The sequence below is a fragment of the Tiliqua scincoides genome, chromosome 5 (assembly GCF_035046505.1).
Source record: "Tiliqua scincoides isolate rTilSci1 chromosome 5, rTilSci1.hap2, whole genome shotgun sequence".
NCBI lineage: Eukaryota > Metazoa > Chordata > Lepidosauria > Squamata > Scincidae > Tiliqua > Tiliqua scincoides.
In genome coordinates, this window is record NC_089825.1 from 112,483,493 (window position 1) to 112,748,480 (window position 264,988).

A 264,988-nucleotide genomic window follows, 5' to 3' on the forward strand; every position below is an offset into this window, starting at 1 on the left:
ACGCCACAGTGCTACTGTTTATATGAAAATGGAAGGCTACATGGTGGCAAATGGCAAGTCAGCTTTTCTCGCAAGAAAAGTCACTTAATATTTTTTCACGTTCGTACAAATGTAAGGGAAAAGCCACGCCAAAATTAGCACTTTGTTTTCATTGTGGGGCAGTTATTTTTAATCACTGTGCCGTGGCACACTGATGTGCCGCAAGTGGTCTGTAGGTACGCCATGGGAGTTTGGAGGTGGGTCATTTGTTAGTAGGGCCATTGGAGGATGTGAGCCCCCCACAGGCAGCACAGTGTGCCTTTTCAGTTGTCAAAAAACTGATGGTGTGCATTGACAATTTTAGCAATTTGTCAATGTGCCATGAGGTGAGAAGGATTGAAAATCACTATTGTGGGGAATTGGTTTTTAATGCTAGCAATAATGTCCCAGTGTTTTCAACAGGAAGAGTCATTACAAGTTTGAATCTATCTGCCTGCTCTCAGATTTACATTTATGCCATTATGCAGGAGTTACCCTGCACATGCCCAATCTCGTCTGATCTCAGAAGCTAAGCAGGGTCAGGCCTGGTTAGTACTTAGATGGGAGACCGCCTGGGAATACCAGGTACTGTAGGCTTATACCATAGTCTTTCGAGACTGAAGGTTGCCAACCAAGCGAAGGTAATTCTGCATTTGCTCCAGTGAACACTGGCCTAGCACCATCACACTTGTGCAAAAAGCACCACTGCAGAAACACAGATGCAACCACCCGATACTTGGATGTCTGTAACTTGAGGAGCCAGTGCATTCGCTCCTGATTTTGCTTCTTGTCATTGTTGCTCACAGTCTAGATCAGGGGTGCCCAAACCCCGGCTCTGGGGCCACTTGTGGCTCTCAAGGCCTCTCTATGCAGCCCGCAGGGAGCCCCTAGTCTCCAATGAGCCTCTGGCCCTCCAGAGATTTGTTGCAGCCCACACTGGCCCAACACAACTGCTCTCAGCATGAGGGCAACTGTTTGGCTCATCTTTAACATATTCATTTATGTAAATTTATTCAAATTTGAAATGTAAATTAATTCGGCCCCCGATACAGTGTCAGAGAGATGATGTGGCCCTCCTGCCAAAAACTTTGGACACCCCTGGTCTAGATCCACTAAAATTGAGTGTTGTGAGAGTTAGGACAGACAGAAGAAAATATTTCTTTATTCAGCATGTAGTTGGTCTGTGGAACTCCTTGCCACAGGATGTGGTGATGGCATCTGGTCTAGATGCCTTTAAAAGAGAATTGGACAAATTTCTAGAGGAAAAATCCATCACAGGTTATAAGCCATGATGTGTATGTGCAATCTTCTGATTTTAGAAATGGGCTTCATCAGAATGCCAGATGCAAGGGAGGGCACAAGGATGCAGGTCTCTTGTTGTCTTGTGTGCTCCCTGGGGAATTTGGTGGGCCGCTGTGAGATACAGGAAGCTGGACTAGATGGACCTATGGCCTGATCCAGCAGGGCTGTTCTTATGTTTTTATGTTCTTATGTAGATCAGAGCTACCTGAAGAAATATGAAGAACCATAGAAGTCAAGCAATGTTTCTTATCTTTGCATTCCTGTTCTTATCTTACCTCATCTTATCAGGTAAAATTACAAAGACATTCCAGGAATGTGCTATGCTCATGTGGATGTGGTGAAGAAGGACTTCAATGCTGGCTTTGACACAGAGCTCTGTGCATGTGTGGGGCTCCCACTGCTTTATAATAGATCAATCCCTGCAAATACTTGGAGCTGTTTCCCTTGCAAAGTTAGCAATGTGGAAAGTTCCCTTATACACACAAAGTAGCCAGGCTCAGGTTTCATAGCCTTGGGACTGTGCTCCAGTTACAGAAGTTCAGAGATTCTCCACAGGAAAACCAGGGACCATGCAAAACTAGGGACCATGGTCAAAAGCAGAGCAGTTGTTTTTGTATCTCTCTATTTTAGGATCAAACGTACACAAAGATAAACATTACAGGTGTGCATTGGGTTGGTGATGAATGTGAATATGCAAGAAATGGGATCCTTTCATTTCATTCATTATTTGTCATGAATTGAAACAAACTGAACAAAAAATAGTGAGTCGCAAATAGCAGCTTCCATCCTGGGCCAGCTGGAGCTGGTGGCAGGTGAAATTTTCATCAGGATTGCATTTGGGGGGGAAGGCAGTTTTTTTAAAAAAATCTGTATGCATCCTGTGGTCTCGGTCCAGATTGGGGGCCCTAGCTGCTATTTCATTGCAGATGGAAAGATAAAGGTGTGCTTAGCATCCTGTCTGGTTTGATTTGATTCTTACCCTCATTCCCAAAGGAAGGAGCTTTGATGAGATGCAGAGAAAAGGTGAAGCTGTTATGCCACAGTGGGAACATATTCCATGAGTGGGAGAAGATAGTCGAGTCAGCTCTTAGCAACTGAATTCCAGATGAGTCAATTCTTTAAAATGCTGTTCAGAGCCATTGTAGCTAGTGTCTGAAGGCAAGTCTGTCCCATTCCCTGAGAAGTGCTTCTAAATGTCTACGGCAGAGATTCTCAAAGTGTGCGTCTCAATGCCTTAGGACATTGAGGTACACTCACAGGGTCACCACAGGATGTCCCTGGTCGCTCCTCCTACCTGCTTTCCCAGGCACTGCCATCTTTGATCTTACAAGATTTTGTGAGATCCAAGATGTCAGCACCCAAATCTCACAAGAGTTGGGTGCCACCATATTGGATAGCACAAAACCTTGTGCGATCAAAGATGGCAGTTCTTGGCTCAGCTGGGAAAAAGAGTACGCGGGGGCATTAGTAAGTTTGGGAAGCACTGGTCTATAGTATGGCCACAGTAAAGGGTTCTTGTAGTCATTTATTACTTTGTTGTTACCTAATCCCACTCCTGCGCTTCATGCAGGCAGGATCTGAAAGGGAAAGACTTCATTTCTTATCCAGGAAGTTGAAACAACTAGATCTAGTGTCTGGGGCAATGTTTCAGCATCGCACATGATGTTAAAATATTTTAACATTTAAAAAACGTGTGATGGATTTTTCCAGGAAATTTTGCACCCGAATACCCTCCAAACATCAATGATTACGTGGGCCAAGATGTGACCCTGCCATGCTGCATTCCTCTTGGGATGGAGCCACAAAACATAGACGTTCAGTGGAAAAAACGTTTTAATGATCATATGAAGGACATCTACCAATACACAGCTGTCACTGATCATGAAATATTTGGACAAGGATACCAGGACAGGGTTATGTTTTCTAAGGAGATATCAAACACAAGGAATGTTTCCTTGAAGCTGAAACGGGTTCACATGGCAGATGAAGGAGTCTATGTCTGCATTGTCACATCCAGCAATGGGAATTCTACAACTGAAATAGTTCTTCATCTTGCAAGTTTTACAGGTAATGGTCATAGTGCAGCAATGGCCAGCTGACTAAAAAGGGTCACTTTGATTTTTGTATTTGCGGTGTAGAATTGAATGTGCCATTTTGATCAATCACTAGGTATGACCCCAAGGTAGGAAGGGACAGCAGGTCCCATTCCACATATATTTCTTATTACCCCCATACCCGCCAATAACAAGACCAGACTTTGGCTTGGATATAAAATGGGCCACTTTATTAAAATCTCAACTGCAGCAGAGCAATAACAATCACAACAAACGTGCGAGGCCTTAGGCCTTATGGGTGAAATGGCCCTAGCCATCTACCTCCCCCTGCAGACTCATTGGGCTTACCGCCTGGCTCGAGGCCCCAGCTGTCAGTTGCCAGCTCAGGTCTTTCAACGCCACCCCCAAAGGGGGCAAGGCAGCCAGACTTCAGACCAGCCGCCAGATTCTCACCGGCCTGACAGTCCAGGCAAGGGGTTTGCCTGCCTGCCTGCCTGCCTCCTGGAGCAGTCAGGCATCATGGGAGCGGTTCAGGCTCGCCCCTTACCTTGCTGCCCTGGATGGACACCGAGCCAGATACCTACCTACCCAGCCCCACACATATCCTGCCTGACCATAAAGTGACCAGACCCACCCCAGGGTGAAAGAACCGCACCACCCTTTGCCAGTCTGAGGTAGGCGAAAAAACAGACATCGCACGGCCAATCAGGATGCCTGCAAAAAATTCTTACCTGGCTCTAGAAAGCGACCAGCTAATCCCAGACTGGTTAATGGGAGGGCGGGTGGGGTTGCTGGCTGGGAGCGCACTGAGCTCCACCGGAGCACGCGCTCCAGACGGACACTCTTGCCCCGCCTCCCCCCAGCCGCGGACCAATCGCGGCAAAGCCTCAGCCTTGGTGCACGAGGCGAGGCAGGGAGGCAATCTGCTGCTGGCGCCTATCTGGCGCCAACAGCCTTTACTGCCTCTCCTGTCTCAAAAATTTGACCAGAAAAATAGTTTAATTCCTGAATTATGATAAATGAATTGGCAACTAATCACAAAAGAACAAAGAGTTTGAATTAAACAGCTTAAAGTCCACTAGTGGCTTAAAATAGGAAAAAAAATGCCTTCTTCTCCTGTTAATTGGGTAAGACGCACTTTTTCAAGTGGGTGCTCCACTTGAAATCCACTTGAAATCCTTGAAGCTCAGGATTTCATGGCCGCCATGACAACCATGGGCCTGTCCCAGAAGATCTTGGCCCCAACACATACTGCAGGACACATGCTGGACCTGGTGTTTACAGCTGGGCACGGGGGCAGTGATCTGGGTGTAGAGGAGATCAAGATCACTCCGTTGTCATGGACAGATCACTTCCTGATAAGGTTTAGGCTTGTTGCGACTTCCTACCTCCGCAGAGGCGGTGGACCGTTTTCTATGGTCCGCCCCCGGAGGCTAGTGGATCCTGAAGGTTTCCTGAGGGCTCTGGGGGATTTCCCCACTGCCAAGACTAGCATCTCATCTGAGGCCCTGGTTGACCTCTGGAATGGGGAAATGACCAGGGCAGTGGATGAGATTGCTCCGGAGCGACCTCTGCCACATCGCAGACTCGGAGCAGCTCCTTGGTTCACTGAGGAGCTGCGAATGATGAAGCGGCAGGGCAGGCGTCTAGAGCGACGATGGCAGAAAACTCGGGATGAATCTGATCGGACACGGAGTAGAGCTCATTACAGAGCCTATTCCATGGCGGTGGTAGCAGCGAAGAGATCATTCTTCTCTGCTACCATTGTGTCTGCTGCCAACTGTCCGGCAGAGCTGTTCCGTGTGGTGCGGGGCCTCCTCCATCAGGCCCCCCCAGTAGACCAGGAGGAATACACCGTCAGCCGCTGTGACGTGTTTGCGCAACATTTTGTAGATAAAATCGATCGTATTCGTCACAACTTAGATGCCACATTGACAGTGTCTGACGATGTCCCCTTGGCAACTGCTTGTCCTGTGTTGTGGGATTCTTTTCAGCTGGTACAGCCTGAGGATGTGGACAGACTCCTTTGGAGTGTGAGGCCATCTGCCTGCCTGTTTGACCCTTGCCCAGCTTGGCTGATAAGAGCTGCCTGGGGTGGACTAGCTGAGTGGACAGGGAGGGTGGTCAACTCTTCCTTGATGGAGGGGACGTTACCACTTGCTTTGAAATGGGCAGTGGTTCGCCCCCTCCTGAAGAAGCCCTCCCTGAATTCCACTGTGTTAGATAACTACCGGCCAGTCTCCAACATCCCGTTTCTGGGCAAGGTAATTGAGCGGGTGGTGGCGTCCCAACTCCAGAGGGTCTTGGATGAAGCGGATTATCTGGCTCCTTTTCAATCTGGCTTCAGGCCGGGCTTTGGGACAGAAACCGCCTTGGTCGCCTTGGTGGATGACCTATGCCGGGGACTGGACAGGGGGAGTGCGACCCTGTTGGTCCTGCTGGACCTCTCAGTGGCTTTCGATACCATCGACCATGGTATCCTTCTGGGCCGATTGGCCGAGTTGGGAGCTGGAGGCACTGTTTTGCGGTAGTTCCGCTCCTACTTGGAAGGTCGGTCCCAGATGGTGGTGCTGGGGGATGCCTGTTCGACCCCCTGGCCCTTGAGATGCGGGGTGCCACAGGGCTCAATTCTGTCCCCCATGCTATTTAACATCTACATGAAACCGCTGGAAGAGGTCATCTGGGGCTTTGGAGTGGGGTGCCATCAATATGCCGATGACACCCAGCTCTATCTCTCCTTTTCTCCAGACTCCAGGGTGGCGGTTGAGGGCCTGGAGCGCTGTCTGGAGGCAGTGAGGATCTGGATGGGGACTAACAAGCTGAAATTAAATCCGGATAAGACAGAGGCTCTCCTGGTTCGGAAATCCTCGATGCAGGTGCTGGACTATCAGCTTGCGCTGAATGGGGTTGCACTCCCTCTGAAGGAGCAGGTCCGCAGCTTGGGGGTCCACCTGGACTCGCAGCTGCTCCTGGATTCCCAGGTGGCGGCAGTGGCTAGGGGGGCCTTCGCTCAGCTACGGCTGGTGCGCCAGCTGCAGCCGTACTTGGATCGTGCAGACCTGGCCACGGTGATCCATGCCTCGGTGACATCGAGATTAGATTACTGTAACGCGCTCTATGTGGGGCTGCCCTTGAAGATGGTTCGGAAACTGCAACTAGTGCAGAATGCGGCGGCCCGTGTGGTTACTGGAGGTAGGTGGTTCGACTCTGTCAGTCTGCTTCTCCAGCGGCTGCATTGGCTGCCCATTCGTTTCCGGGCCCAATTCAAGGTGCTGGTATTGACCTTTAAAGCCCTATACTGCTCTGGGCCAGGGTATCTTAGAGATCGCCTACTCCTGTACAATCCGGCTCGTCCTCTTAGGTCATCAGAGAAGGCCTTTTTACAAGTGCCGCCGCCTAGGGAGGTACGTGGGGTGGCGGCAAGAAATAGGGCCTTCTCAGTAGTGGCACCAACGCTATGGAACTCCCTTCCCCTTGACTTAAGAATGGCTCCCTCTCTTGAGACCTTTCGGCAAGGCCTGAAGACCCTTCTGTTTAAACAAGCCTTCTGAGTTCTCGGCCTTTTTAACTCTTTTAATATTTTTTTACAGGCCTGATTCTGTTATGACTTGCTGCTGCTCTATGCTCTTTTTACCTATTTTTTATTCTGACTGCTGTTTTTTATGATGTGTTAATATGTTTTTATTTGTTTTTAAATTATGTTTTTAATCTGTTGTAAGCCGCCTTGAGTCCCTTCGGGGAGAAAGGCGGGGTAAAAATAAAGTAGTAGTAGTAGTAGTAGTAGTAGTAGTAGTAGTAGTAGTAGTAGTAGTTGTTATTAATCATCATCATCATCATCATAATTCTCACTCTCCCACACTGGATAGGGGACCCCAGCTACAGGACTGGACCCCAAGGATTACTTTTAGCTTTGGGGAAATCTTAATGCACAACCGCCTGGCTAGACTTCTAGCCACTCAACAGGCCGCTGCCCAAATAGGATTGCTGCCAAAAGGACTTGGGGCCTGACATTTGTGAAATGGATGCCCTCTTCCCTTGACTCCCCAGCCAGCATAGATCTGATGCCCTCTTCCCGGGACTCCCCAGCCAGCATAGATCTGAAGACTCAGCCATGGTAAGGAGAGCCCTCCAGTACCTCCATCCAACACTACAGGGGTGGACCTGGTGTGCATCTGCTTAGATACCCTGTCAGGTTGAGTGAACCACTGATGGGCAGAACAAGAGACTCTTGGGCAGAGCTGAGTCATGTGCCTGGAATGAAGGTACCCTCTGGTGCCCTCAACAGCCATAAGGCGTTTGGCTAGAGTTCCAGCCAGGAGAGACGGACTGTGCCAGCCCATGTGTTCTGCGTGCAAGAGTTCAGTAAACAGCAGTTTGCTAACCAGATACCAGGCTCTAGACAAGGGATGGGAATCTTTTCATACTGGAAAGCCAGCTTTTTATTTATTTTATACATAATTCATTATTTTTCTTCACTAGAAAGGTATATATTTCTATTTAACATGTTACAATTATTTCCCTGAGAAGCTCTATGATACAATTCGCTGAACAGTTGCCAGTTCACCAGTTATTGAGTTGCTACTGACAGGAAAGAAAAAATGTTATCAAAATGTACCCTGAGTTTGGCATTATGTCATGAAATAAAAGGCAATTAAGTATTTGCGAACATATATGCAAATAGCTGCAACTGGTACCCCAAAAGGTTGCATGCAGCCTTAAGGCAGCGGGTTTCCCACCCTTGCTGTAGACCAGTGCAGTCCAGCTTTCAGCAGCCCGGTAGCCATATGACCATTGTATGACCAATGGTTGGGCCGACCCAGAGGTAATTGATAGTGATGTGATGTCATCACCACCAATTACATCTGAGACTACCAAAGTCACTCAGCAGTCTCAGAAGTGGAGACTGAAGCAGTCTCAGTGGAGCAGAAGTGAGTATGGTGGGGTTTTTCTATCTCTCCGCTGCATCATTCCAGCTTCTTCTTCTCCACAATGGCATGGTGGGGAGACCAAAAAGCTTCTGAAGTTGGAGGAGGCTGTGGGGGGTTATGGCTGGGCTTTTGCGGGCCACCAAAAAGGGCCTTGGGGCTGCTTGTGGTCTGTGGGCCACATGTTGGACCACCCTGCTCTAGACGCAATATCTTCCCCAACACCAAGATATGGTGCTCCCCCCCCGGGGGGCCAAAGTGGGACAGATGTGACATTCAAACTCTGAGTGTCAGTCAGAGTCCAAGATAAATGTGGCCATCAAATTCATTGATCCTGTTGCGATAATTGCCTTTCATTTCATTCAAGCCTTAAGATATAGACAGTTAACCTGCCACCACTCACCAGGGGTCCTGACATCACAACAACCGTAATCTCAGACAAAGGGGACAAGCTGTAGGCATGGAGGAATCCTCTGTGTGGTTTGAAACTCTGGTCAATTAGGTCCAAATCATGTGGAAGACCCTCTTCCTGCATACAGCTAGTGTCCTTCAGACGCATTCCAAATGTGGGATTCTCAGGGAGCATGATCAGGAAATGTGTCAGCCCTGGGGATATGGCTAGTGGACACAGGCCCACTCCTCCCTCACACATTCTCTGATCATCTTGGGTGTTTTCTTAACAAGGCTCACATTGAAAGAACAAGTTTGGATGTGCAAAAGCTTAACTCACAAAGATTTCATTCAGGCCCTCCTCATTCTCAATTGCTTCTACTTTCCAGACCACGAAGGCTCAGATGGTTCTCTCTGGTCCCTTGCTTTCTGGGTGTTGCTTGTGGTAGCCATTGCAGGCCAAGGAGCCACATTTTGGTATTTCAAACGTAAAGGTACGGTACGTATATGATTGGCATGTTTAAAACCCAGTTAATCCATTCAATAGAAAATGTGCATACATTTTCTTCTCCATTCTTGTCTATTTCTTTGAACAAATTATGGTATTTGGTTCCCAATCCAGTCTTCCAGAAATCTGAATTATGAATTTTATTTTTTTTTAAGTCTCAGATTTTCAGCACTTTCTCCTCCAGAGAAGCTCTGTGGCACATTTGCAAATATGATTATGCCCTTCATCCTGGCAGCTATGCCTACTTAAAGAAACTCAGTCTGTTCGTAGTGAACTGACAGCCCAATCCTATTAAGCCCTGTCGCCAGCGGAACATGCGTTCTGCTGGTGGCAACTGCCTTAGGGCAGTCATAAAAGACACTGTGTTACCATGCAAACTGGCATGCTGCTGGAGTGCTTGTAGGACACTTGTAGTGCTGCTTGTAGTGCTTGTAGGCTGGAGCCTTCCCCATCATGCTGGAGAATTGCTGGCTACCCTCCAAGGCAGGTAGGACAGCAGGGGTGGGGGAGGGTAGAATAGAGTAGAACTGGGGAATGGTAGGTTGGGTCCAGGAAGCCCAGTCTCCAGCTGTTTTAAGCAATGCTTCCAGTTTGGTCAGGAAATTGGAAAATGGTGGTGCGGGGGTGGTGTGTCATGGTCCTGCCCTGGGTCACAATGAGGGCAGGTCGACTACTGGCTGCAAGTCCTCAGTGACTGAATAAATGAAGGGTGAAATGCAGTGGTCTACGTGTACATGTGAATCAGCTTGCTTAATGCATCTCTATTTCTTCTATCTGTAACGGTGGCCTAAAAGATTTCTAGACTGCCCTACAGCCAGAGCTTTCAAGGTAGCTAATAAAGAAAACATTTCAGAAAATTGTTTTGTTGTAAGATTAAAATTGACATTCCTACATAGTTCTGCGCTTCAGGCATACAATATCTCCTTTGTAATGCCAAGTTCATAACTTTTGATCAGTAAATAATTATCCATGAATAAAATGCAAGCCCATTTTGCTGCTGAATGGATAGAAAAGTGGAAGGGCTTTGATTATATATTTCTTTCTCCCATACTTTTTGTGGTGAAAGCAGAGATAAGGGCTTTACTGAAAGATGCTTTGGTGGGGCAGGGGAAAAAAATGGAGCCCAGTCCCATCCTCCCAACCATCCTTAGGACCCAAGATTAACAGAAGCAAATATCAGCTGAAGCTCTCGCTTCTCAGCCTGTTTTCTAGAACTGACTGCACAATTCAAAATATATCTACCCAAATGTCTATTGAATTCAAAGGGTTTACTCCCAGGTAAGTAAGTATGCTCAAACCTGATGCCCCCAGTACCAGTTAGCTGCCACAGATCCCACTTGCAGCCAGAGAGAGTGGGAAGAGCTGCCAGCAGTAAGTTTAGGGGAAGGAAGTGCTGGGCTTTGCCCAGCAACCCTAGCAACCTGGACCGGCACCTGGGGGGTTATTTCAGCCCACACACCTTTTCTTTGTAGGGAGGTGTACAGTCAATACAGACTACTGTATGTAACTGTCAATAGAGACTCTCTGCTGATGCACCTCTGCGTGCTTAGTCTAAGAGGTTGTCCAGACATGGCACAGCTATTTTGCAAACAGAGGGATTGATACTTGCCATCTCCTGGTCCTGTACTCCCAGGGTGACCAGATACAATGGAGGACAGAGTGCGTATACGTTTAACCTGGAAGAAGGAATTTTGGCAGGTGCAACTTTTTAAACCTATGTTGAGCTGCACCTGCCAAAATTCCCTCTTCTATACATTGGTTAAAGGTAGAGGCACTCTGTCTTCCATTGTATCTGGTCAGCCTGTGTACAGAGAGCCAGGTCACCCTGTGTATCTGTGGTCACCCTGTATACACCCTGTGCCTTCCATTGTATCTGGTCACAGAGTACCTGTCACAGAGAGACAGGGTGGTGTAGTGGTTCGGGAGTTGGACTTAGGCCTGGAAGATCCAGGTTTGAATCCTGCCTCAGCCATGAAGCTTCCTGGATGACCTTGGACCAGTCACTTTCTCTCAGCCTCACCATGAGCTCTTTGCAGGAAGGGCAGTATAAATCGTGAAAAATAATCTTAGCATCACTATGTATATATTGTAATTCAGTACAATCAATAACTACGTACTGCATTTTGCTCTTACTTCCTCAGAGAAGCAGAAGAAAACGCAGAGGAAATCCTCGGAAGAGTTTGCATTAATGATTCCAGGTAAATTCTCGGAAAACCAGGCAGAAAGCAGAAATATTACTTGCAGCCCAATGCTATCTCCCCCTTCCCCTTGCGGGTGCACTGTATCCAGCAGGGGGGTGGATCGAGAGGCTTCAAAGGGGAAAATCCCCTCACATCTGCATAAGCCTCCTGCTCTTCAATGGATCTCTTCAGAACTGTGCCAGCAAAAGACAGGTATTATTATTATTATTAACAGTATTTATATACTGCTTTTCAACTAAAAGTTCACAAAGCGGTTTACAGAGAAAAATCAAATAACTAAATGGCTCCCTGTCCCAAAAGGGCTCACAATCTAAAAAGATGCAAAAGAATACCAGCAAACAGCAACTAGAACAGACAGTGCTGGGGTGAGGTGGGCCAGTTACTCTCCCCCTGCTAAAAAAGGAGCACCCACTTGAAAAAGTGCCTCTTACACAATTAGCAGGGGTAGCAGCCATGTGGGCTCTGATTTCAATTGGGTCCCATTGAGGAGAAAGGTGGGGTTTAATTAATTAATTAATTAATTAATTAATTAATTAATTAATTAAAATATGGATCTTGGTGAGACATTGGGGGCTTTGATCGTTTCTTCTCTTGATGGTCTGAATCTGAATCTGATGGTTTAAATCTGAATCTGTGTGGTTGGTCTGTGGAACTCATTGCCACAAGATGTGGTGATGGCATCTGGCCTAGATGCCTTTAAAAGCAGATTGGACAAATTTCTGGAGGAAAAATCCATTAATAATAACAACAACAACAACTTTATTTTTACCCCGCCTTTCTTCCCGAAGGGACTCAAGGCGGCTTACAACAGGTTAAAACAGGTTAAAAACATAATTTAAAAACAGATTATGGGTTACAAGACATGATGTGTATGTGCAACCTCCTAATTTTAGAAATGGGCTATGTCGCAGGTCTCCTGTTATCTGGTGTGCTCCCTGGGGCATTTGGTGGGCCTCTGTGAGATACAGGAAGCTGGACTAGATGGGCCTATGGCCTGATCCAGTGGGGCTGTTCTTATGTTCTTATAAATCTGTTGAATCAAGATTCGACAGATGCTACTTTCCAAGAGAAAAGGCTTCTGTTGACCCCAATTGTAGCTTTTTTTCCCATACAAAGTGGCTAGATCAATTTTAATCCATGTCAGGTGGACCCATATCAGGACTGCAGCTCCCATATTCTTTGAATCAGGACCCCATGTGGGTATTTGCATTTAAATATATGAAATACCTAGAACTCAATTATGTATTGTCTAGTTTAACCTTGAGTGTGACTCACAGCACAATTCTATTCTTGTGCAGAAGTTTCTGCACCAGTGCAAGCCATCATAAAAGCCATCATAAAATGCTTTTGATTCACATCATTAAGTGCTGAATGATGACTTGTGAGCAAGCAGCACTGGTGGGATGGCATGCGCCTGACTGCCAGCACTGTATTCAGCTCCTGGGCCGCCAGCACAGACAGGTAAGGCACTGAGTAGTGCAGGCCTGGGAGAGTGGTGGGAGGGCATTCCAGGGTGGGGAAGGGCATTTCAGGATAGGGGAGGGTGGAACTGGTGTGAGACAGACTTGATAGGGGCGGAAATGGCAGGCCTCCTCTGCCATATCCTAACCCCTGTCCCAGGCCTCCCGTTGCTACACTGGGCTTCCCAGGTTTTGTCCCGGCTATACAGCTGGTGCAGATCCGGGAAGTCCCATAGGGCAGGGTGGGGCAATACTCAGGATAAAGGGAAATCACCAGCCACTTTCTAATCTTCACAGAGCAGGCCATACAGCCTGGCTGTGCCAGTGCAGTTTAGGATTGGGCTGTGCATGAGTGGCACGTAGCTCCGCAGAAATCCTATCCCCCTTCCTGGCCTCAATCTGCCTTCCCACATTAACTCAGACCTACACCACCAGCAAAATCACTGGCACAGATCCAATTAGACCCATTCAGGCATTAAAGTTTACCCCCAAAAGAAAACAAATGTTCCCTTACCTGGAGGATCCCCTGGCATATTGCCACCACCCACACTTCTGTGGCATGGCTACATCGACAGGGAGGGGGATTTAGATAGGTTGTGAGACAAATAAACATGGTAAGTATGAAAACATTTCTGTTTCTAGAGAACCATGAATTTACTTTAAACTTTTTATTTATCTGAAAACCACAAATACATATTTCCTTACAGGAACATTAAAGGAAGATCATGGTAAGTGTCAAAAAATGTTTCTGTTTCTAAAAAAACCATGGTTTTATTTTGAACTTTTTATTCATATGAAAACCACGAATACATTTTTCTTTACAGAAACTTTAAAGAATGTTCATGGTAAGTGTCAAAAAATGTTTCTGTTTCTAAAAAACCATGGTTTTGTTTTGAACTTTTTATTCATATGAAAACCACAAATACATATTTCTTTACAGAAACATTGAAGGAAGATCATGGTAAGCATCAAAAAATGTTTCTGTTTCTAAAAAACCATGGTTTTGTTTTGAACTTTTTATTCATATGAAAACCACAAATACATTTCTCTTTACAGAAACATTAAAGCATGTTCATGGTAAGTGTCAAAAAATGTTTCTGTTTCTAAAAAACCATGGTTTTGTTTTGAACTTTTTATTCATATGAAAACCACAAATACATATTTCTTTACAGAAACATTGAAGGAAGATCATGGTAAGCATCAAAAAATGTTTCTGTTTCTAAAAAACCATGGTTTTGTTTTGAACTTTTTATTCATATGAAAACCACAAATACATATTTCTTTACAGAAACATTGAAGGAAGATCATGGTAAGCATCAAAAAATGTTTCTGTTTCTAAAAAACCATGGTTTTATTTTGAACTTTATATTCATATGAAAACCACAAATACATTTTTCTTTACAGAAACATTAAAGAATGTTCATGGTAAGTGTCAAAAAATGTTTCTGTTTCTAAAAAACCATGGTTTTGTTTTGAACTTTTTATTCATATGAAAACCACAAATACATTATTTCTTTACAGAAACATTGAAGGAAGCTCATGGTAAGCATCAAAAAATGTTTCTGTTTCTAAAAAACCATGGTTTTATTTTGAACTTTATATTCATATGAAAACCACAAATACATTTTTCTTTACAGAAACATTAAAGAATATTCATGGTAAGTGTCAAAAAATGTTTCTGTTTCTAAACAACCATGTTTTATTTTGAACCATCTTTGCTTATAAACAACCAATATATCCAACTAAAATAGAGTCTACCACCAGGGATGGGAACTTGAGTTATGTGACTTCAGTCCAAGTTGCAAAAAAAATTTATTTCGCTGACTCGTGTACACTTGAATCAGGTGTGTCAATGACTTGGAAACTGGCTCAATTCTCTGGCCATTGACTTGGAACTGAGCCCCATGAGACCGACTCAAGTCTGTCTGTGTCTGGGTGTGCTTGCTTTATTTAGGTGTGCCACTTGCTTTACTTTGGTGTGCCACTTCTGCACTATGCAAAAGACTTCGTGCAGCGATCTGGAAGTCGGGCATTCAGCTCTGCGCAAGAAGTGGCAGAGTAGGTTATTGAGGGCCCGATCCTGTCCAACATTCCAGCACCGGTGCTGCTGCAGTGCAGCCCCAAGGGAAGGGAACAAATGTTCCCTTACCTCAGTGGTTCTCAAACTCTCTGGGAGAGAGAAAGGGCTGGATAGTTGGGCTGGATAGGACACTAGGGTTGGAAAGTTGGATAGGATTTGGCCCTGAGTCAGGAGGCAAAGAGCCTGCAAAATGCACCTGCAAAATCACTGGCACAGGTCCAAGTAGACCCATTTACATAGTGGAAGCTTACCCCGGGCAAGAAAACAAATGTTCTCTTACCTGGAGTAGATCCCTGGGATCAACCCCCTCCCTCGCAGAGTGCTTTCATGACACGGCTTCATCAAAAGGGAGGGGGATTTAGAATAGGCTTATTCTGGTGTGCTTATTCTGGTAGGCTTATTCAGTCTGCTATAAACATATAGCAAACTGATTTTTCTGTGTATTCATAATTTTATTTTTAAACTTGTTCTTCATACTTTCCTTTACAGAAACTTTAAAGGAGGAATATGGTAAGTCACTGAAAACATTTGTTTCTAAACAACCATGATTTTATTTTGATTTTTTTTTATTTGTATGAAAAACACAATTACATTTTCCTTCACAGGAACATTAAAGGAAGAGCATGGTAAGAGCGTAAAAACGTTTCTGTTTCTAAACAACCATGGTTTTATTTTGAACTTTTTATTCATATGAAAAGCACAAATACATTTTCCTTTACCGGAACATTAAAGGAAAAATATGGTAAGTTGCTGAAACCATTTCTGCTTCTAAACAATCAGTAGATCTAACCAAAATAGAATACCCCCAAGGGTGTGAACCTGAGTCACGTGACTCAAGTTCAAGTCTCAAAATCACACGCTTTTCACTGACTCGTGTACACTCTACGAGTCAGACATGTCAATGACTTGGACACTGACTTGATTCTTTGACCACTGACTTGGAAACGAGTCCCCACAAGACAGACTCAAGTCTGTCTTTGTCTGGGTGTGCTTGCTTACTTTGGTACGCCACTTCCACATTGTGCGAAAAACCTCGTGTGGTGATCCAGAAGCTGGGCATTCAGCTCTGCACAAGCATCAGTAGGGTAAGTTATTGAGTCAGGAAGCAGAGACTGGCTAGGGGGTGGAGGGAAAGGGCTAATTTTTAATTTTCGGTTAGGTTTGTTGTTGTTGTTTTTGTGGTAGCAGCAGCTAGCTAGGTCATGTGCCAGCATAAGGGGAAGGGAGGCAACTTCTGCTTGGACAATCAATTGGACGAAGATTTTTTTCTCTGGGCGAGGGAGGGGGAAAGGGGGAGCCTAACAAAGTGGGAAGGGGTTGTTGGCCATAGAAAAAAGTTTGAATGTCCGCTTCTGTCCCCTTACTTGCTTGCACTGCCCGCCCCCTCCTGCCGTGCTGAGCTAGGATGCCTCCTCCCTCCCTCCCTGTTAGGTCCATCTGTGCTTGGAACTCCTTCTGAGGGCAGAATCACTGGGAGTTGATGTGAATGGGGGTGGCTGGGTTAGTTGCTGCTGGGGTTCATATGATGTTTTCTGCACTGCTGCCCTCACTTGAAGAACAGCAGAGCTTTTGTTTACAGATGGAATGGGGACATTAGGGGAGTGTTAAATGAAAACACGCACACCACCAGCAGCTCTGTCTTTTTCTGCGGAGCCACACCTGACGTGCATCAAAAAGACTATGGACTGTGTGTGCTACCAGAACTCACATCCAGGTCGCGCATTGTGCTTTATGACATCACAAAATGCGACAGGCTGTTACACACTGCTGGGCTGCTGCTGGAAATGGCAGTGTGAGCAGTGAGGTGCGTCCAGCAATAGCTGCTGGAGTTCCACCAACCCCAGTAAGATTCTGAGGCAAGCATGTGGACAGGGTGCTGTGGACAGGGTGGGGAAGAATAGGGGGTGATTCCAGGAGGATCGGGGAAGGGCAGGAGGCAGGGAGCAGGCTGGAGGGGTAGATCTCCATGGCACACACACAGACACACCAGATTTTTTCCTCTGTTTTTCAGCCCATACAGTCTCCTCACTGTCTTCAGACTTTTGCCAGCTATAGAGCTGGCATAGGTCCAAGGAGATCCATAGGCCATTGGAGGGCCCACCCAGCCATAGTATATACAGTTCAAGCATAAGCTACTTACATTACTCAGGGAATCCCCAGTCATTGCACTCACAGATGAGCAAACTGGTGCTCCTCTCTGAGTTCCAACAAATGGGTCACAGACGACTGTCTGAGAACAAGCAGCACTTCCAGCTGGCTGGGAAATACATAACTTTGTATTGATGATGTCATCAAGTTACCTGACTGGAGGAGTGGAACACGTAAGGTCACGCCATCCCACCCTACTGACCTAGATGTGCAAATTTGGCTGTCCAAACACTAAGCCCGTGCCCATGTGGGGGTGGGGTGTGGGCTTTCCAAATAGGCAGGAATTGACAAATCCAACAGCACATGTCTGGGGAATAATGGCATTCCAAACAAAGGCTGCTTGTGGGATTATGATTCAAGCAGTTTTTTAAGCTGCTGAACCTGCACAGGAGATTCTGTGGAGTTAAAAGTATCCAAAAATCCAGGAAAATAGGCAAATAATAGAGGGAAAACACCGGGTATTCATCATAGTCCCATTTTGTTCTGTGAATTGGGATCTCCCTACTAAGGTCCCAATTTTATGGTTTACCCCACCATAGGATGCAGCCACTCCAAAATGGGCTGTACTGCATGCTATGGTGACGGGGGGGGGGGGGAGGATTGGGAAAGGGAAAATATTTTATATTTTATATAATAGCCTCCCAATCACCAGTGGTTCTCTTTGGACCTGAGCCAGACAAGGGTGGAGCCAGGATTTGGCACTTAGGCTAGTGCTGGGCTGCTCGGAACTGTGCCACCTCTTTAGGGAAATTGATTCCCCTTGCCCCAGGTTGCACTGTAGCCAGCCCCAATCCTGCACTGAATACAGCACAGGCCAGTCGGCCTGCCTGTTCCAGATAGGATTGGGCTGCCCTCCCATTAAAAGCCATTTCTGCCTAACGTTGCATATACGCAACAAGGATCAAATGTGTACACCTATGGGCTGGGCAGAAATGGGTTAATTGGATGCAACCCAGAGTATAAGGCAAATGTCTCTCAGTGCACGAGACAAATACAATATATATTCTGATTTGTCTTGAGATTTAAAGCTTAATTTTTAAATATGTTCCTGATATGAAAAGCATGTCTTTCTTTTATGCAGAATATATAACAGAAGAAAATGGTAAGTTTTGTAAAATCTTTATGCTTTGAAGCAATCAATGGATCCAATCAAAATATTACTTACTCTAAATATCTTGATATGTGAAATGAATAGTTTGCACACTGATTTTTTGGTGATTCATAATTTTATTTATAATCTTATCCTTCATATGAAAGCCACATGCCTTTCTCTTTTCAGAAAACTTAAGGACAGGAAATGGTAAGTCTCATCTAACATTGTGCACATGTGTTGGTAAAATGGATGTCCTTGAGCCACAAAAGTACGTTCCACCCTCTTTCTTATTTCATGTATAGTTCTGTGATTAACAACAAACAGGGCTGTCTCAGAGGTCAGACACTAGGCAAGGTACACAAGTTTCAGAAGGTGCACCAAACCAGTGGCTGAAACCCCTATTGGAGAGAAGACAAAGAGAAGCCTTTGCCAGACTCGCATGAGCTCAACCTCATCACCGCATCCCTAGTGAAGTCAGGTTGCTCAGCAGGGATCTTCTGCAAGCAGAAAGTCCTTGGAGAATAAGGCCATCGGTGCAGGATAATAGGAGGAGATGCCCGTGTGACTCTCAGCCAGCAAGCATGATGTGGTCAATGTGGCCTTTTTTCTTCTCCAGTAGTGACTTTGCCACGAGGCAAAGCTAGACCAAACCGTATTGGCCACTGGGAATGGAGGGACCAAAGTATTACTGAGGATAAATGCACATCTTTGTACATTAATTCTGTGCATACAACTTGTAGAGCCCACTTAATCCTGTCCCCCTGTGACATCTAGTTGTACTTACACATGCTGTGACATTGCACCACTCAGTACTGTCCCTTTTCAGTGGTGGACACACATTTAACATGATGAGTAGTTGTGGACTTAGATTAACAGCCCAATCCTATCCTCCCCACTCCCAAGCCGGTGCAGTGGGACCAGAGCAGCCCGCATTGTATCCTATGTGGGAATTTCCCATGCTGGTAGGCTCCTTGGGCGAAGGGAACATTCCTCATATGGGCATGTTTGCTACATTCCTTCCCCACCCACCGAGCTCTCAGAAGCCATCTTTGTACAGGCTGTTTAGTCCTGGGAAAGACTTCTCAGTTCTGCACAAGCTAAATAGCTGGTGCAGCTCTGAGTAGACCTGTTGGAGCTGCCGGAGTTCTACACCTGATGTTCTCTTTCCCCAAGCAAGCCTCTGGCTGCTTCTCTGGCACCGCAGGATACAATGGTGGCTATTTCGGCACCACTGAACTGTGCAGTGCCAGACAAGCATAGGATTGAGACCTAAAAGTGTTAGGCTGCAATACTAACCTCACTTTCCTGGGAGTAAGTCCCACTGAACACAATATGAATTACTTCTGAGAAGGATTGGCTCTCAATCTTTAAGCTGCCACAAGACTTTGTATAATATTTGCTTATATTCTTAGATTCTAAACTAGGATGCACTCTGGCCTTTAGCCACGGCCTTTCCTTTTCTCAACAGCTAACGTGATCCTGAACCATGAGACAGCTCACCCAAGACTGGAAGTGTCTGAAGATGGAAAATGTGTGAGGGACACAGGCAGTGTGTTAAAAGTTTCTAACAGTCAGGGAAGGTTTGATTCCCATATGTTTGTCCTGGCAAAAGAGGGCTTTTCCAAAGGCAAGCATTACTGGGAAGTGGAAGTTGGAGAGAAAAAGAGCTGGGACTTGGGGGTCGCCTCTGAGTCCATTTCTAGAAAAGGGAAGATTACACTGGCCCCTCAGAATGGCTACTGGATGATAGGGCTTGATGGTAAGAGAGATTACTGGGCTCGAACCGATCCCTGGACCCGCCTCAAAGTGAGTGGAAAACCTACAATAATTGGGATATCCCTGGACATGTCAACCAGTAGATATAGCCTCTCTTTTTATGATGTTCACAGGAGACATTTAATGTATAAATTTACAATACAGTGCTCTGGGAAGCTCTGTTCTAGAAAAGGGAAGATTACACTGGCCCCTCAGAATGGCTACTGGGTGATAGGGCTTGATGGTAAGAGAGATTACTGGGCTCGAACCGATCCCTGGACCCGCCTCAAAGTGAGTGGAAAACCTACAATAATTGGGATATCCCTGGACATGTCAACCAGTAGATATAGCCTCTCTTTTTATGATGTTCACAGGAGACATTTAATGTATAAATTTACAATACAGTGCTCTGGGAAGCTGTGGCCCTTCTTTTCCACAGGACCTGTTGCTTTAATGCTAGATGACCAGCCACTGAAAATTGTACTGTGACTTAAAGAGCAAGAGAGGGTTGAGCAATGTGGAAGCATTCCACAGAGGACTAATTTTGATCGCTCAGCCATGCTATGGTAGTAACAAATCTAACTTGCTTAAGTCAACTACATATACTGAATGAAGCTGAGAGAGACAATGGACATTTGTAAATAAATGGTAGGTGAGCAAGGAAGGAACCTGACATATTTTCTACACCTGGTGGGAGTTTCAGAAATCTATGGTTCAAAATCAAGCTTCAACTCCATTTCTTCAAGATAAAATTGAAGATTTGTGACGAGACCAGGAGGAGCAACACCATTATAGAACGAAGAATCCACACATACAGAGCTGTTTCCAAATCTGAATCAAAGAGAGAAATAATAACATGTTGTATGTGTATTATGCAAACAGATTATCAAACCTATTTAATAAAATCCACTATCAGGGAAAAGGAGAAGAGAAGAGACTCTTGGGAGAAATCAGGCTGACTAAGGACGCAATCCTAACCCCTGATGTCAGTGCTTTCCAGCACTGGCATAGCCGTGCCAATGGGTCATGTGTTACATCCTGCAGTTCAGTGTCACTCACGGAAGCCTCCTCAAAGTAAGGGAATGTTTGTTCCCTTACCTCAGAGCTGCATTACCCTTATGTCAATGTTGGAAAGCACTGACATAAGGGGTTAGGATTGTGCCCTAAGAGGTGTAGGGCTTAGGCGTTCAGGTGCACACAACCCTTCCTGCTTGCCACTTTCCCCCACTAGATCAGCAGCTAATTTCCTCATCAACATCATCAAGCAGGAAAATTTTTAACTATCCTAGGCTGCAATCCTACCCACACTTACCCAGGAGTAAGTCCCTTTACTATCATTGTTAAAATAATCTGTTGTCACGTCTCGGAGGCCTTCTGAGGCCACACAGGCCAAGGGAGTGGGTTGTGGGCTGGAACAACTCAGTAGCAGCCTCTGCGGACTCCAAGTAAAGTTTCTGGGCAGCAGGTTTGACCATTGCATTGTGACCCACCATAGTTTCCCACTGTTTAGGAAACACTGCTCTAGCTGATTAAAAAATAGCTCCATTTCATGGAAAATGATTGATTCTGTGGCCTTTGAAAACTTCCTGCTGAGCTCCAATCAAAGCTGATTTTGAAAAGAATCAAAGAGAAGCCATAACACTGTACAGGGTGCTCATAACAATCTTCACTATGCTGTAAAATGACCCATCTTCTTAATGGTGCAGTTTGCACAACATGTACACGTTTCATATTTTGATCAACCCTAAAAAACATTCTGAGGGATTACCGACTTGAAGGAGCATTTTACTCTGGCACCTAATGGGAATTCTTCCTCTCTCTCACACACACACGCATTCAGGGTTGGGAGACACAGGGCGCAATTCTAACCAACTTTCCAGCACTGACTTAGCCACAGTGACGACCCAAGGTAAGGTAATAAACACACCCTTACCTTGAAGAGGACTCCTTGACTGCCTCTCCACTGCAGGATGCAGCGCACGCCACTTTGGCACAGCTGTGTCAGTGCTGGAAAGTTGGTTAGGACTGCACCCATTGTCAAACTGGTAAGCAGGCAAAGGACAACCGTAAAAGTGGTGACTCGGTACTATTCAGCTGAGGGAGAGCAACCATCCCTGTTCAGTCCAGCATATCATTCTTCCCAGTGATTATCTGCTGATATGTGATTTGTCTGCATTCCGTTTTTAGTCTGTGAGCCTCTTTGGGGAAGGGAACTTTGTATATATTCCTTTTGCTATGTAAACAGCTCTGTGAACCTTTTTGGTCGATACGCAAGAAATAATTCTTCATAAAAAATAATACTAATATATCTAACTAGAAAACACCTCCTGCTCGTGTACCTACCATGCTCTGTCATTCCCTCTTCAGTTTTGCCGGGATGTGTAATTGTTCCTTTACGTACAAAAAAGGAAGAAAGCCATTTTAACAGCAAGAAGAGTAAGTGGGAATATGTTTTTATTTTTAAGGTTAAATCTGCAGACTGTTCTTTGCAAGGGAGAATTCGACTCCACTCCCTACTGAAAAAAAAAATCTTTCCTTGGACCCAGGGAAGGAACAAAGGGAGAAAAGAGACCTCCATCTTCCTGATACCCACCATATAGCACCAAGGAAGAGAAAAGTCAATACAGAGAAGATAAAAAGTACTGTATTCATAAAACCCACAGACATCCCATGACAGTGCAGTTCATTTTTATATCCCATTCAAAACTTGAGTCAATTTGAAGCTGAACAAAAAAACTCAACCAACCACTTTTGTTCTTGAACCTTTTCGAAATGAATGCCAAGCAGAGTAGAACCATTAAATAAATGCAGGTTAGTGTATCATAATAAGGCGTGACTGAAATATTGGTGCAGTGGTTCATTCATCAATCCCAAACAGAGTGAATGAATCAGGAGGATATACAACACACATAAGGGCAGAAATTTGTACATTTTATGTCTGTCTAAATTTCTCCTTAAAGTAGTGGTTCCCAAACATTTTTGACTGGTGGCTCCCTTGACCTACTAGGCCATTGGTTATTCTTACCCGTTTGGGTTACAATCCTATGCAGAGGGTGGTAGATTTTTTTTAAGGAGTCCATTGCTCCCCTGGCTGGTTTCTGCAGCTCCCTGGGAAGCCATGGCTCACAGTTTGGGAACCACTGCCTTAAAGAACTCTGAAGCTACAGCCAGGATGAGGACTGCTGCTTCAAGATCTAAAACCACTTTAATTAACAAGTCCACATGAAAACACATTACACAATTACTACTACTATACTCTAATTATTTGTGATCTTGCGTACTCCATGGGGCTTAAAGATTGTGGTTGATATCAGTTGTTAAGGCCCAGCAATTTGCTCCATCCCTGTGAAGCAGTTCCAGAGCTCCGCTAAAGCAAGTAACTAAACTTTTTTTTGGCTCTAAACAAATCCAACTTAAAATAATATTCATCACAGCTGACGCCAAAGCAAAATCAAACAAAAAACACCTTTTCTAATTGGACTCTGTGGTTCTTACCCAAAAGGACAGTCAGATTCCAAGGAGCGCTGAGAATGGAATTCTTTGCCTGGTTATCGTCGTCCTTTTTCTGATACCCACAGGAATAGAGACCTGCACTCTGATGCGTGATGGAGAAGGAAAAGGTATAAAGCAGATTGTGGGGGGCATCCTTTTGGGCTGCCAGGGAATGTCCATCTTTGCAGAAAAATATTCTGATGCTAGAAATGTTTGCAGGAGTCTTGCAGCGTGCGGAGACAAAATCCCCTTCTCGAGCTGAAGAGGCATTCAGGAACAGCTCAGGTTGAGGGAGAGCTCCTTGGAAGAACAAAACAGCAAAGGGGCTTAGCATTTAAGTAGCATTCAGAAAGCTTGATAGCCAATCAAGCTACTGATTCAAGAAGACATTTCCGAAAGGATGAGGACTGCTGCTTCAAGATCAAAACCCCTTTCATTGCCAAGTCCACACAAAAACACATTACACAAGATTCAAGGAGACATTTTTTAAAAGGCTTTTCCCTCCCATCTTCTGCAGGTTCTCAAACCATTCCTGCGCATCCCCTTGTCTCACGAACTCACCAGGAATAGTGCATATCTCTGAACGTTTCTCATGACCATCTTCATCCAAACACCAACCGGTTAAGGACAGAACATCTACAAGAGTAAGAACAGCACAACAATACGTAGGTAATAGTACCAAGGAAGCTGTCGTGATAACACTGATATAAAATAGTAGAGGGATTTTAAATAGTGGTCTCTGTATGGAGTCTGCTTCCTAATAAGGAGTGGGGGGTGCCAGAGAAATATTGTGTCACAAATAAATATAGCTATTTATTTGTGCATACAGAAATAGAATGCTAGGGATGGAAGTCTTTCAAAATAGTAAGCATGGTAACAGTACGTATGTTGACAATAGGCAGTATGCATGTTCGCCATCAGGCCCCAAAAAGTGACAGCACAGACCCAGTTTTAGCTAGAGCAAAACATCTCCACTCTGTTCTCCCATTCTCCCCATTTTCTCTTTATCCTTGCCCTACTACTGAAACGGCTTCCAGTTCTCTCCTCCCCCAACCACTGATGAGTGTGGCAGTCCAATATCTGGAGAGAGAGGCTCACCCATTAAGGGGCATTCCACCCTTTGGTAAAGCCTCTGGTTATCCATCTGGTTATCAAGCACTTCAATATTTCCCCCCATTGACCTTCACATCTTACTCCTCCAAATCCTTTTCACAGCAGCCATCCTTGAACTGCATCCCATGTGTGTTCTTGACTTACAAAGTAATATGAGAATGTGCATTGGAAGGCAGGAGTCCACAGCTCAGTCCCCTATGTCTCAGCCCCTCTTATCTGTCACACACTCCTTGGGTTCTCTGATGCTCACAACCCCTTTCAAAAAACACTTGCAAAATCTTTAGGGCGGCCCCATCCCCTCCCACCCCAGGGTGGTTTTGGCCATGAGATTTAAAAAAAACAAAAACTAAACTTTTCACATTTTTGGATCTCTGCTTATCCAAAAATAGGATGAGGCCATGAGGTTTAAAGAGGTAGATGCAGGTTGAAAGAGACAATCTTCCTAAAATAGTACTTTCTGTAGAAAGAAAGAACTTGACCAGAACTCTGAAGGTGAGCCATTTTTGCTGGCCACGGTCACTCTGCAAAGGAAAAGTAGATCAAGCGGCATTCATTCTTTTTTTACATCTCCCACCATCTTTTCTGCCCCATAAGTACTCCCAAAGTTCACAACATGCCGTAAGAGAAATAAAAACTAAAAAATGAGACCGAACAATAAACATACAAAAGTAGCACAGTAAAAATAACAAGAGCAAGTTGAGCCAAAATGATAACAGAAACATTGAGTGACCTAGTAAAATTCACTCACACCCTCACACCCAAATGTCCTGCAGAATAATACTCTTTCTTTCTCTTCCACAAATCTGAAGAGCATAATGAAACTCCTTCAAGACATTGTTCCTATGATCAGTCATTCCCATTGATACAGGAGCCAGACCTCCCATGATGCCTCAGTATCCTGGTCCAAGAACCTGGTATGTGGTTCCCCCCCCGCCCCCATGCACAAGCCCCATGGAGCAGTTCATTGCAGCATCACTTGGACAGTGAATCTAGACATTTGCACAACAGACAAACAAAAAACAGCACCGAACTAGTTTCTCACCTTTTCAAATACAAAATGTTTTTGCAGAATCCTCTGCAGTTACACCAACAGCAAAACTCCAATTTAGGCAGAACGCGTAGTGTGGACCAATATATGTTGTTGGTTTTTTTTTTAAAAACAGTGTGCCCAAAATAAGAAAGCAGCAAGGGGACTGCAGGAGGGGGCACAGGGGAATATTTTCACTTTTCCCCCACCCTGGTTCTGATCCTGATTGTCCCCCACCCTAAAAAAACAAACTTATTTTTAATTTTTTAAAAATTAAATCTCTCATTGACTTTCAATAGGTGCTTCTTTTGAATTAAATAGTGCACAGATGGGTGATGAGTATGAGTTGCAGGTGGGATTGTCGGAGTGTACAGGCCCTCAACCCCGCATGATTTCATCCAGTTTTGCTGACCTTTGATGATGCACTGTTTTAAAAATGTAACGCCAGGTTTTCTGCCCTGAGAGTTTTTAAATCCACAAAATCTAAAATATGCATCTTATTATAGATCTTTTTCTTGATAGTTTGACATTGGATAGGGGAGCAAACTTTTATGTTTTCCTCATTTTTCTTTTTGCGTGGAAAATGTATTCTTTAATAAGTGTAAACTCTTTAAGATTTGATAATTTTTTGTATGAGTTTAAGTAGAACAAAGAAATATAGTTTGAGATCTCCACACCTGCCTCACAATTTGTAATGTCTTTACTTTTTAACTTTTTGTATTTGTTTTTAATAAAACAAAAAAGTATTAAAGGAAAAAAGAAAAGGCATTGGTCAAATCCTAGCACAGCCATGAAACTTGAAGGTGACCTCAGGCCAGTCCCAATCTCTCAGAGTAACCTATCTCACAGAGTTAGGAGGATAACAGGAGGGAGCAGTGGCGAATCTCCCATTCATTCTATGGGGCAAATGCCCCATGCGCAGAGCCTCGTGCACTTTTAGGACCCCGTGGAAGCCTCTCGGAGGTCTCCGACGGGGTCAGAATCTGTGCTTCTGGTTTGCTGGAAGCACAGTTTAAAGCAACCCTGACACAGCCTGGGGTTGCATGAGTCTCCGTAAGCTTCGGGTAAGTGGGGAGGGGCACAAGGATCCTATAGGACATCCATCTATCCTCTGGTTTTTCAAAATAGACAAGGCCTTTCTTGTGGGATGGATTCAAACTTCTACCAGGCCCAGATGCTTGGGCACAGTCTATGAGCACCTCAATGTCGGAGTCCCAGAGAAACCCATAAGAAGTATGTGTACACAGAAGTATGTGCGTATGTACACAGTGTGTGTACACAGCCTTTGAATGTTTGCTCAGCCAGCATATATTGGTACTGCCTTAAACAAAAGCCAAGCTTCGTGGACTGGCAATCCTTTTCACATGACATCAGAGATCCTACCCTACCAGCGCAGTATTGTAGCAGCCTACGCACCACTACGACAACTTAGATACAACTCCTCATAAAAGTGTGCATAAGGATATGTTGCTCATATCATATTTCTTTGTATAACTATCCCTTTACTGTAGCAGCTGTTTAAGGGTCCAATTCTATCCAACTTTCCAGCGTTGATACAGCTGTGCAAGTGGGGCATGAAGAGCATCCTGGGGTGGGGGGAGCATCCATGGAGGCAGTGGCGATCCTGGCGGTTTTCACACCAGGGGCCACAATCCTGATCACCACCCCAACCCAGAATTAATTGTGGTGACCTCATCGTCGCCGCAGTTCCCTCCAGTGCGCCACCTTCTCCGTTCCCCCTTTGAAGAAAGAGGGAGGGAGGAGGCAGCCCAAGGCTCTGAAGGCGTGCTTCTTCTAGCAGTGCAGAAGGCTCCAATGAAGCTTCTTCGTGCTGCTGGAAGGCACCCAGGAAGCAAGCCTAAATTCCTGGTGCCCAGAGCATTTGCACCCCCTGCCCCTCCCTAGGCTCACCACTGCATGGAGGCCTCCTCAGGGCTGTACTGAGGCTGTATCAGTGTTGGAAATTTGGATGGGATTGTGCCCTAAGTGTTGCAAGATTTGAAGGAATACAAGAGACGTGGAGCATTACATCACAGGAGTTCCTTTCACCTGCTTGTCCTCAGAGCCAGCCCAGGACTTCCTGACTCCTGATGTGGCAGGCCAAATGCTGCTCCTTTGTGCCTGATGATGTGCCAGTGTCTGCTCCTTCCACTCTCCAGTGTCTTAGCTTAGCATGCTCCTTCCCTCCACATTTCCTCTTCCTCTGTGTCTCCTTTTCCAATCCAATGAGTGGAAGGAGAAAGAGGAGCAACGGAGGCAAGAAAGTAAACAGGGAAGAGTGCCCCCTGCCAGTCTGCTGTCTGATGCAACAGCTTCAGTTGACCTTGTACATGGGCCGGCCCTGCTTATACCCTATCACTGTAAAGTTCTGCAGGAGGACCATCCAGTATAGCTGAATGGACTTTGTGCTTGGTGTGACAGGAACCCTGGGTCTTTTGCGTGTTTGGGGAGAGCAACATTTGCTCATTTTCCAATACCCCATATCTGCAAATATGGTGACCACATGACAGAGAGAGATGACTCTGTAAAAAAATGCAGCTGCAAAAGCGAAACCTTTTTATGAAGCTCAAATAACAAACGTGCATTGACAAAAACCTCAAAGGAAGGAAGCGGTAAACTACTGGACATCTCAGCATAGATGTTCAGGTTGAACCAGCGTAGTTGTGAAGGTAATAAGCTGACCATTTCGCAACACGTCATTCTGCTCTGAGAGCTTTAGACAAATATAGGTTCTCAGGCGTAACAACTGTTGCAGAATGTGGTGGTATCTATAAGGAAGAAATCTTTGGGTTCTGGTGATTAAGCTTCACAACAGAAACATAAGTCCAGAAATACAGTACAGTGTCACAGATCTACTCTACCTCCATCCTCCAACCCAATCCCAGAGGTTATGAGATTGCACCAATACCTGAAATCAGTTATAAACATGTGTACAAGAATGCGGGGGGGGGGGGAGGAATAAGAGCATATCAACAAGCCCCACTCCCATGTTGATATGTTAAAAATCTCACTTCTACTCATCCTAGAGTGTTTATCTGTAGTAACAAATGGGAGGACAGTAGGTGGCGCTTCAAAGTACATCATTGGGGGTGGAGGGCCTGCCAGCTCATTTTCACTCCCCACTATGCATTCTCCTGCATGCTTTTGTTATTTCTGTGCAGGGCTCTGGAATCACAGATACCAGGAGCCAATCTTTTCCTCAACAAGTAGTGGGAACTGCAAATAAAAGTTCAGCTGAAAAGAGAGCTTTTTTCTCTTTTCCCCAGAAAAATAAAACCCATGAGAAGATCCTATGAGAAGATCAATATTGTTTGTTTGCAGAATTTCATGGTTTTATTTTTGCAGTTAATAGTACAAATTTTTCGCTAGATATAACAGCACACTGGACCTACTCTAAGATTTCCTCCTCATAGAGGAACTAAAAGTTCAAGCTCCTGCTGATGCTGGGGGGGGGGGGTGAGGTTCTCATGTTCACACATCAAACAGAGAAGTGGGGAATATATCCAGGATTGATGTGAACACACCCAAAGCCTATATGAATACTGGGCTTCCTACAGAATATTGTGCCTTCATAAATGTACATGGAAACAGGCTGAGCATCTTTAGGGTGTGAGAAGGATATTCCCCACATACTGTGGGAGGCCAGATTTCTGTGGCTAATATATTTCATTATTTTTCCTCAGAACCACATAGGAACTAGAACAGCAGGCAAATGAGTATGTTCATTGGTCCAGGTGAGAAAAAAGCATAATCATTCTTTCCAGCCAAGTCAATCTATTATTTATTTATTTATTGTCGCTTTCCACATGCGCTGCCTCTGGCGCATTCTCGGCATCACCTGGCAGGACAAAGTTCCTAACAACACAGTCCTGGAACGTGCTGGAATCCCTAGCATGTATGCACTTCTGAAACAGAGACGCCTGCGTTGGCTCGGTCATGTCGTGAGAATGGATGATGGCCGGATCCCAAAGGATCTCCTCTATGGAGAACTCGTGCAAGGAAAGCGCCCTACAGGTAGACCACAGCTGCGATACAAGGACATCTGCAAGAGGGATCTGAAGGCCTTAGGAGTGGACCTCAACAAGTGGGAAACCCTGGCCTCTGAGCGGCCCGCTTGGAGGCAGGCTGTGCAGCATGGCCTTTCCCAGTTTGAAGAGACACTTTGCCAACAGTCTGAGGCTAAGAGGCAAAGAAGAAAGGCCCATAGCCAGGGAGACAGACCAGGGACAGACTGCACTTGCTCCCGGTGCGGAAGGGATTGTCACTCCCGGATTTGCCTTTTCAGTCACACCAGACGCTGTGCCAGAACCACCTTTCAGAGCACGATACCATAGTCTTTCGAGACTGAAGATTGCCAATACTGTCTTAAAACATTTCCTACCTTTGAGTACAGGAAGGCTCTCAAGGCAAATGGCAACAAAGCATCATTGGTATATAATTTATTATTATTGGTTTAATAATCACAAGTTAATTATTGGTTCTTTCCATGCCTAGCCTGCCTGCCATGCCATTTCATGACTGATGCATGCTGGCAGTGTTGTCATTTTCACTAAGAGAGAAGGTAGAGGGGTTATGCCTCCTGGATTTTTTTTTCCTAAGCATTTGTTTTCTCCTCTTCTAATGTAAGATCCCAACTGCATTGAGTTGACATTAGATCATAACAGGGATGTTTGAACTAGAATATAGGGTTGCTGGGTAAAAGTCAGAGGGCATACCTCTTTTGAGATCATTTTCTGTTCTTCATTGATGGCATTTTTTTCTACGGTACATACCTCAACTTGCATTATAACAAAGCATTGTGGAAGCACACCACAGGATGCTTATTTGGCAGTTCTCATACTATGAAGTTAACACATATACTGTGCTCATATGAATGCTAAGGCCAAATTTCTAAACTGTATTAAAATCATATCTGCATGAGACAATGGATGCTACCAAGTGAAAGGGCCATGTCCGATGTGGGACCACATTGATGTTCTACTTCCAATGGAGGCTTTCAAAGTTTCTGGACTTTCAGACTAAGCTTCAGTTCCATTTCTTTAGGATGCAGTCCAAAATCCATGATGAGACCAAGAGGAGAAGCACCATTATGGAGCGGAGAATCCAAGCATACAGAGGCATTGCTTGCTCGGTAAGAATCACAGGGATAAATAATGATAAATCAATTAGTTATGAGACAATATTCACACACAGAATTTGACATGTGAAATACACAGTGTAAAACATTTGCAGTTTTTAAACCATATCTTTAAGTGCAAAATTCACTGAATTTTCATTTCCCCTATTTTCTCTCTTTTTCTTTTTCCTACGCATTTTAGAAAATGCACAAAAAGTACATTTTAACAAACATGAATGTTCTTAGTTAAACAGCCCATGGAAGACCTTGTGATTAAAATATATTGTTTGTACAAGTGTATTGTTCCTTTAACTCAGGCTTCAAGTTCAAAGTCTTGGATATCAGCTTTCCTCGTCAATATTTTGAGCAGATATATCAGTCAAGTTTATCAGGCTCAGCCTGGAAATGAACTTTGGGTGTTTGGAACACAAGTTTCAAATAAGAGGTGAGCACAGAAAGCACTAGAATTCTTTTCCAATTTGAATTTAAAATGTAAACCAATAGTTCAAAAAATGGCCAGGCTTATAACTCATGTAGCAAAGGAAATTTCCATCACAGGAGTGCCATACAAAATACATTTATTTAAGGTGGGCTGTTTGCACAATGTACACAGATTTCATATTTTCATAAATCCTGAGAAATATACCAGGGGAGGACAATATCATGGGATTGTAACTTGAAGGAGCACCCTCTCTCTCTCTCTCTCTCTCTCTCTCTCTCTCTCTCTCATACTTACAACATTCTGTCCATGCCCCCTCCTCCTCTTCACTGAATTCTTTTCTTCCTAGGAAAAACAAAAACTTTTAAATAACACATTTGAGCTCTTGGCTGCAATCCTATATACCACTTATATGTACTGGGAACTTAGTGGACTTACTTCTGCGTAGACTTGCATAGGATTGCACTATTTTAAGCTACTCTGGGGGATGAGGAGAATTGAATCAATTTCCTATTATAAATAATAAATTCTAACATTATAAAAGCACGACCCTAGTAAGTTTGCCAGCTCTGACTAAAGCTATTACAGTCGTGCCTTGGCATTTGCAGGGGTTGCGTTCCCAGAACTCCCGCGGATGCCGAAACCCATGGATAATCAAATCCACGAGACAGGCATGAGAGAAACTCCAGACATGACTGGAGTTGTGCTCCTGTCACATCTGGAGGGTGTTCTGAGAGCTGGGGAGTCTGTGCACAGCCTCTCTGGGCCTCAGAATGCCTTATAAAGGCATAAAAACATAGCATCATAGAGTTGGAAGGGGTTTAATAGATCATCTAGTCCAACCCCAAAACATCACTTATGGTTTCCCCCTCCCAAAACTGGAAGTAGTGTGAAAACGCCTCTAGAAGGCATTCTGAGTACCAGGGAAGCTGCACACAGCCTCCTTGGCTCTCTGAACACCCTCCAGATGCAATCAGAGCCCAGCTCTGGTCACGTCTGGAGGGTTACAGTTAGGAAAATCCACAGGTTCAGGACCTGTGATAAGGTAAAACTGTGGATCCTGAAACCATGGGTATGCTGACATGACCTAGATACTAGCAATGTTTCCAATGTGGTGACACATCTTTAAGCCAAAGAGGCTATATTAAGATTTTGAAGATTAGTTCCAGTAGTCACTTGGTGATTGATGCAGATTCCTGAAGACTCCAAGTCAAGTCTCAAGTCGTAGGTAGGTTCTAAGTAAGTGCATCTCAGCAGTTACTCAATGCACATGCCCAATCAGAACAAGAAAGAATCAGTTCAAAACCATCCCTAACTTTCCATGAATCTTTGCCCTTTCCTGAACCTTCTTTCAAAGTCCTTAGTGACCCTGAACCAGAAAAGAGCCATAAAATAAATTCAAGTAACCACGTAAACAAATAAATAAACATCAAAAGAAGGGTTCAGCTGCAATACTGGTATGGTGATACATAATCCAAACCAAAACAGATTGTGAACACAGAACTAATGTTAAGGCAGAATTTTACATAGTTTCAATCTGTTTAAGTATCTGCCTTCCTAAAAGGACTGGAAAGCAGCAATAAAGATCAGCTTTTTTAACTGACATTAATTCAATTAAATACTCATGCTAACATCTTACATAACTACCATTAAATATTCTAGTTATTGTTATTCCATACATATGTCATGATCCTTAATGGATTATGGTTAATATTTAGTGATAGGGAATTAATCTCAACTTGTTTCACTTCTAGAAACCAATTTTAGAGGTATGTTGAAGCATTTACCAAATCTTTATTGGCTTGAAACAAAACCAACCTAGAACTTTAACCACAGCTGAATATAAGCCAAAGGAAAAAAGTCATGGCTTGACTCCCTGTTTCTTACCTGACAGAACAGTCAATTTCCAAGGCTTACTGAGAATGGAATGGGTCACCTGGTTATTGCTATACTTTTCCTGATATCCACAGGAATAGAGGCTGGCATTCTGTTGGATGACAGAGAAGGAAAAGGTATACAAAATACTGCCTGGGGTGTATTTTTGGGATGCCAGGGCATGCCCATCTTTGCAGAAAAATATTATGGTGCTAGAAATGTTTGAGGGAGTCTTGCAGCGTGCGGTGACAAAATCCCCTTCTCGAGCTGAAGACGCATTCAGGAACAGCTCTGGCTGAGGGAGAATGCCTGCAAGAAAGTGACAAAAGAAAAAGAGAGCTTAACCTTCAGTAGCATTTAGAAATCAGGATGCACATCAATCATCCTCTCCACACAGAAAAATAACTTTTAAAATTTTCTCACTAATGATTTCCATCCCTTTAAACCTCAGCTACTGGTCAGACTATTTGACAACACTTTTTTCTTACTGAAGAACCAACACGACTGGGAAGAGTTGTGTCCTTTCCTTATAGCAGGAGGTCTGGTCTAGAGGGTAGAGCCTCCATTTGCCTGAAGATTAACATCCACAAGGTCGGCAGTTCGAGGCCACCGGCACCATGCGACCTTGAAGCAGCTGGCAAGCTGCAGCTGAGCTGTTCCATCTGCTCGGAGCGTGGGAGGATGGAGGCCAGAATGTTAAACCAGATCGGAGTGTAACATCTTGAATGTGGTGGTTCTTGAAAGAGAGAACCTTCTTTCAATTTGTAAAAATCCCTGCGTGGATTTAATAAGCCTGCCTGTGTAAACCGCCTTGAATAAAGTCTTGAATAAAGACCAAGAAAGGCGGTATATAAATACTGTATATTATTATTATTATTATTATTATTATAGCCTGAGGCACAGAAAGGTTATTAAGGGTCCCATCCTATTCTGTGTTCTAGTGCTGGTGCAGTAATGCCAACAGGGAATCATGAAGGCTTCCTCAAGGTAAGGGAATGTTTGTTCCCTTACCTCGGGGCTGCATCGGCACTGGAAGTTAGATAGGATTGGGCCCTAATGAAGGGAGACACTTTTGAAAGGCTTTCCTTTTCTTATTTATTTTCTGATATAAACCCCCCCAACACACACACATGCGCACACACACACACACACACACGCACACACGCACTTAACATAATCTACAATACACATAGATATAACACATTCAGTAGAAGTAAAGTGTATCTTTATGGTTATAACCATTTCCACGGCTATTCTGTCAAGGTGTGTCATCATTCCACCTCTGAAATGGCTTTAAATTTTGAAGGATAAGTAATTTGAACATAAAGATCTGACAATGCTGTCACCATGTCCCTAAATATTGGGATAATATTCATGCGGGACCATGCATGCATTGGACAGATACAGGACTAATGGAGGGGGGAATAATGCAGACATTAATAAAGAGTTGTCTTAAAGGGCTGCAATGCCTTTTTTTAAAATTATATTTTTGCCGCTATTTCAATTATCTGCCTCACACAAGCAAATATCTTGGACATTTCTGGATGCATCAACCCACACGTGACAAAATTGCCTCAACAGTGTAGCTGAATATTTATTTCAAATATTTGAAACCCACCCTTTGACATGCTCCCCAATGCACAGGATCAATTTAAATGTTGCAAAAGAAAACCAGTTGTGTGTGGTCCATGGCGATTCCAATTTTTGCCTCAGCAGTCCACAGGCTCCTAAAGTTTGGGAACCACTGGCATAGATGTATTAGTGCTGGAAAGTTAGTTAGGATTGGGCTGACAGTCTACTGCCAGTTATCATTATTACCCAGTTATTGCTGACAAAACAGATTTCAAAAGAGAATTGCAAGGAAAAAAAAGGTGCCACTGCCAAGAGTCTGTCCCTGGTAGCTGCACATCACCTCCTCACTACTGATGAGCTAAACCCAGGCTGGAATCCTCCTCTCTACTCAGAGGTCCCCAGCTTGTTCCTTTCTCTGACAGTCTCACCTGGAATGCTGCATATTCTTGAATATATCTTTTTGGCATCTTCACCCCAGCACCAGCTAACTTTGGAAAGAACACCTGCAAATGGATTCACAGCAGAATACATAGGTGATGGTACTTGGAAGCTACCATAATAGCACTGACATTAAAAAAAAAGATGGAACAGCAGGAATTCTAAATGGTGGCATTTATATTGTTTCCGAGGGGACAGAATGACTACCAGAGATATATAATGTCTCTTTAATGACTGTTTATTAGACCAATCCTATGTGGATCTTCTGCTCACTAAAGCAGCTAAGGGGGGGGCAGGGTACAGGACCCTGGATTCCAAGCTTCCCGATCACATCAGGGGGTGCCATTTCTCCAGTATTTAACACGCACAACCCAGTGTCTGGGAGATGGCCTCCTTGAGCCTCAGAAGGTCTCTTGAAGGCCTCAGAAAGGCACTTCTGGTTTTTACATACTGTGTAAATGTATTAATGTTTATTATTACCATCTATAATATTATTGTGTTCGGATTTAATAGAAATAGTTAAGATTTAAGGTGTGTTTTTCAAAAAGACAAATGTCAAAAGTAATATTTTATAAAGATGGAATTCCAGGTGTTTAAATTTGAATTCTATTTTTTTCCCCCCAAGTCTCAGGTTGAGTTCAGCTCTAATAGAGGCAAGAGAAGTACAATATAAGAACCAGACATAACAAAAGAAAATCCACCATGTGTCTCCTCATCATTCAGCATTCTCTTCTATCTTCCTGAGCGATCTTGTCTAGTAGGTCCCCCAATCCTTCTAAACCGGGTCATCTAGGAACATCAATACCCAAACATCACACTCTGAGTGATTCCTGCTGCCTTCCCCATTAGTCAATTAACATCTCTGCACACTCTCCCTTTCCAGCCCATCCAGGTTGACGCTCTGCTGCTCCCAGCCTTTTCCTTGAACTGCATCCCATCAGCGGTATTCTTGACTTACAGAGCAGCAAGAGAACATCCATTGGAAGGCCAGGAGTCCACAGCTCAGCCCCGTACTTTTCAGCCCCACTGGTCCGTCACACGCTCCTTTAGTTATCTGATGCTGACAGCCCCCTCAGAAAACTCTCAGTGGCCTTGCAAAATCTTTAGGACAGCCCCATCTCCTCCCTCCCCAGTGTGGTTTTGGCCATGAGCTAAAGAAAGAAACTTTTCACATAGTTGGTGCCTGCTTATGTTACAGTTGGTCAGGCAACAAGGTTTAAAAGCGATCAGAGTGGCTTGAAAGAGACAATCTTCCTAAATTAGTACACTTGGTGGAAAAGAAAGAACTTACGGCAGATGTTGGAGGCAAGTGCCTTTTGCTTTCTGTCTGTGACGGAAAATTAGGGCGAACCACATTCATTCATTTTCGCATCTTTGGCCTGCCTTTTCTGCCCTGTAAGTGCTGCCAAGACCGTTCACAATATGTCTACAAGAGAAATAAGTACCAAACACCAAGACCTGACAATAAAAACACAGAAGTAGCAACAATAAAAATAAACAGAGTTGAAACTATGATAAAAGGAATGTAAAGAACCACCCAGTAAAATTCAATGAACTTCCCTTAACCACACCAAAATGTCCAGCAGAATAATTAAAATGGCCTTTCCTTCTCTTCTACAAATCTGAAGGTTGCCCTAAGTTCCCTGGAGGAAAGACAGTATATAAACATGAAAAAAAATCATTGCTATATTGGACCAGGCGGTCACAACGATACTTCCTGGGTGACAAGCTCTTAGACTTAGTTGTTGCATAGCTAAAAGGAAGGGGAGGAACTGGTACATGGCCTGAACCTCTTGGAGCTGTTGGTCATGTATAGGGTGACCAGTTGTCATCTTTTTCCAGGACATGTCCTCTTTTTTAGCTTTGTGTCCTAGAAAAGAACTTAAATGTTTTCCTTTTCCCTGTGAGCGGGTCCCTGCAGGCAGCACATAGTCATCTTGTAATTAATAAATTATATGTAATATAGTTTTAAATTTAATAATAAGTACTATAGTGTTTTAATTAACCACATGAAATCAATATACAAGTGTTTTTAGCTTTTATTTTCTCATGCCCTAAATTTTTCTTGGATATACTACATTTTGGGGTGCCTTGTCCTCTTTTGCGATTATGACATCTGATTATGATGTACATATATCTCCCCCTTCTCTTGTTTTCTGTTTCTCCTTCACCATAGACACCTTCCTACGGTGTTACTTTTCCACCTCAATCCCCTGAACCACTCTTTCTCACAACCTTCTTTCCTCAGACCCCTCCTTGACTTGCTCTTCTCAAGACCTCACAACTCCTACCACTCCTTTCCTAGTTCCTTGGACCTATTCTACCATTGTAAGAGGAGCAAGAGGAGGAGGAGGAAGAGCATTCCACTGCTTCACCAGGTACAGAAGGATGTTTCAATAGAGCAACTTTCATCATAAAATCCCTCAGCATATAACAATCTAAAGATATGTCTTAAAGAATCTTCCGAAGTCTCATTGTGTTCAGTAGGGCTTACTCCCTGGAAAGTGTGTACAGTATAAGATTGCAGCCTATGCACAGTGTAATCCTATACACAGGGTTTCCGGTTAGTAAGATAAGCTGCAATCCTAACCACACTTTCCTGAGAGTAAGCCCCATTGAACAAAATTGGACTTACTTCTGAATAGACCTGGTTAGGATTGTGCCCATAGGATTGCAGCCTAAATGTTACTGAACACAATGGGTTTACTTCTGAGTAAAATAAACACTGCTTTCAAACACCTTTACCTATACACTTTCCTGGAAATAAGTCCCATTGAAATCAACAGGACTTACTTCCAAGTACACATACAAAGGATTGCTCTGTTGATTTTTGTGGACTATGTTCCTTGCAAATTGACAGTTCTATAAAATTTCAAACCTCACTTTTGAGAGAGGATGATGTGAACTCTAAATATTGTCCTCTTTTCAGTCATCTGAAACATTCTAAATTTTGAAGGCTGCTTCTGATGATATATGCTTTTCCTTGTATTTTTGTTTCACTTTGTTTTTGTAACTGAAACAAAAATGTGATAAATTGTTAAATGGTGGGGGAAGCCACGTTTATCCTAATTCTGAGTAGTGTTTCCAGTTCAGGTAACCAAATGTTAATTATTTTTCAGTTAGTTTCATCATTTCATGCACCCATTGGTAAAGGTAAGCATGATTGGAGCCTGCCATCTAGAGTCAACTCAACATTTTGCAGCAGTGAATGGATTCCAGAGGAGGGGTTCAGGCTCCTCTTTCTTTTTCTTTTAATTCAACTTACTTCATAAAGTTTTTCCAAACTGATCTTAGGCTTATTTACTCAAAAGTAAGTCCCACTGTATACAATGGGACATACTCCCATTTGTGTCAACCCATTTATATCATTCCATGACAGTCCCTGCTGCTGCTGCTGCTAAGAGATTTGCTCCCACTCCCTTGTTTGTTTTTTTGACCCTGCTGTACCTGAATTCTGTCCCTGGTCAATGGAGAATGGGATGACCTCTCTGTTTTATATTGAACAGCCTGTAGTGAAGAGGAGGAAGAATGACTGTTACATGGTCATAGGAAGCCTTACAAGATTCACCAAACATGCCTCCTGCACAGGATCTTTTGAAAAAACTAGACAAAGGCTGATGGACAAATGACACAGCTTCAAAACTAGTAAATACCCAGTGAATACACAACATACCCAAGGGGGGGTGCAGGGTTCATCTTTCCAGTGTACAAAAACAGACATGTGAAATTTTAGCAGGTGGAATGTCTGCTTTTTGCACCATATCCCCCTATACCTTGTTCCCCATGGAGATGCCCCATCCCCATGTTACACTCCTCTAAAACTTCAGGAGTCAGGAGAGAAGCAGAGGCATGTGCTGAGTGCTGGCTGATTTACTGTGCACAGTGAATGGTTTGAATGAATGGTTGCCTCCTGCAGCCTCCCTGTGTGGGGAGGCCTGTGTGACCTTCTGCAGGGCTCCCTGATGCTTTAGAAGTGAAAGTGGAGCGATCATGCCCCACATCCGCTAAACCAGAAGTGGAGCGCAACTGCTCCACTTTCACTTTTCAAGCTTCAGTGATAGATACTTTATTAACAGTCATCCGACCAGCTGGTCACAAAACAACACAACAAAATACACAAAATTAAAACCTACATCCCTTTACACATATATAAAATCATAAAATCATCAATTTATACTCTCAATTTTCTTTCTTATCAACTGTGCAGCATGGCAGAAATGGGCCACCCTGAGCGATATATCAGGATTTACATCAGATAGCAGGAAAGCAAGCTGCTCCTCCACCTGCATCCCCGTTACAGTGCCAAAGATCGGGAAAATAAATTTATATCGCAAATCATCATAATTTGGACACTGCAGAATAATGTGGGCAGTTGTCTCCACCACATTATTATGGCAGGGGCACAGTCTCTCTGAATAAGGACGCCTTGCGTAACGTCCCAAAAGAACTGCTGATAGGAGTGCATTGCACCTGGCTTTTGTAAAAGCAATCCTGAATTTTGGAATAACGATGTTATAAAAATATCTGGCAGGAGAAAGCATAAGAGCTTGATCCCCAAGAAAAACATATGTAGAAAGTCTGGCTCTCGCAGATCTCATTTCAAGATCCACCAACCTCTGACACAAAATTTCTTTTGCGTCTCCCAGGCTCATCATCGTTAAAGACTCAGGGGAAAGATAGCAAAAATTAAAGTAGTCCAGGCACCTCTTTTCCCAGGAGCCTATAAAGGGATCCAAAAAGATCAAATGAGTAAAATTACCCTGTCTCGAGAGAATCTTCAAGAAATAATGCAAGGCATTTAGCCACATCGACATCTCTATACTTGGGGTACCGGATTCCAGCCTAACCACAGTATTCGGCACACATCGGGGGACATACATCAGTTGACACAAAAATTTGGTCTGGATCACCTCTAAAGACCTGGTGTTTAAATATGAGGCGATCTCAGAACCATAAAGCAATTGAGCCCTAGTTTTAGCATTATGCAGCCTTAAGAGCCGCAGGGAGAAATTTGGCGCCTTTGGATGAATAAAAACGATAAATGGCATCAGATGTTTTCTGTGCTGATTGACCGACATAGTTTTTATGGGCCAAATGGCCACCTTGATAATGAAAAATCACCCCCAGGTATTTTATTAATTTAACCTGCTCGATGGGTTTCCCATTTAGGAGCCATCGATGGGCCTTATAGCGTCTGGCAAAAACCAACACCTTTGTTTTATCAGAATTAATGATCAATTTCTCCTGTGAGCTAATCAGGGCTAAATGGCGAAGGGCCCGCCCCATGCCGACCTGTGTTCTCGATAATATAAGTACATCGTCAGCATATGCCAGAACAGGGATGTGACGATCAGCAAGCTTTGGAGGATGTAAAGCCAGATCATCAAAGGAGGTAATCAGTGAATTTATATAAAAGTTAAATAAAAGGGGGCAAGAACACAGCCCTGTCTGACCCCTTTATTAACTAAAATTGGTTTTGTTAAATGACCACTAGATGAACACCTAATCCTTATGCCTGAGTTGCTATATAAGCTAACCATAAGCAACAATAAACGACGATCAATAGATGAAGCTGCAAACTTATCCCATAGCCTTGATCTAGGGATTAGGTCAGCTTCAGTGAGCCCTGCAGACAGTCATGCAGGGCTCCCCATGCCCCCGGAAGGCTGCAGAAAGCTCTGGTAAGTCCAGCCAAGCCCCTGGCAGCCCCCCGGAGCAGCACAATCCTGGGGGTAGTGTCGCTACCTACCCCCTGCTCCCCTGACCCAGAAGAACTTAGAGCAGTTTTCAAACTCCCGGAGAGTTTGAAAACCGCTGCCTTAGGGAGTAGCTCCCACCCTGTTTGCTGCAAGGACTCTGGGGATTCCTACAGAGTCAGGAAGTCTGCCAGATTATGACTGACAGAGCAGAAGGGACAAGTGTGACTTCCACTATGACAAAAGCCCTGGATTGCATAGAGTAGCCTCTTCTTTGCTTCCTTGCCCCTTGTCCAGGGCTCCCTAGCTGAAAACATGCTGCATCTGTCACAACCGAGGAAAGATGTGCTCCCATGCACCCAGGGTCGGTGCAATCATTAGGCCAACTTGGCAGTGCCCTGCTTGTTTAATGGAACTAGGTTTGGAAGCACAATTGGAGGAGGTAATAGGAAGACATAAGCCCTCTGCATGTATTCTGCAGGGGCTTCTGTGCATTGACTGGATGTGCATAAGAAGGGAGAAGTGGCATTGTGGCAGGAGGCCCTGTCTCCCACTGTATGTGCAATCATTAACATCTGCAAAGGGCCATATATTGCTTTCATCAGCAAAAGCTGGTTTCTCCATCTTTATGCAAAAGTATCAAACAATCTTAAAAATGTCAAAAAAACTAGACTGTTCTCAGGACACTCTCAAGGCAAACGAAGGCAGTGCTTAGAGCAGTGATGGTGAACCTATGACACAAGTGTCAGAGGTGACATGCCATGACGTTTTGAGTGACACGCCCGTTTTCACCAACACCCGACAACAACTCAATTTGTTTTACTTGTATTTCATCTTCTTGTAATTATTTGACATTTCTTTATACCACCACACATGATTGGACTGTATTTTTTAAAAAAATAAATGGATATGCAAACAATTGTTTCTCTTTTGTTCAGGGGTGTCATGTCAGGAGAGTCAAGGTAGGCATTTTCCAAATTATTGACATGCTGAGCCCAAAAGGTTTTCCATCACTGACTTAGAGGGATCCCTACTATCCATTCTAAGGGCGTAGCTTTCTGGAAACATTTTAGGATTTAGAAAAGCCCTTAACACCGCTGGGATTCACATCCTTCTGTTTGGGACATGTACTTCATAGCTTGCCATTCCTGGGTTTGAACACCAGAGGGAGCCTAACCCATACACATGTGCCAAAGTTGGAAATTCCCCCCACCCCATCCAACTTGCTTCTGAGGCCCATGAGCTAACCACAGGTTACATATGCATGCCCGTAGCACAGTCCTGAACATCGAATGAAAAAGAAATCACACCTCAACCGCAGGACAGGAAATATAAGCCAGCAAAAACAATGAAAATTTACCTCAAAACCAATTAAAGAAAAGGAAACAGAGACCACAGAAACGTATGCATCATCTGGAAGAGGGCTGCTTCTCAAGAGTAGTTTGCAGACTGTGGCTGGCTTCATCTTCCAGGTCAGGCAAGGCATATGGGGCAAAACAGGCTTTAACCATGACATCATACAGCTCAGCAAATGTGCTTTTGCCTGGATGGAAGTCTATCCAAAGAGGTCAGACTCAAGAGACGCTCAAAGCTCTCCTCCCAAGAGGACAATCACAACAGATGCTATGAAGAAAAGCTGCTACTTAAGTCAAATAAAACCCAAGCGGGGACACAATACTTGTCCTTTCCAGGTGACATAAACTTGGAGAGAAAAAGTAGCCCTTTATCCTAGGCCACCTGTACATTTAGACCACTGGTTCTCAAGACCCTGGTCTTGAGGTCTGCAAGACCCTGAAAAGTGGTCCGCAAGGTCTCAGGAAAAAAACTAGCCTCTGATTACTTCTGGTGTCTTAACTGAGCAAGCAATCTCCCACAGACCACCAAAATGGGTAGACGTTGCCTGCAGCCACAACCTAATGTCAGCTGTGGCTGTGGGCAGTCCATTCTCTGTCCAATCTGGTACTCTGAAGGGGAGTGCTAGGGAGACAGACCACCAGAGAGGGCAGAGGCCAGACCACCCACAGCTGCATGTGGCCCACTACAATGCCAATTTTTGCTTCAGTGGTCTGCAGGTTCCTAAAGGTTGGGAACCACTGATTTAGACTTTCTCCTCCCACGCATACTGTGGCTGCTAAGAGACTGATTGTCAGCTGAGATGAAACTCCAGCTAGCCTCCTTCAATCACATGAGGAAGGGCTAAAGCCATGCACATCTTCCCCCAATCCAGTGCAACTGAATTTAAAGTATTTGTGCATTGAGGGGACAACTCAGACAAACACCCCTACCCACCTACCATTAGACACCAGTGTGTCAGGGGTGGGTGGAAGACATGCATATCCGTACCCTTCTCCTCCATGCAGCAGACATATTGTATGAAACAGCCCTAAGTTGTGGGCATCAACTCCCTGGCTTATCTTGACCAAGAGCTCATTAGGTAAAAATCTTAATTTCAGACCCCCACCTATGCTATTTCTAGTGGGTTAAATTAAACATAAATTAATAGGTTTACGGCAAGCGTTATTGAGGTTATGTGAAGTATTTCATAATACGATTCTGGCTGGTGGAAGTTGGGGGGCAGTAGACTTTTCACCTCAAGTTCCACATAAATGTTGACAAGATACTAGAGAGCAGTCAGGGAAGCGAGGTGGGCTGAAGAGACGGAACATTGAAATGTGCGTTTTTGAAAATGGTAGAAAAACCTTTCAGTGGTCAGCACACAGACCACAAGACAATTAATAGTGCTAGCCTGTAAAATTCTGCCCATCAGTTGGACTCAACGGTCATGCACAAAGCAGAAAAACAACAGGCTACTATGTTGAAATCCCTCCATTTCAATCAATGCTGCCCAGAACTATGCCACAGACTTTTCTTATCATGCTCTAATTTTTACTTTTTATTAAGTGACCCAAGGAAAAACCAGAATTTTCTTTGTCTTCAGCACCAGCAATTCCATACCTCCTCACAAAGGCAGCATATTGCAACTTGAGAGCAACAGCAGAAAAAAATTTGTATCATTCATTAGTCTGCATCCAGTCCCAGAATTTTTTTTTAATGGCCATTCCCAAGTGCCAGCAGCAAAGGGGATGGGAGCCAAAGCACCCATATGGCATTCAGAATGGTGAGCACAAACCATCGTTCTTTGGGCTAAAAAGAGGTAGACAATGAACACAAATCCTCAACGTAAACTTGCAAATCACACCCCTTGAAACTTCTCTGTTCATCTCCACTTTGGTAACCACCTATAGTGTGCACAGCAACTGTGGGACCAATCCTATCCAACTTTCCAGCACGCTGCAGCTGCAATGCGGCCTCTAGGTGAGGGAACAGATGTTCCCTTACTTTGTGGCAGCCTCTGTAACTACCCTCCCAACAGAGGATGCAACACACACCCTATTGGCATGGCTACACCAGGGCTGGAAAGTTGGTTAGAATATGGCCCAGTGACTCCTTCATGTCTCTCCCTGATTCTTAGAGGTTCCGGGCCTGTTTTATTGGGGCTCAGAGAACACAACTCACAGCAATATATCCCGTCTCACTATTTTTACACTCGTGAACTATTTGGTGAGCAAGGAGATCTGCATGTTTGCTGAAGCAGTCCCCACATACGTCACAAATATAGGGCCAGTCCCCTGTTTCTTTTGGTGTTTACAAAAATTGGATGGGTCCCCAAAGGTTTTCCTGCACTCAGTACACTGATACGGCTTTTCAACCGAGTGGCTTCTCTGGTGCTTGTAGAAATTGGAGGCGTCCGTGTATCGCTTCCCACACTTGGCACAGTGGTAAGGCTTCTTGCCCGAGTGGATCCTGAGGTGGGTGGTGAGGTGGTACAGCTGCGTGAATCTCTTCCCACAAACAGCACAAGGAAAAGGTCTGCCCCCACTGTGGGTTCCTTTGTGCAAGGCAAGTTCTTGCTTCACTCTGAAGTATTCACCACACTCTTGACACTGGTAAGGTTTCTCCCCACAAAAAGATGTCCTTCCTTAGTATTCTGTGTCTTTTGGGTCCTCTAGCACCTCCTTTGCCTGAGTAGTCTGTGAAGGGAGGGACACCAGACCCTTTCTCAGTCCTCTTCTTTGGATAGAAAGCTCATCTTTGGAAGAGCCACCTCCCGCACCTGGCCATCTGTCCTGCTCCCATTCTGAGGATGCTGCCTCACCCACATTCCCCCAAGCACCCCTGGGTCTCTTCAGGTCTCCAACATCTTTTCCAGGAGGGTTATCTGCAGCTTGGTTGGCAGTCCTGGCACCTGCTGAGATTCAAATTAAAAAAGAGATAGAGAAGCCAAATGTTATTTTTATCACTACATTCAAATTATTCCCAGCAATGGAATGCGCCTGGGAGGCAGTCTATAGGAGAGGGAGAAGTATAATAGCAACATACTTAGCACTATGTAATTGTTGTGTTTTTCCAAGTGCATTCACTACACCAGCCTTAACTCAGACCATTAATGACCGATAGTTTTTCAAGGTGTTGAGTATAGGAGACTGAAGCCATTGCTGTAAGACTAGATTCTCAGCAGACCACTAGAAGACACCCCCCCAATCGACCTGCCCCTTTTTTCAGTCCTTAGCTCATTACCGTATCCATTATACCAGTGATGTTGCTAGGGGGTGAGAGGAGTGCAGGTCACACCAGGTGACACACACAGGGGTGTGACACCGCTACTGGTCAAAAAATTTTAAATCTTGGTACTTTCAAATAATATCATCATAATATATATCAATAGATGCATAATTTCACATATAATGCAATGAAACAAACCATCTTATATCAAAAGTCAAAAAACCAGTGGGGTGGGACAATGGTACATCACCATGTCCACCATCCGCGGCATTGCCCCACCCACTGCATGGGAGGAGGTTCATCATTGGGGGGGACATGGTGGCCTCCTGCAGTGGGTGACGCGAACACGAGTGACACCACTGCATTATATTATTATTTATCTAACATTATTATCACACACAGTGCTTTACAGAGACATAAAAAGAGGACACACAAACAAAAAGAAAGAAATGAGACAGGTCTCCTGCTGCAAGAAGCTTGCAATTAATGCATGTCTTCTTTGCATGCTGGAGACTGTAAAAACACCTTAAGACAAATGCTGAAGTCTGGTCCGTACGTGCAATAGAAGCCTGAGATGGTAGAGTGGATTGTGCAATGCTACAGGTGGGGGTGCCATTTTAATGCTGATCAAATTTAAAAATTAAAGCAAATTCAAAAACCACACATCAGGGAGACAGAGAACAGGTTGGACTAGAGCCTGTTATACCCAAAGTTACTTTTTCCAAGAAAAAGAGCATTAAATTATTCCTGGGATCCAAAGTGATCTAATCCATTCTACCACTTCGTGCTGCTGCATGTGCACAGCACACCTTAATCATGACTAGTGGCATGAATGGAAAGGAGTAACACAGCTTCCCCACCACATTACTCAGAGACCGTCCTGTTTTAAAAGCTTTCTATTCTGTATGCTTGATGTCTGTACCACTCAATGAAGGGCAGTGCTCATCCATTGGAAAAAAGCATAAATAGCACCTAATTCCTCCCCTCACACACACTATTTTGTGAATCTTTGCTTCATTTTAGTTTAATTTTAATACATTTGAAGTTCTTGGTTTCATTTTCCTGTACTCAAGAAATCTCACACACACTTAGGTCCGTCAACTGTGGATGAAATATCACACATTGCTTTGGACAAACTTGTGGGACAGTCATGGGAAAGCAAGAATGAAGCTGAAGCAGATTCTTCAAGATTGCTTGGCTAGGTCCCATTCCACATTCCTGCTAATACCTGGTTCATTTTCCAGCCATTTAAAGTGCAAGATCTTTATGCCCTGGGGCACAGCCTCAGAGACTGCTTAGCAACCATGCTGTCGCTGCTCAGACTACTACCAGGGGCTTTTGGGTAGGCATCCCAGCACCTACCCACTAAACCAGTCAGAGCCTGCATTAGTTTTATGGCCAGCACTTGCTCTGAAATGCAACCTGCACAAACCTGCTTAAGAAGCCTGTAGAGCCAGTAAGAGTAGCTGCGTGCAAAAGAGCACATTCATGTCCCAGTTGAGACACTCCTGACCGCAAACAGCTGGTTTGGTCCTGTCGAGGAACAACAGCCCACAAACAGTCAAAGTCAAGCTGTCCAAAGGGACAAGCCAAAAACTTATACAAGGAACAGCTGCACTGAAGTATTAAGCAAGGAGAAAGTTCAGGACATGTTCGCACCAGCAGAAATCTGTGCAATTCCTACAGAAACATACCATAGATGGGTTCTGCAGTGCTCCCTTCAACCTCTATCCTGCCCAGATGACTATTCCATTTCTGGAGCTTTTACCACAGACCTCATGCCAAATGAAAGTCACACTCTTTCCTTATTCTGCAGAATTCCTTATTCTGCTTCTTTGGCCATGCTTCGATTCCCCCTCCCATGTCGTCCCCCCCAGCACTGTGACTGTTGAAACACTACAATTGCATATGTCTATAATGTCATCCATTCCAGCACCTGCTAATTCATGCCTAGAACAATAAACACATTTCACTTTTTTTTTTCCTTTACCAAGTTCAAAGCACAGCCCATAATCTGTGAAAAGGAAAGAAGAAAATAGCAGCTGAGAGGTAGAAAAAGAAAGTTGTGTTGTGGACCTATAATGCTGGAAACTTTGCTACAGGGAGTCCTAAGTTTCAATCTAGGTGGCCTTCAGTGAATAACTGTGGAGAGTCAGTTGTGTGTCGGATAGCATGTTGGTACTAGAACCAGGGAGTCAGGTTCAAATCTCTCAGTCATCAAGATCACTGGGTGACCTTAGCCAACAACGTGCTCAGTCTTCCTGGTCCTCTCATCGATCAATTGCAATTAATTCATCTAAACCAGTGGTTCAAGTCATAACTCGCTTTTTCTTTTCCTGGGGCAACCGGTTTGTACCAGCTGCTTTACAAGCCTTTAATGCTAAAGTTATACCACAAATTTTATATGGCATCCCAGTATGGATGCCTGCATTAAATAACACAATTGAAAGGGTCCAAGTCAAATTTCTTTACAAAATTCTCGGCTTACCGCATTGCGTTCCCTGCGCAGCACTCTGCCTGGAATCAGGTCAACACAGGCTGGCGTTACATGCATGGTCCAGTTTTTTAAAATACTGGGCCAAAGTCTTTTTTAGGGCTGATCACGACTTGCTGCTAAAGGGGCTGTTGACTGATTCAACGTTATCCCCTTGCCTAGTACTATTCTATAAAAAAACTCAACAGATGGGCCTTGAGGTCGATCTACAAGGAGCTCCTTCTCCTGAGGTTATCATCAGACTTGTGAAAACCAGACTATTTGATATAGAAAGGCAAGAGATTCTAGGCGCAACACAGAAAAAATGTTCCCCTCTGAATTTTCAACTTAAAATCACAAGTGGTCAACAACCAAATTATCTGTCCCTCCTAATACACCCCCTGGAGAGAAGGGCTTTTAACTTGGCACGCTGTAATGTGACCCCCTCTAATGACTTGCATGGCAGATTTAGTCATTTATGTAGCTGCAATTTAGGCGAAGTAGAATCATCTACACACATCATGTTGCACTGTCCCAGATATCAAGTACTAAGGCAGCAATTTCTCTCTCCCTTGCTCCATCCCAAAACAGGGCATTCTGAGAAAGATATAATTCAATTCCTTCTAGCAGGTGATGTAGAACACACAACCCTCTCAGTCGCACAGTTCCTAAATTTGAGTATTCTGAATCGAGCCAAGCTTTCTGTACCAAGTAATCACTGAGAAGGCTACATTCTGGCAAGATCCGCAGAGTAACTGATTGTTTCTGTCTTTTAAATAATTCGTGTTTGTTTGTAAAATGAAATGTACGTTGTATCTGTGTGTACACATAGGTGTGCACTTATACATATATTTGTGTACTATTTAGGTTTATACTCTCTACAATTTCTGTACAGAGTTCTCACCTATCAAATGTTTATGCCTAATAAAGGCTTTGTTGACTGTTGATGTGCTCAGTCTGGCCTACCTCACAGGGCTGTTGTGAGGAAAGAAAACAGAACAAACACCTCTCAGTCTAACCTGTCTCATATTCATTCAAGCCAGTTAGCTGGCGGCACTTCCTCCTTTGCCAGTCCTTCAGAACTCCCTGAAGACACAGATAAACCTTCCAAAAATGAGAAGCCCCCACATTACACAGACAGTGAGACAGTAAGAAACAGACAGTGGCTGCAGAATTAACCACAAAAACACTTAAGCCTCACTGAGCTATGCCAAATAACTATATTGTTTAATTGTAGAGATTTTTGAAATGCAGGGGCAATACAGCAAACTGAGGCCAGAATTATGCTTGTAACATCCAAAGCTGTAAATTGTCCATCGGAGGAAGAAACCGGACTGGTGCTATTCATGCTGAAAAGAGACTGGTACTGTGGTGTACGTTTGGAAAAAATGAAAAAAATTTTCTCCTAGGTTCCCAAACTGTTGGGAGCCAAAAACACAGTGCACGACTCCCGGAAGTGACTGGAGATGGCATCCTTGTCAGTTACTTCCAGGTTCTGAGGCCCGAAACACCACTTCAAACAGCGATAAGGGGACCAGGGCAGGCAGGTGAGCCTTTTTCAGCACGCAAAAACGGAATGCTGGAGTTCTATCCACCACGTCAAGCCTCCAACCGCTGTTTGGAGTGGTGTGGTGCAATATCCTCGACTGGGCGGCAGGCATCCCGTGATGCCCCAGCAAGGGCCATGTAACACCCCATGGTGTCGCGAAACAAAGTTTGGGAACCGCTGTCTTAGAGCACCATCTCACTGAATGTAGGTCTTTACTGCAGGTTTTGGGGACCAAAGAACTGTCCTGAAGACCTGTGAGCCAATTTTTTTCCCTGAGATAGGGATGCTATTTCTGCAAACATTGTTGGCTAATTTAAGCAGACTATTGAGAAGAACAGAGCTGATGCTGCTGTCTTGAGCTGTCATATGGTTTTGTTTGTAAGCCAAGGGTTACACAACAGCACACAAAGAATTCATTACCCATTTCCTGTAGGGGCTGAGCTCTTTCCCTGGGGTCACCAGTCAGCTCATGCTGAGGTTGTAGGGGTTCTCCCCATCCAACCTGCAAGAGGCACTGAGGATGGCACACAGAGACAGGAACGTCCCACAACACAGCAGAGGATGACTTCTCCTCCTCCAAGGCAATGTCCTCCACCTTCATGTGGACAGTGACCTAAGGGGGAACCAAACACACCATTTTCAAGCTGATGTCACAGCAAACCTGCATAGAGAAAGGGGCAGAAACGATATTTAGCAGAGCCCTTCCCCTACAATACAGCTCAGCTACTGGCAGCTAGACATAAGCCCACAGGAGTGAGCAGCCGAGGTTGGGAGAAAGGAACTCTGACAAAGCCTGTGTTCACACAGGGGAGGTGGGATTAAAGAGCCATTTGCTCACCTCTCTGCTTGCATAAGAGAAAAGAAGTTCAGGTGCACAGTAAAAATGACATTTCCTTAGGGAAAAACACAGATCCCAAGTTTCCTTTCCCTGCTCAATTTGTATGCAACAGTCTGGAAAGATTTGGACTATTTTCTCTTCTTCCTTTTCACACAAACAAAACTTTCTTCCTTACAGTATCAAACAGGGCAACCTCTTCAAATGGTAAATTAAAAGTTTGCTCACATGCAAGTCTGATCTCCTGGACTTTTGCTGCCTCAGGGCAAACTCCTCTGCCAGGGCCACAGCCAGGTTTCTGGACAACATTCCCAACCCAAGCCTTCATTTTCTCTGGCAAAATGTTGAGAAACTGTTCCAGGATTAGCAGCTCCTGGATCTGCTCCTTGGTGCAGATCTCAGGCTTCACCCAATGGCAGCAGAGTTCCTGTAAGCATCTACAAACATGACAGGGCCTCTCAGCCACCCGGAAGCAGAACCGCCTGAAGCGCTGCCGCCGAACCTCTCTGTCAATGACACAGCAGCCCAAGATGGCAGCCTTCACTTTCCCATAGTCCCGCCTGTCTTGAGAGCTGAGGCTGCTGTAAGCCTGCTGGCCTGCCCCACAGAGGGCAGGCACAAGTCTGTCCACCCACTGCTCCCTTGGCCACTGACAGACGTCTGCCACACATTCAAAAGTAGATAGATAGACCTCAGTATCATCTGCCAAAGTGAGCTGAGGCACTTGAAGGTTGCTCCAGGCAGGAGAGGATGAAGAAGTCATGTCAAAAGCAATTGTCTCCTGCCACTGGACTTTCCAGCGTTGTGGTATCTCCTGGCATTCATTCCTGGTCTGGTATGATGCCATCCATCTCAGCAGCTCCTCAGATGACTCAACCGGGATAAAGGGGGTTTTCCTGCCCCTTTCTGGTCTTCCTTTGGCACAGGGTCTCCTGGGTGCCGCTCCTCCATTTTCACTACTGACAATGGGCCTACAAAATGGAGCGCTGCTTGAACAGGTCCTGAGACCTTTGATGCTTCCTGCACTGTAGCCATCGCTGTCCTGACTGCAGCTCTAAGTTCAAGTGTTTTCACTGCCATGGCCACACATCTCCTACCCAACCCACGTATAGGAACGCCAGCTTCCAAACTTAAATACAGGTCCTTTGTTCCCACACATTCAAAATTCATATGGCATACAGCAGGCCTGGAGGGACATGTCACAAGGAAAACAGATGTCTTTCAGCCTGGAAAAGGAAGAACAGACAGACACATGTGAGTGCACATGAGGAAACCACATCTTCCAAATACAGCCCTCATCCCAAACTCAGGAAACTGGCCTCAAATGTAGGATGGCCAGAAATGAATGTGGGGCATGACTGCTGTGTACTGTCATAAGAAAATTCCAGCAACTGCTGCTTCTCCCACTGCAGCACTCTAACTGGAGAACTTGCACCCACCCAAATTCTCTATTCTACTCCAGTGTGTGGGAATTTTTAGCCTGCTCTACCCCTAAAGACTAAAGGGGGATAATGTTGTAGGAAAATGCTATTTTCTATGTAGGAAAATGTTTTTACAGTACAATTGTATCCTACCCTTCTTCCAAACAGGCTGAAAAACAGGGATTTGTTCCAAGTGAGCTTCATGGATGATCAGGAATTTGAAGCAAGGCTGCTCCTGCCACATACCAGTTACACAGCACCTTGCCATTATATTGTTTAAAAAGCCTTTTTGTCTCACTTTTCAACTTCACACAAGCAGCAGCAACAGGAAAGCCAGGCATAGTTTCCTATTTTACAAGCAGAGACCCAAGGCCACAAAATTGTCCATGGAAGAGGCAAGGACTCCCAGACCCTCATACTGGCTGGCCTGGAACAAGCTGGACCAAGGAGCCTCATGCCAGATGGACAAGAATTAGTCAATATAACTCCCCGCTGCATAAAAAATAATGGAGGAGAATGGGGGGAGGCATTAAAAAAAGATGTAGGGAGAGAGGACAGAGCTGTTCATTTTCTCCTGGAGGCAAGATTCTTCCTCAAATATAACAGAAGTCCAACATCCTACCACAGCAAAGAAAATCTTATTTCTCAATATCCAGTTAGGACCTGGAAGAAAAGGGAAAACCCTAAGGTTTTACAAGTGTAATGAAAGAGGGCTCTTTTCCCTCTTAATAGATAAACCCAAGAGACACTCCCAAGGCCCTAGATAACCCCAAGAGACACCCCCCCATAAGTTTATCCTGCACTAGTGTGGCTTCATGGTTGAGTTATAAAGCTTTTCTTAAAGATGGACACTAGCTGATCCAAGTTCAAATCCTGATCTACTCCAAGCTGAAGCAAGCATCTAGGACATGGGATGGGAGTCCAGAGTTCAAATGCTCATTTGGCCCTGATGCTCACTAGGCGACCTTAGACTAGTCATCTCTCAACCTAACCTACCTTGCAGAGTTGTTGCAATCATAAGATGGGGAAAACCATGAAGGAACTTAAAAGTACAAAATAATTAAATGTGATAGATTTCAAATGTCTAATCATTTTGGTTGCACAGACCATGTGCATTTCCCTACTGCTTAGACAGACAACGTACAATTTTAAATATGGGTCTTACAAATGTGTTGTCCTTTGCAGAATTCCATACTGCTAGCTCTACTGCAATTTGCAAGACTCTGATTTATAGAGAACTCTCAATTAGGAATTTAGCAAATAGTTTGGCATAACATAGATACTTGAATACTCTTTACACCAACAGAATTCAGTGTACCATATATGCTAGGCAGCGTATAAAACTGAGAATGGGGAATTTGGGGTGGAAAGAATGACACTGAAATAAAGGATTACAGCTTAAGTCTATTTTACTCACTGGACTCCTCTACAGGAGTCACTGGATCTCTTACTTCTACAGCAGGAACAAGCAAGCAAAGCTTAATTTTTGAGCCTGGATTAGCCCCGAGCATCTTAATTACTTCTACAAAGACATATCATTTAGCATGCAATGAGTGTCTGAACAACCACATTCAACCACTTTCATTCACCTGTCCATGTGAGAAGCAAAGACTTTCAGATATACCAGGTGCACTCAAGCCCTGGCAACAGGGTTGCCAACTGACCAGGAAAAAAATGCCCACCTTACTCTAGTTTCCCTTAAACAGTGACTTTATCTGCAATAATCAATCAGGTGATATTTTTCACAGCAGAGGTGAAACGTGATTCTCTTAATAATTTAACCTGCACGTCAAGCTGCTAATCAAAGACAGAGCTACAAAGCCCACCTGAAAAGCTGGCAACCCAGCTACCCAGCACTTTTTCATTTTTAAATGAAAAGCGATTCCCTTCAGGAAACCCAGATCTCAAAACAGCAGAATCTGCAGGCTTCCTGAGCTCAACCTATACTTAACAAAAGCACTCCTGCAAAATGCATTTATTTTTTTTTTTTATGGCTTGAGTGTCACACAATCTTTTGTCAAGCAAAAATGTGGCACACGTACACAATGAGTTTGTGTGTTTGGAGCAAAAGCTCCAAGGTTGAACCTTGCTGCAACTACTGCACAACACTTACTTGGGAGTAAGCTGCATTAAACTCACTGGAACTTCTTTCTCAGTTGCAAATTTCACTAGAACGTGTTCCAAGCCCTTCCCGACCTGCAAACAACCATTGCAGCTGATCGGACCCGCGTGCTTCTCCTGCTCTTCAGCCTCTCCCACTCCCCAGATCTGCTGGGGAGATCTGCAGCCAGAGCACTGGGAAGAGGCAGCCTCCACTCTCAAGAGCAACCTGGGCAGCTCTAGGACCCAGCGGGCTCAGCCCGTTTAACCCTTCCTCCCCTGTTTTTGCAACCATCCGGGCTGCGTTTGCAGCTGATCTCAGTGCCGGGAGCTATTTTTTACGCACCAACGACTTCAGCGCGGGGATCACCAGTGAAATTGCAAGATCAAGAGTTCTTCTGAGCATATGCAAAGTACCTTTTTGCAGTCAGCCCTTGCAGAAGCACAGAGCCCATTTTTTCCCACACATCTGGGATCACCAGGGGGAAGGACTTCCCAGGTCAGAGGGATGTGGTTTCCGGGCAGCTTTGAGCCCCGGCACCTTTTTTGTTATTTGGAAATTAAAGCTCCAGGAGGAGAGTCTCCGAGAAGCATCAGCACCGGCTGCAGTTGCACGCCCAGGACCCTGCACAGGCAGATCAGACTTGTGCTCAGTGCATGCTGCTGCTGAACTTTAATTGCAACCAAGGGCTCTCCAAAGGTATAGTTGCTGCTGCTGCTGCACCGTTCTGGGTTGCTGCGTCCCTGGATCTTGGTGGCACTGCACAGTTTCGCTTTGCACAGCACTCAGATGCAGTTGACATGGGCAGTGTGGGTGCTTGCCTGATGCAGAGTTCTGTGTGATCTGTGAACTTGCTTGGGAAGGGCTGGAGAAAGGATCTCTCTCTCTCTCTCCCTCTCTCCAGGAGCAAAGGGGGGGACTAGTCATTGCTTATTTGGCATATGTTAATATCTGCCACTTTAAAAGAAAAGTCATTTGCTTTGGCTTTGAAATTGAGCTATGGGAGCAAAAAAGAGGGATCTGATAAAGGGAGAGGACAGCCAACCTTGCCAGGCCAGTTCCAAACTGGTTAGAGGGAGTCCCAAGGGATGGAAGGTTCATTGATTGCAACTAGAGAGGGCGGAGCTCTACAACAGCAGTCGCCTGTTTTAGAACCCAGGGCTGAGCCATGGGAGGAGTTAAAGCCTGTTAAAGGGGCTTTGATCCAGCTTTGATCTGGTCATTCAGTAAATAACCTTGCAATGCTAAGTACAGTAGTTGGGAGCAAGTCCCACTAAACTCAGCAAGACATGCTGTCCACTTTGACATCCCCTAGGATCAGGCTGCAAGGGGGTTGTCAGTGGAATGGACTGTGTTATCAGAACTCTGCTCTTTTGCCTCCAGATGATATAACCCAGTGTTCCTCAACCAGTAGTATGGGTACCACCAGTGGTACTTGAGGCAGTGTCTGGTGGTACTTGCGGGACCCTCCAAACATCTGCTGCCCAGCAGCAAGACTAGTGACATGACAAATATCAGTAGGAGGCTTGGCTCTGTGAGCAAAGTTCCAAAGCATGCTTTGAAAAGTTCTCCCATCCACCCTGAACCTCTTACCAGTGTTTGTTGCATCATATCTGGCCTCCCAAACAAGCCATAACTGCCAATGATGTTATTGCCAGTTACTTCTGGTAGTACTTCCAATAGATGCAGCAATTGTTACCCTGCACATGCCTGATCTTGTCCGATCTCAGAAGCTAAGCAGGGTCAGGCCTGGTTAGTACTTGGATGGGAGACCACCTGGGAATACCGGGTGCTGTAGGCTTATACCATAGTCTTTCGAGACTGAAGGTTGCCAACCAACCACTTCCAATAGGTGGACCATGTGAAGTGGTACAGCAGAGGACAGTTGTTGTAGTGGGAAGAGGGAGTAGCTGAATGCAAAGTCTACACAGGCCTACAAAACTGAGGGTCAGAAAAGTTTTTCCCAAAATTTATGGTGGTTTGATATGAATTTGGGGTGCTGATTCCAAAAATGGCATCCATTTTGCTCTATCACATCTAGTTTTGGAGATACTGCATAGTTTCATTAGTGAATGGTTCAAGCAGCTTCCTCATGAAGAAACCATGGTGTAGGCTTCCTCATGAGGAAGCTGTTTGAACCATTCACTAAAGAGGCTATGCCGTGTCTCCAAAACTAGACGTGATAGGGCAAAATGGATGCCATTTTTGGAATCAGCACCCCAAATATACCCAGGAATTGGTGTAATGTTTAAGGAAGCAAAATGTGTGTTGGCCTGTGCTATTGGATCCAAGTACCCTGATCCTATGTGTGACTTCTCACAAGAAAGATTCCTTTAATTCACTCAGGGTTACTCCTGATAAATGATATCAATTTTAAGGGAATTGCTTCCAATTTGTTAGGTTTATTCCCCTGAGGGCTGGGGATAAGAATAGGCCCTCAGTTTGGCTGTACTTGTAAGAGGCAACTAAACAGCAACAGGGTAGATGGGACTCATTAGCCTGGGAAGGCAGCTCATCTGAGAGAAGGAAAACTCTGATCCCAATCCTCCACTGCCTTGTGGCTACATCCAGTTATGGAAAAGGCTTCAGGAGTCAACCTCGAGGCAAAATCCGGAGCCGGAGTCCCTGAGGCAGTTCATGGCTGAACACAGTCACGCTCCGGCAATTCCTGTGATGCCGCTGGAACCAACCGTATTGGCTTCTGCCTTTCCATTTGACCATTTCAGCGACGTGGATAGGGGGGATTTGCTGCATGGGTAACAGTCTATCCTCCATATCTACTTTACCCAGGCTTCGCGCACTGGCGAGGACACTCTGTTCCAGAACACTATTCAGAGCACATTACCATAGTCTTCTACTATCCATCGCTGAAGGATGCCAACAAGACTGTTAGGTTTGCAGTCTGAATCAGTCTGTGGTGTACATGGCTTGGCTCACTTCCTTGAGCTGCTTGCCCAGCACTGCAAGGACATTTTGTCATGTGATAGTGCTGGAAGCTAAACCTGCCAGAGTTTCCTTTAATATAAGTACATTAATGAAAGGAATTTGTATCCTCATTCGCATCCTCTGGGAGAGTGAGGTAGCAATCCTATCCACACTTAGACCTGGGAATAACTGCCATTGACTGCAATTGGACTTCCTTCTGAGTAGGCATGCATAGGATTGGAGTCTTCAGTGCGACAGTTTGACAGAGAAGGAGGATTCCTTCCTAATCCACAAAGTGATATCTATTTTCTGTTCCTTATTTTTGAAATCTTGGTCTAGCAATGTGGAGTCAATTCTTTTGCAACTGCTATTTCCGTTGTAAATTGCAAAGTGCTTTTGAATTTCTTATGTTTGCTCTTAACATAATTAACTAGCAACACAATCCTATGCATGTCTACTCAAATGTAAACCCCACTCATTTGAATGAAACTCTCAAGCAAGTGTGCAGAGAATTGCTGCCCAATCCTATCCTGCTACAGGCACACAGGCTGTATCCAATGCAGGGTTGGGGCTAGCTGCAATGCAACCTGAGGCAAGGGGAATCAATTGCTCTTACTCCAGGTAATGTGGCAGCAGGCTGAATGGGGCTACTTGAGAGTGGCACAGATCCCAACGGCCCAGTGCTAGGCTGGGCCACTGGGAGAGGGGTTAAGATCTGGCCTAAGTGCTGGATCCTGGCACCACCCTCCTTCTAGGTCCAGTTCACCCAATTTTATTCATGTGCAAACACTGAACATTTCATCAGTTGATTAAGACTCATTCGATTGATTGAATGAAATTATTTAACTGAGAAACACTGATATTTACAATTATTGCTCAAATATTGTTCCCATTTTAGAGACATAACTGAGATGTGACAGATGATGGCATACCTAAGAGCAATTCACTGGCCACTGAACCATGTTTCTCTAGGAAAATGTTTCCTTTTACTGCTACTCATTGGTGTATGTAGAACTTGTTCACAGTCATGTTCAGGGTTTAAACCAGGCCTTGGTTCTGGGACTTGGAAATCCCATCAATACTTGCTTGCACTGCTATACCTGGGAGGAAGCCCAGCTGAACTGTATAGTACTTACTTCTATGTAGACACACAGAGGTTTGCACTGGAAGTTAATTTTAAACACTATATTATTATTACAAGTATGCCTCTGAATATGTGCAAAGTGTCTTTTCCCAAACATTGGGGTGGCCATGTTTGACTCCCAACTTCACAATACACAGAAACTTGTCAGAAGCATTTTTTTTAAGCACTGCTTCTCCAGCCTCTGAGATTCTGTTGAATTTCTTCCTCTCATGTAGCTGATACAAGCACATGGGTCCTGCCAGAAACAATATATATATGAGCTACTCCCAAGTAAGTGCACATAGGACGGCTGCCTTTAACATAGTTGATGTATCTCTTCATTCCCTTATCTCTTAATTTCCCCCAACCCATCCTACAAATCATGGTTTGTGGTCAAATTGTGGCATTTTTCCCCCCACCCTTTAAATGTGTGCTTAGTACATGTACAGTGAGAAGAGCTGGTGTTAATAACTGTGTTTGTGGAACCAGAGAGTCGTACTGTACTTGCAGTACTTTCTAACTTATGTGGAATACAAGGTGCATACACGGTAGAGATCAAACTTTTCTAGCCATTGGAGCTCCATGTGTTTCACAGCTGTGCAGAAATCTATGGATATTATTTAGGAAGAATTGCATGCATTGGGCAGATCTCTCCACTTTTTTAAGGCGATGAAGAAATAACCACAGTAGTCTGAATGCACACTTAGAGAGAGAGCACTGTGGCTCAGTGATATTTTACATGTGTTTGTAAAAGGTGATTGTTGTAGGTGGTTGGAGAGCATAGGTCTGGAAAAGAAAGGAGCCAGGCAGTCTGACTAGTTGATAGGCCTCTTTTGTGAAGTCAAATCTCTCTCTTGGGCTGGGCTTTTGTTTCCAGCCATTGCCCATGGCATACATCTGAACACTGCCCTGCAGTGTGTGGGAAATGCTAAGCGGCCTAGGAGCACATGGGTGCAGTGAGGCCTAGCCAGTTGCACACAAACTGCTTGTTCTGAGCATGCTCAGGGGTGTAAAGTGAGGACATTAGATTCCAGAGCCTTGGGGGCTGCAGAGGTAGGAGATTGGTTACCTGAAAGCAGCAGAGCAGAGCAGAGCACATTGATGAACCTGATGTGCACAAACTGAAAATCCTGGGACTGATCCTGTATTGCTTGGTTGGCAGGAAATATGAGAACCTAACTTGTAAGAATTTTCAAACTGTGCTCCATTCTTTTTATTTTTTAATCCTTTCATGACCTTGCCCTGCTTTGCTTTCCTTGGGTTTTTGCTCTGTAGAGCGGCTACTTCTTTGCCTTTAAAAAAAAAATGGGTCCCACAGCCTGACACACAGAAATGTAGCACTTAAAACTTTTCCAGGCCTGGAGACAAGCATTCATTGTTTAGCAATGGCAAATGAGGCTTCAGTGACTTGATTTCTGAGCGTGAAGCCGCTGCTAAAGGTGTCCTTATTGCAGGTGCAGGTGTTTTCAGGTGGGGTTGACCCATATGAGATTGTTCCTGAGTGAACCTGTGCTGCTTTTGGCTCACATTGAAACAATTTGGGGTGACATTTTCCATGCTCCTGCTGGGACATGACCACACCACCTCCCACAGTGGATGGTGGGTGCATTTCTCCTTTTATTTTCTGGGCCTTCATTATATCCAGCAAATGCATTTAGCTAATGTTTGTGTGAAAACCCTGGACTTTACATGTTGAGTGTTGTTTGTGTTTTTTTAAGGGAAATAATGCAAATGCCCTGCTTGTGAGGGTTTTCTCTTATAGAGTGATGATGTGAAAGAAGCCAGGGTTCTTTTATGTTCAGAAATGGTGTGGGAGAAGTTCACCAGATGCAGCTTTTCTCAGCCTCTCCTGATAGACTCCATCTGGTGAACTTCTCTCTTCTACTCCGTTTGTAACACTGACTATGTCTGCCTTTACCATCACACTATTCCCAAAGTGGCTTTCATACAACAAATGTACCACATTTTTTCACTGGTTGCCAATAGTGCATTTTCCCAGTGCTTTAGCTGCAATATTTTATCCCTAGGGAAATTGAATTTTTTTCCCAACCTCAGATTGCTCATTCATTGCTGTTGTGATCACAGTCTGGTGTGCAGTCATACACGGACATCGTATCAGATGATGTTTCCACCATTCCTATCCTGGAGTGCACCTTTATCTAGGTTGCAAAAATGGATGGTAGTCCACACCATCCATTCTGTGCAACATGTGCATCTCTTGCACATGAAACCTCTGTTTGTGAGAGGAACTGATGACTTCTGAACACCTAAGTATACATTGTATATGAATTTGTGGTGTGAACCTGAGAGCACTTGGGGTGGGAGAGAGGCTGAGACTTCTACTCTGTCTACTGCTTCTCTGCTCAAATACTGCCCTCCATCAGGTGCCCCCTCTCCGGGGTTCCAAATGCACCTTTACACCTTGTGTTTGGAACCCCACAAGATAGCTGAGTGGGGTGATTTTGAGCTAAGAAGAAGCAGGCAGGGAAAGGATTAATTGCTTCGTTTCCCCCTGCCACCTCTCTGCTCCAAGTCATACAAACACACCCCATGAGGATGTTTCTGGGAGGAAAGAGATTTGGCTACCTGCCTTTGCACGTAACAGGTAGTTAGACCTGGAGGCTGTGGCTGTGGAAGAAGACTGTACTTAAAGGTCTTTTGTGGGTGGGGGGGGGGGGGTAGGTGTTAATTTGCACACATCAAGGTACTTAACATATCCTATCACCAGCTGCAGACTGTACTTGACCAAGATGTGGGAGACCTATGAAAAGCATCTTGGAACAGTGTTCAGCTGCAGAGCACTCCAAATTTAATTTTTACCCCCTGGTAGATGCTTTTTCTTATCAGAATTGTCCCTACTTATGGAAGAAGGAAGCAGCTTGGGAAGGATGCTTTTGATTGAAAAAGGCAGCCCAACAGGAAAAAGGTTGCAATCTCCTTCGCCTTACCACTGTGCTGGTTACATTCAAAAAGGTATACATTTCGTATTCCCAAATTCCAGCACTCTGCACCTTTTCACATGGCTCTGATGTGACTGGTATCAGAATTTACCTGTGCACTCTTTCCATCAGGCCATAATACTGGTTAGAGCAGGGCTGGCCCATGCATGCGATGAACTGAAGTGGTTTTCTTAGGCAGTAGATTGGCAGGGGGCACTCCCTGTTTGGAAAAGAGGGGAACAGAGCTGAAATGTGGAGGACAGAAGAATGGTCAGCTAGAGTGGACCACTCTACTCCACACTTCCTCTTCTACTCCATCCCCTCTTCCTTGTCCAATCCAGGGAGTTCAGTTTAGCACATCTCCAGGTAAGGAGGGGCAGAATTTGTCATGCTGTCTCAGGTGCTGGGATTCACTTACACAAGAAATCTGTTTCATAAGGCTAACCATTGACAGGTTTTTAAAGAACTGGTTAATGAGGTTGATTGATTAACTGGACTTTAATAATCCCTTTGACACATTTGCAATTTGCTATATGACTTTCATCTCTCCAGGTTGGCATCCAGACCGGTTTAGGATTTTTTTTGCCGTACAATAACTTCAAATTGTACTACAAATCCTTGCTTTACGCATTGCTACGAATCCTTCAGCTCTAAAGAGAAGTTACGTGCACGCGGAGGCCAAACCCAAACCCGAAAATGAGGAGAAAAATAGCAGCAAAGAGGAACGCTGTGGCCCAATATCTCCAGTGTCAGGCACCTCTGGAACAAAGAGCCCAGTCACTGGTGAAAATGGAAAAGGAACCAGATCCAACTGGTTCAGACTCATTAGGTGTATCAGAGGGTTCGATGAAAACCTACCGTGTTGTCCAGGTTGGGACCACCGGGGGAAGTATGAGATTGATAACGCCCCAGCAGTCCAGGAGTGAACCACGCCAGGAGACACCCCAGCGCTGGGAAATCCAGGGGCAGGAATTGCCAACTCCGGACCTCACACCTGTCCAGTCACCTGCATGGAGGAATTTGCAGGTGCCTGAACTTACTCTTTCAGAAGATGTTGAGACCTACTTGGCAACCTTTGAGGATGTGGCAGAGGCCTGCAAGTGGCCCAAGGAACAGTGGGTGACTCGGCTCGTGCCAGCCCTCAATGGAGCAGCCCTCCAGGCCTACAATAGCTTGGACCCCAGAGAAAGTGTTGATTATGGGAAGGTGAAGGCTGCCATCTTGCGAGAGGATTCAGTCAGCCTGGAGAGGCAGCGTCAGAACTTCAGACACTTCCGCTACCAGGAGGCCGAGGGGCCCCGTGAGGCATATAGCCGGCTGCGGGGGCTCTGCCATCGCTGGCTAGAGCCAGAGAGCCGTACCAAGGAGCAGATCATGGAGCTGCTGATCCTGGAGCAGTTCTTGACCATCCTGCCAGAAGACATGCAGGACTGGGTTCAGGAATATCACCCAAAGACCTGCATCCAGGCGGCCACCCTGGCTGAGCATTTCCTGCTGAAGCAGCAAGACGACGAGAGGTGGGATCAGCAGGTGAGAGCTTTTCATTTTGGTGGTTGGACATATGGGAAAACCACAGGATTTGATCACCCAGAATCTTAATAGCTTGCACAGTTTTAAATTATTTTTGAAAGAACAATCTTCTCTATAAGAATGTAATTATCTGTGGAACTCCTTGCCACAGGATGGCTTGCCATAGGAACATAAGAAGAACCCTACTGGCTCAGGCCAAAAACCCATTTAGTCCAGCTTCCAGTACCTCACAGTGGCCCATCAGATGCCTCGGGGAGAACTCAAGACAACAAGATACCTGCATCCTGTTGCCACGCCCTTGCATCTGTTCAGAGATAGGCTGTCTTTAAAACGTGGAGGTTGCATATAGTCATGGCTTGTAACATGTGATGAACTTTTCCTCCATAAAGCTGCCTAATCTCCTTATAAAGATATCTAGGCCAGGCGCCATCACCTCATCCTGTGGCAAGAAGTTCCACAGATTAATAACACGGTGGGTAAAGAAATACTTTGTTTTTTTCTGCTCTAAGTCTCCCACCAGTCAATTTTGGTAGATGTCCCGTGGCTCTGGTGTTATGTGAGAGGAAAAATAAATTCCTTTTGTCCATCCTATGCATAATTTTGTACATTTCAATCATGTCTACCCTCAGGGGCCTTTTTTCTAGACTGAAAAGCCCCAAATGTTGTAGGCTTTCCTCATAAGGGAGGTGCCCTAGCCCAGTAATCATTTTGGTTGCTCTCTTCTGTACCTTTTCCAGTTCAACTATATTCTTTTTTGAGAAGTAATCAGAACTGTAAGCAATACCCTAGATGCAGCTTTACCATCAGTTTGTACAATGGTATAATAATACTAGCCGTTTTATTCTCAATCCCTTTTTTAAGTATCACAAGCATGGAATTAGTCTTCTCCACAACCGCTGCACACTGGGTCGACACTTCTATCAAGCTGTCCACCACCGCCCCAAGATCTCTCTCCTCATTCATCACAGACAGCTCAGGACCCATTAGCCTAGATGTGAAATTTCGATTTCTTGCCCCAATTACTTTATACCAAATTGAATGTAAACCACAAGCCATGGAGTACAGCCTGCCAAATGCTCATAACACATACTGCGCGCTCTCTCTCTCTCGCTCTCTCTCTCTCTCTCTCTCTCTCTCTCTCTCTGCAGTCTCAGGCAGGCTGCAACATCAGAAAGTTTATTTTATCACTTAACACAAGGCTCTCCACACCCATGAACATGACCGAATCCGTCCCCCAGGTGAACAGAATGCTCTGTTCCATCAGGGAGCCACCTTCCTGTGCCACCCCAAACTGTGCTGGCCAGCTACTTCCAAGTTCAGTTGCCCCAGCAGGCTTTGCGCCTGGATTTCTGCTCAGATACGACTGGGTATGCCAGCACATAATTTGGGAGAGATCAGCATCATGATAAGGAGGCTCCCCAGCAGAATGGAGCATTCCATTAGCACCAGGGAATCCTTTTCTGGCTCAGGAAGTTTGGAGGTGTCTGGCTTGAGAGACTGAGTTGGGCTTAGTGGATCAGGAATTGTGTGGGGTGCCTTGTGCTGATCTAAATTCAGCACAGATCAAAGTCTGTTCTCTGACCTTCCTCAGTTCTGCATATATGAGTCAGACTCCTGGGTGATCTAACCCAGTTTCTCTCTCTCCTGCCTGAAGGTGGCTTTAGAGGGTCACATCCGGAGTTTTTTGCTTCCCTTTCTTAGATCCTGTAACTCTACCTGTGTACTTCTTCCCTAACCAATTCTTGTTTTTCTATCCCTGCTGTACCCCTCGGCCTTGAATTGGGGTCCTTGCTGCTGTTGCAGGTCCTGGGGCCATTTGTGCTTGAAGAGCCGGTGAATTTCACAGAAACTGAGCAAGTGTCATTGGACACCAGGCAGATGACACACTGCAGAGAAGCCAAAGAAGAGGTTAACGAGAACTCCACCACCCTGCGTAAGGATCTGTGTGATATGTGCACATGGGGGGGGGATCATGTAGAAAAAGTGGTGTGTGTGATAGCAATAGCTTTTAACAAAAGTAGAGCCACATGTTCAACAGAATTGCATGGAACACTCCTTCTGAGGCTGTACTATTTTAGACTATAGCAGGGGGACACAAACACACATTCAGAACTTCACAGCCAAAACTCCTTCCATGTTCAAAATTGGCACTTTCAGGGAGAATTCTCACCAGCAAGCTAACTTTCCTCAGGCAAAGAGGTTTTTGTGTGTGTGTGTGTGTGTGTAGGGGAGCACTCAGTCAGAGTCTCTTCACCTGTGTTCTGAAGTGGTACAAACTTAGGATGCCTGGTGATTTCAGATGTGCATATTGATGGGCTCTGTGCGTGGACAGTGGGTCAGCTTTACTGGGGAATAAATAAATACACTTTGAGGATCTTCTTAATCAATGTTCAGAATTAGCTGCAGGCCATATAGGAGTGCTCAAAGAACTCCATCTGGTCCCATTAATTGTACCTGAAATAATGGTTCTGGGGAAGAGTGCTAATGCATTTCCCTCCTCTAGGTTTTCAAACCTGGCAAGTGAAAGAGATTGCCTTTCACCTTCTGTCTCTCTTCTCACCCTCCTGGACCACCCAGCCCTGGGGTTATTCTTAGCACAAGTTATCACAAGAGTTCCAGGGTAGTCCAGTGGTTGGGATCACAGAGACCTGGTTCTAACCTCATCCCTGTAGTGGAGTCATAATTCACTTTGGGGGAGTCACTCTCAAGCCTCTGTCAGATGCCCCAATGAGGGGAGTCTTGGGCTCCTGCCTGCCACTGGGGTCCCCACCAGTAGAGGCTCAGGAGTCCATGGAGGGCTTCCCAAGCCACACCCACCTGTATTGTCTCCCTTCCCTGGGCCTTGGAGAAAGAGGGATTGACAGCACACTATTGTCTGTCCATGGGGCTTTCCCCAGCCTCTCAGGGTGCTGGAGTCTCTCAGTCAGCCTCCAGCCCTCAGCCAGTCCCTTCTAATAACTGACCCACTCCTTATATTCTTGGCTGGTCTCCCCCTTCCTGGTTCCACCCTCACTGTCTGGTCAACCTCTGGGTCCTATGCCTCCTCTTCCAAGGGATGGGAGGCTCTTGCAGATACTCTCTGACCTGGGCCAGTGCACTCTACTCAACTGGCCTCCCGGTGGCTGGTAAGCCAACCCTAGACTCCATTTCTCACCTTTACAATGATATGTTGGTGACCTCAACCCAGAATACTTTTGGCAGCACTTCTGGGTCTGAGCCCTGTTTTTTTGGACCAGAATTCAAATATTTATAATATTCGTTGTGTTCATGTTGTCTGAGAATTGAAAAATTGTGACTTGGAACACAAAAGGCTGGAAAGCCTTGATTTGTGCTGGCTTATAAGCACCTTCCAGTGTCTGTAGGATCACAGGAAGCTGCATATACTGGGCCAGACCATTGAGCTTTCCAAGTCAGCACTGTTTATACAGACTGGCTGCAGCCCTCCAGGATTCCCAGCCCTGCCTGTGGACACCAGGAAGCATGCCTGGAACCTTTTGCTTGCAAACCATGTACCCCATCGCTTAGCTATGGCCCCATCCCTCAGGCTTTGGCATCTCTGGCATTCCACACAAAGTGCTTCCTTGCTTCACAGAGTCAACCAAAGACGGCAAAACCCCTTGCCAGCCAAATCTGTTTCATGAAATAGCAGCAGTTCAATGGGATTTTGTTTGTTTTCCTTTCCATTCCAGCAGATGATGATGCCCAGACCAAAAATGAGGACGAGTTTCTGGTGCAGCAAAGCACAAAAAGGCAAAGAAGCCGACTCCTTCCCAGTTTGTACCCAGCCCAGTACGCCAACCAAAACGCCAATCCTCCACTGCATGTCAACAAGCAGGCCATTCACAAGCAAGATGCCCTTTTCCCATGCCCCGAGTGCGGGAAGAACTTCTCTCGCAAATCCACCCTCACCAGGCACCGAAGGGTGCACACCGGTGTCAAACCCCACCAGTGCTCCGAATGTGGGAAACGGTTCTTGCACAAATTCAACCTGGTGAACCACATGAGAACCCACGTGCGAGAGGAGCCCAGCCGCTGTTCGCTGTGCGGGAAACATGCAAAGAGGCATTCGGGCCAGGGGGGGCAAGAGAGAAAGACCGGGGGTTGTGAATGCCTGGAAAGTTTTGAGCTGCAGTTCAGCGCAGAACAGAGAATGCAGGAAAGGGAAGAGTCCTTCAGCTGAACTTGGACATAGGGGAGCAAGAAGTAACTGACTTCTTTCAAGTAGCTTCTTTTCAAGTAGCTGACTTGAAAACTGGGAGAAATTTAGGAAAGACTCAAGAAGTCCAGGGAATGTTTCTCCACCTTTGAACTCTCTAGAAGGGGGCACCACCTTCTGATGAGGCTACCCTAAACACGATCAAAGCAAATAAGGCCTTCCACAGCTCAGTTGGGTTTACCTGTTTGTTTTACACTTGCTTGTTTTGTTACTTGTTCAAAGCCTATGGGGCAGGCAAAGAAGCAATGACGTTCTAGTCTGTGTGTATAATATGAAGTATGTCTGTCTAAATGCCACTGTGAAAAGAGAAAACAAAGATAACTGTTGTGTCGGCTGCATATGACCTGGAGGAATAACCAGAGCTAGTAAAAATTCCAATTGCATCATTTTGGGGGTGGGGGGGGGCTTAATGTAATTCAACAGCATCTACTTCTCACTTGACAGAATAGCTGTGGAAAATGCATTTCCTTTAGGAATCATAGAATGGCAGATTTAAGGTGTGAGATCTGAATGATGAGCAGTCAAGACGAAAGTGACCACTTCCACGATCAGAACCATAGAATCACAGACAGAATCACAGACAATCAGTATGTGATTGTCAGAACCATATGCACTTATATGAGGGCATACTAAAAGTGTCTTTGTGGGATGGTCCTGAGAAACAGGGCAGCCAGTTGTATTTTGACTAAGGATGTCATCAGAATTCAGCTAGTTTAGGGCAAATCGGGTAATCTGTGATTGAAGGTCCACCTCCAAGGCCTTCTGTCCAGTGCCTTTCTTCATGTTGATTTCTAGCACAGCATACTCAATGGAATGTAGATGAGAACTGGTCTGCTGACTATGTGTTTTTCTTTCTCTTTCTTCTTAAATAATGCCTCATTAGGAGGTGGTACCATTTTTAAAGAAAGCGTCTGTCATCCATTTGAATTTTTTCCATGATGATTGTTTCAAGAGCTCTCCCACCTCTGATGTTGTGGGGCATAATTTTTTTTCCTACCAATAAATGTACTAGTTTGTTCTTTTTAAAAAATGTATAAAGATCTGACTAAGATCCAAGAATGATGCCATGTACCCAAAAGGACTTCATATTCAGTTTTCCCAAAAAAGGCTTTTTCCATCACATGACAAGATGCCTCTGCTTTTGAAACAGAGGCATCTTTCAAAAGTGATTAAGGCACAGGAGGATTGCTGTTTAAAAGGGGGAGGGGAAAAATCAAAACTCCCACTGAACTAAAAGCAAAAGTAGTTTTTTTTTTTTAATCCCAGCTTCTGTTTCTTTGTACATGTCTGTCAAGTGAGTTCCTAGTGTCGAGAATTCGAAGGCCTTCTAACACTACATTTTTTTTAACCCCTGTAACACTGTTGATATACCAAAATTGCATGTTTGGGATTTTGCAACGGTTATAGCTACAAATGTAAATTTTAGATTTTTTTTTAAGAGATAAAGAAATTGTGTTTGTATATTTTTTATTAAAGCTTTATTTTTTTGTAGTTTGCACATTAAAAGGTTTAACGTTGTAATGAGAAATGTTAGTTCATCATATTCCTCTTTCTCAAGTTGGGCCCATCCTCTATTTTTGTTGGTGGCTTTTCAGCTCTTCAATGGCTCTGTCTGGGCAGGTCACATTGCCATTTTACATGAAACCACTGTGGTCGTGGAAAGGGTTTTTGATCAAAGCAAAATACACAGAAGGGTCTAGTTGACAAAGAAGTGGTGTGTTTAAGAACTTAGATACTCATTCTCCTTATGTCCTCTGCTTTTAAATTATCTTACACAAACTTTCTTGTGTAACATAATTATGCAGGGAATTGATAAAGTGGATATGGGGATGTTCTTTTCCCTCTCACACAACACCAGAACAAGGGGACATCCACTAAAATTGAATGCTGGAAGAGTTAGGACAGACAAAAGAAAATATTTCTTTACCTAGTGTGTAATTAGTCTGTGGAACTCCTTGCCACAGGATGTGGTGATGGCATCTGGCCTGGATGCCTTTAAAAGAGGATTGGACAGATTTCTGGAGGAAAAGTCCATCATGGGTTATAAGGCATGACGGGTATATGCAACCTCCTGATTTTAGAGGTAGGCTACCTCAGAATGCCAGATGTGAGGGAGGGCACCAGGATGCAGGTCTCCTAAATCTTGTGTGCTCCCTGAGGCTTCTGGTGGGCCACTGTGAGATTCAAGGAGGCTGGGCTAGATGGGCTTTTGGGTTTTTCTTAACGTTCAACCGGGTTTTTCTTAACGTTCTTATGTTTCTTACAAAATAAAACACTAGCAGCTTTTAACAGGTAAAGCAGTACAAAAATGCACTATGAAGTCACTAGCAAAGAATATCAAATATTGCAGTAACACTTAATAAGTAGGAAGACACCTACATGATTCTTGAGTCCAGTCCCTTGCCAGTGCAGACATTCCACAGCTACAACATCCCTGACAGATGGCTATTGAACTTCTGCTTAAAGACTTCTAGGGATGGAGAGTTTACCACTTTCTGAGGCAGTCTGTTCCACCACCATATAGTTCGTACCATCAAGAAGTTGTCTCTTAATGTTTCATTGAGTTGCATCTCTTAAAAGCTTGCTGTTGTCTCTTTGAGAACCATGAATCCTATGCCTCTCTATTTAGAAGTAAGCACTGACTTCAAAGTACTTCTCCCAGGTAAGGTTTAGGTGTTGGCCCAGTCAGGTGGCCTTCTGATGGGCCCGACCTGATCAACCCAGACATTATCCCTGTTTATAGCCCAGGTACCAGTTGTTCAGGGCTTTAAAGGTCAAAATCAATACTTTGGGACTGCACCCAAGGAAGAGCTAAGGCAGTTCTGCTACAATGGACCTCTGGTGGTTTATTCTGTGCAAGAGGCAAGCTGCTGCATTTCCACTGGAGTCCTGGATAATTCTTTAGAGCTTCCACAGCAAAGCTTAATGCCAGTCTGTTGGCCTGCTGCACCCATCCTACCTGCAGGGCTGTTGGTCTTACATGCATTCCTGGGGCTGTACAGATGGAACCAATCAAATGACAGAGATCATTACAGATGACAAACGGGGAGAAACTTAGCAAAAGTACCCCAGACCTGCAGCTTGAAGATGCTCTCTTGCAAAGGCAGGGGTGGCTTTTCAGGAACAAACCATCAGCTGTCCTGAACAGTATGACTTCCAGCAGAATCTGGATGCAGGAGTGACATCTTAGTACAATTTTCTTCCTTGTGTTATAATGCAAATTTTGTTTCAAGCTGCAAATTCCTGGCTAAAGCCTCATCACACCTTTTGCCTAGAAGGGGTCACTCTGTCAACCATATGACCACCCAAGCAAGTATATGGGGCAGCTATGTGCTTAGGCGTATCAGTGAAGTGGAGCTGTGATGCACACAGTCATGGAATGTGACTTCAGCTTGTTCTACATTTGTGCATTGACAGGGAGCATGGGTCTGTGCAGTGCAGCCTTGAGGTTATAAAATGCTTTGGGCCAGTCCTGCATGCTGTAGTTCTGCCAATGTTCCTTTGAATCAACCCCAAGGCTAATCTCACCTACAAAGGATCCAAGTTCTTTCTCCGCATTTGCAAAATCAGGAATCAGAATCTGCACTGGCAAAGTGAATTAAGGTAAGGCTTGTAAAATGTTTCGCTGACTCTGGTTTTTTGATATGAAGAGGGGATCCCCCAATCTCCCTGTTTTCTGGCCTCTGAAAAGGGACATCAGGACATGTTTCACAAAAGTAAATTAAATTCAGTACTGAGGAAGAACTATAAAGCCTGAGTGACATGGTTCCTGACCAATCCTTCCAGCAGAGAAACAGAATGGACCTTAACCCTATGATGGCCATGTCGTCCTGCAGGCAGCCAAACGGGCTGCTCTGTTCATTTTAGCAGTTGTTCTATTAATTGAACTTTCATTTTTAAAATTGTGCTTTGTTTGTAATTATTTTCCCAGATTACAAACTGGCTGTGAACTTGTCACTTTGGCATATGTAAAGCTTTTTTTTAAAAAAATGTTGTGTATAGTTGTATATTGTCTTTGAACTGTTCAATGTAATGTATAAGGTGGCTGCACAGCCCCTAAGCATGAGATCATGTGGATTTGGGATTGAAGGTATTCAAGCCTCTGTATAGGAACTTTGTGGTCACACTTAAGACTACAATCCTGTGTACACTTATTTGAGAATAAGCTCTACTGAATTCAGTGGAGACTTTCTTATGCATAAGCATGCATTGGATTGCACTGTGGGAGTTCAAATTCCACAATTCAAATTTTGCCTCCACCATAAACCCCTTAAATAGTCTTAGAGTAGACCAGCTCTCTCTCTTTTTCTCCTTCTAAAAACCCCTCATCTCTAATATGAGGAAAACAATACTGATCTACCTTATAGGGATGTTGTAAAGATTGAGTATTTTGATTACTCTAAAAATGCTGCACAATTGCAATTCATTATTATAGTTTTATGGGATAGTCCAAACAATAAACAAACGTTTAAAAGTTATTTGGGTCTAGCGAGATAACACTATATAGTTGCTAAGACCAGCCTGAGAGTGTGCTTATTAAAGAACTGCAAAAAAGAGACACTCCATCTGGTCTAGCTTCTCCCATCTTTATGGCACACTGGAATGGGGAAAAACTAACCTGATTTTTTTCCCCTGCTTCTGTGCAGTTCTTATGAGCCCTCCAAAGTGCCTGGCAACACTACTAACACTGGTAGCCAACTAACTAACACTAACACTGGTAGCCAAGGAATTGTGCATAGGGTTGCCAGTGCTGTTAAACAATTGCCATTCTTTTTCCTGGCATGGCTCCTAAGCCTTTACTGCTGCTGGCCCCTCCTTTGGCATGAGGACTTTGGTGATGGGAAACAGGTTCTCCCTCTTAAAGACCCAGGAGCCTGTGAGGAAGAATGAGAGGGAATCTGGCAACCCTACCAGACTTTCCCTTTAAATGAGTAACATGTATTTTACCAATGAAATTGGCAAGGGAGCTCAATAAAGAGTTAATTAATACTAGCCCTTGTGACCGACAAGGATCATAGCCAATGGCATGGAGGGGGGAGATTAACTCTGCACAGGCTGGTTCCTGTGGGTCCTGGAAGGAGCATGATGCTCTTCTTGCCTCTTTGTCTAGCCAGCAAGAGAAGCTGCTGATGCAGATCCCACCAGCTTCAGTTCCTTGACTTGATGCACACTTGCTGGCAACCTGAAGTGCAGGTGAGTCAGCTGCTCAGAATTTGGAAGCTTGCCAGTCCAGATATTATTTTGCCCACGTTGGCAGGGCAAAACGAGTTGCACATCAAGGGGCTTGTTGCAAACACAGTGTCATTGTGTGACAATCTCCTTGTGCATTTTAATTCTTGAGTACAGAATAAAAGGAGGGTTGCTATACTGGTCACTGCAGGACTTTAGCAGCAGGGAGGTGGGGGAATCCTACACAGCAATTTCAATTACAGATTGTCATGGCTAAGAGACTACAGCCTCCCAAATCCCTAGTGCAAATCTTGATCCCTCTTGCCACAAAGTCTGTTGTGTGGCCAACTCACTGCTCTTCCACAGCCTCTCACCAGCAACATGGGAATGCTAGTTTTACTCCTCCTTCTAGGGTGGGTGTAAAGATAACTGAGATGCTGTACCTGAAGCAGTTTTAACTCTCCCAAGGCACTAAAGAAAATGCTTAGTGACATTAGCGCCAAATGGATCATTTTCAAATAGTGTACTGTAAGCTGCCTTGAGGGTCTTTGCAGAAAGACAGGATATAAATGATTACTACATTTAAATTAGATTAAAGAACAAAGTAAGCAGCTGCCAGATATACATGCCCCCTTTTTCCATGCAGCAAGAGTACATTCACTAAGCATCAATGCAGATTATTCTTTAATCACCCTACTCTGTGCAAAAAAAAAAAAGAAAGACATTTCTTATCCTTTCTAAACCTCCTGCTCATAAAATTGAAGGAATGTGTTTTCTCCCCTACTCCAGGTGTTCTGCTGTCCCCCACTGACACCTCAGTTGTCAACTTTTTCCGCAGGCTCTTCCCCAGTCCACTAGTGATCGAGGCCCAGGAGCACAGGGGCAGGCGGCTGCTTCTCAATCAGGGACATGGCAATGCTTAAGCACACCAACTCAGTTAAGGTGAAGATGGAAATGGAAGATGCAGCGAATTTTGATAAGTTGAGTGAGAAATGGAACAGAACTTCCAGCAACATTGCCCAGCCAAATGAGTCCATGTTTGTCCCAGCCTGAGCAATTGGAGGTCAGGAGGGGACAATTGAAAGTGACCCAATGCCAGGAAGTTCTACAGATCCCTCTAGGCTGTGCCTCTGCCTCAGGTTATGCATTTTACTGCCAGTTGCTGGAGCTGACCCCAGAGGATGATGTTGAGGCTTACTTCGCCACTTTTGAGCGAGTGGCTGGCACTTGCCAATGGCCCAGAGGGGAATGGGTCACTTATCTCATACCTTTTCTGCAGGGCAAAGCCTTACAGACCTACAGCAACTTGGACCTTGGAGACACCAGAGACTACAGGAAGATCAAGGCCACTGACCTTCAGGGCTGTCACGTCAGCACCGAGCGGCAGCGTTTGCGCTTCCGGCAGTTCCGCTACCAGGAGGCCGAGGGGCCCCGCGAGGTATGTAGCCAACTGCAGGAGCTGTGCTGTCGTTTGCTCAGGCCGGAGAGCCACACAAAGGAGCAGATTTTGGAGCTGCTGGTCCTGGAGCAGTTCTTGGTTATCCTACCAGAGGAAATCCAGCGCTGGGTCTGGGTCCGATATCCAGAGAGTTGCGCCCAGGCTGTGACCCTGGCAGAGGAATTCCAGCTGGGGCAACAAGATGGAGCGACATGGAAGCAGCAGGTAAGAGATGGGCAGGAGGTCTGGTCTAGAGGGTAGAGCCTCCGACTGCCTGAAGATAACATCCACAAGGTCGCCAGTTCGAGGCCACCGGCACCGTGCGACCTTGAAGCAGCTGACAAGCTGAAGCCAAGCAATTCCATCTGCTCTGAGCGTGGGAGAAGGAGGCCAGAATGTGAAACCAGATCAGAGTGAAACACCTGGACTGTTGTGGTTCTTGAAAGATAGAACCTTCTTTCAATTGTAAAAATCCCTACGGGGATTTAATCAGCCTGCCTATGTAAACCGCCTTGAATAAAGTCTTGAATAAAGACCAAGAAAGGCGGTATATAAATACCTGTTTATTATTATTATTTATTATTATGTTGTCCAATGTTATCTGTGTGCCTTTTTTTTAATGAGCAAGGTCATGGGAGGTGAAATCACTTTCCCTTTGACTCCCCATGCAAACTTCATTTTTTTGGTCCTCTTTATATACCTGAACTTTTGGCACTCCATTGACTTCAGCCCCTTGTTATTTAAGAGCAACAACTTCAGGTGCCTTTTGCCTCCTTCTCCAATTGAAATGTTATGATTTCAAGCAACCCTCTTCCCATCCACATCCTACCAGCTAATGCCACATCTAAAGTAATTGGATCACATGTAAATCACCTGCAACATTTGCTCAAAAATTAAAGAATATTTTACAAGACTTTAGTTGCACAGATCCTCCAAGAAGTTCTTAGGGATGCCCTGGATAATTTCATGAATGCCTCTTTGCACCCTTTTATAACAGAGGCCAACACACATTTTGCTTCCTTAAACGTTACACCAATACCTGGGTATATTTGGGGTGCTGATTCCAAAAATGGCATCCTTTTTGCCCAATCACGTCTAGTTTTGGAGACACGGCATAGCCTCTTTAGTGAATGGTTCAAGCAGCTTCCTCATGAGGAAGCCTACACCATGAGGCTATACTATATACACTAATGAAACTATGCTGTATCTCCAAAACTAGACGTGATAGGGCACAACAGATGCCATTTTTGGAATCAACACCCCAAATTCATATCAAACCACCATAAATTTTGGGAAAAACTTTTCTGACCCTCAATTTTGTAGGCCTGTGTAATCAGCCTCATCATAAAAATAATCTGCACTTGAATGAGTTAAGGAAGATATGAGGGATGAGTTGAACTTGAATGAGTTAAGCCTTGCAGTCTAATAGATACAGTTCTTATAGGAGGAATGGAGATAGAGAAAGAGGAGGGAATCAAATTCTGATACCAGCTGTTGCTAACATATTAGCATTATCTAATAAGAAGGAAGCAAGAGACACTTCTGGAAGGGGAAGAACCAAGCAGCCATTAATCTCAGCTGCTGGAAAAGGGAAGCTGTTGTGTGGCTTGTAAGTGGGTTGGTGTCTATCCAGCCTCTGGAAAGGATTGCTGGGTTGCAACCAGGAAACAGCTCAAATCCATCTTTGTTCCTTCATTGCACATCAAAAATCTTCTTGCAATGTGGAAGACTGTACCTTCCCCAATGCTTAAGTGTTTTAGGCCCAAATCCCAACCAACTTTCTAGCACTGGCATAGCTGTGCCAATGGGTCGTGTGCTGCATCCTGCAGTTGGGTGGCATTCACGGAGCCCTCCTCAAAGTAACGGAATGTTTGTTCCCTCGGAGCTGCATTGCCCTTATGTCGGTGCTGGAAAGTGGGTAAGGATTGTACCCCTAGATAAGTATAACCATGTGCAACAGATCAGCAGCAAGAGGTTGCTGCAGCACTTCAACCTTGTTCCTGTGGCTCACCTTCTTCTGCCAACTGGTGCAGAACAAAATTCAAAGTTCCGCTTGCTTCAGGAGTCTGGAGGGTGAGCAATGGGATGCAGAAAGAGCATGGTTGGCAACCTTCAGTCTCGAAAGACTATGGTATAAGCCTACAGCACCTGGTATTCCCAAGCGGTCTCCCATCCAGGTACTAACTAGGCCTGACCCTGCTTAGCTTCCAAGATCAGACAAGATCGGGCATGTGCAGGGTAACAGTTGCTGCTAGAGAGAGCATGGCAGGAAGTTAAATGTTAAAGGTAAACATGTGATCTCTGGGTTGCAATCTGGCAACTCTGCCTGTGACTGTCAAGAGGTTTTACAGGTAAAAAAGAAAAACCTTCACCTGTGAATTGGTCTCCTACCAGGTTAACGTTAATCATCTTATCAGCCTCTGACTAGGTGTGTTTCACTGGTTTGGCTCATGTCTAGATGATGGTAAGCGTCAAAGTTGAAGATATGACTGCAATGGAGACCTCCAGAGCACAGCCCCTTCCTCAGCACGTTCCTCAAGCAACACCCCCAAAGAATAAACACACACGGCCTGCAGTCTTGGAAAAGGAATCTCGGATGCTACAAGATGCAGGTAACTATAACAGATGACCACTGAGGCCTTAGCAAAAGGAATCTTTCTGTTTCAAGCTGGTACGGAAGTATTTGCCTGGTAGCCTATGGTGAGTGACACTTCCCTCCAGGCAAGGAAGAGGTAAAAAAACTGGTTGTGCTTTTCTTGTAGGTGACATGTAACTAATATAGGTATGAGTTAGCAACCAGACTTCCTGTTCATTCAGTTAGTGGGCTAGTCACTTTTGAGAATTAGCAGAGCTACTTTGAATTTGCAGTGAAATAGGAAACATCTCCAATGGCATTCAATCTTTTCAGGTCTGCAGCCCACCTTCAGTGCAGAGCTTGGCAGTCACATAGCTAGAGGAGGGAGAAAAACATTAATGTGCCATGTAAATGGCCTCTCTCACTTGCCATCAGAGCCATTCCAGGCACTGATGGCAACATGCAGGAGACACTGTTTGGTTTGGTGAGTGCTTGCGCATTGCTGTTGCATTGGAATGGCTCCAATGGCGAGTAGAGGGACTAAAGACCATATTCGGCCATCTTCAGCCTGCTCCCTGCCAAAGTTGCATTGTGTTCTTCCTGATGAAAGCACACTCTAGAGGTGGGCTTTTTGTGCTTAAAAACAAAAAAGTGAAAGCTTGGCAGAGCTTGGGCAGCGTTCTACAACCCACCAAAAATCAGGTCACAACCTACACTTTGAGATCCACTGATCTTGTAGTTTTCTGGACCTGCATGAGATTTGGAGAAACCATAAAGAACATGTTACAGAGTCACCTGGAAGGAAAAGAAGTTTTCTTCTTGTGCCAACTTTAGTACACTGCTTCCCAGTGTTGTGGTTTAGACATTAATTGGACTTCCAGAAGTTGCGAATGGATATGGTGGGCAGTTTCTTCTTCCCCTGGGTCTGGCTGATCTGGGTATTTCCTTGAAGTCAGTTGGTTTCCATCCTGTTAACAACCCAGAATAAGACATTTTCTGGGTCTTAAGAATATTTCCCACCTTAGTTGGCAACCTTCAGTCTCGAAAGACTATGGTATCGCGCTCTGAATGGTGGTTCTGGCATAGTGTCTAGTGTGGCTGAAAAGGCCGATTCGGGAGTGACAATCCCTTCCACACTGGGGGCAAGTGCGGTCTGTCTCCCTGGCTATGGGCCTTCCTTCTTTGCCTCTTTGCCTCAGTCTGTTGGCCAAGTGTCTCTTCAAACTGGAAGAGGCCATGCTGCACAGCCTGCCTCCAAGCGGGCCACTCAGAGGCCAGGGTTTTCCCACCTATTGAGGTCCACTCCTAAGGCCTTCAGATCCCTCTTGTAGATGTCCTTGTATCCCAGCTGTGGTCTACCTTTAGGGCGCTTTCCCTGCACGAGTTCTCCAAGGAGGAGATTCTTTGGGATCCGGCCATCATCCATTCTCAAGACATGACCGAGCCAACGCAGGCGTCTCTGTTTCCATCTGTCTGGTTTGGCCAGCAGCATGCTTAACTATTGTCATGACTTTTTCTTCCTGTGCTCTTCAGAAATGGCCTGCTAGATCAGGCCAAGGCTCCAACAACTGGTTTGTAACAGTGGCCAACCAAGAAGCCCAGAACCAGGGTTTGAAGACAATGCCTGCTTGCCCCTCTCTCAAAAGTTATTCAAACTACCACTGATTTCCCACAGAAGCAGCAATGCAGCATGATTTATTGCTAAATTGACTCTAAATGTATATAGAGTTTCAGAGTACCAGAAATTGGGGTCAATCAATAGGAGATAGCCATCTCCTTTGTGCCTTGCAAGACACCTTTGTGCCTTGCTTTGCTTTCCTGGAGCATTTGTTGGGTATAAGGCAATTCTGTGCACAGTTTTCTTTTCTACCTGGCAGGGGAGAGAATTTTGCAAGGAGCTGCAAGGTCACCAGCCCTTGGGGAGCTGGAGAATCTAGCTCTTTCATGCATTCTGCAAGGAGCTTTGAGAGACAGAGCTGTCCAGGAAACAGAACAAGAAGGCATTGGAAAGGGTCAGCAAGGAACCCCAGCCACAAACATGCAACAATGTCTGCAGGGGAGGGAGATAACAGGTGACTCAAGGAAGAACAGGTGCCATACTTTTTCTCAAGATAAACCTCATAAATGCAGGGACTGTGGGAGAGCTTCTGGGAGAAACAGGAGCTCGCTACACATGGACAAGTGCATGAGAAGGATCGACCCTACCCCTGTGCAGTATGTGAGAAGAACTTCAACCGTCTAACACATCTGAAAACACACTGGAGAACACACACAGGGCTCAAGCCATACAGCTGCGGGGAGTGCAGGAAGAATTTTGGCCAACTCTCCACATTGACCACACATCAGAGGCTACATACTGGGGAGAGACCTTACTCGTGTGAGGAGTGCAGGAAGACCTTCACAAACCCTTCAGACTTGAACAAACATCAGCGGTTGCACACAGGGGAGCGACCTTACCCGTGCAGGGAATGTAGAAAGAGGTTCAGCCAGCTCTCCAACCTGACCATGCATTATAGAAGCCATACAGAAGACAGGCCTTACCCCTGTGGGGAGTGTGGGAAGAGCTTCAAGTACCTGGCGGACCTCACAGTCCACAAGAGGAAACACATGGGCGAAAGACCTTTTCTTTGTCCCCAGTGTGGGAAACGCTTTAGCAACAAGTCATCTTTGGCCCAGCACCAGAGGATCCACACCAGAGTTTCTGCCAAGGTTAAATGAGCGACTGCGCAGGTGAGAGCTCCCCTTGGCCTTGTATATAGTTGTGACAAAGCCATCCATCAAGCACAATCTCACTGCAGGGAAATAAGGAAGCACCATCTGCAATGAAGAATTTGGGGCATCTGCCACTAGTGAAGAAGACACAGGGCAGCATAGAGGAAAAATGAATGAGACAAAAGTCGCTATGAAATAGACCCTGCAAAAACCCTCATCTAGGAACACTGCAAAACCAGACTTATGATTTTTGCAGCTCAGGTTGCATCCCACCAAAAATTCCAAATGAGATGTCTGGGTCTTCCTTTCTCCAGGCTTGTCTTTATTTCTGGCCATGCTGACAATGTTTAGTATTTTTTAAAAGAATTGGAATGAATTTAATAGTTGTCTGCTTGTCCTTATTAGCATCCCTGAAACTGGGAAGGTAAGACTGGTTACATCTGCCCCCTGAATATGTTCAAAGTGACACTTTGTGCCAAAATGCATCCTCTCCCCCTGCCATTGCAAACCTTTGATGCCCAATCCATCAGGCACCTAGTTCCCAACTTCTTAATCCAGTTCTCCCCACTTTGGCTGTTCCTACTTGCCGCACTGTGCTACAGTTTGCCCATTCCCTCTGCTAGGTAGTATAAGTCTGAGTGCAATCTAGGACCTTTCTTTTCTAAAGGTTATCTCAAGGAAGTTGCAGCTTACAATTTCTAATAGCAGTCTATTAGCCTTCTTCCATAAGATGATATCTACTCCAGCACTCTGCGTCCAACAGGACAAAGTTGGATGCCTTTTAGGAGCACACAAACAGACCACAAAGGCAACAGAGCCAGCATCTGATATTCAGAGATATGCTGTCCCTGCATTTGGAAGTTCCATTTGGCTATCAGGTCTACTAACCCCTCCTTCAGTCCCCAGGAGCTCTGACTAGCATGCACATCTTCCTGTTGTCATCATATACTTGTTAGACAGGCTGGGATTCACAATGGTGACTTGCAAAGGGATGAGCTTTGGGGCTGGTTTAGGCCTGCATTTTCCACATTAAAAAAAGTGTGTTCCTATATTTAAAAATGACATTTTTCCTGCCCTAAACTTCTTTCAAATCCAACCAGAGTACTACAGTTTTCTCACAAACAGCGCCTTAAAACTTTTTCTCCTTTCTGCTCTTTTGCAAAGCATAAATGTAAACGGTGAATTGTGTATACACAAAATGCCCTTGCACTGAGTCATGTCTTTAGGTCATCTGGCTAAATATTGTCTCCCTTGACTGGCAGCAGTTCTCCAGGTTTCAGACAGGGATCTTCCCTTATTTACCTGGGGGTGTCAGATACCGAACCTGGAACCATCTGCCATCCACCATACAGCCACAGCTCCTCAACCCCAGAGCTTTGCCGTAACACACTCCTGAAAGGTGAGTCACCTACATTACAAGACTGGTTCTGTTACAGGAGGCCAAGATTATGAATGGCACCAAGTATTTTTACAATAAAATTATTTATTGATTAAAAAACCTTTTGAATTAAGCAAACAAAAAAAATCTTCCAAAAACCCAACTCTGAAACATTGCCAGGGCTGTTAAAAAAAGTTTAGTAAAGGGCTGTGGTGTGGCTCAGAAAGCAGGAAAAGTGTGTGATGGCTGAATGGAAGACAAGGTAGCTATAGCCAAATACGGCTGAGAAAAAGAAAATGTTGGAGAGTGAAAAGTGTGGCATAGAACAGGCAGTGCACACCCTCTTACAATCAGGTCTGTGTTTGTATTGCCATTCAGTTGGGAGATTGGGGAAAAAAAGTGTGGTACAAACCCCAAAATTCAGCTTCTAGGAATCTTGGCATTCATATAAAAATAAAACAAAATCATGTTTCTGCCCTTATGGTTGGGAAAATAGACTTGAAAGTACAGGCGGGGTCCCAAATCTATGGATCTGGTATCCACAGATTTGGTCATCTGAGAGGGGCTGCCCTCACACATGCCTAGTAACATTATTTAAATGCTTACCCCAACGAAAATGTTCTTTACAGGGTTGATATAAGCATTCAAGTTTATAGTGACACGTATGCTGCCTCCTGATAGCCTGAATGCTTGAAAAGACTAGATTGAGGTTAAGCAGTTTACTTCAGCTTCCTGTTAACCTTGATCTAATGCAGTAGTTCCCAAATTTTTTAGCATCAGGACCCACCTAAAACAAAAAGCTTTACCAACCACTGAAGCTTCAGTGGCTATAAAGGTTATTTGGCCATAGTAGCATAGCAGCCCAAGTAGCAGATTGTTTAACCTTGATGCACATAGTCTAATCTAATTGTCTAGTCATAGTCTAGTCCAGTGGTTACCAAACTGTGAGCTGCGGCTCCCCAGTGAGCTATGGAAACCAGCCAAGGGAGCCACAGAGTCTTTACAAAAAACATGCTGCCCAATAACAACGTATAGAATTATAGCCTAATGGGGAGCCATGGCCAATGGCCCAGTAGGTCAAGGGACCCACCAGTTGAAAAAGTTTGGGAATCCCTGGTCTAGTCTAATTTTCAATTTTATGACCCATCAAAAATTGGGTTGGGGCTTACTGGTGGGCCATGGACCTACACTTTGGGAACCACTGATCTAATCTTTTCAAATGTTCAGGCTGTAAAGAGAAGGCCTGTGCGTCACTATGAGCTTGTCTGTTTATAGTGACCCTGTAAAGGAAGAACATTTCTGCTAGGGTAAACATAATAAATAATAATAATAATAATAATAATAATTATTATTATTATTATTATTATTCGATATTTATATACTGCCTTTCTGGTCATCGGATTACTCCTCTGACTTTATTCAAGGCAGTTTACAAGGAAATAATGCTAATGGGAGTGCTGGGGTAGAGCAGTGGAGACAGTTCCCCATATCTACGCTTTTCATATCCACAGGGGGTCCCTGGAATCAATCCCCCATGGATACTGGGTCATGCCTGTATATAAGAACAGTTTGAAGAAGTCTCAGGAGTCCAAAGACATGAAAACTATTTCTAGGGGTCAGAGAATGCCCCATGTGGTACCTTATCTCTGCACACGATGAAAGCATCATTATGCAAAATAAGGAACAGTGTGCACTTGTGCTTATTTTCGTTCTCTATATCGGCTGCTGAAATCTGCTTTTCTTGTCACAGAAGATGGGCTACCTTGGTGCAGAATTTTATTTGTCCTTTGGTACAAAGAGTACAGACTGTTCTGCTTCTACTATAGCAACAAGGCCTTCCCATCCCCCTTTACCCTGGCCTGCTTCTGTTCATTGCTAAGAAGCCCTGAAGGCTGCCCAGGGCTCTCGGACCATCATAACTCATTCCCTGTGATCTATCCTCTCAACTTGAACAATCCCCTTTTTTCGTCACAACCATCCAAAACAATCTCTGCCAACAGCTGAGTGTTTTGTCATAGAGTTGAAATGTACCTAAAGGTCATCTAGTCCAACCCCCTGCCTGTAAGCAGGAAATCCTTCTATAGCATCTCCAGCAGGTGCTTCTTGAGCCTCTGCTTGAAGATTTCCAGTGAGGGAGAATCCACCACCTCCCTTGGCAATCTGTTCCACTGCCGAACCGCCCTTACCATCAGGACTCTTTCCCTATCCAATCAGAATCTCTTGCAGTTTGTACCAACTGGATCTAGTTCTACTTTCAGAGGCGGTTGAGAACAAATTTGTGCCTTCCTCCACAACAATCTTTCAGGTATGTAAAGAGCGCTATCATTTCCCCTCTCAGCTTTCTCTTCTCCAGGCTGCACATAGCAAGTTCCTTCAACCTTTCCTTGTGGGGCTTATTCTCCAGCCCTCTGAACATCCTCATCGCTCTCTTCTGAACCTGCTCAATGCTCAACCTCAGGTTTCTCTTCACAGGCAGCTCCTCCTTTGGTAACCTGTTCACAGGACCACACGTCACTTGGTTTCCATCATTAGCTCCTGGAAAGCTTTTCCTCAAGACCTCTTGCTACGGCTGCAGGGAGATGGCAAGTGCCCATCACTGCCAGATGTGGGCTGACCCAAAGTGAGGCCAGTCACCAGCCTTCCTGTTTGGGGAGAAAGGGACAGACAGGAAAGTTAAAGGTGCTGCAAAGGATATCAGGAAAAGGATCACCAGTGTATGGAAGCCATAGATCAGTAACAGACCACATGACTTGCAGGCAGAAAGGGCTGGGAGCCCTGAGCCAGACTGAGGTGGTAGCCACTGCTTGTGGATTGGTGGGGGGCATTGGCACTGTTCACCTCATCCTCCACTTGTAGATTTAAAAAAGGAGAGAGGAATAAAGCAGAAGAGTAGTGGGCTAGGAAATCTTCTGGAGAGCCACTCTAGGTTCTATACTCTCTTCCACTCATTTCCTTTCTTCTTTTGCAAACCTAGTAAGCCATAGGAGAAGAAGAGAGGGTAGTGGTGACTCTTTGTGCCTGTTGATCTGCCATTGCGTACACTGCCAGGTCAATGGGGTGACATTTGGCACACTGCCTCAGGGACCAGCAGATCTTGGGCCACTCCTGTTGGATCTCTAGTTTAGAAAAACAAGGGACCAGTGATTTTTGACCTTTTTCATCTCATGGCACACTGACAAGTCACTAAAATTGTCAAGGCACACCATCAAGTTTTTGACAATTGACAAGACACACCATGCTGCCAGTGGGGGGCTCACATCCCCCATTGACCTTACTAATAAATGACTTTCCCCCAAATTCCTGTGGCACATCTGGCACACCAATGTGCCACAGCACAGTGGTTGAAAATGGCTGGTCTAGACTTTCTGGCTTTGGAGAAACATCAGGCCTAATGCCAGAAAACTTTCTGGGAAGTGCAAACTACATTTAAGTGATGGGGCTTTGGTGCTCTGCACAGCTTCTTGCTCCTCCTTGTGGCTAAAAGAATCACAATATATTTTGCTTTACCTACTTCTGCCCAGCCCACAGGTGTACACATTTGATCCCTGTTGTGTATATGCAATGTTGGGCAGAAATGGCTTAATTTGGGGGGATAAAGCTTTGAGACCACAGTTTGATAGTTTATAGCAGGGGTGTCCAAAGTTTTTGGCAGGAGAGCCACATCATCTCTCTGACACTGTGTCAGTGTCGCCGGGGGGGGGGGGGGAATTAATTTACATTTTAAATTTGAATAAATTTACATATGTTTACATAAATGTATATATTAAAAATTAACTTATTTGAATGAATGAATGAAGGTCCTGCAATAGCTCAAGGCCTATAAAAGGCCTTGCACAAAGCAAGGCTGGCCTTTCCTTTGCTGCTGCTACCGCATCACAGACGTGAAACAGGGAGCAGTGGAGGGAGCCCTCATCCCACAGCTCATGCAAGAGGTCAAACAGTTGCCCTCATGCTGAGAGCAGTTGCATTGGGCCAGTGTGGGCTCCAGCAAATCTCCAGAGGGCCAGAGGCTCATTGGAGACTGGGTGCTCCCTGAGGGCTGCATTGAGAGTCCTCGAGGGCCACAAGTGGCCCCAGGGCCGGGGTTTGGGCACCCCTGGTTTATAGTACACAGAGTATTGTATTCATCTCCAGGTCTAGCTGCAGAGCTTTCTCTATATTTCACACTTTGTTCTTACATGAAACCTTGACTTCCCAGATCCTGCACATGCCCATATAAGAGTGTACCAGGCTAGAAGCCCAGTAGGACTAAGAGTCAAACACAGAACTGGTATGATAACAATATGCCTATTTTTAGTTATCTGTTTTACTGGATTGGTGAGAGAGGACAGACTATCTGTATAGAATGTATTCCTTAGCCCAAATGGTTGTCCCTTGACTCCAAGACTTCCTGATGCCTGAAGTGGCATGCCAAATGCATCCCCTCCTTACATGATGATGTCCCTACCTCAGATCCTCCCATTCTTAATGTCTTAGCTTAGCACTCTTCTCCCCTCCACTCTTCCTCTTCTTCTCTGTCCTCCACTTCTTTTTCCAGTCCAGGGAGTAGAAGGAGAATGAGTAGTGGAGGTAAGAAGGTGGACAGACAAGAACATACACACCACCAATCATCTACCTGGTGCAAATGCTTCAGCTGGCCTCACAGATGAGCCGGCCTGGCCCATGACCATCCTCTTTTGAGCCATTTCCACAATGAAACAGCAATTCCCAGATAAAACTGTCACTTACGGGGGCTGTCCAGCTTGGCTCCCTCTTCCGGCGACTGCATTTGGCCATCCTTGCCAAGCCCTTGCAGCTGAGTTTGAACCAGGACTGTGCCAGTAGTCTGGGGTGGAACACAAGGCAACACTGTTCTTCCGGCACAGAGTTCTAAGCCTGTGTCACTCCCTGCCTTTTCTCTTTTATTGTGCCTATTGCCCTTACCATGCCAGCGCCCAAGGATGGCATCCAGTTCCTCAAAGTATTGCCACACTTGCCGGCCACGACCGCAGCGTCGGTTCTGGTCTTTAGCATCCCGGTAGCTGCGCCGAAGATCCTTGGCGCGCTGCCGGCATTGCTCCCAGTCACGGTAGTACCCAAGGGCTGCCATTTGTACTGCAATCTGTTTGTACACCTCCTCGTTGCGGTACTGTTTGTGCAGCTGACTCTGGACACTCTCATGTCCCCAAATGCTCAGGAAGTCCCGAGTCTCCCTCTCCCCCCATCTGAGAGCTCGCTGAGCATGACTGAGGCTACCAACAGCTTCTGTCTGGTTACTGCCCTCAGTCTCAGTAGACTGCAGTGCCTGAATTTCTGGCAAATTTGGCATCTTAGCTGGGCTTGTGGCCCAAATCTGGGATGAACCATGACTCACTGGAGGGCCTTGGGCACATATATCAACATCAGTGCCCTCTAAAGCCATTTCTTCCTCACTGTGTCCACTGCCAGTATCATGCCACCGCCTCAGAATCACGTCCAGCTCCTCAAAGTACTGCCACATTTGCCGCCCACGCCCAGCACGCCGGTTGTGGCCCTTAGCCTCTTGGTAGCCACGCCGAAGGTCTTTCGCCCGCTGGCGGCACTGCTCCCAGTCACGCTCGTAGCCCAGGATTGCCATATCGGCCGCAATTTTCTTATAAACTTCTTCATTCCTATGCTGGTGATGCAGTAAGCTCTGGACACAGTCTTGACCCCAGAGACCTAGGAAGTCCCGTGTTTCTTTCTCCCCCCATTTGACAGCCCGTTGGGAGGGCACCTGGCTGTCTTCTGTCTCCTCACTTGACCCTGTCATCATCTCGATCTGGTCTGAGTCCTGGACATCCACCAGGCTTGCATTCTGTGCAGAGAGTCCCTCACCAGAGTCATCTGCGGACTTGTCTGCACAGCTCTGCGTGCCACTGGCATCACAGTGAGCTTCTGTCTCTGCACCCTGCCCCAGAATTGCATCCAGCTCCTCATAGTACTGGCAGACTTTTCGGCCACGAGCAGAGTGCCTGTTCTGGTCCTTGCTGTCTTTGTAGCCACGCCGGAGGTCCTTGGCACGCTGGCGACACTGCTCCCAATCCCGGCCGTACCCAAGGGCTGCCATCTCTGCTGACACCTCTTTATAGACATCCTCATTCCAGTGCTGCTGATGGAGCAACCTCTGGATGCGTTTGTGCCCCCAGATCCCAAGGAAATCCCGTGTTTCTTTCTCCCCCCAGTTGGCAGCCCGCTGAAAGACTGCCTGACCTATATCCATTCTCTCGGTAAGCCCTGCTGCCCAAATGCCACTCTGGTTCAACTCTGTAGGTTCAACTAAGCTTGCAAGGTGGAACCCTGTGGGCCCCTCCATGCTACTATCCCCACTTGAATCATCTGCTCCATCTTCTCCTTCGGATCCATTGCCCTGATCAAACAGCGGTCCAAGAATTGCATCCAACTCCTCAAAATACTGCCACACCTGTCGCCCACGTCCAGAGCGCCAGTTCTGATCCTTGACATCTTTGTAACCCCGTCGGAGGTCCTTGGCGCGTTGGCGGCACTGCTCCCAGTTGCGGGCGTATCCCATGGTGATCATTTCTGCGGCAACCTTCTTGTACACCTCCTCATTCTGATACTGATGCTGCAGCGTCTTCTGGATGCGTTCGTGACCCCAAACACTCAGAAAAGCCCGGGTCTCTTTCTCTCCCCAGTTGACAGCACGTTGCTTCCGGCGTAGTGATGCTCGCAAAGCCTCTGTCGCTAACAGGGACAGACAAAGAAGAAAATAGCCTAAGTTCCTGGCAGGCTGAACAGGCAGCACAGGAAACATTTTCTCTGTCTGTGGTGGAAAGACAAAACGTAGATTGTCTGCCACAAAACCTCTGGCACAAAGACTGTTCCCTGAAGGTACAAATTTAAGACACGTTGGTTTCTGTTAGCAATTTTTAGACTTCCATATAGTCAATAAAATATCTCTTTTTAAAATGGCTTCCGTGGATGCCAAGCCTGTGGCTGAAGGGCCTTAGGGGACTCCCGGAAGCAACCAGAAGTCACCAGCATGAACCAGAAATGATTTCTGGTTGAGTCAGAGAGGCCTTTTGAGGAGGCTGAATGTGGCCCCCAGCTAAATTATTGAGGTGTCGTGCCCCAGCAGATTTAATTATCTGTGGATTTTGGTATCTGTGGGGAGTCCAGGAACGGGCCGCAGAGGGAGAATCTGTTTACTCATTCTCATAATTTCCACTTTCAGAAAATGCATTCCACATCAAAGCTTTCTCAGTGGCAAGTTAAGCAAGTGTCATGCAGCCCCTTCACAATGCAGGGGATTTAAGAACCAGTTGTTGGGCACACTGTGGGTTGACAAGAAACTCTTGCCACAGCAGATGAGCCTTGCTGCATGGCAACTGTGTATGTTTCATTTGTGTGAGCACACCCTTGAAAACAACCAACCCACTTCTGTAGCTGCAAAACTGTTGGGTAAAGGTGGCAGGAATGAGGAAGCTGCTTTCTAAGAAATCTTGCCTGCCACTGCCAATTATCTAGTCCATCTACGCACTGCCTTACTGCCAAAACACTCAAGGCAGATAGTGATTCATAATTATGTGTAAAATCCTAGAGGTGTAATACAAAGTAGAAAATAGGCGGGGAGAGGATAGAAATAAGCAAATCCAAGTACCAGTTCTTTCCTTCAGCTACATCATGGAGTTGTACATTGACCAAGTGAAGCAGCCAATGAGAATGACAGACAGCTGTGCTTCCAAGGAACCCTTATAGCTCCATCTTATCCTTCTGCGTCTATCCCCCCACTTCCACTGGAGCAGCCACACCAAAAATGGGCACACGGTATCAGGCGGTGGGGGAAGGGGTCAGGAGGTTTCAGAAGCAAAAGGGGATTTAAGTCTCTTTACACTTGTGTAAGCTTCCTGCTCTGCAATAGGTCTCTTCAGACCTGTGCTAACTATTTTGCTAGAGCAAGTCTGAATAGAGAAAGGGGGCAGGAAAGGAGGATAGGATCCGGCATGCGCCATCAACACTGGATGCACCCCCTCTCATAGCCTCCCTCTCCCCTGTTACTCCCTGCCCAGTTTCAAACCCCTCCTGCTCCCTTTCCACTCTCCCCCACCTCTTCCTGCTTCTCCTGCTGACTTACCTGCTCTGGAGGGCAGTGAGAGAGCCAACGATGCACACAGGAAGGCTCTTCCTGCCAACATCCCCTACGCAGTATGCTGCCAAAGCACCTTTTATGACTTGGGCTAACTGCTTTACAGCAGTCAGTATCAACAAAAGAAGTGCTGTGATTATACCCAGCCCAGAAAGCCACCAGTCAGGGTGCAATCCTAACCCCTTCCGTCGGTACTTTCCAGCACCGACATAAGGGCAATGCAGCTCCGAGGTAAGGGAACAAACATTCCCTTACTTTGAGGAGGCCTCCGTGAGTGACACCCAACTGCAGGATGCAACACACGTCCCATTGGCACCGCTATGCCAGTGCTGGAAAGCACTGACAAAGGGTTAGGATTGCACCCTAAGTCTCTAGGCTATACTGACAATACAGTAAAGAGCTAAGAAGACAACACTTGACATGCTGACATGCTACATCTAGACAGGGTATGAGAAAGATTCAAAATTCTAGAATTTAACATGAGGAGGGATGAATGCTTTCTAGCTGCACATCCTTTTCCTACCCGTTTCTTGTGGGTCTTGTGGCTCCTTTCCAGGGACTCCAGGTAACTCATTCTCGCTTTGTCCTTCTTCTTGAGAGGTTCCATCAAGGCCAAGCTGGGAGCTGGGCGATCCCGACAGGCTGCCTGGGTATACCATCTCTGGGGTTGTCCCCTTGACCTTCACATACATGGAAACCTATGGGACAAGTCACCTGTGGCATTATCAAGGGAGGGGACAATAAACTAAATCTAGAGATGAACAAGAAACCTTACTTCTCAGTAAGAAGTACTTCTTACTTCTCTTACCTTACTCAGAACAATGCTAGAAGCTAAGCTGACACTTCCTGACCCTAAGCAGGTTTCCTTGACTGCAACCAGTTGTGAAAAGAATAACGTTTGCAAGGAAGAATTCTTAACAGCTGTTAACAGATAGGAGCATCCCTCAGGGTCAAATGCCAAGAATATACCGTATTCATATATTTACCATTTTTACAAGCCAAGATAGCCACGCATTCATATTTGCATTGACATACCATGCTATCTTGTCCAATCCTTTATCCCATCAGAAGGTGGCTGGACAGCAAGAGGTTCCATAGGCAAGGTAGCATCCAGACTTCCAGGACTTCAGGAGGAGAGACTTCATCAAGAATGCCCAAACATCTTGGCTAAACTATTACAATATAGTATGGACAGGAGTGGCTTTGATTCGTCAGTCTACAGTCCCTTCTCATCCAGCTGTGATGATCCAACAGTATGGCAACTCCCCCCATCATTGCCCCGATGTCTTTGAGGGTTATGCTCAGTGCCTCAAAAAACCCCTTTTGAGCCATGGTGCTCTTATCCCAAACAATGAGCTTACAGTTCCACAGCACTTGGACCATGTTGCTTTGTTCTGAGATGCTGCACAGAGGTGTTTCTGCCATGTAGGCCACAGGCAATAGCACAGGAAAAATCACCCAGGCCTAAGTAATACGAAGGGTTCCATAATTCACCCTGAGTTTAGATTCACCCCTTTAGGCAGTGGTATTCAAACTGGGGCATTGCAATACCTCAGCCTGTGGGTCCTGGCCTCTGCCCCCTTAAGGGGCGGAGGCAGCCAGGAGACAGGGGGAAGGTAGCGGCATGATCCACAGCATTGCGCCACTCAGGGGGGCTGCAGGGGCTTGAGTGCGCTTGCCCAAGCCTCCTGCAGCCTCCCGGGGGTGCAGGGAGCACTGCGCAACCTTCAGCAGGGCTCCCTAGGTCAGGAAAAGCAAAGCGATTGCGTCCCACTCCGCAAAACTAGAAGCGGAGCACAATCGTTCCACTTTCCCTTCTGACGGGGCTGCAGGGACTGGGATGCACTCACCAGTCCCTGCAGCAGCCGTCCCTGTGTGCGGGGAGCCCTGCGTGAGCGCCTGCACGGCTCCCCAGGTCAGGGAAAGGGAGAGTGGGGCGATCGCACACATGGCTGGAGGGTCTCAAGAGAACCTCAGGGGAGGTTAGTGTGCTGAGGAAGAGGGTAGGATGTCATTGCCCAAACACGTCAAAGACCTGTTCCCAAATATGCCAAAATGGGGAGGGGGGTGCTCTGGAAAGGACCCAATTCTCACCTGGTCTTCCCAGGGCTTGGCCTTGAAATGTCCCTCTTGGAACTCCTCTGCCAGGGCCACTGCCTGAGCACAGGTCTCCGGGTGACACTCCCCTACCCATCTCTGCATCTCTTCTGGTAAGACCTTCAAGAACTGCTCCAGGACCAGAAGCTCCAGAATTTGTTCCTTGGTCTGGCTCTCTGGCTTCAGCCAGCAACGGCCAAGTTCCCAGAGAAGACTACAAGCATCACGAGGCCCCTCAGCCTCTTGGTAGTGGAACTGCCGGAAGCGTTGGCGCCGTGCTTCAGTGCTGACAGCATCCCCTCTCAGGATGGCAGCCTTCACTTTCACATAGTCCGCAGCATCCCTGGGATCGAGGCTATTGTAGACTTGCTGGGCATCCCTATTAAGGAACCACACAAGACGGGTCACCCACTCTGCTTTCGGCCACCTGCAGACGGCGGCCACTCGCTCAAAGGTGGCTAAGTAGATCTCAAGATCAGTCCCTGGAGATAATGGGGGCAGCAGAGGGCTCTTCAGTGCAGGGTCATGCTCAGTTTCCCCCAATGCCTGTGAGGTCTTAAGCTGCTCTGGCCATTGGGGCACCTCCTCTTGGAATTTGGTAGCATATGAAGGAGCTGACCATGTTGGACAAGGCACTGCATGCTCTCCATCAAGGACATTTCCGAATTCAGGAGCTGATGGCTCGTCTGGTTCCACCTTCACCTGGGACAGCTTGGCCTGATCTTGGGGGATTACAGCTTGGAAGTCCAGTTGGTAATGGCCCTCCAGCCCAGCAGCCATCACAGGGCTCTGCTCTTCTCTCCCAGGTCTTGATGGAGGCAGCTGACTTTTCCAGGGAAGGAGGCCTACAGCTGAAGCACACATTTTATTTTAAAATATAAAATGCAAAGAAAAAAGCTCATGCCCATACCTGCAAAGATGAACTGTCACCTCAAATTTCCTTCCCTTTCAGTCAAATATGTCATCCCTTTCTGTCACACACTGATCCAGATCCATTTGGAAGATAATTCCCATTCCTGGATTATCTTCCAAAGCAAGCTCACAGACAAAATATGGCCAGAGTAGCAGTGAGGGCGACCAGATTTGGAATTACATTTCTTTTCAAAGACCTTCAAACTTGAAAATCCTTTTTAACCATCCTGAAATTGCATTCATTCAACAAAGACATGGGTGTCAAACTCATTTCATATAGTGGCCGAGTTGCATTCATTCATGGTGCCTACTGAGGGCTGAAAGGGACATCATCAAGTGTGAAATGACATCATAATGCAGATGATGGCTAGATATAAGCACTTTGTTCTCACAGAGGAACTCATCAGCTGCAAATGACAGAAGAGAAAATGTGTAAATCTTGTTCATATATACTTGTCCATACATACTTGTTGATACAAAACTTGTTCATAATTTCAAGATATGAGAAAGCCCAATTAGCACACTAGGGGCCCAATCCTATTCCACTTTCCAGCTGCAGTGCAGTAGCAATGCCGCCCTGAGGTAAGGGAACAAATGTGCCCATACCTTGAAGAGGCCTCTGTGACTGCCCCCCCCCCCACTGCAGGACACCCCATTGGTACAGCAGCACCGGCCCTGGAAAATTGGATAGGACTGGGCTCTAGGACAGTGTTTCTCAACCAGTGGTACCTGAGGTGGTGTCTGGTAGTAATCAATGGGCCCCTGGTCACCCCACCGCCTGGCAGTGAGACCAGGAACATGACACAACAAACAGCGGTAGGAGGCTCAATATTGTGGACAGATCCAAAGCATGCTTTACCACACTTGAAAAAGCCCTCCTGTTCACCCTGAGACTCTTACTGGTTGTATCTGGTCTCCCAACCCAAAAGTAACTGGCAATGATGTCATCAGCGGTTACTTCTGGTGGTACTTTAAATTAAGAACATAAGAACATAAGAACAGCCCCACTGGATCAGGCCATAGGCCCATCTAGTCCAGCTTCCTGTATCTCACAGCGGCCCACCAAATGCCCCAGGGAGCACACCAGATAACAAGAGACCTCATCCTGGTGCCCTCCCTTGCATCTGGCATTCTGACATAACCCATTTCTAAAATCAGGAGGTTGCGCATACACATCATGGCTTGTACCCCATAATGGATTTTTCCTCCAGAAACTTGTCCAATCCCCTTTTAAAGGCGTCTAGGCTAGACGCCATCACCACATCCTGTGGCAAGGAGTTCCACAGACCGACCACACGCTAAGTAAAGAAATATTTTCTTTTGTCTGTCCTAACCCGCCCAACACTCAATTTTAGTGGATGTCCCCTGGTTCTGGTATTATGTGAGAGCGTAAAGAGCATCTCCCTATCCACTCTGTCCATCCCCTGCATAATTTTGTATGTCTCAATCATGTCCCCCCTCAGGCGTCTCTTTTCTAGGCTGAAGAGGCCCAAACGCCGTAGCCTTTCCTCATAAGGAAGGTGCCCCAGCCCCGTAATCATCTTAGTCGCTCTCTTTTGCACTTTTTCCATTTCCACTATGTCTTTTTTGAGATGCGGCGACCAGAACTGGACACAATACTCCAGGTGTGGCCTTACCATAGATTTGTACGACGGCATTATAATACTAGCCGTTTTGTTCTCAATACCCTTCCTAATGATCCCAAGCATAGAATTGGCCTTCTTCACTGCCGCCGCACATTGGGTCGACACTTTCATCGACCTGTCCACCACCACCCCAAGATCTCTCTCCTGATCTGTCACAGACAGCTCAGAACCCATCAGCCTATATCTAAAGTTTTGATTTTTTGCCCCAATGTGCATGACTTTACACTTACTGACATTGAAGCGCATCTGCCATTTTGCTGCCCATTCTGCCAGTCTGGAGAGATCCTTCTGGAGCTCCTCACAATCACTTCTGGTCTTCACCACTCGGAAAAGTTTGGTGTCGTCTGCAAACTTAGCCACTTCACTGCTCAACCCTGTCTTCAGGTCATTTATGAAGAGGTTGAAAAGCACCGGTCCCAGGACAGATCCTTGGGGCACACCGCTTTTCACCTCTCTCCATTGTGAAAATTGCCCATTGACACCCACTCTCTGCTTCCTGGCCTCCAACCAGTTCTCAATCCAGGAGAGGACCTGTCCTCTAATTCCCTGACTGTGGAGTTTTTTCAGTAGTCTTTGGTGAGGGACCGTGTCAAAAATTGGTGGACCATGTGAAGTAGTATGGCTGAGGACAAACCTTGAGAAACACTGCACTAGGAGAACCCAAGTATAACAGGGGCCAGAGAAAATACTTCCGGGGGGGCCACATCTGGCCTGTGGGGCCTTATTTTTGACACCCCTGAACAAAGAATATATATAAATCTGGATTCAACAAACAAAAATGTAACTGTTCCAAAGATGCAAGGATTTGAAAACGTGGATTTGCACAAAGAAACAGGGAAAATATATATGCAAGAAGATCTTGCCCCTTTTCCCCATGTGCACACTGATGACAGCATGAGACACAGCAGCTCAGAAGCAACTCTCACTTTATGTTAAATGGAGCTCACTCTGGGTGATTGTGCAAGGGATCGAAGTCTTTAAAACTGTTACATAAATAGATACTCTCAGTGGAAAGTGTTTCTTTAAGTCAGAATGCCAGATGTAGGGGAGAGCACCAGGACGAGGTCTCTTGTTATCTGGTGTGCTCCCTGGGGCATTTGGTGGGCCGCTGTGAGATACAGGAAGCTGGACTAGATGGGCCTATGGCCTGATCCAGTGGGGCTGTTCTTATGTTCTTATGTTCTTTGGCTATAGGCCCAGCCCCTCCCTGTGCTTTAGGGTGATGCACACACCTCTACCATCCCCACTTTCTCCCATTCACCGCCCATCTCCACCCACACACACACACACAATCTTGCAATCCCCATTCACCATCACTCTCTCTTGCCCCCAGCACATGGAGAGGCAGCTCCCTTGTCTGCCTCTGCATCCAATGCAGCTTTCTGCATCCCCTGCAACCTGGGTAAGCCAATGCACGTGTCTATTCCACTCACCCTCCTGAAATCCAGAGGCTGCAAATCTCGAACTCCAAACCACCACCACTACCCCGGGGTTTCCAACAGAGGAACTAGGAAAGGGGGAGCTGCCCCCTGGCGAGAACAGGGTTAATCCTCTTCCTCCTGATTGTGCTGCCGAGAGTGGTCCAAAGTCTTGTCAATCAGCTGGGGAGGAAGCAGGGTTAACCCTTTTCTCTCTTTTTCTGTCTGCTTCTAGTCTCGCTTTCTACCCTGCTGGTGCCACGTGTTGGCATTTTCTCACGAGCTCCAATGCAGTGCAATGCAATACAGTCGTCTTTTTTTCTAGCCTCTGTTCTGGATATTGGGTCTTAACTGCCTTGCAACACGAGTAGTCGAAAGCGCCTCTGAGCATGTGCAGAGTGCCTTCACACAATAATGGACCTACGCAGTGGGATCGGGTACACCTGCAATTTAGAGATATGCGTGGCAGACCCCCATTCAGCCACTGCAGCTATTACCACCCCACATCAACATATCTCCATGCTGAGAATAGCTCTCTCTCGGGGCTGAATTTCTCCAGGTCACATAAGCTGCCAGTTGGGTCACAACTGCCCTACAACACGTGTAGTCGAAAGCGCCTCTGAGCATGTGCACAGCGCCTTCACTTAATAATGGGGTGGGATCAAACAAAAAACGCAGCAACCCAATTTGCACTGATGGAGAAAACAAGCACTGGGCTCCACACGCTGTTGGAAGCAGGCTGCAATCCTGTGCACACTTTCCTGAGAGTAAATCCCATTGAACACCATGGGGCTTACTTCTGAGTAGACATGAATAGGTTTTTGCTATTAATGTTGCTCGCTTGGCTATCTTGAGCTGAAATAAATACAGTAGATTTATTTAGAGTCCAAGGTTGTTTGCAAAATCCTAAAAAAGTGCCTCCTGAGCGTGTGCAAAGTGAATTTCCCACTGAACCACAATTAACACACACAACACACGCATAGATAAGTGTCTGGAGACGAGACCGACTGTTCCGCCTAGAAAGATCATTCTTCCTGGCGTTGTGATTCTGGACCTGAGCTTGCGACCCCTTTCTGGACCCCTAAGCGCTGTCTTCTCCTAATTCCCCCATGTCACATGTAGTTAATTAGAAATATGGGGAACACTCTGCACATGCCCAGAGTAACTGCCTCCTTCATGAATTCTTCCTGGCATTGCGAACAGAGATTCTAGAACTGAGCTTAGACCCCTTCCTGGACCCCTAAGCGCTGCATTCTCTTAACCCCCCCCCATCTCAGATGTACGAGTTGTAGTTAATTAGAAATAAGGGGGGAACACTCTGCACGTGCCCAGAGGCACTGCCTCCTTCGCGCATTGTTCTTGGCACTGCGAACAGAGATTCTGAACCTGAGCTTGTAGACCTTCATGGACCTGTAAGCGCTGTCTTCTTCGTCCCCCCAATCTCATATGTGCGAGTTGCAGTTAATTAGAAATAAGAGAAACATAAGAACATAAGAACATAAGAACAGCCCCACAGGATCAGGCCATAGGCCCATCTAGTCCAGCTTCCTGTATCTCACAGCGGCCCACCAAATGCCCCAGGGAGCACACCAGATAACAAGAGACCTCGTCCTGGTGCTCTCCCCTACATCTGGCATTCTGACTTAACCCATTCCTAAAATCAGGAGGTTGCGCATACACATCATGGCTTGTACCCCATAATGGATTTTTCCTCCAGAAACTCGTCCAATCCCCTTTTAAAGGCGTCTAGGCTAGACGCCAGCACCACATCCTGTGGCAAGGAGTTCCACAGACCGACCACGCGCTGAGTAAAGAAATATTTTCTTTTGTCTGTCCTAACCCGCCCAACACTCAATTTTAGTGGATGTCCCCTGGTTCTGGTATTATGTGAGAGTGTAAAGAGCATCTCCCTATCTACTCTGTCCATCCCCTGCATAATTTTGTATGTCTCAATCATGTCCCCCCTCAAGCGTCTCTTTTCTAGGCTGAAGAGGCCCAAACGCCGTAGCCTTTCCTCATAAGGAAGGTGCCCCAGCCCCGTAATCATCTTAGTCGCTCTCTTTTGCACCTTTTCCATTTCCACTATGTCTTTTTTGAGATGCGGCGACCAGAACTGGACACAATACTCCAGGTGTGGCCTTACCATCGATTTGTACAACGGCATTATAATATTAGCCGTTTTGTTCTCAATACCCTTCCTAATGATCCCAAGCATAGAATTGGCCTTCTTCACTGCCGCCGCACATTGGGTCGACACTTTCATCGACCTGTCCACCACCACCCCAAGATCTCTCTCCTGATCTGTCACAGACAGCTCAGAACCCATCAGCCTATATCTAAAGTTTTGATTTTTTGCCCCAATGTGCATGACTTTACACTTACTGACATTGAAGCGCATCTGCCATTTTGCTGCCCATTCTGCCAGTCTGGAGAGATCCTTCTGGAGCTCCTCACAATCACTTCTGGTCTTCACCACTCGGAAAAGTTTGGTGTCGTCTGCAAACTTAGCCACTTCACTGCTCAACCCTGTCTCCAGGTCATTTATGAAGAGGTTGAAAAGCACCGGTCCCAGGACAGATCCTTGGGGCACACCGCTTTTCACCTCTCTCCATTGTGAAAATTGCCCATTGACACCCACTCTCTGCTTCCTGGCCTCCAACCAGTTCTCAATCCATGAGAGGACCTGTCCTCTAATTCCCTGACTGTGGAGTTTTTTCAGTAGCCTTTGGTGAGGGACCGTGTCAAATGCCTTCTGAAAGTCCAGATATATAATGTCCACGGGTTCTCCCGCATCCACATGCCTGTTGACCTTTTCAAAGAATTCTATAAGGTTTGTGAGGCAAGACTTTCCCTTACAGAAGCCATGCTGACTCTCCCTCAGCAAGGCCTGTTCATCTATGTGTTTTGAGATCCTATCTTTGATGAGGCATTCCACCATCTTACCCGGTATGGATGTTAGGCTGACCGGCCTATAGTTTCCCGGGTCCCCCCTCTTTCCCTTTTTAAAAATAGGCGTGACATTTGCTATCCTCCAATCTTCTGGCACCGTGGCCGTTTTGAGGGACAAGTTGCATACCTTAGTCAAGAGATCTGCAACTTCATTCTTCAATTCCTTAATAACCCTTGGGTGTATGCCATCAGGGCCCGGTGACTTATTGATCTTTAATTTATCAATGAGGTCTGAAACATCTTCTCTTTTAACCTCTATCTGACTTAACTCCTCGGTTAGGAGGGGCCGTTCGGGCAGCGGTATCTGCCCGAGGTCTTCTGCCGTGAAGACAGATGCAAAGAACTCATTTAATTTCTCTGCCATCTCTAAGTCTCCTTTTATCTCCCCTTTCCCTCCCTCACCATCCAGAGGGCCAACCGCTTCTCTGGCGGGTTTCCTGCTTCTAACATATTTGAAGAAGCTTTTATTATTCCCCTTAATGTTGCTGGCCATGCGTTCCTCATAGTCTCGCTTGGCCTCCCCTATCACCTTCTTACATTTCTTTTGCCACAGTTTATGTTCCTTTTTATTCTCTTCATCAGGGCAAGACTTCCATTTACGGAAGGAAGCTTCCTTGCCCTTCACAGCCTCTCTAACTTGGCTGGTTAGCCATGCGGGCACTCTCCTGGATTTAGTGGAACCCTTCTTTCTTTGCGGTATACACCTCTGCTGGGCCTCTATTACTGTTGTTTTAAGCAGTAAACACTCTGCACATGCCCAGAGGCAGTGCTTCCTTGGCGCATTGCGATCAGATTCTGGACCCCTTCCTGAACCCCTAAGCGCTCTTAGCTCCTCTTCCATCTCATATGTGGGAGTTGTAGTTGATTAGAAATAAGGGGGGGAAACACTCTGCACATGCCCAGAGGCACTGCCTCCCTCGCGCATTCTTCTTGGCATTGCAAACAGAGATTCTGGACCTGAGCTTGCGACCCCTTCCTGGACCCCTAAGTGCTGCCTTCCCTGCTAGACCCTTCCCCACCTGGTCGTGCCAGCGCTATATGCCGACTCACTAGGCTGTCTTGCTGGAAGCTCCAGCAGGCGGAGCTCGCGCTCGCCTCTGCGCCCAGCCGGAATCAGCAAGCGGCGGCCGGAGCGCCGGGTTGGCTTCGTTGCACGCGGGGCCACTGCTGGCAACCTGCAGCAGCCAAGACAAGCAAAGGTTCGAGGCGGCTGGAGGGAGTGGGAAGAAAGAGCCAGGCAAGTATGGGCCGTATCCTGGGTCCCTTGGCTGGGGAAAGAAGGGCTTGGGGTCCAGTTGGGGGCGGGTCCCCTTGTGCCCTGCACTGGGTTAGTCCAGCCTCCCTGTAGATGCACTTCTCTTGCAGCCTGCATCCCACCCCTCCCCATTATCATACATATTTTACATCTGCTGCATGATGTCCCCAATACACATATTTATGACTGCTGCAGTACATTATGCAAGGCTTGGTACATGCACTCCAGTATAAGGGTGGGGGGAGAAATCAGATTTCTGCAGCATCCATTCATAAGTGCCAGGCCCTGTACAAAACAGACACAAGATTCTCCTTTTTCCAGGTGCACTAGAAACTGCACATGGTTTTGCTACATCCAGGTGACAGGTGTGCCCATTTTCCACTCTTGTGCAACTGACACAGGCATGGCATGTTTCTTGTACTTGAACAACCTTTAACAACTTGGGTCTGAAAATCACATCCCCACCCCCCACCCCACTTTTGCATGTGCCCACCTAAAGCACCTTGCACGCCTTGCCTCTTGCAATCCTGAGGTCCCAGCAGCCTCCTGGGAACACTGCTACTACTCTTGATTTATGGGGTTCTCCCTACAACACATCAAAAGATTTTTCATGTGTGATATTTTATTGATCAGTCTACTTCAGTTTTCTTTGCCCTTTGCCATCCTGCAAAGTACTGTATCCCATTTCACAGAAAACCCTCTGCTGGGTATGGTCACAGTCTCTTTTTTTGTCAGGACATCATGCTGTGGTTACTGGTGTGTATACAGTACTGATTATCTAAAGCTAGGGCATAACCTCCAGTATATTGTGTTTGGCAAGCATTGTACCAGCTTTCTTATTCGAGTACCAGATTTAACCAATCTGCTAGATTAGAATATGTGGCATTTTGAAAACAAGAGCTAGATTTCAACCAAACATTGACAAACACAGATCTGTGGGTTTTTGAAAATGAATAGCATTGCGTATAATGCATTTCACTGCTCAAAATGGGAAAAAAATCATGCACTTCCCGGAAGCTATGGAAATGTACATCTTGTAGAAAAGAGTCTAATAGAAGTACATTAAATTTGGGGTTTGACCTAGCTGAAATTGATAACTTTTAAATCTAACTGATTTCAGTGAGACAGTTAAGCCCCTGCTTCAATCTTTTCCACTGAAATCCATGGGACCTGAGAGTTCTGGACTCTGGATTGTGGCATTAAATTGTGTATGTAGCCACCCATTCTGAATCGATGGAATTCATAAGTTTGGTATTTACAGGTATTCACATGAGGCAAACAAGACAAAATGTGCTTTTTTTTTGCCCGTGCTTGCTGATCTAAATCTGGCCCAATCTAAAATTCTCCTACGGAAAACCACACTGTATTCCATTTGGTTGTATCCATACTGCATCATGTGGAGTTGTGTTTCTGATAACCTGTAGTCACAAAAGGCTTTTTTAGTTTCCTAGTCACCTTTTTCATTTCTTGGCAGCATTTTTAGAGTATAGCTGCTTTGGGTGCCCATGCAGGAGAAAAGTGGCATATAAAATGAATCAATAAATACATTCATTCTAAGGTTTTAGTGATTTGCAAGCTTCTATTCTTGCAGTGGAAGCAAGCTTCCAAGAGAATATCATTGCTAGAGCCTCTGATCTCACCATCTCCTTCTTCCCCCTTTCTGTTGCAGTGTGACTGACTGTGTGGCACACCGGGTACACCATGGGGGACCTCGGACTGGGCCGAGAGTTCCATACCTGGCACCAGTTCAGCACACTCTTTGACGACTGGTGTGAAAAGCACAAGGTACTGTTCATCATCGCCAGTCTGAAGCCGCTGATCTCCCTGCGCCAGAATCCACTCCAGTATCAGCCCAGCCTGGCAGAGACGCTCCGCTTCCGTTTTGTACGACTGATCTGCAAGCACAGCGGGACCTATGTGGGGCAGAGCACCGTCCAGCGCAACCGCCTGTGAGTGTGTCTTCGGGGCAGGGCAGAAATCTTTGAATGCTGCGGCCTGCCCTGTTTCCTATGGTGCAACCAAACAATTGAAATGACTTCTTAGCATAGTGTAGTGAGAACATGAGCCAGAAAAACGTGAATCCAGCTCTATCTCAATTAAGATATCCTTAGCCGTCAGCAGTAGAGGAGGCACTGTGTGTTCAGAAAATCCCAGTTCAGTCCCTGCCATCCAGTGATCTCAGATAGCAAGGCTGGCAAAGGCCCCCACAAGTGATCATGGAGAGTTGCTGCTGGTCAGAGCACAGACTGAGCTAGATGGATCAATGACCTGATTCACTGCAAGGCGGTTTTGTAACTTCATCAGGTGGATTTAGGCAAAACCACCATTTTTCATCCTCAGTTTTCTACCTTTGGCCTGCAGATAATGATACTAAGGGCCAAATCCTATCCAGCTTTCCAGCACTGATGCAGTCATGGCAGCAGGACATGCACTGCATCTTGTGGTGGGGGTACAATACCAGAGGCCTCCTCAGTCTCTGGCTTCCCTTACCTTAGAGCTGAACTGTGACTGTATCAGCACTGAAAAGTTGGACAGGATTTGCCCCTGACTTATATTACAGAGTTGCAAGGACTACACTAGGTCCCTGAGTTACTGGCACCTTAGTTACAGGTGGCCATGTTTTCACTTTTGTGCCGGCATGGTCTGTCTGTCGTAGTGCTCTTAGCATGTGTGTGATAGCTCTGGGCTGGCTCTTTCAACCAATGTACATTCTTCTGGACAGATTTCTGGAACAGAACCAGTACATAACTTGGGAAGCATGTTTCTGAACGGGTTTGGAAACACTTAACAGTTCAGTCCTGTGCACATTTATTCAGAAGTGAATCCTACTGAGTTCAATTGAGACTGAGACTTACTTCCAAGTCAGTGTGGATAGCTTTGCAGCCTAGGGCCGGAACCCTACATTTGCTTATCTGGGGAGCTTGTTTCATTACACTTACTTCTGAGTAGGCATGCACAGGCCTCCACTATAAAACATTGCTTAAATGCTTAGTGGTAGTGGTAGTATTGTTGAGGGAAAAGGGCAAAGATAATAATAATTCCCTGAATTATGGACAAATGGCATCCCCTTTTGTAAAAAGATACTCTCCTCCCCCATTAAGTTTCTCTGCCATCATGGCTTTTATGGACCTTCAATATCCTCCATTGTTCTGCATTAAACAAAAATTGAGAATCATAAACAAAACTCCCCCCCTTTCAGGGGGAGGGAACAATAGCAAGACTCTGTGTTCATAGGATAGGAACAGAAGCTAAGATTTGGCTTCAATTTCTTTTTCTGTCATCATTGAGACTCTCAGGGCACAATCATAACCAACTTTCCGGCACTGGCATAGCTGTGGCAGTAGGGCATGTACTGCATCCTGCATTTGGGGATCAGTCATGGAGGCCACCTCAAGATAAAGAAATGTTTGTTCCATTACCCCAGAGTTGCATTGCCCTTACCTTGGTTTTTGAAAGTTGATTAGAATTGCACCTTCAGACTCCTTAGGAGGCAGAACAGAGAACTCTGAGAATTTCTCCAGGTGAACTTGCTGAAGATTGTCTCCCTTGTGTTGATACAACATGACTATCTAAAAACCGTCTGTAAATGGTTCAGAATTAAAGAGTGCTCTTCCGGATAAACACAGGATTGTTAATCCAGTTTTCGTTTCTAAGGCTGCAATCTTACACACACTGTCCTGGGAGTAAGCTCTCTTGAGCACAGTGGCACTTATTTCTGAGTATTCAGGCATAGAATTGTGCTGTATGTGAAATTTGGCTTTGAAAAGTGACAAAATATCACAGATATTTTGTATTTTCTCCCTAGAGGTCTCGTTTTCCCTTGGAAAGTGGATAGGGAGTGGGAAGGGTGGCAGTACCAACCTCTGTCCTGCTAGGAGTCCCTTGTTACCTGCACTGCAGCCTCCTGCCGCAATCTGCTGCCCTGCAAACTGACCTGGTTTTCATTCCACCTCTTGCAGAAGTGAGAAGATAGACTGCCCGGCCTCCATCACTCTACGCCTGGGCCCCAAGAAAGACCGCCTGGTGGTGATTGAGGCCAACCTGGAGCACAACCACCAACTGTCAGAGCTGGAGTTTGCCCACCAATTCAAACGTCACCAGTTGAAGGCCAGCCTGGGACTGCCGATCCGCATCACCAACAGCATCTCCAAGCGCTTCCTGGCTCCCGACCTGATTTGGAACCTGGAGGACTATAGCAGAGCCAAAGACAAGGGTATGTGTGAGCTCTTGGCCATCCTGGATGGGCTCTTCAAGGCCGATGCTGGTGCCAAAGTCAAACTGGTGTTTGAGGAGGATGTGGCTGTCCTCAACAGCATCTTCCTGACCACGTCACGCATGCGCGAACTGGTACAGCGCTTCCCAGCCCGCCTCTTCCTGGAGCGGGCTGCCTGCCTTGATGCAGACTTTGAGCTCTACACAGTGTTATGCCAGGATGCCAATGGGCGTGGCCGCGAGGTAGCCTATTGCTTGGCACGCCAGGGGCTGCCAGACCTCCTTATATTCATTGTGGCTTCATTGGTGCAGAGCGTCCCAGACATCAAGCTGCAGGTAAAGGTGGTTACTGTGGGAGCCAGTGTGACCGGGCTGGATGCAGTGGAAGAGGTGCTGCCCTGTGCTCGGGTTCAGATCTGCCGCCTGCAAGTTTTGGAAGCCCTCTACCGCAAGGCCTGTGAACTGGCAGTGCCCAAGGAAGACCAGATCCGGAACCTGCTGCTCAACCTGGCTAACGCTGATTCGCCGCTGGTCTACAGCCAGTACCTGAGTGACCTGGAAGATGTGGCTCCGCTCTCTTTTCTGAAGTATTTCCTGGAGCGCTGGCACCCCCATAAAGGGATGTGGGTGGAGTGCTGGGCCTTTGAGAAGAATCGTGAGTGCTCCTTCCTCGACCACCTTAGCACCCACCGCCGCAAGCTGCTGAGAGCACTGAGCCCCCCCATGGCACTGGGTGCCTGTATCCAGGGCCTGCTAGATCTCCAGGCCCTGCATGTGGAGACGGCAACACTCAATGTGGCGCCTGTGGTGGAGCGATTTTGTGTTGCCTGTTTGCCTGACAGTGCCAGCCTGGTGGCCGAGGAATTGGGCCTGGTTCCCAATGTGCACTATGAGCTCAAGGACACACCTGATGGATACCTCCTGGAGGAGAGCACCTGCTCTTTTCTGGTAAGCCAGGACCTTGCCACATGCAGCTGCTCCATCTACATGGCTCACCAGCTGCCCTGCCGACACATCTTTGCTGCACGTCTTTGGGTTGGAGAACCTCTCTTTGACCCCGGGTTGCTTTCCAGCTTGCCAGACACGCATCAAGACATCACAGAGTTGGAGGCACCTGTTGGACCAGATGCTAACCCAAGAAAATGCCAAGTGTATTGAATGGGCAGTACATGGGTCTGGTAGCAACCTCAGTGACTGTCAGCCAGGCACAAGAGAGATGCTGGTCTCACTGTACTGCTGTTCATCTTGAGTAGAAGTGTTCCATTCTGGGGCTCTAGACAGACTACTTGCTGACCAGTCATCAAGGATGGTGCCTGTCTGTGTGCCCAAGGATTGGTGGCTGGAAAGAAACAACTTAGAGGCACTGCCAGGGCTAGGACGGGGGCCGTGTGAACTGTCACATTAGAAGAGCCCTGCTGCATCAGGCCAAAGGCCCATCTAATCCAGCTTCTTGTAAGTCACAGTGGTCCACCAGATGCCTTAGGGAGCGCACAAGACAACAAGATAGGTGCAACCTGTTGCCACTCTCTTGCATCTGGTATTCAGAGATAGCCTACTTCTCGTGGCTTGTAACCTTTTATGGACTCCTCCATAAATCTCTCCAATCTTCTTTTAAAGGCATCTAGGCCAGATACCATCACTACATCCTGTGGCAAGGAGTTCCACAAAGAGTTGCAGCCATTCCAAAGCTGCAGCTAGGAAAGAGAAGCAGGCACCATTTAAAAGGCCAGTTTCCAAGCCCCACTTGCATCACATAGGGGCTCAATCAGGACTCACTGGGGCATGCGCACACAACTACTGTGGGATTTTTAGACTCGGGTACTAGTTTACACTGCAAATGAATGCACAAAAAATCCTTGAATCAGGAAAGCCTCTTTGCACCAGTGTTGAATGAACAAAGTCAATGCGGCTGTGTGTAAATGCTGTCTTGAAGAAGAAAAAATCTTCATTGAGGTAGCCCAAATTCTCCCCCAAACATATGGGCTATTTTTAGCCCATTCCCATTAGGCAGTGTGCACTGCAATTTTATACAAAATTGGGAGCATCAATTGAAATCACCCTTGCATAGGATCAAGAGCGATGCAAGGTGTTGAAAGCCCATTCTCCAACCACTGTAAGTCCTGCTCCGCTCTCTTCTCTTTTCTAGAATTCTGAATTTTCCCAAGGAAATGCCCACACACTCCATCCAGAGACTGGATTCCACCTCCCATGTCAGTTTTGGCATTTGTAGACTACCTACAGCCCTAGGAATGAGCAGTCCATCTTAATTCACAAATGATGCCATACTGTGCCATTAGCTGATCTAATAAACCTCTTATTTTGACTGACTTGATTGTTGACATAAATTTTGTTCAGTACACTATCAAATAGAAGTTGAACAAAACAATGTGTTTTGTTGCGAGTTCCATTGTGGTCTTTAGTTGGTCCTCACTAGTAACAAAAAATGTTTATTTTTAAACCTCATAAACAAATTTTGAAGTGATCAAGAGGCCATCTAGTCCAACCTCTTTTCATTTTGAGGGTAAAACCCTATCAAGAGGCCATCTAGTCCAACCTCTTTTCATTTTGAGGGTAAAACCCTATCAAGAGGCCATCTAGTCCAACCTCTTTTCATTTTGAGGGTAAAACCCTATCAAGAGGCCATCTAGTCCAACCTCTTTTCATTTTGAGGGTAAAACCCTATCAAGAGGCCATCTAGTCCAACCTCTTTTCATTTTGAGGGTAAAACCCCTGAGTCAATGCCAAAGTTTTTGACACGTGTGACTCAAATCCAAACATATTTTCGTGACTTGAGTCCGAGTCTTGGCCGATCCCTGCTACTAAATTAGTCCAACCTCCTACTGCATGGCAGGACCCTCTGCATACTACCATCAGTGACTTGAACCATTTTGTATTTCATGTTTTCTAGGACAGGGATCTCGTTTCATACAGAGAGCGGAAGCTAGCATTCATGGTGCTTGCTGAGGGCCATTAAAGCAGATGATGGTCAGAAATAAGCCATCACATAGAAACTCATTAGCTGCAGATGACAAGAAGAGAAAGTGTGCAAATCTTGTTCATGTTTTCAAGATATGAGGAAGCCTAATTATCATGCTGGGGAGCCCAATTATAACGGGGGGGGGGGCGGATAAATTGCTTCTGGGGCTGCATTTGGCCTGCAGACCTTATGTTTGACACCCCTGATCTAGGAGGTCATAGCGGAAGGGCCTGTCTTCAAATCCAAGATTAAACACTGAAGCCATTAGGAGCAAAAAACACCCAATTCAGAAGTGTACCTGTGCAGTCTGAGCCTTAATCCCTCTCATTGTTACCATTAAACCCAGGCCCCTGTGGAGAAGGGTTTTTTGGTTTCGTTTTAAATGGTTAAATATTATGTGGTGACATTTGCACTAATAAAGAGCTGTACACGAGCAGTGACAGCTTTCTGCTCCGGCGACAGGCAGGCAACCATCAGGGTGATTGGGTGTCCTCTTTTTTAACCTAATGTCCTGGAAAATAACTTAAATGTCCTCCTTTTCCTGGTGAGTGAGTCCCGCAGGCAGTGCATAGCCTTGGAATTAATAAATTATAAGTGATATAGTTTTCAATAAGGAATATAGTGTTTCAATTAACCATGGGAAATCTGTGGTTTCATATGTGAGTGTTTTAGCTTTTATTTTGTCATGTCCCCCATTTTTCTGGGATGCTCTACAGTTTGGGATGCCTGGTCCTCCTTTGTAGTTAGGGCATCTGGTCACCCCAGGAATTCTAGTAATTCTGTGGTTAGGACATGGAATTCTTGCTTTCCAAGTCACAACACACAGAACTACATTTCCCAAAATGCTCCACAGAACAGCCACGCGGAGGATAGACACGTGACTCCAAGGCTTTCAAGCCACAATTAGACTACGTCTCCCGGCATGCTCACAGAACTGTGTGTCGGGGTGGCGAACGCTGAAAGGTTCCCAAAAACTACGTTTCCCAGCATCCTCAACGGCGTGACGTAGGACTCTCATCCATTGGTCATACAGTCAGACGTTGCGTTGGGTTTTCGCGCGAAAAAAAGAAAGGCTTGCGAAGGAGGGAGGGAGAGACGGTGAGGCTCGCGCGCGCAGGTAACGTCCCTCCCTCGTGCCCCCCCGCCCTCCTTCCTTGCAGGGGTCACTAAGGGAAACCGTTGGGACGGGGGACATTTTGGCGGGAAAGCTCGTTGCGTAGGAGGGCGCGAGGCGACAGAGAAGCCCCCTCCTGAGGAGGGGGCAGGGAAAATGGCGGGAACTCTGTGCTTCCCTCACCCCACCGCACCTCACCTCACCTGCCGTTGGGGGCGCCCCTCCCCCACCCGCCTCACCTGGCCGTTTCTGCCCCCTCACAAAGGGCTCTAAGGCTGCAGTCCTCAGCACAGCTCTACCTGGGAGAAAGTGCCATTGGGTACAGTGGGGCTTACTTCTGAGTAGACACGCCCAGGCTGGAGCTGTCAGTCCTCAGCACAGCTTTACAGGTTACCCTTTTTCATAGGTGCTAAATGAGAGAGCTCTAAGAGGACACACAAAAGGAAAATAAAATTCAGTTGAGGTGCTAAATGCTGTACTGTGCAAAAAACTCCTAATCCATGTTTGTGAGTGCACATATATAATTGTGTGCTAATAGTCATTCCTGAATGACATGTCATGTAGTGTTATGATCTTGTGTATATTGGGAAGGGTGTGTGTAATTGTACTTTATGTTTTAAACCAGGACTGGGTAAACTTTCAACTTTAGGGATCCTGGACCTTTAAGAATTATATAGAAGAGGGAATTTCAGCAGGTGCAGCTCCTCATCTGTGAGATGACAAGCTGCACCTGCTGAAATTCTCTCTCCTACGCAATTGTTAAAGGTCCAGTGTTCCTAAAGTTGAAAGTTTGCCCACCCCTATTAAACAAACCCAAGTTTCCTATGTCAGATCCTGTAATTGGGAAGAGACTATTCTTATTAATGGTGCCTATTCATCTTGATTTTCCATTTCCTTCCCAAGGCAGGAGGAGAGATTTTTTTTTTTCATTCTGCCTCTCTGGTACATGGAAATTACCATGCCTTTTCCCCTTTCATTTTTGTTTCTAGCCCATCACACAAAGCACAAGAACTTGAAGATGAGTAACAATTTAAAACAAGATTCTGATAAAATAACCGTTTAAATATAAATACGGTATCCTGAAGTAGATTGAAATTACCTCATACTTGCTAGAGCTTTAAACTCAACCTGGTGGTTGGCAACCTTTAGCATTCCCAGGTGGTCTCCCATCTAAGTACTAACCAGGCCTGACCCTGCTTAGCTTCTGGGATCAGACAAGATCGGGCATGTGTGGCGTAACAGTCAGCCTAGGCAAGATATTATAGTACTTTTGAAAGATGTTCAGATGCCTTTGTTGGATGCCTCAAATATATATCATTTGCTTCCTCTCTCCATTTTCTGTTAGCTGTGGCCTGTGAAAGAAAAGGAATTGACAGGAAACCCTGTTCCATGAATGCGAATTGTGCTCACCTTGCCCTGTGGAGTTGGCTAGCTGAGCTGTTACCCTGACAGCAGGTTCAGTGCCTCCTTTTTCCAAAGCTTCACGATGCAGAGCACCATACGGTAAGCACTGGTTTAAGATTTTGGAAGGTCTTCAGGGGTGGTGGGGCATGTGCATGTGTGTGAGAGAAACCAACATCTTGAGACTTTTTTTCTAGTATTTTCTGATGCCCAAATTACAGAAATTGGGGGTTTTGGAGGACCTGTTTGCTTGTGAAATACAGGCATGCCCCTGTATCCATGGGGGCTCCGTTCTGGAACCTCCTGTGGATACCTGAATCCGTCGACATGAGGGGATGCCTACCTGCACCCTCTAGAGGCGAAGGGAGCTCCCCTTGCCTCCGGAGGGTCTTCTGAGCCCTGGAGAAGCCACAGGCATTCATCTATGGCCTCTGCCGGACTCAGACTGAGCTTTACAATAAAAAAAGTCACTTCTGGTTTTTCCATAAAACTGGAAGTGACTTTTTAATGCCTTATAAGACATTAGGAAGCCTCTGGAAGGTGCATGGGGGAATGGTGCGGACCTGATCCGCAGATAAGTGAATCTGTGGGTACGGGATTTGCAGATATGGGAGGGCCCCTGTAATTTTTCAGGAGAAGAGTGATACAATTTTTAACACCAATGTTTAAACTAGAACTTTAATTTCTATTTTATTAAAAATAATTTCAATATTTGCAATATTTGGTAAATACATTAGCAAATGTAATATGTATACAAAAATGCTAATATATTCTTCCAAGCAATGTTTTGTCATTCTGCAGCCTGTTGAAGTAGAGAAACTGTAATGGTATCTTTCATATAGTTCTTTTTTCCTTCTAAGAATACAGGTTGAGCCTATTTATCTGCAGAATTTGCATCCATGAATCAGGCTCAGCACATGTCCCCTGAAGGCGAGCAGAGCTGTGCTCAGAGGATCTTCTGAGGGCTGTGGAGGCTGCGCACAGCCTCCACAGGCCTCAGAATGACCTCCAGAAATCCTAGAAAGGCACTTCTGGTTTTCGCTCAAAAACTGGAAGTGCCCTTCTAGGACCTCCGGAGGCTATTCTGAGACCCATGGAGGCTGTGCGCAGCCTCCATGGGCTTCAGAACAGCTCCAGATGCTTTGGAGCTCAGGGGACACCAAAATCCGCATGATTTGATATCACATGGAATTCGGTATTGACAATGGTTCCAGGAGCAGAACCCTTGTGAATAACAAGGGTCCATCTGTAGTTATTTCTTCTCTGGCTCTCATAATCTGTAGCTGCTTGGAATATTGGGGATGCAGTTCACTTTTTGAATGTGTTGGCTAGAAGGATTGATGTTTCACTAAAATTAAGACTATCCTTGCAAAAATAAGTAACTCTGCAACCCTGAGTAAGGGGGGGGACCCATATAATATTTTTTTTGTATCTGGGTAGATCATTCTTCCAGCCTTTAGCACGGACTAAGCTTGAGAAAGAGACAGCAGAGAAGGATCACCTGGAAGCAGATTGGACGCCAAAAAGGTGTGTGACCTTGGGGACATGCAATGGTGCATTGACAAAGTTGGGTCCTCTGAACTGCACCCCATTCCTATTTTTAATCCGTCCAGAAGTTCTTGGGATGCCAAACCTTGCACAGAATACTATTGTTCTACATAATGCAACCTGCTGATCTTTGGGGTACTTGAGACACAGACTTGCCTATGTGGTTAGAATTGCCCTCTGCTCTTTAACATTTTTGAGGTTTATTTCCTTGCTAAAAACATCAGAGAACGCTTAGAACTGCAGGTAAAACATTGTTTGGAATGTTCTGGTGCTGGAGAGGTTTCTTTAGGAATGGCTCAATGAGCAGGTTTTGCGTTCTTGCTGAGATCAAACAAGACTTCAGGGAGTGTAAAGCAGAATCCTTCACATTTCCTAATACAATTGATGTCATTAGTTGTATTTCCTCTCTTTTTGTCATCTCTTTGTATCACATACATAATCTGCCTTTGTTGTCATATTGAACTGTTTTTAGCATCAATATACAGTATCTTCTAAATGTACCATGTTTTTCCGAAAATAGGACTAATAATACAAGATAATAATTTTTGTACACGAATAAATGTAGTCTGTTGTACATGAATGACTGGATTGTTGTACATTAAAAAAAAAAAAAAAGACCTACCCCGAAAATAAGACCTAGCGTGTTTTTTTTGAGCCAAAAAAAAATGTGTCTTATTTTTGGGGAAACACGGTAGTGCTTCTTTCTTGCACTGCTTTTGTTGATAGCTTGTTGCAGTTTGCATTACATCCACTAAACTGTTTAGACAGTAAACAGTAATAGATGTTAACATTCTTTGGACTACAGTCTTACATTAAGGGTGATCAGTGCTTGTATATATTGGTGACCCTGTGTCTACGTAGGGAAAGGAGGAGCAGAAGAGTTAGGGTCCAGTAGCTTTGTTGCTAAGTGCTCTTTCTCATTTCAGAGAACCTGCAAAACGTGAACAATTGGTGAATAGCACAACTCTTAGCCCACATTCCTCAGTGAATCCTAAAAGCAAAAAAACTGCCCAGATTGTTAATGGTGAAGAGGACTCCGGGAAAACAGAAGAAAGGGATGCACAGGCAAGAGAAAACAAGCAGGTAGGTCATTTTCTGTTGCATCCTGATCTTTGATGAACCAGCCATACAGATATCTGTCCATCTTCCAACTCTGTAGTGCAGGTTTTCTTTTTACAGCCCTATGCCTTTTGCTGTAATTTGAGTATACAATTTATTCTAGTTAGGGTTTCCTTGCTGAGAACTATGCTTTGCAGATGCAAGCGCGACTACCTGGAAACTATTCCAAGTATCCTTTGTAGTACTTCCCTTCCCCCAGTAAGTTGTCCAGCATGATTTTCTTGTGTGTCCAGCCCAAGAAAGCAACATGTAGATCTGGGGCTGTTCCTTCTCTGCACCCCTTCACCTTGCAGCTCTGTGATTTTAGATATCTGATAGTGTTCCTGATCAGAATGTCCCTGAAAGTAGAATCTCTCCAAGCACCAGCCCAGCTGCTTCTAATTCACCCTCGCCCTCAAGCATCCCTCGTCGTAAAACTGGTAAGTATCCTGCCTTCTGGGTCCTGGGGTCAGCCAAAGCCTTTTAAAATCTCTTGTTGCACCTGAAAGTCAGGGGATATTGATCTAGCTACAGATTTACAGCTTTTTACATTTCTCCAATGGAACTTACTTAATAGCCTTGATTTTGAAGATGCTTTTTATAGGACTGGGTTAAGGTGTGTCCTTTGATTTGTCTAATGTTTGATCTATCTTAGTTTGCTCTTAGAAGACAAATAACCAAGGTGCCTGTCATGATGTTTGAGTTCCTTCATTAAGAACATAAGAACAGCCCCACTGGATCAGGCCATAGGCCCATCTAGTCCAGCTTCCTGTATCTCACAGCGGCCCACCAAATGCCCCAGGGAGCACACCAGATAACAAGAGACCTCATCCTGGTGCTCTCCCCTACATCTGGCATTCTGACTTAACCCATTCCTAAAATCAGGAGGTTGCGCATACACATCATGGCTTGTATTCCCCTGTACGTGACAGAAGTTGGTGAAATGGTAGCAGTGGGGCCTGCAACCTGCATTAGGATAATTTCTTCTGATACAGCAGGGCATGTTGAAAACAAAATGTGTTGAAAATATGCAGTACACATTTGATTTAAACTTCTGTAATAGCTTGATCACTTTATTAACCCATTTCTTCCCAGCCCACAGGTGTACACATCCCTATTGCATATGTCCAACATTGGGCAGAAATGGCTTAAGCGGAATTGCATGAGTTTTCAGCCTGCAGAATAATTGTAGTCTGGGATAAAGTATTGTATAAAGTAAAAAAAGTGGTTTTTACTCCTGGCTGTAAAGAATTTTCAAAATGTTAGCTCAGATGATATTATTTTTTCATAATATGAAAAAAATCCTTATGGAAAGTTCTCAGGCTAATGCCCTAAGGTATAATTTTATGGTCAGACAGCTATATAGTCAGGATCCATAGTTCCAGATTTAGGCTGCAATGCTATGCATACTTACCTGGGAGTAGATTTCATTGAGTTCAGCAGGACTTGCTTTTGAGTAGACATGCATAGGATTGTGCTGTCTGTTAAGTAAGGTGAATCAGATCTGCTTGAGTTCTTATTTCATATGAATGCAAGCCATAGTTTCATAACTATTAATTAACATGTAGTGCCAGCTTGGCTGTCAGTAAGACTTACCTCTGCCTTTAGCACGCAAGCAACTCGCCAAGCGTAAAGCAGAGGAAGGAATCAATGACACCAATGGCATTCAGGAGGATCCTTATGCCAAAAAATGGAAAGGAGATGATGCTGAAGATGGTGAGTGCTTTCAGGTCATGGGTTGAAAAGCTGGAGGAAGGGATAAGCATATAGTAATGAGAGACTAATGGCATAGGGACATGAGAGATTGAGTAGGGGTCAATGGGAATACCCTCTCCCTGAGTGAATGTCCCTCCCTGATTCTTGTCTAGCAAGATGATAAGAAGAATCTGGCTAGCCTAAGGCTGTCAGTAATCTCTTAAAGACTAACCTTTGCTTTGTACACTTTTTCATTTGCAAAGTGCCACTTCCCAACTTACTGTTCTTACATTTTTAGCAGGTGCATTACCAAGAACTTACAATATGTTAAGCACCCTTTGTACTAAATATATGGGGTAAAGACTGCTTTTGTTTTCCATACCTTCCTGAACTTTGAGTGCCATCAGTTTATCTAGACCTATGAGGCTCATACAGAGTTTCTCATATCTTGCTTTGCTGCAGGAATTTGTAATCCTCTTAGGTTCTGTGCCAAAGGGTCAGAAGCAAGCTTGCAGTAATTCCAGATTTGAAGTGTGGCTGTTTGTGTAAAAGAGGTCTAGGCAGGATCTTAAAATTCTCTTGCACATTTGGCTTCTGCTCCTTCTATAGGCTTGAAAAGAGAGCTGGATGAGAGGTCCATGGAAGTAGAAGAAACAAAAGATGACAATTCAAGGCTGGTAGAGCTTAAGACAGAAAAAGATGCAGAGGAAGAGAAGATGCTGACACTTACAAAGCCCTCTAGCAAGCCCATCTCTAGTTTTTTTGGTGAGAATGTCAGAGATGAACACACATATTCATACATAAATAGTGCTACAACAAATTTGTGTTGCATAGGAATCTGTTTTCAGTTAGACGTATTTTATGCTTCTACCTGGACTGTGCTACACGATCTGGGTTTTGGATTCTTGAAAATATGGGAATCTAAAGTATTGTCAGAAATGGTTTTAGAAAGAAATTGTTAAAATATGCGTGCAGGATTGCCAAAAAGCTTTGTTGTGTAGATGAAGGAATACCTTGTGTATGAATATTCTATAGCACAAAGGAAACAGGTGCAGGGAGTTCAGAGGACTAAGGGCCCAGTCCTATCCAACTTGCCAGCACCAGTGCAGCCGCAATACAGCCCTGAGATAAGGGAACAAATGTTCCCATACCTTGAGGAGGCCTCTGTGACTGCCTCCCCACCACAGGATGCAGTGTACACCCTATTGGCACAGCTACACCGGCACTGGAAAATTGGATAGGATTTGATCCTAAGTGAGTTATGGCCCACCCCTATCCAGGGCAGCATGCATGCTGTGGGTGGCCAGGAACCAGGCAGCGGCAGAGAGGTAAGGAATTTTATACTTGCCTACTCCACTGCTCCCTGGTCCTCAAAGGGCCTTCTTGGATCTATGTCTGCTTTTTTGCTGGCATAAATCCTAGTTGGTCCAAGTTGTGTCAGACCCAGGCTGGAGGCATAGTCTCTTGTATCGCAGTTGTGGTCTACCTGTAGGGCACTTTCCTTGCACGAGTTCTCTATAGAGGAGATCCTTTGGGATCCGGCCATCATCCATTCTCACAACATGACCGAGCCAACACAGGTGTCTCTGTTTCAGCAGTGCATACATGCTAGGGTTTCCAGCTCGTTCCAGGCTGCAACTAAATACTGTAATTATATGCTATGTGAACTAGCACTAATGACTAAAATCACTACATTAATCTGCCTACATGAACTTATGCAGTAAGTAAATCCATCTGTTATACAGCCATACTGTCAAATACCTGATTCCTTGCCAATGGGATCAGTATTTTACTTACTTTCTCAGGTTCCAGTTGAGTGAGTTATGATGAGTAAATACTGAGTTTGTTAGTTAACAAAAGTTAGAGCCCAATCCTGTGGTCCGCACCGCGCCTCCGTGGCGTGGACCACAGTTGCAAACGTGCTGTAAGGCACGTTCGCGGGGCTTTCCGCTGGAGCTGGCTCAGCTCTGGCCAGCACTGAGCCAACACGCGGCAGGTTCGCGCATTCCGCGGCTCGGCCGTGTCTGTGACCACAGGGCTGTGGAACGGGAAATGGGGGCGTGTCCGGGGGCATGGGGGAGGTGTTCTGGGGAGGGGGAGGCATGGCTGGGGGCGTGGGGGAGGTGTTTTGGGGTGGGGAGAAGCGAATCCGCAGAGCCAAGTTCCGCAGGATCCACGGTGCTCGGGCAGGGCTGCACCCCCTACACAAGCCAAACAAGTCACCACTAAAGTGAGTAGTCCCATTACGGGACTGCTTCCCTTACCCGGGGGAAGGGGACAAACATCCCCTTTTCCCGAGGAGCCTCCTGCGATAGCGCAGGAGACTGGATCCGGTGGGAGCCCTTTGTGGAGCTGCCGGCTTGAAGAATATTTCGTAGGTTAGGGCTGAAAGATGTTAGCAAAGAAGAGAAAAGTAGGTAAAGAATGTCATCGTGCATTTCAGGAAAAGTGGAAAAAGCCTTGAAAAAACAGCAGTTGTTCACAAGCGTCCATCTCATCAGTGAAGCAGCAGTTAAGGGAAGCTATATGATAGTTCACCAGCTAGCACTGGCATCAAAACCATTTTTCAGTGGAGAACTGATAAAGAAGTGCATGCTAATGAGTGCACAACTGATGCCCAGATAAACAACAAGAATTTGGTAGTATAAACCTTTCAGGAAACACAGTTGCTGAGAGAATTATTGATTTATCGCATGATCTTCACAGTCAGCTTTCTGAGAAAGTCGTCTCTTGTTCCCTTTTCGCTAGCAGTTGAAAGCACAGATATAACCGATGTGGCTCAGCTTGCAATTTTCATTCGTGGTGTTGATAAAGATATGCATATAACAGGAGTTTGTTGAATTGGTTCCAATGAAAGACACCACTACAGCCAGTGACCTGTTCAACAGTTTAATAGATGTTCTTGACAGATTGGATGTAGAGTGGAAGTGGGCTGTGCATGTGGCTACAGGTGGAACACTGCAAATTATAGAAAGCAAAGTTGGGGTAGTGAAAAAGTTGAAGGAGAAGCTGTTTCTTTGGAACACACTGCAAGAATGTTGTAATTTGTGTTGCATTTTGCACCAAGGATCCTTATGTAACAAAACTTTGAAGATGGGTAACATTATGGGTATGGTAACAAAGGCATTTAATTTTATACAAGCAGAAGGTCTTAACTGTAGGCAATTCAACAGCCTTCTGGGAAACACTGAAAGCTCTCACGGACTGCCATATCAAACCAACATTTGCTGGCTAAGTTGAAGGACAGTACTGAAATATTTTTATCAATCACATACTGCGATACGGGTGTTTATGGATATGAAGGGAAAGCCTGTATCAGAGTTACAGGACGATGGATGGCTCAAAGATCTTGCTTTTATGGTCAATATTATGGAACACCTGAATGGACTTAACATTAAGATACAAGGACAAAACAAACTAGTGACAGAACTTTATGACAGCATTTGCACTTTCCAGATTCAGCTTGAACTGTGGGGAAAGCAACTAGCAGAAAACAATCTGGTTATTTTCCAACTTTGAAGTCTCATCTAGCTAATATAAAATTACCTGTGGAAGTTCAAACAGAATAGTACACGATCAAAATTTCCACATTGCAATATGAATTTAATGGAAGATTTGCTGACTTCAAACATTTTGAGACTTTGCAATATTTCCAAACCTGTTTTCTTCAAATCCGCATGAAGTACCAGAAAAACTCCAGATGGAGGTAATTGATCTGCATCATGTTTTTATGATGAAAAATAGATCCAATTATGTTGGTGTTGGAAAATTTTATTGCTACACAAGTTCGGAATACCCCAAGTTGACAGATTTTACTGCAAGAATTTTGTCCATGTTTGGAACAATTTACATCTGTAAACAGCTGTTTTCTGTTACAAATATGAATATGTCAGAATATCATTCTCAATTCAGTGACACTCATTTGAATGGTGTTCTGAAGTTTGCCACTGCTCAGTCTCTTGCTCCAAACTTTGACGCTGTTGTCCAAGCTAAGTGGTGTCGGGCATCAGGAGGCAAGTAGCAAGATCAACTGCAAAAATGTCATGATACAAGAGTGATGTTTCTTCATAAATCTATATTTTATCATTTCAAAATTGCTTAGTTTTCAGTAACAGTAGTGCAAGGTTGTCAAACATACACCAGCTCTGGATTTTGCCTCGAGGTTGACTCCTGAAGTCTTTCCCATAACTGGATGTAGCCACAAGGCAGTGGAGGTTTGGGATCAGTTTTCCTTCTCTCAGATGAGCTGCCTTCCCAGGCTAACGAGTCCCATCTACCTGGTGGCTGTTTAGTCGCCTCTTACGACAAGTACAGCCAAACTGAGGGCCTATTCTTATCCCCAGCCCCCAGGATACAAATATGATATACAAAACCAGCCCAAAGTAGGCACCATGAATCAGATTTGGCCGTCTGTATGAAACAAGTTTGACATCCTTACTTTAAGCATTTCAGACTTTGTTCTGGTACCTTGGAGTTCGTGATAATTACACAAATTTGCACTTAAAATCATGAGTTGTAGCTCTATCCCATAAGGTAAGTGCCACATTTGTCCTTTTTTAGCCCCCAGAAGAACTTCTGTGAAGGCAGAAAAAAAGCAGGCACCTGTGACAGAAGAAAGTATACCTGTAGCAAAGAGCCATAAAGAAGACAATAGCAATGACAGTAGAACTGGCAGGTAAGTGATTGATTCCATCCAAGAAGTGTGTCCCATGATTATTTTGTGTTGCTGTGTTTCAAAGCCTACTTGAGAACAAGTACCATGGATCAATTTAAATGCCAATGTGTTTGGAAGCTTTTTGGGATCTGCTAAAACAAGCAGATTATTTGGAGGGAAGGTCAACAGTGGTGTTGTAGTACAGTGAGGAAAAAACTATTTTGTCTACAGAAGAGAAGTGTATAAATGGTAAAAAACATTTAATTTAAATGGTAAATATACTAGCCAGAAGGCCAGTATAGACATTGTATTAAGGCCTGACCAGCCCACCCCAACCATTAATAAGGAAAGGAGCAGCTGTAAGGAGCTTCTGCTCACTCAAGGAACATTCTCCTCCAGTCCAACTGCCTATTGTGACTGCAGAAGTCAAGGGTAGCACCCTATGCCATTGACCAAAGGGCTACTGCCTTGTGTGTGTGGAATGGGGGGGGCTGATTGATGGCTTTTGGGGGGAGTGTTGTTAATTTATGCAATTCATTGTAAGCTGCCCTAAGGACCATTTGTTTGAAAGACAGGGATTAAATCCTTCAAATATATGTAATACCTCAGCTCATTTTGATAAGGAGCTGCATGTAATGGATAAGAGCATTGCATAGCAGTTTAAAAATCCAGTCTGCTTTATTGGGCTGGATTAGGGGAGAGTTTTTAGTTGGGTAGAGTGAGAGAGAAAAGGAGGACATAGAAATACAGATATAACCTAATTATCGATTAATTTTTCACCTGTGGTTTTATCTCCTTGGGATGAGAAGGGCCCTTTAAATTAAAGGAAAAGACGTTTAACAATAGCCTGTTAAATAGTTAATGTGGGAGAGGGCAGCCAGCAGACAATCCATCAATCATTCTCTCTAGACCAGTGGTTCTCAAACTTCCCGGGGTAAGTTTGCGGGGACGGGCAGCAAAGCAGTCCCTAGAGTCGCACCCCTAAGGGGGTAGGGGGGCTATTTTTTCACAAACCATATGTGCTCCCAGGGTCCAGGGGGTGCGGGGAGCCCAGCGCAATGCTTGCAGGGCTCTCCGCAGTTTTTAAACAGTGAAAGTTCCAAGCGTGATGAAACCGGAAGTGGAATTTCTGGTTTTGTCACGTTTGAAACTTTCACTGTTTAAAAGCCGCGGAGAGCCCTGCAAGAGCTCCTGCAACAGAACCTTCCTGGATACCAGACTCAACCTGTAGAGACTTTTCAGTTATTAGGATTTACTCTTGGCTGTTCACATACGTCGGGATTACTGGTTAACAAGATAGTGTCCGTGTGTTTAAGTTTTCAATAATTAACAGGTTTTTTTAAGAACTTTGTCTCTTCCATGTATTCGATGTAAAATTATTGCCTGAACCTCTCTGCTAGGTCTTGACAAATAAATAATTATTATTTTGAACTGCCTAGGAGCCTCACACATGTTGTGAAAGTGGTTTTTAGAGCAAAAGCTGCAACTGAAAAAGAGGGGCTGGCAGGCAGCACTTTATAAATCTTCAATTAGATTTTAAATATCTGTAAAGAGGAATTGGCCTCCAGTTGGCTATCTACCCAGGATGGTGTAGCAGTTTGGGAGTTGGATTCAGACCTGGAAAATCCAGGTTCAAATCCTTGCTCAACCATGAAGTTTCCTGGGTGACCTTGGGCCTGTCTCTCAGACTCGCCTACCTCATAGTGTTGTTGTGAGGACAAAAGGAAGGAAGGAACCATTAGTTCATTGAAGGAAGGGTGGTATAAAAATGTGAAAAAAAATATACTGCCTGTATCAAAACAGAAGCAGCCATGCCCATCTTCTCTGCTTCTTGGGCAAGATATACATTCTGGATAGCTCTGTACTTTGGAAGTCTTATTTTTAGGAACAGCTAAATTATTGGTTAGTGTAATTTTTGACTACCATTGACACCACTAGTTACTAGTTTAAGTGGGATGTCTTCAAAATTCACAGCTTTCTTTGTTTTCTGCTCCACGTATGTGAATCTCTCCTTATAAGTAGCATAAGAAAAAGCTAGTAACTCCAAAGTAAATTGGATAGTAAATAAGTAAAGAGAGTATAGTGTGAACTATTATATTACTTCCTACTTTTAGAACCAGTTGGAGAATAGAAGTACAACTTGAGGAAGCAGTATGAGGGGAGGTAGGCTATTATGTGAGTCTGGGCCATGGCCCAACACATATTCTAAGTTCCTGTTCTTGTGTGATTTCAAGGTAGTTGGGATCTTCAGTATTACACAAGTCTTCATGAGATTCCGCAGCTAGAGGTTGGTCCCACCCCAGGATGGTTCTGGTTATATTATTTACTTCAATTTCTGCTTAGTGAGGCTAGCAATCTTATTTTTATTAACTTTGTTTGCCTAATAAATCACCATCTGAAACATTCTTGATCCAATCAGTTCTCTCCTTAAGACAAGCTTACAAATAGCTATTTGCCTGGGATAAGTGGGAATTAGCTTCAGGAGACCAGGAAAGGAAACTTTTCCAAATAGGATATGAGTGAATTCTTCTAAACCCACAAGTTGCCACCAGTGACTTACATTGGTATGATAAGTGTGAACAAGAGGGATAGTAACCTTTAGTGCTATTTTGCTGACATCAACAAAGCTACCACTTTCTTTTATAGTTCTCACAAGCCATCTGTTGCACTTGACCCTGCAGAATACAACCCTTCAAAGGGCAACTATCATCCTGTGCATGATGCTTGCTGGGATCCTGGCCAAAGGTGAGGTGGTACTTCTGTCTGGCATAAGGTTGTTATGACTCACCTGTATTCTCCCTTATTACCGTAGGACTTGGGGGCATATCTGCATTGCCTACTGCAAGTCATTTTTGTTCAGATTTTGACCATGGAATCATAGCGTTGAAAGCGATGGTATTTATTGATAATCTCATTTGTCTTTTGCCTTAAGATCTTGCATTTCAGTACTGTGAAGTATTCAGTGTGTGGATAGCAATTGTATTTTTCCCCTCAAGCTTTACTTACCTGGATTCCTATTTAGAACTCAAAATGATTACTAAAACTATCCTGAAAATTCTAACTCTACTTCCATTTAGTGTTGGGAAAAGGAGAGGCTTCGCTTTCAGAGGGTGAGGGAATGACTTTTTCCTGCAGTGTGCCTTGGCTCACTTGTTTCAATCGCTGGCTCCCTCCTCTCTGCTTATGGTACTCCATGTTCTAAATCTGTAGGAGGTGCATGGGCTTTGATCCTGCCTAGATCTAACAAGAGATTAGACTAGATGGCTTTCCAAACTCTGCTTCTGTTACTATATTCCACTCCGAGGACTAAACAATACAATTCATTTGGTTTGGTGATTCATTTGGTTTGACTGCATGGCTCTAAACTGCTGTATTGTCTTCTTTCCCCTCCCCAGAGTGCCATACTTGGCTGTGGCCCGTACATTTGAATGGATTGAGGAAGAATCTGCCCGGTAAGTTGATTTACAAGAATGTACAGAATGAATGGGAAGCTGGGAGAAGGTAACATTTTATCCTGTTGCAAAATCTGTTCAAAACCCTACTGCTCTTTCTTTCCAGGCTGAAAATCATAGAGACCCTGAGTAACCTTTTCCGGTCTGTGATTGCCCTAACTCCAGAAGACCTATTGCCTTGTGTCTACCTCTGTCTCAATCGGCTAGGTCCAGCCTATGAAGGCTTAGAACTGGGTATAGGCAAAACTATCCTCATGAAAGCCTTGGCTCAGGCCACCGGTGAGTTTGCCCATTTGCTGCCACAGCAGATTAAGACATTGCCAGGCAATCCCCACCAATAAGACAAATAATAACAGATACATAATGATAGAGGATGTCTCAATCCTTAGCTGAAAGATGAAAATGGCTCGCTTGATATGTATCTGCCGAACCAGGTTTGGTTGTCAGAACCATCTCTTCAACTTGCATGCTTCTTCACCCTCTTTCTTTCTGTTGTGCCCTCTAATTCCCTTCTTCATTTCCTGATTCAAACCTCTTCCAATTGGTTTCTAATTCTAGTTTGGAGGCAAATTGTGATTTGCCCAAACCAGGAAGTAAGGGATGAAATTAAAGCACATGGGGGATGGAGGGGAAGAAGCATGCAAACTGAGGGTCCAGTCCCTATTAACCAAATACTGTTTGGTTGTTATATGTGAAGAAAAGCAAAGTTAAGAATATATACATGATAGAATATTTGAGATGGACCTTATTTGCATGGTTAATGACCATGTGCTTCTTCCTTTCCTCTACAGGCCGGCAGCTAGACCAGATCAAGGCAGAGGCAGCAGAGAAAGGGGACCTGGGTGTGGTTGCTGAGAATAGCCGGACCACCCAAGGCATCATGTTTGCCCCACCGAAGCTTAGTGCTGCGACTGTCTTTGGCAAACTGCAGGCAATTGGGCGCATGACAGGAAGCTCTGTAAGTAAGGAGTGAGTGACCAGGGATGGTCAGGGAACAGAGTCAAGAGTGACATTGGGCTGTCAGGGAATAGGGACAGACTGAAGTAAGATAAGTTCAGTAGGTTTCTCCTCTGTGAAAATGTTCATTGTATCCTATATTTAATTGGACAATGTGTATGATGCGATTCTCTCCCCCCAAGGCAGGTCAAGGATGGGGGGCATAGTATAAGGATCCTCAGATCAAGCTGATTGGTTTTTCTCCATTCTCTGACATTTCTCACTACACAGTTCTTTCAAAGTACTTTGTGGTGTCCCTAAAGGAAACAAGACTGTGGTAATACTTGGGGGTAGAGATTGTAAAGGCATTTGCTTGACAACTCATGAGGCTCTCTGGGGAGAGCCTGTTATTGTGAGCTAGTTGTTATTCTCTAGCAGTAGAAAGAGTTTCTGCAGCATGTGTTAAGCTTCCCTAATCCCTCAAGATATGTTCCTGTACTCACTCCCATTTCTGCCCCCTTCAGTCCATGAACAAGAAGATTGACATTATCAAGGCCTTGTTTGTTGCTTGTCGCCACTCAGAGGCACGCTATGTTGCTCGGTGAGTGTGAATCCCTTCTTCCCCCCCAGTGTGGAACCTCTGAATTTCCACAACCTTTTATCTCTGTATTTGTGTATGTATTTGCCTTACAACCACCAAAGATTTCCTTAAAACTGTACTATAATAGTTTTTCTAGCATCCATTGGCTTAATGCCAATACATAGCATTTTGTCAGTTCCTACTTACAGTCCCCTTCCTCCAATAAGCATCAATCTGTGTCTACCAAATGTTTTCCTGTATCTCTACACTTCAGATTTTCAGTGTTATGATAAAATACTTTGTGTATTGCAGATCGTTGGAAGGGAAACTGCGGATCGGGTTAGCAGAACAGTCTGTCTTGTCTGCCCTAGCTCAGGCAGCATCACTCACTCCTCCAGGACAAAGTGAGTTCAGGGGAATGATAGTGATACAGGTTTGGGGGGAGAGGATGGTTAGTGAATATACTGCCAGTCTAATGCAAAATGTTGGTTGTGAAAGCATGATACTTAGTTGCTGTGTGCAGAGGTGTGTATGAAGTATGTCTTTGAAAAGAGTAAGTATTCTGCAATTAGCCAGAACCTATGTAAATATTCATAGTTCCCAAGTTGAGATCTGAGGAATTTGAGGACTTGGATGGCAGAGAATAAGCAGAAGTAGATGGGGCTTTCTTAGCTATTGGGACAGGAAGTAGTAGCCATCCTGAGCTCCTTCCAGATAATGGCTATGTTTTCAAACCTGCATGGTAACTAGAAACTTGCCTTTTCCTCTTTAAGTGAAAGCTGGGAGTTTTAAAGTATTCAGCCTAGGTGCTTGCATGGTGGAAACATGATCACGCAAAATAGGCTCTTTGCAGCCACAGGGGCTCTAACATTGTATATCCAAAGGAAATGATGACTTATGTTGTTTTTTTCTCTACTATAGAATTCCCCCCTGAAGTTCTAGATGCAGCTAAAGGCAAGTCTAGTGAGGTGCGCAAAGCCTGGCTGGAGGAGAGAGCCCTGATTGTTAAACAGGCCTTTTGGTGAGTAACATTCTGCTTAATGATGTGGCCATGTCTTTTTTTCCCCCATCTGTTCCAGCTCTTTGTTTTCAGAGACTACAACAGTTAGAGCCACAGAGTGTGGATGTCTCAAAGACTCTTGTGACCTTTTGGTCCTAAGCAATGTGTGTTCAGGCAAAGAAAGCAGCCCAGATAGAAAATCTGTATCACTTGTCAGAGTGAGGGTTTCAGTGGGTGGGAAAGAAGTGCTCTCATTTTGTCATCTGGTCTTGTATGCCAACCATAAGTTGTCCTTTATTGCGCTCAGCCCACTTCACCCCACCTGATGCCTAATAACTTCCTTTCCATGCCTTTTTGTAAGGTAAGCAAGCCAAGATACTTGTTGAATCTTGTTATGCTGCGATTTCCCCCACATTCATTCCCTCCCGCAACCTATATTCTGACAGAACTTCTTGTAAGGATGAGATAATTGGTGCTAGAGAAGCCAGATGGTAGGCTTAGGCTGCATGGCAGAAGTACTTGTTTGAAGCTCTTCGGAGTTAGCAGCCTTGGGTCATGAGCCATAGCAATCAACTTTTGCAGAGTCACTCTGGTTTATTTAGTTTATTTTGTTTTCAGTGAGCTACCAAATTATGACACCATTGTGTCTGTCCTCCTGGAGCATGGTGTGGAGAGCCTGCCTCAGCACTGCAAGATCACACCAGGTATCTGCAGCATTTTGGGAGTGGAGGCCAATTGATACAACAAGCATGTCTTCAGAATTTTTTGCAGTTCTGCGAGTACAGGGATATCTATAAAATATTACTCATTGCAAAATATGCATTTGTGAGAGCTTTGTACTGCTTTTCTTTCCTCCTTTTTATTTCTAGCCCTTCACCCCTACTGTGGATGTATATTTAAATATAGGCATCCTCTTTAAAAAAAACTCCACAGTTTAGGAGGTGGCTCTTCCATTTCCTGCATTACTATTTGTCTTGTCACTTGCCCCTAACTAATTGCTATCTCTCCCTTATCTCTCCTCCCCTTTACCATGATGTTTTTTGCATGCATGCACAAATTTGAGTTTTAGCAAGTATATAGAGGTTTGTGCATAATCAGCAGCTTTGTTTACCTTTCCTCATAGGAATCCCCCTAAAGCCCATGCTGGCCCACCCAACCAAGGGCATTGGGGAAGTATTGAAACGCTTTGAGGAGGCAGCTTTCACCTGTGAATACAAGTACGATGGGGAACGAGCACAGGTAAGGGTATGTGATTTGGGTTTAAAAAATGGGATCCCCCTTCTGTTTATTGTCCAATTCTCTTTTCTTCCTTGTAGATCCACATCCTGGAGAATGGGGAGGTGCATATCTATAGCCGGAACCAAGAGAACAACACAACCAAGTACCCTGACATTGTCGGCCGTATCCCCAAGGTGCAGAAGTGTTTGGAACTGTGGGGTGAAGGTAGGGCAGAGCATGAAGGGAACTGAAAGTAGTGCCATGTTTGCTAGTATAGCAGCATCTCCATATTGATTGAGCTCTGTGTGTGATTAGTTTGGTGAGTACCGAGGCTGGGACTTTGCTGCAATGGGAGGCTCATCTCAACTGTACTAATTCCCTCATACAGGTGAAAAAGAGCACTGTGCAGTCGTGTATCCTGGATGCAGAGGCTGTGGCCTGGGATCCCAATTCCAAACAGATCCAGCCCTTCCAGGTACTGACTACCCGCAAACGTAAGGTGAGTTGTTGCTAAACTGCTTTACATAACCTTTTCTTGACTTGGGATCACCTTGCTTGCTCCTCACCTTTGATTGGGGGACACCACAGTTAGTGAGATGGAGTGATCTGGTGAGGTTAGGTGAGGCTATTGTGTGGTGCACATTGGTTGCTTTGAGAACAGAATTACCAAGGCCATAAACAAATTGGAATGCACGTGAAAGAAATTTCACTTTGTTAGCTGCTGTTAGTGTGCAAAAGACATCTGAGAAAGACCCAAGCCAATAAGCTAAAATGTTTTAGAGAACCAAAGCAGAACTTTGACTTCTCATATTCAAAATATCTTCTGTCCCCTTTTACCCAAATCCACAATTGTTCCCAGGGCGTGGATGCTGCAGATATCCAAGTGCAGGTGTGTGTGTATGCATTCGACTTGCTCTACCTCAACGGGCAGGTAAGTATTCTTTCTATAACTTTGTTTGGTCTTTTAATTAAAATATTGCTCCCAGTCCTGCACTGTTCTATTTTTTCCCCCTCTGCTGTTCTGCATCTTCATAACTCCACTGGGGAGTTAGATACTGTTCTGTGCCTGCCCTTATTAAAATGTGCAATTATGTATCCCTCCAGTCTCTGGTCCGAGAACCACTGTCGATGCGCCGGTCCTTGCTGCACAGTTCCTTCACCGAGGTTGAGGGCCAGTTCCTCTTTGCCACCTCCATGGACACTAGTAACACTGATGAGATAGCAGAGTTCCTAGAGCGCTCCATCAAAGGTAATGCGGCAGTGAGAGCTCAGCTCAGCTTTGATGAGCCCTGAAATGTGATTAGTTCCAGTCATACTGTGAATCCCCAAATGTGTGGTGGGATGAAATAATAAGTGGTTTGTCTCCATCCAGACTCATGTGAGGGGCTAATGGTGAAAACCCTGGAAGTGGATGCCACGTATGAAATTGCAAAGAGATCTCACAATTGGCTGAAGGTGAGAACTGAATGGCTCATTACCTGCCATAAGGGAGTTGCTTGAGTGAACTGCTGAGAGAGGGTTAGAATCAGTGTTCCTTCTTGTTTTGGGGGGAGATGGCACTGTACCCTTTTAACTCCAACCAAAGTCTGGGTAGCCCTGAACACACATTTGTTGCCTAGATATCCTATGTGTCTGAGGACAAATAACTCCATTTATAGTACTTTCTCCCATGCATGTTGCTGTGTTTCACATCCCAGCTTAAAAAAGATTACCTGGAGGGTGTTGGAGACACACTGGACCTGGTGGTGATTGGTGCCTACCTAGGCAAGGGCAAGCGTGCAGGAACATATGGAGGCTTTCTCCTCGCCTGTTATGAGAAGGAAAGTGAGGAATTTCAGAGCATCTGCAAGGTAAGGCATCCTCAGCCTTACATCTACCTTTCAGGATACTTGGCCCTGTCTTGGGTTTGAGGCAGCATCAAATACATTTCGCCTGATCAGGATTTGCAAACATATGGCTTCTACAGTTGATAACATTTAATTATGACTTGAAGGCTTCAAGAGGAAAGGATGGATGGAAGTGACTTACAGGAATATACGGGTTGTAGAGTGTGGAGGAGTGAAATTAGTGAATCTTGCACATACTGCATTATGCTGAGGCAGAGTATTTGCCAGCCCTGCTAGCTAACATTTCTGATAGCAAATAGCCATTTGATTTCTAACATCCCTGCCCTCCTCTGCTCTTAGATTGGCACTGGATTCTCAGATGAGGACCTGGAGAAACTCTATATTTCCCTCAAGGTAGGAACTTCACACCAGGCATTCTGTAAACTGTCCTCTTCTCCTGGGTATGGAATAGCATGGAGCAGATGCACTCTTCCCCTCTAGTGATATGCCTGCACTTGGACATTGGCCCTCTGCTCTGTAGACTGAAGTAAGGAATGACAGAGAAAAAGGAAGCCCCACCTACTTAGGTCTGGCGTTCTGCATTAGCCCATTAGTACTTAATCCTGTGCAAGAGTTAAGAATCGATCATCAGTGTTCTGGCCTCCTGCCCAGAAGGTGGAAACCTACCTAGCCACAACTGACAATCAGAAGAGAATGAGTTATGTTAGAAGAGCCGTCAATTCACTGTCTCCCCTAGCCAAGTCTCTTTTGCAAATACCTGATCCTATTCTCTATATTGCAGGATCATGTAATTCCACAGCCACGCCCATACTATCGGTGGGGTGGAACTGCTGAACCTGATCACTGGCTGGAGGCCCAGCACGTTTGGGAGGTGAAGTGTGCTGATCTATCCATTTCTCCTGTTCACAAAGCAGCCACTGGTTTGGTGAGTGAATAATGGGCCAGAAAAAAGGGGTACATGTGTGGACAGAATTAATGCACTAAAAACCACAAAATGTTCTGCAGGATAAATGTACATAGGCATACTTACCTACATTTTTAAATTGTGCGCCATTACATTAACTACTTTTTATTCATATTACAGTTCTAACTGCGGGAACACTGAGTCTTGAATAGGCTGTAACTCCTTGGGACAGACTTTGAGATCCCAGTACAGTATTCTATGAAACCATTTATTTCAGCATGCTATGGATACAAAAAAGCGATTAGTGTTAAGATATGTTAGTGTATAGCAAACTGAAGATGAAAATACCAAAAATGTTGTCCTGATAGCCACTGATCAAATACTGACTGATTTTGAATGCATTCGGTCATCATATTTGTGTATAATTAGGAATACCTCTTTAACTTTTGAAATACGTATTTCTATGTAGGTTTACAAAATATTACTGTAATGCAGTGGTTCTCAAACTGGTGGGTCACAACCCACCAGTTTGTGTAATGCTTCCCCCGTCCCTTTAAGGTGTGAGGGAAGAGGAGGGAGGCAGCAACGCGATCCCCAGGATTACATCACTAAGGGGGGGCAAGGGAGCCCCCACAGTACTCCCTGACTCTTGGAATCTGCAATAAAAGCAGGCGCAAAGTACCTCCTGCAAAATGGAAGTGCTTTGCACCCACTTTTACTGAAGATTCCAAGAGTTGGGGAGAGCTGCGCAGGGTTCCCCGCACCTACTGCAGTCCTACTTCATTCACAGTAAGTCTGATGCGCCCCCCCTTAGTGATGCGATCTCTGGCCCCTCCCCCACAAGAATTTACTAAGGGAGTAAAGCTCCCTCAACATTTGAGAAATGCTGCTGTAACCATTTTGCAGAGTACATGAAAATTTAGATTGCAGAGCAGTTTGTATTTAAACCTCGTTGTTAATTACTATTCATCTATCTATTATTCATATCTGTCTACTTAACAAAGGACTAATAGGCATTTGTGTCACCAAAAGTACTAATAAAGACTAGGCTCCAAGATACTGAGAGAGCTAAATCTTGTTGGGTATTTCCCCATGGTTCTGAGTATTTAAAGTTGGGTAATCTTCTAGGCATTGCTGGTTAACAGATTTGACTTTTGCTAATCATTTTGTCTTCAGTGTCACTGACAGTACTTAAAGGATGTTATTCCAAAGCTTCGCATAAGTTCCTCATTTCTCGCAGACATTATGAACTTCTCTCATTACCTTTTGAAAGGCTAGTTGAGTTTTGTTGGTATTCCATCTTAGTGAATTTCCATCTGGATTTCACCACTCTATTATCGAATGGTGGCTCTTCAGTGGTAATTCACAAATGGCTGTCAAAATTAGGGTAAATTTCATTTATATAAACAGTATATTCTATCAGAATTATCTGGTGTAAAAGTATAGATTGTATGTTTGTGCTGTCGTATATCCTGGTTTATAATCTGACTGTTCTTGTAAGTGTATTCATTCCATTACAATTTGCAAATAATATAGATGTAGCTAATGGCCCAACATAAACCTTTATTCAACATCTCTAATACCTGCTGGAATTTAGTTATTATCACCTATATATTATATACTTGAACAATTCATATCAAATTGCAATGGCCCTATGCAGTCGTAAACTACTTTTTCAGTTCCAGATCATTGGTGTTTTGTGTGTTCGTTAGGCACTTTCCCATGCACACACAACCTATACTTGTGTATGCTTACGTTGGTAAAGACATCCAAAGCTCTCTTCATCGCAATGTTTTGAAGTGGGCACAAGAGGCTGTGGCCTAGTTGTGAGTGAAACGGGCAAATGGTTAATTGGAAGACCCAAATTCTTTCACATCTGAAGTCTCAGATTGCAAAATATGCTAGTGAGGAAACAGGCAGGAGCCTTTGAGGCAACATGTTCAGTATCCGATGTCTTTCCCCCTGCTAACACAGCACTTAACATTCTGTAACTAGGCTTTGTTTGCAGCTTTCTGTCAAAGTTTAGAAGTGCAAGGGCTGGCAAGCCAGGTTGATGACTGCACTATCAAGGGAAACATATGGAGGGTTCTTGTGTAACTACACTTGTAAAAACCTCATTGAAAAATAGGGTTTGTGGTCTGCCTGCCAGTGTAAACAACCTTGAGTCTATGAAAGGCAGTATATAAATACTGTAATATATAACTACCTGTGGCCCCCCAAATCACATCTGTTCACATGGGGTGTTGGCAGAAAAATGCCTTGTGTTTACAGCCATCCGTTATGGTGAATGGGGGAGTGAACACTAGGTGCCTAGCCAATCTTATTGACTAAATTGTCCTTTCACTACAGGTGGATGAGGAAAAGGGCATCTCCCTTCGCTTCCCCAGATTTCTGCGTATTCGAGACGATAAGAAACCAGAGGAGGCCACTGCTAGCACACAGGTATGGAGGTGACAGATCATGTATGTGAATAGGATTGCAGGGATGAGGAGCCAATCAATTACTATCAGTTAACAGCCATCTGTACAGAGCTTAACCTCCTGTACTGTTCCGATGATGCCTCCTGACAAGCTAAAAGAGTGTGACAGAGGTTATCACCACCTTAGCCCAGCTGAGGGCTGCACAAGATTGGCCTTCATTTCAAAAATACTTAAAACTAATAGTTTAGGGGTATTAAGAAACCTGTTCTCTCTGAGACCTTCTGCAAGTTAAGAGAAACAAAGAAACTGAAGGATAATGAAAAGAGCCAGAAAGAGAGCTGGGTAGCAGACTGCAGGTTTAGTATGATGGGAACAGCCGTAACTAATATGTGTGTTTCTCTGTGTGCAGGTAGCAGAGCTGTACCGGAAGCAGCAGCAGATCCAGAACCAGCAGCCAGTGGAAAAAGGAGATGACGATTTCTACTAACAATGTTGTTTGGTTGGACAAAATATCTTTGTCTCAATCTCTTTCATGTCAAGTTGGAACTGTCATACCTTTTTCAGGCTTATGCATCCACCCCACCCACTTGTGGTACTTGGGTAGAGAGAGTGTGCTGAAGCTGGGTGTTACCATTGCTGGTACTAGGCAATTATACCCTGCTGCCCTCTCTGTGCCTCCTGTGATTGGCAAGTGGAGTTGGTGATTAGTCTGTTATTAAATCCTGATGCTTTATGGTTACTGCCTAGATGGCTTGAGGTGCTTTGCTTGGACTCACACTATGACTCATAGCAGGTGTTTAAAACAAATGTTTATTGGTGTATAACTGAAAATAGGTAGCTCAAGAAAGAAGTGCTATGAAGTGTACATACAAAAAAAGCCATATCACAGCTTTCAACCTGCATCTGGTACCTGATTTATTTGGGGGGAAGGGGTGAGCAAGAGATGTACTAACCTGAAACAATCTACCTCAGAAATCCCTCACCTACTGCCAAAAAAAGACAAGACTTGGGCCTATCCTACCTCAGCCACCCTGAAGTCTTCCAAATGGAAACCCCCTCAACCACTTGTCCTGACCTATGTAGAGTCCAACAGCCCCACTTGACTCTGAATCCATCTTGTACAGTTCATCTAGGCCCTAACCTCCAAAGTGTCTTATAGCCTACTAATTCCCAACACTTCCCAAGCTTTTCTTCCTACATCCTTCCTCTGTTTTTATCTACAGCCAGCATTTCCTTGCTCTTCCTATATGGGAAGAGAGGCCTTAGAGGTGCAGTTCCCTGCCCTAAGGGGTGGTGCGCAGGCGCTGACTCCGTGCCTTGTAGACCTCAATAAGCAGGTCTTTGACATACTGGATCTCTCTCTCAATTGACTCTGCTTTCTCGCGCAGCTCACGGTTCCGTGCCTCCAGGGTCTGGCACTCGTCCCCCAGTGCTTCATGTTCAGCTCGTTTGCGCTGACGGTACCTCAGGGCTGCTGTTTTGTTCTGGTCCCGCTTTTTCTGGCGCCGGTCTCCCTTGGGTGCTTGGGCAGGAGGCCGCTGTACTGGGACATTTACTTCATGGCCTTGTAGGGGAAACTCAGCAGGTGCATCTCTACCATATAGCTCCAGCAACTCCAAGCAGCTTGAATCCAAGGTCTGCAGGGGAGCAGGTGCGCTGTGGTGGTCCAGGGGTTGGAAACCATCGCCAAAGGGGAAGTGGAAATTCCCAGTGGAGGGAGGGGTACTGGGTGCTACCTGGTCTGGTGAGAGTGACTCCTCCAAAAAATAATCCTCCATCTGCTCCAACTCTTTCTTGAGTAGCGAGGCCATAGCCTCCAGGTCCGGAGCAGGAGGGGAGGGCAATGAGAGTGGTGAGGGCTCCCCGGACACACTCAGGAGCGTGGCCAGATCTGTGCGCTCCGTCATCCAGTCTGAGAAGCCATCTCCTGCGGATAAGCAGGAGCAGAGTCAGCAACAGGCAGCCACACAAGGGCCTACAGACAGCCAAAACTGATCAACATGCAGACCTTGAGAATGGGTATCGCGGGAGCTAAGAACTTTTCTAAACTAGGCCATGATTCCAGGGCATCTATTGGTAGATACAGAATATTCTGGAAAGGGGTATGTATGTATGTAAAAGCACAAGGTAAATGGAAACAGAATATGGAGTAATCATCACTCAAGTGATTTAGGGAGGGGTGAAAATTTTATCCAGTGTTGCATTGGTTTGGAGACAGGCATAGATAACTTCTCCACAACCATGAGAGTCTTAAAAAAAAGTCAGACATGGCATGAGGGATATTTCTGTGAAGAGTGTATGAGATCTGAAGGGGCATAAGATGTTATGAATCTATACAGATCTATTTGATTAGCCAACAGTCTGGTTTGCAGTAGTTACATTACTGACTCTTAGAACTATCATAATTCAATGCAAATGATAGTTTGTATGTATTGGTTGGTCAATAACCCTGGTGGAGAGAGAGGGCAGCCATCCTGCTGTACTAGGGCCCAGCCCATCAATCATTCCTTGACAGGCCTCCTGTCCATCTTACTGCATTTACCTGTCAATAGCGGGCGCTCCACACTGAGGGCAAAGCCTTCATCCACAGGTCCGGCTAGCAACTCACAGTGACCGGCGTGGGGTGGCCGGTGCTTGAGCAGCTCCGGCCTGTAGGAGATGGTGCTAGCTGGGAGCATGGTCAGGTCCAGGTCCAGGGTCAGAGCTGCCAAGAGGGACATCGTAGCAGCAGCCGTTCAGGTTGGATGCAGGATTGATGTGTAGCAGGCGAGGAGGTTCTGGGCTCCTGCGGGCAGGGATAGCGGTGGTGGCAAAAAGTGACCTGGAGGAGGAAGGAAATACAAAGCCAGGTCAGGAATCAATTTCATTTCTCAGCAGAATCTGACAGCAAAGAGGAGGCCTGATTCCTCCTTACTTAGTGGCAGGTTTAGCTTACCCCATGATCCAGATACTTTTGCTCTCTTCTACCAAGAGGGCCAGGCTGTCACAATAGGCTTTTGTAGGGCAGGGTAAGGCCATTGTGGCAGCACAAAGAGGCCTCCTTAGCCTCATTCTTCCCTTATCCCAGCTGGCCTTAGCGTAGGTGTTATCCAGATGGGCAAGAAGCGATGGCTTGGTTGGTGCTCCTTTTAAACTCGATTCTTTCGGCAAAGTGTTCTTGGGCTGGTTCTCTCTCTGCTGCGCAAATGGCAACCCGCGATGCGGAAGAGAAACTCCCCTCCCCGAGAGTCGGTGTCAGTGTGGCAGCAACACCTGAGCAGCCGCGCCCCCTTCTCTATCTTCAGCCGGCGTCTGGGCGGAGAGTCGCTGGGACCGCACAGCGGCGCGTCCCAAGGGTGCTTGACACATGATGCATCGCCCCAGAGGCGCCTGCGGAATCATCCAGCCCCGAAATGGGAGGGAGAGTGCAACAGCAGTCGTTGATGTGCTGCAGCTGCTCATCCAACCCACTCTGGAGGAGCCTGGAGGCAGTGATTGCGAAGCTCTCTTTTCCTTCCCACCCCCGCTAGTTTTTTCCCTGTTGTAGCCGCAGTCTCTGCCCCGGCTGGCATCCAAGACCGCCTGGCGCGCACACGCCCCCCTTCTCCTCTCCCTTCTCCCCTAGATGGGGAAGGTGGATAGAAAGGTGGGATGAGATCCTGCTGCGCACTAGTAACACACACACACTCGCCCCCCCCCCTACTCACTCCATCTTGCTGGTCTTGTTGGGCAGCGTGCAAGACACGCTCGCTGGCTCCGAGATCCGCGCAGCACTAGAAAGCCATGTCCTCGAGTTCGCCCGTGCACCTCTGCTGACTATTCACTTGTGTCTGGGTCGAGAAAGGAATGAGTCACAGCCGGGTGGAGTCTCCCTATATATGGCCCCAGCCTCCCCAAGCCGCAGCGCAGCCTCGCCGCGTATCCATCCTCCATTACTCCCCCCTTTCACCCCCACTACGCGCATGCTTCTTAGAGCCCATGGGGAGCAAAGGCTAACTGTCATCCTCTCTGCATGCCTGAGTCAGGCTGCAATCCTAAACACATTTACCTAGAAGTAAACCCCATGGAATATAATGAGACTTACTTCCAAGTAAGCATGCACAGGATTGGGATCTCAGACTGCTAATTCCTATAAAAATGAAAGGTGCTGGGATTCAAAGACTTAGAAAACCCCTAAAACCTGCTACAGGGACTGTGGTTACTTGGCGAGGAGAATACACTCTGCATATGCTCAGATGTAGTCTTGTCCTTTTAAACTGTTTCATGTATTATCTGGGAATTAGCACTGAAAGCAGTTTGCAGGATGGTCCAACCTCTACTGCCATCCACTTCTGGAGTTGAGAAATGAATGCAGGAAGCCCATCCAGCCCCAGAGACATGGAGGCAGGCTGTAGTTGTTCAAGAAAAAGTGTCTTGGATATGCTGCCCATTGGTCACCCTCTTGTGCACCCCCTCTTAAGATTCTCTCCAGCCAGTTCCTTAGAACAGAGGCTTTGTTAGGCCACAAAGATGAAATTGCAAGAAATGATGTGGGGAAATTTCAAACAATTCCTTTTATTGGAGCGACTGTAGTTCTAGGATTGAGTTAGAGTTGCAAAGAGCTGCTTCTTAGGGAGGGCGGAAAGGCTGACCACAAGCCAAGTGTAACCAGTGTAGGGTTGTTGTGACCCAGAAATAAGTCCTCAATGTTCCCATTTTGCAGATGTGCAAACTGAGGGGCTCAGAGATCATGACTTGCCCCAATCCAGGGAAGTTTACAAAAGAGGAAAAGCCTTTAAGGGTTCCGGTCTGAATATTTGGTCACTCATCATCACCTGATGATCGGCCTGAGTAAGAGGGCCAATGATAAGTAAGATTGGCCCTCTCTTGTTACAGTCAGATGAATATTGAAGACCTTTTTATTTGGCAAAAGCATGAAGATCAACTTTTCATGGAAGGCTGCTATACTGCTTTTGAATTTTTTTTAACTGTTATGTTTTGTGTCTTTGGCTGTACTTTTTTAAACTTTTCAGTAGCCTTGTGAAGATTTTATAGAAAGCAGAATGGAAATTTAATTCAGTCAATGATATTTATTCCCAGCAGAGGTGAATCTTCAGGCTTCTTTCACAGTTTCACAAAACTATGAATGCTTCTTGTTTCAAAAATGATGCTCAAATAGTATTATTTTAATGTACTCCAGCATCACTAGATGCACAGTTAGGTGTGATCCATACAATTCAAAATAATGAAGGCTACAAAGCATGAAAATCTCCAAATGCAATATCAACTGGGGTGAGGAGTTCTTTTTCCATTTCCCTGGTTCATTGTCAGACCTTCACCTCTCCTCTCATTCCTAAGTTGTTCCTCTGAATCAGTTATAAAATAAAATAATGCCTATGTTAGTACCAACCAGTGTTCACAAAGAGGTGTGCAAACTATTGAATTACACAGAATTCTTCCTCAGAATTTTTGTTAAAAAAAAAAAAAGAACTTTTGAAGGGGTTCCTTTTAATTTCAACCTTAAGGAAGAATTCTGTGTAACTCAAAAGCTTACACACCTTTTTGCTGATCCTAAAAAAAGGTGGCTTTTAGGGCCCAATCCTATCCAAATTTCCAGTGCCAGTGCAGCCATACCAGTGGGGCATGCACTGCATCCTGTGATGGTGAGGCAGTCACAGAGGGCTCCTTAAGGTATGGGAACATTTGTCACATCGGGGCTGCATTGCGACTGCACCGGTGCTGAAAAGTTGGATAGGATTGGGCCCTTACTCTCCCCATGACCAGTGAACCAACACAGCAATCCATATGTCTCCATCTGATGTAGATGGGAAGATGGGCCATGCGTCCTTTTTATATAACACCTAGCACGCAGTTGGTTTCAATAACATTCTCCTTGGACCTAGTGACCTATGGACTTCAAACCCACCACCTGTAACCCCCTGGAACGGACTTACATACCAAACTTGAATGCTCTGTGCTTGTGACTGACGATACTCTCTCAATGTATGTAACCGTGTTTTGGGTTCTCGTATTTTCTACCCAGTTGTTTTTTCTGCTTGTAAAATTGAAACATTCTCTAATAAAAAGTTATCTGGTCTCAAACAGAGAATAAGATCACAAAGTCTGGGGTTTGAATCCAAGAACCTGGTATGAGCAGAGATTGAATGGCTTCAGGACTATTTTGCCAACACAGAGAGCAGAACACATGTCACAAAGGCAGCGGCGATGCGGCCGATTGCACCAGGGTTGCATCAGCTATGGGTGTACTACGGAAGAGAAGGCAAACTCTCAGGTCTCAGGCTGCCTCTGATTGGGTACGGGTCAAGTGGGAAGCTAAGACTGGCTTCAGGAACTGTCCATCTCTAGTGAGGCAGGCAACTAAGTTCTGCCTACTGGAGCTGTCATAACAAAGAGATGCACAGTGCACTGAAATGACTCCTTTTTATTTGCGTGTCTGTTGAGGTGAAAATGAGCAAGCTTTTGCATTGTGCAGGGCTCCTTGTCACGGAAGTTATTGAAGCAGTAGTTGCCATGTTGATTCCAGCTGGGCTAGGAGTTTCAAACGATAAGAATTCCACATATTTCACCATGGAAATCCCAGGGAAAATATTTAAAGCTAGTTTCATTTGCAAAAAAAAAAAAAAAATCATTTTGGGTTTGTTATGTTGTGGTGCTGTAGGCACTGTTACTGCCCTTCATGTGCTGAAATCTGACCCACCATTGAAAGGCAAAAGATTCAACCTGAGTGACCTGGAATGAATTTGGAACGTACAAGTTCAGATTTATGAATGTTGAATCTGTATGCCAAAAAAAAAACCCTGCAATTTTGCATTGAGATTTGCAATTCAGATTTCAGATCTGCCTGATTTTTTGAAATTTTTTAATGGACGTATGTACAGTATGTATATGAATACTTTATTTGGAGCAACAAGATACAAATGCTGTGAAGTGGTCTTTAAAGAAGCAGAAAATTTCCAAACATACTGAATTTGTAATTCTATAATTTGAATTAATGGGGACTTGTTACAAGCTTTCCTCCTGAAACTATACGTATGTACCCAGTGATGTCATCTGCATCTTTTCTCCATGTATATGTTTTTATTTTATTTATTTCTCTTGACTTTTGCCTCTGACATTCCAATCAAAAAGACACATGTGGGTAGAAATTTTACATAGGACACATGGAAGAGGCAATTATCTGGTAACTTTCTCAGTTATTCAACAGTTCTTTACAATCTCCAATAAATCTTGTTGTTTATTAGTTGAAAAATCTCCCGTGCTATATTCTCTTTTGTTTGTTCACTGTACTCTGACTAATCCCCATTTCCCTGAACGATCTTTTATCATCATATGCAACTCCTTGCTAACCGCACCATCCTATGCATGCCTACTCAGAAGTAAGACTTACATTGTTCTGTGGGATTTACTCCCAGTTAAGTGTGTATAGGATTGCATCCCAACATTCTTAGATTCCTACCTTTCCTCTTTTCAAAATGTAGAATGTAAGCATCTTGGGCAGGGATCGGTCTCCTTGCATATGTTACTCTGCAAAGTGCTATAGTCTATGTATATCAATCCCAGAAGCTTCTGTAGTGATTGCATTTACTCTGCAAATTTAACTCCTCCTGGAAGAGGCCCTGACAGTTGCCTGGAGAGAGAGCCTCCCCTATGCAAGAGAATTAAGATTTCACTTCTTATTCATTTAAGGATGAATGCAATGCTGCCATTGAAAAGCCATTCTGGAGCTTGGAGGAGTTCTGGCTCAACTTCTGAACCTCTCCAAAACCCCAGTTAGCTTCACCTTGGCCTGAAACTCATTTTCTGAAAATTTCCAGGCTGCATTTTCCCAGAACTCCTGTCAGCCTGGAACATGTTCCTTGTGGGTGTTTCTGAAACGCAAGGTAGAAAGCCAGGGACAGCTATTTCCAAACCGCGGGCTTCATCTCTAGCCAATGTGGTTTTTACATTGGACTGACAGATGTGGGAAACACAAATACCAGTTTGACCACCACTTGTGTAAAAAACAGCTCATCTCTCTGCTGGGGCTTGGAATTGTTTGCTCCACTGGGATCAGACCAGGGTGGTCAAGAGGCCTCCCAGTTGCCTTGACTCTGGCCAGTTCTGCAGGCTGACCCTTGCCCTCCCGGCTGCACTCCTAAGGGTCAATAGCCCAGAAAGGGGCAGAGGTTGCCATGTGGAGCCAGTGCTGTGGGGACAAGGCCTCTGGTGTTAAGCTTGTCCCATGTGCATTATTCTGTTCTCTTTCCAGCCATGAAGAGCACACATGACATTTGCTACCCCTCCCTGTTGCTATCCAAGCCATGGAAAAAGAAAATCAAAATTAAATCATTCTTCCCCATGCTCCTTTTCCTTGATCGTTCATCCTGCCACCAGAATGAAAGCAACAGAAAAGCAGCTTTCTGCCCCAAGGTGCTGACAATCTCATCTTTCCCACTGGTGGCAGCAGAAGGAGAAGAAGAAACAAAGCAAGAAGGAAAGTGGGATGAATAGGTGTTGGGTGAAGAGTGGCTGGTCTTGCCTGACATGTTCTCTTTATATGAATGTGTGACATCCTGGCTTCCATGTGCGCATGACACTAAGCACATGGTAGGTGAAAGTGACCAGGCCAGTCTCATGATACCTGAATTGGACTGAGGGCAAGAGGCCTCTGGTCCCACCGGCCTCAAGGAAATTCACAACTTTGGTTCACCAATTCCTATAGAGAAGGAATGGAGCAAACACACCAACAGCGCCTCCTATGGGGAGAACCCAGAAGTGTCTGCCTTGTGCTGTTTGCAGCACAAGGCAGTCACTTGGCTGGGTTTACCCGGAGGAGGGGTGCTCGCTATGGTGCGCCCTTCAAGGGGAGCCTCTGCAGGAGAAGGAATGGAGGGCACAAAGCCACCAGTGCCTCCTTCATAACTAGGGCCGAGTCTCAGTGGCAGTCCTGCACCCCCTTGGCTTAGCACCTGGGGCAGTTGCCCTTCAGACTCTGCCCTAGTTAAGAACATAAGAACAGCCCCACTGGATCAGGCCATAGGCCCATCTAGTCCAGCTTCCTGTATCTCACAGCGGCCCACCAAATGCCCCAGGGAGCACACCAGATAACAAGAGACCTCATCCTGGTGCCCTCCCTTGCATCTGGCATTCTGACATAACCCATTTCTAAATTCAGGAGGTTGCACATACACATCATGGCTTGTACCCCATAATGGATTTTTCTTCCAGAAACTTGTCCAATCCCCTTTTAAAGGCGTCTAGGCTAGACGCCAGCACCACATCCTGTGGCAAGGAGTTCCACAGACCGACCACACGCTGAGTAAAGAAATATTTTCTTTTGTCTGTCCTAACCCGCCCAACACTCAATTTTAGTGGATGCCCCCTGGTTCTGGTATTATGTGAGAGTGTAAAGAGCATCTCCCTATCCACTCTGTCCATCCCCTGCATAATTTTGTATGTCTCAATCATGTCCCCCCTCAAGCGTCTCTTTTCTAGGCTGAAGAGGCCCAAACGCCGTAGCCTTTCCTCATAAGGAAGGTGCCCCAGCCCCGTAATCATCTTAGTCGCTCTCTTTTGCACCTTTTCCATTTCCACTATGTCTTTTTTGAGATGCGGCGACCAGAACTGGACACAATACTCCAGGTGTGGCCTTACCATAGATTTGTACAACGGCATTATAATACTAGCCGTTTTATTCTCAATACCCTTCCTAATGGTCCCAAGCATAGAATTGGCCTTCTTCACTGCCGCCGCACATTGGGTCGACACTTTCATCGACCTGTCCACCACCACCCCAAGATCTCTCTCCTGATCTGTCACAGACAGCTCAGAACCCATCAGCCTATATGTAAAGTTTTGATTTTTTGCCCCAATGTGCATGACTTTACACTTACTGACATTGAAGCGCATCTGCCATTTTGCTGCCCATTCTGCCAGTCTGGAGAGATCCTTCTGGAGCTCCTCACAATCACTTCTGGTCTTTACCACTCGGAAAAGTTTGGTGTCGTCTGCAAACTTAGCCACTTCACTGCTCAACCCTGTCTCCAGGTCATTTATGAAGAGGTTGAAAAGCACCGGTCCCAGGACAGATCCTTGGGGGACACCGCTTTTCACCTCTCTCCATTGTGAAAATTGCCCATTGACACCCACTCTCTGCTTCCTGGCCTCCAACCAGTTCTCAATCCATGAGAGGACCTGTCCTCTAAGTCCCTGACTGTGGAGTTTTTTCAGTAGCCTTTGGTGAGGGACCGTGTCAAACGCCTTCTGAAAGTCCAGATATATAATGTCCACGGGTTCTCCCGCATCCACATGCCTGTTGACCTTTTCAAAGAATTCTATAAGGTTCATGAGGCAAGACTTACCCTTACAGATGCCATGCTGACTCTCCCTCAGCAAGGCCTGTTCGTCTATGTGTTTTGAGATCCTATCTTTGATGAGGCATTCCACCATCTTACCCGGTATGGATGTTAGGCTGACCGGCCTATAGTTTCCCGGGTCCCCCCTCTTTCCCTTTTTAAAAATAGGCGTGACATTTGCTATCCTCCAATCTTCTGGCACCATGGCCATTTTGAGGGACAAGTTGCATACCTTAATCAAGAGATCTGCAACTTCATTCTTCAATTCCTTAATAACCCTTGGGTGGATGCCATCAGGGCCCGGTGACTTATTGATCTTTAATTTATCAATGAGGTCTGAAACATCTTCTCTTTTAACCTCTATCTGACTTAACTCCTCGGTCAGGAGGGTCCGTTCGGGCAGCGGTATCTGCCCGAGGTCTTCTGCCGTGAAGACAGATGCAAAGAACTCATTTAATTTCTCTGCCATCTCTAAGTCTCCTTTTATCTCCCCTTTCCCTCCCTCACCATCCAGAGGGCCAACCGCTTCTCTGGCGGGTTTCCTGCTTCTAACATATTTGAAGAAGCTTTTATTATTCCCCTTAATGTTGCCGGCCATGCGTTCCTCATAGTCTCGCTTGGCCTGTCTGACTAGGCCACATCCATTTCCTGGATGTGGAAATGCTGGCTGCAGTGCTTCTTTGGCTCCCAGGAAGTGCAACTCATGTGCTTATAGAGGTTTCTTTATTCCGACTTCACATGTTCCAAGGCTTAGACCAAGCATTGGAAACTGAACCAGGGGCTAAATCTTGGCTCAGATCAGGTTCTGTTGGCTTCCAGAGCCTTTTAACGCATTTTCCAGGCACATACAAAGCACTCTTCTGGAGTGGGGAAGGTGTGTTGAACAGACAGAGCTCCCAATGGAATATCTGGTAACTGCTAGCTGACTTCCTCTTCATCCCAACCTCATCATCTCCATAGTGACTGTGGCTGGGTACTCTCTGGGGCGGGTTGTCATGGAGATTCCCTGCCGAACTCATGTTGCTGATGTGTTCCAGCCAGCATTTCCTTGAGGGACAGGGTGGGACCTGCCATGACTACTGCCCACTCAATTCCTGAGGGATGTTACTGTCAGCTTTTCCACTGGGACTGTCTAGAAAAACACTCTTGGCCTGTGTTAATGCTCCATCTGTCCCAACTTACCAGAGTCTCTCTGGTATATGACTCTGGTCCTGTTCTAGCTGTTGGGGTGAAGTGGGGGGTTAGCTGTAATTACTTTGTGACAAGGAAAACTCACTCGGCACATGATCAGAGGCACATGCTTCTGTGTAGCTTAGCAGGCTTCAAGCTGAGTCCTCACATTGCAAACAGGTTCCAGTGCTGCCTCGCTGGCTCAAGCCCTAAGAGTGTTCGAGCAGCACATGGAGCCCAGGAATGGAGGCGCACACATGATGGCCTGGGTGCTTCTTGAACAGCCCCTACTATCAGCTATCACCCTGTGTCCACAATTCCAAAGCCTTTTAAATAGCTTTTGCCCTACCCTGCAGAATACTGAGATTGTGAAAATCAGGACATCTTCCTTGATGAATCTTCATTTAAGGAAATCTTAGTTGACGATTCTGTTAAGTAAATGGATGAATCCACTAAATTGGCACCTGATGGTAGTTCTAAAGCAGGGGTGTCCAAAGTTTTTGGCAGGAGGGCCACATCATCTCTCTGACACTGTGTAGGGGCCCGGGGGGGGGAGAATAAATTTACATTTAAAATTTGAATAAATTTACATAAGTTTACATAAATGACTATATTAAAGATGAACTTATATGAATGAATGACGGTCTTGTAATAGCTCAAGGCCTATAAAAGGCCTTGCACAAAGCAAGGCTGGCCTTTCCTTTGCTGCTGCTACCGCATCATGGACGTGAAACAACAAGCAGTGGAGGGAGCCCTCATCCCACAGCTCACGTGAGCGGTCAAACAGTCGCCATCAAGCTGAGAGCAGTTGCGTCGGGCCAGTGTGGGCTCCAACAAATCTCCAGAGGGCCAGAGGCTCATTGGAGACTAGGGGCTTCCTGAGGGCTACATTGAGAGGCCTTGAGGGCCACAAGTGGCCCCATGGCCGGGGTTTGGGCACCCCTGTTCTAAAGCAAAACAGCATCCTTTTGCCATTGCCAGCTGCTACCCACCACCTCCTGAGAAGCCTGTACATTGGGCCCTGGGCACCTTACAGGCTTGCCAGGTGATGGTGGAGAGGACAGGAAGAAAGTTATATAAAACGGCACTGGGGAAAGATAAGGACCCTCCTCCGCTGCTCCCTATTGCATTCCCAATGAGACCCCATCAATTTCCATGAGGCATGCAGGGAGACAGGGGCAGAAGACAACAGATGAGCCTATCCACTTTCATTCCCTGCTACTATTTAGCCATTTCCAATTGTCCCAGCCCCTGACTCAACATCAGGGGACAGGACATCCAGGAACTCTAGGCGGCAATGGAGGAAGAAGAAGATAGTCCACTGGCAGCAGCAGACTTCCACTTTACCTTGCGTTGGCTTGGACATGGGGTGGGGGGTACCTGCACAAACCCCCAGCAGGTGTCCCACAGAGCCCTACCTGTGGAATCAGCAAATGTCTGTGAAGTGCTTTGGAATTCTCAGAAAAGCACGACCTATAAATGCAAAGCAGGTGGGTATATTTACACAGTGAACAAAAATGGGCACAAACCTGCGAGTGGTTTTGGCTTAGACACACTGCAACTGGTACTGGTTTGACTGTAAGTATAGCCCTGCCAACCTTAATCCAGGCCCAAAATAGCCTTGCAAATCAGTGTGTTAAGTGTTTGGCTTTGTGAAGTTTTCAAATGGAGAGAGTGCTGGGAACGGCCTGTTCCTTTCTAAGAAACAGATGATATCCTCATGCTTGGAGCCAGATCCACTCATTTTGGCTGACACCCTGTGCAGCTACAGCCAGGGCCAGGCTGCCCATAAGGTCCATTGAGGTGGTTGTCTGAGGTGGCAGGTGGCACTCATTGCTGCCTCTGCTCCTCCCGCTCTCTGGATTTGAAGAGGAGAACTTGAAATGTGGACAAGAGGAGAGCTGTAGTCCCCCACACTTCCTTTCTGCTCCATTCCCCTCTTCCTTTTTGAATTCAGGAAGAAAAGGTGGCATTTGGTCTGGCAAGACACCATTTAGTGTGGGGGAAGCGGCATTTGCCATGCTGCCAGAAGCACCAGGAGGCCTTGGGCCAGCCCCAATTCCCATACAGAGTCCCTGTTGGACCAGCTCCTCTTCCAGGCTTCACCACTTTCATCTCACTGTTTTATTGACACTGCAGAGTCATTGAGCACAACTAACAGGCAGTGTTTACTGTATCCTTACAGTGTCCTTGGCATCTGACTGGTTCCAGAGGGTGCTGGGGTATTTGCGCTCTGGCATCCCTGGACAGTCACATCCATCCATTATTTGTGTCCCACTCTAACTGCAAACCCCATGTTATATGCGAATCCTCTTATCCCAGTCCTAACCCTAACCCTACCTTTGCTTTTTAAAAATAAAGTAGTAATATAAATATACATAGTCTGGAACACAAATGTCTGGGATGCAAAAAATAAACCATGACAATGATTGGAATGCATTTGGCATGTTGTCCAGCATGCAATATTCCTGTCAGCATTCCAGAGTTCTCCCCACTAGTGTGAACAGGATGGTTCCTGAGCAGGTCAGGCCTTCACTCCTCACTAGTAGCAGAAGTACAAAATTTTGGGCAACACAGAACTATTCTTCTGGCACAGGGAGTCTTATAAAACATGTTAAGTCTTAAAACAAATGCAATAGAAAGATGCTTATACGAGGATGGTCATCAAGGAAAAAGCATGAGGTTTAGACAGGAACGATGATCCATCTTGAGTGTCGGGCACATCGTTTCCATCTGCTCTTTGCTTACGACACTTTAGAACCTGATTGAGGAAGGCAGGCTTATCACTATGTTCTGCCATTCCAGGAATGTGGACTTTGGCATGGAAATTCCTATGCATAATGAAATGCTAAGAGCAGCTTGGTAAATAATCAGCAATCCAGCCATTCATCTTCATCAGCAAGGCAAAAGTTATAGCTTCAAAAGACCTATCAGTTTAATCACTGGGATCTGGTCCCATTATTAGAATGTATTTTGTACCTTTTTTAAAAACATGTAGTTGGAAAACAGAGAGAGAGAGAGAGAGAGAGAGAGAGAGAGAGAGAGAGAGAGAGAGAGAGAGAGATTTCCTTAGTTTAAAAAAAATTGCTATCCAAACTTTCTTTTTTACAAACTTCCAGGGTTCTTTCCAATGCCAGATTAAAACAATCCAATTTTAATACAATGGTTTTTTTTAAAATGCACATGGTAAATACTGCAGACACCTGCCTATAAGTTGACCCCACAGATAGGGGCAGGTTTTAAGCCAACAATCATGGAATTTTCTATGACCCTCGAATAAGTCAGGGGTTTAAACTTAGGGGGGTGTCTGACTATAGTTTTGTCTGATTTTACCCCAGGCCAGATCCTGAAAAATAACCTACCACTAATTGTTACCTAAGAACTGTAGCCTCTGATTTATTAAAAACATAGTAAAGGATCTTAAGATACATTTTTATTCTTTTTAAATTCTAGTCTTCACCACCTTTTTGTAAACACTATCAGAGTAAGTGCACTGTAAACAACATACCAGCAAATCAGTGGTTCCCAACCTGGTATTCATGTACTCCCAGGGACACTCAACAGGACCTTTAGGGGTACTTGAAAAAGAATGGAATAATGGCAGAAAAAGGCAGGTCCTGCTCCAGAATGACTTGCAAGACAGGAATGCCTTGCAAGGACCAGCAAGGCAGGAAGGGAGGTAACTAGTTGGCTGTGAAAGCCCCACCAGTAGCTAGTTTTTGGTTATCCATTCATGTATGACCCAGTGATTGAAAACCAGCACAGTAAAAAAAGCTGAAACAAAATATGGAAAGTGATCAATCACCCAGAATTTCTCAGCTCACTTCTGGTGCAAAACAGTGCAAAGGCAGAGTCTTCTGTTCTTCAAACAGATAAAAAGAGAAAATATGTGATGAATACATGAAGTCTGAGAGGAGATGAGGGCTTGTATTATTAATTACAAACATTTTGCTAATATGAAGGGCACAATTTATGGAAATGGGCTGCCAAGGGATATGCAAGCGAAAAAGGTTGGGAACCACGGCAGGAGAACCAGGAATCAAACCCACCTTTAAGGTGTCTGGTGTGTTAAGCCAGAAGCTCTACATACAACATACAACCCATAACACATAACTGAGAGTGTGCAATTCAATTCACAGCAGAGAGATGCAGCTGCATATATTTGCAACCCTTTTTACTCAGAAGTAGACCCACTGCTTTCCATGGGTGTTATTCTTAAGTAATGCTGCATTGAATTGTAGCTTGGGAATTGTTGCTTCAAATGGAAAGGGGATCCCATCCTGGTGTTGGGGGAAAAAAAAAAAGACCTCTGCCAAATGCAAAGCCTTTGCAAAAGGGAATCAGGTTGCAGCAGCAAAAGGGAAGGGAGAGGAATGAAGGGTTAACTTTGGCTGGAAAGTCCCAGGAAAATAACTATAGCAACTAACCAGCTGCCTGCCTAAGCTTAGTGGAGAAAGGAAACTGTTCAGAGTTGAAAGTCTCTGCCCTCTGATTGACCAGGAGATAAGGCAAAGTGAGAACTGGAGCTGGATTACCTGACAAAAATTTCACTATACTGAAATTTTTATACTATACTATACTATAGTATCTATGGTAAATCTGATCTAACAGACATTTGAAAGCCCAGATGAACCAAAAAGGGCGGGAATGATAAAGAAGTGATGCCAGGTAAGACTCCCCAGGCACAGGCTTCCATAGAAAAGTCGCAAAAAGCATTTGGCCTTCTTTTGCCATTTGCCTTGGCCAATCTCTGGCAGATAGGGAAAGGGGGGAGCAACAACGTTAAGGCCTCAGAGGATGATCTTCACATTCAGACAGGTTCATATGGGAGCAGGTAGTCCTTCAGAAAGCCAGCTCCCTGGCTGTGTACACAAGGCTGGCCCATCTGTGAGGTCAGCTGAAGCAATCGCCCCAGGTCTCAGATTGGTGGGGGGTGGCTGTCCATTTCTGTTTGCCTCCTTGCCTCTACTGCTTCTCCTTCCACTCCCTGGATGGGCGAAGAGGGTGACTGAGAGGAAGAGAAAATGTGGACAGGAGAAGGGTGTGGGAGGAGCACAGGCTGGCACCTTACTGAGTAAGGGGGGCATCATTTGGCATCAGGTACCATGGCCAACCCTAGCTGAGTAGGCCTTCAAGGCCTAGAAGCAGTACTGTGGTTTATGTTTGGAGATGAACCGGCATCCGGTGAAGCTGTTAAAGCATTGGTGAAGGGTGCTCCGTGAGGCCTGCCCCATTCATCAATATAGCAGCTGACTTTGGAATCAAATGAAGCTTCCAAGTAATCTTCAAAGGCAGCTTTGACTTGCACCAGCTAAAGTGCTGGTGCACGTCTGAGTGGACCCAGTGGGGCTATGAGGGCTTACCCCCAGGCAAAGGAACAAATGTTCCATTACCCAGAGGAGCCCACCAGAAATTCCCCACCAGGATGCAGTGCATGCACGCAAGTCCTGCATGTATACAGTAGGGTCTTACCTACTTTCTTGAGGCTCTTCTCCTTGCTATGCTTATTTTCTATCTACAGTTTATTTCAACCCATGAACCTTGTCCTACAGCCCCCAGCAGTACTATCCAGAAATGGCTGATCCCCTAAACCAAGACCTAAGATTGATTGCAGACACGCAGATATTGGAGTCTTATCCAATAAGGGGGCAGGAGGTCTGGTCTAGAGGGTAGAGCCTCCGTTTGCCTGTCTGCTTTGGTTCAAGTTTAGACCTCAACTTACCTTCCTGGGAAGGAAATCACAGTAGAGAGTAGCATTTTTACTGCCACCTTAGAGCAGCAGTTCCCAAAATCCGACTTGGACTTTGGGACCACAGGTAAGTATTTACGGGGGTGGGGCTGGGGCGGGGGGTATCCACGCAGGTGGAGGAACGGGCACCTCTGTAGCAACCACGGCTTGCAAAATGCAGCTCTGAACCAGTTGCTATGGCACCAGCATCTCCCAGGAGGCAGGTGTCTCAGCACCAACCTGAATTTGAACTAGGCTGCATAAATTTTTTGTATGTACGTATGTATGTATGCATTTACAGTATTTTTATCCTGCCTTTCTCCCACACCAAAGGGGACTCAAGGTGGTTGACAATGTAAAAACATGAAAATACAATTCAATATATATTTAAAAAAAAAATTAAAACAAACACCCAGGATCACAGCTATTTTAACATTGCTATTTAACATTGCTATTTTAAAAGTGCCAGTCCCCAATATCAGTTAAAAGCCACAAATTCTTGCACAAGATCTTTGGCTTAGTGATTCTTTTGTGAACAAGCTCTCCTGAGCATGAAGTGGGTACAGAATAAATAGCACATCATTTGGAAAAGGGAAACATGTGCCCTATCGAAGTTCATACAGCTAGAGGTGTTTGAAAACTGTTATTTATTTTACTCAGAAGGAAACCCATTGTGTTCAGTAAGACTTAGGCTGTAATCCTATGAAACAAAATATCTCTATGTATAGCCAAACAAAAATAACAATAAAAACTCAAAAAGACAGAAGCAAACACAGTATAGACAGGAGAAAAGTGAAAGCAGATCCAGGAGCAGACCCACACCCTTCTAGAGGCAGGGGCCACATCAGTCTGTTACAGCAAAAGTGATAGTGTCCTATTGCACATTTGAGGCTGACCAAGTCATCACACTATTTGCATAAAAAGCTGTCAAAATCATAGGACAACAAAAAACGACTACAAGTCCAACCTTGTTATACATGCATTTTTTATACACAGATCTGACTCAACAGAAATGGCCACTGCAAATGAGAAGGAATGTGCTGATCCCTAGAAAGGGGGGAAAAAGCATCTCTTTAAAATCACTGTTTAAAAAAAACTGCTTTTCTTACTGTTGTAGAGAGATAGTCATGAAAGTGATCATTCCATTCTTCAGCTGCACCAGACAAAGGCAGGGTGACCTTTGCATTTCTAATTGCTGACTGCCTCTCTACAACAGTGAGAAAAGCTGTTTTTAAACCACAATTGTAAAGGGATGCACTTTTTAATTTTTTTTAAACTGCTTTTATTTAACACATTTTATGGTATCAGCAGGGACTCCCAGAATCAAACCCCTGCAGATGTCAAGGCATGACCTTATTCCATTAAGAGCAATGGAGGGGCAAGAAACCTGGAACTGGGTCTTTAAATCTATTTTTCCACTGATTTTTTTATCCACTAGGGCAGTGGTTCTCAAACTGGTGGGTCGCGACCCACCAGTTTCTGTAAAGGGGAGAGACAGGGAAGCGATCCCCAGGATCGTACTGCTAAGGGGGGGGGGCGAGGGAGGGTGTTTGTGACTTCCTTTATGAAGGCAGGGCTGCAGGAGGTGTGGGGAGCCCTGTGCAGCCCTCTGCAGCGCTCCCCAAGGCTTGGAACATTCGGAGAAAGCAGGTACAAAGCACTTCCGTTTTGCAGGAGGTGCTTTGCGCCTGCTTTCTCTGAATGTTCCAAGCCTCGGAGAGCGCTGAAGCGGGCTGTGTAGGGCTCCCTGCACCTCCTGAAGTCTTCTACAGCCCTGTCTTCATAAAGTAAGTCACAAGCACCCCCCCTCATCCCCCCTTAGCAGCGCAATCCTGGGAATCTGACACTGCCCTAAGCTCTCCCCTGCACGAACTTACTGAGGGAGTAAAGCTCCTTCAAAGTTTGACAACCACTGCACTTGGGGTTTTAGAACAGAACCCTAGCAGATAACGAGATAACCTGTACTGTACATCAGTTCATTGGGTCTATATTCTTTATGCTTTGCAACACTTAGGCCAACTGAGGTGTGTTCCTTTCGATTGGCATGGGATGGCTCTGCCCCTGGGGGATTTCCCCTTCCCCAAATGATCACGGTCCTCACATAAAATCAAACTCATTTCATCAAAAGAGCAGTGAGAATCTAGCAAATATATTTAAAATACAAATCAGTTCAATCTATTTTTCATACCAGCATAATCATTCTCCCCAAAGGGAGATGCACCACTCTTAGAAACACTGCAATACCAAGGTGATGCGCGGAGTGAACAGAGCAAGCTCCTATTTCACATCCTAGTTCCAAAAATCCATGTAATATGTAGCTTTCCAATGGAAAGCATATCAGACATTACACTGATAAGAACAGGTACTACACATGATCTTAGCCATAAGGCCGAGAAGCGATAACTGGTACTGTCGTCCATCGGTCTGCCTCAAAAAATCTAACTCATTCGCAGTCTCCACAACCAGTGCCCCACACCAAGGTATCCAGCAGCCCAGCAATGCCCACGCATAACAGAAACAGTCCAGCATGTCCTCCCAGTGTGGTTCGCTGCTGAAAAATCACCTTCTCACCCATCACTGAATTGGGACCATGACAGATTTTCACCACTTGCTAAATTTCATATCAACTGGCCCCATGGGTCATTTACCTAACCACGCCCACAGTCCTGTGATGTCAGGTGGAGCCGTTAACCCCTTACAACCCGACAACACCTGTATGACAGTTCCTTGCTCCTGCTCTGTACACTCTCTTGTGGCCACTAGTGCCTGGGAATTATGGGGGACACTGTGGGGTAGTGTATCTGGGCACAGTCGCAAAAAGTGGTGTGGTCACATTGAGACTAGATCACCATTTCTTAACATTTTTCCCATTCTCTACCACTTTGCATCATCCACCTATTGGAAGTACCACTGGAAATAACTGGTGTTGTGATCACCAGTTGCTTCCATATTGGGAGGCCAATGCCATACAACAAACATTGGTAAAAGGAGGGCTTTTTTGAGCAAGTGAAAAGTACATGCTGGAACTATACCCACTGAGCCTCTTACTGCTGCTTATTGCATTGCATTGCTGGGTGGCAGCCCTGAGACTATTCAAAACTCAGATACTAATTACCCTGTAAAGAGCTCAGCTCCTGCAGTTTACAAAGCAAGCATAAATACACCGAGATAATTGTTTGAGGGGCTTTTTTGTGTTGTTATTACTTAGAAATAAAATATTGTTTCTTTCTAGATCTACTTTAAAAAAAAAAAACACGTCTGGTTAACCTAGGTGGGTCCCAATGAAGTGTCATTTTACAAAGTGGGTCCTGGTGCTAAAAAGTTTGGGAACCACTGGATTAGATGATACTGGGCATAAACAGGTCTGGCCTCTCTCTCGCACACATACAGCCCTCTCCTTCTCCTCCCAACACCTTGTAAACATAGGTGTAGCGATTGTGAGGACTGTGAGGGTTGTGAGGACTGGAAACACACGCAGACCTGCTCCATGCGTACATCGCAGCTGGGAGTCTCCGGTAAACCAGCCTGGTGGTGACTGTGACGGAAGTCCACCCAGAGAAGCCAGCGAGCAAAGCAAACCAAGAACTGGTACGTTGCCAGACTGAATGCAAAGAAGCAGCTCGAAATGGGCAGAGGATTGCTCAGGTCAAGGAAGTTCCACTGACACAGCGATGCCCCACGTGTGCAACCAGACCACCCCACTGTCACAGACCACCCCACTGTCACAGAGCGTGTCACAGAGCGTGGGGCAGGAGGCGGGCCACAGGGCGATGTCTGCAGGTGGACCACCTCTCTTGGCACATCGCATGCACCTTTCTGGAGCAAGATCCAGCTTGCAAGCTGCAGTGCGAAGGAGAGCACTTTCCTGGGAGCAACTGGGCAGTGTGTGTGTGTGTGTGTGTGTGTGTGTGTTGCAATACGGTGCATGCGCGTTTGAGGTGGGGGGATTAAGAAACAGACCAGTCGGAAGCGCTGCCGGGTCTGCAGAGAGGAAGAGGAGGGTTGCTTGCTGCGAATGGTCCTTGCCAAGCACAGCAAGAGGGGAGGGGAGGGGAGCTGCAGAGCGGCGCTGGGGCGAAAAGGGGCGGAGGAAAAGAGCTGGCACGGGGTGAGTCTCAGCAGTGCCTCCCCTCCTGCAGGCAGCAGAGGGGCTGGGCTGGCTTCTGACACGCAGGGAGGGGCGCTGTGTCTCGGGAGGGGCACCACTCAGCCTCCCTCTCCCTTGGTGGGCACATGACCCATGGAGGGGGAGGGTCAGGAAGAAGAGTCCTCCCCCCACTAAAGTGGGGATCAGATCCATAATTTGCTCTAGGAAGGAAAGGGGGGCTGTGATTGTAGAGGGGGGACATCTTATATATACATATATCTATATATAGAAAGAGAGAGATCATAAATGTAGATCGTATCTATTTATAGCAATGTTTGATCATTCCCATCCTCTTCCTTTTGTGAGCCAAACGTGTTATGAATTATCAGGAAATACAGTGCAAAAATCCCTATAACCCACTGCCCCCTTTCTAGCAATGTACAGTCTGTATTATGTCTTGCCCTGGCCTTTCCCCCCCCCCCCCCCACACTGCTCCTCTCCTAAGGAAAAGCAATGGGGACAAAATCAAAAATACGGTACTTAAAGATTAAGAGAGGGCTTGCCTCCATAGGAGAATTGCCATATACTTTATATGAGCGTTTCTGCCCCGTGAGTGTTCTTTTTCATTTGCCTAAAGAAAATCATCTTTCCACTTAGCTTTTAAGGTGTCCAGGGCCCCCTTGTGCATCACTTTCTTGTCCCCTGCGTTGCTCATTTAAACTTATTTTGTTGCCACTCTTTGGGTTAGGCAGGATTCAATTTTCTGTGTCTTCTGGATGAGTTGTTTGGCTCTCGGAAATGCTCAAAGACAAAGCAGCCACTTATGAGTTTGCCCAAATTACTGGAATTTTTTTCCTAAGATGGAAGGCTCGCTGCCTGGAGTACCCGTTCTGTGCCCTATTTTAATAACTAGGTAAATTTTGTGATTTTGTGGCAAATCTTCCACCAGAAAGATGTCATCAGAAGACAACATAATGTCGCATGTCTTGGCGAGGTCCCTGGACAGACCCTTGCTTTACCAGCAGTCTTTGAGTTTGCCCGTTTCTGCCGACTTTTGAGGAGTCTTGCAAACTCTTGGAATTTTCTTTTGGATTAGGTTCTACTGGAGATCTAGAGAAGCCAAGGAAATGCTTCGCTTCTGCTTCACATTGCTCTGGAAGGATCGTTGTGCCAGATTCCTTCTCACTTGCAGATAGCCCTGAATCTGGCTAGAGAATCTAAGTAAGTACTACATGAAATTGCAGCAGATTCCTTGACGTCGGAGGCTGCCATTATTTGGGACGAGTAGCATCAATTCTGAAGTTTCCCCACCCATTCGCTGTGTAGATAGTATTTTGGAGAAGGGGACAACATTGAGCTTAAATTGAAACCAGGGTTCAGCTCCCAAACCTTTGCAGGATGCCGAGGCTCTGTCTTTAAACATGCAAAAGTAACAGCAAAGAACTGTACCTCTGAGTGAGATGAAAACATCCTTTCCCCAAATCTTTATCAATTGCAGTCAAACTCTGGCATACCTGGGATTTTAGGGGCAGGGTTTCTGGGCAACATTTTTTTCCAAAAAATAATAATCATGGCAGCAAATCAGGGATGCACGCACGCACGCACACACACACCTGTCCCCATTCATTCCCCAGTAGCTGTTAGATACTGTTGGGAATAAGATCTCATATGTTGGGTAGGATTGGTGTATGCATGTACTGTTTTTATGTTCTGATTTTTTCTGTTCTTTGTTTTTATCTTCTCCTTACATCTCTGTTAATAGTTTCTATTTTATTGCATTTGTTTTTTATATATTGCTTTTATTTTGTTTTTAATATAGTTTTACATTGGACTGCATGCCATTCTGAGTTTTGAAAAAGCAAAATACACATCTTTTAAATAAAAAATACTTTTGCAGCATTGCAAGTATCTTGGAAAATCAAATTGTATGGTGAGTCAACAAAGGGCCCACTCCTATCCAACTCTCCAGTGCTGCCAAAGGGGCATTCACGGCATCCTGCAGTGGGGGAAAGCCACAGATGCCTCCTCAAGGTAAGGGCACATTAGTTCCCTTTCCTCTGGGCTGCATTGCCTCTCTTTTGGTGCTGGAAAGTTGGATAGGATTGGCCCTAAAGTGTAACGCTATTGTAAATGAGAGACATTGTGGGGTAGTGGTTAGATCAAAGTTCCCAAAGTTTCAGCTGCCAGTGCCACATCACTCCGCCTTATAGTGGGCCTGAGGGGGTCAATTATAGAAAATAATATATACAGTTTGTAAACAATTCTTAAGGATGTTCACAGTCAGAGAAAAATATTTGCAACTGCAGGGCTTCTCTCTCTCTCTCTCTCTCTCTCTCTCTCTCTCTCTCTCTCTCTCTCTCTCTCTCTCTCTCTCTGTGACAGTGGCCCAGCCTCCAGAGTTGCTTCATTCAGCAGGAAGTATGTGTAGACTATATCTCATGAGGGAGACATAACAGAGTTTGGGGGCTGCACATATTTGTAATGCTTCTGGGCTCAGTGGCCTGTCAAAATGGGTCAGTGAGTGGCCCATAGGCCGTAGCTTGGAGAGCCCTAGTTAAAAGGGTTGGATGCAGAAAATTGGATTCAACTCCCCACTTAGCCCATGGTGTTCCCTGGATGACCTCGAGCCATTCACTTTCTCTCCGCCGAACTTACATCACAGGGCTGTTGTCAGGATGAAATGTGTTTATGTGGGAGAACTTAGGTGGATAGTTAAATGTGATGCCTAAATAAGTAGTAAAATGTCTCTTGCCCATTCATTGGATTGCTTAGAATGTGACAAAAACCTACACAGAAACTGTAACTTGTGCATGAACCATCACATGTGACAAATGTACAAGCATGTATTTTGTGCTGCAGCCTCAGGTGGTGGCCCTGTCATAGTGCGTGTGCTTGAAGTATTTGAATGCAACAAAACAGACACGTGTGCATTTACCACAAGCGATGAATCCCTCATGCTGGGTTGTACCATGCTGGGAAGTGCTTTCACCACATAGGTTAAGAGCCAGGAGCAGCTCATAATGCACCAGTAAAATATTATGTGCTTTCGCTGCTGATTGGTTCCAGCAAGGCTGCCACCTCCAGACTCTCTTTACTTCAGCACATAGGGAGGCAGAAATTCCAAAGCTTGAGGGAACCAGTGTCATGCTTGCTGGGTGGATATGGTAGGCTGGAAAACATTTGTTTTCCTGGGTGGATATGGCTGGGCTTTGAATTTGTGTCTCATGTGAGTCGTGAGTCAGGAAGCCCTGAGTTCAGATCTCATATCAGCTACAAGTTCTCTAGGGTAAAGCCTCTGTTAGCCCGAAGATAACACCTGAAGGCAGCCAGTTCAAGAACACTGGAAGCTTCCTTGAACAGCGAGATCTTGAGAAGCAGCTGACAGGCCGAGCAGAGTTTTTCCACCTGCTCTTCGGTGTGAATGAAGAAGTTGTTTTGGCTGCCCTTCAAGTGAGAGATGAAGGAGCTCCCAGCTTGTGTGGGAGGCAACCAGGGGTCAGAAGTGATACCAGACTGTTGAAAGATTCATCTGGAATGTTGTTTGGTTCTTGAAAGATAGAACTTCTCTGTTATAAAAACCTCCTTGGGGGTTTAGAGAAAGCCTGCCTATGTGAACTGCCTTGAATTAAAGGCAAAGGAGGAATCCAATGACCAGTAAGGCAGTATATAAATGCTGCTGCTGGTGGTGGTGGTGGTGGTTGTTGTTATTGGATGTCCAGAAATACTAAAAAGAAGCATAATGTAGGTCATGCATATCTTCCTTTCTTGCAGAGGGTGCTGCTGTTGATCGTGTTGGCACCCGTCGTGATGGAGAGCCCCTCTTCTCCCACTAGTGAGCTGGATTTCTCCCCAAGCCGTGTGCCTGAGAATGGCTCTGATGGATCAGTCTCTTTGGAGGGCTGGAGTGATGATGAGAAGGATCTGGACTCTAGTGGAGGTTCTCTAGGCCACTCTGGCAAGAGTGCCTTTTCCTGCATCCCTTCCCAGGGCCAGAATGTCATCGCTGCTACCCATGATGCTGAAGAGCAGGATGGAGAAGGGCAGTTGCTTTGGCTCTCTCACTGCAAATCTCAGCAGTGTAGGAACCAGAGAATTGTGGTCCAGGGAGCAAGGAAGCCTGTGGCTGGCACAGGGGCAGCAATACCTTCCCCGGGGAGGCAACTACTTCTGCAGGACATGCACAAGAAGACAGGACCTGTGGACAAAGGATGGGAGGCAGGGGAGAGATTGGACTCTGAAACTGCTCGCTCAGATGATCTCGTGCAACTGATAGATGAGCACGGGGTGTATTCCTCTGCCAAGCTGGTGCCTGCCACAGATGCTGTGCGCCTCCTGTCTTGCCCAAAGCAGCGCTTGGAGTGCAGCGGCGGAGAGGGGGAGATCCGGGAGGTGATCGTGGATGAGAAGCCATTCCAGTGTGCCATCTGTGCCAAGGCCTTCAAGCGGGCCTGGGAGCTCTTCAGCCATGAAGTGGTGCACAATGAGGAGCGCCCGTTCTGCTGCCAGCTGTGCCAGGTGAGGGCATGAAATGGGCAGGAAGGAGACGGATCCTTCCTGAGTCATATGTATTAGAGAGAGGGACTCTAGGCATTTGAATTGCAAACCAAACTTGCACCAGAACTAGTGTTGCACACAGCAGGTGTTAGGAGGGGGCTGAACATCAAGAGATTTTTCTGCAAGTTGGAGGAATGAAATGTATTGGTTCATACTTCCTGTATACTTCCTGTATGAAACCACAGCCTTTTCTAGGAGGCTTCTCTAGGAGGTGAGAAGGCTTGGTTTACTTGCACTTATGTATGTTGAGTGGAGCAGACAGAGCTGGTGCTGACAGTTCCCCCCAAGCCAGCAACAAGCCCTTGGTGCCCTCCTTGCCAGCTCACCAGTCTTACCTTCACTTGGATGGCTTCATTCAAAGAGTTGCTTTCTTTGAATTGCTAGATTGCTTTCTTCAGCCTCCACCCAGGCACACGCATCATGCCTAGTGGCTAATGCAAAAATTGGGTAGGGGGCAGAGGGGAATTCCAAGGGCATAAGGAAAAAATTTTTTATAAAATGTCTCTTTGCATAAAATGTCCCTTGGATCTTTTCTCCCTCTTTTGTGGCTTTTGCATGGTACGTCTCCCCACTTTTTTACCCAGACACTAGTAGCCGTCAGTCCTCCCAGAACTACCTGCAAACAGGTGCCATAATCACTTATGAAGCTGTACAAAAACCTAGAGAACTGGCCATCTCCTCACTAGGCGCTGCTGCAGCTATTTAAATTAGAAAAAGAAGCCCCTACTGATCAGCACAGAGGGGTTGACACTGCAGATTGCATTGTTGTCTGTCCCACAGGTAGCCTCTGTGGTGCTTGCTCAGTGCATGTGTGTATGTCTGTGTGTTGCTTTCTGTCCTGCTTCCCCCCCCTCCTTCAGGCCTCCTTTAAGCGCCACTCTGACTACAAGAGCCATGCCCTTGTGCACACCGAAGAGCGCCCTCATCGCTGTGAGCTGTGCGGGAAACGGTTCAAGCGAGCGTCCAACCTGGCCGAGCATCGCCGCATTCACTCGGGGGAGCGGCTGCACCAGTGTGCAGCCTGTGCCAAGAAATTCAAGACGCCCTACGAGTTGCAGCGGCACGCCCTCACGCATTGCTCGGAGCGCCCCTTCGCCTGCGTGTCTTGCGGGAAGGGTTTTGCGGCAGCAGGGGCCCTCCTTCTGCACCAGCGGCAGCACTGTGATGACAAGCCCCATGTCTGCGGCGTCTGTGGCAAGCGCTTTGCCTATGGACACAGCCTGCGTGTCCACGAACGGGTGCACACAGGCGACCGGCCCTTTTCCTGTGCCCTCTGTGGGAAGGCATTCAAGCAGTCAAATGCCCTGGCCTCCCACAAGCGCGTGCATACTGGCGAGCGTCCCTTCGCCTGCCCGACATGCGGCAAAGCCTTCAAGCAATCCTCGTACCTGGCTATCCATGCTCGTTCCCACACTGGTGAGCGCCCCTATGCTTGTGGGGTCTGTGGTAAGGCCTTTGCGCGGCCCTCACTCCTCCTGCAGCACCAGCGTGTCCACAGCACAGAGCGGCCCCACCGCTGCCAGCACTGTGGCAAGCTTTTCAAAGACTTGGCCTACCTGGCCGTGCATGAGAAGGTGCACACAGGTGAGACTCCTTACAAGTGCCCTGTCTGTCAGAAGGGCTTTGCACACCCATCCAACCTACTGCAGCACCAGCGAATACACAGGGATGGGTAGAAAAAGCAACTGAACTGGTCTGCAGCGTGTTCCCTTTGCTAGCAGAAATATGACGGTGTAATCTGCACATGTGCTCCAACCAGCAGAGCTTCTCCCTGATGAATGGAGAGTGCCCTCTGCATGCCCTTTGCACACCACCAAACTGTGTTCTACCTCTGCTGAGCATGCGTTGTACACAGCTGCACTCCTGCTGTCTCATCCCTCTCTTTAATTCCCGCACTCAACTACGCCCTGTAATAAATGGCAGCCAGTCCATGATTGAGTCAACACACCCTACAGACTACAGGGGTGTATTCCACACACCCTGGTCAGCGTGGAATTCCCCATCTTGAGAATCATTGCTATTTTTTATAGCTACAGAAATAGAATTAGAGGTGAGCTTGGAAGCTATACCTGGTAGTATTTCACCCACTGCAACTGCAATTTGAGCAGGAATATCAGTAGTCACATGTTTGGAGCATCATGGTCTTGTTTTGTTTCTGCTGGCCTTAAAGAAAGGCAAAAAAAGTTTTGTAAACAAAGCCAATGTATACACATTGACTTAATTTGCACACTAGTCAGTCTGCTTTATTTTTTTTTAGTACAGTCTTGATTAACAGTATTATTCTTCAGGTACCCCCTTCTGCACTTTGCCAGTGCTGTTAAATAACTTTGAAAAAAGCAATTCAAGGGTCCTTCTTATGCATGTGGGGGTAAATACCAGTTCCTTTGCAGTATTGAACATTGTTATGCAAACTATAAGGTTCCACAGTGCAATGCACCTGTGCAGTTTATGCAGTGGGCAAGATTTTTCCTGTTGGCTGTGTATAAAACCCACTCCCTGGGATGGTCTACTCCTCCTTCTCCATTGCAGTTTAGGGAGAACATCTGCTGTTCACACATTACCCTCCTTCCCTCTGCTACCATCACTGAATAAAAGAGGGCATTTGGAGTGGGACACTGGAGCAAATCAAGCTTGGAAAAGTGCCATTGATGAATGCTGGAATCACTGAAGGTGAATTAAAAAGGAATGGTCTTTTATTCCATTTTTGTGATTTCTGAGTACATTTTGTTATTTGCGGGTTGCAAGAATTCCCACGCCCCTCTCCATCATTTGTAGGTGGGCCAACATTCTAGAAGGTCAATGCTTTCAAACCCCAGGTCCCTTGGCTGTCCACCCAGCTCAGGATTGAGACTCAACGTTAATGATACTACGTACTAGTAGATACTACGTACTGCGTTAATGATACGTAGTAGTCATTGACCTGGACATTTCTGTAAGCGTCTTTTAGCATGCAAAGCACTTTACATCTTAATTGCACTTACACGAGCCCTGTAAGGTACTCCAATATTATTATTTCTGCCTTGCAGCTACTTGACTGAGGCTGGCAAACGCAGCTTGTCTGAGGCCACCCCGTGACTCCCTGGCTGGAGTGAGTCTCATTCTTAACCATTAGACGGCTCCACATAACAAGATATACAAAACTTCCTGAGGTGCTCCAGTTTATGGGAGTTTTACAAGAGCACCCCCATGCCGAGGCTCTGTATTCTTTGCTCTGGTTAGCTGACTGCGTGCCAGTAAGCTTAATATTACCGTATGTGGACCCAGTTCCCTGGATCATAACGACTGCCTTCCTCGGTTCTGTCGTTGCTTACAAACACAATTTTGTATGGCCGAAGACCTCCTGGCACCTGAGGCAGCATGCCAAATGCTACCCCTTTTTACCTAGTGTTGGGCTAGCCTCTGCTTTTCCCACTTCTTGGACTGGAACATCCTCCTGGATGTTCCATCCTCCTGGAGGATTGCTCCATCCTCCTCTTCCTGAGGATGGAGCAAAAACTAGAAGTATGGAGGACGCCCACTAGTTTGTTCTCCTCCAAACCTTTTCTTCTGCTCTATCTCCTTCTTCCTTTTTTCAATTCAGGGAGTGGGAGGAGGAGGTGGTGAAGTGGAGGTGTAGAAGAATGTGGAGGTGAGCACCCTTATTCAATCTGCTTCCTGATGCAGCTGCTTTCAGTTGGCCACAAGGATTGTCTGGCCCTCCATTTTAGATGTACTTAAATTTACATGATGAAAATATATTAAGAAAATCTGATCTGATTTTTTAAATGCCTTGTCAAAACTATAGCAATTTTTTCCCCAACAAGAGCCATCCTCTTTTTGTGGAAATAAAGGAATGTGGCCTTTGACAACTATGCAGCTATATTGTTGCATCTTAGCAATTCATGTGTGTTGCATAGATAGAGCTTGTCCTCTAGGGGGCATGAGCTCCTGAATGTTTAGAAATAAGCGTATTGATTCAGCCTTCAGAGTAGTTGAGCCTTTGTGAGGCTTGACATACATCTACTGCCTCTCCACCACAGTCCTGATTAATACAGACAAATACAGACTTCACTCCCAGAAAAGTGATGGGGGGGGGGGGAAAGAATTATAATTCTTGTTTAGTAACCAAGACTGCAGTCTTGTACACGCTTACCTTGAAGTCAACTCTGTTCACCACACTAGGGCTTAACTTCTGAATCCATATGCATCTGATTGTGTTAAAAACATTTAAAGGGGCCTCAGTATTAGTTATGTATGCCGAAGGCACAGTACCTGTTATATCCACAGAAAATGATCTGTAGTTTCTCAGTTAAAGAGGGATGCTTCGTATCTAATCCTGCTCTGACCCGTGCATTTTAAAGACTTTGTTTCAGAACTAATGTCTACTTTCATGCACTTTTTATTGATTAATTATTGTTTTAAATTGGTGTGAGGGTTTTTTTGTTTTTTTTTAAAAACAACCATTGTTGTTTGCCTGTTAAAGTCAGCAAACACCATCTTCTTATGGCCAGCCTTTCTCTCTGTGCCTATGTCTTTTCCTTGAGCGCTTGTTGGCAGGCAGCCTACCTGGTGATTCACCCCATTCACCAGGCCACCTGGATATTGACAGGAGACAGGCGAAGGTGGGGCTTTCAGTGATGGTTTCACCCGATTAAAGAAACTTTTTCAACTCATCAAATGAATTTTGGCCAATTAACTAAGTACATATATAAATGGGGACATGAATATATGCTTCTGGAGAGAGAAAAAGAAACCACTTTATTTTTGGAAGAGGTGCACATAACACAGCAGGCACTATCTTGAAAGAGAAAGGATGCAATCCAATCCACATTGTTCTGGGAATAAGCATCATTGAACATAATGGGACTTATTTCTGTGTAGATAATCATAGGATTGATTGTGTTGAAAATGTCATACAGAGGTAACCGTGCTCAAATGAGATGTGGACCCACACTTGGACAAAAATGCAGCCAGTTAAAAAGCACACCAAAATTTATTAGACATATACTGTACAGTGAAGTAGCAATGAAAAAAATGTATGTGGTAGAACAGTATGAAAACAGATGAATGCTCAAATGAGGCAACATTAAAAACAATGGAGGATCACAGAAATTTTAAAAGGGTAACTGCAAATACAAGAATTTTAAATGCATCAAATATCTTCATCCTGCAGTGAGGAAACAGTTCTGCCTTCTAATTAATATGCACTGAGTGGTGTCCAGAATAATACTTCTGTGAATGGAAGTGGCCTCTGAGAGCAGAAGGAGAATTCTGTTCATGGAACCACTACACTGAATGTCACCTGATATCTCTCCCCAGGAAAGCTGTTTCTTTACCCCATTTCAGACCAGATTTCTCTTTATATGTAAAGTCTACTTCCTATCCCAAGAAGACTGAATTTCCAAACATGTGACTTTTTCAGAATTCATGGAATAATTTTTCTGTCTTCAGAGGTGGCCTGTCTGGAAGACGTAACAACATTCTGTGCAGTGTAATCCTAGGCACACTTTTCTGTGCATAATCCCTACTGAATGTAGTGGGACTTACTTATGAGAAAACATGCATGGGCTTGGGCAGTTCTATGTCTCGATGTAGTCACTAATTCCTACACAGCAAAGAGTTTCACAGCTCAGCTGAAAACATCCACTTTCGTAGACTATATATTTTGTTCATTGGACAAAAACCTGCTATCAAAGCTGTGTTTTGCCTGACAACAGTCATCACAGTTTGGGAGTGTACTGGAGTTTGGCTGTAAAATTACTTTGGTTGCAAAAGTCTCTATGGTTTGAGGAGTGGAAGGATGCACATGATCAATATACTAAAGAAATGAGTACATTTCTAACCCTCACTATTGTAAATGTATTGTTATAAGCCCCTTCCTTCTGGGTGGGGGGGGTAGCACTCTAAGCTATATTTTCTTTCAGATGAGAGATCACTGGAGACTTATGGCATCTCTGAAATATTTGCTTTGTTTACCAGTGCAGCGTACATGCGAAGCAAGCCATATGCCCTATTCGGCAAGAGATCTCCCAGAAAGCAGCGCAGGCAGTTCCCCAGTTCCCCCACAAAGCTTGCAAACCCAGTTCCAACAGGAACCTTCATCTTCTTGTGTCTGTTTCCAGCACAGGCTGCCACTGCAAGTGAAATGTCCATTCAGCAAATCTCCACTGACTGTTACCCTGCACATGCCTGATCTTGTCTGATCTTGGAAGCTAAGCAGGGTCAGGCCTGGTTAGTACTTGGATGGGAGACCGCCTGGGAATACCGGGTGCTGTAGGCTTATACCATAGTCTTTCGAGACTGAAGATTGCCAACCAAATCTCCACTGCCATTAATGACACAGTAAGGGTCCTTTGCAGAATCCAAGATTCTGCATTCAGACAGCAAAAGGACAACAATCCACTTGAAAACTTGCAGTGTGTCTGAGTAAACCTTCACTGCTTTGGTGGGAAAGAACTTGGTGCCTTGCATGATCACATAACTGTCCCTCATAATCTCCTTCCTTTTCTCCTTACTAGGACACAGATCCCTGTGTAGGCAGGACGTGGGTGGTCAAACTAGGAGTACCTATTAAAGGTGCTTAACATGGAGTCCCTACCAAGGTAAAATTGATGAGTGAAAAGCAGAACCCATGGCTTGGTAGGTCATGCCAAACCCCCCCCCCCCCCCCCAGAACAAGAATGCTTTGCATTTTCTGTGGTTTTTCTTGAAAAAGTCTAGGCATATCCAGTAAATCTGCAAAATTGCACAGTAAAAACAAAGGGGAAAAATCCCTTCAAACTCAGAAACTGAATGACAAGGGAGGTCGAGGGCAGTAACAGAAGACCCACGTTCTGGCCATAGAGAGAGGGATGTAACAACAGACACAGCAAGCCCTGTCAATAGATGAGAGGCACAACATCTGATTCATATTATTCCCACCCCCACACTTGTTTTGGAAGCCAGGCTGGATGGTGGTGGTGGGGGGGAATGCATGGAGTGTGTGCTGGGCCTTCTGACAATAATTTGTCCTTCTGGTGAGCATTTCAGATTTCCAAGGAAAGAAAGCGGTTTTCCATCATCTTCACTGGAGAGGGTAACAGCATCTACCTGTTGTGCATGACTAAGGCTGCAAAATTGTTCCTCCCGCATTCCCTGGCTCCTGTACATCTCCAAATGGAGCCATTTCTGGGGCCAGGACCATGTATGTGTGGGGAAGGGGTGACTGCGCAGGCATAGGGGTGACACGATGACATGGGGGGTATCATCACATTGCCTTACCCCCCAGGTACTGCCCCTCCACCTACGCTTCTGAACATAGGGTTGCGCTGCATGCTGCTCTGGATTCTCCCCCACCTGGAACAAAGAAGAGATGTCACATCTGATGTGTGGATATACCAGGCAGCTGACTGAGTAGGACCGATAAACCAGCAATTAGATGTCCAGCATCCAGAACCACTGTCCCTTTGGTCCAAGAGTAGAGTTTAGGCTGGACACTCACCAATACCACCCCACCATAATGGGCGAGTATGGTCATGATGCCAGGTTGAAACCTTTGGAAGGTTTCTGTATCTTTAAGAGTTGCACCGAAGGGAGAATTCTGTCAGATGCAGCTTTTCCTGAAATGGTAATGGGAAAAATTGTACCCAACAGACTTCTCTTTGTATAATGAATGTCTTAGAGCCAAGATGATGTGGAAGATGTGGAAGATTTGTGATTGGATCTCCCAACCTTAGGAAAAAAACAACAACACTTTGAATAAGCCACAGGGTTAGAGGGGGAGATTCCTTTGCTGATCAGAGCAACAGCACTGGGGTATGTTTTATCCTTCTCCCCATGTTGTTTTCTAGATCAAAATCCTCCACCCCATCATCAAAACGTATTATTTCTGCAGCAAAGGGATATTAAAAACACCAAACCAAGTGTACAACCTGAATTGTATTGCTTTTTTGGGGGGGGGGGCCTCTGGGGCTAACAGCAGCTTCAGAAGGGGTGGGCAGTTTAGATCTAGAAATCAGCAGAGGGGGAGGGCTGAACACCCTCTGGCACTGCTGTTTCATTCAAAGCCACAGCTTCTCCTCCCACCCCACAGCGGCATTAAATAATTTTTTTAAAAAAAAAATATTGGGCCATCCAGCTATGAATTTTCCATATCACATGATATTTGACCTTTAAAAAACAGCTCTCTGAGTGTAAAATAACTCTATGGGTCTTCAGCATGTCTCAGGCCTTGACTGCATTTCCTCAAGTTGTGCCTCCTGGATTGTGGTTTCACCACCTGACTGCCTGGGTAAAAGCTGAAAAGGAGAAGCCAAGTCCTCTTCATCAGTTATGAGGAGCTAAAGCTGGTAACAGTTTGAGGCCAAGTACCCTCTTGCCTTTCAGCTGGTGTAAAAGAAAATAGTCTTGCTCACTGGAGAAGCTCAGAAAGAGAATGCAAATCTCCATTCAGTTCCATGACTTGATAAAGTGGGCAATTTTTTTAAAATCAAAGTGCAAAAGAGAATTATAGAACATCTGCTAGGTGATGAAGAAATAGAGGGGTTCTCTCTCCATTCTTCCTGAAAAATGCTCTTCTCTAGTCTGTCTTTTCCATTCTGGAACCAGCACCTTGGCATAGTTTAATGTTCGAAGAACTATGCATTGCATACGTCCCCACATTGGGACACAAGCTGAAAGTGCTTTTTCTTTAGCATGATGGATATATAGTGAAGCCTCCAGAGGCTAACTCTCTTTGCTTGGCAGATTCCATTTCTGGAAAATTCTCAAGTTTCTAGCCCGTAAGGCTGTGGAGATCAGTTTCAAAGCATGGGGAGCAAAGGAACAGTGACCCATGCTGCTCTGTGTCTCCTTCTGGGGCGGTTTGGACTGTATCTGTCATTTCCTAGTAAAGGAACAGGATAAGGCAGTCATCACCTCAGTGATGGAAAATGCCTCCTTTGAAGCAATGCAGGGGAACAAGTGCAGCACAATGAAGATTCACAAAGAGCTCCTAGACCTAAATTGAGGGACAGGACCCACCAGTGGGTTGTGACTTGATTTTTGGTGGGTCGTGAAAGTGATAACTGACAAGAAAAATGTACTGAACCCTATGGAAATGGCAAGGAGTCACATTACGTATGCATGTTTACCAATGAGTAGGTGAGTGTGTTTTGGTCCATTTTGGATAGGCTGAGGGGAACATAACGCCACCAGGATAGCCTTGATCCAGTGAACACAGGTCCCCTCAAGAAGAAAGCCACCTTCCCATCTGACAAGAAAAAAAGTACTGAGCCCTGTGGAAAGCAGAACCGAGCCACACATGCACGATTGTTCATGAGTAGGTGATCATGCCTTGACTTTTATTGAAGTCCAGAAAACATTAGAATGAATGAGCACCAAAGCTAGTTGTCCAAATTAAAGACCAGATGGTGATTAGTATTACTGTAATTCTCTTGGTGGAAGGGCTGAGGACTTGCTTGACAATGGGGCAGGGGAGAGCAATGCAGTATCACCCCCAAATGCACAAGATGAGCTATGAGGAAACACAGAACTGGAAAGCTTAGCATTTTCAGGAGATCTTGACTATGTGGACAGAGAATAAGTTTCCTGTTGTAATCTATGCCTTCAAAGTTGCTGTCCTTCCATCCTGCTCTGACCTGTGACTACCTGACCCTGCCTGACCCTGAATGCATCTGTTTCCCCCTCATTTAGTTGACCTCAACAATTTCACTGGTCCTTGCAGAGATGTTGGAGGCACCTTTGATCTCTGTGCTCTGGTTTTCACAAAGATGATGCTGTCTGGCTCCAGGAGGAGCTCTGATTTGATTTGCAAAGTGCTCTCTTGTCAGCTCCCGGAAAGATGATTTTTAACACAAAAGGGGGCTTGATTTTTAACAGAGCTCGTGAATCAACCTGAAACCACTGAGTGCTGGAAGTACATCACAGGAGGCCCCCAGAGAGAGTTGTAGGCTTTGGGGGAACAGGGGCCATTCTCATTTAGGTATGGTTTTTGTTTTTGTTTAGTTTTTCCTTATTTTCCAGGCCACTGGAAGAATCATTTCATTGAAACACTTGAACAGAGTTTGCCAGGAGAAGATGTAGGGAATCACCCCTTGGGAACAAACTGGACTTGAGAGGTGATTCTGAGGCCAAGCCTGTCTTAGTCTTATGCCCTATGACCAGGAAGTCCTATGCCCAAATCCTGTCAGTTTGCAGTAATTCTGATTTTGCTTTTAATTTAACTGTTTTACAATTAGGGCGAAAGCAGCCTGTACATATTTATTGATATTTAAAGCAGTTACTTGAGATGAAAGGGGAGAGGCACTTTGCACATGCTCAGAGGGACTCCCCATATTATTACTTAATATGTTTGGTAGTTTGGAATGGGCATCCCCTAAAGGCACATGATGTATCACACTGAAAGCATATGATGTTTTCACCTTGTTGAAACTAAACTGGTTTGGCTCTGTTGAGTGCCTGGGTGGGAGGCTGTCTGCAAGCTGCCTTGAGCAAAATGGACGAAAGGTGGAATATTAATGAAATGAATTGCTGGCTTTATAAAAATGTCATGATGGGGATAACAATACTTTCCTTGCAGGGTTGTTGTAAGGATTCCATCTGTTGGAAACATTTGCGCCAACTCCAACGCCATCAAGGTAAAACACATGAAGCTCTTTGCGCATGCAAAAAGTACTACAGTATACAAATGCTAACTGCTTTTATTCAGGTAACCAGCAAACAAGAAGTGAACATAAGAACATAAGAACAGCCCCACTGGATCAGGCCATAGGCCCATCTAGTCCAGCTTCCTGTATCTCACAGCGGCCCACCAAATGCCCCAGGGAGCACACCAGATAACAAGAGACCTCATCCTGGTGCCCTCCCTTGCATCTGGCCTTCTGACATAACCCATTTCTAAAATCAGGAGGTTGCGCATACACATCATGGCTTGTACCCCGTAATGGATTTTTCCTCCAGAAACTTGTCCAATCCCCTTTTAAAGGCGTCCAGGCCAGTCGCCATCAGCACATCTCCCTATCCACTCTGTCCATCCCCTGCATAATTTTGTATATCTCAGTCATGCCCCCCCTCAGGCGTCTCTTTTCTAGGCTGAAGAGGCCCAAATGCCGTAGCCTTTCCTCATAAGGAAGGTGCCCCAGCCCCGTAATCATCTTAGTCGCTCTCTTTTGCACCTTCTCCATTTCCACTATGTCTTTTTTGAGATGCAGCGACCAGAACTGGGCACAATACTCCAGGTGTGGCCTTACCTTAGATTTGTACAACGGCATTATAATATTAGCCGTTTTGTTCTCAATACCTTTCCTAATGATGTGAAAATATGCTTGTGCTTGCAGTGAATGGTATGAATAACTGAATCCAGGTATCGGCTAACAATGATAGTGCTTGGAGACAAGGTGTACCCAGCTAAAGTTAACAACCCTAATGCGATCTGGTTATCTTAAAAAAAAAAAAGGAGGCATCTTTCCCTCATAATGTGACCCTGAGGAAAGGATGGATGAAAGAGTTACAGCCCAATCTTAGCCTACTTTCCAGCACTGATGCGGATGAGCCAACGGGGAACATGATGCATTCTGGGGGGGGGGCAGTCATGGAGGCCTCCTCAAACAAAGGCCTCCCTTACCTCAGAGCTATATTGACGCTGGAGAGTTAGGGCCCAATTCTGTCCAGTTTTCCAGTGCTAATGCAGCTGTGCTAAAGAGGCGTGCGCTGCATCCTGTGGTGGGGAGGCAGCCACAGAGGCCTCCTCAAAGTATGGGAACATTTGGTTCCTTACCTAGGGGCTGCATTGTTGGATAGGATTGGGCCCTGAGTTAGGAATGGGCTGTCAGCCTACAATCCTATACACACTTACCTGGGAGTAAGTCCCATTGAACTCAGTGAGACTAAACTTCTGTGTAGACATGCACAGATTGTACTGTTAGAGGCCTAAAGAAAAAGAGGGTGGGAGTGAAAGGGAATTGAGGATTGGTGGGACTGATAAGAACAGAAAACTGACTGGGTGGAGGAAGAGAGGCTTCCTGCCACTGAGAGTGAATTGACAAGTGACTTTTGTGGATTGGAACATGGAGGACCCCTGTGGTCCAGGAGGTCTGGTGGGGGTGGTGGTGAGTGGAATTTCACATTTGGATCTGAGTACGTTCACTGAATTTCCCAGCTATAGGTTTTTAATGAAAACCAGCTGATTAGTCCTCTGACTGATTAATCTTATTTTCTCTGTTGCAAATTTGGAAGCTGATCAAAGTAGAGTCATTTGACTTTTTCTTCCCCAATTGCCAGCTTTGGGGGCATAAAAAAAATCCCCACTTCGCCTACCCCCTCTTTCCTTTCAGGCTTTAGCTTGGCTGAAACCTCGAAAAGGCTGGAAAGTGGTGTTGTGGCTTTTTTCCCCAGCTTTTCCTGGAGGCGAAACAGGGACTGAAAGGAAAACTTTGGGGGAAATAGCTCCTCCCCTAGCTGGCATATGAAATTCTGTACTGGTGACACAATGCCGGTCTGTGCATAGGTGCTTGTGTGTGGCCCAGCTCTTAATTTCTAGAAAGAAAGCGGCTGGAATCAAACTCACATTGGAGGTCATACCATTGGTCCCTCCCTCATAACTCACATCCCAGAAGCAGGAGGGTTGGTTGTGGATACATATTAGTGAGGGAAGGAAGTATGTTGTATTCACAGACTGGATGAGAGTACATCTAGACACATACACATGAGCACATGCACTCTCCCTCTATTATTAGTAGTAGTTTGCATGTTTGGCAGTTTGGGATGTACAGGCCCGTGATGTTGTAAGGCACACCAAGGCACACCAAGGCACATGATGCACCCTCTAAAAGCACATGATGTATCACACTGAAGGCGCACACAGAGTTTCAGAGGAAGTTTTAAGAGGAATTTATCCACATTTTGGGTTTATTTATTTATTTTGCACCCTCCTTCCTCCAAGGAGCTGAAGAGCTCAATGTAGTGTACATGCTTCCTTCCCTCCTTTTGTCCTCACAACAACCCTGTGAGGTGAAGACCAGAAGTGATTGTGAGGATCTCCAGAAGGATCTCTCCAGACTGGCAGAATGGGCAGCAAAATGGCAGATGCACTTCAATGTCAGTAAGTGTAAAGTCATGCACATTGGGGCAAAAAATCAAAACTTTACATATAGGCTGATGGGTTCTGAGCTGTCTGTGACAGATCAGGAGAGAGATCTTGGGGTGGTGGTGGACAGGTCGATGAAAGTGTCGACTCAATGTGCGGCGGCAGTAAAGAAGGCCAATTCTATGCTTGGGATCATTAGAAAAGGTATTGAGAACAAAACGGCTAATATTATAATGCCACTGTACAAATCTATGGTAAGGCCACACCTGGAGTATTGTGTCCAGTTCTGGTCGCCGCATCTCAAGAAGGACATAGTGGAAATGGAAAAGATGCAAAAGAGAGCGACTAAGATGATTACTGGGCTGGGGCACCTTCCTTATGAGAAAGACTACGGCATTTGGGCCTCTTCAGCCTAGAAAAGAGGTGCCTGAGGGGGGACATGATTGAGACATACAAAATTATGCAAGGGATGGACAGAGTGATAGAGAGATGCTCTTTACACTCTCACATAACACCAGAACCAGGGAACATCCACTAAAATTGAGTGTTGGGAGAGTTAGAACAGACAAAAGAAAATATTTCTTTACTCAGCGTGTGGTTGGTCTGTGGAACTCCTTGCCACAGGATGTGGTGATGGCATCTGGCCTGGACACCTTTAAAAGGGGATTGGACAAGTTTCTGGTGGAAAAATCCATTATGGGTTAAAAGCCATGATGTGTATGTGCAACCTCCTGATTTTAGAAATGGGTTATGTCAGAAGGCCAGATGCAAGGGAGGGCACCAGGATGAGGTCTCTTGTTATCAGGTGTGCTCCCTGGGGCATTTGGTGGGCCGCTGTGAGATACAGGAAGCTGGACTAGATGGGTCTATGGCCTGATCCAGTGGGGCTGTTCTTATGTTCTTATGAGTGATAGTGACTGGCCCAAGGTCAACTAGGAAGCTTCATGGTTGAGCAGGGATTGGGGTCTAACGCCCAACACCAGAAACACTACACCATTCCGGCACATATACAGTGGGTCCTCGGTATCTGTGGAGGATTGGTTCCACGACCCCCATGTGGGCACAGAAATCTGCAGATGCTAAAATCTGTGAGGGGACAGGGTTGCAGTGCCTCGGTAACTTACCTGGAGTCTGCCCTGGGTCCTCCAGGGGTTGCACCGGCCTCCCAACTTCCTCAGAAGGCTTCCTGGACATGACTGGAAGCCACTTCTGGTTTGCATCAGAGACTTTTGGTAGTGTATGGGAGGTGTTCTGAGACACAGGGAGGCCGCGTGCAACCTCCCCACACCTCAGAACACCTCTCTGACATGACTGTAAGTTGTTGAGGCAAACCAGAAGTAGCTTCTGGTTCCATGTGGGAGGCCCTCTGAGGCACAGGCTCGGCATCCATAGATGCTCAAATCCATGGATGCCTGTGGATAAGGAGGGCCCAGTAATAAGCTGTTGGTACTTCAACTGAGCCTCCATGTTCAGAGGTATTGAACCTCTGAGTACCTGGTGCCTGGGCAAACAAGAAGGGAGGGATATTGCTTTCATACCCTGCTTTGGGAGCTTCCCAGAAACATGTGGCTGTCCACTGTTAGAAACAGATTGCTGGGCAATGTGAACACTTGGTCTGCTCCAGCTGAACGTGTGGAATCAGCAGCAGGTGCAAATTTCCCCAGATTAATGACTGTGGGGTACCAGGCTTCCATCTTGCACGTGCAAGGTGGAATTTATTTATTTAATTAAAGATGTGCAAAAAAGTTTTGCAGAAAAGCAAACATAAAACAGTAAAAGCACACAATAAAAACATGCAATAAATAAAAAGCAATTAATTAAAACCCCTCTGCTCAAGAGCCTTGTTGACGGCACCCTATTTTCTTTATATTTGCATATGCTTCATATTTCTAAATAGGCCTCCCCTGAGCTCAACTCTGCATGTAAATTATACACTGGAAACTGTGGTCTCAAATTCCCAATGCTTGGGGCAAGGTGTGGCTCATCACTTACACTCAGTGCCTACCCCGGGGGCTTCTTTTTCGATATGTCTCTACCTAATGTCTGCATGCATCTTACTTTTTTCAGTGTTCTGGAACAGGGGTGGGCAAATATTTTGGCAGGAGGGCCACATCATCTCTCTGACACTGTGTTGGGAAAGAAAGAATTAATTCACATTTCAAATTTGAATAAATTTACATAAATGAATATATTAGAGACAGAACTTATATGAATGAATGAATTTTACTGAGCTTACGTACAATAGACATGAGAACTGTAGTGCAGGCATGCAGAACCACATGAACTGTTTGCCACACACCTCTTGCACAGTGAAAACATACAAACCAAGCCAGAAACATATGGAGACATGTTGTTCAGAGGCAATAGGGGGTGGTGGTGGGTTACAATCCTGGGAAAAACAGAAAACACATGGTGACTTTAAGAGGTCTTGCTCTAACTGTGCCCGCAGCTCACGTCTGGCAGTCACAACCAGACAAGAGGCTCATTAGAGAGTGGGGGCTCCCTGCAAGCTGGATTGGGGATCCTGAGAGCTGCAAACGGCCCCGGGCCGGAGTTTGGAGCCTACCCCTGTTCTGGAACCTAGCTTCAGAATTGGCCAAGACCAAGACTGGGTTATTATTTACACCAAGTGTTTCCATTCTCACGGGGAAAGTAACTAGTAAGTGCAGACCACTCAGGGGCTGCTTTCAAGAAGAAGAGAGGTGCAGGGGCTCCAATCTGCCTGGGAGTCTCGCCTGCAAATGACTTATACTCTGTACTAGTGCCTCGACCAATGCGCTCTGCAGCAGCTCAGAGGCACTCTCGTCTCTCTGCAGAGTAAGCTGAGCCCAGGAACAGGCACAGAGAACTCGGGGCCGCTCCCTTCGCGGCTCCCACCGAGCCGAGACCCCCTGTTGGAGGGACTCCCGTCCCGGCTCGCCTCGCCTCTCAAGGGCACGGAGGAGGCGGGGAACGGAGACGGCGGCCAAGCCGGCCCCCTCCCCTCTCCACTGGCTCGGCGCTGCCGCAGTCGCGTCTCCACGTGCCCTTGGCCGGGCTCCGGCGGGGACTGCAGCTGCAGGCAGTAGTCGGGGCCCGGGATTCCTGCCAGGGGGTGGCTCCAGCCGGGGCGGGGAGGGGGGCGCAGGCAGCCCGGAGTCAGCAGCAGCAGCCACAGAAGCGGGAGCTCCAGCCGCCGATCAGGGGAAGCCCGTCGCCTCTGCGCCATGGTGAGCCCCGTGCGCGCTGCCTGCCGGGGGGGGGGGGGCGGGCCGCGGGAAGTGGGGAGGCGAGGGCGACCTCCTGGGGCTACCCCGGGGGATGGCGGAGGGGGATCCGGGGGGTGGGCAGGCGGAGATGCCAGGGGCATGCTGCCTTCCCTCTTCCCCGCCCCCAGCCCCTTGAAGGGCATCCTTGGAGCGCTGTTGCAATGTGGGGGGGGGGGGCAGCTGTTGCTGGGTGGGAACAGCGCCGTGCACTGCTATGGGAAGCCCGCAGCATCAGGGTGTCGGGCTGGGAGGCGGGGGAAGAGCGAGTTGGTTTGCTTATCTATCCATCTATACATCCATCTATCCATCCATCCTTAAAGCTGTTTTTTCCACCCCGCCTTTCTCGCCACAGGGCAACCCAAGGCGGTTTACAAAGCCCAACGATAAAATTAAGCGACAAAAGAGATCCAAATTGGCCTTCCCAGAAGTCCTCTTACTGCCACCATCTTCATCTGCCACCAAAAGCTGAACAACAACAACAAAAAAAACCTGTTTTGAACCAGTGGCCTGAAGTTAATGCAGGGGATGGACCGACTCGAAACCCAGTGGGAAAGGCATTCCATGTGGTTGGTGCCACCACCGACAAGACCCTGCTGCCAGTGGCTGCCTGCTGCACTTTTTGAGGGCACCCAGAGCAAGGTCTGAGTCAACGGTCATAGTGTACGGGAGCAAGGAGATTATCCTTCCCCCGTTGTCATGGGTGATCTGGAACAGACCAAGCCTTAACCGCATTTGCTTGCAGGGTAGTGCCATTGCTGAAGCTCACCGTACCCATATTATTTATGTTTCTGCTCTTGGGGTGATAAAAGAGAAGAATTTCCCCCCCCCTTTGAATGCATGCTTATGGGTGAAACAGAGTTGGAGAAGCTAAGGTGCTCATAATTACTCCGGATTAATTCATTAATATAGAATGCCAGGACATTACTTGGTGTGTGGGTGTGAATTCTTGCATCTGTCATTTGAATGTGAAAAAGACGCTGGCTAGAGCTTGCATTCAATTTATGTTGCCTTGTGGCCTGGTCTTTGTATTAAATGGACAGATAGTGCTCACATTTTATTTGTATTTTTGATCTAAAATGGGTTCCCTTCTGTTTTCTGGTCTTCCTTGCCTCCCCACGGACGCTTTTCATACGTGATTGTAGACGAAAAGGCAATGATAGCATGAAAAAATGCCCTTGATGTATTGGAGGGGAGTGCTAGGAGCAGTTTTGTTACTGCAGAAAAGCTGGATTTCATGAAGAGGGCTCACCTTACCTCTGTGCTTTCCCCAGACAGTGCTAGCTGGGCTAAGATGGGTCTCACACAGGAGATGGGCAACAGCATCTTTTTTCATAGGTAAAAAAGTGACAGGGAGCACTTCTCATCTCAAGAGTCCTAGAGGAGGGCTGTGGTCTGATCTGATTAAATCCCCCAGTATCTGTGCCTAGTTAAAATGAAGCTTTGGTGTGCACCTTTTTATAGCATGAAGGCTGAACTACACATTACATGTCAGTGTATGCAAAAAACAAAACAAAACAAAACTCACTGGTTCAGTCTTCTGAGGAAAAGCAACTTCGGAGAAGGGTGGATGTGCTTTTCTTTTCCCTGCCTGCCATCTCTCTGTTGAGCCCCCTTTCTCCTCTCCCCCCCCCTGCTGTGGTCTCCTTGTGCAGTTCCAGATGTGGACTAGCATGGGTGAACATGCATTTGGAGCCATGTGGGAGGAGGGGTGGCAGCAAAACAGCTGGCAGGCAAAGGATTAAGCAGCCCACCTCTCTCCCCTGCTGCTTCTCGGCTACAAATGGTCCCCTCCCTCCCAAAGCCGCTTATACCCTTAGACGAAGCAGCTGTTGGAGCTGATTGAGCGTGTTGGCGTGAAAGGGATCCCTTGGCCATAGTGAGCCTAGCAAAGGTTTCTTCCTGTGTTCTGGCAGCTGAATGCCACCTCTCCCCTTAGCCCCCAGTTGTGGGCTGTGCTACAGGTCCTCGCTCAGACACGGCTCTCTGAGGAGACAGCAGCACTGCATGTCCCTCTGCTATCCAGCACCTGATTACACTGTTGCTTCAATATTGAAATTGAAAGGTGCTGTAGCTTGGACAGTCTGGAAGTCACCCAGTTTCAACTGGAAAGCCCCTTCTTTGTCCCTAATCCCAGATATCCCAGGGCTGGAATTGGACACGCGATGGCTTAGCTGAGAGAGGAAAGACACTGCGCTTATTCCAAGGTAATTTTTTTCCAGCTTCTTTTTTTCTCCATGGAAACCATTCCCCCCAAATACAGGAGTGTTTGCAGAAATGTCACCATAGGAATGGATGGTGCACACAGACCTCTGCAGTGACCTCAAGGTGATGCTTGCTAAAGCAGGGGAGCCAGAAGGGTTAATCCATGGAATCAGGGTTAATCCATCAAATCACATATTTTTAAAAAGTTGATATCAGGTGTGTTTGAGAGAAAATATTGAATCCTGAGGGGGGGCCCCCCCCAATGCATTTCAAGACATTTCTGAATCAGAGAATATCTGTAAAATGATCCACACGGCTCATTAAAAATTGATTTGGCTATTACAGAAAAAGTTGACTTAAACCATTTCTGCCCAGTGTGGCACATGCACAACAGGGATCAAATGTGTACACCTGTGGGCTGGGCAGAAATGGGTTAAAAATTGAATCCTTCCAAAATTCTAAAAGGTACTTGTTTTCCAAAAGAGTTATATAGACCATTAAAAATGGAAATATATTATCAAATATCTAACAAAAATGAGAGTAACAATAGATGAATGTTTCATAGATCTGAAACATCTTTCCAACATAAGGAAGTTAATTATGTAATGAAACTCAGGCTATAATCCTATCCTCACTTACCTGGGAGTAAGCCCCTTTGATTATAATGGGACTTACTTCTTAGTAGATATTGATAGGATTAGGCTAATAGACAGATAGGTTTTATCTGTGTGTGTGTGTGTGACTATCTTGTATTGAGGATGGAACCCTTTACATGCTCCATAAGAAAGGGCAGCAGTTATTAAGCATTTGTGTTTTTTGATTGCATTTATAAGAAAAAAACATAAATTCTATAGTCCTTGCCCAAAAATAAATTAATAAGCTGTCAAGCACTTTCTAACCATGGAATTCTGTGTTCCACTGGTGCTGGTTGGGGCTGCCAGGATACTAACTAAGGGCGTAGTTGTAACCCACTTTCCAGCACCGACATAAGGATAATGCAACTTTGAGGTAAGGGAACAAACATTGCCATACTTTGAGGAGGCCTCCATGACTGCCCCCCAACTGCAGGATGCAGCATATGCCCCACTGGCACAGCTATGCTAGTGCTGGAAAGTTGGTTAGGATTGTGCCCTAAGTCTGAAATCCTATACTCACTTAACTGGGATTAGGTCCCATTCAACTCAGTGGGGCTTACTTCTTCATAGACATGTCTAGGATTGCACTGGAGGTCCCTTTGGGTCACTGGATCCTGAAGACATGTCAACACTGTTAGTGGAAGAGGGAGTTTGTGCTGGTGTAGCCCCATTACCTGGGGTCAGTTGCACTCCAGGACTGCTCTTCGAGGACTGTAGGAAAGAAAGTTGGGCTGTGATCCTATACTTACTTTCCTGGGAGTCTCACTGAGTTCAGTGATGCTTCAGAGTAGACATACATAGGCTTGCACTCCTAGATGACTCAGCCATGAGGCAGCTTGGAAGTCACCAGATCAGATTTGTGTAGTCAGATCTCTAAAGAAACAAAGAACTACAGGTAAGTTTTCCTTAGTCATACACAAAACCTTTTTCATTAAACTTTCTAGACTAGAGCTTCCTTGATCACAGAAAAATGCTGTTGAATTGCATTATATCTGTGTAATGTGTGCATTGAAAAAATTTAATGTTTATGCACTTATGCTGCTGGATACATGGTGCAGGGATTGGGTTCTGGCTGCTGTTGGAAGGAAGGATGAACAACCAGTTTGCATATTCTATTAGGCCCATTCTGTTGTTTCCTTGTTAAATTGTGGAAGGGGCTGATGTGATCTGTGGTGATCTGTGGTGGAGGAATCTGAAGGGTTAAAGCCCCCCCATGCCACCCAGTCAGACTGGGGGACTTTGTGGTTGCTATTTAATGAGGGAAAAGTAAGCTCATTGACCCTAATAAAAAGGGAACTTAATTTGTAGTTGGGCTGAAGATGGACCGTTTGATCAGATAAGGTGCTGTTCATGTGTATATGTGAGGGAGAGTAGGCAGTGTTAAACAGCCAGTTCACGCATGCACAAATGCATCTCAGAATCTTATGCCTTATGAAAGAAAACCAGTTCACACATGGAGCATGGAGGACTGCCATTTGCAGGCACCTCATTGGTTTTTGACAATGTTGGGAGCAAATAGCTGTGGTTGTGATCCTGGACATGCATTGGCTTTTTTCACCCAAACTAAGTTTCCATGGATGTTGCATTCCCTGAGTGATAAGCATTCATGTGTGAACTTGCCCAAAGACAGGGCTTAACCTAGACCAGGTTAGGTCAGCGATCAGACCCTGGAAGATGTAGGATAAGGACAATGCCTAGGTCTGTGGTTCCCAAACATTTTAGCACCGGAACTGACTTTTATAAATGACATTCTGTTGGAACCCACTAAGCTTTACGAGACTAAAACAAAAGTTTCACTTTATCAGCAGTTCAAGCCTCTGTTTTTATCCCTTTTACTATGGTGGGGGGCTGACTTCTGAAGCGTTTGTTGAGCTCCATGTTCATCAGATTGGGACTATTCTAGTGACCTTGCATTCCCCTTAACTTGGTCTTCAATAAGAGTCAAGACACATTTGCCTATTCACATATAAACATATACGTGTGGCTTTCCATAGGGATCAATACATTTTCCTTGTCAGCTTGGAGGGGGGATGGGACTTCCTTCTCAATAGCTTTCTGGTACCTGCATCAAATTGGGACCATTCTGGTGGCATAGCATTCCCCTTGGCCTGCCCTTCAAAGTGGACTGAGGCACGTTCATCTACTCCCAAGGAAACATGCACAAGTTGCTCCGTTTCAGTTTCTGTAGGGCTCAATACATTTTCTTTGTCACCTATCAGCTTGTCAGTTTTGCGACCCACCAAAACTGGGCAGCGACCCACTGGTGGGTCCCAACCCACAGTTTGGGAACCACTGCCCTTGGTCAAAACTTGCCTCTGCTTTGAACTGATGGTCTTAGACAAGCCACACTTTTGCTTGTAATATGGAAATGACAGAACTAACCGATTTTATGGGGTTGCTGTTAGGATTACCGAGCTAATCTACATGAAGCTATTGGAATACTGCAAAATTGCTATAGCTAGCTAGCTACATACTAGTAGTGAGCTGAGGTAGTTGAACAACTATCCGATTGGAAGTGCAGTCACTCCAAAATATGGATGTGGCTTCTATGTACTGGGGGGAGGATTTCCTAGGTATGAAAAAATGAATTTGTGAATTAAAAGAGAAAGCAACCTCCCCCCACCAGTTTAATGAGAACTGAGTGTTCTCACTGGAGTCCAAGAGCCACCAAATGCTGGGGGGGGGGAGCCACTGAATGGGGCCGGGAGAGAGGAAGGGGAAGAAACCATTCTGCTTGTGCCTTTCCTATGGGTGGGCATCTTGCGTGGGGAGATGCAATATTTGTTGCAGCCCTCTTTTGCATAAATGCTAAATCTGATGGTAATGATATGGACAGTGTCCTTTCCTTAATGACCATAACCCGCCCTCTACTCACTGAGAATTAGGAATCAGGGCTTTTGGATTGAAACCTCCTGCTTTTAATCAGTCTTGAACCCTTTCATTGCCTCCTTGTTCAGTGTGCATACCTGTATGTGGAGAGCACTTATTCTGAATGAGCTAGTGACTGTGAGAGCGAAAGCTGGAGGTGTGGTAGATATTGTTACAGACAAATTAATCTGAAATGAAAGATAGAGCTCATTGCTTTGTGCTGAATGAGAAGGCCAGAAATGATCTAGAATGGTTCCAGCATTAACATTTTGTGTCAGACCAGCATTGCTTTCCAGCCACACAGAATTCTTCTCTGGAGCAGGCAGGAAGATTTCTGTGTTGTTTGAAAACTGGCTTTCCTGTCCGATCAGCTCCATCAGCCTAATAAATGACGTGGCCGTTTCAAATGGAGAATGGGGTTGTTTGACTTGTTCAAATGAGGGAATCCCCTTGCCTGTCTGCCTGAGGTGTCAAGATTAAAAATGGTTTTGTTATATTTGTGGCTCATTACGGTTCAGAGGCTCCATGGTTATGTGGGTTTCTCTCTCTCTCTCTCTCTCTCTCTCTGTATACATGAGAGAGAGGGGGGGTTACCGCCAGTAATATTCCTGGAGGAGGACGCTTGTCTGTCTTTCTGCCAGACTCACTGCAGCGGCTTGCCTTGCACACCCCTTCAAGATGCTGAGCCAAGAAGGGGCCTCCCCGCTCCTTCCTGCCAGTGTCTGCAAAGGAAGGGGGGTTTGCCTCTTCACGTTGGGGATATAAAACTTTCCCTCACGGTGACTGGCTCAGAGTCTGTACTTTCCTGCTGCTGTGCCAGAAAGTGGCAAAAACTCTGCGGGTGAGGAAGCAGGAGAGGGAGGCGACGTACTTTCCACCATTTTGCAAACCAGTGCAGAGTTTGGGCTCAGTGAGGTTTTGCCCCCGTAACCTGCTTTCATTGTCAGGGCTCCGCTTTGTAAGGCTGAGAGCGAGGCTGCTTGAGCGCAAAGCAACCAGGTCATCCATTTTTGAGTCTTGTTTTAAGAAGGAAGTAGTGAGCCTTGAGAGGGCCATTCAGCTCTTGCAAAGCACCTGATGTCCTCGGTGAAAGTATAGGAAGACAAAAAAACGCCCCAGATGAAGAGTCACTGCTAGACAGAGTAGGGAGGCTGCCAGACCACTGGCCTGACTGCCTGTATTATAGGCAGTCAGGCCAGTGGCCTGGCAGCCTCCCTACTCTCCCTACTCACGAGCCACCCACCTAGTGGGTCCCGACCCACAGTTTCAGAAACACTGGCCTATAAGATAACTTCTTTACTGCAAGTAAGCCTCTGAGCATATGCAGAGCACTTCAGTGCTTTGTAACTTTAACCAGCCTTTGCCTGCCTGGGATTAGGAAGAAGGGATTCTGGGCAGGCTTTTAGCCCCAGCACCTCTTTTTGTTCAGAAATAAAAGTTCCACAGCACTCCCTTCAACATTTATAGTTGTGGCTAGACAACAAAGCGCTTCTTCAACATTTCGCAAGTCAGGCACCCTGCTTGGTGGGGTAAAATGTTTGTGTGGTGTGAACAGGTCCTTTCTGAGAATGTGAACAGGTCCATTCTTGCAGTGTCTGACCCCATTTCTCCTTTCCTGCCCACCCCCAACTGAATTTTTGGAAAGATTGATTTGCAGATGACTTTTTCTTCAGTCCCTACAAAACACACTTTCACGTGTCAGGACCCTAGACCTGCAAATCCAGCAGCATTCTAATTCCATGGTTTTCATTTGTTTCAAATACAAGGCAAGATTAAATTGGTCTATATGAGCAAGACCATTTCATCTGAATTCTGGCACCAAGGCAAGAAAATCATTCTTTTTTTTTTTTGCTGCAGCAGCTGCAAAGGTAAAATCGTGTTCCATTATTAGGTGAGGATGCATGCAAGGGACTAGTAGGCATGGTGAGAAAAGCGCGATTGTGACTCTTTATTAGGTACAATTGGAAGATTTGGCACAATGGCTGCCTCGTTGCTGGCCCCCTTCCCTTATGGTCCCCCCCTATTTCCTTTGCTGGGTGGAGCTGCGGAAGGAATGAGCTCACAGCTGTTAATGTATTCCAGATGGAGCTGTGACTGCTCCATTCTCAGGCCTTGGCACTTTCCCAAAATCTTTCTTTTGAGCTGCCCCCTCATGCCCCTGTTCTTTGCACACTGCTGAGCTATGTGCGCACTGCCCTGTGCAATGTCCTTGCTGCCCTTTCCTATTGGTGTGCCACTAGGGGGCAGTGGTCTGTCTCTAGACTCCAAGTGAGCCAAAGCTTATTGCTGTGGGTGACTGTAACAGCCCTAGTGCTCTTAGTTTGCTGAACCAGTCAGAAATTGGAAGAGGTCAGTTCCAAGGGGCCTGGACATTCGTGTGGCTCCAAGAGTTTTGTGGTATATGGCATAGGAGCAAGAAAATAGCCAAGGACTTTGCATGTTTGACAAGGCAGGACAGTGCAGCTGCACCAGTGCAAGTGGTTGAAACCAGGTGGAGAGCTTAATGGCGCGGTGATTTGTGTACATTCTCTGTCAGCCGCACAAGCATCAAAGAGCCCCTGTGGGTGTGGGGAGGGCAGGCCGACAAGGACTGTTAGATGAGAACCATTTTAACCCGTGTGCTCTTTCTCTCTCTGATGTCTCCACAGGAACCAGAACCAGTCGAGGAATGTGTTCAGAGCACGCTGGCCGCCTTGTACCCCCCCTTCGAAGCCACGGCCCCCACACTGCTGAGCCAGGTCTTTGAGGTGCTGGAGCGGACGTACCAGCACGACGCCCTCCGCTACACCCTCGACTTCCTTGTTCCTGCCAAGCACATTCTGGCTCGGATCCAGAGCGAAGCCTGTGTGAGTCTCTCAGTGGTTTGGCTCTGTTTCTCTGGAGTACCTTTGATGAATGGGAAATCTCACTCAGCTCAGAACCACAGAAAAGCAGTCTGTTCTGGTGCTGGAATCCCAATGCAGACCTCCACCTGGGGCTCTCATTGACCTAAAGTCTAGCTTGGGGACCTTTTCTTGAATTCTTGGGCTCAGTCCTAGAATACAGTTTTAGCTCAGTCATTCTGCCTCCTCCAATTAATAACTTCTCACTGAATGAGCCCTGTGCACCAACCCAGTATAGGCAGATGTAGGCTTGTGGCAGAATGGGGGCACTATTCTTTGATTTTTAGGTCTGTAATAATTTTTCCATCCATAAACGCCCTTTCTCTGTAGCCACAGCTGTGTGTGTTTCCCAGCTGCACTGTGCAGGGTTTCTGCTTTCTGCAAACCTCAGCTTTCAAGTAAAGTTTAAAGTGAGTTTCTAGTCCTTAAGAGAGTGAATATATTTTAGAATGAAAATGGTGAAATGTGAGGATCAAAGGAGGCTGTTGAGCAGTATTTCTCATGGTCAGAATGTTGTCTCTTTGTTCATCCTCATTGGTAGCAGAATTATGCATAATAAACAGATTATTGATTTGCATTTATTTGCATTATGCATTATGCATAATGCAAATCTGCATTATGGCCATAGATCACTGAATTCAAGGTTTCTTCATGCAGAATTTTGAAAACAATAATTATGTGCAAAGTGATACATACTTATGTGAATCACGTGATACTCTCAGTCCTGCATCTGATTCTCCCTCTTTTTTCGCTTTCCCACCTCTCCAGGCCCAATATAGTGGCTTTGTTTTCTGCCATGAGGGTTGGCCGCTGTGCCTTCGCGAGAAGATTCTGGTGCAGCTGGGCTCGTTGCCCTGGCAACGCCTCTGCCCCGGGGACTTCTACTTGCAGGTGGTACCTCACCGGGAGTGTGCCCCACGCCTGGTGCTGAAGTGCCTGTCGCCCGAGGGTCGCAGTGTTCAGGAGCTCCCTGTGTCCCCAGACTCCTACCCTTTCCTCTTCACTGTGGAGTGGCTGAACGGTATCAACAAGGAACGCCGGGCAGGGCGCCTGGAGCGCTGCCTTTTGGCGGCTGGGGAGAAGGTACTCAGCCTGCCCTGGCCTGAGCTGGTGTACCCTCAGTTTGTGCACAAAGACGGGTTCATTGTAGGACAACGCTGCCCTGCAGATTTGGCTCCTGAGGTGCTGGGAACCCGAAGTCCTGGGGACGGACGCCATTCCGGCGGGGAGAACCGGGAGTCTGAGGGCGAGTACGTCCACCTCCTGGAGGTCAGCCCCACCCTGCACCAGGCCCCTCGGATCCCTGAGCCTTGCGGTGCCCAGATCCAAACCATGCCTACCCGCAAGGGGCACAACAAGAGTCGGAGCCGGCGCCACCGGGCCTGGCTCCACCACAAGTCTGGCTGTGGGGAGAACTTTGCCTTGCGGAAGGCCTGCAAAGCCCAGCAGGCCGAGCGGTCTGGCCAAGAGAGTGGCCCAGACCTGGAGGATAGGGTGGACCAGCAACAAGGAGAACTGAGCCACACATTGTGTCAAGCATCAGAAGTCTCTCAGGCAGCAGAAAGCCCAAGTCCAGGGTTTCTGGAGCAAAACCAAGGTCCTTTTGGGACTGATTCACGGCCAGCCCTCTTTGGTGGAGCTGCCACTGAGGTCCCCAAAGGACTAGGGAAGCCGGAAGCAGAGGCCGTTCGTCAAGATCCAGCTTCTTCCAGGGAAGGCAGCAATGAAAACCAATCTCCAGCTTCAGCCACACCAAAACGTGCCACCAAAGGAAACCGCAGGAAAAAAAAAGGCGTGGGGAGAGGGGCTGGTGGCCGACTCAGACAGGTGGGTGATTTGAATAGCAAAGAAACAGGGGCTTGTGTGGATGCGAAGGATAACATAAAGGAGGAAGTCTGCCTTAGTCCTGCAGAACAGGATTCTGGGAGTGGGGATCCCAGTGTTAGTACCAGAGAACAAGCCATCAGCACTGAAGAATGTCATGTTGGCACCCCTGATTGCAATGGAATCCAAAAGAGAAGTGGCATCCCTGGAGACCAGAGCATTGGCACCGGAGAGGAAGACATTGGCACTGGTGAGCTGGTGGTTGGCACCAGAGAATGTAGTGTTGGCACAGGAGAGCTGGAAGGCGGCTCAGAAAAATGTTCCACTGGCATAAGAGACAGTAGTATTGGCACCAGAAAAGAGAGCACTGGCACAGAAGACCCAAGCCCCACTGCTGAAGAGCAGGCTGATGCCATTGGTAATGGTGAGCCAGTTGATGGTGCAGAGGAGCAGAGTGCTGCAGAGCAAGGGACTGGTGCTGAAAAGCAATGCCCAGGCGAGGAGGGCATCGCTGTTGACAGTGAGGAAGCATCATCTACCAGCGTGCCAGGGGAGAGTCTTCCGGGTACTGAGGAGAGAGAGAAGGCCCAGGGTGGTGTAACTGAGCAGGGATCAGAGGAAGCACACGTTCCTCCTCCTCCTCCACTTGCCACAGCTCACTCTGGGCAGGCTGTAGACTGGGAGCTTCTGCGTCTGGGTGTGTTTGCACTAACTGGTAAGTCTACAACAGACCACTTCTGTCTCTGGAGTGTCTTTTGTCAGGACTTGCAGGTGGCTGGTCACATCCCTCTTGTAGTCCTTAGAAGGATGAAAAACACTTGTCCTCTTTTAATTTAATTAATTTAATTTTCACATTTTTATACCGCCCTTCCTCCAAAGAGGTTTCACACAGCTGCTCCTCCCCTCCTTCTTGTCCTCACAACAACCCTGTGAGATAGGTGAGGCTGAGAGAAAGTGACTGGCCCAAGGTCACCCAGGAAGCTTTGTGGCCAAGGGGGGATTAGAACCTGGATCATCCAGGTCTAAGTCCACCTCCCAAACCACTACCCCACCCTGGCTCTCTTTTCACACTCCTGTCTTCACAACAGGGTGGCGATGAAGGGACAGGTATTATGACAATTCTATACCTAGAGGTGTTTTTCAAGGTTTTCATTTTTTCACAGGTCTTTTTCCCCACAAGAAGGAAAAGTGCAGAAAGTAGTGCTGTGTTATTTTATTCCAAGAGTGCATTTTTATAAATTTTAATTATAAAGTATAATTGCTTTAAAAGTGTACTAGGTAGGTGGTACAGTCGTATAGTGTCAGCAGATGCAGCCACAGTAACTCATGCACCCCCCCCCACAGTCCAACCCATTTTTATTTTTTCAGATTTCCCAGTTTATATTTTTGCAGATTTTGGGATATTTTTTGTTTTTTTTACAAAAATGAGAAGTGCAGAAAGCACTGTTATGTGTTTTTATTTTGTTATCACCAAAATATCACACCTCTGTCTATACTTGAGGAACTGAAGTTTGTTTAGCAAATGCATGTCAGTCTTCACTGCAGAGTGGAGCTGGTTGTACACCAGGCCAGACACTGTTCCTGATCACTGTTTCTGTGTGAGGGAGGCAGACTGTTTCTGTTGCAAGAGATTCAGTGTCATGCCCCCACCCTTACCCCAGTTTTGCCTTGGCTGTCATGAAAGACGTCAGTCAGATCTACCAGGAAAATCTCCTGTGCAAGGGGAATGGAATGAATGGGAGCTGTTTAGGCTTATGAAATGCAGCCCCTGTTGATTTCAGTGGGGCTTGTGCAGGAAAACTGTCCGATGGATTGTACCTTGTTTTAATTAGGGTGTGTGTGAGAGGGCATGAGTGAGAATGGACATTTGCATTGTCCATTCCAGGCACACGGACCAGTCCACCCTTACACTACAGCTGGAATCCTCTACGCACAATCTTGGGAATAAGCCTCATTGAATATTATGGGATTTCTGAGTAAACATGCATGTGACAAGGCCTCATGGATTGTAGCGGAATCATGCAAGGGCATTGCATAGCCTGACCTCCTGTTACAACAAACTGCAACCCAGGTTATGTCCTAAGATCTGACCACGCGAGCCTCCTTGCTGGCCACATCACAAGTCCTCGCAGAAACCGCTCCCTGACCCAAAGCCACAAGACACAACCCAAAATAAATCCAGACCTGGGCTGTGTTGCTGAAGCCTTGTGGCTTGCAAATGGGAGGCAGACCTCCCAGAGGGGGCAGTTGTTAAGGGGAAGTGTAAACAATGCCTGCACCAAAATGAAGGTAAAAGGGGGAGAAAAGATGGGGGAGACTGAAAAGGCAGCAGCCAATCAGAGCAGAGAGTGGGGTGAAAGGCAATTTGTTGCTTTTCATTAGGACCCCTCTGATATAAGAATCATACTTCAGTGCCATCCATTTTCTCCAACAGTGGCCTGCCAGGCTCCCAGGGAAAATTCACCATATTCAAGAGAGCTACCTCCCCCTTTTGGTTGTCCTCAACATCTGGAAATCTCAGATACGTTGCTTCTAAACTGGGAGGTTCCATTTAACCATTGTGGAAAACAGCCACTATCCTTGTGTGGATTTACCTCATCCTTCCTTAGGTGCCATCCAGCCATACTGGAACAGATTATAAAGGGCTACCCAGCAACCTGTTTTCACCAGCAGGTGTCTCAAGAGTTCACCAGGGGGATGTGAAAAGTGCAAACCTCTCCCTGCTGTCTGTTCTGTCTCTCCTTCCCCCCCCCCCCGCATTTGCTATTCAGAGTTATGCTGCCTCTTATCCTCCATTCAGCTACAACCATTGGTCATCCCGTTCTTTGTGAATGTGGCTAATCCTTTTTCAAAGCCTTCTAAGCCCAGTGGGAAAATGAAGCTTCACTTTGCACTGATGTGTACTAGAGACATTGGTTCCCCACATCTGCTGTGGCATAGTGACTAACACTGCAGTCCTGTTCTCACTTTCCTGGGAGTAAGTCTCACTGAATCCAGTAGGACTGACTTCCCAGTAAACATGCACAGGATTTGTGCTGTAAGAGACTGAGTTCAATAGAAGGGTGAGAAGACACTGAAAGCATGCTCCTAGGTGTGTCTACTTGGAAGTATACTGCTAAATCCCATTGTGTTCAATGGAACTTAAACCAAGGAAAGTGTCTATATAGGTTTGAAGCCTAACAGTGCAACCCTATGCATGTCTACTCAAAAGTAAGTCCCACTGAGTGTAATGAAACTTATTCTCAGGTACATATGTATAGGATTGCAGTCTCTGGGTGAATTTCGACTAACATCCTGCATCTGCCCTTTGGGCAAAAAGGCGGGGTATAAATTAATAATAATAATAATAATAATAATAATAATAATAATAATAATAATAATAATAATAATAATAATAATTAATATCTTGGTGAACAGCATCTGTTACTTATATGCAAAAGAAATTCTGCAGCAATATTGGCATAGTGAGGGTCCATTTGTAAGAACAGGTGACAGAATAATAGGCCACATTCCCAAGGAAATATTTTTCCAAAGAAGGAAAAAAAAATGTTTCAAACTCAGACTTAATTTTGTAAACAATCATGTCAATTTTGTATTTGGAAATGAACTGGTAATTATAAAAAATAGGCTGCAAATATCTGCTATAAGCTGTTTCAGGGTTTGGATCACACACACACACACACACACACTCTTTCCCAAGAACAAGAGCCTTGCCAATGTACTGTGTATGGTGCGGTTGCTGCTATGAAGCTAATATCAGATAGGAATTTGCAGGAAATGGAATGTTTGGGTCAGCAGGAAAGTGTAACTTTTTCCCAATCCTGAATGGTTACATAATGCTGGGAAGATGGGACTGTACGTTTTTCTGTTTTGTTATAGAGAATGACCTCAGGGGTGCTTCCTGTAATAAAAAATAAAAACATTCCGTTTTGGTTAAATACATGGCCATGGCCATGCAAAAACCATCCTCTGCAGTGGTGTAGCTAGAGGGGGTGCAAAGCACTAAGTTTTGCAGAGTCTCACCACAGCATGCAAGCGGTTCCTCCCCCTCCCCTTTGGAGCCATTCCGGTTGGTGGGAGCAAAACAGGCATTTGCTTCCATTTTGCTCCCACTGCCCAGAATGTCTCTGAAGGGGAGGGGAAGGGGTTGCTTGCACACTGCAGTGAGGCTCCCTTGCAAAACTTAGTGCTTTGCACCCAACTTCGATCTAGCTACGCCACTGCTTTCTCCTTATTTGAGGGCAGAATCCTAAGCTTTGTCTACTCAAAATTAGTCTCATTGTCTTCATTGGAGCTTACCCTCAGGAAAGTGTGCATAGGATTTCAGCCTAAGGACCCAATCCTATCCAATTTTCCAGCACCAATTCCAGTGTAGCTGCAATGCAGCCCCAAGGTAAGGGAACAAATGTTCCCATACCTTAAGGAGGCCTCTGTGACTGCTGCCCCACCACAGGATGCAGTGCATGCCCCATTGGCACAGCTGCACTGGCACTGGAAGATTGGATAGGATTGGGCCCTAAGTCAGTATGTCAGTATCATCCCTGCACCAAGTTTCAGCATGCAGCTATATATAACTAGAAATATATGTTATTTCTAGTATATATTGTAAATATATGTTATATATATTGTATATATATTGTAAATATATGTTATTTGAAAACGGTGTTATTTATTTGACTCAGAAATAAGCCCATTGTGTTCAGTAAGACTTAGACTGTAATCCTGTCTTACTTACCGGAAACAAACACCTCTATGTACAACTTTTTCTCCCTTGTATTTGGAACCTTCCCCCTCACTATGTGACAGTAGGCTCAGGTTTGATACTCAGTGCACATTCCACAGGGCACTGCAGTCAGTCCCAGCACTCTGATGAGTGCAGATGTTTACCTTACTCACACACTACATTTTTAGGTGTACAGTATATTACATTTAAAACAATACAGAAGTCTTAATTTTGCCCATTAAAACTCTTTCTGGCTTTATGGACTCATTCACAAAATCCAGTAGCTATACAGAGGCTGCCCCAAGGGGTAGGTTATTCTGGTGTAGCCCTGTGCTTTTTTGTTTGGTGCTCTGCAATGGTAATTGTGGTGGTTTCACACAGTGAGCTCAGAGTTCAAAAAAACACTAGAGCAGTGGTTCTCAAGCTTTTAGCACCATGACCCACTTTTTAGAATGAGAATCTGTCAGGACCTGACGGAAGTGATGTCATGACCAGAAGTGACATCATCAAGCAAGGAAATTTTTAACAATCTTAGGTTGTAACCCTACCCACACTATCCTAGGAGTAAGTTCCATTTACTATCATTGTTAAAAGCTTATGCACCCTGTTAAAAGTATAGATCTGTAATATTCCCCAAATACAGTCACATACCATGGCAGCATCAAGTCTACTATATTAAAATAAAATATTGAAGTGAATGGGGACCCACCTGAAATTGGTTCACGACCCACCTAGTGGGTCCCGACCCACAGTTTGAGAAACACTGCACTAGAGTGTATAGCCTGAACTTCTGGTACTAAATTGAAAGCCATCATTGGTTGTTTGCTCTGTGTACAAAGATGGGGGCACTTCTCTACCTCTTGATGGCACAAACTGTGTATGCATTGGCAGTTAGAGTGGCAGGCTCATTGTGATGTCAGAAATGGCAGCCATGAAGACTGAGGGCCCAATCCTTATCTAGCTTTCCAGAACTGATGCAGCTGTAATGCAGTAATGTTCCCTTATCTTGGGGAGACTTCTACGACTGCCCTCCCACCACAGGATGCAGCACATGCCCCATTGCCACAGCTCATTAGTGTTGGAAAATTGGATAGGATTGGGCTCTGAGTGGGGTTGACCCCCCCCCCCCCGGCCATTAAACAGCTTCTGTGAGGTTTGGATGTTGAATGGCCGCTCTGGGGCTGCACGTTCATGAAATTTGGGCCTGAGAGCTCTCTTGGATCCAGGGCAATTTGGTGCCAAGTGTTACCTCATATTCGTGTGTGTGTTTTACCCCCAATAGGAGGAATGGACAGAGCAGGTCGGCCCTTACTGACTGTAGTGCCACGGCCTCTCCGAGATGAGCTGCCACCTGGACAAGAAGATCTGGTCAACACTTTGAGATATCTACACTCGTGTCTCAGGTATATTTTGGGTCTGAGGCAAGCACATTCAGCATGACCCAGCGGCAAATGAGTTGTGTCCAGTTGTTCTGAGTTAATAGGAGCAGGAGTTAATAGGGCAGGAGGTCTGGTCTAGAGGGTAGAGCCTCCATTTGCCTGAAGATAATATCCGCAGGTTGCCAGTTCGAGGCCACCGGCACCGTGAATGGTGAGACCTTGAAGCAGCTGATAAGCTGAGCCAAGTTATTCCACGTGCTCTTTGGTGCGAGCGAAGAAGCATCTTGGCTGCCCTCCATGTGAGAGATGAGGGAGCTTCTTGTCGGCTTGCTTGGGAGGAAACTGGAGGCCAGAATGTGATACCAGATCAGAAAGATCCATCTGAAATGTTGTGGTTCTTGAAAGATAGAACCTTTCTTCGATTGTAAAAACCCCTACAGGGATTTAGAACAGCCTGCCCATGTAAACCGCCTTGAATAAAGTCTGAGGAGAAATCTGACTACCAAGAAAGGCGGTATATAAATACATGTATTATTATTATTATTATTAATAGCCGCACTGCAAATGGACAATAGCTTTGAATTAGGTTGATTCTCCCTGCAAAGAACCCTAAAATAATTTGGTAAATTCTCCTCAGCGCCTTCATGAAACCATGACTCTCAAGGATTCTGTTGAGGGGAAAGTCATGAACAGTCAAACTGATTTAAATCCAGTTTCCATTTGTCACACACATTCGTTTGGGCACATGTGATGCTGTTTGTCTGCAAACGTGAATATTGTTAACGAGCCAGTGCAGCATAGCAGTTAAAGAATGTGAGCTGAGTGAGCTTAGGTGGAACACTTGCCTCAGCCATGAATCAGCTGGGGATTTAAAGTCAGTTATTGTCTCTCAACCTCAGCCTACCCCCCCTCCCCAATTTGTAATATGGAGATAATACTACCAGCCTGTTTTATGAGATCATTTTAAAGATTACTGGGCTAATATATCTGAAGCACTTTGACCACTTAGGAAAATCACCATTAGAGTACTGTCATATTATTCTGCTGCATTTTCGTGTGTGCTAACTTGCTCCACCAGAGTCCTGTGAAGAACAAAAAGCAAATATATGGACATAGCCACAATTTCTCCATCCATAGAATGGGCACAATTAGGGCCTAGCTAAGGGCTAAAAGGTAGTTTGCAGCATTTTGTTAGCTAGACTTGCAAGTGAAATATGTCAGCTATATTGCAGATATTGTCCCTGATGTTGACCCCTTTTAGATCCCTCTTGGTGAGGACAACAGCCCAGTTTCTCCTTTCTCTTTCTTTCTCTGCAAATATCCTAGGCAAGAGCTGAAGGCCCTTGGGCTGACGGTGTTGTTGGACCTAAGCCAAGTAGATGACTGGGCCCTCCAGGCTCCTGTGCTGCTGCCAGCCTTAAGGGCATTTCAGGTAATTAAAAGTGGTCCTTTGCATTTCTCTGCCCAGAGAAATGGAACTTTCTACCATTCCAGAATTTGGTCAGGCTTTGGCTGATCTCCAAGGCGTGGCTATGCCATCACTGCAGATCTCAGGACCTCATAGACCACTGTAGCTCTAGGGCAGGGGTGCCCAAACCCCGGCCCAGGGGCCACTTGCGGCCCTCAGGGACTCACAATCCAGCCCGCAGGGAGCCTCCAGTCTTCAATGAGCACCTGGCCCTCTGCAGACTTGCTGGAGCCTGCGCTGGCCTGACGCAATTGCTCTCAGTGTAAAGATGGCTGTTTGACCTCTCGCATGAGCTGTGGGACAAGGGTTCCTCCACTGCTTGCTGTTTCACATCTGTGTTACAGCAGTGGCAGTGAAGGAAAGGCTGGCTTTGCTTTGTGCAAGAACTTTTATAGGCCTTGAGCTATTGCAAGACCTTCAATCATTCATACAAGCTCCACCTCTAATATATTCATTTATGTAAATTTATTCAAATTTGAAATGTAAATTAATTCGGCCCCCAACACAGTTTCAGAGAGATGATGTGGCCCTCCTGCCAAAAAGTTTGGACACCCCTGCTCTAGGGTGATGCTCTAGACAGGGCTGGCTCAGCCATAAGACCAACTGAAGCAGTCGCCTCAGGCAGCTGATTGATGAGGGCCACTCATCTCTGTCCACCTACTTGCACTCGCTGCTGCTGCTTCTACTTCTACCCCCAGTATTGGAAAAGGAAGAGGGAGACAGAGAGGAAGAGGAAGTGTGGAGGGAAGAGAGTGCCAAGCTAGAACCTTGGAGAGTGGGAAGAGTAGAGCTTGGTACATCACTGAGCAAGGAAGCAGCATTTCACATGCCTCCTCAGGCATCAAGAAGTCTTGGGTCAGCCCTGGGTCTTGCCTGACTCCTCCAAAAGCACATCCTCCCTGCCCATGTCCTAAAACCCCTTCTTCTGGTCCTCTCTGACAATCCCATTCTACTCTTAAGAAAATAAACCCCTCTACCTTTACCCTTTAGGAGGATTCCCCGCCACCTGTGAGTCAGCTGCTGGTGATCTTACCCCCCGATGATCGTTTTGTACCCCATGAAGAGGAGCTGGTCTTGGAACCTGCTGTGGTGAGTTTCCCCTGAGCTGCACTGGAAGCCTTTGGTTAGGGACGTTGTTTGTGAGGAAGGGGACAGTCGTTACCCCATTCCCACTTGTCAGGCCTGTGTATTTGCTTTACTGCAAGCATTTGACTCAGCACAGGTGTGTAACTCAGTCATAACTCAGTTGTAACTCAGATGTAACTCAATCCGATTAGCAAAGGAAATGATTCAAGACACCGCTATCCACTGGATAACTACTGTGTTAACTCTGCTGCACAGTTTCCTAAAGCTGCTATGAAACCGGGCAGTGTGTCAGTGAAGTGGCTGATAAATCTGGAGGGAGCTGTACCATAAATGGCTGCCAGACAGCATACTGCAAAGAGGAAACAGGAGGAAAAGTAGTTTCCTTTTAGCCGGAATGACAATTCCATTGTTTATCTCTGTCCTGCATGTGTTGGAGAATCCCTTCCAGAATCAGTTTGAGCCTCATTTTAACACAGGGTTCATAGTTGGGGTTGAGCATGTGGGTGGATGAAGGAACTGGCATTGGGCAATGTTGAACGGAAGCGGAACGTGACAGTGTCTCATGTCTTGACTCACAGGAGGTGCGGGTCCTCTCCCTTTCTGAACTACCACGTTACGTGGCCCTGGACCAGCTGACTCCCTCACTCGGTGGGACCCTGCAGCACTCACCATCCAAATGGGTGGGGGCACACCAGGTAAGAGAGACTTGCAGTGAAATGGACCTTGTGTGCCCTCCCAAAGGTTCAGCATTGGAATCAGTCCTGCATCACCTCAGTCCTGTACAGAACCCCTGCCTTTCCCTCTTAAGCTTCTTTCCCTCTGTATATGCATTGGAGGGAGCGTATATGTTTGATCACTGTCCATGGATAGCCTTTCCACAACTGATGCCCAGTGAATGAAATGTACTAGAAATTTCTTCCAGATTCCCTTAAGAAATATTGTTGAACTCTGGTGCTGTCTTTTGGCCTCCCATAGGTCCACCTGCCACTAGCCTGAACAATTTTACAATCTTACCACAGTGAAACTATGCAAGGGCATTGGTCTGAGTGGTGTGCGCTTGAATAATCATGCTCATCTCTCTCTCTTTCTCTCTCTCTTCCTAGGCTCTTGAGCAATTGCAGATGCTCTGCTGTAGTGTCCTGCAGGCTGTGTGTGAGGCCAGTACCCAACTCCAGCCGGTGGGAACAGCAGCAAGTCAGGAGGTAAACCCACCTGATGGATCACAAGAGTGCACTGTTTAGCCTCACATCCACCACAAACTATATAATGTGCCTGTGCCATTGGTTATCCCAAGGGAACACCTTATGCTTCCACCCTATGAGTCCTTGCTCTTGAGAGAACACATGTGTATGTGACTGATAACCCAATCCTCCACACTTTCCTGGGAGTAAGCCCCATTGATTCTAATGAGACTTACTTCTGAGTAGACATGCATAGGACTGGGCTGTAAAGTTGCCGTACATCTTGAGAACCGATTGCCTATTTTTGGTCATCCCTGCCCTTCCCTCTTTTTGCCCTACCACATTCACTGACCTCTCATCTCTGCAGGAACCATCAGCGCAGATCACGTTGCACCAAGAGACAATGCAGAAGCTGCTCTCAGAGCCACGGCTCCTGGAGCTCCAGCGAAGCGGGGGAGCTTTACTGGCACAGCTGCCACCACTGGGGCCTTTCAGGTGAAGGTTTGGTTAAATGAGGGCGTGATGGCATTGCAGGGATACGTGTTCCCTTTACACCATTCTCAGACTCTTTACCATTTTTTTATATGGTGGTGTGGAATTGCACTAGGGTTTCTGTGCAAAGCTGTGTAAAATGATAATACTATCTGTTGGCAATTTAGACACAGTTGCACAGTACACTTCAGTGCCTGCACACATTAACCCTACTGCATATTGAATTATGGCCAAATCCTATTGGTGCTTAGCCCTGGCAGAATGAGTGTTCTGGCGACACTAGGCATTTTCCTAGTGTCAGTTTCCTAGACACTGTTATGAAGGCAAGAAGTCCATATCTGTGGCCACTGGACACCTGCCAGCACAGATATGTGTGTACAGGGGGATCCAAGGGGTAGGTGGAATATGATGGTGGGTGGAATGGTGAGGAGAGTGAATCAGGATTGGGAAGGGAGGCAGGTTAAGTGGCAGTGGCTTCATCTGAATCGAAACCCTGGACCCAACCCGACCTGGGTCCACATGGGTCCCAACCTGGGTCTACTTGGACATGTGCCAGCTATGGAGCTGGCACAGATCAAGTAGATGCGGCAACCCAGCATGGGCTTACTCTGGGTCAAGGAGGCCTCTGGAGACAAAAGTCCTTGGAAGGACGCAGCAGATGCTGTTTCAGCGCCCCTGCATTGCCATGTGAGAGTTCGGATTGGGCTGTCCATCTTCCACGGTTGTGTGTTGATATTTCCAAAGGAGCTGCTAATGACTACTTAAAAAGTGGTCATCTACTCCTATATGAGGTTCTGTTCTGCTTGTGATGTAGGGTGTAGGTCGCAAGAAGGAGCTGGACTTTCTTGGTAGTGGTGTGTTGCCTCTAAAATGCCTTTCCTCCATTTGTTCACCAGGCTCTCTCTGTTGTCTTTTAGAAAGAAACTGAGATCAGTTCTGTTGTCCTCTATTTGTAGTATGTTGGCACAGCTGATGCTTTTATTCTGTTGTATTTTGTTGTTGTTTCATTCAATTATTATTATTATTATTTTCCTGGCTGCTTCATGCATCAGTTTCGAGCGAAAGATCGGATATCATTTTAAATAATAAATATAAGTAAATGCCCAGTTACGGACCACATGTCCTGCTGCTTGTATATAGACGTTTGTATGCATTATTTATTTATCATTCATGCCAGGGCAGGTCCAGCCATAAGATCAATCTAGGCAGCCACTTGTGTGGGATGCCAAATTTCTAAGGGCAACTGCACCAGCTTTGTAAATACTTTGGTGAGATCAAAAGACCACTTAGCTGCTTGTTGGTTCCAGAAGACATCATTTTCATTGGTCCCCACAGGGCAGAGAGACAGTTTTAAAGGGAAAGAAGTCAAGAAGTGAGAAACACAACAATGAAAATGAGATCACAATGTTTGGAGAGGGAAAAAAAGCTGGCGGGAAAGGGGTTAAGTTTCTGCTGCTCTTTCTCCTACAGCTGCTTCTCTGCTCAACTGCAGTCTCTCGAAGCTGCTTTTATGGACAAAAAAATGTCTTTAGCTCTTCTCGAATGTTGATGCAGTTTCATGTGATGGAAAAGAACATTCTGAGGCATCTGGAGTCCATTAGAGTTAGGCTGGGTTTGAACAAAAAGGACAGCATAGAAAGAGACTTCAGTTGTCTGTTCCTAGGATTTATTACTAGCCACGTATTATATGGATTACTGGTGAATACAATAACCTGTGTTTGTTGCAAATAGTCATTGAAAAACAAAGTATGTTTTTAAAAGAATTATCTCTTCCTCTTCCCTGTGCCCAAAGTAAAATTTTCCCCTGAAATTACTGTGGGTCTTGACACACACATTTGCATGTAATGTGTAGTTTGCCCCTGAGATGCCAGGTGGAGGAAGGGGGACAGCAACATTTTAATGGTTCTGAGGCAGTGGCAAACCTGTGGCCAGTACTAGTGCATGCATTGGGAGCCAGTGAGCTGGTAGGTGCAACCCCTTGTCCACTCTCAAGGTATGGGAACATTTGTTCTGTTACCTTGGGGCTGCATTGCGGCTGCACCAGTGCTGGAAAGTTGGATAGGATTTGTCCCTCAGAGGGCACCTCCTGGCATGCAGGAAGTCCCAGCTTCAATCGCTGGCAGCATCTCTAGGTAGGACCAGGAAAGACCCTGTCTGAAGACCTGTTGAGTCACTGCCTGCCTGTGAGCCAGAGGTACCACAGTGCTTTCACTCAGCATAAAGCAGAGTGTTCATATGCCTATAAGGACAGGATCTGAGTGACCTGGTATCTTTCTCCTCACAGCACAGAGGCTGTGGCTGCCACCAGGCTCTACCAAGAGGTGGATGAGGCCCTTCATAAACTGGTTCAGCTCAGCAACCGACGCTTGGAGGAGCTGCAGCAAGAACGCTCAAACACACAGGTAATTCCTGAGGCATCTTGATCTGCTTCTGTGGGTCTTGGAGGCCTTGAGAGAAGGACCGGTGCCAATGAGACTGTAGTTAGTTTTCCCTAAAAGAGCTGAGGCTTTCACCTTTGTTCCTCTGAAGCCCATTGCACAATTCCCACAGCTGGAGGAACTATGAAAAAAAAGCAGGGAGAAACCAGGCAGGTGTGTGGGACTTGAAGAGGAAGGGCTGGGCTGAGAAACTGTCATAGGCTTGTCAATGGTCAAATCTCAGGGCTTCCTGAACAGTGAATCTGGACCCTGCCGTAACTGTAGAAAGGGCTGTGTTGGGTTGCATAGTTCAATGCTGTGGAAAGTCTACTGTGGCTGCAGAGGTTTTATTGCTCCTAAAACTTTAAAGGCTTTGCAGGTTCAGTGTGTTATACTGCTTCCTGTTAACGGGGAGGGGGAGATTAGTGATTGATTACCCCTTGAATCTCTGGATCGCTCCAATGTCAGTTTATGTTTCCAGCAGGTTTTAAATACTGATTTCCTCTTGTTACTGCTTGTTTTTCTTTTTTTTTTTAACAATGTAATATCACCTTTTTGTTGTTTTATTTAGGACAAAAATTTGCGAAAATTTCTGTTAAAACCCATAAAGAAAAGAAAGAGGATGGTCAGCCTGATGTAATGTGTATGACAGCTGTAAAAAAAAAAAAAAGGGAGCTGCCAAGTGCAGCCTCAGAAGGTTAGCCAAGGTTACCATTGCTCTCTATCTCTTTCCTACCATATAGTCTCAACAAAGTGTGGAAGACAGGACACACCTTGAATCCATGGACAATAGCATGAGACTGAAGAAGGAAGGGAAGAGGCCAGCTGAGGGGTTGGCTGAAGGAGCATCCTTGGAAAGGGCACCCTTGCAGAGCCCGAAGTCTCAAGGGATTGCACAGGCCACGTCAGAATCTGGCTCTGCCCCTCGGCCTCGTGCCTGCAGTATCAGCGCCTCCTCTTCACCCAAGCATGGCTGGAGCCTGGGGGCCAGGTTTGGCTCGTCATGCAGCCTTACCTCTCTCTTTCAGCCACACCCCAGCCCCAAGGCCTCCCCTTGCTGTTCTCCCACTCGAAGCAATGTCCTGGACAGCAGCAGAAAAAAGCAGGTCTCTCCCAGCAGCCCCAAGATGCCCCTGTCTCCCGTCTCCCACCTGGCACTACGGGCCTTGAGTGACCCAGGCCGCCCTAGTGTGCACATCCGTGGCCTGGAGGTGAGCAGCCGCGAACTGGCAGATAGGAGCTGTTCGCCCCGTGAGCATGTGCTGTTGGGCCGCAGTGGGACCCACGTTGCTGAAGCACCCTGGGGGGCCACACCCCGCACTGAAAGAAGGCGCTGTCTTGGGTGAGTAGGAGAGATTACAGGAGGCAAGGAAGGAGATGGTTCCTGTCGTCCTTCATTGCTCTGTTGCTGCTTGGTGGTGTGATGGGGCTGAGAGGACTGTCGTTTTAAATGCTTTTCACCTGTAAAGGGGGAAAGGTGAGCATCTGAAGCCTGCCTAGAACATTCTTCTGCGTGATGCAGAAATTCCAGACGGTGCATTCCTTCCCGCTAAGTAATGTGGGGCCCAATCCATCAGGGAGTTCTCCCAGGCTCTCTTATTCATTAAAACGAATAGGAGCTGTGCAAGAACACAGCTGGGTTCATTTTGATGCAGCCTCTGGACAAATTTCTTTGTCTGCTACTCTCAGTGGCACCCAAAATCTGCTCACTGTCATCATATCACCAGGTGTTACACGTCCTCTTCCTTTCCTCCCGAGGCCCTCAGCCCCCACCTGGATTTTTCCAGGCCAGACCAAGTGTCTCGGTATGTGATTCTTTTCCATCCCATTTCTCCCCAGGGTCCAACAGCAGCTTCTGACCGAACTGCTGGAATGTGAGCGGGACTATGTGGCTGCCCTTGCCCAGCCCCTGTCTCTTTGCCACGAGCCTGGGGGACAGGCCTGGCCTGCTGAGCTGAGATGCCTGGGCAGTGCACTCCGGGCCACACGGGACCAGCTGCTGGCCTTTCACACCAGCTGCCTCCTTGGCGAGTTGGAGGGATGCATGAGCCACCCGTCACGCGTTGGGGGCTGCTTCGTGCGTCACGTGAGTGCCCCCCACATGCACTAATCATTTCTCACTCTTGCTTCCACTTCCCTGCATGCAAGGATCCATTTCCTTTCCTGGGGGTTCACCCACTTCCCCCTTCCATCCTTTTGACAAGGAGCTGTAGCTCAGTGGTAGAGTGCACGCTTTGCATGCAGAAGGTCTTAGGTTCAATCCCAGGCATCTCCAGGTAGAACTGGGAAGGATCTTCGTTTGGAACCCTGGACAACCACCATCAGGCAGTGTAGTAGACATGCTAGATGGACCAGTATTCTGACTCAGTATAAGATATGCTCATATGATAAATGATAGACATCATGACCACAAGGTTGAGTGTGTGGGTACAACATGGCATAGCACTCAGCAGTCTTTGTGCAAATGCTGTGGAATATGTGGTCATAATGACCAGAGCATCTCCAAGCATGCGCAGAGTGCCTTTTGCCCTCCACTGATTCACTACTGCAGCCACTCCCACCCCCCACCTGGCAATTAGAAGTCAAGGCTTCCAAAAGGACTGAAACCCCAGCACCTCTCCTTTGAAGAATGAAGTATTGCTTAACTCTGCACTGGTAGGACCCCTTCAGCTTGTCTCTTTCCTTCCCAGGCAGTTCTTGTGCATGCAACCTCTTGATTACTTGCCTCCCTTCCCAGAATGTATTTCAAAGTACACTGGAATCTTACTGCTCAACAGGTAGTCTGTGAAGGGTTAATGCCCCCCCCCCCAATTCTTTGGCATATCACTAGGCTTGATGGCAACCAAAGGGGATAAAAGAGATTGACCTCAACATAAATATATGCTCCCCACGATTGTCTCCTTAGCCCAGCTATACACAAGGCATATTCTCTTTGTAGACAGTTGCCAACCCTTGAAATAAAAAAAAAATTCTGATATCAAGGAGGGTCATAGGATGGAACCCAGAGGGAAAGTCTGTTCACCTAAAGCAGTGATTTTCATCCAGTATGCTCCAGCACATTGGTGTGTCACGAATAGTCCACAGGTGTGCCATGGGAGTTTGGCAGATTTATTTGTTTGTTTGTTTATTTATTTATTTATTCAATAAATATCAGTTATTAATAGGGCCACTGAGGAATGTGAAGGCCTCACCAGCAGCATGGTGTGCCTTGTCAATTGTCAAAAGTCCGATGGCGTGCCTTGAGTTTTAGTGCCGTGTCAGTGTGTTGTGAGATGAAAAAGATTGAAAATTGCTGACCAAAAGTGTATTAGCTTCAAGAAGAACAGCAAAACAATGCCTGAAATCAGTTGTGTGTATGTATGTTGTGTGCATGTTTTAATTTTATTTTGCTTTGTCTATTGCTTTTTTGGCAACTGGCCCCAAAGCAAAAACACTGGCCCAGCTAGTTTGTTTTTAATTGGTTGACAACCCTCCCTATGCGTGAGAGTTCCCCTTCAGAGGATGTCTGCTATCATCAGAGCACAGCCTCTCCAGACTCAGAGCACTGCCCGGTATTCCTTCTTTTACAATGTCACCTCTTTTTTCTGTTGCCAGAAAGCAAGTTCCCGAGCTCTACCATACCCCAATGCTGTTCCATTATAAAACAAAACCCCAAACTGTTCAGTTTCCCTTTATGCCTCCTGCAAAATTCCTGTCCATCTCCATCATCAAAGTCCTCACCTTTAGGGGTGCCACCTTTTTTAACTGGTTTTGCTCTTCTGCCTTTAACAGTGGCCTGATATGCAGAAAAATAGCAAAGGAAGCTTATCCTGTCATGATGAAGTTATGGAAAAGACTTTGCTTGCTTAACTTTTGCATGGCAGACTGCTGTTCAAAGGCACCACATTGAGGCTGGTGGGTGTGGGGAGATATCCTTTCTCCATATTTCCAGGATATAGTTATGCATGAACATTGGGGGGATTGGGGGAGGAGAAGGAACAATCCCTCTTACAGTTTCCAGACTTTGCTTTGTTCCATGGCAGCACAGCTAGTCCGGGTGAATGAAGGAGCCTTTTTCTCTCCTACCCGCAGGGAGAGAAGCTTCAACTTTATGCCACCTATGCCAAAGATCACCACAAGTTACAGGCTGCCATGACTTCCCTTCGAACAGCTGGCAAGGTACAAACTGTGGTGGCCATGCAGAATGCAGGGGTGGAGTTTGACCAACTAATTGGGCTCACTTATTGGATCGTGCTTGCTAGTGAAGAGAGGCATAGGGAACCCTGGCAAAGGCACAAGTCTTGAATGACACAAGGCTTCTTGAGGAAGGGCAGTAGCAGCTCAGTGGTCACACCCTTGCTTTACAAGCAGAAGTTCCCAGGCTCAACCTTGGCATCTCCAGACAGAGCTAAAGAATTGTGCTGCCTGAACTGCTTCCAGACTGCATAGGCAAGATGGGCGATATGTATGTCAGCATTATGTGTTCAGTGGAAGCCTGATGTGCAACTAGCCAATCATCTCTAAGGCATTTTGCCTCTCTTTGTGTGGGATGGGTTTTGGGAATCCATGCAAGCCTTCATTCTCTCCTTTGCTGTGTGGGAGCCAGGATGTTAGAGTTTCCTGGTAGGTGGGTAAAACAAGGACACTGACAAAGGGCTTTTTGAATTCACTCCTGGCTCTGGCTGTCAGACACTGCTGCAAACTCAACTGTCTTCTCTCCCCCCTTCCTGAAGAAGGGCCCAGTGGAACTGCGAGAGGATGGGCAACTAGCACGCACCCTGCGCGTGCCCCTGGAGCAGCTGGACCGGTACCGGCGCTTCCTGGGCGAGCTGCTGCGGGAATGTGAGCTCGAGCGTGCGCCTGACCGCCAGACCTTGCAGGAGGCCCAGGAGCTGCTGGAGGGCCAGGAGCAACGAGGCAGGGACCTGTTGGCTGCAGAGCAGATCAGAGGCTGCGAGGTGAGCGCAGGGGCACTCCCAGCGTGCAGGGCTGCATCTTCCCTGCCCGTTTCATCTGTGCACGCTCGCCTTCCCCCCTTGTCCCAGGTCCAACCAGCAATCCTGTTCTCTGGCGCTTTCCTTGGCAGACTACTGTCTTTTTGCCAGGTTTTGCCCTGACTATAATGTTGGGTTCCTGCGCTGGGTACGCTGCTGGGAGCAGGCTGCAGGAAAAGCCACCTTAGGTGGCTTGGGGAGATCTCAGCCTCATTATATTGATCAGCATCACAGCATCTCTGTGTCCTTGCAGGTGAAACTATCGGAGCAAGGACCACTGCTGCAGCGGGGTGAGCTCACCGTGATCTGCGGGCGCCGGAAGTGCCAGAGGCACATCTTCCTCTTTGAGCGGCTGCTGCTCTTCACCAAGTGCAAAGGAGCTGAAGGTGGTTATGCCTGCAAGCAGGCCTTGCAGGTGGGCAGAGTGACCCTCCTGGGTAGCTTCTTCCCTGGACATGGGAGCTGAGCAGTCCTGGAGATGGCGCACAACATGGGATTCCGCCACCGAAACTGAAGGGATCGTTACCTAGAGTGGAATTGTTGCTAGAGTTATTGTCATCTGTTCAGTGTGGGCTCGATGATTTCAGATTTGCATATGACACAAAGCTGAAAGGAATTGCAGAGACGACGATTGGGGTTGCAGTTCAACTTCGATCTTTTGGAGCATTGGGCTGTAAGGGTTAATTAGAGAGGCAGCTACACAGTATTATGTATTGGAAAGAAAAATGTGGAGTGGGGGAATGGCTTGACTGCTATTTAAGCCATTTTTGCCCAACGTTGCATGTGTGTAACAGATCAAATGTGTACACCTGTGGGCTGGGGAGAAATGGGTTAAATCAGACATGGGAAAAGAACAGAGGCCAGAATTGGAGTAACTGCAAACTCTTGTATTTGAATCTCTCTCTTCTAGTATCTTGTTGCCCTTTACTGTCGGAGTGGCCTCTTTTCTGCTCATTCTCTGTTATGGCTGCACTTCCTACTTTCTGCGGCTGCTGGCCCAAGCGGAATATCTCCCCTAACTTTCCACTGCCCTGTCTCTTGCTTTTTCCAGACGGCTTCCATGGGGCTGACAGAGAGCGTCGGGCCTAGTGGTTTACGCTTTGAGCTGTGGTTTGGGAGGGGACCAAACCGGCAAGCTTACACACTACAGGCAACTTCTGCAGAGGTCAAGCATCGATGGACAAGTGTGATTTCCCAGCTGCTGTGGAAACAGGGTATGAGAATACTTAAGAAATGGTGGCTGCAGGTGCCCAGTGGAGTGAGATCAGGCTGAGATTTGTGCACTTCACTTTCAGAAACCTTCAGTGCGCTTTGCTGTTCTTGTTGAGAGAGAAGAGAGTAAGGAGGGAGTCAGGAGTACTGACTCCTCTTAAAGAGGAGTGGGGCCTGGTCCTTCTTGCCTGAGCTGCTTCTGTCAGCCACTGAGCGGAGACCCATTTTCTAGTGCAGAGCAGAGGCGAATTATGGGGTACCGTCATATAGCATTACTGAACACGAACCTCTTTAAGGAGAAGAAAAAAAAAAGGAAAAATTTGCTCCTCTATAGAATGTGCTTGTGAAGTGTATAGGAGTAGAACACACTCTCTGAGTAATTATCTCAGGAATGTCAAACTTGTTTCATACAGAGGGCTGAAGTTAGCATTCATGGTTCCTGCTGAGGTCGGGAAGTGACAGCATTAAGCAGGACACGACATCATTAAGCAGGTGATGGCCAGAAATGAGCACTTTGTTCTCACATAGAAACTCGTTAGCTGCAAATGACAGAAGAGAAAATGCGCAGATCTTACATTCATATTTTCAAGATATGAGAAAGCCCAGTTACCAAGCTGGGAGAGCCCAGTTATAACAGGGGCTGGATAAATTGCCTCAGGGGCCACACGCAACCTGAAGTCCTAATGTTTGACACCCCTGCTCTACCTAATACTGCTAGCTTTTGTCCACTTGCTCAATACGTGGAAAGAGCTAGAAATCATATAGAGACAGTGCTTCATTTTAGGAAGCTGGAAAAGAGAATATTTGAAGGGGAACTATGATAGAACAATGAGCTTTGAAGAAGTTTGTCTTAGATGTTTTTTTCCTTCCCCTCCCTTCCACTGCCTACCCAGCTGTCCCTATGAGTATATCATCCAGCCCGACCCAGCATTTGGCACCTCTTGGCCTCGGTCCTGGGCCCCCTTCTGGGCTGTCCTTGCCTGGCCATGTGGAGGAAGAGGAATGGGACCTGGATGTCAAGCCTATCCCAAGAGGTGAGCGCCTTGCTTTTCCCATGACACCTGACCTTCTTGGAGAGTCCTCCCATTTGCACTCATTTCATATCTTCTTGTCAATCTCATCAGCAGAGACCTCTGATTCTGAAGGAGCCTCCCCAAGTCACCGAGAATTCCCCGGCCAGGCAAGAGGCTCATTGCCTGGCAGCAGCTCTGCCTTGGGGCAGCACCAGTCGGTGAGTGTACACAATTCCCAGCGGTTCTTTGGTGAAGATGACAGTTCCTCTGGCCCAGTGTACACAATCAGTAGCATCCCATAGTGAAGCTTTTCCTTGACCATCCCATTTCAGGCTGCAGTTGTGCTGCATGTCTGAATGCTCTAAATGCCCACTGAAAGAAGCACCCTGCCTCTGCTAGAACTACTAGCTTATTGGGAGAAAGGTTTGACGTAGACAACTCCCCTGTGTGCTGTTTCCCAGGCATGCAAGTTTAAGGTTTTCTCCCTCATGTATTCCAACATCCACCTGCAACCTGAAGTGGCCCAGGTCAGGAAAAGCGTTTACGACTTGCTTCTGCTGGTTGTATAAATTAGCATTGAAGTGGCCATTTTGTGTGTGAAAACCCTTTGTCTGGAAAGGCCTCTCACAACTGTATAGCCAGCCCTGCCAAACCTATCCCTGCTACGGAGCTTTGAAATTGCCAGGTACCAGGTTAGGTGCTGGTAGCCCTGTTTGCACAAATAGAACTGTGTGTATGTGTGTCTGTGGCTGCAATTCTGTCCATACTTTCCTGGGAGTCAGCCCCACTGCCCACAACGGGACTTGCGTCTGAGTAGACATGCCTAGGATTGGGCGATGTGAGTTGTCTGCAAGATGGTGGAGTGATGCTCTTTCCCCATGCCCAGCACTCCCCTCCCCAACAGGGTTCACCATATCATTCCTGATGGCCTTGTATATGTTTTCTTTATTTGCCAGAGCTCTGGCGCTGCCGGCGAACCAGTGACCCCACTCTGAGGCTGTGGCGGCCAGGTACAGCGCCCACGCCAACCTCTCTGACTTGTGCGCACGCCCTAATTCTTTCCCTACTACCACCTGTTCCCCTTTTCCCCAAGGTGCAGCACCACAAGGCATTCCCCTGTGTCTCTCTCTATCTCTTGTTTCCAGGGACACCTCCTTGTCTTGAGTTCACTTCATCCCTGTTAAATGTGTGATGTAGTTCAGATGCTTTTTTATCTCTGTGTTTCAGCATCCTGCAGCTCCTCTGTCTTCTATGCTAGTTCCAATGGCCATCCAGTTGTCTGTATTTTACTTCTCTTGTTCCAAATCCGTCTAATGCCTGCAGAGCTGGTGTACTGTAATGGCTAACTGTATGAGTTGAGAAATCAACAAGCCGTGCCTCACTTGTTGTACAAACTTATCAGGTTACCCTAGGAAAGCAAGTACTGTATTGCTGAGCCTCATCTCCCCATCTGACCTATGGAGAAAATAATATGCACTACTCCTGCAGGGCTGTTAATGCAATTGAGACAATCTAGGTGATGCGTTTTGAATGCTTTTGGGGACAAAATACTATAAAATGCAAAAGTTTCATCCTTGCAGGGTTGTAGGTGCCACACAGAAAGCAGATATATGTCAGGAGGCTTGCAGTTCTCATCATGTTTGAGAAGCCCAGAAGAGAGTTAGGAACAATGAGCATCATAAATAAGAGGCTGGTGCAGAAAGCGATGAGTTGATGAAGCTATTTAAGAAGTGTCTTGTTTTTATACTCTTCTATCTCCGTTTCTTTTGCAGCGTTGGATGTGGAGCCTGCATCGGAAGCTCTTCTCCCCGAACAGCCATGGAAGGCAGGATTCCGTCCCCAGGGATTCTGGGAACAGGACAGTTTGAGTCCCACAGAACCTTGGAGGGGGGGGCGTGCATGGGCACTAGTGTCCAGAAGTACTGTGACCTGCTCCAAACAAGCTGCCCGGTGGCCCTCCCGTGCATACCTCTTTAGTACCATCTCATAGGAACACCCCAGACTCCAGGCACATTCCCACTCTGGGGTGGCCCTGTCCTGCCTGGTAGTACCCATCTTGTGCCTTTCCCATTTTTCTGGGCTGCAGAATTACTGGAGATCCTTGACCAAGCCAGTGCTGCTGGTGATTAGTGGGGTTTGTGCATTAGGCAAAGAAGGCCAAATCAGGGAGCTTCGTGTTGGCCCAGACTGAGGTGTAGATTAGGAGGAGGGAACTCTGTGGTATCAGCCCTCATTTGCTGATTGCATGGGGGTGATACCCAGAATAGCGAACTGCTGAACTGTTTGTTTGCGTGGTGCCCCACCTCCAATCTCAGCTTCAGTCTTATTTTGCTCAGTCTGATGAGAGATGGAAGGAAGAATCTGGTTTGCAGTTGCTAGGCGACTACAGGATGTACTTCCTGTACACCTCCCAGGTGAAACTCAAGCGGAAAGGAAGTGGTCCTGGGTTGCGTTGGTGGAGCAGATGAGGAGATTACTAGAGAACATAGAACCTGCTGGCCCCTCCCAGTTCTGAGAAAGAGCTCATCGATAGCTCAGGATGAGTCAGGGAAGCTCTGAAAAGTCAGATGAGAGTGTGATGCAACAATATTGATGGTGCTGCTGAGGTTTCTATGATGCAGCTCTCCTAAGACTGTACCGCTTCAGAATGCCATGAGGAGTGTATGTCTGGGTGCTCCCAAATATGAAAAAGCACACAGAATAGTAGCATGCCAAGGAGGAGGATTCTAGCCTACCAGTCTCCCTGGTGTGCTAATGTTCTATGTGCATGTAATTTTGACCAGCAGGACCTCTCAGATAAATGACATGTCTCAGCTCCACACCTCCACTGCAGTCTGAGATGATACAGTCCCAGAAGGGCTGTGCCAGAAGTGGACTGGGGTTTTTCCGCCCCCTACTTGCATCTTTCAGATTATTTCTGAGGTGATAAAAGTTTGCATGAAGTGACGTTAACGTATTGTTATCATGGAGGAAAGCATCTATGCACAAACAATTCCCATGTTCTTACTCAGCAGGGTGAGTGAAGATGCAAAAAGACACTCTGGGGAGTTTTCGCCTTTCTCTGTATATGTTGTTTGGCTCATTAGTCAGAGCTATTTGCTCTGCAAAAGCTCTTCTGCAAGGCAGCTGCTCTGTTGTTTGCGGGAATCTGCTTTAAAGAGAGTGGTTGAATGGTACTATAGTATATTTTGGATGGGATAGTGGTGAATTCAGTGGAGGCATTTTTTTGTCCCTTTTGTTGACCTATGTCTTTCTGATTTGGTTTCTTCGGTTTCTTAGCTAATCAAACTCCTTTGGCAAGTCTTGTTCAGCGTTTGAACTCAGAATCTCTAATGGCATAAAACATTTCCTTGCATGAAAAGCAGACATTAAAGTCATTGTCTGTGGACTTTCCTGCCTCAACAACAAATGTAAAAAAAGATGCAAGTAGAGAGAAAGAATCATAGCGGAAGCCATTTTTGTAGTCTCACAGTGGTGTACAGAACAGACCTAGTTCCTTAAACTTGTCACCATTTAACAGGCTTGCATCTTTCCTGTGTTCTCGCACAGGACACTGCAAGTGGTTACTGTGCTACAATCTCTTCCTCTGCTTTTCTCAAATACTGGGCAGCTATCCCACATGAGCTCCAAAGATTTTCACAGCACTACTATACAGTATTTGCCTAAGCTAAACAGCTAAGGCTGCTATCTAGCTGCAGCATGAAATGTCCCTCCCTTGCTGGATTAGAATTAATTTCTCCATTTACAACCACTTTTTGATGGTACGGGTGCTACTCTGTGTTTTGTCCTAACCACTAGAATCAAAAATAATGCAAAAAAACAAAAAACAAAAACAGTGTCACATCCACAAGCATCACAATGGCAGAAATTGGACCTACTTCTCACAAACAGTAGATGAGATGGTAAACCTGGGTCTGGGCTGTATCACTTAGGGCACAATCTTAGAATGCCCTTGGACTGATGCAAGTCCCTTGCATTGTCCCAAGACAGTTACGAAAGTGCCATAAAGCACTTTTGTGCCTACTTAAGAGGAGGGAGGTCAGTGTGCAGGTTCAGGGGGGGGGGGCATGGGGAACGTGGCCAGGAGGGTCTGGGGGTTAAATGAGGGGCACAGCCAGGATCCAACAATTATGCCAGATACTATCCCTGTTCCCAGGCCAGCCTCGGGTGGCTTGGATCTATGCCACTTCTTTAGATGATGCAGATCCAAGTAGATGGGGCTGCTGCATGGAGCAAAGGAAAGTGATTCCCTGAGTTGCACAACTTTCAGCCCGAATCCTGCCTTGAATGCAGCACAGGCCCGCCGACCTGCCTGCTCCAGGGCAAGTTAGGATTGGGTTCCCCAAGGCCAAACTAGATAAAATAGTCGATATTCAGTATTTTATACATGGAACTGCCCCAGTCATGCCCAAGGGAGCAAGGTGGTCTGATTGTAAAAGTCAAGAAGTGTTTGGGAAGGAAATTAAGTGCAGATCCTTGCAACTGAGTTTTCCTCCTAAAGTTTCCCTCCTGAAACTGACTCCAGCTGGGTAAAAAATGTTTGGTGAAAGAGATGGGGGGGGGGAGGAGGTGGGAATTGGCACCTCTTTTGCTATTAAAATTGGGTCCCCAACTTCTTTCTGTGTGATTGGGATAGTTACATCTCTAAACACAATGGAATTGCCACTATCATGTGCAGTTTTGTTCTCAGGCTGCACTAGTGGGTTCACACCATTTCTATCCAACAATATTCCCTGCACATATTCCCTGCACAAAACTAGATGGTGTGGGAAAAAGTTCGACCATCACCTTTTTCTTGATATACCAGTTCTCTTAGTACCATTTTTAAGGGGTGTCCCTTTTTTACCACCTCACCTGCTGTTTATGAGAATAAGGCCTTAATTCACGCAGCTACAAAAATCAGGAGCTGGAATGGGTGGAGAACTGAGTTTCACAGCAAGAAAAAACAAATGTCACACCCGAAATGCAAAACCTGGGTTTTGTAGCATCTGCCAATCTTCACCAATGTTAGCTTCAAATAATTAAATGTCGCTTTAGTGCTGTTTTACTAAGGTAAAAGCGAGGAAGGGCACATAGTGAAGCCTGCATTGAGGCTGGTCTAGAGAAAGGAGAAGCACCAATCAAGAAAGGAATAGGGTGACTGCGGTGCTCCCATAAAGTGGGGTCCCCCAAGCAGGACTTCAGTTGCTCTGGAGGCTAAGAGGAAGCTGAAGTCATGGTTTCAGAGCTGTAAAAAATAGCATTATTTTGTAAGAATTCTGCAGTGTTGCAAAACCTGCAAACTGCACGGATTGGTTCTCCAGGCTCAGGTGTTCCTTGGAAAACTAAAGTAAGATGGAATCAGGCCAAATGCCCACCTGTTCAAGGTGTGCTTTATAGCTGCCTGCAAACCGAAGCCATCGCAAGGTACTAAGCAAACACCTTGGGTCTCTGTAAATTAATGGTTATCTTAGCCAAACATGTAATCTTGTCAAAATAATCGGTCAGGTTTGTCTAACAAGACCTTGTTTTATATAAAAAGTATGCTAAACTATATTAGTCATTTCTGTTCTTCAATTGCAGGGTGTTTCCAGTGGCTGTTAGGGGTTTCCATCGTTTACCTTGGTTCTCTATGAGTTAATAATTTGTCAGTATGGTTTCCATTAACCCCCCCCCCCCCCACACACACACCTTTAAGAAAAATTTTTCCAACACTTTACTTCCAGCTTTCTAGAATTGTCCTTGATTTTGGGGGGGGGGGGTGGCCTGTGGAAAAATACTTTCTTTAACTAGTTTCTAACTCTTGGTTATTGAAAGCTGCAATCGTATGCACTATGGTTAATCCCACTGAAACTGTTGGCTATTTTCCTTAGGAGATAGGTTTAGGATCAGGCTGTTAATGTATAGTATTCACATCTGAGTATACTCCGCTACTCTCCCCTCCCGCCCAAAGTAGAGTGCTTGTTACCATAGTGTAATTCACCCTTTGGCTTTCCCTGACTAGAGTGCACGCTCAGTAATGGGGGTGGGGGTGGAGGTAAATGGTATAATGTGTAACTGTCCTATACATATTCAACTTGTGTGCTCTCTTCCCGCTTGTGGAGGCCTATGCAGGAGATGAATAAGAATCTCACCTACAGTTGCTAGGCAACCAGACTGCTCCTAGGCCTACTACCCCTTCCCCTAAGTTGACCTGAGTGACTGAGAGGCCAGCCCAAGGGTCCAGGCTGGCCTGCCTGCTCTCCCAGTGGAGTCCAGCAGGGCCTGACTTCCTTATTACTAGCATCCCTCGTCCTGCATGTCTGCCTCTGGCAGGGAGAGAGGAGAGCACTTGGCCTGCTCCCATCTCTGCCTGCCTCTGCCATAGCCCAACAAACTAGGCAGTGCCACCGGAGACACACACCACCACCTCTGTGACATGGCAGAACAGAAAATGCCAGGATCATAACTCTGGTGGTGGTAGAACAGACAAGGCCTCCAACCAGCGCCTTCCTCCATTCTGATGCTGCAATTATGTGGACAATTCTAGGCTGTTGTGCTAAACCACTAGTGCCAATCCAGTGTTTTCCCTTGCCATATCATGGCATGGCAGAGCAGACAATGCCAGGCTGTGCCTAGCAGCCATGCCAGGCCAGCATTCCCTCCGCCCCCCCCTCTTCCCACAAGTGGCACTCTCCATCTGTCTGTGCCAGACTGATTCCCTCCCACCAGTGTACAGCGAAGCAGACAATGGTTGCCTGTGCCAAGATGGTGCCCTACCCTGCCTTGCCTCCCCCCCCCTCCCCATGGCTCAGCAGAACAGGCTGAGACAAGCCGGTCTTGATCAGGTCTTGATCCAGTCCCAGTCGTTCCTCATCTGCTGTGTTGGTTTGGCTGTGGCGAGGTAGCCCGTTCTTGCCTGTGCTTCATCCAGATCTCTGTGTTCCTCCACGTACCCCCCAGACAAGAGTTGGTTGTGCCAGGCTGGTGCTGCTCCGCCGCCCTGGGATCTACTTTCCAGGACCCTGCAGAGCCAAGTGGCCTTGGGCTGGTCTCTTCCCCGACCCCCTGGAGCCAGGCAGGGCTCCTTCCTCCCATGCTCAGGACGAGAGAGCCGTGCCTCGGTGGTGCCACTCGCCCCTCCTCCCCCGGCGTGCTTCGCCTTCGCCACCCAGGGCCTGTGCCCGAGGAGGATCCCTTTCTCTGTCGCTCCCCCAGCCAGTGCCCCCCTCCCTGGGGGCACAGCCGCCCCCTCCGCGCGCCGGCCGAGCGAGAGCGCACAATGGAGCCGGGCAATCCCTCGCCGCGCAAGGCTCAGAAATGCAAATCGCCGCCGCTGCCTGCGGCTCTGTACAATGGAAGGGAGGGAGGAAGGGAGCGAGAGAGAGGGAGGGAGGAAGGAAGAGAGAGAGAGAGGGAAGGCGAGGAGGAGAGGAGAGGGGGGAGCCCCATTGGCGGGGAGGCTGCTCGCCCCGGCCCAGCCCCGACGACGCGGCGGGTCCCCGGAGCGCCCCCTCCTCCGCGCCGCCTCGCCGTGCGCCCTGGTGAGTAGCTGCGCTGCGCCGCGCTGTGCCGCGCCGTCCGCCCGCCCACCGGGCGCCCCCTCCCCAGAAAACCCTCGCCACCGCTCTGCGCGTCCTTCTCCCACCCCCCGCAGGCGCCCAGAGCAGGTGCATAGCAGGAGGGGGCAGGCGGGCATCCGGCCGCGGGGTTGCACCGGGCCAGGCTCTCCGGGCGCACGGAAACCTCCCGGCCTCTCTCGGCCTCGGGCTGCGTTATCCCCGAATGACCCGCGCCGCTTCCTCCATCTCTGCCTGGCCCGCTCCCCCGACGCTCTGCAGAGCGCCCCCCCAGCGCCATGTGACCAGGATGGAGCTTCAGACGGGGGGGGACGCGCCGGCCACACGTCTCCCTTTGCGCACATCTCCAGTTGAGCGCGCGGGGGAGGCCAGGATGGGTCCGGGCCACGGGGCTGGGAGCGGGTGGCAGGGGGCCACTCGGGGTGAAGCAGGCGGCCTGGGAGGGAGGGGGTTCATGTGTAGCAGGTGGCTTGAAGCCATGCGGGGGGAGGGACACACACACACACACGGGCTTGGTGTCATCCTGCATTCCGGTGGGTGCTGCAAAGATGAGGGCCAAAGGGCCATCCACGTTCCCACTCCTCTCCAAGGCGCACACTTTGCAGCAGGCAGTTTCCCCCACTGCCCCCCCCCCAAGTGCTCGCCTTTGAACCCTTGCAGTGGCACTGGTGGAGCATAAGGGAGGGGGGCTCTCAGATCAGAGGCCCAGCCCAAGTTGGCATTCTCAGAAGGTCTCAAACTTCAGTCTTGTGGGGGGGGCAGAGGGGGGTCACTAGCTCTGAGCCTCAGAAACAGCCCCTTTGCTCATCCTTCCTCTCCCCCCCACCCCAACACACACACTGGAATGTGCACTGGAGCATTTGCAGAGGCAGCTGCTCCCTTTGTTCAGGTTGTGTGGGGTGGGAAGGGGGGGTCAGCTCTGTGTCTTGCTGGGACAGTCGCTCTCTTGTCTCACAGTCCAAGGCAGAGCTGTGATGCGAGTGAAGGGCCTGGCGTGCTCCCATAGATATGGCCCCCCTTCCTCCAGCGTGGCCTGGAAGTTGGCGGGAGTCGACTGGAGGCACCAAGAAGGCCTGGCCGCCATCCTCCCTATTCTTGGGGAGACCCCGCCTGAGAGGCTGCACTCTGGGGGTGTATTCCCCTAAGAAGCAGCCATCTTGTCGGTTTCTGACTGAACGAGCACCCCTACAAACATACACAACCCATTTGTTAAAGTTGCAGTGCTGTAAAGTGCAAACCACCCCACCCCCGGAATACACACGAATAAACATGACAGGGAAATCTGCCTCACTAGCACTGAGTAGGCCCCAAAAGATTTCATATTATGTCGGGTTTTTTGAGATTAGTCATTTGGGTATTGCCATTGACCCAGCATGGCAAGACGCCAGAATGAATCAGCTATCTTTTATGCAGGCCTGTGAACACCACCAGCCTTGCTTTGCTGTAGGCAAACAAGGCCTGCTGTGTGATTTGGGCGCTGCTGGGTGTGATGCAGGCCCATAATACCTTCATCTTCAGCTAGACCACCATTTTAGACTGTAATATGTTTCATAATGAGGGGGCCAGGATGATGCGTGTTCCTTTTTACTTAAATCAGGGCTCAGCTGCAGAAACTATTTAAAGTGCATCAGGACCCGATCCTGGACCCTGAAAACTAATGACAAGAGTGCCTCAGAGCATTTGCAGAGTTCCTAAACCGTACAACTAACCTGTCTTTGCCACTAGCCAGCCATCCCTACTTTCAGATACAAACCCGGGCTTAGGGACACAGTATTGTGAGGAAGGCTAGGGCTGAATCCTATACTCATGTATCTGGGATTGAGGGCCCAATTTTATCCAACTTTCCAGTGCTGATGCAGCCATGCCAGTGGGGTGTGCGCTGCATCCTGTGGTGGTGGGGACAGCCCTGGAGGCCTCATCAAGATAAGGGAATGTTTGTTCCCTTACATCAGGGCTGCATTGTGATTGCATCAACACTGGAAAGTTGGAAAGGATTGGGCCCTAAGTCCAACTGAATTCTTTGGGACATACTTCTGAGTAGAAACGCATAGGAATGTGCTGCAAGACTCTCTTGTGATAGTCCAACATTCTTGTTAAACTACATTGCCCATGATTCTTTGGAATGGGGCAGGGGAAACCATTACAGCTAAACTAGAATAAAACAGATAGAAGTTTGCAGGGCAGATGTGCCCTAACAGGTAGGATGCTACATTCTTTGTACACCTTTCCTGGGGTCACATTGGAAGTGAAATTCTCTTTCAGAAAAGTATGCGTAGAAGTATGACCTCAGTTAGTAAACTTGAAGGTAGGGCCTGCAACTAGTTTTTGCTTTATCTCCTTATAGTTGAGAATGAATTCACACAATCAGTAGATGAGGTGGTAAAACTGTTCCTGGACTCTCCCACTTCAGACTGCAAGTGGGGGGGGGGGGGGCTGGCATGATGAACTTTGCCCAATAAAATCCTTGCATAAGGAAAACTAGGTGTGAGGGTGAAGATTTCCAGCCTGTCTTCCCTGACATGCTAGTTTTATATGTGTAAGAAGCTACTCCCCCCATCCCCATTGGGAAGCATTCAATCATGTAGCTGGAAGTGTGAAGTGAGATAGTCAAGAACCTGCTTTTGGGAGCAAGGTCTGCAATAAACTTTTTAAAACTGAAGTGGGATTCTGGATAACTTGTAAGCCAGCAAGCTTTTGCGCATATACGAGTCATTCCATGAAAGGTATTGTTTTACCAGTGAGAATATCAACTCCAGAGAGACACAAATCATAGTTTTTCTCAGCTTTTCTGTGAGGTCTGTTCCCCTTCTGGGGGTCACATGATAACAGTATGAATTCACAGCTCTGATTCATACATTCCTAAACTTAGAGTCAATGTCAGTTAAGGTTTCTGCCCTTCCTGTCTCCCTATTGCCAAAACCTTGAACCTAGAGGACATTGTAGCTCAAATTCTGCCTTTCATAATTCCCTTCTCTACCAGCTTTCACTCACCCCAAAGCATGGGGGAAAAAACCCCTGAAAACTCCCGGGTTTGTTTTCTAAGACAGCTGTATGTGACAATTGCCCATAGAATTTAAAATTTTAGAGGCACATACACTCACTTAGATCAGATAACTTTTTAAAAACATTTTAACCAGCATGCTATACTCATAAATCAGAACAGTTGATGCCATAGTTAAAGGGTGAAGTTTCATTTTGTATGGAGGAAATGGAGATGCTCAGTCCTATTAGTAATTGTAAGTACAGAAATAAAGGGCTGGCAGTAATTTCAGATTATTCAGATTAATTATTATAGAATCTGAGTTTGCGATTGGGAATATGATAGCCAGCTGGCACTTCTCATCTGTCTTTAATTGGTTTTAGGTCAATTAGGTGCAGCCTCAAGTGTTTACACATTGCATGGTGTAGTGAAATAAATGAATGCAGAGGCGGGAAACTTTTTTTTTTAATGTGGGTGACCATGCCAATTTTCATTGGTTTGTGGGCTGGGATGAACAACTGTGCATGTTAGCTCCCAGGCATGCAAACTGACACCTTTATTTTTTACATACACACATAAGCATGACAGTCCTCATTTACATACACAGAGAATGTGAATTTCAGATGATCTGTTAACCTAATTTGCACAGTGGTCATTTCCCTGTATCAAAAGCCCTTTTCAGTAATTGCATAGGTCAGGAACAGAATCTGCTGCCATGATAACCCTCCCCATGAAAGTTCATTTCTCCACAGTGCAAGATCGGAAAAGGGCAAAACTTTCTCCCCATTGCAGGCAAGTACTTTCAGGAAATAAAAAGATTATCCTGCAACAAGTTACCATTTACCAAAACCCCAAATCTTTGGTGTGACACCAAACCTGTTGCCACCCCCAACCTACAGCTTTGTTGCATATACTCAAACTAGCTCCAAGGGCTTCCCCTCCACTACAGGTCTATAGCAAATTCATACCACTATAACTGTTTTGGCTCTCCTCCCTCCCCCCAAATAAATCCTGGGAATTGTAGTTTGGAAAGGGTGCTAAGAATTTTTTCTTAGAAGTGCCCCTCAGATTTACAGTTCCCTGGGAAGAAGGCAAGAGAGAGCCAACACAGTGTAGTTCAGTGGTTCCCAAACCCTTTTGACTGGCAGCTCCCTTGACCTACTGAGCCATTGGCTGTGGCTCTCCATTAGGGCCACAATCCTAATCATTGTATTGTATTTTTTGTGAGGGTTCAGTGGCTCCCCCGGGGGAGCTATGGTTCACAGTTTGGGAACCACTGTTGTGGTTACAGGAGGGCAGGAAAAACCTGAACCCCCATGGAGCAAGAAACTCACAGAATAACTTCGATCTAGTCATTTAACTTTTGGCCTGACCTGCCTCACAGGACTGATGATAAAAGGCAAGGTGCGGAGAGCTTGGAGGATGGTTGGAATTAAAACGTAACTGCAACATAAAATAACTTACACAGGTTTGCATCTGAACTGTAAATATGAGTTAAATTTCATCCAAACCATGGTCATGGAACTGGAAAGTAGAGGCACTTTTGAAAGCAAGGAAAGGGGCCCATCCACAGTGAGGGAACCAGAAGTCGGTCTGGCCTAAGACCTTCCAGCGTTTGAGGCAGTGTGCCATATGTTGCTCCCCTTTATCTGTTCATATGCCAGGCTTTGATGTTACCATTCCCTGGTTTGGGAACTTTCTATTTCCATTCAGGGAGTGGAAGGCAAGCAGAGATGGAGCTGCTTCTGCCTGAAGCAGCTGCCTCAGTTGGCCTCATGGATGGGCCCGCCGTAATGAATGACGGGAAGAGCCACCCACTGTTTTCACCAACTCACAGAAAATCCCCTTGAACAGCTTCCACTGCTGCTGACTTTGTTTGCCAGTCTATAGAGACAAAGCAGGATCCAGACTTAAAGCACAGTGAGGACAGTTCAAGGGCCAGAGAGGAAAGGAGTGCCTAGTGGTTTCTTGGAGGGGGTATCTAAGAAAATCCTCCTGAGGATTTTTTCTTTGTTATCTTCTTCTGGCATAGGAGTGGTGAGGCAGATGTCAGAAGAGGGCTGTACGCTTTGTAGGCTGGTTTGCTTCAGGAGGAGAGGGAATCCAACCCCTCCCTGTTATATATTGGGTTCCACTTGCATTGACCTGTGAAGAGAAGCCTGGGCCAGAGAGGATACATAGAGAGGGGATGTTTGAGTGAGGACATGTGGAGAGGGATATTTGGGAGTATCAGTGAGAACACACCTGCTTCTGGTGTCGGGGCATATCATCACATATATGTAGCTCAGTGCATACAAGTTGTCTTCTACATCACAAATGTTTTAAGAAGTGGGGGGGGGAACTGGTGAGGGGCCCTCATCAGTGACGTTGTTTGAGGGGGGCAGCTGGGCCTCCCTCTGAGGTGCTCCAGAGGTTTTCTGGCCTCTTTGTGATGTGTGTGAGCGTGTTGCGTTCACCGCCCAAGTGCTTGGTGCGGTGAGCACAGTGAAGAACAGCCCTTTTGCTCACCCCGAGATGCCAATTGGCTCCAAATCAGAGCCACTCTGGAAGCCAGAGGTGGCACACAGGTGCGGGGGGGGGGGGGCTACGCTGTGATACTGGGGGGTGACATTGCAATGTCATTGCATCATCCCTCCTCAGACACCAGCCAGTCCAGCAATGCAGCTGGCTCACAGACAGTTTTATGTTGTACGCCTAAATAATAGGTGTACTTTAAATAATGCTGTTATAATGACTGTTATTTATATAATACATGCATGGCATATTATAAATGGCCCAAGGTCAAATAATGCGGTTAAAAACACGTAACTTCTGTCAAGAAAAGGTGGCATCCCAGCCTTTTGTAATTTATTTTCCCGGCGTTCTCCCCTTGCGCCTTCATTTCCTCAGCCTCTTATCCCCATCTTTGCCTCTTCTACTACTCCCACTGTGAGGCCCATGCGTCCGAACCCCTTGAATTTTCCTTTCTTCAGCCCGTTGCTGCTACTTCTCACCCTCTTCCTGCCAATGATTCAGTCTCTTCTTTTCCTAGTGCATTGCAGAATGTACCTTGCAAGCAAACTTTCATCCCCATTAGAGCTTCCCATTAAGAAGCTGCCCTGCTTACCAGTATCCCATTGCTGACATCCTCACCCTCAGAAACTAGAATGTTGGTTACTATTCCTAGCATCGCAGCAGATCAGCTAAGGACAATGGGGGAGGGAAGGATTTGCAGGCAATAGCCATTTTCTAGCCTATTACAGGTCGAAGGTTTCAGCATACTGCTCTCAGAGAGGAGTAGCAGTATCTGGAAAGGGTGCTAGCAGAGGCCGGAAGAACGCCTTTCTGTAGCAAGCAATACCAGTGTAATGCATTCATATCCCATTTCACAAGTTCCAGGGCTGAGCGCTTCTGTTTTTATTGGCTTCCGAGGAAGCGTAGGTTCTCTGTTATTCAGAGCTGTGGGTGTGCATTCTGCTTGGCTCTGCAAAGTGATGGGATGTTTTACATGCAAGCACTTGTCCTGGGAGATTTTTTTGAAGCCCTGGGAGATGTTTGGTGACATGGGAGTTGTTACACAAAGAGCCCAATCCTATCCCCTGCCACGCTATAGCATGTGGCTGTGCCAAAAGGCGTGTGCTGCATGCTGTAGTGGAGGGAGCCACCTGGAGGCAAACAGGAAAGTAAAAACATTGTCACCTACTTTCATGCAAGCCCTTAAGCCACCTATGGGTCTCCTCAGACATATGCCACTTATTTTGGTGGCATGTGTCCAAGGAGGGGGAAAGAGCAGGGAGGGTTTCAGAAGAGGGGATCAGATCGAGCATGCACCATTGCCACTGGATCCTTCCCTTCCCCATTCCCAGTATTTTCCCCAAAACACCCTTTTCCTACCCACCCACAATCCACCCCCCTAAACACACCGGCTTATCTGCACCAGAGCAGGTCACCACCCTTTGTGGCAGCCTGTCAAAATTGGCTGCCAGTGGCACACTTCATCATTCATTGGCAACAATTTATGGCAGCGGGCACGGTCACAGCATGGGATTGGGCAGTGTATTAGCCACATTTGTATCCCACCCTTCCTCCAACTAGCTCCGAGCCGCATTTTAGCCCACAAGTATCCTGTGAGATAAGTTAGGTTAATGGCTACTTGCCCTGAGTTGCCTAGTACAGCTGAACGAGTGTTGAGTTTGTCCACTTCCAAGAATGTACTCCAGCCTCTGTATCAAACTGGATGGCACAGAGGTTATTGCCCTTGCTGCCCCACGTATTCCTCTTTGAAGATTCAACGGAATGATTTTAGCTCACTGGTTTCCAACCTGTGATCTGTGAGACCCTCAGAAGTGGTCCACGAGACCCTCAGAAAAAATAAGGTCACCTTTGATCACTTCCAGTTCTTGCTGAACAAGTCTTCTTGTTGGCATCCTTCAGTCTCGGAAGACTATGGTATCGCGCTCTGAATAGTGTTCTGGAACAGAGTGTCCTCTCCAGTGCACGAAGCCTGGGTAAAGTAGGTATGGAGGATAGACTGTTACCCATGCAGCAAATCCCCCCTCTCCACGTCGCTGAAATGGTCAAATGGAAAGGTAGAAGCCAATACGGTTGGTTCCAGCGGCATTGCAGGAGTTGCCAGAACGTGACTGTGTTCAGCCATGAACTGCCTCAGGGACTCCGGCTCCAGATTTTGCCTTGAGGTTGACTCCTGAAGCCTTTTCCATAACTGGATGTAGCCACAAGGCAGTGGAGGTTTGGGATCAGAGTTTTCCTTCTCTCAGATGAGCTGCCTTCCCAGGCTGATGAGTCCCATCTACCTGATGGCTGTTCAGTCGCCTCTTACTACAAGTACAGCCAAACTGAGGGCCTATTCTTATCCCCAGCCCTCAGGGGAAAGTACTCCTCCATGAACCACCAGAAAGGGCAGTATCTGTGGGTGGTGTTTTCTCTGCCTTCTCTTGTAGTCCTTGGGGCAGTACTCACTTGGGAGATGCTCCCCCGTGGACCATCCAGAGCAGGTGGAGAACAGGCCACCTGCAGCCGCAGTTGGGAACAAAATCTTCTCTATAAATAATAAATCTAATACATCTCTAATAAATAATTATTGCAAATTGAATTGTATTTTTTGTGTGCAGGGGGAGGGGTGGGGGTTGCATATGGTTCCACAACGGTTCCAATTTTTGCCTTAGTGGTCTGCGGGCCGCTAAAGGTTGGGAACCACTGCTTTAGCTTGTATTGGGCTCTGTCATATGTGAGACCAGGAAAAAAATGTCTCCCTGGCTTGAGATCTATGGGGGCTTTTTGGTCTCTGTTTGTGCATGGTGAGGGATGGTGCCTCAAGACTTGAACGTTCCTGTCACTTTAAGAGCTCCACAAGAATGAAAGAGGATGCAGTTTCCTGTGCCACTCTGGTCTTTCTCCCTCTCTGCTTTTGAGATGAAATGGTGAGACCTGCTTGCCACAGAAGGCCAGAGGGAAGGGTGGGCAAAGAGGAAAGGGAGAAGCAGCAAGACCAGAGCTACCTATCTCTGGGTTGCAACCTGACTGCTGTTGATTTGGCTTGGCTAGTCCTGCCTTAGCAACCCCGGGAATATTGGCCCCAAACCCACAAGGTGTGCAGTTTTTGTTAGCTTCTATAGACTTCTAATCAAAATAGGAAAATAAACCTAAATAATTTTTCATTGGGCAAAAATGAGGATTGTTGTGCTGTGTTGAAAGCAGGTCTTTAATAAATTACCGGCTCATCAAAAAACATTACTGTGGAAGCTTCCAGTGATAAAAAAAAAATAAACAGAAAGCAAGCAAAGAAAATAAAATTAAAAAATTAAAATTAAAAAATTAAAAATGCAAGCTAAAAGCAATGCAGCAGAAGACAAGACAGCTAAAAACTGAAAATTAAAAACAGAAGCAATAAAACAGTAGTATGACGAATTAAAATGCCTGGGGAAACTCAGAAGAGTGGACCCCAGGAAAATGTTACTAGGGAGGGCATTTTTATTATAGTTAGGGAAAGCCCACTCTTAATTTCTGAGAAATGCCATGCTGAACTCAAACGCATCTGGAAACTAAACCCTTTGTACTGAAAGCTCTTCCCCTAATTTACAGGAACTCCCTCTACAGATTCAGTGATGAGGGGAAAACACTGGACATGTTCAGAGGCACCAGTTTCACCTACTCTTACTGCATATGTGTCCGACTTAAGCCTGGCATTAGAAACATGCTAAGGCTGAGCCTTGACAGTGAAACAACCTCAGTCCTGGTGACATCCCTGAGGATGCAATCCTTGAATGTGTGACCCACAGTGAACTGTGAAATGGTAATTGTGCCCTTAATGGACTGAGCCTTCTGGGCTGAAATTCTCCTCTTGTCCTCCCCACTTCATTCTTTCCCTGCAGCTCATGCTCCTGCCTATCTTCCTGTCAGGTGTGAGATGTCAGGTTACATCTCACTGGCCATCCTTCTGCCAATCAAGGACTGAAGCATGTAATCAGGAGCAGCATGGAGGTGAGTAGCTGGCGTTGAGAGTTGCGGAAGGGGAGGGACTCAAAATGGTTTTATGTGCCCCCAGTGGTCCCTTGCCCCACCTTGCAATTGCATAACCCAGAGGTTTTCAGACTGGGACGTCACAACGCCCCTGCCTGAGGGCTCTGGCCTCTTTGCCCTTAAGGGGCAGGGGCAGCCAGGAGGCAGCGGTGCGATCCCCAGGATCGTGCTGCTCAGGGGGCTGCAGGGGCTTGGCTGAACTCACACAGCTTCTTGCAGCCTCCCGGGGGTGTGGGGAGCCCTGCGCGGCTGCCTGCAGGGCTCCCTGAGGCTTCCAAAGTGAAAGTGGGGCGATCATGCCCCGCCTCCACCAAACCGGAAGCAGAGCGCAATCGCTCCACTTTCACTTCTGATGGGACTGCAGGGACTGGGGTGCACCGTCCAGTCCCTGCAGCAGCTGTCCCTGGGTTCGGGGAGCCCTGCGCAAGTGCCTGCAGGGCTCCCCAGGTCAGCAGCAGTGAAAGTGAGCGATCGTTCTCCACTTCCGGTTTTGCGGAGGCAGAGTGCGATCGCTCGCTTTCACTGCTGCTGACCTGGGACTTGCGCAGGGCTCCCCGAACCCAGGGACTGCTGCTGCAGGGACTGGACGGTGCACCCCAGTCCCTGCAGCCCCCCTGAGCGGCGCGATCCTGCAGATTGTGTTGCTGCCTTCCCCCCGCCCCTGCTGCCTCCCCCTCGCTCCCTCCTTACTGCAGGTTTGAAACTCTGGGAGAGTTTGAAAACCGTAGGCATAACATATTAGCAGGACTTCCCCCCCCCCCAATTTTCCAACAGCGAGATTGGACACCCTTTCTTTTCTTGGGTCCCCAGCCAAGGCCAGCCATCCTTTCCCTTTTACGTGTTTTTGAGATCCACTCTTCTTTCTTGCTGTTGATGAGCAATCAAACCTATTGAATATTGGCACATAGCAAGTCTGGCCACCTACTGCTAGAAGGAAGCCTCTGTTTGCTCCTTTCCTCAAGACGAGCAAGCAGGGGCTTGCCCTCACGAGCCTTGCTCATGTGAAGGGGTGTTGTTTGGCTAGTTCACAGACTGCTCTTTGGAAAGAGACATGGCCTAGTTATCTGCTGCAAGAAGAGATGCTTCTCTTCTCACCATGCCTGCCATGAGCCGGTATGTGTGCAGGTAATATTTCAGCTACTGCTTTGCAGGTAATACCCTGGCCTCCTACTGCAGGCCATTTGTCAATTTGATTCTCCCTTTGCTCCAGCACCTTTTAATGGAACCTGAAAGGTATGAAACAGGATATGGCAAAAATTCATTCCAGACCCAGTGCTTTTTTCTCTGTGTTTCCACAGGGTGCAGATTACCAGTTGCCTTCTGCCGACCCGGCCAGTGTGGCCCTCCCTTCCCCCTCCTCCTCCTCCTCCTGCGATGGAGCTGATGCCCTGGCTTTCAACGGGGAGCTGGACCTGCAGCGCTACTCCAATGGGCCTGGAGGGTCAGGGGGAGAGGCCCGCCCTTACCCTTGCCCCATCTGTGGCAAGCGTTTCCGTTTCAACAGCATCCTGGCCCTCCACACCCGCATCCATACGGGTTCCTACCCCCTCACCTGCCCCTACTGCGGTCACCGGGCAGGGCAGCGGGCCAGCCTGCGCCTCCACCTGCGCTCTCACTGCCCTGAGGCCCGAGCCCGCCTCAGCCACCAGAACCGCCTGCTGCTCGAGTTGGAGGAGCGGGCGCTTCTGCGGGGTCAAGAGGAGAAGGAGGAGGAAGAGGAGCCAGCTGTTCCTGTTGCACCCCCACCCCAACCCACCTTCCCCTGTCCTTTCTGCAAGGGGAAATTCCGTACCGCAGGTGAGCGGGAGCGCCACCTTCGCATCCTCCACCAGCCATACAAGTGTGGGCAGTGCACCTTTGCTGCTGCTCAGGAGGCAGACCTGCAGTGGCACAACCAGCAGGCTCACGGCCTTCCCGCTGCTAGACCCCCCACCCCTCCTGCTCCAGTCCCTGCCCCTACTGTCTCGTCCGCCCCTCCTGCCTCCACCCCCACTGCCCCCACACCTACTGAGTTCCGATGCCAGGTTTGTGGCCAAGCCTTCACCCAGTCTTGGTTCCTCAAGGGCCACATGCGCAAGCACAAAGACTCTTTTGACCACAAGTGCCAGGTGTGTGGGCGCGGCTTCAAGGAGCCCTGGTTCCTGAAAAACCACATGAAGGTTCATCTCAGCAAGCTGGGCCTCCAGAGTGAACAAAGAGGGCAAGGTCCTGGCCGGTCAGCACACAGCTTACTTGTGGGGTGTGAGGCCCTCTATCCTTCACTCCTGTCCCCGCGACCCACGGACAAAGCTAGCACCAGCAATTTTCTGGGCTATGGCGATGCCAGCTGTGCAGAGCGACTGCAGGCCACAGCCCGGGCGGTGGAGAGTGGCCAGCAGTGGAGGGAACGCCCTTATGCTGGGGGGTCCAAACATACAAGAGAGGATCCTGGAGGAACCCATCGCTGCCCCGACTGCACCCGGACCTTCACCACATTCCAGCAGATGGCCTTGCACCGCCAAAGCCACCTGTCCCGAGACAGGGAGTGGAGCAAGGGACAATCGCTGAGCTCTCACCTACTCACCGGACACTGGCTCCCCTCGAACGTGAGAGCCTCCACCGCAGCCAGCACCAGCCCAACTCTGCTGAGCCAAGGGGAAAAGGGCAAGTATGACCAGGCAGGGCTCAAACCATTGCTTGGTACCTGTGTTTGAAGGACGTGCTTTTGTTGACAAGTAGGAGGTTCTTACAGAATCAGAAGCATAAAGCAGGGGGAGGCAGTACTTTCATGCAGACCAGCCAGTGTTTTATGCACTAGAAACTAAGGGCACAAGCCTCACCAGGTCTACTCAGAAGTAAGTCCTATTTTGTTCAATGGGGCTTACTTTCAGGAACGTGTGGTTAAGGATTGCAACCAAAGTCACACAGAACTCTTCCTCAACCAAAAAATAAAAGTGCATGGTTGGGCTGATGTTGATTTGAAACCTCATATTCTCTTCCGTTTATAAAAGCATGTGTGAAGGGTGTGGTGGATGTGAAATTAAGGCATACATCCAGTTGGCAGGAATGAGTAAGGTCAAGGTCAACCCAAGACTTCTTGGTGTCTGAGGTGAAAAGCCAGATGCTGCCATCCCGTACTTGATGATGGGCCAGGCTCTCCTCTCTTCCAACTCCCTGGTTTGAAAAAGGAATATGGAGAACAGAATAAAACAAAATAAAGCATAGAGGAGATGGGGGAATGGTGGGCTAGAGTGTCAGGGAGGGAGGACCACTCCTTCTTTTGCTCTGTCCTCCTTTTCTAATCCAGGAAGTGGAAGGAGAAGGGAGGCAAGTGGGTAGGTGGAGCTGTGTACCTCCCACCCTTCTGCTGCTTGAGGCGACTGCCTCAGTTAGCCTTACGGATGGGGCCGGCCCCGAGTAAAGCCCAGTCTGTACATCAAAACCGAGAGGTAAAGCAACATTTGCTTGCATCTTGGGGGGAGAATGCTCAATAAGACATGAGTTTAAACAATTGAGAGTGTGGCACTAGCCTGAATGGTAGGTGGGCACTGTGGTACCTGATTGCCGCTATTGAACCATGGTGGAGGGAGGGAGGGAGGTAGAGTGCCCCTGTTTCGTAACCAACCACCAGTAGATGTGGGCTATAGGGGGCTGAGTGCCTTATCCCTGAGGATTCTAGGAAGCTACCCAGGCTGATGATGTCACTGGTTGCAGGTTGCAGAAGTTTGTAGCCTTTATCAACTTCTAGACACCTCTGAGCAGGTACTGCTCTGTTTTATCTGCACCATGGGTGCAAATCAAGCATTCCTCCTCTGTGTTGGTGGTAGTTGAATATCATAGCACACACCACTGCAGAGGCTGCTGAGTGTTTTAAAATATTTACTGTAAGATGTCAACCGAACAATGCCATTTTGATGTGTCTTGCCCCACAAAACTTATGTTAGCCATTTGTGGCCTAACACAGACAAGAAGCAAACAAATAAAAAGAACCAGTCTTTGTAAAGATTCTGCTTGGCAGGCAAGCAACTACTGTATTTATAGGTTTGAATAAAGCCCAAGAATGAGTTTTGTCTGACCAAATGATTGCTCCCAGTGGTTAAAATGGTTCCAGTTACATCAGGTATTGTTTTTTGCTGTAATTCTGTGGTTGATCATGTTTATATTACTCCTGCTTCCTGGTTCAGACCAGTTTGGGTAAATGGATGCTGGTGACGTGAGCTGTGCAGGTTCTCTTACACTCCTATGCTGAATTCTTCATGAAAAAAACTTGTCACAAAAAAATTGTTGTCCAACTTGATGCTAAATTACACAGTATTACAGTATTTGTTTTAGGAAGATGCAGTATCTATACTCAGGTGTGTATGGGTTCATTTTCCTGAATTCTCCCAGAAAATCTGAAGAATTATAGATGGGGAAAGGTGACAAGAACTATCCAAGAGCCCTCCAGCTCCAGGGTAGACTTATTTAAAACTATGGTGTGGGCATGCCCTAATTCTCAAGTCTGGGGCATTTTCTTTAGCTCTTAAAAAATGAAATGAAAGCCCTGAGTCACAAATCACTTTTACGTTGTGATTGTGAAACCTCCATGAGGGGATTTTACCAAATCATTTTGCTCAGTGGATATGTTGTTTAAATGTGCCCTCATCTGGTAAGGACTGGAATTTATCAGCTTCAATAAAATAATTGAAAACCAGACCTTGTGATTAATCCATTCAGTGTGGTAAATTCTGGCTCTTTCCACATGAGGGCACCCTGTTCAAAAGTTCACGATGCAAACATTCACAGCTTCATTTCTACTCTGTTCCATCTCTCTTACAGAGCAAACAGACTTCATCAGCACTAACAAACAACCCAAAATGCCTGCCACTTCAGAAATTCAAAGATTAGTGGCTTCCTTTGTCCTCTAGCCTTGTGTAGTAAGAGCCAGAGCCTGTTACAAGATAGAGGAGGGAAGGCTTGAAAGCCCAGCAGCCTTGAATGCAACAAATCAGGAAGTGCTTTCTTCATCTCCCAATCAAGGAATAGATTCAGAGTTTGCCTAAAATCAAATATGACAATGTAGTAGTAGGGAGAGTGACCCCATTAGTAGACAATATGGAACTAGATCTGGGTGGAATCGTTTTTGGCCCCAAGGATGTGTAGAAGAAAGCATTATTTTTTTCCCATCTCAGTTTTGCACCATCACCATTGACTTTGAAGGAGTGTGTGTGAGTGTGTTTAAATCCCTTTTCAGCTAAGCTGATGATTATTTTGGAATTGGGGAGGGGCAATGGGAAAAAAGGAAGGAGGGGTTTAATTTAAAGGAATATTACACTTAACCAGATTCTGTACAGGAAAAGATTCTTGAATGATGCCTTTGTAAAAGGGATAATTTTTGCACATCCAGCTTCTCCTGCTGAAGCAGTACAATGGTGGCAAAACCAGGCCAGTTCCTGCAATGGCACTTTCAGGGTTAAATAGCCATTCTAGGGGTGGGGATTTTCCATGGGGAAAATGGCATGGGGGTAATGGGCGAAACACCCCAGTTTCCAGGCTGTGCTGTTTTTAGGATAAAAATCTGAATCTGGATCATTCCGGTTTTGCGGAAGTGAAGCGCAGTCGCTCCACTTTCGCTTTCTGCAGGCTGGGGAGCCCTGCAGATGCTCGCGTAGGGTTCCCCGCACACATAGGATGATGCTCAGGGACTGGTGAGTACATCCCAGTCCCTGCAGCCCCCCTGAGTGGCGCGGTCCTGGGGATCGCGTCGCTGCCTTCCCCCTGCCCCTGCTGCCTCCCTCCCCCTACCCTGCAAGCACTTACTGCAGCTTTCAAACTCCCAGAGAGTTTGAAAACCACAGCTCTAGGGACTCGATAATGGGTGAAAGTACCAACAGTAAGCAATGTGGAAACTGAAGGGGGAGGCTCAAGAAAATTTGAAATCCCATCATCCTAAAATCTCTTCCCCTGCCTCCATTATGTCTTTTCCAGATGTGCAGGGGCAGCCACGCCTGGACGGATCTCGCCGGGGCTCTGGGAAAGACTGTCCATTTTGTGGGAAATCTTTCAGATCTTCCCACCATCTCAAAGTGCACCTCCGTGTCCACACAGGTAAGAGCTGAGAGCAGAAACAACAGGTAGGGATTGCTGTAAGGGGCAGAAGTGGACACTGAGAATGTGTTTTCCGTGCTGGTTTCTTATCTGTTTGTACCTTGCATTTCTAACCTGGTCCTCAGTCATATCAGGGTTCTCAAAGCTGCTTACAAACACGTATTAAAATCACACCATACGAAATAAATGTACAATAAAACCACCCATTAGTACAATAAACTAGATATATATGTAGGCTGGGTTGCTGGCTATTGAACGTTTTATGAAGTAGTTATTTTTGTTGACTTGTTCCCAAGGTTCTCTTACAAGTTGTCTTCTGAATGTTTATGAAACTGGGTGGCAAGGTTCCTCCTTCATAAGTTATGATGCCACAAGCAAAAGACATTTTCTTTATTTTTACTGTTGGACTGAAGGAATTTAGATTCTGTCCTTCTGATGAAAACAACTCCACAAATATAGTTAAGTATATTAAATATTAAATATGTAAGTTTAATCTTCTAGACCAGTGGTTCCCAAACTGGGAGCCACTGTAACCAGCCAGATGAGCCACAGAATCCTCATGAAAAGCCCACAGCCCTATACAGTGTATAGAATTGTAGTCCTAATGGGGAGCTGCAGACAAGGAGGCACAGGAGGTCAAAAGAGCCACCAATCGATAAAGTTTGGGAACCACTGTTCTAGACAGATGAAATGGTAACAGCGTCTTGCCCATAGAGCTTTTAATTTTTATGCTGTAATTTTATTGTGTTTTTAACAGACATGTAAGCTGCTCTGAACACATGTGAGCACAGAACAGTGCAGAAAATGTTTTAAATAGATAAAATTAGTTGTGGGCTATTCAAAATTTAAGATTCTGATACAGGTTGAGCCTCATTATTCGCATGGGTTCAGTTCCAAGCACTCAGGTGGATGGCAAAAAATGCACTATAGCAAATTCATTTTAAAAAACAAAGTTTCCTTGCTCCAGTGATTTAAAAACAGCCATGCTGACCTTTATGATGTCATTTAAGAGTCATTAAGAAGACAATCCATCAATCAGTTGTCCTCCAAGCCCTTCACTCAGCCCCTCCCTTCACCAATGCAAAGTGATCACCTTTCTTTCAAGTGCTCAGGGGGAAGGGAGGGGCCACTGGAGAGAGAAGGATTGTCACCCAGCAGCCCTCTCTCTCTCTCTCTCTCTCTCTCTCTCTCTCTCTCTCTCTCTCTCTCTCTTTCTCTCATTAAGAAGGCTATTATTAAAGGACTGTTCAGTTTTTTAAACTGATTTTAAAGGGATGCATTTTTCCCCTTCTCTAGGGATCAGCACATTCCTTCTCATTTGCAGGGGCCTTTCCTGCTGAGTCAAATTCGTGTATAAAAAATCCATGTATAAATAGGCTGGACCTGTATGTCTAACAAGTGAAGCTTTTGGGCATTCACAGCAACTTTGCAAGAGTTCTTTTTCTCATTCTACAATACGGCTGAGGAAGGGTGACTCAACCAACTGTGACACAGCTTGCCCCCCCCCCCACAGCTAACTGCCTTGTCAATTTGTCTCTCCCATTTCTTCGTGCAGGCGAGCGTCCGTACAAATGCCCTCACTGTGACTATGCTGGCACTCAGTCTGGCTCTCTCAAGTACCACTTGCAGCGTCATCACCGCGAGCAAAAGAGCGCCGCCGCCGCTGCTGCAGCTGCTGCAGGGACACTGGAACGGTGCCACATCCCACTTGCTCCCACTGCAGTTCCTGCCTTTCCCTCGACACAGCTGGCCAAGAGCCATGGGCCCTTCCTACCTCTGGGGGGCTTGGGTGCAGCTCGGTCCCGACCATCCCGCCGCAAAACATTGATCAATGGGAAGGCTGACTTTCAGCCCTTGGACCTGTCCCTGCGGCCAACCCTGGCAGGAGGGGCCCTCCACCGTTGCCAGTTCTGCCCTTTTGCCACCTCGGCTCCTGAGCTCATGGAATTACACCTTCAAGTCCACCACAGCCGAAAAGCCCGTACCCGCCGCTGCTCTCACACTGTCCCTAAACCCCATGCAGGGATAGGGGAGGAGGAGGTGTCTGAGCCCCCCCAGAGCCCACTGCTGAAAGGACCCAAGTCCCTAAGTCCAAAGGGGGAGACCACCACACCTCAGAACGTCTGGCATTCAGAAGACCAGGGAGAACCCCCCCGACCCAAATTGCCCCGAAGGAAGCGGTCACTTGATGGAGCATTGGTTGCCAGCCTCTCTCCTGGAGCCAGACCAACTAAGCAAGATTGGGAGAGCCTTTCCCAAGAGGAGGAATTTCCTGGCCCTGTGGTCCAAAAGGGGCAACACCAGGAGGCATCCAAGACAGGCCAAAGCCTCATGGAGTTGCAGCTGGAACCAGTGCAAGCCTAAGTATGTCTGCTCTGCATCTTCAAACCAGTTTCAAACCTGTTTAACTGTCATGGCAACCCTCAGTCAAGGGACTCTAGAACCAGTAGTTTTTTTTTCTCATTTTTTTTCTCTGAAGTGGCACTTTCCAATAAAGAATTCTCAGTACCTTGACAAAATTACAATTCCCAGGGCTCTTGTGCAGGGTGGGATGGAGCAGGGTGAGGCTGTAGCTTAGTGGTGGTGCACAAACTCTGCCCGCAGAAGGCTAGAGATTGAGTCCTTGGTGTCAGCTAAAAGAGGCAGCCGGGCTGCAGAAGTCTCCTGAAGAGACGCTGCTAGTCAAAATCTGTAGCACTGGACCAGCAAATGGTCGGACTCAGCATAAGGTCACGTCATATGCTCAAAAGACAGTTAAACTAGTTTCAAACCTGTTTACGTTCGTAGTATAGATGTGCAGAGACCAGAAGAGATGGCTAGTAAGATGCTACCCCACAAGTGACCTGGTCATATGCTCATTTGTGAGAGGTGTTGGGGTAGAAGTTAGTAGGGTTGTCAACTTTTTTTTTTTTTTAAAGATCTCTGCCTTTACCAGCAGAAAGATAGGCAGACATTCAAGTGGTGCAGGTGTTCTGTGCCATGTAGCTTTTAAAAGCACTGGAGCCCTGCCAGAGGAAGGGAGGTGGGGAAGTGTCAGCCCTGTGAAGTAGAGGAGAAAAACTGATATGGCTGGTGTATGGAATTGGTCGAAGGGGCAGTGATGCTGTAGCAGTCCTTTTTAGTCAAACAGGGTTTTGGGGCAAGGTGGTTGGGAGATGCGAGGTTCCAACCTGCTCCTCAGTTCTGAGCATGGTGTGGTTTGGTACCACAGTCTGAGGGATCAGGCCCTGTCACACCCTTGTTGAGAGGCCCCCGTGTGGCACAAGGGTCCTGCTTTGGACCATCAACAGGTTGAAGGGGAGAATTTCTGCAGGTGCAGCTTTTCTCTCCATAGTGCTGCTGTAGTGGCAGAAGCTGAGCCTACCCAACTTCTCCCTTCCCAGCTGTGGAGCCTAGTCCCTTGTTGAGCCTGTTTACCGTCTTAAATGCCACAGAGGTGGGCAGGCCGTGACAGCCACTGAGGGGACGTCAAGCACCTGTGACAGGGCCGCATCTCCATAGCAACCAGGTGCCACAGTCTCTTGTGTGCGTAGCAAGCGACCCAATGCCAGTATGTTGTCTCTGTAGTGACCCCGCAGCAGAGCCTTGTTTCTGTAGTGACCTGGCATGGCAGGGAGCTTGACAACTAGAGTTTTCTATTTTTTTATTGTTTTTCTTGTAGAAAATTTGAAACTGGAAATAAAAATTAAAATGAGAAACCAACAAATGTTCCATAAAATGCTTGTCTGAATGTGCGCCTTGAGCAGTACCCCTCAGCCTGAGGGCTCCCTGTTATTTGGTTTTCCTCCATTAGGTTTATAGGTTTCTTCAAACTCCTTGTTCAAAAAATAGCATGCATAGAGTGTGGATTCCTGCAGAGTACCTGAGAACCACAAACTACTGACAGCCCAATCCTATGCATGTCTAGTCAGAAGCAAGTCCCCTTAGAGTCAATGGGGCTTACTCCCAGGAAAGTGTGGATAGGATGAGGCTCGTCTCCTATACTCACTTTTGTGGGATTAAGTCCCATTGAAAACACTGGGACTTAACATCTGAGTAGACATGCCTGCGAATTGAGTTCTAAGTCTCAACAGAGGCTACTTGAGCAACAGTGTGTCACTTTAGCCACATACTCGTGCTTCCATTTGGGTTGTCCTTTTAACCAGTGCATTTCTCACATTGGCAGACCACACAGTGCACTTTAATACATTTCTGTGCTATCCAGTTACCTCTCATAAAACTACAGAGACTGCTGGGTGATGCTTTATTGAGATTTTAATGGCTCTTTAAAAAGTATTGTTTTTTTTTTTTAAAAAAGGCTTAATGGCTGCTGCATGTGGTGTATGCAAAAGAGGAGTTTTAAAAGGCCAGCTTAAATCAGATTTAGCACTTTGCAAAGTGTGTGAATAGGGGGAGGGGGAGTCATTGTTAGGTGTTGACTCACTAGCTTTGAATCTGGCCTTGCACTCCTAGGACTCAGCACATTTTCAAAACTGAGGCTGTGGAGAGCTAACCTTGAAAGTCAGGTGGTTTCTGCTGATGGAAGAGAAAAATGCAAAGTTGACAGTTTGGAGAAGCGCCTTGGTGTGTGGCAAAACCGAGCCAGAAGTTATGAGCTCCCATGATAATGATCAGTTTCCTGTTTAGCTCCCTGTTCTAGAACTGGTGTTTAACAGCTCACTTTTTATTCCAGATGACGTAGAACAATAATCATACAACTATTATTTGTTTTTCACACTTAAACCATCCTTTCTCCAAAGAATCTGGAAGGGGTGCACATAGTTCCTCCTTTCCTGTTATCCTCACAACCACCCTGTGAGGTCGGTTAGGCTGAGAGATGGTGACTGGCCCAAGGTCACCCAGGAAGCTTCTTGGCTGAGCAGGGACTAGAACCTGGAGCTTCTAGTACGTATCCAAGATACTAACCACTACATCTTTCAGCTGTAAGCATGCATTGAAATACTATAGAAAAAATAGTACAGAAAAAAAAGTTTTAACTCACTTGACTGCAATAAAACAGGATAGTAGAAAAATGTCTAGGGCTAACTAATCTTTACCAGATTTTTCTATTTCAGAACATCTAAGGATTATTGGTTAATTTCTAACATATTTGCAAAAATTTGAGATGACCTGAAAAATACTGTTATTACGTGCTTTCTATAATGCTTCCAGATTGAAAACTCGTGGCACATGCATTATCCTAGTAATCTTGGCAATGAAGGCAAGCTAGCATGTGGTCTCCCCTTTTTGCAATGTGAAATGCAGCTGAAAGCAGGGTGTTTGCTCTCTTGGAAACATCTTTTTCCAACTGTGAACTATGATTTAATGGTGATGTGACATGCATGGGCTTAGCAACTCTGTTTTTATTTTTACTTGTTCAAAGGATGAGTTCTGGTATCCCAAACAAGTTCCAGAGCCAAGGCTCAATTAAAAACTAAGCCCATCTGAGGAACAGTCCCAGACTTGTAAGTCACTGAGGGAATCGAGTTACTCTATATTCCAAATGAGTTTGCAGCACATGTCCCTTTCTTTGGCACAGCAGATGGAAGCCATGAGGGCTCCTCTTTAAGGCTTTGCCCTTGGCTGTGGTCTGGCTCTTCTTGCTGACGTGGTGAAAATCGTCACCAGTCCTTCCCCCTCAGGGCCTGTTAACTGAATCAAGTATGAGAGAATATTATCTTGAGATGTTTATCCTCAGATGGCGCCTTACAGCACAAGGAGAATTACAGGATTACAGGGTGCACATTTTTTTGAGAATTCCATGGTGGCGTGTTGATAATATTTATGGCCTCGAGGGCTGTAATTTGCTAGACGGGCTCACAAAAGTGTGGAGAAATATCATCTGTGAACCAGTGGATCACAACAGACGCTTCCACAATCACACAGGCACTTTGCCCATCTGCTGTGTTTACTCAAATCACTACTAAGACCTACACTTACGTATTTGTACAGTGCTTTTATTATTTTTCACAATTTTTTATACTGCCCTTTCTCCAGGGAGCTCAGGGTGATGTATATGGTTCCTCGCCTCCTTTTGTCCTCACAACAACCCTGTAAAGTAGGTGAGGCTGAGAGGTCGTGTCTGGCCCAATGTCATCCAGGAAGCTTAATGAATTTTTGTGAGGGGAAAAAACGGCAGTGCATTTTGTTTATTACTAATGAGTCCTGGAGTTATATTAAAAATATATTGAAATATATTATATATATTGAACTATATATGTTTTAATATAAGAATATATTGGCTGGGACAAAAGTAGATTTCCTGTGTTTCGAATGTGGTCTTCAAGAAACTTGTTTCTGTGTACCAGAAAAAAAAAACACTGAAACTAGAATTGTCCGTAAAAGTGTGAAGTCCATTCATGCAAGATACAATAACGAAATTTGCTATTGTTTACAAGCCCACCACCCTTTGTGAGTTTGCTTTGAATTCATTACTACAACCTCAGGCTCAGGTGGGGGGAGGAGACTAAACGCCCCTTCAGTGATCCCCCTTCAATGAACTCACTAGGTGTAGTCACAGAGGTTAAAGATTACGCATAGGGGTGGATGTACCCTAGATTTTAGTATTTTGGTCTGCCTCCAGTAGAACAAACTAACCCCCTTCAATGAACTCACTAGGTGTAGTCTCAGAGGTTAAAGATTACACATAGGGGTGGAAGTACCCTAGATTTTAGTGTTTCGGTCTGCCTCCAGGTGAACAAGCTAAAATAAATGTGAATTGGGAAGTCCCTGGAACTCATGAGATGGTCTTGGATGAGCCTTCCTCTCAGCTTTATACATCTCTTAGGGCCAATGGAGATAATAGTACTGTACTGACAAACTTTACAAGATTGAAAACACTTCAGAAACTGCTACAGAAGTGTAAGGCACCAGCATCTGGAGAAAGAAAAAGCTTATGTATGCAACACACTGGTTTATGGTTGGAACAACAGTTCAGTTTACTCCCACTGCTGTAGGGCTTCCATTTAATAGAGATTTGGTTTTAAATTACTATTTGGATTTGCGAACCAGTGGTGAGTACAGTAGTGAGTTACTGCTGGAAGATGTGGCAGTATTTTTTGCTGGTTTGCCTGGGATGCTGCAAAGGGGCAGTGCAATCAGCCCAGGAATAAGAGGATAACCTTGTTATTGTGAACAATCTGATTTAGCTTTATCAAGTCTGAGTGTCTTTTTCCAAACAGTTTCTTCCATATCCCTTAGTCAATGCAAGAGATTGAGTCAGCATTCATGTGTGTGTGTGTGTGTGTGTGTGTGTGAAAGAGAGAGAGAGAGAGAGAGATTGGGGGACACTTCACCCAGACCGGGGGGGGGGGGTGTCCAGTGGGACACACCCTGGACTGCAAGCCCATTCCCATGAAGAAGTTTCATTGTGTTCTCCCTGGAAAGTTATTTCCCTGTCTGTGTATCTGTACAGGGATATCCAGAACTGGAGCCAATTAGAACAGAACAAATCAGTATTCTGCACAGTAAACTTCCCTACTATAGCAGTTTGGGTCAAATTGCTCTCTAGGGGAACAGTGACTCTCAGATCAAGTTGTGAAAGAGGAGAAAGGGAAGGCTTCTGGGGATGGGGCTTAGTTGAGTGACTTGTTTCACTGATGCTTGGTGCCCCAGCCGGGGGGGGGGGGGCCTTCAGATATCACCTCATTGGGCCACTGGGAGCCTGTGGACTCTCAGTCAGTGCCCAACTTGGCCAGCCCTGACACTGGCCCTTGTGCATGTCCTGTTCTCTCCCGGAGTGTCATTCTCATAATTGGGTGGGTCATATGTCAGAACCACCAGCTTCCCACAACTTGCAAGGTGGTTCAGATGGTGCTCCCTCATGCAACTTCGAGAGGGATGGTGTGCAAGGAGAGAGAGCAGGATGTGCACCCTTGCATACCTTGGCTCAGCCATGAAGCTTCCTGGGTGAACTTGGACCACTATCTGTCAGCCTCACTTCCCTCACAGGATTGAGGGCAAAAGGAGGGAAGGGACCATGTACACCACCCTAAGGTCCTTGGAGGAAGGGCAGTATAAAAATGTGAAAAATACCTCATCATGTGTGGGCAAGGCCACTCTGGACATACTACCCAAACTGGCTCAGATAGAAGGCTGTCCTGTGCAACATTTTCTCTCAAAAATTATGAGCCACAGAGTTCTTGAAAGTAGTCCCTTTCCCATAGGGAAAGTAGTCCCTATGCAATGGCAAGAGGAGCCAACAAGCTATGGTAGTAGGAAGAGTCAAATCCCCTCATAAATCAGGCTATGAGAGCCCAGGGATAGTAGTGGAAGCCAGGACTGGTAAGTCTTGGCACCCAGTCTAAACAGTATATACACCGCCTGGTGAGTTGACGCTTCACATGATATTTGGGCTTATTTAGCTGCTTTAGCACATGAGATTTCCTCCCCATTCCACTTCTCAATTCCACCATGACTCATTTCCATGATAAGATCATGGTGTGACACTCCACACTGAGTCTGGGTCTTAGAGGCCTCAGAACATAACATAGGTCAGTGTTTCTCAATGTTTGTCCTCCGTCGTACCTTTTCATGCGGTCCAACTATTTGCAGTACACTGGAAGTAACTGGTGATGACATCATTGCCAGTTACTTCTGGGTTGGACGGCCAGGCGCAACATGGCAAAAACCAGTGAGAGGCTCAGGGCGGAGAAGAGGGCTTTTTCAAGTGTGGAAAAACATGGGTTGGAGCTCTGCCCATCGAACGGAGCCTCTTACCACGGTTGGTTGTGTCCCGTTCTTGATTTCGCTGTTGGGTGGTAGGTTTCCAGGGGTCCCACAAGTACCACCAGAAACCACCGGAAGTACCACTGGTGGTACCTGTACCACTGGTTGAGAAACAGTGGCATAGGTGAATGCACAAACCAGACAGGAGCGTGGATAATGGGAACTAATGAAGCTAAAAGACTCCAATCATCTTCCAGTCTTCTGAAACAGATTACAGGGGTGGGATTGTTGTGTTTGTATTGTACATAGAGAAATTATGCTTGGGCTCTGATAGCTACTTTTCTGCTCAGTCTGGGGACAAAGTGGCAGAGAACAGCATTAACCCACATTTTAACCCTGTTGCGTATATGCAACGTTGGGTAGAAATGGCTTAAGTTGACTTCCCATCGAAGTGGCAGTGTAAACCGTACAGAAACAGGATTCAGAGTAGTGAAATTTGTCAGTAAAATGCAGGAAGGTGAGTGGGGGGACACATTCCAAGGGGCTCTGGAGAACTCCTCTGCCCCAGAAAAGAAGAGAACCATTTCCTTCCCTTTTGTGCCAAACAAAGCAGTCCTTTCTAATGCTTTGGCCTCCCTGAGTGAAACCAGCTTTCCATAACAATATCCTGATGGCTGGGTCGTCTGGAGAGGCATTTGTCTGGCTCAGTGCCCTCCTTCCACTATCTCCACTCACCAGATTGAGGGGGGGGGGTTTGCAAGCTCCTTGATGGCCACACCTTGGAAAGGGGGATGGTGGTGACAATGTCAATCAGATGAAGCATCCTCCTATAGCCTAGCTTAGACTAAGGGTATCAAGTTGAGGCTAAGAGGGCTGGTGCCAGCCCCACGAAGCTCCTCCCACAGGTCCAGATCACCTGGGGAGGGGGAAGATTGGGGGGGGGAATAGCTCGCCAGGTTGCAAGTTCTTTGCAGTTCCCCAGCAGGATTAAGGCTCCTCCATTAGCAACATGTGAGGTCACACATCTTTGGAATGAACCTATGGCAAGGACAGGGATCCCCCTCCCAAGGTAGGGATGGAGGCATGACCACCACCTGGAAAATGGGTTTGGATGAGGTCAGGTTGGTTTTGGGTTTGGGATGGGAGGGAAGGGAGAGACATAAGGGATCGCTCTCTTGCATACTGATGGCCAGTGTTGCATGGACCTGTAGGAAGGGGCTAGGGGTGAGTCTTTGGCAGAAAGGGATGGGGAAGGACTAGATGGCCTTGTGGTCCATTCTGTTATTCGTGGATTGTACATTCTGCGATGGGGCTAGTGTGTGTGTGTGTGTGTGTGTGTGTGTGTGTGTGTGTGTGTGAGAGAGAGAGAGAGAGAGAGAGAGTGCACCTTCTGATCCAGGACCAATTATGCAAGATCTAGGCTGCAATCCTGCCTACACCTCTAAGGGAGCAAGTCCCCTTGAGATCAAGGGGGCTTCTGAAGAAACACACCCCCTCCAAGTTACAGCACCTTTCAGCCCCCTTTACATGCACTTTTGTGCTAAAACAGTGAACCTAAATGGGATTAACTGGTAACTAATCTGCTAACTGGGCAAAGTGATGAGTCCCTGAAAAGAACAATGACAGAGAGATGGCCACCCCTTTGGAAAAAGGAACAGGCATTAAGTACTTTTTGTTGAAAAGCATATAAATATTCTTGTTAATCGACAGCAGTTCTTCAGTGTATAATGGGGAATGTAGATTCCCCTCCCTCTCACATACTAGTATTTTGTTGGTTTTAATCTGCCTTCTTGTGATTTTGAATTTTGGGCATGTAGCATGGATTAGAGACTTCCTAAGATCCTGCAACCATCAAGTTGTGGTGGCTAAAGTGTTAAAATGCACCTTTCCTGTGTTCAGTGCACACTTAAAAGCAGATATTCTAACCTGCATTAGAGCCCAATCCTAGGCATGTCTACTCAGAAGTAATTCCCACTATAGCCAATGGGGCTTACTCCTAGGTAAGTGTGGATAGGACTGCAGTCTTGGTGATTGAAAGTGGTTCCTCACTAGTTATGTAGTTTAATTAACACAGAGCAAAAGGGTGTGATCTTGTAGATGTGTCCCATCTAGCTTTGCCACCTCAGTGTCTCTCTCTGAATGTGCAATAGATACAAGAATATAAGAAAAGCCATAAACTGGATCAGGCCAAAGGGCCATCTAGTCCAGCATTCTGTTTTCCACAGTGGCCCATCTGTTGCTCCCCTTGCAACAGGTATTCAGAGGAATTTTGTCTCTGAACCTTGAGGTAGGGGATAGGCTAGCCATTGTGACTAGTAGCCATTGATAGACCTCAGCCTCCATGAATTTGAGCACTTGCCTTTTAAAGCCATCCAAACTAGGGGTCATCTGGAAATGAATTTCACAGATTAATTACACATAGGGTGGGATGGAGGTATGTGGGTCCATCTCTAGTGTCAAATCTGCCCAGGGTATCAAATGCATGACTGAGTAGTCCAGAGACCTGGCTTTCCCAGAGATCTCAAGGAGGAGGTGCACTTCATTTCAAATGGCCAGTAGACCTGGCCTCCACCAGGGGAATCTAGGCAAAGGCCAGGCTTCCTCTTTGTTATGATTTGCTGGTACCCTGACCTGGGGGGGGGATCTCAAGGCAGAGGCCAGGTCAACCTGTGGTTTTGAGTGGCCTGCCCTGGGTGTGAAATATCCTAGGTACACCTAGTATTGTGAGATGGGAATAAAATCCCCCTCTCTTCACACTGCACAATTTTATAAGTTTCAATCATATCCCCCAATTGCCTTTTTTCCCAAAGCTAAAAAGCCCCAAACTCTGTAGCCTTACCTCATCAGGAAAGTGTTCCAACCCTCTGATAATTTTGGTTCTCCTCTTTTATACCTTTTCCAGCTCTACAGTATACTGAACTTCTTGAGGTCTGGTGACCACAGCAGTGTACTGAATTTAAACAGGGCCACAACATTGATTTATATAGAGTCAAGACAATATTGACTGTCTTGTTCTTGATTCCATTCCTAAGAAGACTCTTAGCATGGTATTTGCTTGCAAAACCTGTACTTTAGAATCTTTGACATTTTCTAACTGGTAAAATATTCATTCTGGTGATCACACAAGCAAAAGAGTGGTGAAAGGAAAGGCTGATGAGATTCACAGGATGCAGACTATGTATGATCACTAGAAGAACAGACACTAGATCCCAGGGAGTATCTAAAGAGGTTTTATCACTTGTTTGTAATTAATATACACACATTTCATATAGGTGTGTGGCTATAAATACAAATCAGACAACCAGAAACACAAGGGGCTTAAACAAAGGAACTTCCAGCAGAAGCCTGTGCATGTCTACTCAGAAGTAAGTTCCATTGTGTTCAGTGGGGTTTAGGTCCATCAAAGTGTATATAAGATTGCAGCCTTAAAGAAGCTAAAATGCACCAGTCAATCCTCCCAGGTTTTCAAACTGGAAAAGACCTGGGGAGGGTGAGGGGTGGAAAGAGGTGTTGCAAGTATTTCCTGGGCCCAGAGCAAAAAATGCTTGATAATGGATCCTCTGTACAACTTTGCACAATATTTGTGCTTATTTTTCATTTATTTATGTAAAAACATTTTTAGCCTGCCTTTCAGTTAAGAGGATTGAAAATTTAGACCTGTAACAGGCTAGCTTATAGGATATGCCTGATCACTAGACATGTTGTTTTAATTGTGTGTGCTATGTGATTGTATGTTGTGTGTTTTTATTTATGTATTGTTATGATTTCTTTATGCCAATAAAGGTTTCATCATAATCATCATCATCCTATGATCATTTAAAAACTAAAAAAAAAAAAAAATACAACACAACTACCAAGGTGGCTTTCATTATTTGAAATAATAAGTTCAGGTAATACAATAAAATACAGAACTAAAAGCCATATTAAAACAGCAGAGTGCACAAAATAATAACATAAGCAGCTAAAACAGCAGAATGACAATAGCAACTGTTGAATATTGAAAACGGCTAGGATCGCAAAAGTATCTTCAGTGGGGTTCCAATTGTCTCTTTTATTAGATCCCCTAAAACCTTTCTAACATCTAAGGGATCTGAACATCCCTTTGGGGTTTTGGTGGACCTAAAGCATAGTGTTGTCTCCTTAACTGTCACCCTGTTTCTAGATCACTCTGGGAAGAAAATGGCTACTCTCAGACCACAATCAGGTGAACTGATCGAAGCTGCTTTCAGACCAATGTTAGCTGAAGAAACTAAGGCAGCGGAAGGTGAGTTTGCTTTCAGAGACAGAAGTGATGAAATTGCCAAGATTAATTAATTAATTGACAGTTTTGTCTTGAGTACATGTTCTGCAAACCCTTACACTGAAAGTTGGGAACCTGGGTTTGCACTTGGGGTTCTAGCGCTCAGCAGAATCTTTTCTAGGCAATCTGAAACTGAGACTATTATCTCCCTTATGCACAGGTTGGCCTGAACTTCATCTTGAACCAGCTTCCTGGATAGAAGGAGACCAAGTGTGGATCTTGGAACTTCAGCCTTATGATCCCCCCAGTAAGTATAATGCCTGGTATATTTAAAAAAGGAAAATAAAAGAAAAGCTCCAGGTAGACCAGGGCTTAAGTTTTTGATAAGGAGGAACAGTCAATCAGGTGATCCTTGATTTGCATTCCAAAGTGTTGCAGTCTCCAGAGGATTATTTCATGTGCTTTTTCTGACTGTATACATCAGTCCTTCATTCAAGCCTCGCTTGGATTACCCCTTTCTGTCAGAGACAGAAACTTCACTCCTACCTTATCCATCCTCCCCTAAACTGAGGATAGGGAAGGGATTACAGCCTTTGTTACAGGAGGAAACCCCAAAGGTTTTAGGCAGTGTTTTTCAATCACAGGCACTAGTGTCATTTGAGGTGCTTTGAGGTACAGCAAGTAGTACTTGGCTATGTTGATTTACATGTGTATATGAAGTGCCATCACTGTTGTAGGGACCAGGTGGCCCTGTTCTGCCCGACTGGACCCCACCAGAAGTGTAGGTAGATGACGTAGCAGTGTGCCAATGGAAAGATGCAGCTCTGTGGCACTGTGGACACGCACCCTCTAAAGAAGTGCAGGTGGGAGAGGGGAGGTGCACGCAAGAGGAGGAGAGACAAGGAGGCAGCAACGACTGGTGAAACTTCTGTCTCACCGCAGGAATAACTGTGTGGTGAGCTGCCTGTTCCCCCACACCACATCTGTCCCTGGAGGCTATAGTACATGCAAAAATGGTGCTTTCAAAAGTTGTACTCGTGAAAAGATGTGAAAAGCCCGGATTTCAGGGGCTGGAAAGAGGCATGACTACTGCATAAATTAAAGCAGTAGTTCAAACTTCTGCATTGTGACCTAGGAATTTATTAGCCAAGTGTGCCCCAGACATTGACTTCTTATCTGGTATTTTCTATTTCAGAAGCTGGTGGGGATTTGGAGGAGACGCATCAGCTAGCAAGTGATGAGAAAGCAGAAGGCTTAAGTTCCTCGGGGCAAAGCAGGCCAAGCCCAAGAAAGGGAACAGAAGTTCAAGAGTACCAGTCCTGGTCAGGTGAAGCACCCCTGCAGACCAAGGGGACATATATAAGTGATGGAGAAGCATTTAGCCAAGGTTTGCAGTTAACCACAGCGCAGAGTACCCACACCAAAAATGTCCACATCTGTGACCAATACAGTAAGGGCTTCCAATCATTCTCTGACCTTGCACAACATTACCAACATCTACACTCTAGAGAGAAAACTTCTGGGCAAGAACAGTCTCAAACAGTCTCTTGCAGCCAAAGTGCTTTGGCGCCCACCTCCTTGCCTCTAAAGGTGGAGAGTATGTTTGTAGACTCATGTGAAAGGATCTGCCCAGAACAAATGCAAACAACAGAGCAGAGTGCCCCTACCAAAAAACTGCACATCTGTCCTCACTGTGGGAAGGGCTATCGATGGCGCTCTGACCTTGCCCGACATCAGCGTGTGCATTATGGCAGAAAAGCAGCTAAGCAGAGAGAGTGCCAATTAGAAGCAGGTTCATTGGTCCCTGTCCCTTTGAATACGTTTGTTTCACCAGTTTCGGTATCCAAGACAAAGTCGAAGCTAACAACAAACCGAAACATCAATACCAAAAATCTGCACGCCTGTGACCAGTGTGGGAAGGCTTATCGATGGCGTAGTGACCTCTACCGACACCTGCGTATACAGCATCACATAAAATCTGGTAAGCAGAGAGAGAGCCAGCCAGAAGCAAGTCCATTGGTCCCTGTCTCTTTGCAAGAAGAGAATACGTTTGTTTCACCAGGGTCTACGTTCAGGCCAAAGCTAAAGCCAAAGACAGACCAGAGCACCCATGGCAAAAAGCAGCACATCTGTGACCTGTGTGGGAAAGGCTGCCGAAAGCCCTGTGAGCTTGCCCTACATTATCAGCGACATCACCCTGGCAGGGAAGTAGCTAAGCAGAGAGAAAACGAACTGAAGCCAATGACAGGCCAGAGCACTCACACAAAAAACCAGCCCATCTGTAACCTCTGCGGGAAGGGCTTTCGATGGCCCTCTGACCTTGCTCGACATTACGATGTGTGCTATAGGAGAAAAGCAGCTGAGCGGAGAGAGCACCAGTCAGAAGCAGGTCCATTGGTCCCCATCCTTTTGCCATTGCAAGAAGAGAATGCATTTGATTCACCTGCGTCGGCACTCAGGCCAAAGTCGAAGCTTACGACAAACCGGAACACCCATAGCAATGACCTGCACATCTGTGACCGATGTGGAATGGGCTATCAATGGCTCTCTCACCTTGCCCTACATCGGAGTGTACATCATGGCATAAAAGCAAGCAAGCAGAGAGAGAGACGGTCAGAAGCAAGTCCATTGGTCTCTGTCTCTTTGCAAGAAGAGAGTATGTTTGTTTCGCCAGAATCAAAGTTCAGGCCAAAGTCGAAGCCAATTACAGGCCAGAGCACCCCCACTAAAAACCAGCACATCTGTCCCCGCTGTGGGAAGGGCTATCGATGGCCCTCTGACCTTGCCCGACATCGGCATGTACATTATGGCAGAAAAGCATCTAAGCAGAGAGAGCACCAATCAGAAGCAGGTCCACTGGTTCCCGTTCCCTTGCCCCTGCAAGAAGAGAATACATTTGTTTCACCAGCGTCAGTATCCAAGCCAAACTCAAAGCTAGCAACAAACGAGAACACCCATACTAAAAACCTGCATGTCTGTGACCAGTGTGGGAAAGCCTATCGATGGCGTTGTGACCGTGTCCGACATCAGCGTATGCATCATGGCAGAAAAGCAGCTAAGGCTGGATATCCAGGCCATATATACACCCATACAAAAGCTCTGCACATCTGTGACCAGTGTGGGAAGGGCTATCGATGGCGTTGTGACCTTGTCCGACATCTGCGTGTACAGCATGACACAAAAGCAAGTAAGCAGAGAAAGAGCCCGTCAGAAGCAAGTCCACCGGTCTCTGTCTCTTTGCAAGAAGAGAATACATTTGTTTCACCGGTGTCATTATTCACACCAAAGTCGGAACCAATGACAGGCCAGAGCACCTGCCCTAGAAACCAGAACATCTGTGACCAGTGTGAGAGAGGTTGCCAAAAGTCCTGTGAGCTTGCCCAACAGGATCAGTGTCATCACTCTGGTCAGAAAGCTACTACACAGGGACAGTGCCAGTTGGACTTTTACAGCTGTAGTGCATTGGCACCCATTTCTTTGCCTTTGCAGACAGAGAATGCATTTGCAGACTCTTGTGAGACAGTCAGCCAAAAGTTGAAGCTAATGACAGACCAGCACACCTGCCCCCAAAAGCTACCCACCTGTGGCCAAGGCGGGAAGGGCTTCCAGTGTCCCTCAGAACTCATGCACCATGATCGATGTATGCATTCTGGGGAGAAAGCAGCTGTACAGAATCTGCACCAATGTGCCCATTCTGGAAAGTATTTCCAATGTCGTTCTGGCCCTGCCTCATGTCTGTTTGCACACTTTGGGAAGCAAGCAAGCCTTCAGAGGTGGTGTCCCTCAGAAGCACCCAGCCCAAGTCCCTTGGCATCTGTCCCCCTGCAAGTGAAGAATGTAGTTGCAAATTCTCCTGCAATATTCAGCCCAAAGTCCATGCTGATGGCAGACCAGAGCACCCATACCCTGGACCCGCATATCTGTGACCAATATCAAAATGGCTTATGGTGGCCCTCAGAACCTGCTCAGCATCCCTGTGTGCACTCTGGAGGGAAAGTAGCCAGATGGGGTCAATTCTGTTCAAAAAGGGGCAGTCCCAGTCACTTGGTGTCCTACTCCTTGCAAACAGAGTACGCAGCTGCAAATTTCAACAAAATATTCTACCCAAACTCACAGCTAGCGACAGACCAGAGCGGCACCCATCTGCACACCTGTGGCCAATGTGGGAAAGCATGCCGATGGCCTCCTGCACTTGACCAGCATCAGCATGTACACTCTGGGGTTGAACTAGCCAGACAGGGCCATAGCCAGTCAGCAGCCTGCAGTCCCATCATATCTACCCCTTTGCCCCTGCAAGAGGAGAATATGATTACAAATTCAAAACAAATGAGAGATCAGGGCACCGAGGCCCAAAACCTGCACATCTGCAGCCATTCTGGGAATGGCTTGCAGTGGCCTTCAGAACTTACTCAGTATCCTTGTGTTCACTCTTGGGAAGGAGTGGCAAGAGGGGGTCAGTGCCAGTCAAAAGTAGATGAATCTTGTCTCACAATGTCTGTTACAGCATCCCTGCAGGTGATCGGTACGTTTGCCAATTGTCAAAAAGCAATCAGCCAAAATTCCAAGCAAATGACTGAGTGTGCCCACTCCAAGAAGCCCTGCCTCCAGGACCACAGTGGGGAAGCCTTTCATGGGCCCTCGGACCTCACCCGGCACACGCTCACCCACTCTAGAGAACGACCCCACAGCTGTGCCGTTTGTGGGAGCCAGTTCACACGCAAAGTGCAGCTGGTGAAGCACCAGAGATTGCACGAGGAGACACATGATAGTGACAGAGAAGAAGAAGACAGGAGGCACCAAGGTGGGGAAGAAGTGCCTAGGGAAGACATCCCCACAGAACAGCAGCAGTGGCTTCCCCCCCAAGGAACTGAGGAACTCTGTGAACCTTTTGCCAGTTCAAAAGCCTGTGAGTGTGATGCGTGCCCTACTGGAGCAAGCAATAGCCCCGAACCCCCTCCTCCAAACAGTATGTGGGAAATTGGTGCCAGTGGCCAGCCCTATATCTTGTCCTTAGGACACTCTTGTGAGTGTGACAACTGTGGGAGCTATGACAGCAGCACCATTGACATACAGCACTCTGAACCATCTTCCCTTGGTGCAGATGACACAGTCTCTTCCAATTCGACATCCTCCCCTGTGGGTTTCTGTGACACATCCACACCCATGGTACTGACCGCCACCGGGGGAGAGGATGAGAATGTTGAAGACATGCTGAAAAAGAGGTGTTGCCCTGCAAGCCCCATTACCTCCAGACGAGCAAGGCAGTCCTCTGCTGTGGGCAGCCAGAACCTCAAGGAGACCCCTTCCCTTAGTACAAAGGAAGATCCCCCACTGGTGGGAGAGGGCAAACTTTATGCTTGTCCCAAGTGCCGAAAGCAGTTTGGCTCCAGGTATAATTTCACGAGGCACCTAGCCATCCACCAGAAAAGGAAGCCACACAAGTGCAAAACATGTGGGGATTGCTTTGCCCACCGCTCATATCTGCTCAAGCACCAACGGCGGCACACAATACCATCTTAGTAGTGCTCACTAAACTGCGGCAATGATATCTCAGTTATCATACCTGCCCAAGCAACCATGCATCCACAGAAGGCAGAAATAGACTCCTGCTCTGGGCTCAAGAGTCCAGACCAGCTCTGTCATTAGGTAGAATGAAATGCCTTGCCCATCACCATCATGGAACTCTTTATCCCCTTGTCTCCTGTGTTGATTGGCTGAGCCAACTGCCAGTAAGAAAAGTCCTTTTTCCTAGGCTTACTTCCATGAGAGACTTTGGGCGCAATCCTAACCCCTTATGTCAGTGCTTTCCAGCACTGACATAAGGGCAATGAAGCTCTGAGGTAAAGGAACAAACATTCCCTTACTTTGAGGAGGCTTCCGTGAGGGACACCCAGCTGCAGGATGCAGCACATGTCCCATTGGTACCGCTATGCCAGTGCTGGAAAGCACTGACATAAGGGGTTAGGATTGTGCCCTTTGGAGCATAGTCCCAGTTCTCTTTTGCTCTCCCTGTTATTGAGGTGAGGACAAGATCAAGAGAGGGAAAGCATATTGCGACTTTGAGATTGTTTTAATCAAGGTGCTGTGTGACTTTTGAAATTTAATTTTAAGTAAATTGTGCACTGCAAGATTTCAGTGAAGATTCTTTTGTGAGGATGCTAAAATAAGGTTTATTTTTAAAGCATGAGGTAACATACTTGATACACAGATTTATTACTAAGAAGAAGAGATCAACTTGTACACCTTTTCATGCAATTTTGGAATGGGCAAAATTTTCATTTACACTGACATGCTAGAGCCAAATCTTTTAAAAGTAAACAAGTTCAAAGCCCATCAGTATAGCAGAAACCTCAGTGTTTAAAAAAAAAAAGTTATAAAGACTAGAACTAGATTATTAGGTTTAGTTCTCTGTGATTGTCATTGTGACAATCAAATTGCAGTTGTTTTACTCTGAAAGGTAAAATGAAGAAAGTGTCTTCTAGGCTGGATGCAAATGGGGAAGAAAATCCAGACTGGCACAAGGATCTTGGCACATTGGAGCAGCCTGCCCTGTGACCAGGGCCTTGTGGAATTTTAAATTCTGGAAATGTTATTCTGAACAAGCAGTCAAGTTTAAGTTTTAAGGTTTTGATTGTGTTTCATTGTTTTTAATGTCTTTTATGTATGTATATTTTATGTTTTTAATTTGTCCTTAATTGTGAGCCGCCTTGAGTGTTCTTAATTGAATAGAAAGGTGGGACATAAAACTCAAATAAATAAATAAATAAGTTGTAATTTGTACAACTTCACTTGCACTCCCACACATTGATTAAAATCTGAAGCCTTAATTGAAAAGCATTGAATTAATTAGGCAAAGTGCGGAGAGAGGTATTGCAATACTGTAGAAGAGTGGCACAGGTTTTTCAGTACATGGGAAATGGAAATATTGCTGTGTCAATCCTCCTCTTCCCCACAGTTCAGTTGATTAAAGAGGGTAAAAACTTCAGCCAGGTGAAAACAAAAGCATACAAAATGGATTTGGCTTTGTTGGGACATTTGAAGAAAAGAAAATCCAAAAACCACAGGTACTGTATCACACCTATTTTGACAGTTGCTAGTCCATACTAAGATAGGTAGCCTTAGTAAAAATTTCACCTCTGCCATGAACTCAGACAAACCATCCGAACCTCGTTTAGCTGCACTGGCAGAACACAATTACAGTATGTGGCAAAACTGGCCGTCATGCTGGTGCCAAAGCATCTGCAGCCAATCTTTTCATTTGGGTGTTCTGGATGTGCACCCTTAGGGTACCCTGCCCCCCAGTGTCTTCCATAGGTACAACATTCAGGCCTGTTTAATGGATGAGCCCAGGACAAATCTGAATGCGTGTGGGGAGGGGGACAGGTTGGACACTCACACCCGCTTATCCTATTTAGGCATTAGTTCCTCTTTCCCCCCACCATCTGGGCTCCACCATTAGTTCCCCACTCAAAGGCACACCCATATATGCAAAAACAACAAAATCCATCCCTTTGCTCCCTTACAGTGCAGGTAAATGTCCAGAACATAAAGGTTTTCTGTGGGGTGCTCATTCTAACTGTTTTCAGAGAGTGAAATCTATTCCTTCTGACCAACCTGCTTCCCAAATTTACTTACCTTCCTTCCTGATCCTGGATCCAGATGTGTCAGCAGTGACATCACAGGCAAACCACTGAGATCACAATGGCCACTGCAAAATATGTGCACAAGATCTCTTGTTCTCCTGACACAGAGCAGCCCTTCCCCTCCCAAGGAATACGTAGAGGGAACGTACATGGCCTCAGTTGCCCCCAAATGCAGGTAAACCCATCCTCTGGCTAGGGTTAAAGGCCCCTAACTGTTCTCTCTGGTTTCAAAGGTCTTTGGATTTCGGTTTGGAGACGTGTGTGTTAAGCCATTTCTGCCCAACATTGCATGTACTTAACAGGGATCAAATGTGTACACCTGTGGGCTGGGCAGAAATGGGTTAACTTGAACCTATCCCAAGCCTAAAGAGTTGCTTCCATTTGGCTAAATTGCAGTGCAGCCCTATGCATGCCCACACAGAAGTAAGCCCTATTGAGTTCAATTTGACTTACTCCCATAGAAGCGTATAGGATTCCAGCTTAACGACCCAATCTTTTCTGGGCCTTGTGCTGATGGAACTAGCGCTCGGATTTATGCCAGCCAAAGAGCTGACCCAGATCCAAATAGACCCATTGGGCACCAGGCAGTGGTTTTAACTTACCTCTCCATTGCTGCCTGGTTCCCAGCTGGCCCATGGCATGCAACAGAAGCAGACAAAATTAAAAATTGGTGGAATTTGGGAAATTTGAACCTGAGATGTTGAATTCAGAGATCTTTTCCAAGCTTTGACTTTATGAAAATGAATTTGGGGGGGTTGGGGGGAAAAAAACTCAGGTAAAAGTGCAAATCTTCAGTTGTCTTCCTCCAGTCCTTCCCCACCAGCTGCAGGAAGGATGTTAGAGGTGGAGAAGACCTTCCGCAAATTTGCCGTGTTCAAGGATGCATCCACTACAAGCAACAGCATGACGGGCAAGAACTTCTTCAAAATACTGAAGGAGTGTGGCGTGATGGATGGGAAAGCTGTGACCAGCACTGACGTGGACATTGCCTTCAATGAACACAAGTGAGGTGGTGGTGGGGAGGAATGTTGTTTGGGGTGAAAGGGTGTGGGGAGAAGTCAGACTTTCCTCTGGCAGAAGTTGGAGGTTGGTGGTGAATGTTGGAACCATATGGGAGGACTGAGTGCTGAAGTCAGCACATGACATCCTTGGGCAGCTACTACTGGTGTCACACTACTGACACCTGCTCTGGCCCCCAAACGAGGACTGGATCCAGCCGCCAACTAGCAGCCACCAGCTGGCCCAGGTCCCATTCCCTTTATATGGGGGGCACAGGAGAAAAATGGAAACCTGTGCCCACCACGAACACAATGAGGGTAAAAGAACATAAGAACAGCCCCACTGGATCAGGCCATATGCCCATCTAGTCCAGCTTCCTGTATCTCACAGCGGCCCATCAAATGCCCCAGGGAGCACACCAGATAACAAGAGACCTCATCCTGGTGCCCTCCCCTGCATCTGGCATTCTGACATAACCCATTTCTAAAATCAGGAGGTTGCGCATACACATCATGGCTTGTACCCCATAATGGATTTTTCCTCCAGAAACTTGTCCAATCCCCTTTTAAAGGCGTCTAGGCTAGACGCCAGCACCACATCCTGTGGCAAGGAGTTCCACAGACAGACCACATGCTGAGTAAAGAAATATTTTCTTTTGTCTGTCCTAACCCGCCCAACACTCAATTTTAGTGGATGTCCCCTGGTTCTGGTGTTATGTGAGAGTGTAAAGAGCATCTCTCTATCCACTCTGTCCACCCCCTGCATAATTTTGTAAGTCTCAATCATGTCCCCCCTCAAGCGTCTCTTTTCTAGGCTGAAGAGGCCCAAACGCCGTAGCCTTTCCTCATAAGGAAGGTGCCCCAGCCCCGTAATCATCTTAGTCGCTTTCTTTTGCACCTTTTCCATTTCCACTATGTCTTTTTTGAGATGCGGCGACCAGAACTGGACACAGTACTCCAGGTGTGGCCTTACCATAGATTTGTACAATGGCATTATAATACTAGCCATTTTGTTCTCAAGAGGCAGGTGGCCTACCAATGGATGGACCCCTTGCCAAACCTGGAGCCATGCAAGGAGCCACTAAGTAGTTCCCCAGGGCAAGGCTCATTTTAGGCCAGGTCTACAGATAGAGCAGGTGAGGTGGTAGAATCTGGGGATAGCAGATGTTGAATAGTGCAAGATTGCAAGGTAATCTCCCATGTAAAAAGTGAAAAACATTTGTGGGGAAGAAAAAGTGAACCCAGGGAGAGAGATTCTGACCAGCCTACTTTCTGCTGTGCTGGTTTTCTACATGCAAGATGTTTCTTTAAAAAAAACATGTGGGGAAGTGTTGAAAAAAAATGTGATCCTCCACCTGCAGCTTGAAACAGTTTCAGTCCATTCAATCACATTTCTCCCTCATTCGATTCCATGTCTAGACCAGACCTGACTGGTCCCTTATAAGACAGATAAACTGATACAGCGTACGTGGAGGTCTGAGCTGGGAGAAATTCCGGGTTGAAATCTCGCTTCTGCCAGGAACTCACTATGGGGCCTAGTGAAACCACTAGTCAAATCAAACCTCAGCCCCCTACATCTGCAATAGGGGAGGATAATATATATATATTGGCAACCTTCAGTCTCGAAAGACTATGGTATCGCGCTCTGAAAGGTGGTTCTGGCACAGCGTCTAGTGTGGCTGAAAAGGCCAATCCGGGAGTGACAATCCCTTCCACACCGGGAGCAAGTGCAGTCTGTCCCTGGTCTGTCTCCCTGGCTATAGGCCTTCCTTCTTTGCCTCTTAGCCTCAGACTGTTGGCAAAGTGTCTCTTCAAACTGGGAAAGGCCATGCTGCACAGCCTGCCTCCAAGCGGGCCGCTCAGAGGCCACGGTTTCCCACTTGTTGAGGTCCATCCCTAAGGCCTTCAGATCCCTCTTGCAGATGTCCTTGTATCGCAGCTGTGGTCTACCTGTAGGGCGCTTTCCTTGCACGAGTTCTCCATAGAGGAGATCCTTTGAGATCCGGCCATCATCCATTCTCACAACATGACCAAGCCAACGCAGGCGTCTCTGTTTCAGCAGTGAATACATGCTAGGGATTCCAGCACGTTCCAGGACTGTGTTGTTTGGAACTTTGTCCTGCCAGGTGATGCCGAGGATGCGTTGGAGGCAGCGCATGTGGAAAGCGCTCAGTTTCCTCTCCTGTTGTGAGCGAAGAGTCCATGACTCGCTGCAGTACAGAAGTGTACTCAGGACGCAAGCTCTGTAGACCTGGATCTTGGTATGTTCCGTCAGCTTCTTGTTGGACCAGACTCTCTTTGTGAGTCTGGAAAACGTGGTAGCTGCTTTACCGATGCGCTTGTTTAGCTCGGTATCGAGAGAAAGAGTGTCGGAGATAGTTGAGCCAAGGTACACAAAGTCATGGACAACCTCCAGTTCATGCTCAGAGATTGTAATGCAGGGAGGTGAGTCCACATCCTGAACCATGACCTGTGTTTTCTTCAGGCTGATTGTCAGTCCAAAATCTTGGCAGGCCTTGCTAAAACGATCCATGAGCTGCTGGAGATCTTTGGCAGAGTGGGTAGTGACAGCTGCATCGTCGGCAAAGAGGAAGTCACGCAGACATTTCAGCTGGACTTTGGATTTTGCTCTCAGTCTGGAGAGGTTGAAGAGCTTTCCGTCTGATCTGGTCCGGAGATAGATGCCTTCTGTTGCAGTTCCAAAGGCCTGCTTCAGCAGGACAGCGAAGAAAATCCCAAACAAGTTTGGTGCAAGAACACAGCCCTGCTTCACTCCGCTTCGGATGTCAAAAGGGTCTGATGTGGAGCCATGCACATGCACTCTGCACCATGCAACAGAAAACAGAAAACTACTGCCCTAAAGCTGGGCACCTGGAACATTAGGACAATGACACCTGGCTTCTCTGATGACCTGCAAGAAATAGACGACGCACACAAAACAGCTGTCATCGACATGGAGCTGAGCAGACTGCAGATGGACATCGTCGCCCTTCAAGAGACTAGGCTGCCAGATTCCGGATCTGTCAAGGAGAGAAATTTCTCATTTTTCTGGAAGGGAAAACCACCAAACGAAACCAGGGAACATGGCGTTGGCTTTGCGGTCAGAAATACCCTGCTGAAATCCATCATCCCACCTACTGTGGGAAGTGAAAGAATTTTGTCCCTGCAGCTCCAGTCATCAGCAGGACCTGTCACTCTCATCAGTGCTTATGCACCGACTCTGTCGTCTCCAGCAGAAGCCAAAGACAAATTCTATGATGACCTGGCCACCACTGTCAAGAAAATCCCTGTAAAAGAGCCATTGTTCATCCTCGGCGATTTCAATGCTAGAGTTGGTGCTGATAACAGTTCATGGCCCACTTGCTTAGGTCAGTTTGGCACTGGGAGGATGAACGAAAATGGCCAACGCCTGCTAGAGTTTTGCTGTCATCACGGTCTCTGTGTCAGCAACATGTTCTTCAACACAAAGCCCCAACATAGTCTCTTGGAGACATCCAAGATCAAAGCACTGGCACCAGCTCAACCTGATCCTCACCAGACGCTCCAGCCTTCCCAGCATCAAGATCACACGCAGTTATCATGGTGCTGCCTGCGACACTGACCACTCCCTGGTGTGCAGCAGAGTGAAACTGCAAGCAAAGCGACTGTATCACACGAAAAAGGAAGGAAGACCTCGCATTGATACCAGCAAGACCCGGGATCAGAGAAAAGTGGAGGAATTTGCACAAGCGCTTGAGGAATCTCTTCCAGGCCCGGCTGACGCAAACGCATCCAACAGATGGGAGGATAATACTAGCCTGCTTTACAGGGCTGTGGTACGGATCATGAGATAGTGTATGTGAAGCGCTTTTGTCACGTGAAGTGCACTATATAAGTTGTTGATACCTAATTCCACTTCATTTCCACTTTAACCAATAACAATAATATTTCCATCCTCTGTGGAATTTCCATACCTCCATGAAGGTGCTCTGTTCCTAAGATGGGAGGGTGGTGGTATGAAAATAATCCAGGGAGCAGAACTGGAGGTGCACAGTGAAAGGCCATGTGGCCTTGTAGAGAGGTTTGGGATTGGGGGGACCAATGCTCAAATACTTCCCCACATGCTAAGTGTATGACAGCTAACCAATTCTTTAACACCATTGCGGCCGCAGAGCAACCTCAAAGTAAGAGAACAAACGTTCCTTTATCTTGAAGAGGCCTTCATAAGTGCCCCACCACCACAAAATGCACTGTGCGCTCATTGGTACGGTTTGTTTTGGTGCTGGAAAGTTGGTTAGGATTGGGTTGTGAGTAACTTTGAGCCTGTCCCACTTCAAAGGGTTGTAGCTCTGGGGTAGCCAAAGATGCTGTCTTGACCTCTTTGGGGAAAGGGCAGGACTTATATGGTGTTCACAAAACAACAACAACACATGTTGGCACTCAGAGGTCATTCTTCTCTCTCTGCAACCTCCAGGACCAAGGGTTCCCGCAACATAAACTACATTGAGTTCCTGCAGGCCATTAAGGACTTGAGTGGCAAGCGCTTCAAGGGGAAATCATCGGAGGAAGCCATGGCAGCCGTGATCAAACTGATAGAAGGCAAGGAACCAGCCACTCACCAACAGTGAGTGATAAGGCAGCTCTCCTTTGAGGTAGGAATGCACACTGCCCTGTATATAATTTGATAAAGATCCAGGAATTTTTTTAAAATTTTTTAACTTCATGGATCAAATAGACTTATGTGCAAGGCTTTGTGTGCTTTGTGTTTCTGAGGAGTGCAAGAAAGCGTACAGAATGTAGTTTTCAGGCACAACGTTCGACTTTTTGAAATGTTTTTTTTTATTTAAAGCAAGTTTCTAGTCCTTTTGATTGTGTAGCTGTGCTTGAAAGTGTGTAATCAAAGCCTGCTAAAAACACAGAAGCCAGAGGAATAAGATTGCCAATGGCTGGGAACAAGGCTTAAACATCAGAGTAAATTATGCAAAACGAGACTGTGCAAATATGATTCAAAGCGCAGTCCAAAGGATGCGCTGGGCTGGTGCAAGTCCCTTGCGCTGGCCCTGGACTGTCACAAACGTGCCAGAAGGCACGTTTGTATCGACTTGGGAGTTGGGGAGGCCGGCGCAAGGATGCGCACTGGCCTCCCTGCTGTGACATAGGCCCCCAGGCCCTGTAAGTTTCCAGACCTGTTCAGGTGGTGGGGAGTGTGGGGAGAGTGAGAGGTAGGCATTTTGAGGCGGGGGAGGGAGGGCGATGGGTGGTCCTATGGGTGGGGGGTGGGGAAGTAGGGGGTGGGGCCAGGATCTGACACTTGTGCCAAATGCTAATCCTATGCGAGGGCAGCCTGGAGCAGCTCCAGGTTGCTCAGATCTATGCCACCTCTTGGTAGTGGCGCAGATCCAAGTAGACCCATTAGGGCGGCAGCAGCTAAGGTGAAGCGACTTGCCCTGGGCTGAGCCGCTTCCTGTTGCCCCTGGCTAAATCGCTTTCAGCCCCAAACTCTTGCAGTATACGGGGCAGGCCTGCTGGCCTCCCTGTTCCAGCACAAGTTAGGATTGTGCTGTAATTTGTATAATTTATACAAGTTGCTGAAACCCCTCCCCCATTCTTGTTAGCATCGCAATCTAAACAACCAAGTTAAGGCCAGCCAAGGAGTGTGTGCCCTGCAGTTTATCCACACAGCTGCAAATCTCATTCCTGAACTTTGCCTATGCTGGAATCAAGCCAGCACTAACCCCCTCCCTGTGCTTCTGCCACTCACTTGCTGTTCCCTGTCTTGCAGAAATCTGACACGAACTGTGGGATGCAGGCTGACAAACACCGGCAAACACACAAGCTCTTACAAGGACCTTTGTGACGAAAGCAGTAAGGGGACAGCTGAGTCCACAGACATGGAAACATCGGCTATGTTGGGGCCTACAACAAGGCTGGCACCTATGATGAGAAACATTAGAGGTGGGGTGGGGACTTTCAGTGCCCTCTGAGAATCTTGCTAGTCTCCCTTGGGAGGGGAAGCCAATAAACAACAACTGCTCTGGTACACTGCTTTTTTGTATTTGTGAGTGTGGTATGGGTGTCTGGTTATGGACTTAATCAGCATCCACCCTACTATGAACAACATTGTGCCCAATCAAGTGGCTCCATGATGAGATTTTCATGGGTGCACCTGGAATCAGACTACTGCCAGGTCGTCTTGCAGAAAGCAAACAATGGCCTTCAGAGACAATGTGGCTGGCTCACCACATTGTGACAAATGTGGCACCAATGTGGCAAAACTGGCAAGAAAAAAATCTGGGGTTTTTCTCTGGTCATGGAAGATTCCTAAGCACATCCCCTGGGTCCCTTTTCTGAAACTGTGGAGTGAAACCTGCTTTTGGTAGCAGAGCCAGACTGCACGGCGATACCTCTGCATTATATACATAAACTTATTCTAAGTCTCTGTGGCCAGGTAGCCCACATGGTGGGGTCGAGGATACAGCAAAGAAAGAAGGGTTCCACTAAATCCAGGAGAGTGCCCGCATGGCTAACCAGCCAAGTTAGAGAGGCTGTGAAGGGCAAGGAAGCTTCCTTCCGTAAATGGAAGTCTTGCCCTAATGAAGAGAATAAAAAGGAACATAAACTGTGGCAAAAGAAATGTAAGAAGGTGATAGGGGAGGCCAAGCGAGACTATGAGGAACGCATGGCCAGCAACATTAAGGGGAATAATAAAAGCTTCTTCAAATATGTTAGAAGCAGGAAACCCGCCAGAGAAGCGGTTGGCCCTCTGGATGGTGAGGGAGGGAAAGGGGAGATAAAAGGAGACTTAGAGATGGCAGAGAAATTAAATGAGTTCTTTGCATCTGTCTTCACGGCAGAAGACCTCGGGCAGATACCGCTGCCCGAACGGCCCCTCCTGACCGAGGAGTTAAGTCAGATAGAGGTTAAAAGAGAAGATGTTTCAGACCTCATTGATAAATTAAAGATGAATAAGTCACCGGGCCCTGATGGCATACACCCAAGGGTTATTAAGGAATTGAAGAATGAAGTTGCAGATCTCTTGACTAAGGTATGCAACTTGTCCCTCAAAACGGCCATGGTGCCAGAAGATTGGAGGATAGCAAATGTCACGCCTATTTTTAAAAAGGGAAAGAGGGGGGACCCGGGAAACTATAGGCCGGTCAGCCTAACATCCATACCGGGTAAGATGGTGGAATGCCTCATCAAAGATAGGATCTCAAAACACATAGACGAACAGGCCTTGCCGAGGGAGAGTCAGCATGGCTTCTGTAAGGGTAAGTCTTGCCTCACAAACCTTATAGAATTCTTTGAAAAGGTCAACAGGCATGTGGATGCGGGAGAACCCGTGGACATTATATATCTGGACTTTCAGAAGGCGTTTGACACGGTCCCTCACCAAAGGCTACTGAAAAAACTCCACAGTCAGGGAATTAGAGGACAGGTCCTCTCGTGGATTGAGAACTGGTTGGAGGCCAGGAAGCAGAGAGTGGGTGTCAATGGGCAGTTTTCACAATGGAGAGAGGTGAAAAGCGGTGTGCCCCAAGGATCTGTCCTGGGACCGGTGCTTTTCAACCTCTTCATAAATGACCTGGAGACAGGGTTGAGCAGTGAAGTGGCTAAGTTTGCAGACGACACCAAACTTTTCCGAGTGGTAAAGACCAGAAGTGATTGTGAGGAGCTCCAGAAGGATCTCTCCAGACTGGCAGAATGGGCAGCAAAATGGCAGATGCGCTTCAATGTCAGTAAGTGTAAAGTCATGCACATTGGGGCAAAAAATCAAAACTTTAGATATAGGCTGATGGGTTCTGAGCTGTCTGTGACAGATCAGGAGAGAGATCTTGGGGTGGTGGTGGACAGGTCGATGAAAGTGTCGACCCAATGTGCGGCAGCAGTGAAGAAGGCCAATTCTATGCTTGGGATCATTAGGAAGGGTATTGAGAACAAAACGGTTAGTATTATAATGCCGTTGTACAAATCGATGGTAAGGCCACACCTGGAGTATTGTGTCCAGTTCTGGTCGCCGCATCTCAAAAAAGACATAGTGGAAATGGAAAAGGTGCAAAAGAGAGCGACTAAGATGATTACGGGGCTGGGGCACCTTCCTTATGAGGAAAGGCTACGGCGTTTGGGTCTCTTCAGCCTAGAAAAGAGACGCTTGAGGGGGGACATGATTGAGACATACAAAATTATGCAGGGGATGGACAGAGTGGATAGGGAGATGCTCTTTACACTCTCACATAATACCAGAACCAGGGGACATCCACTAAAATTGAGTGTTGGGCGGGTTAGGACAGACAAAAGAAAATATTTCTTTACTCAGCGCGTGGTCGGTCTGTGGAACTCCTTGCCACAGGATGTGGTGCTGGCGTCTAGCCTAGATGCCTTTAAAAGGGGATTGGACAAGTTTCTGGAGGAAAAATCCATTATGGGGTACAAGCCATGATGTGTATGCGCAACCTCCTGATTTTAGGAATGGGTTAAGTCAGAATGCCAGATGTAGGGGACAGCACCAGGATGAGGTCTCTTGTTATCTGGTGTGCTCCCTGGGGCATTTGGTGGGCCGCTGTGAGATACAGGAAGCTGGACTAGATGGGCCTATGGCCTGATCCAGTGGGGCTGTTCTTATGTTCTTATGTTCTTATGAGGATACCTAGATGGCCTGCTGTGAACAGTCTGCAAAATATCCACTTTGCAAATAAAATAACTTGCACCTGGCATGGTTTGGACTCCACATTGGCTGTTCCAGTTGGAGTGCTTGTGGCATCTGCTTGTCCTGTGCTTTTGAATTCTTTTTTGCTTGTCCATTCTGAAGATATGGACGTGATCCTTGGAAGTGTGAGACTGTTCACTTGTACCCTTAATGCTTGCATATTCTGGTGAATGGGAGCTGACGGAGAGGATTGGCTGAGTGGGCAGGACGATTAACAAATGCAGCACTTGCAATCAGCCACACTAGACGCTGTTCCAGAACCACCATTCAGAGTGTGATGCCATAGTCTTTCGAGACTGAAGGTTGCCAACAACACTTGCAATACCTCCTGCCTCATTAAGATGGCAGTAGTGCGCCCTCTGTGCAAGAAACACCCCCCCCCCCAGGTCCCATCATACTGCGTAGCTACCAACCAGTCCCCATTCTTGGGCAAGGGACTTGCTGGGGTGAAGGCAACTCAACTACAGAGATTTTTTGGGATGAGGCTGATCATCTTGGCCCTTTTCAGGCTGGTTTTTCCACCTAGTTTTGAGGTGGAAACAGCTTTAGTGTCACTCTAGTGAACGATCTATGAGATCTTGACATAGGAAGTGCATCCTGGTTGATTCTGCTGGACCTCTCAGTGGCATTTGGTGCAGGCAATAGTGACATCTTTCTGAACCTCCTGTCAGGAGTGAGCATGGGGACAGTACTTGTGGTGGCTTCTGGTTCTTTCTGAAAGGCAGGTTCCAGGAGGTAATGCTAGAGGATTCCTGCTCAGCACCAATACCTTTGGAAGGAATTTTGGGCTGTGCCATATATTTGAATAGACAGCTTTTACTGCCTGCAAGGCCCATCCTAGGTACCAGATGTTTATTTTAAGAGTTTATAAACTGGCATACAGATCCCCCATGCAGCTGTGTTCTCTCTGGGTGGTATGATCTCAACATTATGCATTTATAGGAACAATTATGGGTGAATCATCTTACCTCATAGTGATGTTTATCTATGAAAATGGCTATACCCCTCGCTCCAAAGTTCTGTGATGCTGTATCGGGGAACTAGCTCTCTCATGGGAAAATCTGTTGTGTACTGCCATTTTAAGAGGCCAGCCCCAAAGATCTCAGGATGCAGTGGGTCATGGGAGGAACTGAAGGACACAGTTTCACACGCAGCAGAAGCTTATTCAAGTGGTGGAGCCTGTATAGTCTTCTCAGTGCCTGAACCTCAGCTGGTTACCAGAGGGTCCGGTAACCAGAGACGGATAAATTGCACTTGTTATTTACTCTATTTTGAGTTATTCTGTCTTGGGTCATTCCACTGAGTTATAAGCAATACATAGCAAAGTTACTAGAAGAAATTTTGGCTGTGCTGTTGTTCTAACATAGCCAATACCTTCTTGCTCTGAACTGTCTCCACTAAAGAGGCAGTTATGTTAGCCAGAAAGTAAGATCAACTGTGATGTCATTGGTAACCTAATGAGGTCACAATTTCCACCTCAAACTACTTCCATGTCACTGATGCTTCTGGCCAGAGCAGGCCATCTCCCTCCTAAGAGACACACCACCAACAGGGCAGGGGCCAAATTATCTACCAACTCAGGTAAGCCCAGCATGAAGCAAAGGCAGCCATAGTCGATGGGGAAAGGAAAGAGGCATTGTGTAGAAATCTGATGTAATTAAGGTAATAATTAGAAGTTACTGCATCCTGGACACTGGTTTGAAAACCTAAGCTTTCCCTATGCCCCATTTTCAGAATTTTGGTTCTGCCCAATATATGAACATTAAATGATTCAGAAAAATCCCATGATTTTGAACTTGGAGGTGTGAAAGCAGACTGTGCCTTAGGCCTGCCTCCATCCCTGCAGTCCCCAAAATGCACAAACAACCATGGCTAGTCCAGGTGAAGCCACCCAGACTTGGTTCGGGAAGGGGCATTGTGGGAACCAAGAAGGGGGAATCTTCTGCTGAGGCTGCCCTTAAGAACCATACGGAGGGCAGGAAGAGAGCAAGGGTGGTTCACTCATCACAGGCTCTAATGACTAAGAAACGGCCTTTTACTCAGCTGGTTGTTGAACGGAGGTTTTCTCCAGAAATGTAGTGGGTACAACAACACTGCTCCACTTTAGGCCAACAGGGGCAAGCATCGTCACAGCTTGACATGAGAGGTCAACTTAGGTACAACTAGAGAACAGTGAGATTTAAACATAGCAGGGAATTGTTTTTGCTTTTAAGTTTGTCTGTAAATGTCTAGTTGTATTTTTAAGAAGATCCTCACTTGGGCAAAGCCAATGCCCCAACTTTTCCCCAAGCCTCCTAGTTCTATTCTTTCCTCCTTACATTATCCATCTCCTTCGCCCTGTCTTTTTCATAAACTCTCTTTACATTTAAATTCTTCATCTGCTTGTGGTTGGCTGAACTCAGCCCAGAGCCTTGCCCCAGTCTTCCTTGACTTTGGACTACACAATATTGATTAGGGTTTGAGGGAATTCTCTGTGTAAGAGAATGGAGGCTTTTGAGGACAGTCTCTATCTAGCTTTGTCCTCATAGAAAGAAGAAGGGAAGCACCGGCCCAAGGGCAGTAGTATGGTTATGCTCTCAAAGGCACCCCTTTAGGAAGACCTCCTCAGGGTGCTAGTTCAGGTTCAGTGTATGGGAACAAGAGTAAAGTCCTACATTTGTATGAAAGCAGTGCATTATTTGTTGTGGCTGCATGTCTACCTATTTCCTAATAGACTTCAGAAGCATAGATGGTCTTCTCGAGGAATAACCACATGTGATTTATACACTGGTTGTTGTGTGAATGAATGCTGTCCAGAAATGGAGCTTCTTCTATACTGTTTCCAGTGGAGGCTTCTAGTATTGATGAAACAGAGAGAGAGAGAGAGAGAGAGAGAGAGAGAGAGAGAGAGAGAGAGAGAGATCTTGTTGAAGGGAACAAGTGTCCCAGTCTTCACTCCCCTTTTCTGTAACTGCAGGAAGGATGTCAGAGGTGGAGAAGGCCTTCCGTAAATTTGCCGTGTACGGTGACACGGCTGCCACCGGCAATGACATGACGGGCAAGAACTTCTCCAAGATGCTGAAAGAGACGGGTGTGATGGATGGGAAGTTTGTGACCAGCACAGACGTGGACATCGTCTTCAACAAAGTCAAGTGAGCTGAGGGAGTGGGGTGCGCAGACGGCAACTAGTTCTGTTAACAACTACTTGGGAAGGACTGCTAGCTGGTTGCCGGGGTCCAGATCCTGTGTAGCTCAGGATTCTGGCTTACCATGGACAACAATAGCTTGACTCTTGCCAGCAAAACCAAACCAGCTGCTATTTATGCTGTGTGTAATTGAACTTCCTTCATATTTTGGTGGGATCTTAGTAGGAAATCATGTCTGCAATCATTTACAACTGCAGCAGGTACTACCCATGAGAAAAAAAAGATATGGTGGTAGAGTCCTGGGCTGGTTGAATTGACTATCGCACTTCAAGTGAGAAATCCCTTTCTTAAAAGCTTCTCTGTGTAAACAAAACCTGCAACTCCCTGTGAGTAGAAACCTAGCATCACAGGGGGCAGGGCTGGGGGTGATAATTTCTCCTGATGTACTAATTTTCTACTCAGGAAGAATGTTCAAAAGAGAGTGCTCAGAAATGGTTTCCCTCTCCTACAGTCTCAAGTGGTTCAGCCCATTTCAGAACTCCTGCAGCATTTTTGTTGGGTTTTAGCCAAAAGAAATTAAGGTCAAATTAGGCGTGCTGACAAACACATGCTACAGAGGTGTCCTCCAAACCAGAAGCACTTTTATTTCATTGAAAACAGCCATGAAGTCTCCAGTACTGAATAGGACATGAAGAAAGGTCAACTCTTTCTGTCATTTCCCATTAAAAAATCCCCCTCACCCCACAGCAGTGCATCCCCAAAGCTGCAGTTTCTAGTAGAGTGCTGCTCTGGAACAAATAACAACATTGGGGAGGGATTTTTAGTAGGGAAAAATATGAGGGGAAAGAGTTTTCCCTCTGTTACCCCATTCAGCAGAGAGGATGCCACAGCAGTTTTAGTGAAATGAAAGCCATTTCTGGTTCAGAGCACATCTCTGTAACTCATTTATGTGCCTCTCTGGTTTGACCCTTTATTATAATGGAGCACCACTGAAATAAATAAAACCAGTTAGTTATGACTAACTGAAGTGCTGTAGAATGGTGTAGTGGTTAGGGAGGTGAACTTAGACCTGGAAGATCCAGGTTCAAATCTCCCCTCAGCCATGAAGCTTCCTGGGTGACCTTGGGCCAGTCACTTTCTCTCAGCCTCACCTACCTCACAGGGTTGTTGTGAGGACAAAAGGAGGGGAGCAGCTGTGTACACCACCCTGAGCTCTTTGGAGGAAGGGCGATATAAAAATGTGAAAAATAAATAAAATAAAATAAAAAATAATACTTGGAAGTAGGTCCCACTGAGTTCAATGGGGCTCACTCTCAGGTAAGTACTGTATGTTTAGGATTGCATTCTAATGGCCCAGTTGTATCTGCGTGATACGCACTGCCACAGGTGCAAGGCCCGGAACACTGTGTGCTGGTAGCAGCACCACACAGACTGGTTGCCAGCGAATGTCTGCTGGCGGTAGGGGTGGGTCAAGGCAAGGTTCAGGACAAGGGCAGATCAGGTGTGGATCTTGGTAGTAGTGGTATCTGTGAATTCCTATCCCCCTCCATCCCAGGTCTGACAAACCTCCTTTGGCCTAACAGATCTATGCCAGCACAAGAGTTCTTTTAGATTTGAGTGTGCCTGTAGGGGACCATGGAGTGACCTGCGATGTAAGTAAACTTCTCTGGGCTGGCCAGGTCCCCAGCTGGCCCATAGGATGAGTGGGCACTGTGCCACCTGCTCTGGACCGTGCAGGCTGACCTAGAATAGGGTTGGGTTGTAAGTCATGAATAATGTTTAGTACACCACAAATTTCATGCTTTGGTGGACCTAGCAAGAGGTGGATTTACACAGCTGCTGATCCATAGTGTGTAGAAGCACAGAACTGCTACCCTTCCTCTCTCCTCAGGACCAAAGGGGCCCGAAACATCACGTTTGGAGAGTTTCAGCTGGCTATTAAGGAGCTGAGTGCAAAGCGCTTCAAAGGGAAATCGCCTGACGAGGCCTTGGAAGCCACAAACAAACTGATGGAAGGCAAGGAGCCAGTGAGCATGGGAGCCACGGTGAGTGACCATCACATCTCTGACAGATGGGGCGGGGGCAAAACCATGTGCATCTCCCCCTCAGGCAAAACAAAAATCAACTCAAAGCAGGCAAGAACTGCCCGGAGTGAGCCCCTGACAAAGATCTCAGACCCTCATATGTGAATTGGCCTTTGTTTGGAAAATCCCATTGACTAGAAGGGGTTTTTCTAATTTGAGACTCAGGAAGAGATGGGACTGAATTTGGGCAGGTCCCAACCTGTGAGGAGCAAGTGCAGACTCCATATAACATGACTCCCCAAGGTTAGTGTTCCCTCTAATCCCCCTCCCCGAGTGCATGCAACCATACCATGGCTGAGCAGAGCACCCAGTGTCAATGAACTCTGGAGCACTGAGAGGGAAGCCGCACAGGGCATCCAGTAGAGCTGTGTGCCTGGGCAGCCACGCAATTTAGAGGGAATGCTGCATACTTTCTGTGCCAGCAATTTCCCACCTTTTTTAAATCCTATGGCACAAGTGAAGGGCACTAAAATTGTCAAGGCACACCATCGGTTTTTTGACAACTGACAAGGCACACTGCACTGCCAGTGGGGAGCTCACATCCCCCAATAGCCCTACTAGTACAGAACCCTCCCCCCAAACTCCTGTGGCACACTCACAGACCATTCACAGTAAACCAAGGCAGTAAGAAGAAGCGGATGTCTAATACTGACATAGACACTCATTGAGGATCAGTGTTGCCTACGTAGGCTGGCAGTGGCCCTCCAGGGTTTCAGATGGGATTCTCTTCCAAGCTGTACCTGGAGATGCCAGGGATTGGATCTGGAATCTTTTGCATGCAAAGCATGTGCTCTATCACCGACCTCATTCCATAAAAGACCAATCCCTGTACAAGTACCAAACCTGTGCCCTCAGTGTTATTTGCATCATGTCCTCACCTATTAAGTTGACTGACCAGCCAAGGGAGTGTGTGCCCTGCAATTTGTCCACACAGCTGCAAACCTCCTGGCTGATCTTTGCCTATGCTGGAGTCAAGCCAGCACTAACCACCTCCCTGCAACTGCTGCCACTCAATTGCTGCTCCCTTTTTCTTGCAGAAATCGATCACAGCCGGTGCGGTGGACAGACTGACAGACACCAGCAAATACACTGGCAGTCACAAGGAACGTTTTGACGAAAGTGGCAAGGGCAAGGGGATAGCTGGGCGTGCAGACATGGTGGCAAACAGTGGCTATGTCGGGGCCTACAAGGGGGCTGGCACCTATGATAAGTCCCACTAGAGGCGCAGTGGACACTTTAGGTGCCCACTCGGAACCTGCCTTGTCTGTCTTACCCTTGGGAGGGGAGGCCAATAAACATCTGCTCTGACATGTTGCTCTCCTGTGTTCTGTCTCTGGCATCTAAACGAGGAGAGATTTAGGCTCCTGCCCAAATTTTGGAGGCCCCCACTTCTGGTCTGCATGATATATTAAGATCCTTTTATTTCTGAAAGCAAATACATGAAGCAGCTTCCTATTGGCCCACTGTGCTAATAAATCTAACCTGAATATCACCTTTTGAGCTTATAGGTTGGCAACCTTCAGTCTCTAAAGACTATGGTATAAGCCTACAGCACCCGGTACTCCAAGGTGGTCTCCCATCCAGGTACTAAATAGGCCTGACCCTGCTTAGCTTCCAAGATAGACAAGATCAGGCACATGCAGGGTAACAGTTGCTTGCTTGCACAAGAAATGGAATCTTATACAGTCTGCTTGCAAGACTTACAGTCTGGGCTATGACAAGAGCCCAATCCTATGCATGCATGTCTATGCAGAAGTACATCCTACTTCAGGCTGGTCATGACTTGCTTAATGACATCACTCCCTGCTTAATGACATCATTTCCAGCCCTCAGCAGGTATCATGAATGCTAGCTGGCCTGTTATACGAAACAAATTTGACACCCTTGGACAAGACCAATCACATGGGCTGGGCTTAAGCAAGATCTGCGTTCGGGTCAGCTGGCACTTCCAGGACCACATATGGAGGGAGGGCCTTGAATTTCCGCTCTATAGCCAGTTGCATAGTGGCACATCTAGTATAAGATGGCAGTGATCATGTATACTTTTTGCACATGCTCAAAGCCCTGGGGCCTGAAAAGAGGGGAGAGCAGCCTAGCAAACCTTGGGGGTTGTTTGCAAATGTTAAGGCCGCCAAACCTAGACCTTTGGATGCTCTCCAGCACTTTGCTCATAGCATGAGCTCCTGTAGGCAGGAGATGAAGTATATTTACTTCGCATACAAGCGAAGTAAATTCAAAAACCTGGGCTCTTTGGTTACTTTTGAAAAATGAATTGTTCTTGGCTGATTCATTACAGATTAGAGCAGTGGCTCCCAAACTGTGGGTCGGGACCCACTGGTGGGTCACCACCTGATTTTTGGCAGGTTGCCAAAGAGTGATGGCAAGATCAGATAACTAATTGCCCCAAGCGCTGAGGTTATTCAAAAATTAGATGCTGTGCCTTCTAATTACCCTGCAAAGAGCTCAGCTCCTGCAGTTTGCAAGATAGCTGCTAATTTCCCTGAAAGGAGCTGAGCTGCTGAAGTTCGCAAGCATGTGTAAATATGTTATAGGAAGATAAATATTTAGGGTCTTTTTCTAGTTATAAATGAATGAATGAAATACTTCTTTTTAGATGTTCTTTTTTAAAAGTTTGGTAAATCTAGTGTGGTTTAAAATTTTAACGTTATTTAAGAAAGTGGAACCCAATGCTACAAAGTTTGGGACCCAATGAACTAGAGTTTCTTTTTGTAGCTCCATGATGATAAGTCTCTTTTCCCCCCCTTTAAGCACATAGGATATTACTAGTTTGTGAATACTGCAAATGTATTTTTTCATAAGCAAATGTATTTTTTTCCTTTAAGCACATAGGATATTAATTTGTGAGTACTGCAAATATATATTTTTCCTACTAAAGTGTCAATTTTTTTTGTTAAGGTGGACAAAAAAACCCCCCTTGCTACTTTGAACCTTTGAAATGTTTCTTTAGGCAAATTTTTTGAAGATTTTGGGGAATGATTTTTTTTCAGCAGAAAAAGAAAAGCAGGGAAGGAACTGGCAAGCAGGCCAGCCTTGAATCCCACCACATGTCACTGGAACCTTCTGCAGTGCAGAAGGATTGCCAAAGAAGTCTTTTAAAGAGCTCTTTGTGTGCTCCCTTTGAGGCTTTGGCTATGTGGTAACATTAATGGCCAGCAGAGGGCAACAGCCTATCACCAAATTGCCAAACCAAATGAAAACCCAGTCAAAACCATGTTAAATTCCAGACTCACTTGTTCTGTTAGGCTGAGTCCACAAACCAGCTGGTTTTCCTGGGATATGTTCCAGAAACAGCTGGTGCAATCTGTACCTCATCTTGGTAGTATCCCTAATTGTGCTTGGCTTCTGGGTTGTTGTCTCCTCCTGATAATGTGATTTCCATCCATATCTATGAATGTACATTGTATAGGAACATAAGAGCCTGCTGGATCAGGCCCAGGATCACCTTGTCCAGCTTTCTGTACCTTACAGTGGCCCACAGAGCTCCAAGAGGCTTAGGCCCAAGTATGTACTGTACAATCAGACACTTCACAGTAAGAAGTTTCATCAGTATATTGATGAATATACTGTCTACTAGTGCTGGTCAGTTGATTGGTTAGAAGGAACTAGTTTAATAGGCAGGAATGCTATTTGAGGATGTGCTTATATTTTGAAGATACTTTGATTCTGGTGTTTTACTGCAGAACAGAGAATTAACATACCAACAACGGCCTTTCTATCTGACCACAGTAACGGGTGGCTTTTGTTTATTCCACTGCCTCTAATAAACTTCTTTTTAATATCTCTAAAAGGCTTTGAGGTTTCTGAGAGTTCAAAAATGCAGTTAACCCTGGTTAGTTGGTTAAAACTCAAATGATGAATCACTTCAAAATTATTTAACTGATGGACAGCAGTAGCTTTTCCCTAGAAAACACTTGAAACACTTCTGAGCCTGTTTCATAGTATTTTCAAGCAGATGCTAGATAAATATTGGGTAAATGCCAGGGCTCCCCAGTGCCCCGGGGGGGGGGCACCATTGTTGACACCTGCACTGCCACTGGCCCCCCCTTATGTCTGGGGTGCAGGCTATTATGGGTGGATTGAAAAGGAGTTTCCACCCAAGTTTCTGCCCCGAGAGAAACACCAATGTAGTCTCCACAGTTGCTGCAGCCTCTGCTTGCTGCTACCCCAGAAGGGACCCATTGACAGAAGAGAGGTCCCACCTAAAGGTTTTTGCCTGGATCTCTCAATGCCCAGAGCCAGCCCTGCCAGAATATAGTAGAGAGCCATCTTTCTGTTCTGTTGATAGATCTTTGATTATTTATCTAAACCTACAGACCAATTCAGAAAAGAACATGTTTAAAGTTATTCAGTCTTGGTCAATTCCAGCTCCTTTAATACTATGCTGAGCTGTGGCCCAAACAGGTTAAGGGACCCCCCCCCCCCCATTTGCCACCACATTTGGGGAAAAATATCCAGCTCATTGCACAAGGTTGCAGATGTACCTCTGTCTGAAAGGAGGTGACATCCTGAGGCCTAAATCCAACATTGATTAGGCAGCTCCTCCTGCAGTTACTATTGCCTCTGCCCCTTCCCTCATTTTAAGTGGGGTGTGCATTCAGACAATCATCATTCATGTCCTGCTGGTACACGGAGTCCTGTGGAACTGAGCCTGACTCGGAGCTGGATTAGGTTACGGGGCCCCGAAGAAGAGGCTGAGGTGGACGGATTCCCTGTGGCCTAGCTGAAATGCTTCCTCAGGAACCAGTCCCCATGGGGACCATAGCTTCAGCCTTAGAGGATGTTGCTTTTGCATTCCAATCGCCTCTCTTCCCCTTGCTGCCTTTTAAAACAAAAGGCCTTCCAGCCTCCTTGCTGCAGTG

The 264,988-nt window shown here is 46.3% G+C and overlaps 11 protein-coding genes, 1 non-coding gene and 3 pseudogenes across 17 annotated transcripts; 10 read left to right on the forward strand and 5 right to left on the reverse strand.

Annotated features, from left to right (window-relative positions):
* Positions 1-43,532: 43,532 nt before the first annotated feature.
* Positions 43,533-50,533, reverse strand: LOC136652018 (uncharacterized; annotated as a pseudogene).
* A 4,792-nt stretch (positions 50,534-55,325) lies between these two features.
* On the forward strand, positions 55,326-55,445 carry LOC136654776 (5S ribosomal RNA; annotated as a pseudogene).
* Positions 55,446-61,327: 5,882 nt separating this feature from the next.
* LOC136653187 (zinc finger protein 396-like) lies at positions 61,328-67,808 on the forward strand. The gene is made up of 3 exons (XM_066630097.1): positions 61,328-62,161; positions 63,965-64,094; positions 65,851-67,808. Exons 1-3 carry the CDS (start codon positions 61,328-61,330, stop codon positions 66,339-66,341), a joined length of 1,455 nt encoding a protein of 484 aa, XP_066486194.1. The 3' UTR covers positions 66,342-67,808.
* A 7,312-nt stretch (positions 67,809-75,120) lies between these two features.
* Positions 75,121-75,240, reverse strand: LOC136654578 (5S ribosomal RNA; annotated as a pseudogene).
* A 2,443-nt stretch (positions 75,241-77,683) lies between these two features.
* Positions 77,684-78,277, forward strand: LOC136653188 (zinc finger protein 25-like). Its single transcript, XM_066630098.1, has one exon. The coding sequence runs from the start codon at positions 77,684-77,686 to the stop codon at positions 78,275-78,277; it is 594 nt and encodes a 197-aa protein (XP_066486195.1).
* A 2,816-nt stretch (positions 78,278-81,093) lies between these two features.
* Positions 81,094-93,895, reverse strand: LOC136654156 (zinc finger and SCAN domain-containing protein 20-like). The gene is made up of 5 exons (XM_066631052.1): positions 93,842-93,895; positions 89,848-90,701; positions 88,277-88,451; positions 84,378-86,351; positions 81,094-82,291 (listed from the first exon to the last, which is right to left on the reverse strand). Exons 2-5 carry the CDS (start codon positions 90,628-90,630, stop codon positions 82,200-82,202), a joined length of 3,024 nt encoding a protein of 1,007 aa, XP_066487149.1. The 5' UTR covers positions 90,631-90,701; positions 93,842-93,895; the 3' UTR covers positions 81,094-82,199.
* Positions 93,896-97,897: 4,002 nt separating this feature from the next.
* ZSWIM9 (zinc finger SWIM-type containing 9) lies at positions 97,898-104,558 on the forward strand. Its single transcript, XM_066631057.1, has 3 exons — positions 97,898-98,012; positions 99,700-99,979; positions 101,990-104,558. The coding sequence occupies exons 2-3, from the start codon at positions 99,732-99,734 to the stop codon at positions 103,398-103,400; spliced, it is 1,659 nt and encodes a 552-aa protein (XP_066487154.1). The 5' UTR covers positions 97,898-98,012; positions 99,700-99,731; the 3' UTR covers positions 103,401-104,558.
* Positions 104,559-106,238: 1,680 nt separating this feature from the next.
* On the forward strand, positions 106,239-129,982 carry LIG1 (DNA ligase 1). 4 transcript variants are annotated; one of them, XM_066631054.1, is made up of 27 exons: positions 106,239-106,317; positions 107,679-107,836; positions 109,175-109,261; positions 110,209-110,365; positions 110,709-110,820; positions 111,989-112,096; positions 112,685-112,840; positions 116,636-116,750; positions 119,376-119,474; positions 120,125-120,181; positions 120,288-120,460; positions 120,973-121,139; positions 121,642-121,718; positions 122,010-122,101; positions 122,619-122,718; positions 123,316-123,401; positions 123,821-123,936; positions 124,014-124,109; positions 124,304-124,414; positions 124,775-124,846; positions 125,020-125,164; positions 125,288-125,370; positions 125,613-125,765; positions 126,102-126,155; positions 126,544-126,687; positions 129,016-129,108; positions 129,496-129,982. In XM_066631054.1, exons 2-27 carry the CDS (start codon positions 107,820-107,822, stop codon positions 129,571-129,573), a joined length of 2,748 nt encoding a protein of 915 aa, XP_066487151.1. In that variant the 5' UTR covers positions 106,239-106,317; positions 107,679-107,819; the 3' UTR covers positions 129,574-129,982. The 4 variants fall into 4 exon arrangements, with proteins under 4 accessions (XP_066487151.1, XP_066487150.1, XP_066487152.1 ...); XM_066631053.1 differs by having other exon boundaries at positions 106,268-106,336; XM_066631055.1 differs by having other exon boundaries at positions 106,268-106,336; positions 124,304-124,390.
* Positions 129,879-132,926, reverse strand: ATF5 (activating transcription factor 5). The gene is made up of 3 exons (XM_066631060.1): positions 132,773-132,926; positions 131,629-131,907; positions 129,879-131,013 (listed from the first exon to the last, which is right to left on the reverse strand). Exons 2-3 carry the CDS (start codon positions 131,804-131,806, stop codon positions 130,370-130,372), a joined length of 822 nt encoding a protein of 273 aa, XP_066487157.1. The 5' UTR covers positions 131,807-131,907; positions 132,773-132,926; the 3' UTR covers positions 129,879-130,369.
* A 15,581-nt stretch (positions 132,927-148,507) lies between these two features.
* LOC136654866 (U2 spliceosomal RNA) lies at positions 148,508-148,698 on the reverse strand. Its single transcript, XR_010794618.1, has one exon. It is a non-coding gene; the product is annotated as a U2 spliceosomal RNA (small nuclear RNA).
* Positions 148,699-150,377: 1,679 nt separating this feature from the next.
* On the forward strand, positions 150,378-157,618 carry LOC136654160 (zinc finger protein 16-like). 2 transcript variants are annotated; one of them, XM_066631059.1, is made up of 5 exons: positions 150,378-150,405; positions 151,481-151,605; positions 152,282-152,415; positions 154,156-154,899; positions 155,799-157,618. In XM_066631059.1, the coding sequence occupies exons 4-5, from the start codon at positions 154,192-154,194 to the stop codon at positions 156,612-156,614; spliced, it is 1,524 nt and encodes a 507-aa protein (XP_066487156.1). In that variant the 5' UTR covers positions 150,378-150,405; positions 151,481-151,605; positions 152,282-152,415; positions 154,156-154,191; the 3' UTR covers positions 156,615-157,618. The 2 variants fall into 2 exon arrangements, with proteins under 2 accessions (XP_066487156.1, XP_066487155.1); XM_066631058.1 differs by lacking the exon at positions 152,282-152,415.
* A 13,473-nt stretch (positions 157,619-171,091) lies between these two features.
* Positions 171,092-203,443, forward strand: LOC136651639 (rho guanine nucleotide exchange factor 40-like). Of its 2 annotated transcripts, none has more exons than XM_066628223.1 (20): positions 171,092-171,189; positions 179,582-179,779; positions 180,584-182,354; positions 187,645-187,765; positions 189,068-189,173; positions 190,200-190,298; positions 190,874-190,990; positions 191,399-191,497; positions 191,844-191,971; positions 194,253-194,370; positions 195,129-195,727; positions 196,225-196,471; positions 198,457-198,543; positions 199,098-199,322; positions 199,612-199,773; positions 200,410-200,572; positions 201,464-201,604; positions 201,695-201,801; positions 202,540-202,593; positions 203,356-203,443. In XM_066628223.1, the coding sequence occupies exons 1-19, from the start codon at positions 171,187-171,189 to the stop codon at positions 202,576-202,578; spliced, it is 4,530 nt and encodes a 1,509-aa protein (XP_066484320.1). In that variant the 5' UTR covers positions 171,092-171,186; the 3' UTR covers positions 202,579-202,593; positions 203,356-203,443. The 2 variants fall into 2 exon arrangements, with proteins under 2 accessions (XP_066484320.1, XP_066484321.1); XM_066628224.1 differs by having other exon boundaries at positions 201,698-201,801.
* Positions 203,444-208,996: 5,553 nt separating this feature from the next.
* Positions 208,997-228,357, forward strand: ZNF219 (zinc finger protein 219). Its single transcript, XM_066627966.1, has 5 exons — positions 208,997-209,085; positions 218,473-218,581; positions 219,919-221,263; positions 224,567-224,686; positions 226,242-228,357. The coding sequence occupies exons 2-5, from the start codon at positions 218,576-218,578 to the stop codon at positions 227,048-227,050; spliced, it is 2,280 nt and encodes a 759-aa protein (XP_066484063.1). The 5' UTR covers positions 208,997-209,085; positions 218,473-218,575; the 3' UTR covers positions 227,051-228,357.
* A 17,692-nt stretch (positions 228,358-246,049) lies between these two features.
* Positions 246,050-250,820, forward strand: LOC136653189 (tubulin polymerization-promoting protein family member 2-like). The gene is made up of 2 exons (XM_066630099.1): positions 246,050-246,219; positions 250,667-250,820. Exons 1-2 carry the CDS (start codon positions 246,050-246,052, stop codon positions 250,818-250,820), a joined length of 324 nt encoding a protein of 107 aa, XP_066486196.1.
* Positions 250,821-257,860: 7,040 nt separating this feature from the next.
* Positions 257,861-261,328, forward strand: LOC136651977 (tubulin polymerization-promoting protein family member 2-like). The gene is made up of 3 exons (XM_066628765.1): positions 257,861-258,030; positions 259,916-260,069; positions 261,146-261,328. Exons 1-3 carry the CDS (start codon positions 257,861-257,863, stop codon positions 261,326-261,328), a joined length of 507 nt encoding a protein of 168 aa, XP_066484862.1.
* The last annotated feature ends 3,660 nt before the right edge of the window (positions 261,329-264,988 follow it).

Coding starts and splice junctions, on each gene's coding strand:
- LOC136653187 (XM_066630097.1), top strand. CDS start 61,328: ATGAGGAGAAAAATAGCAGCAAAGAGGAACGCTGTGGCCCAATATCTC. Junction 62,162..63,964: donor ACGAGAGGTGGGATCAGCAG/GTGAGAGCTTTT, acceptor CTGCTGTTGCAG/GTCCTGGGGCCATTTGTGCT. Junction 64,095..65,850: donor CGAGAACTCCACCACCCTGC/GTAAGGATCTGT, acceptor TTTCCATTCCAG/CAGATGATGATGCCCAGACC.
- LOC136653188 (XM_066630098.1), top strand. CDS start 77,684: ATGCAGGGACTGTGGGAGAGCTTCTGGGAGAAACAGGAGCTCGCTACA.
- LOC136654156 (XM_066631052.1), bottom strand. CDS start 90,630: ATGGCTGCTGGGCTGGAGGGCCATTACCAACTGGACTTCCAAGCTGTA. Junction 88,452..89,847: donor CCAAGCCCTGGGAAGACCAG/GTGAGAATTGGG, acceptor CTTGTCCCATAG/GTTTCCATGTATGTGAAGGT. Junction 82,292..84,377: donor AGCCAAGCTGGACAGCCCCC/GTAAGTGACAGT, acceptor CTCCCCAAACAG/GAAGGCTGGTGACTGGCCTC.
- ZSWIM9 (XM_066631057.1), top strand. CDS start 99,732: ATGGGGGACCTCGGACTGGGCCGAGAGTTCCATACCTGGCACCAGTTC. Junction 99,980..101,989: donor ACCGTCCAGCGCAACCGCCT/GTGAGTGTGTCT, acceptor CACCTCTTGCAG/AAGTGAGAAGATAGACTGCC.
- LIG1 (XM_066631054.1), top strand. Junction 121,719..122,009: donor GAGGCACGCTATGTTGCTCG/GTGAGTGTGAAT, acceptor TGTGTATTGCAG/ATCGTTGGAAGGGAAACTGC. Junction 124,110..124,303: donor TTGTCGGCCGTATCCCCAAG/GTGCAGAAGTGT, acceptor TCCCTCATACAG/GTGAAAAAGAGCACTGTGCA.
- ATF5 (XM_066631060.1), bottom strand. CDS start 131,806: ATGTCCCTCTTGGCAGCTCTGACCCTGGACCTGGACCTGACCATGCTC. Junction 131,014..131,628: donor GGAGCGCCCGCTATTGACAG/GTAAATGCAGTA, acceptor GCTTATCCGCAG/GAGATGGCTTCTCAGACTGG.
- LOC136654160 (XM_066631059.1), top strand. CDS start 154,192: ATGGAGAGCCCCTCTTCTCCCACTAGTGAGCTGGATTTCTCCCCAAGC. Junction 154,900..155,798: donor TCTGCTGCCAGCTGTGCCAG/GTGAGGGCATGA, acceptor CCCCTCCTTCAG/GCCTCCTTTAAGCGCCACTC.
- LOC136651639 (XM_066628223.1), top strand. Junction 191,498..191,843: donor GAACAGCAGCAAGTCAGGAG/GTAAACCCACCT, acceptor TCATCTCTGCAG/GAACCATCAGCGCAGATCAC. Junction 199,323..199,611: donor AGCAGATCAGAGGCTGCGAG/GTGAGCGCAGGG, acceptor GTGTCCTTGCAG/GTGAAACTATCGGAGCAAGG.
- ZNF219 (XM_066627966.1), top strand. Junction 221,264..224,566: donor GCTGAGCCAAGGGGAAAAGG/GCAAGTATGACC, acceptor TGTCTTTTCCAG/ATGTGCAGGGGCAGCCACGC. Junction 224,687..226,241: donor GCACCTCCGTGTCCACACAG/GTAAGAGCTGAG, acceptor TTCTTCGTGCAG/GCGAGCGTCCGTACAAATGC.
- LOC136653189 (XM_066630099.1), top strand. CDS start 246,050: ATGTTAGAGGTGGAGAAGACCTTCCGCAAATTTGCCGTGTTCAAGGAT. Junction 246,220..250,666: donor ATTGCCTTCAATGAACACAA/GTGAGGTGGTGG, acceptor TGCAACCTCCAG/GACCAAGGGTTCCCGCAACA.
- LOC136651977 (XM_066628765.1), top strand. CDS start 257,861: ATGTCAGAGGTGGAGAAGGCCTTCCGTAAATTTGCCGTGTACGGTGAC. Junction 258,031..259,915: donor ATCGTCTTCAACAAAGTCAA/GTGAGCTGAGGG, acceptor CTCTCTCCTCAG/GACCAAAGGGGCCCGAAACA. Junction 260,070..261,145: donor CAGTGAGCATGGGAGCCACG/GTGAGTGACCAT, acceptor TTTTTCTTGCAG/AAATCGATCACAGCCGGTGC.